The sequence below is a fragment of the Podarcis raffonei genome, chromosome 8 (assembly GCF_027172205.1).
Source record: "Podarcis raffonei isolate rPodRaf1 chromosome 8, rPodRaf1.pri, whole genome shotgun sequence".
NCBI lineage: Eukaryota > Metazoa > Chordata > Lepidosauria > Squamata > Lacertidae > Podarcis > Podarcis raffonei.
This window is the reverse complement of record NC_070609.1, coordinates 63,969,196-64,199,629: the sequence shown is the minus strand read 5'-3', so window position 1 is coordinate 64,199,629 and position 230,434 is coordinate 63,969,196. Positions and strand designations below refer to the sequence as shown.

Below are 230,434 nucleotides of genomic sequence, written 5' to 3'. Positions count from 1 at the left end.
GCTGTGGAACCGACTCCCTCGGAAGGTGGTGGACTCTCCTTTGATGGAGGTTTCAGCTGTGATTCCTGCATTGCAGGAAGATGGTCTAGATGAACCTTAGGGGTCCCTTTCCAATTCTATGACCCTGGGAATCCTGGAGCAGGCTGCCTGCCTTTTTGCATCAATCTCTGAAACTGCTTGAAGACATTCCCATCTAGCTCAGGGGGTTGTATCCAACTAAAGCTGCATTTGTACACAGCAACTTTATTCCGTTTCACTGACCTTTCCCGAACTGTGAATTACCTTTGAGCTCACACACAATACAAAAACCACTTCTGGAAATACGTAGTGAGGAATGGTGCAAGTTTTAGTGCTCGTTTTCATGTTAGGTGCAAACGGATTTTTTCTTTCTTTCCCGGGAGCAAATACAGCAACGCAGAAATGAAACTTGCGCTATATCCTGCTCCGTATCTGGAAGTGGCTCGCACGTTGTGTGGCAAGCTCTAATTGTTGGCGTTTGTCTGTCTCGAGAGCCAATGTTGTGTGCCTCCGGGATGAAGCAAAGTCAAACCGCTGCATTAGCCGCACCAAAGTGAGCTCCCTGAATATCCTAAGGAGATTTGCAGTTAGGGAGATGTCGGGAAAGCAGCCTAAGCCTCACTCAGAGTCAGCCCATTGAAATTAATGGACCTGAGTTGGTCGTTGCCATTAATCCCAATGGATCTGCTCTGTGTAGGGCTAGCACTGGGAGCAATCCAAGAAGTTTCTCCATTGGGGGTGGGGAAGAGGCCCCAAACTGTGGGAACCCAAATTCATTGTGCTTCTGAAGTTGATTGCAAAATGCAGCAATAGCGAGGTGGACGCAGTTGCATTCATGGCTGCTGCCCGACAGCCAGAGGAAACCGAATCGTGAAGTCGTGTGTCCACATAAAAGCAAACAAAAACAACAACAAAGCAAATCAGGGCATGAATGCAATTTCATTCTTTTTGCCAGGAAGAGAGTCATAAATGCATAGCTGCTTTTGTCACCAGGACAGTCTGGCATGCATATTGTCGAAAAGCCTTATTGCAAAGCTGTTGTTCAATGAACTGGCTGCTTTCCCGGCAAAACTCTGGGCATCCATCCATTTTTGCTTCTTTTAGGTCCCTCCCAACTCTACAGTTCTATGATTCTGTTATTTGGGTTTCCGGTCCCCCCCGCTCTGCTGTTTGCTACATTCCCAGCTGCGAATAAGTTTCATTGCTCCCTCCCCCCAAAACAGGAAGAGTCTGGATGCAGGCAATAGTTTTTAAAAAGCTAAAAGCAGTTGGAGAGATGTACCATTTCCTATGATGTCTCTGTGTACTTTCAGGTGCACAGACCACCCACTTTTCTTCCTTTTCAACACACATGCACTTCTTTCGTCCTACTGTTATGTCTGGCCAAAGAGGTCCGGCAGGTTGCTAACATGGCAAAAGCCTACCAAACCTGTTTGACCACAGGCAAAACTGGAGGAACAATGGTTCCTTCATTTCTTGGGGGTGGGGTGGAAGAAACCCTTGGCTGCAGTTTTGTAAAGGAAGGCCCTAGGAATTCTCCAGCCACCTCACATTAATTTCTAGGCATTATTTTAAAAATAAAAAAATCTTTGCTTCGAAGTCATAAGCCATGGAAGAAGCCCGCTGAAATGCTGGAAATGTTCAGGATGCCAAACCATTTTTTCTGCAAAATTGCCCGATGCCATATATGCCCATTTGACTGCTTTGATATTTGGAACAGTCAGGGGCACCACATAATGCCTGTTCCACAATGGTAAGAAATTGGTATATTTTAGTGTGGCAGCACCTACACTGTGGAACTCCCTGCCTATTGACACCCGTCAGGCACCTTCACTGAACTCTTTTTCAGATCCTGCTAAAAACACTGTTGTTTTAGACAAGCTTGCCCAGATTTACTGAAGTTTGTTTATAATCTGGTTCCCAGCTTATTGTTGATTTTAATTATTATTATTTTGAACGTTTTAAATAGCTGACTGTAACTGTGCTTGCTGATAATATTATGGTTTCATTCTTTTTTTGCAAACCACTTAGAGGTCTTCTTCTTTCTTTTTTACAATCAAGTACCGTATTTTTTGCTCTATAAGACTCACTTTTTCCTTCCTAAAAAGTAAGGGGAAATGTGTGTGTGTGTCTTATGGAGCGAATGCAGGCTGTGCAGCTATATCCCAGAAGCCAGAAAAGCAAGAGGGGTTGCTGCTTTCACTGCGTAGCGATCCCTCTTGCTGTTCTGGCTTCTGAGATTCAGAATATTTTTTTTCTTGTTTTCCTTCTCCAAAAACTAGGTGCGTCTTGTGGTCTGGTACGTCTTATAGAGCGAAAAATGCGGTATATACACTTTGGGGGGCGGGAATTAGATGAAGGATGCCCAACTGCATCCTTCCTCAAGTCACTGGGGCCTGCCAAATATTTCACAACTTCTAACAGCTGTCTGGGCAGGGGCTGTTGAGAATCGGAGTCCAAAAAGACCTGGAAGGCATTGGCTCTGCTCCATTTGCTGCCCTGTTACACCTGCTGTAGGGCTGCAGTATCAATTGATAAACAAGTAAAGGTAAAGGTACCCCTGTAGCCTTCAACTTATTACATTTGGGGTTGGTACAAAGGGGGAAGGTAGATAGAGAAACTGAACATACAGCATCAGATGCAACACTTTGGAATTCAGGAGCTGATTTTGTGTGCGGCCATCCCAGAAGGCAAGCTCATCTCATAGCCAACTAAGCCACAATCTTTGCACTGGCCGCAACGGGACAAGAAACACTCTCCTCTAAGAGGGGCTTTGGGCTCTTTCGGATGGCATGGCCACAGAGATGGCGGGGTCAGGGGCGTGGTGGCCCCTTTTTGGGGGACCCTCACGCTGTCACATCTGCCCACCTGGCTCCCCACTTGAAAGGGACTATTCTGCTGTGGGAATCGATGGATGGGAGCCTAAGCTTATCCTACAATGTGGGCGGGAAGGACAAGTGCATATCAACCTGGAGGGGGGGGGGAGAAGTGCAGGTTCTCGATTCCTCTGGGAACCTCTCTCTGCCTGCCCAGAGCAACAAGGCTGTGAAAGACATCAAGGCAGCACCTCAAGCTGTAGAAAGTGAGGGACATTTTTTTGTGAGGGTGGGGAGTATCTGAGGGAGGACATGGGAGGTTGAGCAGGTACTAAGCGGACCTACCGGGGTCAGAAGAGGGCCTGAGTGAGATACAGGACATCTTTCCAACCAGGAGGTGCTGGGTTTCTAGTCTAGGCCTTCCATTTCTCCATGGCCGAGCCATGACCCCACCTGGGGAAGAGATGGGTCAGTTTCAGCCTGTGAACGTCCCATCCCCCTGATCTCTCCTCTCTGCCCCGCTGCCTGCCCCCCCCCCCAGGTCTGAGGCCAATTGATAGAAAGAATGAACCACTTTTTGCAAAACGTGGCCTGTGGGACGTTGCAGAACTGGGCACTTTCTGCTCAGCCAATTCGCTCTGAATCCGTCACATTCCCCCAAAAGTCAAAACAGGGAAAGAGGGAATGGTTGGCAGCGGGGAGGGTGCCTGTAGTGGCTCCCAAAAAGCAGCTTCTGACACTTCCAGGAGGCTGGCCAAGGCACATTCCTCAAAGCTCCTCTCGTTGGGCTTACAGAGAGTTGGGATGGTGGATTGAAGGATGACCTTAACTCTGCCCATTTAAAAGAAGAAGAAGAAGGTCCCAGCTCAAACCAAGATGAGCTGAGTGCTGTGATATTCTCTCTGTGCGTAGATATGGTGGTTGGGAGAAAGAGAGAGAGAAAAAACGACTGCAAGGTAGAGAGAGAGGAGGAGGAAGAGAAGAAAACTCTAAAGTTGTTTTCTCCTTCAAAAAAGGAAGCATGGACGTGAAACCAACCTCACTCGCCCCTTTCCCAAACCTGCAGCATTTTCTTGCATTCGAAATGAAAATTAAAGTTTAAGAAGCCTATGCAGTCTGGCGACGTTTGAATACGGTTTTCTCTAGGACGCCTTCGGTTCAGACGCTGCGCTGTTGTCTTGGGTTGCAAACCGTTATTTCTTGACTTGGCTTCGATATAGCTTTAAGCAAGCGAACGGGAGAGGCAGAGGAATTCAAGGAGTAGAAAGTCCCAGGCGGGAACAGGATTCCCGATTAGGACCGGTAGTCCTTTTTGCTGTAGGGTTTATTGCCCAAGATGCTGTCGATCTCATGGATAAGAGAAGAGGAGAGTTTTGGAAGAACCTGCCGGGTGGAAACGACAAGTAAGAGGGAGAGGTCATAAGTTAGATTTTGGTTATGGAGCTATCAAGCCTGTGCTTATTTTCTTTCTTTCTTTGGAGCATTTGTACCCAGCTCTTCAGCCAAAAAGGCTCCTGGGGCCACTTACATACAATCAAAATGAGGCAGTCCTTACCTGCAGGCTTACAATAAATAATAACGACAATAACAATAACAATACACAACACACAAGGGAAACGGGACTGGGAGGGAAGAGGAAAAAGCAAAACTCAGGAACCAATTTCTTAACAGTTCCTAAAATGACCAGCTGGCACAGTTAAGGAGCAGGAGCTGCCTGATGGAGCTGGCATACCTCACACCTGAGTCGATGGAGTGATCTGTGTTGCCTCCAGAGAACTCGTGGTGCTACGTGCCGATCATCCCACACCCATATTGTATCATCACAACAACGCTGAGAAGTAGGTTTGGCTAAGAAGACAAATGCATGATCTGACATACTGAATGGCGCAATACCCTAAAGCAGCGGTTCTCAACCTGTGGGTCCCCAGATGTTGTTGGACTACAACTCCCATCATCCCTGAGCTCTGGCCTTGCTAGCTAGGGGTGATGGGAGTTGTAGTTCAACATCATCTGGGGACCCGCAGGTTGAGAACCACTGCAAAGCAAGGGTTGCGTTCCCTTTGGTGGGTGAACCTCTAGGTGTTGCATGTCAGGGTTAAGAAGCACCCCTAAAAAAAAAACAATCTTTTGCTACAGTAGCCTCCCCCTGAGGGTATTAGAGTGATTCTGTCCTTGAGGGGTCTCAAGAGAGACCCCATTCAAGGCAGCCAGTCTGGCATGGTCTAAGAAAGCTGAGCTGCAGAAGCATCTGCTCAATTCACTGTCTCCTTTCAATGTAAATATCATTTTTTGCAAAATTAAAAGCAGAGAGTGTGAAGCCAAGATATGAACCCCCAAATATTGTCCCTTCCTTCTCAATCCCTTCTCTCCCATGCCAACAATCAGTAATCAAATAGTTTTCAATAGCCTAAGGCTGGATGGTCATCTGCCAGGGATCCCTCAGGTGCAATTCCAGTATTGCAGTGGCATAAACTAGAGGCCCCTTCCAGCCCTGCGGTTCTATGGTTCTATGTCCAGAGCATTCCATGCAAGAAAAAAACCCAAAGATCAGTTTGCCAGGGCCTGAAGGTGGGTGATGGGTGGGGTGCTCACCTGTATTGCTCCAATATTCTCCATTAACTGGTCTGCATTGGAAGCCCCCAGCAAGACGGAGCTGACCCCTTCGTTCCGCAAACACCATGCTGGAGGTGGGGGAGAAGAAGAGCATTAGGGGAATGTAATGGAGACACTGCCAAGGCCACCTGGGGGATTGTGTGGGGCCAGAGTCTCTTTGGGGGAGAGTCAAGTGCTTAGTTCAAGAAACTCTGAACAGTGTCAAACAGTGTCACTTTTGATCTCAAGTTCTGGACAGATGAGGGCACATATATTTCTTCACAAGATGCATCTACCATGTGAAATTTGCTGCCTACAGTTAAGGTGAAGGCTACTAGCTTAAGAAATCTTTGGAAAGAAGAATTATATAAATCTGCAGAAGCTGTGAAAGCTAAACGGAGATTCTGAGTACCAGTTTCTCTCTGTCTCTGTGTAGAGAAAACAATGGAGGGGACTCATTGCCCTCATGCCTTGCATGTGAGTTTCTGTCTGTCCCCTGTTGGAAACAGAAGGCTGGGTCTAGATCAGGGGTCCCCAACCTGCGGCCCATGGGCCGGAACCGGCCCACAGAGGCCATTTAACTGGCCCATGAGCCGCCTCCGAACCAAGCCACCCACTGCACGAGTCCCCATGTGTTTTGCTAAACCGGCGCAGCACAGCGCGGGGACTCTCTTCCACGGTTCCAGAAATCACTTCTGCGCATGCCCAGACGCCGAAAATTGCTTCTGTGCAGGCGTGATTTCCAGTGTCTGGGCATGCGCAGAAGCGATTTCTGGAGCCGCGGACATGTGCAGATGTGATTTCTGGAGGATTTCTGTGGGTGTGATCCAGCCCATGCCCGGTAAGCCTTGCTGACCCCTGGTCTATATGGATCCGCTACCCAGCCAGGCTGCTCTCCCATTCTTCAGAGGCAGCCACTGCCTCCAGGAAAGGGTCGGGATGGAGGCAAGCGTTTCCCACTTACCAATGGCAAGTTGGGGCAGAGTGCAGCCCAGCCGCTCAGCGATGGCCTGCAGTTCCTTCAGCTTGGCTTGCTGCCGCCTCCCTTCCTCACTCAAGATCTTGTCTTTCAGCCACTGGTAGCCCTGCAGTTGGGGAGAGGAAAGAGACCAGTGGCAGGCGGAAGCAAAGAGAAACAAAGGTATGTGAGGTATAGAATCTAGTGGGACTAAGCTGCTAAACCAGCCAGATCAGTTCATTTGTTAAGGCAATAGCTTCGGCCAGCCAGTTATGAACTGCCATTTAAGAACACAAGTAGAGCCTGCTGGATCAGGCCAATGGCCCACCTAGTCCACTATCCTGTTCCCACAGTGGCCAACCAGATGCCTGTGGGAAGCCTGTAAGAAGGATTCAAGCACAACTGCCCTCCTTCCTCCTGTGGCTTCCAGCAACTGGGGTTCAGAAGTTATGGAGGCAGAGCATAGCCATCGTGGCTAGTAGCCATTTGTATTAGAAGGAGGTTGCCCTGTTGCCACTGAGGCAAATCGGGGTACCCTCCCTCACCTAGCTGGAAAAGACACCACCTTGCAAAGCGGAAGAACAATGACCAAAGTTCTGCCTGTGAGTTTTAGCTGATGCTGGAAGCTGGAGACATAGAGGCATGCCTCACTCTGTGCTGGGCTCAAGAGCTGTGGTTCGGGGAAGGCGGATCTGTTGGGTTATTGATACTCCGAGCCCCTCCATCCTCTCCTCAGGACATTTCAATGTATTTATTATATCTGCCGATAAAACCATATATCCTAGAGACACCCCAGGCCCCATTGACCTTCATTCCAAGGGAATGGAACCCCTGGTAAGTCCTGGGCCTCCCCTGAATCTCCTGTCACTCAGAGACAGGGGCACGTGTGACAGCATTTCCCTTCTGCCGGTCCCAGCCATCAAATGTCACCACTCACTTTTAGCGATGCTCGTGAGTAGGGAGGGATCCCCCCGTCGTATTTCCCCGAAACGATTCCACATGCTAAAGGGGACCACGTCATGGCGCCCACACCTAAGGGGAGAAAGAGGAAAAGGCAAGTTGGGGGGTGGAGAGCAAATGCTTAACAGCAATGTTTAGCCTGGAGAAGGGAAGACGGAGAGGTGATGTTATTGTTATTCACAGAATTCATTAGTCCCAGGGCAACCCAAAGAGACTTATAACCAACCAGACAGACAACCGCACTCCCCAGTTACACTGAAACCAAGTGGTAAAAGAAGGTATGTATGTATGTATGTATGTATGTATGTATGTATGTATGTATTTATACGTAAATACATACATACATTACATGTATACATACATGTATAAATGTATACATACATACATACATACATACATACATACATTATAAATTATAAGTTGTGTGTCCTTGTTTCTCCTTTTACGTGGTTGTGGTAACCACAACCTTTTACTCCTTTTGTGGTATTTTATGCATTGTGACTTGCCGTAAACTTTTATTGATTATAGTTTTTAGCAATTATTGTAATTGGTAATTATTATTAGTAATTGTGATTGGTAATTATTATTTGCTGATATTTAGCTTTACTGCTTACTATTATAGTCTAATGGATTGTTGAATATTGCTTTATTTGATATAAGTTGTTTATTTTAACATTATCGTGGTTGCTTTGTATTGGATGAGATGGTTATTATGTGTGTGACCTTTGCTGTCTATTTTGTTTCTTCAGCTTGTAATCCACCTTGAGTATAATAATATAGAAAGGCATTATAAAAATTAAAAGTGAAATAAAATGGGGAAAAAAATCTATTAAAAACACTCCATTTGCTTCTGAAAGGCCACAGATAATTAAAGGCCAAAGGCTGGCTATAGAGAAAAGATTTTGTCTGGTGCCTCTTTATGCATAATGAGGGTGCCAGACAAACCTCCCTGGGGAAAACAGTCCACAAACGGGGAGCCACTGCAGAAAAGGCCTGTTACTGTGCTGCCACCCTTTGGACCTCATGCAGTGGCAGCACACGAACAGGAGCCTCAGAGGATGATCTCAGGGTCTGGGTTGGTTCATATGGGGAGAGGTCAGCCCTTGAAGTATTGCAGTCCTGAACCATTTAAGGAGGTAGAACGTAAGCTCCCTTTAATAGCCAAGACAACCCAGTCAGATGGGTGGCATAATCATCACCATCATCATTATCATCATCATTGAATCTGACTAATCCGCTAGGACCAGTGGTGTGCGTGTGTGCGTGACTGTGTGACTTAATCCCATCTTTCCCCCCTTTGTGTGTTTCTTTAAAACACATTTTATTTTATTACATTCCTATCTCGCCTTTCTCCCATTGATGGGAATACAAGGGGGTCTGTACAGCCAGGCACTGATCAGGCCTTTTTTACCATCAGTAAAAGGGCAGCCCAGGGACCTCCAGCCCCTGCAGAGCCAGTTCAGAGAGGCTAGGATGGCGAGGTCAAAGCTGGCTCATTGGGACAGGATTAAACATTCAGAGGAAAGGCCGCTGCTCCTGACCCCTCTCTGACATTTTTATTAATGATAATTAATATGCTGAAAGCCTCTTAATCCCAAACTGCAGCTTTGAGACAGCAGGGCAAAAAAGGTTAAGCAAAACAGTTTCCCCAAATAACTGCTTTTTGGGGCCCTTTGGGAAGAAGATCACGGGGGAGGCGCCAGGATGCTGGGATTTCCATCCTGTTGCTTCCCTGAGCCATCGGCAGGGTGGGATTTAAGGACCAAACCCGATGGGAGATGTGCAGGAGATCTCCAGTCAAATGGCCTGGATGTTTTGGATAAACTTTAAAGCCCCCGTGGAGTGTGTGCTGAATCAGGCCCTGGGCTACGGGTACTGGGGCGGGGAAGAATGCTAAACTGTTCCACCCTGACCCCTTGCTCAAGTTCTGTTATTTATCGATTGCGTCCCAAACTTTGTCCTCCATGGAGCTCAAGGTGGTTTGCGTGGTTTCCCTCCTTGTCCTCAATTAATCCCACAACAACAACCCTGCGAGGTAGGTTAGGCTGAGAGACAGTCACTCTGAGCCCCCATTCTGGACCGCTGGTCCCTGGGAATCTGTACTTGCTGCCCCCTTCTGCCTCTTGTCAGCTGTACTAAAGCAAACAGCCTCACCCAAGCTAAGAGCATGGCACCCCTTTCTCTCAGCAGGGCAGCATCACCTCTGCCGCCTTTATTCAGCCTTGCTGGCATCCCAGAGGCAGCTTCCGCACAAACTTACCGATCTTGTGGAATAGCTCTGGAAGCTGCACTTCCACTTTCTCTCTCTGGAACATGTGGTACTCTGCTTGCTCACAGATGGGCGGGATGAGGTTGAACTGGCGAGCCACTGAATACGCTTCCTATAGAGGGGAGGGGGAAGAAACAACACCCCAAAGCAGTCAGGAAGGGGGCGAGGTGGAAGAAGAGAAGAAGAGTTTGCATTTGATATCCTGCTTTATCACTACCCTAAGGAGTCTCAAAGCGGCTAACATTCTCCTTTCCCTTCCTCCCCTACAACAAGCACTCTGTGAGGTGAGTGGGGCTGAGAGACTTCAGAGAAGTGTGACTGGCCCAAGGTCACCCAGCAGCTGCATGTGGAGGAGTGGAGACGCAAACCCGGTTCCCCAGATTACGAGTATACTGCTCTTAACCACTACACCACACTGGCTCTGCCTGCTCCTTTGCGCCATGGTGTGTAGCATACTGGACACCTGGACCTCCTCCCCAGGTCCACGGCTTGGCAGGGAAATCAAAGAATGCCACTCCAGAGATTGAGGAAAGCTAGGGTTCAGGTCCCAGTGCATGCGAAAGAAAAAGGCCAGAGGACCCTGAGGATGCACAGAGCGCTTTCCCCCTCACCACTGAGTAAGTACAAAGAGCTTCTACCCATCTTGGCCCCTAGCCCTTTTTGGGTGTTTGACCCCCTCCCCCCATCAGAATAGGGCCTCTCCCCTGTTGCAATCCCAGTGCCCAGTCATGCCACCCTACATACTTTTGAGGTGAAGGTCTTAGCTGCACCTCCACTCCTGTTTCTCTCTCCCCCCCACATCAAAGCTCCAGTATTTGGCAGCTCTGTTCCTTCCAGCCTTTGAACACCCATTGGGCAACTCAGCCATTCCTTTCTGCTTCTCAGACTGTGTCTCTGGTTCAAGAAATTTCCCTTCCGCCTTGTTTCCCCAGAGTTGAGCCTGTTGCTTTTTTCTCCATTCCTGGCAATTCATCCATCTATCCTCCTTGGGACGGAAGAGAGTGGGTCCCAGTTTTACATATCTGCCTGGCATCTTTTCTATCAGCCGCCCACTCTTCCTCTCAGCTTTCCCTTCTCTCTCTCTCTTTCTGCCACCCCTTTTAACCCCCCCTTTCTTCATCCACAATACCATAATCTCCATGGAACTCCACCGTGACGTCCCCCAGTACATGGCCATCCCTTGGTTGATGACGTGGGTCATGGCTCGCACCGTCTCTGGAAAAACGAGAAAGGAAGAAAGAGAGAAGGAACGAGAGAGGCGTTAAACCCAAGGCGATGAGCCGGCCTGCCCGGTCGAATTAAGGCCACGACACCAAAAAAAAAGGAGAAAAGAAAAGGAAGGACCAGGGTGGGGAGGCTTTGACTACTCAGACATCTTGCAAGCAGCGTAAATTATTGGCCTCAAAAATGGGGAGGATGGGAGGATGGGGAGAGGGAGGGAGCAGCTGAGAACAGCAACTCCCTATGGAAAACCAGACCGTATCTCAGGGAAATGTCTCACACTGATGGTATGCCGGGAGATCCCATCCAAAAACCGGTGGAAAGGCAACAAGTTCGCGAAACGAAATGGAAACAGACAAAAGGATGAAGCCATCGGTGACCAGATGGGTGGGGTGGGGTATGAAGGGACAGCACAGAAGGGCAGCTTATGGAAAAGAGCCTTCCAGAGCAGGCATCAAAGGGTCAACCCAAAGGGCTGTTCCAAAGGACCCACTGTGGCCTAGAGAAGTCGCTAAGCACAGGGTGATCAGCGGGGACATTTCTGACCATCCTCCCCAACCAGGACCAGGTCCTCCTGACTCTCAGAAGCCACCCAAGCCATTTTGCTGACTGAGGCGAAGGTCAAGATGGTGCGCTCCCCATTCTAGGTGCAAAACCTGACTAGACTGGTAGCTGGAATTTACTTCAGAACTGGTGGTGGGACAGAGTCCTCCTCCACAGCCTAGGGCAGCAGGCTAGTTTAGGAGCTGTAGGGCCCTAGTCACTTTCTGTCTCTCAGAATTTGCCGCCTGAGGCAGCTGCCTCATTCTGCCTTGTGAAAGGGCTGGGACTGCTGACTCTGAACAGGGAGGCTCCTGCCTTTGAGATCTGGTGTCATGAGATTTGTCCATGTAGTCCAGCACTGTGTTGCTAAGAACAGCCAGGAACAAGGAAGGTGACACCTTTTGGAGGCTTCTGGCTGGTGTGTGCGTTAGATGGGGACAACGATTTCATCCAGCAGGGCTCTGGTTAAGGACGCGGGGAGAAGTTCAATCCAGTTCACTCTTACTGGAACAATATGTGAACCAAAAGACAGACAAGTTTCCTGAAGCACCATTGGAAGGTTTGCCTTTTGCTTACTTGAATAGGAACCTCCCAGGCTGTGCATCAAGGTGGCCTCTAAGATTATTGTTTTATGTGATCAGGATTTTATAAGCCAATGGGGAGCACCCACACTTCTCTCTATGCCCCCAAGCTAACTGCCCCACCCCTCTCCCTTCACGACAAAGACAAATCCATTCCCTTAGATCTTCTCTCTTCCTTTGAATATTTCCACAAGGCCTGTCCACTCGTCTGGCAAAAAAGCATTGCTTCTTCTGAATGCCTAGGTACCGAAGAGGTCATTCATAAAACTAGGAGCTGGTTCATTCATAAAACTAGGAGCTATTGTGGGACAGAGAAGAAGGCAGCTTAGGACAACGGCGTTTCTATTTAAAAGCTAGGCTGAAGGAAGGGTTGCCCTCCTCGAATACAGAAGCTGGGACTGGACATAGAATTTAGCATCCTTAATTAAACAACAACACCAACAGGTCAAGTTTCCAGCCCTTCAGGTCAGAAAGATATGCTTGAAAGCGTCTGAGCAAGTAGCTGTGAAACTTCATGCTGAAATTAATTTGCCTTTGCAGAGCCATGGGGTGTTTCAGGGACCTTGGGACTTTTGGGTTTTGGACATTCTTTCAGCTGTCCCGCCGCCACGGGGGGTTCTGAAGCATGCATGGCAAGAGTCCTCAAAAATCCTTCCAGCCAAAGCAAAATAATAATAATGATAAAAAAAACCAACAGCAACCAACAACCGCAAAACAGTTGCATGCCAAAAAGCAGAGCAGGAATTTGAGAGCAAAAACGAACCAATCACATCCCATGCACCAAACTAAAAGGAGGCCCCTTTTGAGATGTCTCTAAAGCTGCTCCCAGTTCTCAGGGTCGGAAGAAAATCAAGGTTTTATCTAGTGCAGCAACCTGCTCTCGCAGTGGCCAAGGAGATGTCTATGGGATGCATGCTAGTAGGACCTTAGTACAAGAGCCCTCTCCCCTCCTTCTGTTTCCAGCAACTGGTATTCAGAAGCATCGCTGCCTCCAGTTATTGACACAGCCTTCTCCTTCAAGGTCAGCCCTACTCAGATTACAGGGTAAAGCTAACTTCAGTCTGTCAGCTTCAATGGGTCTACTCTGAGTGTAACTAAGCTGGATGCAATCCTTAGTTTTCTGCAGTGATCTGGTATCACAACCACTGTTTTACATACACAGATGTTCAAAGTAATTCCTCTGGTCTCCCAAGCTACTCTGCTGGCTATTTAGTTATTGAGATACTAGACCACCGCAGAAGACCAGTTGGTGGTCAAGATGCTTTTCGTGTACATTACGTACAAAAGACTGCATGTCCGTTCATCGAGCTTTTTGTTTTCAATACTTGTGGCCACAAAATTTGTTTTACAAAGGGCACATGTTACTTTTATCACTACCACCATCATCCTTCATTGTTTTAATCAAAATATTCATATACCATTTGTCACATCGGAGCAGTTTACAACAATTATACTTAAAATCATACAAAAACCATTATATAAAGGTTAAAATATGTTACTGAAACCTATATTCTTAATTGCCTGCATAGGCCTGATGGAACAGAAAAGTTTTCCGTAGGCACTTCTCTTCCGTAGGTTGAAAGGGAAAGTGCCTGCTAAATTTCTATTGGCACAAAGCATTCCACCAGACGGGGCGAAAGACCCTAAAGATTTGGTTTCTTGCGGTCATCAAATGAGTCTGGCCAACTCAGGGTACACTTCTTATTTTAATAGTTCCAAGTTTATCTGTTTCTTAGCTACAAACTGCTTCACAGCCAATGGGGTGACACTAAAAGAGTGTACATTCGCTGCTTGGTGTCAGTTGACGTCCCTTTGCAGTTTTTGCAAAGGGGTTCGATTTCTGCCAATCTGTTTCTTTGCCTCATGCATCCTCAGAGGCAGTGAACTTGGGGTGGGAGATTATTGTGGCAAAACAGCAGGCACATTTACCGGGGTCTTGGGATACACGGCTGCATCTCGTAGGTTTCTTTTTGAAAATGACGAGCATCTCACGAAAGGGGGTGCAGCAGGGTGCAAGGCCCACCCCACTGAGAACTTCAGGAAGAGTTGTCAAATTTCGAAGGGGTGCAGGAAAGAGCATCACAGACACAAGGCATGCATTTCAGAGACAGCAGAGGAAAACGTGGAATGGAATGAACCAGGGAGGACGGTGGGGTGGTGGGGTGGCGGAAGAGATTTTGGATTTTAAATTTTACTTGCAAGATGTTACTAAAGGGACAAAGGGTTGTTTTGTTTTTTGTTTTTGGGTGGTATTTTCCCCCCTCTTTCTTTCTTTGCTTCCGTTGGGCATTTTATGGAGAATTTTGCCATCCGAGTAATGGGAGAAATTTTGCCAATGAGAGTAAAATAGAAAAAAATGGGGAAAAAAAGCAAAACTGCATGGATTATTCCATCCCATAAAATGCCACTTGGATGCAGATAATCAAGATGAGGTGGGGGGGGGGTACCATGTACCTTCTATGATGAATGTTCGCGACTTGGAAGAGCTAAATGGGTTCCCTGGTGATAAAAGAAAGATTTAAGAGAGACCAGAGTTTACAGCTGCCGCTGGCGTATCGCAAGGCATGGTGTACAACATAAGGGGAATCTGGGCAAAGGACGAGACTCGTTGCCCCTTCCACCACCACCCTCCAAGCTCCCCTTTTCCTTTGCAAAAGTCAAGACTGCCCTTCCCACTCTCAGGACGACAGATCCTCATCCAAAGGGAACTTTAAACCAGGAGTGGTTAACCTCCAGTTTGGGGGCATCCCCTCACCCCATCCCCTGCCACCCCACTGATTTTGGCAGTGATTGCATCAATAGCTGTGATTCCTGCATCGCAAGAGGTTGGGTTCATCTTGGGTCTCCATCTATTTTTTTGGACTACAACTCCCATCATGCTTAGCTAGCAGCGATCAGGGATGATGGGGATTGTAGTCCAAAAAACCCCTTCGAACTCTACAACTCTCTGATTCTACAAAATGAAGAAAAACAAAGGCAGATGCAGTGCTGGGGTTGGGCAGAGCCCAGGAGCCTGATGAGACCACCCCCGGTCATTGGATCAATCGTTTCATGAACGGAGAGAGGGGCGACACAGTCTCCTCTTCAGCTCATCTGCATGGATCAGCTGAGGGCAGCAGCAGCTGTTGTGCCCCCTGTTTGTGTGCCTGGGCTGGGTGGGTTAGTGACACCCAGTCCTAGGCAACCCACTGCTAGCATGTAGACAATGCCCCCCCAGGAGGTGAACATGGCCATTGGGTCAAAAAAAGGTTAGCTACCCATGTTTTAAATTCTCTAACCAGGCACCAAAGTCACATTCACATCACACATGTAAAGCACTGCGGTACCACTTCAAACAGCCATGGTTTCCCCCAAAGACTCCAGGGAACTGTAGTTTGTTAAGGGTGCTGGGAGCTGTTAGGAGACCCCTAGTCCTCCCTTCCAGAACTACAATTCCCACACTTCCCTGTAAAGAGGGATTGATGTGGAACCACTCTGGGAATCGTAGCTCTGGGAGGGGAACCTGATGACTCTCTGCACCCTTAACAAACTACAGCTCCCAGGATTCTTTGGGGGAAGCTACGACTCCTTTAAATCAGCATCACAGTACTTTAAAATGCACGGGGTGAACCTGACTCAGGTGATTCAGCAACTGCTGTGGATCCCATTGTCGTGGTCAGGAAGGACTTGGGGTGACAACCATCCTTGTCTTTCGCGCCCAAGACAGGGATTTGGTGGTTACTTCCCACCAAAGGGAGCTGGTGTGGTGGTTTGTGCAGCCAGGAGTCAGGAAGCCCCTTATTTTTGCCACAGTCACTCAGGGGCATTCGGCACGCTCGCACACACACAAAACAACACACACACTTTCTTGCAGCCTCAGTCCCCACATCTGCAAAATGGGAAACCATTACACCGACTTACCTTGCGGGTTGTTGTAAGCATTAAGCGTGACAGTGAAAGCACCAATCAAACGTATTTTGTCATCCAATTCACTCCATACTGTGTGAGTCTTGTTGGAAACCAGGGACAGGGAACCTGGGCTCCCCTCCCTCCAGGCATTGTTGAATTCCTATTGGCCCCTGAAGCCAGCATGCTTAATGGTCAGGAGCTGGAGTCCAACATGCCCTTGATGGCCACAGCTTAGTTTCACTGCTGCAATAAACTACTGATGGAGCATATGGGCTGAGTTTTCATGCCATAATGTGGGAAAAGGGGGAATGAGGACAGTGACTCATGCAGAAGCACAGAGGGCAGCCCCCACTTACTCTTCCCTACTCTTGGAGCAAACCCTTTTTAGGTCGAGTGCAAGACTGATAAACCCGCACCTCCTTTTTAAGCTCGGAAAATAAAAAAACTGCCGGATGTGTCAGAGGTATGGGGGTCATCGTCCGAAGAAAGTAAGAAGAGCTTGCTAGATCAGGCCAGTGGCCTATCCAATCTAGCATCCTGCCGAATCAACCCTGGCGATCAATGGGGTGACAGATGTCGCAGCCAGATCACCCTCACATCCGGGGCTGTATTTTAGCCCCGGCCCTATTCAACTTATATATAAATGACATGGCCAAATACCTAACATCCCCGGAGTTTCATGCCCCCAAATTGGCCGAAAAATAAATTTCAGCGCTCCTCTATGCGGATGACGCGGTTCTCTTATCACGAACTAAAGTAGGCCTCAAAAGGCTACTAAGAGAATTCTCAGCCTACTGCAGGAGAGATCAACTGGTGGTTAATCACCAAAAAACCAAAGTCATGGTCTTTGCTAGGAGACACAGATATCACAGATGGGAGATGGACAATCAGCCAATAGAACAGGTCAAAATTTTCAAATACCTCAGAGTATTCCAGTCAACAGGGGCCTGGGAGGCCCATCATAAATATGCTAGGGAAAAAGCATCTCAAAGCGCCAAAATACTGTCTCGCTTTTACTTTACGAAGGGGGGCAGACATATCCCAGCAGCTCTGGAGGTCTTTCAAGCAAAACCCTTGGCGCAATTACTCTACGGGGCCCAAATCTGGACCGGAAATCATTGCCGCACACTTGAAACGGTCCAGTCTAAATTTTTAAGACAGATTCTAGCCGTTCCACCATGCGTACCAAATGCGGCCCTACGGCTGGAGACTGGCCTCCTCTCCGTCGAAACCCGGACCTGGCTAAGAACATTCAACTATTGGCTTCGCTTAAACTTAAACCCATCTAGACTACTACCTCTAGTAGCACGAGATGCTCATAGAAGTCGGTGGTCCAAAGTAGTGCATCAAAAACTACTTACATGTGGCCTCCAAGCACAGCATCTCCTGAAAATGGGTCTACCCAAGGCAAAAACCGTTATCGACCAGCGCATGAAGGATATTGAGCAACAGAATAATCTGGCCTATATTAAGAAATTTAGTGCTTGGTACGCCTATCTGCCCCCCTCCCACTTTGTTTTTCGGGCACCTTATTTGTCTACCTTAACTATTCCAAAACTTAGGCGGGCCTTTACACTGGCCAGACTAAATATGTTACCATCAGCTGTTCTTGAAGGTAGATATCAAAAAATTTCATTCGAGAACCGGCTCTGCCCCTGTGGAGCTGGTTACGTAGAGACCGTGTCACACGTTCTCTTGTCCTGCTCCCTATATAAAGATCTCAGGGACGAGACCATCACGCCGCTACTATCTGCCATCCCGGGCCGCTCTTGTGAAGCCAAACTGTTCTCACTCCTAGCCGACCAGAACAGCTCGACAACAGAGAAGGTTGCCAAATTTGTCGAGAGAGCAATGAGACTGAGAGCTGCTGTCTGAATGACATCAGTGCCGTCACCTGGATTCCTCGCCTAGGATCTTATTATTATTATCATTACCCCTGCCAAGTTTTAAGTACTGAGATTATTTTATGATAACTATTTCCGTAATGTATTTTTGTATTTGTCTGTCCTTTGATGCTATGGCCTGTTGGCTATGCAAATAAAGTCTATTCTATTCTATTCTAGCATCCTGCTCTCATAGTGGCCAATCAGATGTCCCAAGCAGGATCCAAGCACAAGAGCCCTGTCCCCTCCTGCCGTTTCCAGCAATTGGCACTCAGAAGCATTGCTGCCTCCAACTCTGGAGGCAGATCATCGCCATTGTGGCTAATAGCCACTGATAGCCTCTCCTCCATGAACTTCAATTATTTTGAAGGTGAAACTGCCCACCCCTGGAACCAACACTCTTCCACAGAAAATTAGAAGCCCTGAGGGAGAGCAAATTGTGATATTAAGTATTAGCCAGTGGTGTTTTTTTTCCTAGACAGAAAGGTGCCGGCAGTCATCAAACAAGGGAGGGCTCTTGGACCCTTCCAGAGCATTGTGCCTCCCTCCCTAAGCCAGGCAGAAGTTCCCCAGGCTTTGGGAAGGAGGTGTGAGGATCTGACAGAATCCTGCAACCCTCCTGCCTCCTTCCCAAAGCTGGGCGATACTGTGTACCGGCCCGTACTACCAAAAAAAGCAAAGCAAAGCAAAAAGCACTGAGGATCACTCTGGATTGAACAGCATAGAAAATGCCACTCAAGAGCTGTTTCAGTTTTCCTCACTGTCAATCTCTACTCCCCAAGACCTTGTTTTTATTCCACCCCTCTTGAAACTCACAACGCTTAAAACCTGAAGCTTGAATCTTGGCTCACACAGGAAGTTTCCTGGGATAGCCTGGGACCAATCAATACCTCTGAGGTTGGTCTCCCTGCCAGGGTTGTTGTATGGCTCTGTTGAATAAGTATCATATCATGGATAAATGTTTCTTTTTAAAGGGAACAGTCCCCGCTCCCCCTGGCCTGCTGTCTAGGTATGCTCCAAATTTCATCTACCAGCTGTTTGTTGGGGCATTTCCCAATGTGAAAAGGACTGTGTCAAATGCGCAATTGCAGCTCCTGCTGCGAGAAGATAAAAGAAGAGGGGGAAATCCCTTAGGGGACTTGTGTTCCTTGCAAATGCATAGTCCATGCAATTTGCAACTGCATGCATTTTTGGGGGGGACGCAATGGCATTTTGAGGCTTTAAGCAGCCATAGGGCATGGCTTGCTGTTCAGTGGTGTGCGATTTACTTGCCGCTGATTCAACAAGAAACAGCTTTGTGTATGTGGAATTCTCTCTCTCTCTCTCTCTCTCTCTCTGTGTGTGTGTGTGTGTGAGAGAGAGAGAGAGAGAGAGAGAGAGAAGCAGGTAATTTTATGCAGGGCCAGAACCACATACTATTGGAATGTGGCCCCTGGCAGCTCTTAGCTGAGCTAATGTGGCACTTGGCTCAAGAAAGGTTTCCCCGCTTCTCTACGATGCACTGTATTGTTATGGAAATAGAAGACAGTATCTCACATGAAAACATGGAAATGCACGAGTTCAAAATCAAATATGTGTGTTCGTGCGCACGCACGCACACACACACAAACACATACACACACACACAGAAGGCAGAAAACGGGTAACATTCAGAGTTGAGATCCTTAACAAGGCAACCAGATTGGCAAGGAACTGAGGCTTTCCATGGCAGGGTGGGAAATTCGCTGGGGTTTACGAGTGCATTTACAAGTTGGGTATGTTTCGCCTGGAGAAGGGGAGACCGAGAGGTGATGTGATATCCACCTTCAAGTATCTGAAGGGCTGTCACATGGAAGATGGAGCAAACTTGTTGCCTGCTACTCCAGAGGGTGGGACCTAAGCCAATTCATTCAAATGTCAACATTACAGCAAAACATTAGGAAGAAATTTCTGACGGTTAAGAGCTGTTTGGCAGTGGAAGGGGCTACCTTGGGAAGCGTTGGGCTCCCCTTCGTTGGTGGTTTTTCAGCAGAGGTTGGATGGCCACCTGTCAGGGATTCTTTTGCTGTGGTTCCTGCATTGGAAGGGGTGGACCTAGATGACCCCTGGGATTCCTTTAAACTCTGCAATTCCATGATGGTGTGTAAATGCACAGGAGCCCTTGTCACAGATAACTAAGCAGAAACCAAGGTAATGGGGTATTTTTTCAGGGTCTCCTGTATGAGTGAAATCTGTGGTTCTTTGGGGTGGGTGGGAATCCTTCCAAATCTGCAGAGGTGTTACAGCTCATTTTAAAAACCTTCAGTAATTTTATCTTGCCAGGAATAAATTAACTGACGTTTCTGTGAGCCTAGTGTCCTCGCCCGCTGACAGAGGAGGCAGCCTGCTGCATCTCTGCATGATTTTTGGTTCTGGCCTTGCTGCCTTTCAGTCTCTTCTGGAGGCAGGTAATCCCCCCTCATCCTTGAATTGGGTGTGACTGCATCAATTTCTCCTTAGGTAAGATGCAGCTGATTTACCTGCACTCAGGGGAGGCTGCCTGATGTGCCCCTGAAGGATTCATTGCTCTGGCTTTGTACTGTTTCAACTATTCTCTGCTTGGGGCAGCCTCCTCTCTCCATCAGCTGCAACTGGATCATCCAATCACTCTCAAGTCAGAGATGCAGCAGGACTTACCTGCCCTCAGAGGAAGCTGCCTGTTGCATCTCTGCATCAGTCATTGCTCTGGCCATGTCTCCTTCCAATCTGAGGGAAGAGGGACTCCTGTAGGCACATGGGGATGGACCTGTAGATCCTTTCAGGTACGAGAAATCAATGTGTGGAAGGGGAAAGAGGGAGGAGAGTGCCTCTTCTAGCTGACGTTTGGCAAACATGGATCTCTTCCCCTGCTGTGGTCAAGGACTGCAGGGTTCCACCTTGAAGAGACAGGTGCTCTGAGAGAGAAAGCAAAACGCGGCAGCCACACCTACCTTCCATGGGCGTATTGGGGTCTGGCCGATTGGCAAACACCACGTCCACGTATTCCAGCTGCAGCCGTTCTAGCGAAGCCTTCAGGCCTGCAGGGGGAGGCAGAAAACAAACGCGTCAGAGAGAAAGGCCTACACTGAGCACTGCAAGATCGTCTTCTTCATTAGGTGGCCTCTGGAGCCAGCCAGCAGACCACCAAGGCTGCATTTGCACATACATTTAACACACTATGGTACTGCTTTAAACAGCCACAGCATCCCCCAAAGGATTCTGGGGGCTGTAGTTTGTTAAGGGAGACCCCACCCCCATTCTCCTCACAGAACTGCAGTTCCTTCTGAAAAGGGATTAAAAGTGGTATCATAGCGCTTTATATGGAAGGTGGCCCTGGAATCACCCCGTTCTACAACCTCTCTGGTAGATGCCTTCGAAAGGGTTCTTGGAGTTATGCAAGGCAACACTTTTGAACCAAGCATTTAAAACACTATGATATCACTTTCAACAGCTATGTCTCCCCCTAAAGAATTCTGGGAGCTGTAGTTTGTTAAGGGTGCTCAGAGTTGTGAGGAGGCCCCTATTCCCCTCACAGAGATATGATTCCCAGAGTGGTTTCACAATCAATCCCTCTTTCCCAGGGAACTCTGGGAACTCAGGGAAGGGAATTATGGGGTGGTCTCCTAACAACTCTCAGCAGCACCGTTCACAAACTGCAGCTCCCAGAATTCTTTGAGGGAGACCATGTGATATTGCAATGCTTTAAATGTATGATGCGAATGCCCCTCAAGTCTCTGCCTTCAAGGGTTCGCTTGCGGGCACCTTGATGCCCCACACCTCACCCTGGAGACGTGGGGCATATGTACAAAGAGAGAAATTGACAGCGATTTGGTGAATGCACCACCCTCTAGAGTTGGCCCCATTGAAAGCACCACAGTCCCCACACATTTGCAGGAAAAGGGTGGTCACCGCCACCCCATACAAACTGGGGGGTACAACCCCAGCTCCCTACTTTCTGGCCCCTCATATGTTTCCCTGTAAACTCTATTCGTAGCCAGCAATCAATGACAGACAACCCCGTTTCAAATGGCCAACGTTCATTAAAGAATTAGGGCAAGAATTAACGTCACCCATTATACAATATTTTAATGTTTTTAATCGCATCTGGATTCCACAAAGCTTAAGCCTTCCAGCGCAAAATATCTACTGCTGGTGCCTCTGCGTGATTTGTTTTGTAATTGAGGGTATCAATTAAAAAAAGAAAGGCACTGGGGTCAGCCAGTCTCTACTTAAAAATAACAAGGGGGGAAATATGGCATATCCAATTGGGCAGGTGGGGTGTATAAATGAACCCTTGTTGCTTTATAGCAGCTAGGGACACAAGCAGCTGCCTTATGCTGCCAGTATGCTGAGCCTAGCCCAGTATTGTCTGCACTGACTGGCAGAGGCTCTCCAGTTTCAGGCAGGAAGTCTTAGCCCGGACCTTCTGCATGCAAAGAGTCTGCTCTACTATTGAGCTGCAGCCCTAGCCCCACCTTTTTGTATGTGATTTTGCACATTTATTTATTTAATGCATTTATATTTCTCCAAGGAGCTCAAGGTGGCATACATGGTTCTTCCCCTCCTCATTCAGTCCCCACAACAACCCTGTGAGGTAGGTCAGGCTGAGTGCACTTCATGGCTGAGTGGGGATTTGAACCCTGGTCTCTCCCAGGTCCTAGTCCGACACGCTAACCGTTACACTGCACTGGCACATTTTACAAAGCGGTTTTCCCTAGTAGGGTGCATTTTTGCATTTTCTCCAATATATGCATTTACTCCAGGATATACATTTCTGTTCATATGACTCGGCTAGAGAAACGACGTTTGGAGCAGTACAATTTTCAAAGGTCAGGTGTGTTTCAGTTTTTGCATTGTTTCGGAGAGCAGGAATAGAACTGAATTGAAATTCTCTGCTATCCTTAGCTGACCTCTACAAGGGCAACTCAAACACCAAATGGAAATACCAAAACACACCGCAGGGGAGTCTTTCCCAACTTGGGGCCCTCCAGGTGTTTTGGACTACAACTCCCATCAGCCCCCATGTCATACGGTCATGCTGGCTGGGGCTGATGGAAGCTGCAGTGTCCCAGCACCAGAAGGGCATCTCGCCCTATAAACTAACATTTTCATAGTGGTAAAGGTAAAGGTAAAGGGACCCTTGACCATTAGGTCCAGTCGTGGCCGACTCTGGGGTTGCGGCACTCATCTCGCTTTATTGGCCGAAGGAGCCGGCGTACAGCTTCTGGGTCATGTGGCCACCATGACTAAGCCGCTTCTGGCGAACCAGAGCAGTGCACGGAAACGCTGTTTACCTTCCTGCCAGAGCGGTACCTATTTATCTACTTGCACTTTGACATGCTTTCAAACTGTTAGGTTGGCAGGAGCAGGGACTGAGCAATGGGAGCTAACCCTGTCGCAGGGATTCGAACCGCCGACCTCCTGATCGGCAAGTCGTAGGCTCTGTGGCTTAACCCACAGTGCCACCTGCGTCTTCATAGTGGTAGCCATCACCCATTGGGACTGGTAGGGTGGAAGTCCAGGGAACCCAACAGCAGGTGGTGCCAGAGCCAAGGAGAGGCAGAGCCAACTAATCCTGTTTGTGGACCCATCCTTCTCCCTGCTTGCTGAGTCCTACAAGAGCAATACGGAGACTGAAAAGGAGGCTGATCACTAAAAGGTGATCCTTGCAATACAGGAGGATGGACTAGTTCGCTTCCAACTCTACAATTCTGTTGGGAAGATGACAGGCAGTGGTGTCCCCTGGGTTGCTTGCAAGGCTGCCCATCTCCCACAGAGCCAGATTCAAGGTCCTTGTATTCATCTACAAAGCCCTGAAGAACTTACACCCAGGGGACCTCAAAGACCACCTGAACCTTTATATCCCCGCTCCATCACTGAGATCATCTGCAGGGGCTTTGTTGGTCACCGGGTTGGCAGGGCTTGCTCGACAACAACAAGAAACACATCCTTCAGTGTCATCAGTCCTGTGGAACTCCCTGCCACTGGAGATTCAGCAAGCACCTTCTGTTTTAACCTTTGAAACGCCTGCTGAAAACTTTTCTATTGCATCAGGCAAATATGCAGGCAGTTAAGAATACTGTATATACTCGAGTATAAGCCGACCTGAATATAAGCCAAGGCACCTAATTTTACCACAAAAAAACTGGGAAAATTTATTGACTTGAGTATAAGCCGGTTCACCACACCACAAACCTGGTGGTGGCAGCAGCGGTGGAGGAAGAAGGAGTAGCCCCAAAGGACCCTCACTCGAGTATAAGCCAAGGGGGGCATTTTCAGCATAAAAAAATGTGCTGAAAAAGTCGGCTTATACTTGAGTATATAGGGTACATCTTTTTGTTCTGTAACAGCTGATTTTAGCTTTTTAGATGTTTTCTATTATATGATTTTAAATAGAAGTGCTGTAAATTCCTCTGATATGGGTTTTTATTTTATTTTATGAACATCATTATATAAATATGTTTATAAATAAATTAATCAAATATCTGGAGAGCGCTAGGTTTGGGGAAGAGGCCACTTCCAGGGAACACCCACTGGGTTAATTGTTAAGTGCCCAGCAGTTTGGCTTCAGCTTACCTTCTATAATGTGCTTTCTTGAGAGTCCTCTCTCCGTCTCAGCTCTGGGGTAGGAGGAGAAGGAGGAAAGACTGAAGTTAGAAGACTGATGTAGCCGAAATCGTTAACTTGTGCTATGCAAAGATGACTATTTAGAAAGAGAGGAGCTGAAACTAACTGCCAGGCTATCCAGAAATGCTGATCTTTCATCCCAAAAAATCGTATACCGGCTAGGGAGTACGGAAGGGGGGATGGCACTCTCTCCATGCTCAGAGGCACACTCCCTTTCCTCAAAAGGAAATTGTGGGTGGATGATGCTTGCAAAGGGAATCCCTAATTCTAAGGATCAGTCCCACTTTCTGAAACCAGTCAAAGTCCCCTGGCCCTCCACTGCCCGCCAGATATTCTTGAATTTCCTCACTCAAATGGCACACAAGCAGGGTGGTTGAAACGCTTACGTACTTTCCTCCCCAGAAGATTTTGGTTGTTATCACCAGGCTGGAACGTCTGCAAGGAGAGTGGGGGAAGGGGGGAGAGAATGGATGTGTGATGGATAAAGGTAAGTCTCCTAAATGCATTCACCACCATCCTGAAGTTCCCCTCCACCCAATATAAAATCTGAGAAGGATTAGACATTCTTATGACGCATTTGGCAAATTATCTGTCAAGTATCCCGAGCAAGACTGTGTTGAGAAAAGGTGTAGTAGCACCACCCTGGACTCCTTTGGGAGGAAGGGTGGGTTAGAAATGTAATTAATAAATAAATAAATAAATACACACACACACACACACACACACACACAATATCCTGCAGACAATGTATAAATGTATCAGTTGTGATTGTTTCGGTCGTCAAAAATGTAAGGATCTGGGATTTGGACTATGTATCTTGCTATATAAATAGAAACCTAAGGCTGTTGTCACATTCTGCAGTTCATGGGGCTGTTGATAGATGGCACTGTGAAATACAGTGTGGTGACATACTGCTCCCTGGTTTCGTTTTACTGTCAAGCAGCAAATAGCTTTCATGAAATAAACATGTCTCATTTTGATTATGACATGAATTTTGTTTAAAGTTTCTAGTCCACATGGGTTCTTGAACACAGTGGCGGGTTAAAACATGTTAAAGCATACAGAGACAACAGGAATAACCACAAGATGGAATGGGGTTGAGATGTGGTCCGAAGAAGAACAGTTACCTCCATCCTTTTTTCTTAATGATATTCCCTAATACGACTTCAGCCCTACAAGACACAGAAAGAGAAAGAAAATGTGACCGTTAGACTCATGCAGGAATGAAGTCAAGCTTGCTACAGTGAGTGCAGCCAAAATGTATTTTGGTGACCAGGACACAACCCCTCATAGGGGGAGAAAATAATAATCAAGGCTTAAGCTAGTATTCCCTCAGTTATTGGACTTTCTCAACTGAAATTGGGGGTGCATTTTACTCTTAGACCTTCAAAGTTTTATTTTTGGAGTGCCAACATATAAAGTTACCTGCTTTCAGAGGAGCTCCCCCACAATGTCTCTGCATGAATCCCTGTTCTAAGTTGGCCATGTGATTAGAAGGAGGAAGCTCTGTAAAACGGACTCATGGGTGGGGAAAAAATAGGCAGCCTTCCTTGGTGTTCTGCAAAACTGACTGATCCAACCACACCGGAAGCTGAGAAACAGTAGCAGCAAGGACTGCTTGCTTTTGAGGAGTCACAGGTGGAAGTGGGGATGCTTGCAATGGCTCTCTGGCGTGGGGTTGGGGGTTGAAGATGGAATGGCTGCGGACTCACCAGGTGGCCTCAGACAGGCTGCTGTCTCTTATTCTAATAATAATAATAATAATAATAATAATAATAATAATAATAATTTATTATTTATACCCCACCCATCTAGCTGGGCTTCCCCAGCCACTCTGGGTGGCTTCCAAAAAAATATTAAAATACCACAATATATCAGACACTAAAAGCTTCCCTAAACTGGGCTGCCTTCAGATGTCTTCTAAAAGTCTGGTAGTTGTTGTTCTCTTTGACATCTGGTGGGAGGGCGTTCCACAGGTTGTTGTTGTTGTTTAGTCGTTTAGTCGTGTCCGACTCTTCGTGACCCCATGGACCAGAGCATGCCAGGCACCTCTGTCCTCCACTACCTCCCGCAGTTTGGTCAAACTCATGCTGGTAATCTCGAAAACACTATCCAACCATCTCGTCCTCTGTCACCCCCTTCTCCTTGTGCCCTCCATCTTTCCCAGCATCAGTGTCTTCTCCAGGGAGTCTTCTCTTCTCATGAGGTGGCCAAAGTACTGGAGCCTCAGCTTCACGATCTGTCCTTCCACAGGTAGGGCGCCACTAACAAGAAGGCCCTCTGCTTGGTTCCCTGTAACTTGGCTTCTTGCAGTGAGGGAATAGCCAGAAGGCCCTCGGTGCTGGACCTCAGTGTCTGGGTAGAACGATGGGGGTGGGGACGCTCCTTCAGGTATACTGGACCGAGGCCGTTTAGGGCTTTAAAGGTCAGCACCAACACTTTGAATTGTGCTTGGAAACGTACTGGGAGCCAATGTACTCAGTCCCCTTCCCATCTGTTGTGGATGACTAGCCTACCTAGCAGGGTCATGGGTTGGATGACAGAGAGAATGTATGGGAAAGTGCTCAGAAAAGCACGATGGAGGTGTTAGAAATGGGTGGGTGCACCTACTTCCCTGCAGCATAGACTTCCGCCGTGTCGAAGAGATTGATGCCGTTGTCATAGGCCAAGGTCATCAACTGCTCCGCCATCTGAAAGAGAGGCAGAGATGAGGTCCTGAGGTCGTGTGTGTGTGTGTGTGTGTGTGTGTGTGTGTGTGTCTGTGAGGACTGGTGGGATTTTCTTGCCCCCCCTCCACCCACCCACACCCAACCGCTCATCCGTTTATTTCTAGAACACGGCCACTTCTGCGCATTCTCACCAGTGAATCTATTCCATCCGCTTTCTGCCTTCATCTGCAATTCTGATTTTTAAACCCACATCAAAGCTTGCATTTACATGGTTATTTTAAAATGCGTTTCCTCACAGCAGGCAGAGTTTGAAATGCATTCCCTCTCTCGAAGCGTGCATATTTATTGCCACACTTATCTTCCTCCCTCAAGGCGGCGTACGTTGCCACCTTATAGCCTCACAACAACCCTGTGAGGTAGGGTGGGCTGAGAGATGGGGACTGGCCCCAAGTTCCCCAGTGGACTTCACGGCTGAGTATGGATTCGAGTCCCAGTTTCCCAGATCCTAGTCCAGCACTCTAACCGCTACCCAGCACTGCCTCGCTGTTCTGATGTATTGTTTTTGAGCTGCGGATTGCACCGGGACATTGAGGAGGTGTGAAATTCAGGGTACAACTAAAAGTAATGCTACTTTTGCTGAACGGCCAGGTTTTCACTTAGAGCAGCAGTTCTCAACCTGTGGGTCCCCAGATGTTGTTGGACTACAACTCCCATCATCCCTGAGCTCCAGCTTGCTAGCTAGGGGTGATGGGAGTTGTAGTCCAACAACATCTGGGGACCCACAGGTTGAGAAAGGCTGACTTAGAGGGATGTCAGCAGGCTCTTAGTGGACTCAGGGCACAGGCCAATGACACATATTTGCATACAGTTCAGATATGCTAATTTATGCATATAGATGCAAATTTAGGCTGGCTCTAAGAGGGGGGAAAAACAACAAAGTTGCTGTCAAGGCTTCAGTTGAGACCCTCCAGATGTTGCTAGACTCCAGGTCCCATCATCCTTGATGCCTGGGGTTAATGAGAGCTGGAGTCCAACAACTTTTGGAGGGGGGCACCAGTTCCCTCCCCCAATTTAGGGGATCCTCCCACCCCAGTTCACATCTTCAGTTCAGGAGAATAGATTTGGGGTGGGGGAGGAGGACAGACCATCAAATAAATAAACTAAATAAACATGAGGGAGGGGACATATTCTTACCTCATCCGTAATCTGTCCTCCAAATGTCACCCATGTTCCTACAAAAGAGAGTGAGAGCAAGAGAGAGAGGCAGACAAAAGGATTTTCAAAAACGAAAAGAAGGATTTGGGGAGAATCACAGAATTGCAGAGTTGGGAGGGATCCTGAGGGTCATCTAGTCCAACCCTCTGAATGGAGGAAGGACAAAGGCAGGATGGAACTGAACTCCTGGGAAAAAAGTCCGTTCACTGAGTCACAGCTCAGTGGCAGGGCACCTGCTTGGCATGCAGAAGGCTCTGGGTTCAATCCTCCTATGGCATTTCCATGTAGGACTGGGAATGATCTGTGTCCGAAACCCTGGAGAGTTGCTGCCAGTCAGTGCAGGTAGTACTGAGCTAGATGCATCAATTGCTTGACTGAGTTAAGGCAGCTGTCTGTACTGGATGTGTTTCAAGATATGTGCATCTCGTCCACTGTTCTGTCTTCCCTAGTGGCAAGCAGATACCTCTGGGAAGTTCGCAAGCAGAGGAAGAAGGCAAGAACTTATCTCTGCTGCTGTGTGGCTTTCCAGAAACTGGCCATCCATTGGCATACTGGGTACTATGCAACCCTGAAGCAACTGTGCCACCATCCACCATCCTTGAAGGAGGAATGCTCTGGGCTCACAGGAGCCTTTGGATTTGGGGATTTAAAAAGTTTATTTGTATGCACCAAGCATGCCACTTGGGAAATGACTAATCTGCCTCTTTGTGGGGCAAAAGTCAAAAGTCTGCCATGTGTAAAGGTAAAGGTAAAGGGACCCCTGACCATTAGGTCCAGTCATGGCTGACTCTGGGGTTGCGGCGCTCATCTCGCTTTACTGGCCAAGGGAGCCGGCGTACAGTTTCCAGGTCATGTGGCCAGCAGGACTAAGCTGCTTCTGGCAAACCAAAGCAGCGCACGGAAACGCAGTTTACCTTCCCGCCGGAGCGGTACCTATTTATCCACTTGCACTTTGACGTGCTTTCGAACTGCTAGGTAGGCAGGAGCTGGGACCGAGCAACGGGAGCTCACCCCATTGCAGGGATTCGAACCGCCAACCTTCTGATCGGCAAGTCCTAGGCTCTGTGGTTTAACCCACAGCGCCACCCACATCCCCTGCCATGTGTACAAGGTGCAGATTTACTGCTCCTTGCAAACCGGGAGAGCAAAAGGGGCTCCCAGATTTGGTTCTCCATGTTGTTAAATGTCCAGAATACCAGTTCTGTTCTGCAACATTAACTGCCCCTCCCAGCTTGATATCACCTGCAAATTTAAAGAACATCCCCTCAGTTCCTTTATCCAAGCCCAGGCCAGAACACTGCAGCACTCCACTTGTCACTTTCCTCCAGGATGATGAGGAATAATTACTGAGCACTCTGGATTTGGTCAGCTAACTACCTACAAATCCACCTCATCCAACAATGACCTCATCCAGCCCACATTTTACCAGCTTCCCTGCAATAATATCATGGGGGACTCTGTCAAAAGCCTTACTGAAACCAAGATACACTACGTCCATAGCATTCCCCTGATCCACCAAGCTTGTAACTCCATCAAAAAAAGAAATGAGACTTATTTTTGAGAAACCCATGCTGGGTCTTAGTAATTGCAACATCCTTTTCTAGGTGCTCCCTGACTGACTGACTGACTGACCGGCTGCCTCGATTGGCTGGTCTGATTTCCAACCTGTTTATTTTTAATACCAAGAGGATCACCGCAGAATGAGCTTGAATGAAACAGGAAAGGAATTGCTGAGCTGCACACAAGATAGGGAATAGGTATGGAGGAGTTGCAAGCAGACCCTTTGTGGAGTTAAAACTCCGGGACAGTTTTAATTCCACTTCCTGCAGGAATGGCACCTCCAATGTAAGCTCAGAACAATTGTCACGCTGGAACAAGCCTTAGCCCTTAACCTTAGCAACTGGTTCCCAGGAGCAGGGCCAGCTTAACACAACAGACAACGCAAGAGCAGCTGTGGAGGCCATCAGGATCCCAAGCCAGGAATGATATCCATCAGGAAAGCATGATTCAGCCGGGGTGGGGGAGACAGGGGTCTGCAAACAACTCTCAGCACCCCAAGCAAACTGCAACTCCCGGATTCTTGTGGGGGAAGCCATGGCTGTTGAAAGTGGGAAAGCAATGCAGACAGATGTGGATGCCTTCTGCCAATCAATTCCTCTCTGGACAGCTGCATTGCATGGCATCTTCCACAGAGCGCATTTGTAGCGTATGCACCAAACTGAATCTATCTCTCCCCCCCCCCGCTCCGCAAGCTGAATCAAAAGGAAAACCCCAAGAATTCCACTTACCTAACCCGAGGCAGGAAACTCGGAGTCCTGACTTCCCAAGGTTTCTGGAAAAAACAACACACCACCTTTTAATAGGCAGATGGAAATGTCGGAAATAGACGCTGGCCATTGGCATCTTCGCACCGATGCTTACAGAGAGCAGATGTCATTTCAGTTCCGATCAGCATTTTGTGTTTCCCTCAAAAGATACACGAGGGAAGGGAAGGAGAGAGGAGGAGGCGGGGGGGATATACCATTTGGTGCTTTCATAATCATGCAGAATCAGACACAGGGAAACCTCCTTCTCCAGCTGGGTTAGACCCTATCCCTGGTGGAACTAGAGAACTGACATCAGGAGTCCTGGGCTTGGATCTTCCCCGGTCTGTTCTTGGTTTGCAAAATAATTATTAAGAAAAGGCAATGGGAGGGTTTGCCAAACTGGACTCTTTCCCAGGGGAATCAGAGATCTCCTGACATCACATCAAGTTCACCTTGAGGCATCAACTGGGGAAGCCAGTGTGGTGTAGTGGTTAGAGCAGGGGTCAGCAACCTTTTTCAGCAGGGGGCGGGTCCACTGTCCCTCAGACCTTCTGGGGTACCAGACCATATTATTTTTTGGGGGGGGGGAATGAATGAATTCCTATTGCCCACAAATAACACAGAGATGCATTTTAAATAAAATGACACATTCTACTCATGTAAAAACATGCTGATTCCCGGACCGTCTGTGGGCCGGATTTAGAAGGTGATTGGGCCAGATCTGGCCCCCAGGCCTTAGTTTACCTCCCCATGGGTTAGAGGGTTGACCTGGGACCTGGGAGACCAGGGTTCAAATCCACACTTGGCCATGAAGCTCCCTGGACTTGTCCTACCTCACAGGGTTGTTATGGGGATTAAACGAGGAGTGGAAGAGCCATGCATGCCACCTCGAGCTTCTTGGAGAAAATGGTGGGATACAAATGCAGTAACGGGTAATACTGTAATAACATTCAGTGCATTCCACACACCCCCAGCAAGGTAATACAATGATGGTAACTCCAGCATAGCATACAGGCTTGCTGTAAGGATAATATGCATAATAAAAAATCCTACAAGGATATGTATATGAATAATCCTACACAAATCATTTTCAGGGGGTTCTCTCAGGTTCAAATGCTGCCATCAGAGCTTGATTGGCAGAGGAACACCCAGGACTGGCCCTTGGGGAGACTCTGTGCATGTTTGCGTGTGATGCATTGCTTTGAGCTGTCTGTCACTTTTTGCAAGCCGCAGACTAAATATTTTGTGGCGGCTCCAATGCCTCTCAGCATTTTCTGACCTTCCACATGAAAGGGCCAGCCATCAGCCTGGGGCAGGGTGTGGAGGGGGCCGAGGAAGAGGAAGTTTGGTTCCTGGATGGTCCAGAAATTTCTTATCCGTAAGGCGACATGGCCAGGCCATTTCCCACACCCTTGAAATTTTGCTCAGAGCTCTATTCCCCTTCCCCTGTGCACACCGGGGGTTCCCCCCTTTTGACCTCATCTCCATCATCATCATCTTATTTGCAGATCAACGGATTGAAACAATTAGTAGAAATGCACATTGGCGCAACTGAAAAACACAGAATAACGATGCTAAGCAGTATATCGCCTGATATAGAATCGCAGAATGGAATTGCAGAGTTGGAACGGGCACCCAAGTGTCATCTAGTCTAACCCCCTGCAATGCAGGAATCACAGTGAAAGAATCCCTGACAGATGGCCAGCCAACCTCTGTTTGAAACTTCTAGTGAAGGAGAGTCTGCCCCCTTCTTTTGTTCCGCTGCCGAACCTTTCTTACCACCTGAAAGTTCTTCCTAATGTTTAGTTGGAATCTCCTTTCCTGTCATTTGAATCCAATTCTTCGGGTCCTGCCCTCTGGAGCAGCAAGAAACAAGCTCCATCTTATACAGCATATACATATACTGTGACGCATTTTCATACTGTCTTTTTAATTTGCATTAATGCTCATTTTAAAAAATGTTATTCGTTGTCAATTTTTCTAAATTGTGCTTTTTTAAAAATTTGCAGCACATATCACTTATAAACAGTGATTCATATGCAGCTGAATTTTGCATTTGTTTCTGCAACCTGTCTTCTCACCCACAGTGGCACCGAACGTCTATTTTATTACATTTAACTTTTAAGTCATTTCACCTTTTTAAACAAAAGTCCCATTCCACAAATTGCCATGTGTTCTCAGAGGCCTATGTGTCTATTGGTAGAAAATTGTTATTAATTGTTTAAATGTTCAGTTGACTGCAAATAAACAAGCGAGGATGACAATATACCACCACCAGACACTTCACCCCTTTCCTCAGCCACCTCCCCACAAACTGCAGCAACCCCAAGCAGACCCTCTGACCCTCACAAAGGTTCCCCACCCCCCTTTCCCTCCCCCTTGGGAAAAAGAAACACACGGGATTTAATGTCCCTCATCCGTACTCCAAGAAGGAAACAAGCTGAAGCGCATCAAATTTATCTATGAAATCACCTTGCCCCATGCATGCAGAATTGGCAACGTCACAGGTGCCACCTGATATTCTTTTTGCATTTGTAAGGAATCAACCTTTTACTGTGGCAGCAAGCATATCTTGGAACTCCCTGCCTATTGACACCAGGCAGGCGCCTTCCCTGAACCCTTTTGGGCGCATGCCATGAACATTTTTCTTTAGACAAACACGTGGAACCTTGATGTATGTTTCAATCCGATTCTGGTATATTGCCGATTTTAGTTTTTGAATGTTGTAAAGAGTTGTTTCTGCTGATAATTTCATTGCATTGTTCTCTCCGTAAAGCCGCTTTCGGGGTTGTTTTGCAATCAAGCCTTGTGCATAAGCCTTGTGAAAATAATAACAAACAAACAAACAAATAAAGTGCTATCATGGTGCTTTAAATGCAGGGTGCAAATATGTCCTATGAGAAAGACCTCATGGCATCAATTGCAGTGGGCAAGTCACTAGGAGCAGGTGGCCATGGGTCCAAAAGCAACAACAACAAACACCCTGAAGGTTATGATATCTAGGTGGGGTTCCCTGAGATCAGTGGCTGAAGGCTTGAGCTGAAGACGTTGTATCTTGAAGGCCTGCAAAGACTCTCCACCCTTCCTTCCTTCCTGCCTGCCTTTAGGAACCTAGTAAGTTGCCTTATATACTGAGTCAGAGCCTTGGTCAATCTAACTCAGCATATTGTTTACACTGGCTGTCAGCAGCTCTCCAGGGGCTCACACAGGGATACTCTCCCAGCCCAACTTGGAGATAATGGGGATTGAACCTGAGACCTTCTGCATGCAAGGCAGGCTCTCTAGCACTGAGCTACGGCCCTCCCTTCCAGAGCTCCCACCTATCTATCAATTAACAGGCAGATTAACAACAGCCAGTGAACCGCTCAAGGAAACGGGTGATTCAAGGAGACAGAGCGCCTTGAAGCCCACAGCAACGTTGCTAAATGGACCACAGAACTATCTCCTTACGAAGGCCATTTTATTTTATTAACGCGGTCGGCGTTGGAACGATGCAATTTAAAACAGACGTGTGCTGCATTTAAAACATTTAAAAATATTCTAAAGCCATTTAGAGCATCTGAAACTATTTAAAGCACCAAAAAGCATTTCAAAGCAATCATGCATCCCACCCTCACAGTTACTGATTTCAAGAGTGCCATTAGCCACCCATAGTGTGATGGCAGTTAATAATGGCATGGGAAAACATGCTGGGAATGGGAAGTCCGTAAGAGGGAATGTCAGGGTCTTTGGCTATGAAAAAGACTCTCTGGTCAAGGCTGTGGCACATCTAAAACAATGGCAAATAGTGCAATGCAGCCTCTTTTACTGTCATCAGACAGGCTGAGCAGCTGAAACTTACAGAGAGAAGGATTTCTGGCTTGTAAGGACAGCTCCGCAGCATACATTTAGAGGACATCCAATGCACATTTAAAATGCATAGCTTCTCCCAAGGAATCCTGGGGACTGTAGCTGCCCCCTTGCAGAGCTACAGTTCCCAGCACCCTTAATAAACTATAGCTCCCAGAATTGCATTGAAAGTTATGTGCTTTCAATGTGCATTGAGTGTGTTTGAAATGCATGGTGTGCAAAAACTGTTTCCTGACATTGCACTACCCCAATTCATGAAGGAGGATCCCTTTTCTTATAGAACTATGTAAAAACCATTCTGGCTGCTGCTACGGAATTCTGCGTTTGCAAAGGACCAGACGTTAAACACAAACTTGCTGGTTTGCTTGCAAAGAGCCGGCGGCTTTGTGTGTTTTTACACGAATCGCTAAATGGCGCATGTTGCTGGGATGGGGGGCAGGGGGTAGCTGGAGCAAAACCTTACCTCCCTACTGCTTGAAGTTTTCCCTGCCCCCTCCAAACCTGCTTAGTTTGGGTATCAGAACCAGAATAGTGAAGGCGGTGAAAATTAAAGCAACAGAGGTAAAGCAAAGGAGGGCAGCAGATGTCATGCACGTGTCCTGTGTTTAAAGGTAAAGGTAAAGGGACCCCTGACCATTAGGTCCAGTTGTGACCGACTCTGGGGTTGCAGCACTCATCTCGCTTTATTGGCCGAGGGAGCTGGCGTACAGCTTCTGGGTCATGTGGCCAGCATGACTAAGCCGCTTCTGGCAAACCAGAGCAGCGCATGGAAACGCCGTTTACCTTCCCGCCGGAGTGGTACCTATTTATCTACTTGCACTTTGATGTGCTTCCGAACTGCTAGGTTGGCAGGAGCAGGGACCGAGCAACGGGAGCTCACCCCGTCACAGGGATTCGAACCGCCAACCTTCTGATTGGCAAGCCCTAGGCTCTGTGGTTTAACCCACAGCGCCACCCGTGTCCTGTCCTGTGTTTAGGGACACACAAATGAACACACACACACCCATTACCCAAACAATCTTTACAACTAAAACAACAAATGTGTGTTTAATGCACAGAACTGGTTTGGTCCTAACACAATCGCAAGCATGTTTTCTGCTGCTGCAGAGGGGAGGACCCAAACAAATGGATTCAAATAAAAAAGAAGGAGATTCTGGGCTCATCCACACTTCCTTCTGAGCTGCATTTATAGGCACTTTAAAGCTCCATGTCTGAGCAGCGCCTGTTTGTTTGACCCAGTGCTTTCCCTGGGAAAACCTGCATTTTACAGCTGAATCAGAGCAAACAGCAACTGGGTTTTCCACGGACTGCTCTTTGCTCTGACTCAGCTGCAAAACACGGGTTTTTCTGGGGAAAACACCCAGAACAAGAGAAACACAATGCTTGGATATAGAGCTTTAAACCCTGGAAAGGAAGGTTGAATAGGAAGTCTGGGTGAACCCCGACTAAATGTTAGGAAGAACCTTCTGACCTTAGGAGCCGTTTGACAGTGGAACAGACTCCCTTGGAAGGTGATGGAATCTTTTCAATGGGGGTTTTTGAGCAGAGGTCGGGGATTATTCCGCTGCAATTCCTGCGTTGCAGGGGGTGGGGCTAGATGACCCTTAGGATCCCTCCCAACTCTACAGTTCTTAGGTTCCAAAGCCTGAACCAGTCCATCACAATAGGATGTAGGTTTGTCAACATATTATGTCACTTTGCACATGAGCTTTAATGGCAGACAAGCATTATAAGGAGACCAAATTTCAAAACGAGGAGATGGGAATTGGCCGAGGTTCAGCAGTTTAAATATTTCCCTTTCGAGTGAAATTTTCGCCTGTGATTTTTTTTTGTACCCATAGTATTTCTTCAACGTTCTCTTTTGCTGTTGTAGAAATCCTTGCCTGCCCCATGCTCTCTCACTGACTTCTGCATGAACTCAAAGAGAAAGATGCAAGAACAACTCCACTCTCAGCTGATTGGTGCAGATTAGGTAAGGAGCAGAGTGGGCAGCCTATCACCTACTCTCTACTCATTAACTGTGATTCAGCAGCAGCAAAAACAAACAAACAAAAACCCTAATGCAGTTCCAGGCTGCTTCAACTATACTTCTGTCCAGATCACTGCCTATCCAGAGGCACCAGAAGGCAAGGAAAGGGATGGGCAGGGAAGGAGCCCACAAATAAATTATAGTTAAATTCTGCAGCCAAAATTAAATTCTGCGACCAAAATTAAATTCTGCAACCAAAGTTAAATTCTGCAGAATGGATCTATCCTATCCATCCAGCCAGCCAGCCAGCCTGCTTTGTGTTTCTCCCCAGCTTCTCCTTTCTTGAGATGGGACAAGGAGATTTGTAGGGCTCTCCTACAACCCCCACCGCTGGAAACTCAAAAGAGCTGGACCCTGCTCAGGCTTGAGTTTTCACCAGTCATTATCAACATGCTGAGCTGTATCTTAGTAGCAGAGCACCTGCTCTGCATGCAGAAGGTCCCAATGGTGTCTCCAAGCAGAAGGCCCCAGGTTAAATCCCCAATGGCGTCCCCAAGCAGGGCTGGGAAAGGCACGTCTCTGAAACCCTGCTAGTCAGTGCGGACAGTGAAACCCTGCTAGTCAGTGCAGAAGGTGGGTAAGCTCAGCGGCAGAGCACCCGGTTTGAATGCAGATTCAATCCCCAGCATCTCCAGTTAGGACTGAGATCCTGAAACCCTGGGAAGGTGCTGCCAGCCCGTGCAGACAGTACTGAGCTACATGGACCCATGGTCTCACTTGGTAGAAGGCAGCTTCCAATGTTCCAATGACTAATAGGCTTCGTACCAAAATACAGTTTCTGGCATTTCCTCAGCCAACCTTTGCAGCCTTTTTGGCAACAGCCAAAAAACAATCTACAGGTGCCATTACATTTTTGCCTTTAAAAACAATAATAATTACAACTGGCTGCTGTCTCCCCTCCCACCCACACTTTCTAATAGCCAAAGCAGCCCTGGGGCTGCCAACCTGGAACAGTGATGTGGTGGGCATTGGTTTTAACCCTTTCCCCCCAGAACATCCCCACTGAAAGCTACTCTTTGCCTCTGAAGCTGGTACCTGAAAAAATATATGCAATTTTCAGGGGGAAACCAGCACATGTATATGGGAGAAAGGATTAGACTACCTCCAACCTGCTTCTTTTGTCATATCCAGACAATGGCCAGCCAGTTGTAAGCCTGCTTTTCAAAGTGTGTGCTTTGGGGAACTGCTATTGTAGCTCAGTGATAGAGCATCTGTCTTGCAGACCAAAGGTCTCAGGTTCAATCCCCAATGGAATATCCAGGTAAGGCTGAGAGAGACTCCCTGCTTGAAATCCCAGAGAGCTGCTGCGAGTCAGTGCAGGCAATATTGCGCTGGATATTTAATTTAGCACTTCATTCAGAACCATGAGGATTAGACCCTACTATTTGTAGGGAAGTGGCTGTAGCTCAGAGGCAGAGAATTTGCTGTGCAGGCACAAGGTCCAACTTCAATCCCCAATGGCCTCTCCGGGTAAAGCTGGGAAAGATTCCTTGCTGGAAAAACCCTTGGAGAGCCACTGTTGGTCAGTACAAGCAATTCAGAGTTGGATGGAGCAATGACCCAAGAGTTTGGCTCTGGGAGACTCCAGAATTTGGGTTCTGCTCCCTGCACAGCGACCGGTCCCCAAACTCTTCCCTGACGTACGGCGCTTCTCCCACCCTCCCCATACCTGTATTTCATGCCAGTCTGCTTCACACTGGAGTCGCTGGAGGACGGGGCGTTCTGCGCGGAGAGGTGCCCCAAGCTCCGGGCCACCATCGCCACTGCCCGGAACCGACCCCGCGTGCTGGGGCTGTTGGCATTCTGCCGGTTGAGCCGGTCCTCCGCGCTCCGGTTCTTGATGTTGTGGTCTGAGCAGACGAAGGACACTTGCATCCTGCCTGCTTCTGGTGTCGCCGCCCCGACCTAGAGGTTGCCCTGGTCTCCTCCGACGCTGTGTCACCTGTTCTCCGGGATATGTCAAAGGAGGAAAGCCTCCCGCAGAAACCTTCTCCCCAAGACCTGGATTCTCCTGACGCAGCTGCAAGGATGCTCCCCCGGAACAAAAAACCCAGAAAAATAACCCCAGCGGGCCCGTTACCCCATCCACGAGTGGCAAAAAACAAGGGGTCCAGGCTGACCACCCTTCCAAATAGCAGCCATCCCTCTTCTCCTTCTGACCCAGTTCCTCAGTCTGGCAGTGTGGCGACTTTGGACATCTCCCTAGGGTGCTTCCGTGGGCGAGGGATCCCCGGCGCTGGATTTCAGTTTAGTTTGGGAGCCGCAGCCGCATCTCCTTGGAGGGTGATTCCCCCAGTGTAACTCTCAGGGGGGACTAAGGAGCTGCGTCACTGAGACTCAGATGGATCCAGGAGGAGCAAATCTCTCATGAGAATCATCCTGATTCAGAATGGAGGGAGGTAGCAGGAGGACACTGATGAGGAGGATGATGATAGGGAGGGAGGGAGGAGTCTTGCTTGCCTTCGCTCAGATCCCTGAGCCAGTTCATTCACTCACCAGGCACGGGGCTGGATTTTAGGACCCACAAAGCCCGCTGTGGGTCCTCCGTTCGGGCTGAGACTCTGGAGTCTGCTGAGCAGCCGGCGAAGCGCACCAAGAGAGCCGAGCTTGGCAATTGGTGGACAACAAAGGGACAAAGACGACTTTTAATCTGGAGTCAGTGCTCCAGTGTCTTGGCCAGGCGCGGCGCCTGCTGCTGCTGCTGCTGCTGCTGCTGCTGCTACGGCTTCCTCACAGCTCCGGCTGCTGCTGTCTGATGGTGAAAGCCTCCCTCCACCCCCCCCAGACACCCCAGCCCTGCAGCCAACCCTCCCATCTGCTCCCTTGCCTCCCCCCCGCTCTCCCCCCCCAGGCTCGCAGAGGGATGATGATGGGAAACTAAATTTAGCCACAAAGCCAAGGGAGATCCCATCCTTTCCCAAGCAGCCTCCTTCCCGCAGGATCGCAAGAAAGGAGAAAGGAAGAGAGTTCGAATAGTTCACCAACCCCAGGGGAGAATCCAGTGCGAACCATCTGTTAGGGCTTCGAAGCAGGACAGAGGAACGCCGGGGGCTTCCTTGTTCTGAGTCAAAACCAACTGGTGCACCCAGCTCAGCTGTGCCTGCACGGGCTGGCAGCAGCTCTCCAGGGTTTCAAGCAAAAGGACAGACCCAGCTCAGGCTGGAGATGCCAGGGTCTGAACCTTCTGCATGCAAAGCAGATGCTTTCAGGTGCTGCATCCCTTCCCCTATCACAGGCTGCTTTCTGCCCACACCTGAAAGTACCGTATTTTTTGCTTTATAAGACTCACTTTTTCCCTCCTAAAAAGTAAGGGGAAATGTGTGTGCGTCTTATGGAGCGAATGCAGGCTGCGCAGCTATCCCAGAAGCCAGAACAGCAAGAGGGATTGCTGCTTTCACTGCGCAGCGATCCCTCTTGCTGTTCTGGCTTCTGAGATTCAGAATATTTTTTTTTCTTGTTTTCCTCCTCCAAAAACTAGGTGCGTCTTGTGGTCTGGTGCCTCTTATAGAGTGAAAAATACGGTATTTGTTTCATGAAAAATGGCCTGCTTGCTCTCACCCTCGCCCTGCTCCCCCAGCTACAACAGGGCAGGACGATCTGGTTGCCTCTTAGGCACGCTCCTTTTGGATTTGGTGGGGTGGGGGGCTTTTATTTGCTGACTCTGCTCTGCTCAGCAGCAGTCTGCTGGCTTCTACACATTTATTTAAAGCACATTTTTTTAATCCCATGGTTCAGTAAGAAAAAGGCACCTAAATAGCTCTGAAGAGGAAGATAGCCTGTGCCCTAAGGCTTATAATTTAAAAGATTCAGCACAGAAAGAAAAAGGGATTGGGAGGGAGGAAAAGGACACAAAACTCAGGCACAACTAATCTTAAAGCTGGAGGTCACGTGTGAGTGGGAAAGGTTCCATTGACCAACCTAGCAGAGGATGGTCTTTACCAGGTCAAGGGAACCTGCAGACCTTCAGATGCAGCTGGGACTCCATTTCCCATCAGCCCCAGCCAATAAAGGGTAAGGGGGGGGGCTGTGGTCCAGCAACACCTGGAAGGCCGCATGTTTCTTGTCCCTGGTCTGCACTGACAAACCTCCTCCAGGTTTTCAAACATTTTCCCCAGCCCTACCTGAAGAGCCTGAGAGTAGAATCTGGGGCATTCTGCATGCAGGGAAATCTCTCACAAGAAATATCCAAAGTGGTGATGTTGGGTTGAAGTCCACTAACTTTCACTCAGTGTAGATGCATTAAAATTAATGGGCATGATTAGCTTGGGTCCATTCATTTCAATGGGTCTACTCTGAGCAAAGGTTAGTTGAATACAGCTCATGGATTTCTATTCAACGACGCGTTACTCAGAGTAGACCCAGTGAAATTAATGGGCCAAAGTGGATCACAACCTTTAATCTCAATGGTTCTGCTCTGTGTAGGAGGAACACTGGACACAATCCATTCCATAGTTAGACTACGGAACCCGCTCCTGCAGGAGGCAATGCGGCCACCGACTTAGATGCCTATAAAGGGGATTGGACAAATTCATAGAGGAGGCTAATGATATCAATGGCTACTAGCAATGATGGCTGTGCTCTGCCTTCATGGCTGGAGGCAGTAATGTTTCTGAATACCAGTTGCTGGAAGCCATGAGAGGAGAGAGTGCTTTTGTGCCTGGGTCCTGCTCGCAGATTTCCCATTGGGGCATCTGGTTGGTCACTGTGAAAGCAGGATGCTAGACTAGATGTGCCATTGGCCCGATCCTTCCAATGTTCTTATGCCTCTTGCATAACCTGGAGTCCCATGGCATCAATGAATTAAATCTGTTTCATGTCAACTCAAGAGGGATGTTCCACCTACAAAGGACTGTCTACTCTGGAAACAGCCTTCCTTAGTCTCCAGAGAGCCACCAGCCTGACTAGCAAGAGAAAAATCATGGTACCTCTCTAATGCAAGGCTTGTGCTGGACCAGGGGGTTGCCAACATGGCGCTGAAACTACGCCTCTGCCCTAATGGCACCCCCCCCAAACAAGGCACTGCCTCTCCCCTCTTTTTGTCACAGAAAGGTCTGCACCATGGGTAGGCAAACTAAGGCCTTCTCAATCCGGCCCGCGGGCAGTCTGGGAATCAGTGTGTTTTTACATGAGTATAATGTGTCCTTTTAGGGACGCGGGTGGCGCTGCGGGTAAAACCTCAGTGCCTAGGACTTGCTGATCGCAAGGTCGGCGGTTCGAATCCCCGCGGCAGGGTGAGCTCCCGTCGTTCGGTCCCAGCTCCTGCCCACCTAGCAGTTCGAAAGCACCCCTAAGTGCAAGTAGATAAATAGGTACCGCTTTATAGCGGGAAGGTAAACGGCGTTTCTGTGTGCGGCACTGGTGCTGGCTCGCCAGAGCAGCTTTGTCACGCTGGCCACGTGACCTGGAAGTGTCTCCGGACAGCACTGGCTCCCGGCCTCTTGAGCGAGATGAGCGCGCAACCCTAGAGTCGGACACGACTGGCCCGTACGGGCAGGGGTAGCTTTACCTTTACCTTAATGTGTCCTTTTATTTAAAATGCACCTCTGGGTTATTGGTAGGGTCTGCCTGGTGTTTTTACATGAGTAGAATGTGTGCTTTTATTTAAAATGCATCTCTGGGTTATTTGTGGGGCATAGGAATTCGTTCATTCCCCCCCAAAAAATATATAGTCTGGCCCCCCACAAGGTCTGAGGGACAGTGGACCGGCCCCCTGCTGAAAAAGTTTGCTGACCCCTGGCCTTTGGCTCCTCTTTGAGAGGGAGCCCGTTATTATTATGGGATGCCCGAATGTGGACGTGTTTTGTTGCTGCTGGGCGCAGCATGAAGAACCCATCTAGCATTCTGGAGAAGGCAAAGAGCAGCGGGGGGGGGGCATTGTCGAAGGCAAAGGCATCAAGGGAGAAGCAAGGGGGAAAGATCGCCTTGCTTAGCAAAACGAGCCTCTGTGCATTGGGATCTCTGCTGCAGAGGGACATTTCTCTGTGCTGTTAAGCAGCGCTCTGCGCCTGCCATGCGCAACGCCCACACAAGGATGAATTAGCACACGGCAAGTTGCTCCTGCCCCGCTCTGCCTCCGGGGCATGAGCTGACACAGAGAGTTTATTCTGGTGCCTTGGCTCTTCTCTGAGAAGGAATGACGGGGCAGGAGAGGGGGAGAGGGAAGGAGGCATTTGAAGAACCTGCCCCTTCTGTTTTTCTCCTTGTCTTTATTGAATTCTCCCCAACACCCCCAAGGTTTCACCCAGGCTTTTCGGTCCTGAAAAAGTTAGTCAATGCTGCATGTTTTTCATTTCATTCACACCCCACCTTTCCCTCGAAGGAGCTCAAGGTGGCATATACCGTATTTTTCGCTCCATAAGACGCACCTAGTTTTTAGAGGAGGAAAACACGGGGGGGGGGAAATATTCTGAATCAAATGTTGTACTAAACTATTTAAAGCAGCAAAGCGGGCAGTTCCTGTCCACTTTGCTGCTTTAAAGCGAGCCACGGAGGAGGGAAGGAAGGGGAGCCATGGCTCCCATCCGTCCCCCCTCTGTGGCTTGCTTTAAAGCAGCAAAGCGGACAGGAGCCGCTTACACATCCCTCCTCCACACAGCATTCACTTCATAAGACGCACAGACATTTCCCCTTACTTTTTAGGAAGAAAATAGTGCGTCTTATGGAGCGAAAAAATGGTACTTGGTTCTCCCCATTGCCATTTAATCATCACAACGACCCTGTGAGGTAGCTTAAGCTGAGAGGCTGTGATTGGCCCAAAGTCATCCGGTGAGACATCCATGGCTGAGTGGGAATTTGAACCCTGGTTTCCCAAGTCCTAGTCTGGCACGCCAAACTAGCCAGGTGATTCTAGGGTCAGAGAGGCCATCTTAGCATCTCTGATCTCTCCTAAGCCCATACCACCTTCTTCCAGCACAGATTCATTAACCATTTTTTATAAGATTCAGTGATCACCGAACGCCTGGCATTTCCCCCCTTCTGCTTGCAAGCTCCTTAATCCATACAGCCAACGTAATCCAGATTTACTTCAGCTCCTGATTGCAGCACTCAATTCAATTTGGGGAAACTCTTAAAAATACACACAAAAAACCCAAATCCACAAAGACCTCCATGCTCCTGAAAGAAGAAGGGATGGTGATCCTGCAGGCTCATAGGTGAGGCAGTTGTGAAAAGGAACAGCAGCTCTTTGGATCTCTGGGGCAAGAAGTGGCAGGGGAAAATATCTCATGGATCTAAAGACTTAGCTGGTCTGGAGCAAAGGAAAGACAGGAACCAGATATATTTATCTATCTCCCCATATGTGTGTGTGCTGGTCTGCCACCACACAACCCCCTTTGGAGGAACTGTAGAGCCTCATTAACAATCCTGGATTTGCATGACATCAGCAAAGAGTTGAAGATGAAGGCAGGGGCATGAAAGGGTGTGAATAAGAGGAATGGGTGGTGGCTTCAAACTGGTGGTTTGTATGGAAGTACGGGTTGCTCAAAAGGAGGAGGGAGGAGCCCTGGCTGGTGATCAATGGATGCTGTAGTCCAACAATCTCTGGATGGCCCTAGGTTGATCAACTCTGTTCCAGATGCTACGTTTGTTTCCAAGGAGAAGTCGAGGAAGAAGAAAACAAAAAAGCAAAACTTTTAGCTTTTGATTATATGGAGATACAGAGAGAAGCAAGAAGGCAGGATTTGCCCAGCACCTTACTTCAAGTAGTCCAACCAACGAGTGTGTTTCTGTGTAAAATTTGCCATGGGGATCTCCCTGGCAAATGTAGCATCTAGAGCAGAGGTGATCAATCTAGCTCCCTCTAGAGGCTGCTGAACTACAGTGTGCCTCATTCCTGACCATTGGCTAAGGTGGCCGAGGAGCCCCAACATTGTAAAACGCTGGTCTAGACAAAGTCATACTTGAGCACAGTAGAGACTGGCACCATTAGGGTGAACTGAGCACTGCTCCACTAACTTCAGTCCACTCTCTGCCAACCACACCCTCCTGCCTCTGACACTGAGATGACGGAGCCATTTCCAATCCTCGATGACCTTATTTCCCCAGAATGTGCAGTGCATGGGGAGCTCACCTTGCCACCACCTTGCCACCCTGGGGGAATTGTGTTGCCATCCTTAAAAGTTTGAAGGCTCTACCCTGGACATCACATCAGAGCCATGGTCTCCCCAATTCTGTTGGGGGCCAATGGTTGGCAAAACTTTTAACAACTGGGTTTCTTGCAGCAGAGATGAAGATGGCCAACCAGACTAAGCTGTGGCGCTGTTAAACTCTCCTAAAGTTTGTCTGGTGCTGTATCAACATTCAAAGGTCTCTCTAGCTGTAGTGCCATGTGGAGCTGTTCATGGTGCTGAATTCCCCATCTGGTTGCAATCACTATGTGGACTAGAACAGGCCTCTTCCCATCTAAGGGCTGAGGTAGGGCAGCAAAGAGGTGTTCTGAGTGGCTGCCTCTCAACTCTGGAATTCCTTTCCCTTGGAGAACCTTCAAGGACTGATCCTGCGCAACTTCCGGAACCCCATTTATCTTCCTTTAGATAGCCAGTAAGAGTGCAACAGGCAGTTAATTCATGTAGCTGGAAGCTTTGTGGTTAACATATTACCCAATCCAAGGCAGTGAAATAAGGTGAGCTATCTGTGGACCTTTAAAATCAGACACAGCATAATTTTCCTGGATGGCAGGTGAGGTGTTGCAGATTGGGGAAAAAGGGAGACAGGAGAAAAGGGAGCTCTTATCTGATACCTCTCCCAAGAGTGATTTGCTGGATTCAGACTTTCTCCATGTTAAACTAGCCTTTTGAGGGCTTGCTGAACGGAAGGGTGGTGGTTCAAATCTGCGCAACGGGGGTGAGCTCCCATTGCTGTGTCCCAGCTTCTGACAACCTAGCAGTTCGAAAGCACACCAGTGCAAGTAGATAAATAGGTACTGCTGCGGCAGGAAGGTAAACAGCATTTCCGTGTGCTCTGGCACTCATCATGGTGTCCCGCTGTGCCAGAAGCAGTTATTCATGCGGGCCACATGACCCAGAAAGCTGTCTGCAGACAAACGCTGGCTCCCTCGACCGGAAGCGAGATGAGTGCGGCACCCCATAGTCGCCTTTGACTGTCTTAACTGTCCAGGGGTCCTTTACCTTTGACTACAAATCAAGTCAAAAGACCCATACCCACCCCTCTTCCACACAGATTACCATATTTGTCCATGTATAAGACGATGCTTTTTTCTAAAAAAATAGGGGGAAATTGGGTGTCGTCTTATACACGGATAGTCAATGTAGAGGGGGGAATTGTGATTAATGGCAGCAGCAAGCAGAAGAACGGCAGCAGGGATTGGGTGGGTGATTGGCAGCTGCGGCAAGGCCTGCTGGCGATTGGCTGTGGCTGCGGCAGTTGGGCAGGCAATTGACAGCTGTGGGGAGGCAGGCAGGTGATTGGCAGCTGCGGCAAGTGGGCAGGTGGGCTGGTGGATGGCATTGAGCAGGCAGACAACTGGTTTCTGTGGTGAGGTGTGTGATCAGCAGTGGCTGTGACAAGCGATGGGCAGTGGCAGGCAGGCGGGTGAGCAAATGGCGGAAGTGACCCCCCCCCCAAGTTAAATAACTTAATTTCTTAATCTTGGGTTAAAAAAAATAGGGGTCGTCTTATACACGGGGGCATCTGATACAATGAAAATACGGTATCTCTTTCCTTTCTATAGTCTCAGGAAGAAACATAACAACTCATTTATGCAACTACCGGTAGTTCTTTTCTGTGGGAGCAGAAACGCAAGCATTTGAGCTCTTCCGACACCATGCCCAGGGTTGACGACGGTGGATTCAGCCATTGAAATTCATCAGTGGGAAATTGCTTCCCTTAACCCCGTCCATTTCCCTCATTTGGATTTTGTTTTCATTTGTGGGGTTTAAATTAAGCTCTCCGGCAAGGACTTCTAATCTTTGATCAGAATCGCATCTCTTGCTTTACCGTTTTCCAAAACCCAGCATGCACTTCGAAGGTTCTGCACAAATTAAGTCCAGCTTTCTTTGGGGGCTGAGGTGTGCCCTTGCTTCAGGACGTGCCATGGCTCAGTGGGAACGTTCCCTGCCTGGAACCCAGGAAAGCCACTGCCAGTCAATGTCGACAACACTGGGCTAGATGGACCAGTGCTCTGACACAGTGGAAGATAGCTTGCTGTCTTTGGGAGCATCTCCTAGGAGCCTAACCACAGAGCCTAAGGCTTGCCGATCAGAAGGTCGGTGGTTCTTTGGAAAGAAAGGAAAATGGCTCACATATGCTGATTTATTAAAGGAACATGATGGGAAATGGAAATTAAGAGATTATGATGAGATCAAAGACCACTTTCAGAGTTGGTTGCATTATCGACAATTACATGAAACATATAAAGAAGACTGTAAGAAAGGATTTAGTTATACTAGATCTAGGTTTCAAACGGAAGTGATTGAAGGGAAAGTGAAATTACTGAAGGCCGCATATAGCATACTATTAGAATGGGAGACGAAAGATGAAGAGGTAAAATCAGTTATGATTAAATGGGTCACAACATTATGATGGAGGATTGGGTTAAATTATGGAAAACTGACTTAAAATATACAGATTGTTCACTATTGAAGGAGAACTACATGAAGATGATGTACAGATGGTACACAACACCAGTGCAGCTAGGGAAAATGTACAAAACTAGTTCAAACATATGTTGGAAGTGTAAGGAAAAGGAGGGAACATTTTTTCATATGTGGTGGGATTGTAAAGTAATTAAAAAATTTTGGGAAATGATATACAATGAACTGAAGAAAATGTTCCATTTAACATTTGTTAAAAAACCCGAGGCATTTTTGTTGGGGATTGTAGGGAAAGACCTGCCAAAAATGTTCAAAAACATCTTCATGTATGCGACAATGGCCGCGAGAGTTCTGGTAGCACAAGGATGGAAAACTGAAGAAATCCCAACTAAAGAATCATGGCAAGAAAAATTGATGGATTATGCAGAACTGGCAAAATTGACACATAAGCTACGGGACAAGGATAACTGTGACTTTAAGGATGAATGGGAACCTTTCACAAAGTATTTGAAGACGCAACAAAGTGAACTGGACTCCTTGGCAGGTTTTGAATAAACATCCACAATTTTTTTACTGATAATGATTAGCTAAACAGTTGGAGAATCTATACAACTCTGTAACATGCAGAAAATAGCATTATTGGAGAAACCAAAGACTGAACTGAGGGAAGTTGGGGGGTGGGGTTGGGGAATGGGTTTTGTGGGGGGTGGGGGGAGGAAAAATGGGGGGGAATAAGGATATGTTTTTGGAAAATATGTTTTGTTATAACTTTGAATAAAAAAAATTTTAAAACAAAAAAACAAAAAAAAACAGAAGGTCGGTGGTTCGAATCCCCACGACGGGGTGAGCTTCCGTTGCTCGGTCCCTGCTCCTGCCAACCTAGCAGTTCAAAAGCACGTCAAAGTGCGAGTAGATAAATAGGTACTGCTCCGGCGGGAAGGTAAACGGTGTTTCTGTGCGCTGCTCTGGTTCGCCAGAAGCGGCTTAGTCATGCTGGCATGACCCGGAAGCTGTACACCGGCTCCCTCGGCCAGTAAAGCGAGATGAGCACCGCAACCCCAGAGTCAGCCACAACTGGACCTAATGGTCAGGGGTCCCTTTACCTTTTACCTAGGAGCCTACAATTGCATAGTGTTGCCTGTAGAATTCGGCATCTCACCAGACAAGTAGGCTGTTTATATGTGTTTTAATCTGGTTTTTAGTTTTAGCAACTTTTTTTTTTAAGGTTTCGGTGGTCCTGACGAACTTCCAGCTCCCTGGCTGACTTCGCAGGCCCCAGGAGAGATTAATAATATATCAACCCTTATTAGGCGAGCGTAACCAGACACTCTCCCAAACATCCTTCGATCCGTCAAAACTAATAAACAGAGCCACTTGAAATATTCATGGTCCCTCTGCGCCAGGGCAGGGAAGGGCATGCAATATTCATGGGATGCCAGCTGCTCCCGCCCTCCGAGTCGATCTGCCAGCTCGACGGGGCATCTTGGCTCTCAGGTTTCTCTCATACAAGGCCTGGGGTGGGGGGAAATTGCCAGCCCTTGCCTGCAGGATGGCGGCTTGCTGAACAATCCTTCCTGGACGCAGGCGCCCAAGGGTGGAAAAGGCAGCAGGGCTTTGAATAACTTAGCATCACAGCAAGCGCTTGGCATTTGGGGCCCCTGCCTTCGTTAAAGATCCTGCTCTCAGGAAGTGTGTGGCTGGAGGGGTGGGCAGAGGAGGAAAGCAATGCCCTTTCGAAAACAAGGACTGCCATTTCGGAGGTGGGATCAGAACCAGGATGAGCCACAGGAGCCAGAGTTCAACGGTGCACTTGCAAATCTTCCTGAATTATTATTGCACCGTCCATCTAGGAAGAATGAAAACGACAGGACAGAAGAGGCTGGATCAGGCCAAGGATACATCTAGTCCAGCATCCTGTTGTCACAGTGGCCAACCAGATGCCCCAATGGGGAAGTCCACAAGCACTCTGCTTTCCTGTGGCTTCCAGCAACTGGTATTCAGAAGCATTACTGTCCTAAGAAAATCAGAAGAGCTTGCTGGATCAGGCCAAAGACCCATCTAGTCTGGCATCCTATTCTTGCCGTGTCCAACCAGGGCAGGTGAGCCTTCGGAGAGGGAGAACCAAAAATTCTGACTCTACTCAGGTCCTGGCTGATTCCTTTTACCTGCCATGCCAGCAATACAGTAACAAAGGGCCTTGATTAACAAGATCACTAATCTAGATGAGCAAAAGGGGAAATGCTTTGTTACCAAGAAGCAGCCCTCCTTTATCTTGGATCTTTAATAACCAAGCTGGCAGGCATGTGGACCCTTCTACTTAAGGATGGTATTGTAATGCCTACAATAAGCTCAATGGGAGACATTTGGCCAAGGCACAAGACTTTGGAGGCAACTGCAGTACCTGCTCTTGAGACTCCGCTCCTAGCTCTATCTCTGGCTCAAGGAAAAGCCAGACTAGAATTAACTTTATTATCGTTAATTATTCCGTAACTTTCTGAAAGTGCCAGTGTGGGTGCACAAGGCAATTGTGAAATAGGACACACTTTCAGATTTACTTGCATCTGTGCAACAGTACTGCACTGATGCAGGATAATACAGAGTTTTCTGAGAACAGGGAAAATGCTCCGAAGCCTCCACACGCAGTTGCATTTTTGTGTGATGTTTTGCAATGACAGCGGAAGATAAAGACAACGCTCTGTGAAGGAAGGAATTTGGAAGACTGTGCTGAAGCTAGGAAACAGAAGCTGCAGGTGTAAAGAGATTCGTATTCATCTTTGCCAGGTGCAAATCATCACTGATCAAAAGCTGTGAAAACACTCCATGCGCAGTGCAACCCAATCCACATGTAAGCTGCACTGGGTCAGCGCACACAGGTTGGCAGCCTCAGAGCGGGGATTTGCTTTTCTAGCCTTCCTGCCCCAATCACTAACCCACAAGTAGGAGCGTCTCTGTTTCTGTTCAGGAGAAGAGACCCAGCAAACTATTTTCACAAAATCTCTTGATGTTTATGGACACTTTGGTTTCCTAAAAGGCTTCCACGGTGGGTGAGATGTTTTTTCCTGTCTCTGTGATGCTCCAAATTGAGCTCTCTTAAGGGCAAAGTGGCACATTAGGTTAAATCCATGATCCCATTTAAGGCATTTGTTTACCATAAGGTAGGGACGTGGGTGGCACTGTGGGTTAAACCACAGAGCCTAGGACTTGCCGATCAGAAGGTTGGCGGTTTGAATCCCCGCGACGGGGTGAGCTCCCGTTGCTCAGTCCCTGCTCCTGCCAACCTAGCAGTTCGAAAGCATGTCAAAGTGCAAGTAGATAAATAGGTACCACTCTGGCGGGAAGGTAAACGGCGTTTCTGTGCGCTGCTCTGGTTCGCCAGAAGTGGCTTAGTCATGCTGGCCACATGACACGGAAGCTGTACGCTGGCTCCCTCAGCCAATAAAGCGAGATGAGCACCGCAACCCCAGAGTCGGTTACGACTGGACCTAATGGTTAGGGGTCCCTTTACCTTTTCCTTACCATAAGGTGTGGTAGTGGCAATGTTTGCCCAATTTGATGGCTCTGAAAGGAGATTAGGCAGACTTCTGGAGGACAGGGCTACCAATGGCTACTTGGCACTATGGATGTGTATTGCCTGGAGGATCAGAGGCAGGATGCCTCTGCATTACTAGTTCCTACAAAACACAAGTGGGGACTGTTGCATTCCTGCTTGCTTGTTTTCCTTTAGGGGTGTTTTCAGATGTGGGGATTATTGCATTAGCTTTCCTTATTATAATGCTAGCACTTCCGTCTCATTTTCTAACATTCCTTTCACACTGCAGTGGCTGCTATGGAATTGTGGCTTTCTGACCGATATACCGAGAAGTCTTGCTAAATTTCATTCACACCAAAGTCTGTGGTATGACAACATACATCTTTGGACAATGTTGCTATTTGCTCCCCTTTCCTTACATGTATGCCTCTGTGTTCCCTCCATGATTCCCCCATGGAAACGGCAGGAAAGAACTGTATGCCAGCACAGCAACCCAAATTTCATCACTTTATTGCCATGATTTTCTGGGTTAAGAAAAATGGGTTCTTTTTTTTTCTGGACTCCTTGAAATGAGGGCTGATTATGCACTATATTTCATTTTCAGAAACGGCTTTTATGTTGTTTGACAGATTAAATGCAATGTGGAAATTTACAATATGAATGCAACCTGGGGCATCTAGTTCACCACTATGGGAACAGGGTGCTGGAGGAAATGAGCCTTTATTCTGATCAAGCTGCAACGCTCTCCCCATGTTCTTAAGCATGTATATATATAGTGGTAAGTCGGGTTACATACGCTTCAGGTTACAGACTCCACTAACCCAGAAATAGTACCTCGGGTTAAGAACTTTGCTTCAGGATGAGAACAGAAATCGTGCTCTGGTGGTGTGGTGGCAGTGGGAGGCCCCATTAGCTAAAGTGGTGCTTCAGGTTAAGAACAGTTTCAGGTTAAGAATGGACCTCCGGAACGAATTAAGTACTTAACCCGAGGTACCACTGTACAACCGCAGGATTGGGCCTTGCCCATGTAGTCACCGAGTTGTTCTTAAAGCCCTGAAGCATAACCATCTCCCATGTCCATAAGACACCACCAAAAGCAGTGGTCCCCAAGCTTTTTGAGTACGACAAGTCCAGATTTTTTTGGTGACCTACCAAATTATTGTCACGTGAATTCCGGAGCTTAAGGTTTTTGGCAGATGCTGGTTTTGTGCATTTCAGCTGTAGGTTTAACTATTTATTTTGCTGGAAGCCGCCAAGTGTGGTTGGGGAAACCCAGCCAGATGGGCGGGATATAAACAATAAAACTATTATTATTATCATGTTGTTGTTGTTGTTATTTCGTAACTGCTGCCCGAGGTTTGCAAGCAAAAAATGCCCCTATTCATGTGGAATTTGTTGAAATATTTGTAGTGCCGATGAAGTTATTAACCATTTTTTAGTTTTGTGGGAATGCAAGCATACCAACCATCAGACTGCAGGGCATTTGGGGTTTACTTATAAAGCCCCTGAACCTCTTGCACAGGCTGCGTGCCCCACTTGCAGGGTGGACTCTACAGCCTGGGAAGCGGTGACCTAAAAGGAGCCTTGGCTGCTAGAAATGTCAATCCTACCATACGCAAATACACAGACACACTGATGTGTAAGGAGGAGAGCGCCATCTAGCGGCATTTTGATGGCAGGCCCTTTTGACTACCGTGGACCCAGAAAAAGCAGGCAGGGAGTTCCTGCCCTTGACCAAGACACTGTTAGTGTTCCGTTTCAGTAACTTAGCCTATCAGCTCGGTGGATCGGAGACCGGACTAAATGCCGCCTCCAGATTCCTTTGGGATCGCCCTAACGCCTTTAAACAGGCATTAAAAAAGGAGAACACAGGAGATCAGAAGCGCATCTTAAGACCAAGGTTAGGGCCCTGTGGTGTAAGGAGGCGTTCCATTCCATTTATTCTTTAGTCCATAAAATTCTATGCAGAAGTTATATAAAACATGGGGTGCTGGAAGAGCCTCACCCCTCCTCAAAAAAGTGGTCTGATAGAAGGGAGAAAAGGGTGGAATAGTAGCTACTTCTGACACTTCAGGAGTTTTTTTACTCTCCTCCAGCGGCGGAGCGCCATGCTCCGGCACAGGGGCAGAGAACAGGTGGGAATGTGCTGGCGCGCATCCCGGGGGCATGGCATGTGTCCCGTGGCATGACATGCTGCCCGCGGGGGCATGGCACATGGTGCACGGTGCGGAGGGATGTGCAGTGTGCATCCTGGCAGCGTGCAGTGTGCATCGGGGGGCGGCTGCGATGGTACCCTACCTGGCATGGAACCTGGAGGGGGCGCTCCCCCTGCCCTCTTCCTCCGCCAGTGCTCTTTTCCTGCCCAGGTCAAATAATCCCTTAGCTCCTCTCCTGCTCTCTTTCGTTGCACTAACTGGTGTCCTCTCCCTCATGCCCAGCCCTCCAGTGTTCTCTTTTCCTGCCCTTTCCCACTCACTTATGGTTACATATATGGCTTGGGACCAGGCTACCAGGGCTACCTGGAAGATTATAGCTCCCTACACAAGCCTTCTTGGGTGCTGAGATCCTATGGGGAGCACCTTCTCTCAGTCCCATCGACATCAGAGACATGGCTGGTAGTGACACAAGAGAGAGAAAGTGCCTTTTCTGTGGCTGAACACCCAGTTTGTGGAATTCCCTTCCAAGAGAGGTGCAACTGGCTCCCTCTCCATTATCCTTCCATTGGTCGGATAAGACCTTCCTGTTCAGAGAGGCTTTTGGAAACTTAGGAGCAGGCATGGTTGATCAATAGGCTGCTGTCAGGGAACCTTGGTTCTCAAACTTAATCTGTTCCAGGAGTCTGTTTGGCTCCCAAAACCGTTCAAAAACCAAGGTGTGGCTTCCGATTGGCTGCATGAGCTTCCTGCACTCATGCAGAAGCCATGTCGGATGTTCAGCCTCCGAAAATACATTCGCAAACCAGAACACTTACTTCCGGGTTTGCGGCGTTCGGGAGTCGATTTGTTCAGGAGCCAAGCTGTTCGAGTACCAAGGTACCACTGTACTTTGATTGCTGGTTCTAAATTATGTATTTCAATTGTTGTTTTTAACTACTTTGCTTTTAAATGTTGGAAACTGCCTTGAATCCCAGCTTGGGAGAAAGGATGGATAGAAATATTATTATTACAGTCATACCTCGGGTTGAAGTCGCTTCAGGTTAAGCTTTTTTGGGTTGCACGCCGCATGCACGGAAGCAGCGAATTGCGACCCGCGCATGTGCAGACACAGGTTGCATTCGCTTCAGGATGCGAACAGGGCTCCGGAACAGATCCTGTTCGCATCCAGAGGTACCACTGTACTACTGCTTCATTGCACGTGGCCCCTAGAAGCTTGTGAAGTTGTGAGTGAGGCTCTAGGCCTGCAAGAAAAAGTTCCCCACCCTTGGCATGCTGGCTCCCTCGAGAAAGTTGCTTTTGCTTACCTATACTTCATGCCGGTCGTTTGCGCTGTGCACTCGTCCAGGGACAGCCCGTGCATCCGCAGGAACTCCTCCCTGATCCTGGCCTGGGCTGCCACCCGGACATCCCTGAGCCTCTGCAGTTCCACCGTGTCCGTCTGCTGGATCTGGTGCAGCCCCCACTCCGAATGGCACCTACTGGCCACGCTCCGGAGGCTCCCGCTGTACGTCATGGACAGCATGATGCTGCCTGACGGGGGGATCTGTGAATTTCCCAGGCGTTAAAGGGAATCGTGCTCAGGTGAACCAAACTCACTTCCTATCCAAAGGGGCCAAATCAACCTGCCACCGATACTGCAATAGTCTCCCCTAGCTGACCTCCAATTCACATTGCTTTGACTAAGCAGGCCTGCTCTGTTGGCCACAGAGTATGCATGCTTCAGAACCAAACTGGGTTCATTATCGGGTGGGAAGGAAAAGGACCCCGTACAAATAGGAATGGAGTTAAATGCACCAGGGCTGCTGGAAGTTTGCTGCAGGTATGGTAGGGAACATCTGGGGCACTCCAGATGTTGTAGGAGAACAGCTCCTGTTATCCCTGGTGATGCTCGCTGCAAGGAGTGATGGGAGTTGGAGTCCAACATCTGGAGGTTGGGGAAGGCTGCCCTAAGCTATCATTTGACAGTACATCTCCAGCAATGGACAACCCAAAGACTCAGATGCTGGGTGTAAAGGCAGAACAAAGGGTGATTTCTCTCTCCCTTGCCCCTGCATTTCTTCTGTGAGAAGTGATGCTCTCTACACAATCTCTTGTAGATTGTAGTTCAATCCCTGGCATCTCCATCTAAATCTAGGAGAGATCCCTGACTTTAATCCTGGAGAGTAGCTGTGAGTCAGTGTAGACAACACTGAGCTAGATGAACCAATTGGTCTCACTCTGTTTAAGGCAGCTTCCTACACAGGACATTGTCCCCAAGATCTGTCCGTTGGTCACTCTGAAGCATGACAAAGAATGTCGGGAACTGCCTTTTCTGCACATCTTAGCCAAAGGGTTCTGACTCTTGATTGGCAATGGAGGAATAGTCATCAGCATTGCCAACTTGACCAGAAAAACAATCACGAAACCCTGGCCTGCTTTTCGCTTTAATAATTACAGGGAGGTCAAATATGGTCACCTGCTACTGCCTGCAGAAACAGCAGCTGTTAAAGGCAGAAGAGCCAGGGGAGGTTAAAGAGTTGGCAACTACGATTGCCGGGCCTTGATTTTGAAAATTTGGACCTGCCTCCCATGCAGGGCCGGATTTAGTTTGATGAGGCCCTAAGCTATTGAAGGTAATGGGGCCCTTTATATGTCCAGCTGTCCTTTGTCAACAACAAATTGTCGCTGTTTTTTGTGTTGAATATATGCCATATGGTAACTGATGGACCTAATAGGTATCTAAAGCCATTTGCACATGCAGAATGTAGGCATCCTATATATAGAAATGAGCAAACCAGTGATATTTTAGGGAGCAGGCTAGCAGGCGGGGCCCATTACTTACATTATAGGAGCCTACACAACACAAAACACTGTTGCTGTATGTAGGTTTTATTTTATTTGTTTTTTATCTTATATTTTGAAAATGTACATCCAGTATTTTTCCTTTAATTTTTTGGGTGACCCCAAGATAGTGGGGCCATAAGCTATAGCTTGTTTAGCTTATACGTAAATCCGGCACTACTCCCATGCCAGCCCCTACTCTCCAGGGTAATGTGTATGAGCCAATGCATTTCCCATGGCTGAAAAGTTGCTGGACTGCAACACCCATCATTTCTGACCACCAACCATGCTTGTTGGAGATACACTGGGAAATCAAGGCAAGCTTGCATACTCTTTGACCAACAGAAGTTGTTCAGACCCAAAGATTTCCAGCTCTATCCTCAACAGGTTCAACACACCGACAATGCATCCTTCCATGATTCCAGAAGAGGGTTTTTAAAGGTCACACTGAGCCTGCTGCCTTCTTCCAGCATCACATCAGAGTCGCACAGGAACGGCCACTGCGTTCTTAGCAAGCACAGACCCATTTTGGGGGATGGATGAGAAAGGGTTGTAGCCAAAAGTCAAGGAGACAGAGCAGGAGGGGGGGAATGAAAGGGGGGGGGGAAAGGGAGGAGGAAGCACAGGAAAAACCAAACCAAACACAAAGAGCCCCGGAAAGATTCTAAATAGCTTGGCACTATCTACTATGGAATGGAAAAAAGAAGAAGATGAGGAACAGATTCTCAGGGTGAAATGGGTAGATGGCATCAACACAAAATATGAATGATTTAGACAGCTGCTGTGTATGAATGATTAAAACGCAGACCTGAAAACCTCCAAACCTTATTAATATACAACAGATCTCCATCCAACCAGGGAGGGCATGTTAGGGCAAAAAAAATCTTAATTTCACAAACATGCTCAGGGGGCTGAAAGGGCAGTGATGGACCAGGATTGAGACCTTGGGTTCATAGCAGATAGCTCAATGAAGACGTTGACCCAGTGGGAAAAGGGCAAAACCCATGCTAGAGAAATTTCTTAGGAGAGGAACTGAAAATAAAGCACCACTATCATAATGCCGTTATAGAAATATATGGTGTGGTGGCATTCTGAATGCTGTTAGATGGGCCACTTGCTTGACTCGGCAGGACTCTTCTTATCTTCATGACAGAGCCTGAGTCCAGACTCCACCTTAAAACTTATTGGAGCATCTTAAATAGTCAAGCTTCACCCAGTGCTTGAGGGACCATGGTCCATCTTCCCTCCCAAGGGATGAACCTTCACAGACAGAGACCGCCTACTTCTAAGCACCAGAAACAGAGGGGACCTTCTTTGCTCCTTAGAAGATGCATGCATGGGATCTCAGCTGCTTCATCCTGCCTGCCCTGCAGGTTTCTTAGGTCAGTGATGGGGATCCTGTGGTCTTCCAGCTGTTAATGGGCTCCACTTCCCAGCCCCAGCAAGACCTGGAGGGCTACTGGTTCCTCAACCCTGCTGTAAATGGATGTCTTCTCGCTCAACTGAGCAGGCTACATTTTAAAGAAGGAAGCTCTCATAATCTCTCTGCACCAACTTTGGTGCTGCATTCCTCCTCCCAAGCCAAGCTTTTCAGCTGCAGCGGATCCTGCCAGGCGGCTCAGACCTTCAGCTGGTGCTGATCCAGGAAACATCTGCCCTCAACAGACATCAGGGCACAGGGTTTCTCTCTTCACTGCATCTGCCTAAGATGTCTTGCTGGCTGCCCCAGACCACCAATGGTGGGAGAGGGCACCAGAAAGATGTCTGGAGCTCTGGGTACATTTTGCATTTCTCCAAGATGGGGAAAGAGCGTGACCACACATGTGGTGGTTTGTGCGGTTACCTCTGTCGTGAACTTGTGTTGCTCAGATTATTGTGGACTTGAGCCCTTTACCACCATAGCTACTGCTTTTAGAAGCCGATAGGACCATGGTTCAACTAAATTGTTCCCTGAAATCTAGCTCTCTGGTAGAGCAACTGCTTTGCAAGCACAAGGTTCTAGGTTCAATCTCCAATGGCATCTCCAGGTAGGAAAATATTCCCTGCCTAAAACTCTGGAGAGCCTTTGCAGCCAGTCACGTGTCTAGTGTTTCCCAAATTTGGGTCTCCAGCTGTTTTTGGACTACAACTCCCATCATCCCTAGCTAGCAGGAAGGGTAGTCAGGGATGATGGGAATTGTAGTTCAAAAACAGATGGAGACCCGAGTTTGGGAAACACTGGTGTTGACAATAACAAGTGAGGTGGAGTATTGGTCTGGCTCAGCATGAGGCAGCTTTTTACGGATGGAGGGAGGAGAGATGAAACAGAGAAGGGGGCTCTGTTCACAAAAGGCCAGCCAAAATGATCAAGGAGGGGATGGAATGACTCCCCTGTGATGAAAGAATGCAGCGTTCTGAACTCTGGAGAAAACGCGAATAAGAGACTGCATGGTAGGAGCTTATGAAATAATGAATGGCATGGAGAAAGTGGACAGAGGAAAGATTTTCTTCCTCTCTCATAACACAGGAATCTGTGGACAGCCAATGTAGCTGAATGTCAGGAGATTCAGGACAGATATTCAGCACAGAGTTAAACTACAGAACTCGCTCCCAAAGGAGGCAGGGGTGGGCATTGACTTGGATGGCTTTAAAAGAGAACTGGGGAAAAAAAGAGAGAGTTGGGCTGGTCACTGTACTGAACTAAATGGACCAAATGATCTGACTCAGTGTAAGACAACATCCTTGGTTCCTGCAACTTAGATCCACTGTCAATTAGACAGTGCATCTGGACAATAATATTAGTTATTATTATATAAAATATTATATTATAATATTAGTTATTATTATTATAATATTAGTGGAAGACAGGAGTGCCTGGTCCATGGGGTCACAAAGAGTCAGAAACGACTAAACAACAACAACAATTCGTTATATATCTACTGTATATATTAATGTATGGAAATGTAACTGATTATATTTGCTGTATTATACTATACCTTTCTTTCTTTCTTTTATTTTCTACACTTTTTTGTGTAGAACGGGAGAGAGAAGGGACAAATGACTGGAAGGAAATGTCCCTTTCTGTCCATTTCCTTCCCCATTCCTTTGTTCAGGGATAACAAAGCCCCTTAGCTGCACCAGAGGCAGCTGTGCAAATTTTGTCACACTGAACCTTGGAAAGACCCGCCAATGGGCATCCCTGGCCCCCATGAAAAGGGGATGCTGTGGGCTTGATCAATATCCATTACGCTTCAAGAGGAATGAAGGATCCCCACAAAATTTCATTTCCAATCAATTGCACTGAAATCCTCTAGTTCAGGACCATAAAGGCAGCACTCGAGGCTGTTAGAGTAGCTGAGACTGCAGCTTTTAAAGGGATCGTTGATATCAGCAAGGGAACCCGCCCTCTTTCTATAGTCTGATTCTTTGGTCCCAAGGGGGGTGGATGGCGAGAGGCTGCTCAATCCACAGTTCCTCTGTAATGCAATCTGGGGAGGGCTGGAGATATTGCAAGTGGTGTGCCCCCACCTCAGCAGCCCAGGATACAGAAATGTTGAACCCGTTTGTGGCTCATGGTCTGGCTTGCTGATCCAAACAGCCTCTAAGACAGGGGTGGAGTGGGGGTCATGTTCCTGCATTTCAGGGGGCTGGATTGGATGACCTTTGGGGGTCCCTTCCAACTCCACAATTCTATTCTTCTATCTGTGGCCCTCCAGCGGTTGTTGGGCTCCAGGTCCCATCGGCCAGCATGATGGCCAATTGTCAGGGATGAAGGGAATTGGTGTCTATCAACCACAGATATTCTTCACCGATGCTCTAAGCCAGCATCCCTCAAAGCTATGATAGCTGAGGCACTGAAATGAAAGCTGGGGGCATGTTTAAAAAGGTAAAGGGACCCCTGACCATTAGGTCCAGTCGTGACCGACTCTGGGGTTGCGGCGCTCATCTCGCTTTACTGGCCAAGGGAGCCGGCGTACAGCTTCCGTGTCATGTGGCCAGCATGACTAAGCCGCTTCTGGCGAACCAGAGCAATGCACGGAAATGCCGTTTACCTTCCCGCTGGAGTGGTACCTATTTATCTACTTGCACTTTGACATGCTTTCGAACTGCTAGGTGGGCAGGAGCTGGGACAGAGCAACGGGAGCTCACCCCATCGCAGGGATTTGAACCGCCGACCTTCTAATCAGCAAGTCCTAGGCTCTGTGGTTTAACCCACAGCACCACCCACATCCCAGGGGCATGTTTACAGGGAAGCAAATCTCACTAGGCGCAAAGGGGCTTGCTCCTGGATAAGCGCAGCGGGTAGTGGAAGCGGCTCCATCAGGGCAAATCAGAGAGTCAATGTGTTATAGCACTGAAAAGTTACAGACCAGGACTTGCTTGGACATGAATCTCACCAGGAGACCTTGGGCCAATCACTGCCCCTCAGTCTAACCTACCTCACAGGGTTGTTGTGAGCAGGGGGAGAACCATGTATGCCACCTTGAGCTCCTTGGAGGGAAAAAGGTGGGAATATAAATAAATAAATCAGCCCCCAGCTGGGAAAGCAGCTCTAGACTGCAACAATTAGCTGATAAATTGATTAGCTAAAATCCTCTTGATCATTGAAGCTTAATGTGGGAGGATTCCAGACAGATAAAAGAAAGGACTTTTCCGTGCAGAAAATTCTTCCTAAGGTCTAGCTGGAATCTCCTTTCTTGTCATTTGAATCCGTTGCTTTGGGTTCTACCCACAAGAAAACAAGCTTTTCCCATCTTCTATGTGACAGCTCTTCAGATATTTTAAGGTGGCTCTCTTATCACCCCAGCCTGCACAAATTACAGCCTGCCAATATCCTCCTTAGACGTGGTGACCAGAACTGGACACAGTATTTCAAGTGGGGTCTCTGCCTGCCCCCTTGGTTATTTACACACAAGCATCTGGGAGGATCAGTGTGCATATTGGACAAGGGTTAGTATTCTGCAGCCTTAGAGTTGCATGCAGCCCTTACCCTAATTTAAAAAGTGCTTTGCAAGCAATCAGCTCTAGACTTCAGGAGGGTGGGGGAAGTGAGTATCAGAAAGAGAAAGAAAAGGGAACGGAAGAATGGGAGGAAAGCTGGCCCCACCCACTGCTTATATACGGCCTGCTATAGAACATTCCCAAGAGAATGTGGTCATTAGCAGGAAAAATGTTACCCACCCCTGGTATAGAGCCTGTGTAGTGGGCATGTAGCAAGATGTGCTAGTTGGTGCATGTTTAGACTGACTAATCTAGACTATCTATGTCCAGCTTTGGTCATCACAGATGTGGAAGGTGCGCTGAGAAGGACGACCATGTTCTGGAAACCAAGCCTTTTGAGGAACGGTCGACGGAGTTGGTTATGTTTAGCCTGGAGAAGACTGGGGGGTGATACAACAGCCATCATCAAATATCTAAAGGGCTGTTACAAAGATGGGGAAATCCTATTTCTTAGGACCCGAACCAATGGATTCAAATTACAAGAAAGGAGATTCTCACTAATCTTTAGGAAGAATTCTGTGATGGAAAGAGGTTTGTAGTTTTTTTAGCTTTTTTCATTATTCTTATTATTAAGGATTTTTCTTTTGTAATTTTGGTGTCTATATTTATTTGTATTTGTTTAAAGCAAAATAAAAGTATTAAAAATAAAAATAAAAAAAGGAAAGAGCCATTTGGCAGTGGAATGGGCTCCTGCAGAAAGTGGTGGATTCTCCTTCCTTGGACGTTTCTAAACAGAAGCTGGATGAATCTTTAGCTGTGATTCTTGCATTGCAGGGGGGTTGGAATAGATCTGAGGTCACTTTCAACTCTACAATTCTAAGAGTCTGTAAGGGAGATTTGGGAGTGCAATGGAAGCCCTTCCTTCAAGAAGCTGAAAGTGGTAAAATTATCCTCATAGCAACCTTCAAAGCTAAATTGAGACCCTAAGCTTCCAGGGGCCACCCAATAAGATTCAACTCCAGGCAGGGTTCAAGGACCCTGCTTTCTCCAGCCTAATACTCTGGCCATTTCCTTATGCTCATTCTTCTTGAAACTCTCAAGCACATCAACTCCTAGGTATGCAACCAATCTTGCATATGCGGTCAAAGGTTTATGGGGATTCTGGGCAATCCTTCAGGAATGGTAAGTGTGAGGCATAGCAGGGTTTATTAATTAAATTAAAATAATATGCAGAAAGGGAAGGAAAATGACGCACAGCCACATAATGCACAAACAGAAAATTCAAGGGAAATCAACCTCAGATCTGAAAATAACATACCATTTTCACACAGAGACATCCCTGGACCACATAGAATACTTAAAAGAAATTAAATACAGGAAGGAATTAGGAGTGAATTCCTACAGCCTCAGCCATTTCTGGGATTTGAAACCACTATCTTCTGGTTGCTTTCTTCCTTTTCTAAAATCAAAACTCACTGCTGCCCTGAAACAACAATAGCCGCCTGTTCTGTAAGGGTTCAATCCTGCGCACGCTTGCTAACAAGCAAATCCCATTGAACTCAGGACTTTATTTCCATGTTTTAACCTTCAGGCTGGGAAAAGCGAATGGAACCATCCCATCTACAATGGAGGTCGGTTGGAGTTCACCATAGCTCTCTGCCCTTGCTAGAACCTGTCTCACCATACAATGCAAAAAATAAAATAAAAATCCAACCATCGCTGAAATCTCTCATCTTTCCTCAAATTCCAAACATCTCATACTTATCAAAAAACAAATACAAACACACCATCCAAGTTTTGCATCCCTATCCCCGAAATTTGAATAACCGCAAAACTTCCTGGAGAAGATGCCCTGATGTCAAGCGGAGAAAGATGGAGAATCGCCTGGGGGGAACCGTCTGTCTCTGAATAGATGCTGGGTGGTCAAAACCCTAAAGGAAGAGGCAGCCACCCTTTCCCCCACCAACAAAGGCATCCTCGCCATCAAGACCCCAGGATTCCTAGACTCTCTCCTGCGAAACAGTGAAATCTCCAACAAGCCTTGCCCTCGCTCTGGTCCCGATCGCTCCGGTGTCCGCCCAAACTCACCCGGTTTCTCGGAATCCTGCTCATTAAATAAAAGTTCTAGCTCGTTAGGTTTTGCACGGAGGGCTCTTAACGAGCGCACAGGCGTGGCTTTCATTAGGGGAGTGTCGACGCCAGCCGTCAACAGCAATCCTGGACTGAGGCAGGTCCCTCCAGAGTCAAAGATGTTTAGCAGCAGATCCATTAAGGCCTATTAAGGATCTCTCTCCCACCCCGCCCCACCTCCCCTTTACCAAACGGGAGCTAAATTATTCAGGATCCTCTCGTTCTAAAAGCATTTGGGGAAAGCAGCCGATTGATGAGGACTGGCGTCCATCACTCACTTCTTCTCGGTGCAAACCTGTCAGGTGCAGAGAGAAGGTGCCTTCCAGGCCTCGGATGCTGTCACAGCGGCGATGGAGGCAGAGAGATGGGTTGATGGATGGCTTGAGATGGGCCAGAAGTCTCTCTCCCTGCTCCTGGTAGAGCCAGAAGTCAGGAGCAGCTTTGCCAAAGATGGGATGGATCCCTTTTCCTTGGCAAACCACAGTATGGAGCAAAAGTCACCTTGGCTAAAAGAAGAAGCAGCAAACTTTGGCGCTAGTCAAACTCAACCTTCTTGTTGCAGGGGAGAGGCAAATTCCCTAAGCAGAAAATGCACAAAATGGTTTCAGCAGGGACAAATGCAAGGTTTTCCACTTGAGAGAGGGATAATCAGGTGCACAAATATAGGATGGGGGATGCCTGGCTTGACACGTGAAAAGGATTCAGGGGTCTTGGTAGACCACAAGGCTAACATGGGTCAACAGTGTGGTGAAGCGTGTGTAATTCTAGGCTGCATCAGTGGAAGCATACTGTCCAGATTAAAGGAATAGGACCCTCTCTCTTCCGCCTTGGCCAGACCCCACCTGGAGTCACTGCGGAAGCCTGCTGGCAACCAGGACTTCTGGAAAGTATTCCGTTTGCCCAGAAAATGCACTGCAATGCTTTCCTTTTTGGCAGAGAGAGGTAGTCCCTCGGGTACAGATCTTGGAATTAAGGCACACCCTGGCTCATCCCCCACATACCCAAATTTATGGCCTAGGTCGAAATGTTAAGCCAGGGGTAGGCAACCTAAGGCCCAATCATCTTCTCAATCCGGCCCACGGACAGTCTGGGAATCAGCGTGTTTTTACATGAGGAGAATGTGTCCTTTTATTTAAAATGCATCTCTGGGTTATTTGTGGGGCCTGCCTGGTGTTTTTACATGAGTAGAATGTGTGCTTTTATTTAAAATGCACCTCTGGGTTATTTGTGGGGCATAGGAATTCGTTCATTATTTTTTTTCAAAATATAGTCCGGCCCACCACATGGTCTGAAGGACGGTGAACCGGCCCACAGCTGAAAAAGCTTGCTGACCCCTGTGTTAAGCTATGTGTTGTCAAGTGACAGTTGATAACAATGGGCGGTATTTACCTCCTATCTTAGAAATCGATTTTGAATGTCACACTGCGGTGTGACCAAGAAAATAGGGGTGTCACCAGAGGTCAAGAAGATGGTTTATAACCCAATGGCAAGCCTGTTCCTTTATCATATAAAAACTTGGTTTGTTCCCCTGGGAAGAAGCAAGGAGCTATTTTGGAGGAGCAATGGACAAGCTCTCCCATGAGATTTTCCACCTCCCACTAAAATAATCCTAGCCCTGTAACATACACCCCCTACAAAAACTGCCGCCATATATTCATTGCAATAACTCATTTATAGGGTGAGAGGCACTACCTGGAGATGCCAGGATTGAACCAGGGACCTTCTGCACATGATGTAGGTACTAGGTTACTGATTTAAGTGAAGTAGGAAGATGTCTTACATGAAGCCAGGCTATTGGTCCATCTACACCGACTGGCAGAGGCTCTCTGGGGTGGTAGACCAGCGTTCTGCTGAAACCCGGCCTCCAATTCATCAAAAATGCCCCCTCCCTCAAACAGAAAACCCCAGAGGCTTCCATTTCTCTGGCTTTAATGAGCTCTGGCATGGGAATGGCAAAGGTGGTGGATTCTGCGGGAATGAGAGCATCACCCATTTTTGTCCTCCCTTTTGATTTATTTTTTTTAAAGCAATGTCCTTCCTTGTTGCATTTCTCATCATAAAGCAGCTCTCTGTGTTCTTAAGGGAAGCGTCATAGCTCAGACGGTAGAGCCCTTGCTTTGCATGCAGAATGTCGCAGGTTCAATCATAGAGGGGACCACAACGGTCATCTAGCTCAACCCCCTGCAATGCAGGAATCTTTCACACCATGTGGGGCTCAAGTCCATGGCCCTGAGATGAAGTGCCTGCCATCCCCACTCAAAGTGCACCAATAAATAAATAAATTTGCTGGTTGCAAAAGATGCCAGGCCATGTAGAAAGGGCCCCCTGGATACTACTTGAGAGCCTGGGCAGAACTAGCACCACAAACAACTCAAAAGTCAGCAGAGAAATCAGGAAGGAAAGGAACGATATTGAATGCAATTAAGACAATTGTTTTAAGAAGCAGAGAGAGAGAGAATTTTTTCTGCTAGGCAAATAACATGCATATTTGCTTTTTAAATATTTGCTGATCTTAGCTGTCCATTAGGGATCATTGTTTTATGCTGTTTAGTGTACACCTCTTAAGATACTTTTCCAGTTGAGCAGTTCATGATTCCCCCTCCTGAACAAAACACTAAGTGGTATCCATGTGAGCGGGAGGGTTTTCAGCACCGGGGAGAGGAGCGGGGCGGGGGCGGGGGCTTCATGTGCAGAGACCCCTGGTAGCCAGACTCCATTAGGTCAGCCAGTGGCACATTCCCGAGCAGCGATCCCGTTAATGCAGAGATTTCCGAGGCTAAGTGGATGCTCTACTCTCGAAGCTCAGAACGAGGCTGTTTCGCCTTTTATCCCTCTCTTAATGCATTTCCCCCGATTAACAGGGACTGGACGGCCTCCCAGACTCGCTCTGGGGAAAAGCTAATTGGTCTGGATTTTGCCAACACATCAGCACCGACGCACATTGCGCCCCCCCTTGCCAGAGGAGCCGCGCGGGCTGTTGCGTCGGGTGGTTGCTGGCGGCGAGGACTCCCGATATCCAGTTATCTCAAGGCCCCCCAAATGCTGCTGCCTCACTTAAAGCAACAACCACGGGCAACTCTCTTGAAAGGTGGGAGATGATGCAAACAGACCCTTGCTCTGCCTGAGAGCTTGGAGCGCTGTCTGCTGGCCCTGGGCGGGATGCACAAAGGATCTCACCTGATGCAAAAATTGTTTCGAGGTTCCAGAAGGAGCCAGCAAGGACACATTTTCTGCATGCAGTTCTTAAGTTTATAAAATGATGCATGACACAGAGGAAGTGGGTGGGGGGCAGTTTTTCTCCCTCTCTCCTCACACCAAAACTTGTGGACATCCAATGACGCTGGGTGTTAGAAGATGCAGGACAGATCAGAGAAATCCCTTCTTCGCAAGGAGCAGAACTAAACTGTGGAACTCCCTCCCACAGGAGGCCACGACATCCACCCACTTGGATGGCTTTAAATGAGGATTTGACAAATTCATGGAGGAGAGGGCCATTGAGGGCTACTAGACATGATGGCTCTGCCCTGTCTCCACTGTCAGAGGTAGCAATGCTTCTGAATACCAGTTACTGGCAGAGAACAAGGTGGGAGAGTTGCTCAGGTCCTGCTTGGGGCATCTGGTTGGCCACTGTGAGAACAGGATGCTGGACCAGATGGGCTATTCAATTGCCTTGGTACAGCAGGCTCTTTAGCTGCTCTTATGCAGAAGGCCCCGAGTTCGAATCCTGGAAAGGATCAGCGGGCAGGCAACAATACTGGACAGCCTGATGCAGGATGCTTTCAATGTCCACCCCTCTCAGCTTACCCAAAGTCTCCTCCTCTCTCAATGCTGTGTATACACATTACCACTTACTCCTGCTCTGCCACGCTTCTGCTACTGGCGTTTGAAGCTGAGTATGTATGACACTAACTACAACCCAGAAGCATCCTGTGGCTCCTGGATGAATGCTCCTGCTGGATGAGCTATCCCACAAGCCAGCTTTCCCCTATCCAGAAACAGAAGCTGCACTTATGCCGAGGTGTGTACGGTTTCGGGAGGCCATTGCACATGCTCAGTCGATAGCTTTGGCAACTTAAGAAATTTGGTGCAGGGAAACAAAGCAGGTGAAGGTCATCGGGTTGCTCCCTCTACAGTCTGTACAGCAATGTAGGATACAGCTGAAATGCAGCAGGGGGAGGATGATGCTCTAATGTCTATGTAGCCCCAAAGTAACCCAAGTCCTTGTTCCTCCAGCACCCTCCTAGAACACCAACATGGCAACCACAATTCTTCCTTCAAACATCCACTGTTTCCACCCAAGCAGAGATAGGGAACCGGGTTGTTGCATTACAACTCCCAGCACTCCTGACCCTCGGCCGTGCTGGCAGGGTCCCCATCTCTGGGTAAAGCCCTTAATCCTTGACAGGATCAAGGGGTTTATCCCCAACCTGAAGCAAAGCCCAATGGTGTGCAAAACACATTTGCTAACATTCCTTCTCCTGTGTTTCTGTGCTGCTGTCATATGAGACTGTAATTGCCATGGGGCAGGGAAACACCCCCCCCCCCCGCTTCTTGTGCTTATGTTACTCTACTAAAAACAATGCACATAGATTATGTATATTAGTGATTCCAAAACCTATTGAGGCCACTGCCTACTTTGTTCCATAGGTAAAGGTAAAGGACCCCTGGATGGTTAAGTCCAGTCAAAGGTGACTATGGGGTTGCGACACTCATCTCGCTTTCAGGCTGAGGGAGCCAGTGTTTGTCCACAGACAGCTTTCCGGGTCATGTGGCCAGCATGACTAAACTGCTTCTGGTGCAACAGAACACTGTGAAGGAAACCAGAGCGCACGGAAACGCCGTTTACCTTCCCGCTGGAGCGGTACCTATTTATCTACTCGCACTGACATGCTTTTGAACTGCTAGGTTGGCAGGAGCTGGGGCCGAGCAACGGGAGCTCACACCACCATGGGGATTCGAACCACCGACCTTCTGATCGGCAAGCCCAAGAAGGCTCAATGGTTTAGACCACGGCGCCACCCGCGTTCCAGCACCCTCTACCCTATTCCATAAAAAAGCATTATTCAAAATAGTTGTTTGCACAATCAGCTACAGAAGATAACACCACAGTTAAATTCAAAGCGGTAACAATTCATTGCACTTCTCTTCAAAATCCAGTTGAAACCATTTAGTTTAATTAATTCATCGGAACTGGTAAACTTGATCCAGTGATACCAGCTTTTCAAAGTCTGATAGACATTTACATCCCAGAGCCCCCTTGGCTGCCACTTTCCCTCATTCAACTTGTTTTTATTATTGCTTTTTAGCCTACCTGAGCCCGGCCTTGGCTGGGGAGGGAGGGGTATAAATAAAAATTATTATTATTATTAAGTATTATTAGTGCTCCCCAGGTAATCCCCCCCCGGGGGGGATTGCAGCCTACTTTGGGAACCATTGGTGCATATAATAACTAATCATGTTGCATTTGCTCACAGTCAACAGTGAAGCCCCACTGCCCCATCTCCCTCCTGTCACTGCTGATATTTAAACTGCAGCATCCTTGATGCAGGGACCTTTGCACTCCTGTTTGGGGGTTGTTCCGAAAAGTCTCAGGCACAAGGACGCTATATTAAATAAGATTATTTTAAAATACGAAACAAGGAGGTAAAAGTGTAAGTGCCAGGAAACAGCAGGAAAGAAAGTTTTTCTAAGATACTGGACAAGTAGAAACCTGATCATTTGACAGGCTATTTGACTCAGCATCATGCAATATCAGTTGGCATTCATCTAAGTTAACACCAAGCTGGAGACACTCAAGGGTCAATGTAGAGTTGCATTAAATATCTTGTTGCATTCAACATGCTCATTTTCCCCCAATGCAAATAGCAGCTCCAGGAGAGGAGGGTTTATCAGGCTTAGATTCCCCTGCCCACCAGTTCCGATCCTGTCCAAAAGGCCCCATGTGGCAGCTATTTCCATTTTAAAAATATTTTTTAAATGGACAATAAATGTAAAAGCGCATTTCACATCGTGCAACATGGCCTTTGAGCCAACTGAAACAAACCAATCCATCAATAATCAGTTTAAACCATACTTTATGGGTTTAAAACACACCTAAAGTGCTGGACGGGAGTCACCCTATCCTACAGCAGCAGAGCAGACAAAGTCCTTTACACGTGCAGATTCAATTTCCCCTTCAAATTTGCAGTACACTTTGTTCTCACTCAGGTAAGCTAAACCATGGCATTGCAGTAGGCAAGCAAACTGTCAGGCTCCCAGAGAGGAGATTGCAGCCGCCTTTCTCCCCACAGAATGTTTTTGCTGCTGTGCTACACTGAGTTAAGTTGTGGTTTGGCTTAGCACATTGTCCAAATCTGGGCTCGTGGTTTTAGCTCTCTCAGCCAGACCTGAGCTGCAAACCATAGGGCAAACTTTGCTTACTAGCTTGTGGTTTGTCTGGAGGAAGCAAAACTATGAGCCAGGGTTCAGGAGGGCTGTGTGGTTGCCTGGTACTTGTTTGCAAATTGGCACCTAACGTTTTCTTCCTTTGGGTGAAAAGGGTGATGCTGGCCACCCTACTTTGAGGACCTGGACACATTCTAAGCAGACAATACACTATTTACATCTCTAAATAGCTGCCACCTTTGAAAGCAGGTTTTCCTTAAGAATGGCTGCCAACTTGATTGGTCGAGCATTTTCCCGGGGAAACTAAGACCCCAACCACCACTCCTCCTTGGCACTGGTACAAATTTATTTCTTTACTTATTACTTTATTTACTTATTGAATTTGTATACTGCCCTATACCACGCAGGTCTCAGGGCAGTTCACAAGATAAAATCACAAGATAAAACATAACATACATAATAAAAATATAGACAAGAACAAGAATAACCCGATAATCAGATCCACATTGAAGTGAAGAGACCATCAGGCATATAAATCAGAGAGGGAGCCAGTTTGCCTCTGAAGGATGAGAAGACACAGCATCAAAAGAGGCCCTCCAAGATGATTACGCCATCCTTGGAGCCATACAAGCAGGTATTTTGGGAATATTTCGGTACACCCCTCAAAATACTGCAAAAAATAAGTTTGCAACATCATTTCCCTGAGCATTTCACAACTGGGTAGTAGCAGACATTCAAAGAGGACCATTATTTTCCTCCCCCTCCGAAAAGAAAATGGAGATGTGGTGATGAAAGACACACCTGTTGCATTTCTGCCTCCGACACAGCAGGTGGAAGAGCGACTCTGGGTGGTGGAGGGGCAGATGTAAAGTTAACCACAATGAACCAACAGCTACCTGTCCACAGACACCTTGACTCAGGTGCATTGAGAAAAGAAACGCTGATGCCATTACCTGTAAAATTGGAGCTGTCTTTTGGGACTCCCGTAGCGAGCACTTCCGAAAGCAGAAGGGAGAGAAAGAAGAAAAGATCCACAAGTCACAGTAAAAAGAAACCAGCGCGCGCGCACAAACACAAAGTAGACCTCTCTGGGATCCCAGTCAAAGATTCATTGCTTATTTACTTCCTCTCTCTGTTAGGATCCTGCTGGTTAACTTTTTTGTTACAACGGCACCACCAAGTGGAAGAGGTTTGCACTTCCCTGTAAATTTGACTTTGCAAATCTTTACGTTTGCAGAGATCGTCATTCCAGTGCGTGTTTGCTGCTCACCTGCACAGGGTCTTGGACCTAACCGCACAGAGGGCAGGGAGGAGGGACCTGTGTAGGAAGGGCAGTTGGCACAAGTTGCACAGCAAACCAAAGAAAGGGGTTTTCACATCGGCCTCCCAGGTTTTAGACTTAGGAGTGGTAGGAACGCTTGTCCAAACAAACAGCCAGCAAAAAGTGAGAAGTGGGCAAACTTCGGTGCAGGAAAAATTCAGCACAGGTGTAAATCTTATCAGCACACCTGCTTGCATTCACCCCTAGTTGGCTTCGCTTCTCACTTTAGGACAGTGATGGCCAAACTTGGCCCGCCAGCTGTTTTGGGACTACAATTCCCATCATCCCTGACCACTGGTTCTGTTAGCTAGGGATGATGGGAGTTGTAGTCCAAAAACAGCTGGAGGGCCAAGTTTAGCCATCACTACTTTAGGAAGAAGTTTCTGCTGGCAAGAACTGCTCTGCAGTGGAACAGATGACCACAGAAGGCGGAGGACTCTCCTCTGTTGGAGGTTTTTAAGCACAGGTTGGATGGCCATCTGTCAGGGATTCTTTGCTGTATGGCAGAGTGGGTTGACTAGATGGGGGTCCCTTCCAACTCTACAATTCTACGATCCTTCCCCTCTCTTCTGTTTTCTGCCAGCAAACTTCAGATGGTAAGATCCTTGGAGCACAGAGAGGATGCCCACAAAGGAGTTTTAATGATGCTCCACCCTTTAAGTATTCTGGTATGTTGCATTGGCCCCAACACACACTTGGTCCTCTTATGTGGACTGGAATTGAACAAAGGAGGGGCGGGGGCGGGGAATAGATCCCGAAGTCTACAAAAGATTGCACGATGCAGGGGAATCCCTTTAGCACCACCTTTCACTTCTGCCAGAAGTATTCAGAAACCCCGTCAACATTTCAGACAGTAAACAGCACTTTCAGCTTCCTGAAGAAGCTCTGTCAATAATGACCACTCCCTCCACCAGCAGTCTCAGGTGGTGAGTGCAGAAAGAAGTGGAATCAAAAACAGGGCAACTGAGAAACAAGATCATCCACAGGGGAACCCTGCTTCCCCATTCGGTTTCCAGGGAAGCCCCAAGCCACAGCTTTGGCGCCACCACAGAAGAAGACATGCCTCTGTGTCCAGCATCAGCCAAGCACCTCCCTCCCACCTTGGTCTCTTGTTCCCCATCCTAGGATGATGGGACATTCAGCCAGGTGATGTGGAAAAAGGCCCACCTGTTTGTCTCTATGGCAACCTCTTTGGACATGTAAATGGAAGTACTTAACCGGCCAACCAAGGCTATTACCTTAACAAAGGAACCGATCTGATTGGGTCACCAGCTTCCTCTTGTAGATTCTAACGGCACAGTAACAGGATCACAGCTTTGGAAAGGATCCATAGGTATCATCCACACTGCCCCCACCTCCAAACTTCTAACAATACATTTCCAAGTCTGGTTCCCAGTTTGCAAATCATGGTTTGCAAGGTCTCAACATTCCCACTGACCTACGGCCCTATGTTACTCAAAAGTTTGTATGCCATCTAAGATGATTCGGCTCAACGTGCATATTTACTGGAACAATTTTGTTCTAAATGAAGGATCTCGTGGAAAAATAGCCTAGCTTAAAATTCGTGTCAACATTTGGCAGAGGCATTCTCCAATATGATGAAAGAGAAAGCTGGTGGGCTGCCGTTAATTCACATCCAGGGGCAAATGACTGTCAGAATTAGAGCTGGGTTGCTAACTTTGATGGGGAGAAGTTCAGAAATCAATGGAATGACATTAAGAACCAATGGAGATTTTTCTACATATATGGTGTCCTTGTTCTGGGATGACAACATTTTGGATTAAAGTTCTTAAGGTTATTTAAAAGAAGAAGAAAAACGCTCTAGGTATTGCATTTTTAGACCCAGAGGTAGTTTTGACCATCTTTCTGAACTTGCGGGGAAGCATATACTGACACTCATAATGTGCCTAGTTTATGAGTTAAAAGAAGAAGATAGTATTGACTTTTGCATTGGAGTACTTAGCACTGGGGTTACAATCTACAGCAGGTCACATTCATTCCACACTAAATATAAAACGATGCACCTGAGGAATCCAAACTTTACTCATGGAGAGGCGGAAAGGGGCCCTTTTTTTCAAAGCGTCGAAGACCTTACTCAGCCTCTCCTGCGACTTCTGAGATTTCAGAAAACAGCAACCACACACTGTTCATATGGGCTAGAAACTTGACACCCCCCCCACAAAAAACCCGAAGTGGAAACCACCAGAAAACTGATAGACTCTGCATTCAGTACCATGCCCTATCCTGCAAAACTGTGGCTTCCCCATTGCCTTTATCTAGCCCTGGAAAGTAGGAAATGTGTCTGAAGCTCACCTGTAGATCATGCCTGGGGAGCCCGTCTGCCTGTTCGAGAATCTAGCCGGAGAGTCCGTGGTGGATTCCGGATACATGGAGCCCAGCCTCCCGGTTCCAGTTCAAATTTTTTCAACACCCACTAAGGAAGCAGGGAAGAGAAAGAGAGAGGAAGAACAGAGTTAGCCAATGCGTATACCAGCCCATCAGCTTACACAAGAGAGGCTAAGGATTGCCATTATCTTCCCCTTGCTTCCAGGCTGTTGTCCTCCTCACGAAGATGGGTGCCACACACAAAACAGGTCTCACTTTCACCCTAAGATCCACCGCATAAAACTGTCTTGAACTGGCAGAGAAGCAGGGAGGAGGAAGAGGATCCCAGTGAGGAGTGTAGCTGGGACTGGGACAAGCCGGGGATGAAGGAGAGGCTGGTGTAGGAAGTACTCATGGGGTGATGGAGGATGGAGAGGGGATGGGGGTCAGTGCACAGGAACCAGAGCAGCAGGGCCCATCACCTGAGCCAGAGGAGCTCCTTTCTCCCCAAACATGGTGGGCTCTGAGGCATAGGGAGCAGCAGGAGGGGTGCTCCAGGAGGCTGAGGCAGGCAAAGGCACCCAGCCCAGCTCCCTAGCTAGCCAGGTGGGGCTTGCTAGCTCTGGGAGGAAGGGTGCAATTCCTCAGCTGCAGTAGGCTCAGGACAGGTGAGGGTCACCTGCCTTGTCAAGCCCAGATGTTGCCATCAGCAGGCAAAGTACACAAGGGAAGCAGAGCTGAGCTGCTGTGTCTGTTCAACTTCTGAAGAGCGTCTCCACCCCCATCGTTCAGCCTGGACACTGAGGTCCAGCCCCGAGGGCCTTCTGGCGCTTCCCTCACTGCGAGAGGCCAAGTTACAGGGAACCAGGCAGAGGGCCTTCTCGGTAGTGGCGCCTGCCCTGTGGAACGCCCTCCCACCAGATGTCAAAGAGAACAACAACTACCAGACTTTTAGAAGACATCTGAAGGCAGCCCTGTTTAGGGAAGCTTTTAATGTTTGATGTATTACAGTATTTTAATATTTTTTTGGAAGCCGCCCAGAGTGGCTGGGGAGGCCCAGCCAGATGGACGGGGTATAAATTTATTATTATTATTATTATTATTATTATTATTATTATTATTATTATTATTATTCCCACGTTGGTTGGACCTTGGCTTGGATGGTCCAGGGAGCTCTTCGGGACTGTGCTTGTGAGGAACTAATCTCCATGTTTCAGCTGCAGAGGCAGGAAACTGTTAGCCTTCTAGACTACATGCTAGCATCTGTTGTGGAACCATGAACACCAGCGAGACCAGCCGTCAGGTATCCTGTGGTTCAGGACAAAAACAAGCAAATAAACTCCCTGTATATCATAAGTCAGTGCCTCAAGGCAAGAGTAACACCATACCTTTCTCCCAGAAGTGCTAGGTTTCTACATGCAAGGTTTTTTTTGTTTATATGGAAGAATGACACAAAAGCTATTGCTTGCATACACTCTTCTGGCAGTCTGAAGCAAGATTTTTTTCATAATTCTAATGCCTCCATCTGCGTAACAGCCAGATTGACTTGCAGAAAAGTGCAAAGGGGTAGGCAGGTTCGTTCAGCAGGAGATTCCGGCTGCTAATTACTTAACTTTATGGTTAATTTAGCCCAGCGGACGAAGTGGGGAAGTTGTGCCAGAGCCATCTGTGTAGAGGAGGACTAGCGACATTGAAAGGCTGTTTGTCACTTAAAAAAATAATAATTCTCAGTTCAGGAAACAGATATTTTACAAGATCCAGCTTCACTTAAAAGAAGACCTTGCTTGTTTTTGTTTTATTTTTATTTTTCATTCCTGGTTGCGCATACACCAATGCTGATTTAGCAATCAGTGGTCGACGCATCTCTTTCTGTGTTTGTTCTCTTTTTCGTTCAGATTTTGCAAGCCCTCATTCTGCACAAATGTTTCCATTTAAAAAGAACCTTCAAAAACCCACCGCGTAACTCAATTCCCCGATATTGCTAAAAACAGCGCAGCAATTGAGAATAAATTAACTAGGCAAGCAGCAGTATGAAAAGCATGAAAGAGGTGGGTGGTTGTGTGGGTAGATGGAGGCATGTCAGGGAAAAGAATTAAAGCAGAAAGCCATTTAAGGATTGTAACAGATTTAAGGTGCCAGGAATATCAAATCAGGAAATCTGGTGGCTGGACTTGAGTGCTTCACCTGCCATATCACCACAGTAGATGGCCACAAGAGGGAGCTGCTGGTCCCTTAACTGCTCTTGAGCGCCATCAAGGTGGCTGGCTGAAGGAGGTATTGCACCCTGTCTGACTTAAGCAGGCTTTCTTTTTAGCTGACACAAAGGCCCAATAAGGATATTGTAGAGTTGTAAAAAGGTTCAGTAAAGGGCAACCAAAATGATGAAGGGGATGGATTGAGGCACCTATAGGGAAAGGTTACAGCATTTAGGGCGGGCATAGGCAAACTCGGCCCTCCAGCTTTGGGACTACAACTCACATCATCCCTGACCACTGGTCCTGTTAGCAGGGGGGTGATGGGAGTTGTAGTCCCAAAACAGCTGGAGGGTTGAGTTTGCCTATGCCTGATTTAGGGCTTTTTTGTTTGGGTCTCCAGATGTTGTTGGACTACAACTCCCATCATCTCTGAGCTCTGATCTTGCTAGCTAGGGGTGATGGGAGTTGTAGTTCAACAACATCTGGGGACCCACAGGTTGAGAAAGGCTGGTTTAGAGAAAATAAGAGTAAGAGGCAACATAAAGCATGTTGTTGTTGTTTAGTCGTTTAGTCGTGTCCGACTCTTCGTGACCCCATGGACCAGAGCATGCCAGGCACTTCTGTCTTCCACTGCCTCCCGCAGTTTGGTCAGACTCATGTTTGTAGCTTCGAGAACACTGTCCAACCATCTCGTCCTCTGTCGTCCCCTTCTCCTTGTGCCCTCCATCTTTCCCAACATCAGGGTCTTTTCCAGGGAGTCTTCTCTTCTCATGAGGTGGCCAAAGTATTGGAGCCTCAGCTTCAGAATCTGTCCTTCCAGTGAGCACTCAGGGCTGATTTCCTTCAGAATGGATACGTTTGATCTTCTTGCAGTCCATGGGACTCTCAAGAGTCTCCTCCAGCACCATAATTCAAAAGCATCAATTCTTCGGTGATCAGCCTTCTTTATGGTCCAGCTCTCACTTCCATACATCACTACTGGGAAAACCATGGCTTTAACTATACGGACCTTTGTTGGCAAGGTGATGTCTCTGCTTTTTAAGATGCTGTCTAGGTTTGCCATCGCCTTTCTCCCAAGGAGCAGGCGTCTTTTAATTTCGTGACTGCTGTCACCATCTGCAGTGATCATTGAGCCCAAGAAAGTAAAATCTCTCACTGCCTCCATTTCTTCCCCTTCTATTTGCCAGGAGGTGATGGGACCAGTGGCCATGATCTTCATTTTTTTGATGTTGAGCTTAACTTTTATATGCCTTTTGTCTTTGTCCATGGAGTTTTCTTGGTAGGGATACTGGAGTGGCTTGCCGGTTCCTGCTCTAGGTGGATCACGTTTGGTCAAAACTCTCCACTATGACCTGTCCATCTTGGGTGGCCCTGCACGGCATAGCTCATAGCTTCTCCAAGTTATTCAAGCCCCTTCGCCACGGCAAGGCAGTGATCGATGAAGGGGAACATAAAGCATAGAGTTCAGCTATGGAACTCCCTCCTGCAGGAGGCAGTGATTGACACCAACTTAGATGGTTTTAAAAGAGGATTGGGGAAATTTATGGAGGAGGATGGGGCTATCATTGGCTGCTGGACTTGATGGGCCATTGGCTTCAACCAGGAATGTTTGGATGTTGAGTGCCAGCGGACCCTGAACCTTGCCACCCTCCAAAACTGGGCCTCCCTCCTGGCCTGTTGGAATTGTGTTCTCCGCTAAGGCTCCGCTCATCACGAATTCTCCCTGCTCTCTCCTCCCGAGACAGCCAGGAGCCTCTGCCTCTAAAATAAGACATTGCTGAAACGAGGACAGAAAGCAGAACCCTGAGCAAAGGGGTTGGGTGACAGGCGGAGAGAGACTCCTGCCTCCTGCTGCTTCAAGGATCCTGGGTTGCGCCAAGGTGAGATCACAGGACAAAAGCAAAAACAAAACAAAACAAAAAACCTCGCGTCTTCTTCACCGGCTCATGTAGCTCAGAGAAAACGAAAAACGGGTCTGCAAGCCAATCTTTAGCAGCAGCAACGCACAGCTTCGAATTTCTGCAAGCAAATTTATACACGGCATCTATGGCGACACAAACCCTCTCCAATTATTTTGAATTACTTAATGTATATACTGCTGAATGCCCCCCCTTTTTTGTATTGCCAGGGACATCACCCCTTCTGCTGTTCCAACTCTGTTTTTATATTCTCCAGCCTCCTTGGGACTTTCTGGTAAACGGTAAATACATTATTATTTAAATACATAATGATGATGATTTTCGGTTACCTGCCCCTGAGAAACCACTTTTGCTGTTTTGTCCCCAGGGGAGATGATGGGTCACTAGAAGTAGTTTTTTTAATATAATAATAATAATACTCCCAAACACTTAACATACATTATCTCTGCAAGCTTCACAATGGCCTCAAAAGGTAGGCCAGCATGAATCAATTCTTGCATGGAAATTGAATGGATAAGAGAATAGTGGCTTCTCTAAATCCACCCAGTGAGTCAGTGGTAGAGGTGAGATTCCTGGCTCACATTCCGCTGTAAGACACCGGAAGGATTATTTATTTGGATCGGGTGTGATGTTTTATTGCATTACATTTTACTTTCCAAACATACTGTTAGGGGAAGAGGATGGGGGCAGAAATGGAAACGAAGGAGCTCCCCAACAAGCCCGATATTTAGCATGAATAAGGAGAGTCTTTGAAATGAAAGAAGAAATCGTGCAGCTAAGCTTGCAGCCGCCATATTACAGAGGCAGTAGAATTAGCTAACCACCCAATTTTTCTGCAGTTGTGAAAAGGAAGTGCTTTCTTCTGGGATTGAGACAGACATGGGAAGTTCCAGAAAGCAAAGCAGGAGAAAAGGATGTGGCAGCCCAGTGGCAGATAATGCTGTTCTGCAGATCTATGGTGTGGCCACACTTGGTTGAAATTGGAGGAAGGACAGTTTTTCACCCACTCTCATAACATTGAAACTCACAGACATCCAATGAAGCCGAGTGTTGGAAGGTTTAGGACAGATAAAAGAAAGGACTTCATCACATTGCACAAACTGTGGAACTCACTGCCACAGGAGGCTGGGATGACCACCTACTTGGACGGCTGTAAAAGACGGCTAGACATATTCATGGGGGAGAGGGCTATTATCCATGGCTGCTAACCACAATGGCTATGCTCTGCCTCCATGGTCAGAGGCAGCGATGCTTACAAATACCAGTTGCTAGAAACCTCAGGAGGGGAGTGTGGTCTTGAGCTCAAATCCCGCTTGCCATCTGGTTGGCCACTGTGAGAAGACGATGCTGGACTAGATGGGCCCCCTTTGGCCTGATCCAGCAGGCTTGTCAATCCTCTGCATCTCCAAGAATGGCTGACAAAGGCACTTCTCTGAAACCTTGTCCGTTAGTGTATACAGTACTGATTTAGAACCTAAAGGTAAAGGTAAAAGTACCCCTGCCCGTATGGGCCAGTCGTGTCCGACTCTAGGGTTGTGCGCCCATCTCACTTAAGAGGCCGGGGGCCAGCGCTGTCCGGAGACACTTCCGGGTCACGTGGCCAGCGTGACGAAGCTGCTCCGGCGAGCCAGCACCAGCGCAGCACACAGAAACGCTGTTTACCTTCCTGCTATAAAGCGGTACCTATTTATCTACTTGCACTTAGGGGTGCTTTCAAACTGCTAGGTGGGCAGGAGCTGGGACCGAAGGACGGGAGCTCACCCCGCCGCGGGGATTCGAACCGCCGACCATACGATTGGCAACCTAGGCACTGAGGTTTTACCCACAGCGCCACCCGCGTCCCGATTTAGAACCTAGGTGAACTTAAAAGAAGGACCACAGGTCAGTGGGAGAGCAGGTGCTTTGCATGCAGAAGGCCCCGGTCTGAATCCCTGGCACCTCCAGGAAGGGTTGGGATTTCCCTCTGCCAGAAATCCTGGAGAGCCATTGCCAGCTTTAAGAGGGTGACTGTGCTCCTAGAGCTTCTGAAAGCATGGCCCCCCAAGGAGGCCACCACCCATGCCCCTAGCTACTAACATGCCCCTTTAAGATCAACTGGAGATGCAAATGGTATCAGACCAATAGCACCTATGTATCGTGTTATGATATGGGTTAAAGCCACACAGTTTACGAAAATCAACCACCAAGCAAGAATTGAACTGACAGCAGATTGATCAGGGTATAATAATAACCCACTGTCAATCAACAACATGTAAACAAATGTGTGTGTGTGTGTGTATGTATATACATATGTGTATATGTGTGTATGTGTGTACAGTGGTGCCTCGCAAGACGAACGCCTCGCAAAACGAAAAACTCGCAAGACGAAAGAGTTTTCCGTTTTTGAGTCGTTCCGCAAGACGAATTTCCCTATGGGCTTGCTTCACAAGAAGAAAGCCCATAGGGAAATCTCCGCCGGCCTTCAGAAGAGGTCCTGGACCTCTTCTGAAGGCCGGCGGGGGGCAAAAGCCTTTGCTCCCCTCGCCTGCCTTCCTGGGACAGCGGAGACTTCTCCGCTGTCCCGGGCGATCTTAAAATGCTGGCGGGCGGCAGCGAAGGCTTTGCTGCCGCCCGCCAGCATTTTAAAATCTCCCCGGGACAGCGGAGAAGTCTCCGCTGTCCTGGGGGCTTTTAAAATGCTGGCAGTCGGGAGGAAAGCCCTCCTGTCTCCGGAGCTTGCGGGGTGGGAGGTGGGGAGAAGGGCTTTTCTTCCCACCGCCAGCCTTCAGAACAGCCTTCTGAAGGCTGGCGGTGGGAAGAAAAGCCCTTGTCCCCCCCCCCAGCCTTCAGAAGAGGTCGGGGGACAGACTGTCCCCGGACCTGGTCTGAAGGCGGTTTCCATAGGAACACATTGATTGATTTTCAATGCATTCCTATGGGAAACCGTGCTTCGCAAGACGAAAAACTCGCAAGAAGAAAAAACTTGCGGAACGAATTAATTTCGTCTTGCGAGGCACCACTGTATATATATATATGTGTGTGTGTGTGTGTGTATGTGTGTATATATATGTGTGTGTGTGTGTATATATATATTTGTGTGTGTGTGTGTATATATATATACACACACATTATCATTAACCAGGCAGCAGGTGAAAAGGAAAGGAATGATGATGAGACTGACTTATCAGAAACCGGACTCTGAAATGCAAATGAATTGCAAGTAACTGGGATGTTAGGACATTATAAGCACACACATACACACAAAAAACAAGCACTTTGGTGTAGTATAACTGAACTGATTTGGGGATAACTTCATTGGTGCCTTTTTTATAAAGAAATTTTTGAATATAAGAGTAACCAATCAACAGAGCATGGGGCTTGTGCATCATGACCTAGTGCTTGATTTGACCCACCTGAGGGGCGCTGGGCAATTTAATGCTGCAACCCAGAGAAAGAATCTAAAGCAGCCTTGGCCCCACTTTTGAGCTGCAATATGAACAGCAGACTATGCTGCAAGGCCATTGTAAGTGATTCTGTTGTAAAGTAGAAGGTGTGCAGAGGAGGGTGACCAGAAGGATCAAGGGTCTGGAAGCTAAGGCCTGCGAGGAATGGTTGAGGGAGCTGGGAATGTTCAGCCTGGAGAAGAGAAGACAGAGAGGTGATATGATGGCCACCTTCAAATATCGGAAAGGCTGTCACAAGGAAGATTGCTTTTCACTGCTCTGGAGGGTACGTCCCGAACTGACGGATTCAAATTACAAAAAAAGGAGATTATGGCTAAACATTAGGAGGCACTTTCTGATGGCAAGAGTTGTTTGACAGGGGAACTGACTCCAACTGTAAAGGAGATGAATTTATTTGACCCTATCTACATCAAGCTATATTCTATCTTTATCACCAAACTCCGAATATAATTGCACATTGTATTAATTAACATTATTTTTTAATATATCAGTGGCCATATGATAATTTTAGCTTATAAATTTTATTGTTTAATGTCTTAACTTGTATATTAAGGTACTTTTATAGCTCTGTTTAGAATAGGTAATGTCTTGATAATATATATGTTTTAAGTTTTTTGTATTAATCCAGTATATTTTCTTTTAATTTCTGAATGGTTCTGTATACATTGCGGCAGCCTTTGGCTATGTGCAATAAAACTGACTGACTGACTGACTGACTCCCTCGGAAGGTGATGGACCCTCCTTCACTGGAGGCTGTTAAACAGAGGTTGGATGGACATCTGTCCGGGATTCTTTAGCTGTGATTCCTGCATTGCAGAGGGTGGGACTAGATGAACCTTGGAGGTTCCACCCTACACGGCAATTCTACGGTTCTATTATTCTACTCTATCTCAGAAGAATCCTCAAATCTGTAATATGGATGTGAGTGTGGACTACAATGCGGGATTATGATTATACTTTGTCTCAGGGGTCCAAATAACTTGGCTGGTTTTGGGTTTCATATACTTGGGGTGCAGCCCCCGGCAGCAAAACCACCTGGCTCTGCAAGTGGCTTACAGGAGGCACATGAGTATGCAATAGATGACTGAGCAGCAGCTTCCGAATTCTGCACTTTCAGAGGCTCCTTCACACATTGAAACTCCAACTCAGAAGGATGAGTCATTCTGGTTTCATTCTAAATACTGTTTTTATAACATTGTAAGATTTCTTTTTCTTTTACAGGCTTCCTTTTTTATTGCACGTTCATGATGGTTTCCTGCTTTCGAAACCATTTGCCCCGTTAAAAGTTCCAGGGCAAAAACGCTGCTCCATTTCCAATCACTGCACGCCGTATACCACCCTGCCAAAATCCTGTAACTTTTTTTTTTACAGCATGAATGCTCTGGTTTGTTTACTGCCCTGAATTTAGTTGTGCAGGATGAGAGGTGCCCTTCGAGATGGCACAATAACGCACTTACACCGGGGCAGCATCACAGAGCAACTATTAAAGAAGAATGACGTACCAAAGCCAACACCATTTCCTGTGCCAACACCATTTCTGTATTGTAATGCAATATGTGAAAACCAATAAAAAAAAGCAAAGAAGAGGAAGAAGCAGAAGAATGACATGTGGTTGGTCCAGTATAAACCTACTGCTAGTGCTGCATTCATGAATGGTGGCAGAATATAGTAAAGGTAAAGGGACCCCTGACCATTAGGTCCAGTCGTGACCTATTCTGGGGTTGCGGTGCTCATCTCGCTTTATTGGTCGAGGGAGCCGGCGTACAGCTTCCGGGTTATGTGGCCAGCATGACTAAGCCGCTTCTGGTGAACCAGAGCAGTGCACAAAAACGCCATTTACCTTCCCGCCGGAGCGGTACCTATTTATCTACTTGCACTTGACGTGCTTTCGAACTGCTAGGTTGGCAGGAGCAGGGACCGAGCAACGGGAACTCACCCCACTGCGGGAATTCGAACCGACGACCTTCTGATCGGCAAGTCCTAGGCTCTGTGGTTTAACCCACAGCGCCACCCGCATCCCTTGATGGCAGAATATATCCCCCCCCCCAAAAAAACACATCTGGAGGGGCCACACTTCATAGTGTTAAGTTTTGTTTGTATCAGTTTATTGGTAAACCGCACAGGGGACCTTTTAAGAATGCAAGGAGAGCCTGCTGGATCAGGCCAACGGCCCATCTAGTCCAGCCTCCTGTTCTCACAGTGGCTGACCAGATGCCTGGGGGAAGCCCACAAGCAGGATTCGAACACAAGACTCCCCTCCTGTGGTTTCCAGCAACTGGTATTTAGAAGCATTGCGGCCTCCGACTGTGGTGACAGAGCTGAGCCTGTTGGAAGTTTCAAGACAGATAAAAGAAAGGACTATTATCTGCCTCTATGGTTGGAGGCTGCAGTGCTGCTGAATACCACTTGTTTTGCCACCTGGAAAGTAAACCATGCTGTATCTACACAAAAAAATACACACTCTGTCCATGAGAATTTCACCCAAATTTTATCTGGCCCCTGCTCATTTTCAAACACTATTATACTAGTATTATTGTTATAATTAATATAATTGTATAATATTAATTAATAATAATTAATATTTGTATATTTGTATAATATTTGCCCTATCTCCGCAGGTCACAACAACATAAAACCACAACATAAAAACACAAAATATAATAGAAACGAAAACAAAAACAAGTTAATAACCCCCCAAAAAACACATTTATTTTCTCATTATTATTTATACCCTGCCCATCGGACATATATAAAAACATAATAAAACTATACAGGGCTGCAGGTTCTAAAGGTTGGATAGTTACTTATCTCCTTGGCTCGGGGGTCGCATAACTCCATACCCTCCAAGCTTTCTCTGATGAAAATAGGGACGTCCTAAGGAAAAGCGGGACTATCCAGGATCAAATCAGAAACCAGGACGGCTTCTGCAAATCCAGGACTGTCCCTGGAAAATAGGGACACTTGGAGGGCCTGTGTTTATTATTTATTTATGAAAATAATTAGATATCACTGTTCTTAAAAGGGGGAGGGGGCGAGGAATCTAAGCAGTTTACAACCAGCCATTAGTTTCCTGCGCATTAAGTATGAATGGTGGGTAAAGTTTGCCCCTGCTGACCTGGGAGCTTCAAGTTTCTCAGCATCCTGATTTTAAGGCCATTACGGCCAGCTTCAGTTTCATCAGGTTAAAAGCTTCTGCCCAAGAAATCCAGCACGGCTACAGCTCCCTCAGAGAGAGGGGTCTTTAGGCCAAGGAGAGGGAGCGGCGAAGACGCTCTGGGTTGAAAGGCGTCATGGAAAAAGAGGCTCACAGAGACAGTGTTCTTCCTGAGTTCACTCCAGGATAGGGACATATTGTTGCACAAACTGCAATCTCCAAGTGGCAAGTGTTTCTTGGAATGAAGTTTGGGGGAGACTGTGGTGTCTTTAGTATGAATGGTTTTATCTGCACATATACAGAAGCCAAGCGTTGGAGAGATGGGCTCACAGCTTTAATACCTCCAACCGACTTTGGTTTCTCATTCAGTTTCCGGAGAAGCACCAAGTACCAGTTCTTTGGGTCCAGTACAGAGCAAGGCCTGCCCTCCATCTTCCAGCATCAACCAAAAATCACACACGAAACATCTGGCAATTGTTCTTCACCTTACGAGGTGATGTCTCTTCCCATTAGGTGGGGAGAATTACCCCCCCCCCATTATCTCCATGGCAACAGATCAACATCTTTCTAACGTAAATGGCAGCACTGAACTGGCCAGGGTCTGGTTGGTTTGCTCTTATAGATTCTACTCTCACCTACACAGGGTCACAGGTTTGGAAGGGACCACGGGCACCATCCAGACTGACCCTCCAAAACTTAAAACACTATGAAGCTGTCTAATATCAGTCTATTTGATCTATTCTTGACTGCTAAAAGTTCTTTCCCAGCCCGAAACTTGGAGGTGCCTTGGGCTCTGCTGTGGAGAACAAGATCGCCATGCTGTAAGATCTGGACTCCCTCCATCTAAATTCAGGTGTAAATAGGTGACTAAATCATATTTCCTTAAAGCTACGACAGCCTCCGCTGTGTCTTCAATTCTTCAAAGGAGCGTAGACCCTGCTTGGCAGAGATTGGGATGTTGTTTGGGTACTTTTCAAGAGAGAAACAGGTACTCACCCATACCATCTCCTGTCCAAGGGAGCAGAGAGTGGTAGGAAGGGATGAGTTAGGGACTTTGGGGGAGACCCCTGCCCAGGCCCATGCAGAGCTTGTATGAGGCTTGGGGCAGGAGTCCTTGGTCAGCTGGCACGGGGCGTTCTTGGCATGGCAGTGTAATTCTGCCAGGCCCCTGGTGGTGCCCACCTCCCCCCAGCTGGCTTAGCCCTGGGTAAATGTATCCAGCTGCCCTCCTGCCTCTGCATGGGTCTTGCCCCTGTCCCAAACCTTAACTGCCTCTAAGATTCAGCAGCTTGCATATAAATGAAGCCTGATTCCTTCTGCCCAGGGTCCTATCCCAGCAGAGTTTCCCAAGGCAACAAATATGGAGACAAAAGCATGCTCACTGCTAGCCATTTTTATATTCTGACCCTAGCGGGGAGGAGGCTGGCATGGAGATAAGTCAGCATCCAATTCAACGCCATCCAGACTTTTTTTGGGTTTACCTCCTACACAGGATGTGAATACTTAATGCAATTCCTCGCTCACGGGAGGAAATTTAACAAAGGTATTAGAATCTTTTCTTTGCCAGCTGAACGGGAGCCAGCAGTGTGATGCTGCTGCTAAACAAGCTAATGCAATCTTCGCTGCATTAACAGAAGCAGAGTTGTCCAGCTCACAAGGAGTAATAATTCCACACTGTTCTGTGCTAGTCAGGCTGCAATCTGGAGAGCTGTGCCCAGCTCTGGGCACCGTATTTTAAGAAAGATATTGACAATATACAGTGGTACCTTGGGTTACAGACGCTTCAGGTTACAGACACTTCAGGTTACAGACTCCGCTAACCCAGAAACAGTACCTTGGATTAAGATCTTTGCTTCAGGATGAGAACAGAAATTGTGCTCCGGCGGCATGGTAGCAGCAGGAGGCCCCATTAGCTAAAGTGGTGCTTCAGGTTAAGAACAGTTTCAGGTTAACAACAGACCTCCAGAACGAATTAAGTTCTTAACCCAAGGTACCACTGTACTGCATGTTCTTTGAGTGGGGATTGGGGGGCGGTTGGTCAGGCAGGACAGGGGGGGAAATAAGAAAATCAGAACAGCCAATGGATCAGGTCAATGGTCCAGCATCCTGTTCTCAAAGTGGCCAACCAGAAGCCCCAGTGGGAAACCTGCAAGCAGGATCCAAGCACAAGAGCCCTCTCCTCTCTTGCAGTTTCCAGCAACTGGTATTCAGAAGCATTGTTGCCTCTGACAGTGGAGGCAGAACATAATCATCATGGCTAATAGCCGTCGATAGCCCTCTGCTCAAGGAAATTGTTAATCCTCTTTTAAAGCCAACCGAGTTTTCTTTCTTTTGTGTACAACTACGAAGCTCTGTTTTCCTTGTATGGGCATGTTTCGTTACTTGAATTTAAAAATCATTTTTTAGAAAAGCCATCCATGTTGGTGGCCACCATTGCCTCCTGTGGCAGTGAGTTCCATAGATGAACTCTGCACTGTGCGAAAAAGGCCTTTCTTTTTATGTGCCCTGAATCTTCCATTTTATCCATGCCATGCAAAGTTCTGCAAACTTCCACTTTAGTTCAGATTCCTCAGTTACAGGGAGTTGGAATAAATGACCCCAAGGAGTCCCTTCCATCAATTCTACGATTATGCTCCCCACCGCTGCTCCCTAGATCATTTTGGTTGCCTTTTTCTGAACTTTTCCCAAATCTACAATACCCTTTTTGAGGTGACGTGAACAGAGCTGTGCGCAGTAGTCCAAATGCAGTGGCACTATAGATTTGTAAAACAGCTTTAATATATTGGCAGCTTTATTTTTCAATTCGTTCCCTGAAGATCCCTAGCAGGGGAGATGCCTTTTTACACCACTGCTGCTCATTAGTCCTGTGAAAGAGCTGGGCATGTTAATCTTTCCTGGAGAAGAGAAGGAGGGGCATGATAGATCTCTTGGGTGCTGTCATGCCACAAAAGACAGGGTAAAGATTTCAGCTCAGCGGTAGCATAAACTTTGGCCCCATTTGCCCTATACAGTGGTACCTCAGGTTAAGAACTTAATTCATTCTGGAGGTCCGTTCTTAACCTGAAACTGTTCTTAACCAGAGGTACCACTTTAGCTCATGGGGCCTCCTGCTGCCGCCGCTGCACGATTTCTATTCTCATCCTGAAGCAAAGTTCTTAACCCGAGGTACTATTTCTGTGTTAGTGGAGTCTGTAACCTGAAGTGTCTGTAACCTGAAGCATATGTAACCCAAGGTACCACTGTATATTGAAAGCAATATTCCACCACTTGAAAAAGCTACGGCTTCCGCTGAAGAATCATGGGAAGTGTAGTTTCTTAATGGTGGTTAGAGTTGCTAGAAGACACTCACACCCATTAGTTTATAGAAAAGATAAGGAAGAGAGGACACAAGTTGGAAGTTTATAGAATTACGCCTGGCATGGAGAAAGCAGACAGACAAAAGGTTTTCTTCCCTCACTCATAACACTAGAACTTGTGGACCTGAATGTTGGAAGATTCAAGACAGACAAAAGTAAATCCTTCTCTATGCAGCACCTAGTTTAAACTATGGAACTCACTGCCACAGGAGGCAGTGATGGTCACCCACTTGGATGGTGGACAGTAGTAGCCATCATGGCTATGCTCTGCCTACACAGGTGGAGGCAGCAGTGCTTCTGAATACCAGTTGCTGGAAACCACAGGAGGGGAGAGGGCTCTTGTGCTTGAATCCTGCTTATGGGTTTCTCACTGGGGGCAACTGGTTGGCCAGTGTGAGAACAGGATGCTGGACTAGATGGGCCATTGGCCTGATCCAGTAAGCTCTTTTTATGTTATGTTCACTTTCTTCATGTCTCTAAAATGCCATTGAATAATTAGGACACTCTCTCCTCCCTACAGCACCTTATTTTATCCTCACGGTTGCTTTTGCTCTTGAATATTAGAGGGCTGGTGGGGAAATTGTTGTCTTTCTACTGGTACCCAACAGAATTATCCCATCCTCCCGGCTAAGAGGCTAACTGTGTAATTGAAATGTCACTAGGCAGAAATTTCTCTTGCATGCACCGATGTTCCATCGCAAACTCATTTTCTCTGAGCTGAGAAATGGCGGGACGTCAAGCCAAGCCAAAAATATCTAGCAGAAGCTGGGAATTACAGAAGCATGAATTTTAATAAGTGGGAAGAAAAGCTGCTTTCTCCCCATGGGCACATCAGGAAGTCATCGCTCCTTGACTGTGGCCAGAGTGTTGGCAACAACTGCAGCTTACAGAAGGAAGTTCACACGGAGCTCAGAGCACTGGTCTATCTAGCAGCCTCCTCTAGCCCCTTTTTCAGAACCCCTCCAGTTAGCAAAAAAGCAAACAAAGGGATACATACCACCCATCACACAGAATTTAGAAAGTCCCAGGTTGAGTTCCTGGCAGCTCTAGGTAGGGCCGGGAAAGCCCCATCCGAAAACCTGGAGGGCCACTGCCTGTCAGTGCAGCCAGTACTAAGCCAGACAGAGGAATGCTTTTATGCTGTAGAAAGAAGTTTCCTATCTTTCATATTGTGCTGTGATTAAAACAGCCAACAGCGCTCAAAACTAAAATTGGGTGCTGAAACAGGCAAACCTTAGCAGATCTATGGCAACATGCGAATTCCACAGTCCAAAACTGGAAATTGCTCTCTTCCTGTTTTTGTTGGCGCAGTCACCCCCCGCAGCTCCCCACTGCCCTGCCTGCACCCTAAACTGGTCCCACTGAGCGCTCTGCCAGCAGCCTCTCTCAAAGTGGTGCACTGTGACGTCCGCTGCCCGTCTGCAATCAGGGCCACCAACCCTGCTCAGCAGTTCCCTTCGCCGCTGCCTTGCGTTACAGAATCCTAGCTGTTCCCCATCCTATCCTTTTCCTTTCAAAGTGCAATTAATTTCAGGGCAGAGACGAAACACTTGTGCCTGACAGATCACCCTCCTCCCAGATGCACTGCAGGTGATGTTCAGGCAGCTGCGTCTCCCCCCGACCGATTGATTTCAACCCAGTCCTTTCTTCACTTCCACCCTCAGCTTTTGGCAGCACCGGAGGAAAACCACAAGAGAGCAGAGAGAACAAAGGGCAGAGGAGAATCTGTGTGCTAAAATGTCCCCTTCCTTTAAAAACCCCCCACAAAAAAACAAAACAAAACAGAATCCACTTTGTTTTCCTTGCACCAGAAAAAGGGGCAGCCTAGTTTTTCTAGCTAGATACCATGGAAACGGCTATGCCGATTAGCTGGTCAACCTGGAAACACACGGGCCAGGAATTAACCGCAAACTATGAGCTGCAACGAAGGAGAGATTTCTTCTGCCAGTGGCAGCACATCGGTCCCGCATTCCACCTCTTCAATGGTCCTAAAAGAATGTGGGGTTTGATGCTGCAAGGAACATAGACTGCAGAAAATAATGGGGGAAGGAGTTAATAACAGCTATTGGTGGTACCATGGGGGAATGACTTTACGGGGGCACTCCAGGGAATGTGTGTGTGTGTGTGTGTGTCTGTCCACAAGTACATGTTTTGGAGAAAGCAAAAGAAAACACGTTAAAGAGCAAAACCACTACCTCCCTCCTCCCCAAAATCCATTAAGCCCCAGAATCTAAAATAAGCCAAGTCCACTATTTGGGTTCTGCCTTTTGTATTTCAAAGAGGCCAGCCTCCTCTGCCTATTTGGTTGCTTCCTAGAAGCCCCACAGAGGCTGCAGCCCTCTATACATGCTTCCAGGGGAGCAAGTTCCCTTGAACCCAACGGGACACGCTCTTTCTGATGAAACATGCATAGGATTTCCCAAGAGCCCAGCAAAAGCACCCGGGCACACACCGGCTTCCTGTCGCCCTGCATCTGCCGGAGAGAGAAGTGAGCTCAAGGAGAAATCGTCGCCTGCAGCAAAGAAAGGAAATTGGGGAGGCGGGCGGAGGAGAGAGCTTCCAAAACAGGGGAGGGAGAGAGGTCACCCCAGAAGTCAAAGGGAATAAGAGAGAGACAGAGGGGGCAAAAAAACCGCACCTACCTTAGATGTTGTCGCTTCTTTTCTAGACCGGCAGTCAAGAAAAAAAGCAAGCGGCAAAGTAAAGGAGACACGGGCGATGGATCTAGCAAGCAGGCATGGTGGAAAAAATGAAATAAGCCAGACGGCTGGATGGACGAGCAATTGGGGAGGGGGGAGGGCAGGGCAAAAAAAGAACAGAGAAAGGTGTTCTCTTTCTACCCCATTCCTTTCCAGGTTCTAGACAGGCAACTTATTTATTTATTTAGTATGGGCAGAGAGAGAGAGAGAGACACGAGCCGAAATCCATTTGGCAGTGCGTGGGCAAGAGAGATGCAGCCCCCTCCCTTCCCTCTCTCTCACTGCCGCAACAGCCTCGTTTGTACCTTCAAAGCCTGAGTCAGCAGGAATCTGCTCTGCCAGCCATCGCATTGGCAGCTGATGCTGTTTTTGTAAATTCCGCCTCCCCACCCTCCCACTCCTGACACACTACTCCTCCCGGATTGCGGCTAAATGTAGAGATGGTTTGCTCCGGAGGCGTCTGCTGATTAATTGTGTGGGCATCGGAACACGGCAAAGAGGAGAGAACCCCACCCCCACCCCCGTGCGGCTGCGAGACAGGTGTCGCAATGGTCAGGTGATGGGGAGTTGGGTGGGCAGGCGGGGGGTGGTGGTGGCAGCAGTTAGCTGATCCCAAAAGTTCAGATTTATCTCAGGGTGAAGATCCAGAGGATGTGGGAGCCGAGGCGAAAGAGGACACTGTTGGCTCCATCCTCTGGGGGCAGGCCAAGGGACAATGGGATTAAACGTACCGATGAGGCAGATTAGCTAAAACTCCTGGCAAGAAAAATCTCCAGGCTAGCCACTGACTTTTGGCAAAGTCCAAGTCAGTCCAACTGGCCTAACTTGCCAGAACTGTCTGCTCTGCCTCAGAGGGCTTCTCCTGGGTCTTGGGCAGAGATTGTACCTGGAATCTCCTGCATGCAAGGTTTGGGGTCAACCTACAGGGGATGGAAAGTACACCAGTATTTATTTATTCAAACAACTTGGGTCCAGGATACCTCAAAGACTGCTTGATCCCTTATATCACTGCTTGATCAGTGAGGTCTTCGGGGCAGTCACAATTAGTGGTGCCCCAAGGCTTGGATGCATGGTTCGTAGCAACCAGCTGTGCTGGGTTCAGTATTGTGGGTCCAGTTTTATGGCACCCCCTTCAAGCTGAGGCCAAACAGACCCTTGCACTGTTGAACCTCTAGCACTTACGGAACACACACACACACACACACACACACACACCAGCAGGCATTTTAACTGAATTCTGGTTTTACAGTTTTAACTCCTGTTTAGTTTCATTTTGCTTACTTCTCCCATACTGTACTGCAGTTAAGTGGCATATAAATGGTCGAATTAAATAAAAACACTTGAAAACAAAGTGAGCAACTCACACATTTCCCTTCCATGAAAAACAACAGAAATCTCAAAATATGTATGCAAACGTTTAGGGGTTTTTTTACCGTATTTTTTGCACCATAACACTCACTTTTTTCCTCCTAGAAAGTAAGGGGAAATGTCTGTGCGTGTTATGGAGGAAATGCCTACGGGTGGCATGCCTACGGATTTTCCTCCTCTAAAAACTACGTGCGTGTTATGGTTGGGTGCGTGTTATAGAGCGAAAAATACGGGTATATTAAAAAAAGCATTTAAATACATGTTTCCCTTTCAAAAGACACATGCAAAATCCATATTTTGCTAGATTTAAGCTACCGATGACAATTAACAGAAGCATGAAATCTGCTGGGTACCTCAACTCTGGTCTGCACATTAGCCCAAGAGGTGCAGATCAGGATGTTTGTATGCACAAAGATAAAATTCCTTGGGCAAAAGTCACCCATGCAGCAAAATCCTTATACCTGTTTGCTCAGAGGTAAGTCCCACCATGCTCCAATAGATTTACTGCCATGTGTAGGCAAAAGATTGCAAACCAAATTAACATTCCCTCTCAACCTAGCAGGTCTTTTCCTGGTACTTTCAGTGACACAGTAGTAGCAGAGCTTTTGGGTTGCTCTCTATTGCACTTTAGCACCACCATTGTGGATGGTCAGTGGGGTGCACTGCAGCTTAGCAGAGGTCAGGTGACTCCAGGAACCAATGGAGAGCCACTTGGTCATATAAAGCACCTGACTCTGGGCTAGGTCTTGCATGTAAGCTGCTTAGGGTTGTAGCCAACTAACTCAGGGTAGACCCGCAAAAATTAACCAAGGTCCATTAATTCCAGCAACTCGCCTCTGAGTAGAACTAGCACTGAATGGAACCCTTAAGTGTTCAGGTACAAACTGAGCCACTCGCAGACTCTCCATCCCTACAAACCTGAATGCTTGATTCCTGGTTTGGACTATACTACTGCATCATCATCAATCATTGATGATGATGCTACCTGCTGCAGTGGTACTTGCTCGCCTCCAGACAACTGGCTTTTCAAGCACAATCCTCTTTAACAATCCCACTTTTGTGCTGGGCCCTAAGTGCGGGTGGCGCTGTGGTCTAAACCACAGAGCCTAGGGGTTACAGATCAGAAGGTTGGCGGTTTGACTACCAGCGACGGGGTGAGCTCCCGTTGTTTGGTCCCAGCTCCTGCCAACCTAGCAGTTCAAAGGCATGTCAAAGTGCAAGTAGATAAATAGGTACCGCACCATGGGGAAGGTAAACGGCGTTTCCATGCGCTGCTCTGGTTCACCAGAAGCGGCTAAGTCATGCTGGCCACATGACCCGGAAGCTGTACGCCAGCTCCCTCGGCCAATAAAGCGAGATGAGTGCCACAACCCCAGAGTCATCCGCAACTGGACCTAACAATCAGGGGTACCTTTACCTTTTAAGGCGAAGACAGGAGGCTGTGTTATACGTAGCCAGACAACTGGTGGACCCAATTCAGTATTACTCACACTGACTTGCAGAGGCTTTCCAGAGATTCTCCCCCAGCCCTAGCTGCGTTTGAACCTAAGATTGTAGAGCTAAGTCCATTCCCTAAGGGGCTTAGCAAAGGAGCTGGAATGCCCAACCCCTTCTGACCTTTCCACAATGTGGTGACTATCCTGTTTGGAGGAAAACATTGCTCAGCATGCATATAGGACTTTTTAGTTTAGAGAAAGGGTAAAAGGTGACATGACAGAAGTTCCTAAAATTATACGTGGCATGGAAGAAGTGGATAGAGAAAAGTTTTTCTCCCTCTCTCATAGCACTGGAACTTGGGGACATCCGATGAAGCTGAATGTCGGGAGGTTCAAGACAGATAAAAGAAAGGACTTCTTCATGCAGCGCATAGTTAAACTGTGGAACTCCCTCCTACAGGATGAAGTGATGGTTACCAACTTGAATGGCTTTAAAGGAGGATTGGACAAATTCATGGAGCATATCAGTGGCTACCAGTCATGATGGCTGTGCTCTGTCTGCATGACCGGAGGCAGCAACACTTCTGAGTACTATTTGATGCAAACTGCAGGAGGGGAGAGTCCTCTTGTGTCTGAATACTTGTTGCGGGCTTCCCATTGGGGCATCCGGTCAGCCACTGTGAGAACAGGATGCTGGACTCGATGGGCCATTGGCCTGATCCAGCAGGCTCTTCTTGTGATCCACCACAACCAGCGTCTGAGGAGAATGATGCCCTTTCCGCTGCGTTCTCCACCAGGCTCACTCCTATTTTCTGGGGACATCTTGCCTCACCTCATGTGACCTTGCTGCTACAACCCCCTTTCGCCAGCTCTGACACTACACCAGCCTTCAAGCAAAGAGGCAAAATGGCCTGGAGCCAACACTGCTCTCTACCTCAAGAGACCTTTCGACACGTGAGACCCATCTGCTCCCTGCTAATTGCCTCCCACTTCCTTCGCCACTGCCCAACGGTTCCTCCAAGTGGTTTGGAAGAGAAAAAATGGCCAAGTAATTAAATTGCTCTTGACTTCAAGGCAAGAAGTGTAGCAGCTTCACTGTGGGCCAACTCTCTCTGCTGGGGGTAGCGGAGAGCAATTATATTGATGGACGGTGAAATCTTCCAAGCCGAGTGTTTACATAAAGAGGTTAGAAGCTCAGAGAATGTGGGAGTCCTTTTTGGTGGCCTGGAGGGGATGTTGATGAAGATAACTAGACAAGGGCCTAGAAGACACCAGGTGGAGATTTGCCCCACCACCAGAGTCACCAACTCCTCCTGTCTCTGCTTGTCTTCTGATCAAAGTGATGAATTCCAAGACATAAGATAAGGAGAACATAGAAGCTGGATAAGGGAAATAGCTACCATTGCTCTGCCGTTTGCCCAAATGGATTCCTAAGCCATGACCTGCTTCCCGCCTCTTGGGAAGCTGGGATCCCTGCCAGCCGGCACGATACACACTGGACCGTCTTGAAAGTCCCTGTGGGCACCTGTTACTCAGCAACACCCTTAGCTCATGCCACCTTGGGGAATTCCAAGAGGGTGCATTTAACGCTCTGCAGTCTGTCGGCTGCTCACAAGGTTGTCAAGCCTCTCTGCCAAATCCTGAGAGGCAGGGAAGAAAAACCAGGTTCTGTTGCCACATCTCTCTCACTGGCTATGTCCAGCGGAGGGGAGCCTTTTTCAGACCAAAAGCCACATTCTGTTGTGGGCAATCTTGAGGGGGTGGCACTTGAGAAGAGCCTGCTGGACCAGGCCAATGGCTCCTCTAGTCCAGCACAAGAGCACTCTCTCCCTCCTGTGGTTTCCAGCATGTGGCATTTCTGCCTCCAACTGTGGAGGTAGAGCATAGCCATTGTCGCTAGTAGCCATGGGTAGCCCTCTCCTCCGTGAATTTGCCCAGTCCTCTTTTAAAACCATCCAAGTTGGTGGCCATCACTGCCTCCTGGTGGAGAATGTCAGTGGTGGGTGCAGTCCAGAGAAGAAGAAGAAGAAGAGTTTGGATTTGATATCCCGCTTTATCACTACCCGAAGGAGTCTAAGATTCTCCTTTCCCTTCCTCCCCCACAACAAACACTCTGTGAGGTGAGTGGGGCTGAGAGACTTCAGGGAAGTGTGACTAGCCCAAGGTCACCCAGCAGCTGCATGTGGAGGAGCGGAGACACGAACCCAGACACGTTCACCAGATTACGAGTCTACTGCTCTTAACCACTACACCACACTGGCTCTCAGAGGCCAAAGTAGGTGAAGCAGTGGATACCTTTTATTTATTTATTTCAACATAACTTAATACACTGTTGGTTGTAATTAAACCTCTAGGGTTTATAGTCTAGACATGCAAAAGTCAAGATCTCTGTCTCTTTCTCTCTCTAGCTACACACACACACACACACACACACACACACACATCCTTTGTCACCCAACCATCCATCCCAGCTGATAAAAAGGATCATTTCCCTGGGGCCCACTTTGGGGTGAACATGACAAGCCCAGGTTTGTGTTTTGTTGCTCCTGGCATGGCCAGGGGTGGGGAATGAGCAAAGCACGGTGGCCTTTTGAGCAGCCTGCACAAACATGCTACTAGTTCCCATTAAACCATGGCTACATGTTAGCTATGGTGTAACATGGCATGCGAAGCAGGGCAATGACAGGTGCTGAGCTGAAAAGCGTTGTGTGTCTTCTTCCCTGCCCCCCCCCCACCTAGAAAAAGCTTTCTTCCTATTACTGTACAGAGGAGGAGTGTATGCTCCAAAACAAGCTGCTGCGTCTGAAGGATTATAATCCTACTGTTCATCTTGTGGGTCAGTCCGTGTACTAAAATTAGGAGGCTTCTGAATGGCACTGTACAGTGGTACCTCGGGTTAAGTACTTAATTTGTTCCAGAAGTCTGTTCTTAACCTGAAACTGTTCTTAACCTGAGACACCACTTTAGCCAATGTGGCCTCCTGCTGCTGCTGTGCCACCGGAGCACGGTTTCTGTTCTCATCCTGAAGCAAAGTTCTTAACCTGAGGTACTATTTCTGGGTTAGCAGCGTCTGTAACCTGAAGCGTATGTAACCCGAGGTACCACTGTACAAATGTTTGGGACTTCTTCATTTAGAGATAAGGTAAGTAAGGTGACATGACCGCAAGAGGGGAGATTGCTCTTGAGTTTGGGTCCTGCCTTCTGGTTTTCCCATTGTGGGGCATCTGGGTGGTCGTAGAGAGAATACGATGATGGACAAGGTGGGCCACTGGTCTGATCCAGCATGCTCTACTTGTGGACTTACGTTCTTCTGATAGAAGTTTATAAAATTATGAATGGCATGGAGATAGTGGTTACAGACAGGCTTTTCTCCATTACTAGAACTTGTGGACATCTAATGAAGCTGAATGTCGGAAGATTCAGGACACATAAAGAAAGCATTTCTTCATGTTCACCTACGGAACTCACTCCCTGCAGGAGACTGTGACGGCCACCAACTGGATAGCTTTAAAAGAGTTTTAGACAAATCTATGCATGAGAGAGAGCTGTTGGTAGCTACTAGCCGTGATGGCTATGCTCTGCCTCCACAGTCGGAGGCTGTGATGCTTCTGAAGAGGGCCAGCCCAAGACATTTTGGCGTCTAAGGCAAACCACAAAATGGTGTTCCCATTCCAGGGAAGATGGGGTGAGTGAAGATCTACATCAGAAACAAGGCGGGGAATAAAGATCTACACCGGGAACAAGGGTGGGAGGAGACCGGCAGTGCCTCCTATTCACCAAGAGGCCGCTGTATATGTGGCATTGGGGTGGGGCCTGCTGGGGAGATGGCAGATCTGGTCTCTAAGGAGCATGCCACAGCAGTGACAGGATCAGGTTTAAGGTGCTGGTTTTAACCTTTAAAGCCCTATATGGCCTAGAACTCTCGTACCAATGGGACCGCCTCTCCTGGTATGTCCCACGGAGGACCTTACGGTCTTCAAACAAAAACATCTTGGAGGTCCCGGGCCACAGGGAGGTTAGGCTGGCCTCAACCAGAGCCAGGGTTTTTTCAGCTGTGGCCCCGATCTGGTGGAACGCTCTGTCACAAGAAATTAGGGCCTTGTGGGACTTGACATCTTTCCGCAGGGCCTGCAAGGCAGCTGTTCCACCAGGCCTTTGGCCAAGGCACAGTCTGACCTCCTCCTTTGGTATTCCTCACAGAACTCTAGCCCAATGGTTGCCATTAATTTGATTTTGAATTGATTTTAGAATGAATTGATTTTAGAACGCTGTGTTACTTTTATTGTTGTTAGCCGCTCTGAGTCCGGCTTTGGCTGGGGAGGGTGGGATATAAATAAATTATTATTATTATTATTATTATTATTATTATTATTATTATTATTAGCATCAGACGATGCATTCCTTGGAGGCCAGATCTGTTGCCTCTATGGATTCTGCTGCCTGAGGCAGTCACCTCACCTTACCTCATGGGTAGGCCAGACCTGCTTCTGAATAACATTTGCTGGAAGACACAGGGAGAGTGTTTTGGCTCTCGGGTTCTGCTTGTGGGTTTCCCATTGGGGCATCTGGTCAGGTACTGTAAGAAGAGGAAGCAGGACTAGATAGGCCCCCTTTGGCCTGATCCAGCAGGCTCTTCTTCTGTTCATACTGTCCATCTGCCAAACATGGCTGTGCTACTTTTTACCTGGTAGGTGGGGGGGGGAGGAAAGACGCACACTACTTTGGGAAGCGGAAAGTGCAGAGGCTCCCCACCCCCACCCCTGAGTGTGCTGATAACCAGAGCATTAATGCTGCAAGGCCAATTCTTCCCGTTCCGCACTAGCAAATTGCACCAGCTGAGCTGCTCCAGCAGAGCTTTTTGCTCTGCTCCCAATCAGCACCAAACGCAGCAACTCAGCAAGAATTTCCCATTATGCTTCAGCAGGGACTTTGGCACCTGGATGACTCAGCGGACAGGCCCCTGGCGACTCTGGAGCCAGGGAACATTTGGCGTTCTCACACAGCCGCACGCACGCACAGACACAGTCACCCGCTGCCTTTTAAGGGGCACAGCCACTGCAATTATGTGGAGGATCAGGTGAGCTTGTGAGGGGTGTAGGGGGGTCCTAGCTCAACTGCTAGCAGGGAAGTGCTCTATTGCTCGGGTCCTGCTTGAGTTTCCCATAGGGTGGCTACTGTGGGAACAGGGCACTGGGCTAAATGGGGCATTGGCCTGATCCAGCAGAGTCTTCTTATATTCTAATGAGAGCATCAGTTTTGCATGCAGAAGGTCCCAAGTTCAATATCCTGTAGTTCCCATTAAAAGCAATCTCATGATGGGAAAGGCGCTTCTCTGCTTGAGACTCTGGAGAGGTGATAACACTCAGAGTAGATAATACTGAGCAAGATAGACCAACAGCCTGACCTAGTATAATTGAGGTTCCTTTGCTCTCCTTATGTTAGTTACCTGCAGTGCTATTTTTTTCTAGAATAAGAAGTGCCAGAACTCACCACGAACTTCTGCTTTGTTCTCTTAGAATGGCAATGGCAATGGCACCCAGTGAAGAAAATGCTCTGCATTTAATTAATTTAATTCAGGGGCAGAACATCTGTGGTTCTCCATATGTTGTTGGACTCAAACCCCCAACACAAATAGTCAGTGATCAGGGACAATGGGAGTTGGAGTCCAACATTATCTGGAGGGGCACATGTCTCTCCCCCCACCCCTGGATTTAGCTGCCTCCCTAATTTTTGTGCATTGGAAAGCTTTGCAATTGTGCCTTCAAAGAAACTCACATCCATCTCTGACTCCCTCCCTTTGAGTAATTCCACCCATGGGATCTGACCCAGTATTTCTTTAAATTTGCTGAAATCAGCTTTCCTGGGTACACAGCTGACTACACTCAGCTTTCCCATTTCTCCGTATCACGATTCCCAAGATGAACCGAGTCATTTCCACCCCAAATCCCCAGTATCTCATCTCACTTATCAGATTGTTTGTTAATTTTATTTACAAGATTTATTTCCTGCCTTTCATCTCAGGGCAGATCAGATAGAAAGCCCATGACGCCCAGTAAGGCCATTCATAGGAGCCAACTCTTAGGGGCTTCCAGAGCCCCCCCCCAATAAAATATATGAGGGGGGCTAGGCCCCCTCAAAGTTGATAGGCATTGCCATTCAAATGGTGTGCACACACTGTGTCATGTGATTGATTATGCGGGGCGGGGCTTACCTGCCCTCCCATATTTTATTAAAGTTGGCATCTCTGAGATCAGTGGTCCATTTAGGTCTGTGCTGTACACCCCAGTACTCCTCAACCTTTCTAGATCTGAACCCACCTCAAACCCAAACATCCATTTGGGGACCTGTATCTGTGGGTTAAACCACAGAGCCTAGGACTTGCTGATCAGAAGGTTGGCGTTTCGAATCCCCGCAACGGGGTGAGCTCCCGTTGCTCAGTCCCTGCTCCTGCCAACCTAGCAGTTCGAAAGCATGTCAAAGTGCAAGTAGATAAATAGGTACCGCTCTGGCGGGAAGGTAAACGGCATTTCCATGCACTGCTCTGGTTCGCCAGAAGCGACTTAGTCATGCTGGCCACATGACCCAGAAGCTGTACGCCGGCTCCCTCGGCCTATAGAGCGAGATGAGCGCTGCAACCCCCAGAGTCAGCCACGACTGGACCTAATGGTCAGGGGTCCCTTTACCTTTAAGTTTGGGAAATACTGATTTAAATGCAATCATAAGTCCCTGGTTTGAATCTTGACACTCTTATGAGAACTGCCTCCCCACTGCAATGTAAAACAGCACAACAGCATTAGTCTCCCTTACAGGGTTGTTATTCAGTTTTATTTTGATAATTTTATGTGAGCATGCTAAAGCACTGGATCATGGGCAGCCAACCTAGTCCTCTCCAGATGTTGATGGACTGTAGTTGCATTACCCTGAACAGCTGGGGCTGACTGGAACTGGAATCCAACATCTGGAGAAGAGCAGGTTGTCTGTCCCTGCAGTACAATAAATGCTAAATATAATAGCAACAGCAATGAATAAAAATGACAGGTCAAATAAGTCCCTGAAAACCCAAGCAGTTAACTGATTTTTTTAAAGTCATTATCTCAGTCTACAAACATGCCCAAGTTATTCCTAATTAAACAAATTCACTCATAACAGAAAGAGAGGTCTGGTGCCAGCAAAATTGGCATAGAGGAGATCTAGGCATTGGACTCAAAATGAGCAACAGCTTTCAAAATGTCAGAGACAGAAGACTCCACAGGGAGGAAGGAAAGGGAAAGAGAGATTTATGCACCCACATACTTTACTCATCAGGATTTTAGTGTGCATTTTGGTAAGCATTCTTTGGCGAATACCGTATTTTTCGCCCTATAGGACGCACCGTCCCATAAGGCGCACCTAGTTTTTTTGGGGGGAAATAAAGGGAAACAAATTATTTTCCCCCCAGGCGCGGGGCTGGGGTGGGGGAGGCCCGAGCTTCCCCCGACCCCAGCCCCCAAACAGGCAGCTCTCTGCAAGCCGTGGGAGCCCAGCGCTGGCTCCCGCTGCTTGCTGAGAGGTCCGCGAAGCTTGGACGCTCTGAGCTCAGCGAGGGCAGGCTTCAGCATGCAGCCAACTCTCCGCAAGCAGCGGGAGCGCTCCCGCTGCTTGCGGAGAGGTCTGCGAAACCTGGAGAGCGAGAGGGGTCGGTGCGCACCGACCCCTCTCGCTCTCCAGGCTTCAGCGAAAGCCTGCATTCGCCCCATAGGACGCACACAAATTTCCCCTTCATTTTTGGAGGGGAAAAAGTGCGTCCTATAGGGCGAAAAATACGGTAATCACATTTTCCCCCAATCAACTTCCCCTACACAATTTTGTACATTATTTTCTTACTAATGTGTGGATTTTTAGACACACTTCCCCCTAGCATGCACATAAGTTGGAGAACTGCAATGCAAAGTGTAAATTTCGAAGAACTGCTGCGTTCCAATCCATCTATTGTTTCCTCAACTGTGATTTAGGTAGGTCTTCATTTAAATACGAACCAAACTTAAGTCTCTCCCACATCCCTAAGGGTGGAACACAGGAAGCTGCCTTATACTGAGTCAAACCACTGGTCCATTGAGCTCATCATAGACTGCAATGACTGGCAGGATTTTAAGCAAGAGTCTCTCCCAACCCTACCTGGATATGTCATTGGGGACTGAACCAAGGACCTTCTGCTTGCAAGGCAGATGCTGTGCTATTTCTCTATGGTGGTGGTGGGGAAGATAAATTATCCAAGATTCTAAGGACTCTTCTTTGCCAGACGCAGAAGCCCTCGCTCGCTCTCTTTCCCTGCCTCCCTAGCAGATATCCATAGGTACATTGATGTACTCGATCCATCAATGCTGAGGCATCCCAATAACACTCTGCCAAGCAGCCCACCCACGTACCTGGAAAGCACACACCCATCGCAGTCAGCATTCCCAGGGCTCTTCATCTCAGAAATATCTCTGCTGCCCAGCTGCAAGCTCTGCCGAGTCAGAGTTTCCTGAATCAATGCAATCAACTGAACCGCGGAGGCTCTTTTCATGTTTCATGAAACCTGGTAGCCAAAGCCTGGAGAAAAGCCTTATTGGCTCAGGATGTCACCTGCTTTGCATTCAAGAAGGCCTAGATTCAATCTCTGGCATTGCCAAAGATCTCTCCAGCTGAAAAGCTAATCCAGCTCATTCCCCCCCCCCTTTCTGATTTATTAAGATGGCAGGGGATACCCAGTGGTTGGAGATGATGGGAGTGGCAGTCCGATGGCATGTGGAGGGCCCCAGGTTCCCCATGCCTAAGTAGAGAACCTAAGAACAACCAGCTGAATCAGGCCTGTTGTCTACACTGGTAGCAGCTCTCTAGGGTCTTGGGCAGCGGTCTTTATTTGGAGAGGTTGAGGGTGTTCTGCATGCAAAGCACAACTGAGCATTGGACCTCCCCCAACTACCTTTGCAATTGCATTTCGCCTGCTGCTCAGGATCTCCAGCCCTTTCACCCCAGGAGTCCCATGCTGGAAAACCTCATTCCTCAGGTTTGGCAGAGGATCTCGGAGGACGCCCTCTGCGCTGCTCAAAGGCTATGGGAGCCTCTCATTCTTATGCTGCCTGACAGCCAGCTGCCAGCCTTTTCAGCTATTCATTTCTTGAAATATATATTTAATCAGAGGCACCACGGTCCTTTAATTTGCTCAGCCGGGGAGAGAGAGAGTGTCCTTGCCTGCGGGGAAATCTTTCAGTGAGTTCACTGTGACTCAAGCACTTCTTCACGGAGGCAGCCGGCCGGCTGCTGTCGCCCAGAGACAAAAGCCTTCAAAAGTGCTCACGTCTTTGCCAAACACCAGAACCTCGGATAATTTGCCAGTTCTGAGGGTGAAAGAGCTCTCTTCCTTTCCACAACCCTTTGCCTCCTCTGCATTTCTCCAGCTGATAAGGGGTGGGGGAGAAAGGAGGGTCCCGTCCCCCCACTCCTGCACATAGGCAATAAGATGGCATTGGTGGTGGCAGTTATAGAGATATAGCTTGCTAAGACACTAGGCGGGATTAGACGGGAGAGATTCTGCACCCATGCAAATGGACTCAAAGGGGTTAAAGACTGTTTTTGTTTTTTAAAAAAGGTGTGGTGAGGCTGACTTGGGAGTAGAACCCAGGGTCGCCAAATGAAACTGAATGGCAGTCGAGCCAAGATAGATAAATGTAAGAACTTCTTCCTGCAAGGTGTTAATTAACTTATGGAACTCACCTCGGAAGGTAAGCCCATCTAGGAGAAGGAAAACTCTGATCCTAAACCTCCGCTGCCTTGTGGAACATCTTTGGGAGAAGAAAAGGCTATGGGGTGAAGCCTACACAAATCCAGAGTGGAGCCCCTAAGAGGGTTGGATGGCACCTTGTATGCCTCCTTCCGGCAACTCCTGCAGCCAGCTGGCAACCAAACATACTGTTTGGCTCTCCTTTGGACCACATCAATGAGGCCGAGAGGGGGGTTGTCATCTGGGCAGCCCTGGACCTCCATACACATTGCCTAGGCTTGCGCCCCCTGCTAACACAGTGGTTTGACCTGACTGCTGGAAGCGCACTCCATTGTCTCTTGAGACAGACAGATATCAACAACAACTCACTGCCACATGACATAATAGCTACTAGCTTAGATTTGCTTGTTTATTTCAACAAATTACGCTGTTAGGATTACAAGAAGTTTTGTAAGGAGGAATATATGAAATATTGCAAAGAAGAGAATAAGAGAGATATTAGTTATAATATTTAAATGCAATAGTGAAAGTAAGAAATGTAAATTAAGTGGGAAAGATTAGAAAATTTTCAGATGTGATTGATAGAAGTCAAAAAAATTGTATAAGATATAAAAGTATGTTTAATAATTGTTGAAAATGATATGTTAAAAAACTAATAAAAAACATTTTAAAAGATTTGCTTGTTTATTTAGTCTATTTACATCCCACCCTTCCTGCTAATGGAGCCCAAGGCAGCAAACACACCACTGAAGCAATCCCATTCAAAACATAATTATGTATATATGTTGCCTATAAATGATTATGATAAAATAAAAACCTCAGGGGATGGGTGTATCCTTACCCATTAGCCGTTATAATCAAGCGTAATTTCCATATTCACAAGCAAAACAGACACTAAACATCTGATGCCAGAGACAAACCTTCCAACTTGGCCATGCCAAAGGCTTTCTGTCCGGCATCTGGTTCTGGGTTTCAGCTCATGCAGGACCTCAAATCACCTTCCTTGCTTTGTCTCGTCTTTGAAATGTGTGCAAGAAAAGATATTGCAAGGAGCTGATTTAGGCTATGTTTCACTGGACTCTGCACCAGAGCACCCCTTCCCTGAAAAACAGTTTTACTTATTTACTTATTTGCTGTTTTAGATTTACTTATTTGCTATTTTAGTAGATGATACTCAGCTTTTCTCAATCCGCAGCAAAGTCAAAGCCACTTGCAAATTAACTACAGGAAAACACAACCAGTAGCACAAAGGACAGTGCAGTTCTTTAGGTTACCTCACATCATTGCATGACCAAGAAACAGAACTCAGTGCAGGAGTGAGCAGGGTGAATTCCTAATAAACAAACACACTCCTTGGCATAAAGTCAAACCATTGGCCCATCATCCCCACTACTGTCTGTTTTGATTGGCAGGTAGGGGACCACTTACACCCTACATGTCAAGCACTCTTGGAACACTCTTGCACACAATCAGGGCTTCCCCCTCAAAGAATCCTGGGAACTGAAGTTTGCTAAGGGTGCTGGGGATTGTATTCTGTTACAGTTCTTTGGACTGCTGAAGTGGTATGAATGTGCTTTAAATGCATCACCAAACTCTTCAAGATCTGAGGCAAGGAGCTTTCAGCTCAGCCTATGAACTGAGAATGCTTATGTATTCCCTGTTCATTTATCTGCAATAGCCTGTCTCTTTTCTATTTTTTAAAAAAATATTTCATAGAACCATAGAATTGTAGAGATGGAAGGGACCCAAAGCCTCATCCAGTCCAACCCTCTTGCAGTTATTTATTTATTTTAATAAAAAAAAACCGATGGTATCACAGGCTAGCCATGTTAGCCTGTAACAGCAAAACCCACAAAGGACTGTATCCAAAGGACTGTCCTACTCAGAGTAGATCCACTGAAATTAATGAACATGATTAACCCAGGTCCCTTGATTTCTATAGATTCGCTCTGAATAAAGATTAGTTGATACAATCCAAACAGTCTTGTGCCATCTAAGCAAAATAAGGCTTGCATCCAGCTAAGTCCTATTGAGAGAAGACTCGTGGAAATTAATGAACCTAAGTGAGTGGCCATCTGCTCATCTCTGTCCTATACAATTCTCAGTATTTCAGCTATCCGCTCATTGTTATGGGAGAACACTCAAGTTCTGTCGCACCGTTAAAAAAGAGAAAAATGCATTCATTAATACCCCAATTGCATGCTGGAACATAGCAGGCTAAGAGAAACAAATTAAATTATTAAAGGCTCACATAAGTCCAAAGCTGTCATATGCTCCATCCACATCTCTGCATGATTTACTACTCAGGCTGCAACTCTTCCTTTGCCCCCATGCTGGGGGTGAGGATGAATCTGCTTCTCTTCTGCAGGACATGTGACTGAACGATCCAGCTATTCCCCTGATGCGGAGATGCAGCAGAATTATCCACCCTCATGGGTGTGTGTGTCTCTGTGTGCCTGCTTCCTCTCTGCAAGAGTCACCGCTCTGGGCTTGCTTGCTTCTAGCCAAGAGGCATTTCCAGATCAGTGACTCGTGCAGAAAAACAGGAGGCAGGCTCCTGTGAGGTTGGGTATTTCTCTCTCTCAAAGCAAAACCTTTAGGGGTGCAGAAGGAAGGGGTGCCTCCCCTTTTAATTCAGGAAACAGCAGGCATCGGTTGCATCAAGATTGGCCAACACTGCATTGCTTAATATAAATTAGCCAAGCCAATGCATCTTTTAAGACTGTAACCCTCAACATTCCAGGAGCTCCTGTCCTGTCACTCCATTGGCCTTCTTCGTCTTTTGGGGCATGCATGGATAGCTCAATCAGTAGAGCACGAGACTCTTAATCTCAGAGCCATGGGTTTGAGCCCCATGCTGGGCAAAATATTCCTGCATTGCAGGGGGTTGGGCCAAATGGCCCCTTTGGTCCCTTCCAACTCTACATTTTATGATCACGGTAAATTCCACCACCATTACTACCTCCTCTTGCATGACACATATTCCTAAATTATTCAAGTGATCCCCCAAGAGTGCACACTGATGTGACAGCGGCAGCAGCAGCAACAGCATCCAACTGACACAGGCGGTGCCAACCAGAAAACGCAAAACCAGCCGCTTCCTGCCATGCATTAGCAACGTTGGAGGTTGCTGAAGTCAGAGTTGGGGAGGAGGTGAAAAGCTTGGTATGTTAGGCAGGAAGTTGAGTAAGAGTGAGGTGGGTGGGGGAACTCAGTCTTGTAGTTTTCAGGAAGGGGTTATGGGCAAAGCAAGCCAGAAAGCACAGATTATGGGGATGGAGGAGAAGGAGCCTCTTGGCAAATATTTCTATGCACAGCAACATCTTTGTGATTCAGTTTTCATGGCACAGAACATGCAAAGTAAAACGATGACTCACCCACCTGCTCACAAGTATTTTTATTAGCATGAATGGCTGGTTTTAAAGGTTTTATTTTTTAAAAGAAAAACATGGTTGCCTGGGGGCTCTTGTTAACTCACCATAGGCGATTAGGCAGGTGGTGGTTTACAAACCTGCCTAGAGCTGCTCTCTAGATTGGGTTATTTCGCCTTCAGACACGAGGTTGAATATGTACCCAAGCAGCCCTGCAGCCTAACGCTCGTTTTTTTTCCTTTCTGTACAGAGCAATTCCTCTATGAGGAAAGATTACAACACTTTGGTCAGAAAAAGTAGAGGGGCATGTAGAAAATAATCTGTAGGAGAAAGCAGATAGAAAGAAACTTCTCTCTTTATATCAGTACTAGGTGCTGGGGGCTTCCAAATGAAGCTGAATGTCTGAAGATTGAGGATGGGAAAAAGGAAGGTCTTCTTCACATCACATGTAATTAAATTATGGAATTTCCTAGCACAAGTGGTAACGATGGCTGCCAACTGAGACAGCTTTAAAAGGGGATTAGAGAAACACACCAAGGAGGATAAGGTTCTCAGTGATACTAGTCACAATGGCTGCATGTAGCCTCCAGTATCAGAGAAGGTACAGGCCTCTGAATACCAGTTGGTGAGGAGTGCTGTTGAACTTGTAACCAGCTTGTGGGCCTCCCTTTGAGGCATCTGGCTTACCACTGTGAGAACAGGACATTAAGGGCTAGATGAGCCTTTGGTCTGATCCAGCTGTTGAAATATTGATGGTAAGGTCTTTGGGGCAGGGACCTGACTTGTTTACGGCATACTGAGAGGCGTCACACACATTGAAGGACGCTCGCGTGGCAAGGGGATGGCAGACCCTACAATCAGCAGGTGAAGTCTTCTTGGTGGTACTGCCACCAGGGCCTGCCTGGTTGGCACTGACCCATGGCAAGGCCTTTTCAGTGGTGATTCCTCGTCTGTAGAATGTCCTCCCTGGTGAGGCGCACCTGGCTCCGTCACTACTGTACTATCTTTTCATTATTAGCCAGGCATTAGGTGGCTGAAGAAATACCATAGAATCATATATTGTTCCAGGCAACCCTGTGATCATGGGACGGAACAATGCTTCTAATTGAAATTGCTCTTAGAATGCTTTTAACTGTAACTGCTTTCAGGTGTTTCAAAGTTTTAATTGTTTTTAGAATGTTTTGATCTGTTTTAGAAAGCTTTCGTTTTGCTTTTTACATTGTATATCTGTTTGTCGCCCTGGGGTCCTTGGGAAGGAAGGGTGGGATATAAACAAGCAAATAAATAAATAAATAAATAAATAAATATAAAGAAATAGGATAACTATTATGATGCCTTAAAAACAAACAAAAACAACTCAGTTGTTGCAGGCCTAGCCAGATTCCCCTTGGTTGCTTCTTGCACTGCTCCAGAAATGCTCCTCTCTTTACATCTTCTCCATGTTGGGAAAGGACCGTAGCTCAGCAGTAGAGACTCTGCTTTGCATGCAAAAAGTCCCAGGTTCAATCCCCAATGGCACCTGCGGGAAGGGCTGGGAGAGACCTCCTGCCTGAAACCCTGGACAGCCATTGCTGCCAGTGAGTGTAGACAATACTGATGGAGATAGTGGTCTGACTCAGTATAAGGCAACTTCCTATGATGTGAGTTACCAAGATGGGTTGGGGAGAGGCAGTGCACAATAGCAGATGGCTGAAGCAGCAAAAAGAACAGGCTCACGGTGGCTGAAGCTTCTGTGAGAGAGCTCATGGAAGCTACAATCAATGGGCAAGCCTCAGAAGGGCCACTGGACTTCTCGCTCAGCCACCTTCAAATTTCCGAATCCTCCGCCAGCTAGGAAAAGCTGCCAGACTCTCTACATTCACGCACAGAGGTATATCCTGGAGAGCACCTCTCGAGTTATTATAGAATTGGCAGGGACCCAAAGGGTCATATAGTACAACCCCCTATTATGTTGTATTTAAAAGAAGTAACCACATGTTCTTAAACCTATACTGGATACCATCTTTAGGAGGTCTGGCGTTTTAATTTTGAATATATCCAAGACCCTCTGCGGACACGTCGCATTTTCCCTTCTGGCATCTAAGACATACTACCTTCCAAAGGCGTTATGAAACACCGCCACACACTCTCTTTATGAACTAATACCTCCCTGCCAAGTCTGATCCACTCTGATCCATTCCGTATCTCAGCTTTCACCAACCAAGGTTGTTGATTGGGTTATCCTGCTGACACCCTATAGCACCTCTTTTGAGGGAGCTGCCAATATGCCACTGGGCACTAAATGCTAAAAGGTTTTGCTTTTAGCATTTAAAGCACTAAACAACAGCTTGGGGCCAGGTTACCCAAGGGAGCACCTCGCCCTACATATCTATGCCTGGCATCTGCACTCCTCCGATGGGGCACTGCTGAGAGTAGGTCATGCTTCAGAGGTGGTGTGCTTAGCTTGCACTAGAAACTGGGTTTTTAGCGTTGCAGTCCTAGCCCTCTGGAATCAATAACCAGATGAAATTAAGGCCATTGCTGAGCACCATGATGTCTCGGCACCTTAAAGACATTTTTATTCAGGAAAGCTTTCCCTGGTGGGTGACCCAGTCACTTATGGACTATTGATTACATATTTGCAGATATGGTTTTATGCTTCCTAGAATCTGTAAGGTACAGTTTTATTGTTTCTAGACTTTTGTAGAAAGTATCTTACTGCACTTAGTAACCTGGCCTTACGTTTTATCCTTTTTGTTATTTTGCACACCTCTTTGGGAAGCTGTTTATAAATTTGTTAAACAAGTAAATCAATACCTGGCAATCCCTCAGAAGTTTTGGACTACACTCCAGCTGTGGTGGATGGCTGATGGCCATTGTAGTCCAAAACATCAGGAGGGCAGCAGCTTGGCAAAAGCTGCTGTACTCCTTTGGAGCCCAACCAGATGGAACAAAGGCATTTGAGAGCAATGCTGGATGGCAATACACAAAACCATGTTTTAGGAAATAACGTTGTGGCCACGTCCAACATTTCTTCTCTCTAGAGGTAAATCAAATCTGGTTGCTGTTATTTGGGCTGAGCTCAAGCAAGTCACCCAGTAGCAATCTCTCTCTTTCTTTAAAATCCTTTAAAAAAGAAAACCCTAAGAAACAAAAAAACAAACAGCCAGGCAGCCGTCACCCCATTTAGCCACCAGGAATCCTAAAGAGGTCAGGTTACAAGCCTCTGAGATGCCGCGCCCCTACAAAGGTATTGCAGAATTGCATTCGGCTTCCTACAAGAGACAAACAGGTCGCCCATCCACCCACAATCGCACTCCCTTTGGGCGATCGGAAGGGGAAAGCTGAGCTTCTTCAGGCATTTTCGTAAAAGAATTTGCAAGTTACGAAAACCTAGCAGCCAGAGGCAAAACCGAGGAGCCAGGCTCTGGATCCCACCCTCCTCTGTGTTTTATTACCTCCGGCTGACTCTGTGCTGAGGCACTGCAGCTGGCGTTTGGGAGAAGGTGACAGATCTCAGGGGCAGATCACAACACGCGCAAACAATGACCGTGCTGCCAGCCTGCAGCATTTACAGATCTGGAAGTCTAACAGCCAGAAAGCAAAGCAGGGGCTCACAGAAGAACTCGCTGATCCCACTAGGAAAAAGAAGCAGCAGCTAAATAGCTTCTTTGTGTGGCACCCTAAATCCCAAGCACCCTCAACTTCCTGTCAAGGGCGCCTGTGACTCCACTAAACCAGAAGCACAAAATGATCGTTCCCGGACAGACCCCACTGCAAAGCATTAAGAGCGCCCCCCTTCCTCTCCACAATTGCAAACAGCCTCCCCCCTCACCATGCACAGACCCCCAGTGCATCCGCCCGTTGAGTCCCCCGCACCTGCAAGAACAACAGCAGCAGCAGCTCAGCAGCAGCAAAGGCACCTCCGCCAGCTTACACCATCTTCGTCCTCGTGGAAGAGGAACTCGCCCCCGGAGCTCCTCATTGGCCCCCGGGCGACGTCAATCGGTCGCATGCAAATCACCGGGGCCCCGCGCGGCGGCGATTGGCTGGCTGGGAAGCGCCTCCTGGTAACCGGCAGGCTGCGCAACCAAAGCCAGGCGCCTCGCCTGCATCCCCTCCGCATCAGCATCTTTCCCCAGGCTGGGTACCCATTTGGTACCCAGGTGGTGCCCTGGCTTGCAGCATCCCTCCTCCGCCTGGAGCATCCTTCCCTGGGGATGCTGCGTTTGTGCCCTGCTGTGGTCCTGTGCACGTTTATCAGGGGGGTAAGCCCCCACTTCTCTAAGTGGGACTTTCAGAACCGTAGAATCAGAATAGCAGAGTTGGAAGAGACCCAAGGGCCATCTAGTCCAACCCCCTGTAATGCAAGAATTTCAATGCAAGGCTTTCAAGAAAACATGCCATGGGTCAAACACATTGCACAGGTTAACCTGTGGTATTCGGCACCATGAGATGTGGCAAAGGCTACTGACTCTATAGTTTTAGTGTGGGACTGGTGGACCTCCATACCTTACCCTTTCATCATCACTGACTATTCACCATGCTGGCTGCAGCTAATGGGACAACATCTGGAGCACCATGCTGTCCCTGCATTACACAAAGTTATAGACAGAGGTCTGTCTATGGAACCTGAAGTCCAGAGACACTATGCCACTGAATAACAAATCTTAGAGACATGAAAATGGGCATGTGTACAGACACCTCAGGGGCATCTGGTTGGCCACTGCAAGGGGAACAGATGGAAGACTAGACAGGCATTAAGTCTGATCCAGCAGATCTCTCCCTCTGCAATCCTGTGCACACTTACCTAGGAGTAAGCGCAACTGAGCAGCACGGTGCAGGAGTGCCAACTTGGCCCTGCGACCGAGGGTGCCTGGGGCCAAGGGTGCCATGCAGTGTGCATAGCCCTGGCACCAAAATTTGTGGTTGCCCACAATTCTTCATGGAGAATTTTGTGCATGCTTGGGCACCCAGGGCCTCGGAGAGCTGGCACCTATGGCACAATGGAACACATCCTTACGTGTAAACAGGCAGAAGATTGGCTTGGAATCTTGTGCAAAATGACTAGAGAGGGGTAGTTACATCAGTCTATTGCAAGGAAATTAGCAGAGAGTTTAGTGAAACCTTAAAGGCTAACAAATTTTATTGCTGCGTAAGTTTTTGTGAACAGATAGGGTAGATTCAGTAAGAGTTAAAATGTAGCAACCTAAATGTATGTATGGGTAATGATAAAGTAATTAACTTGTGTGTGCTTTTAATTAATATATCTAGTGTGAAAGGAAGCCATTGTCTCTATTCAGGCCAAATGAAGAGTGATGAACTGTAATTGCTCCCTGGGAGTATGATCCCCTGAACACAGTGGGACTTACTATCTACACTTACCAGAAGGATTGGGCTGCAATTCTATGCACTTTCCTGGAAATGAGACTCACTGAGCACTACATAATAAATAATTATACATGCATAGGGTCATCTGCAGTTTTATTGCCTGCTTTCTGAGAACAAACCCCACTGAGCACATTGGGACTTATTTCTGCATACACTCCTACTGGCCTTCTGGATTGTCTTTTTCACATATCTTCCTTTAACTGATATGGAAACCTGAGTTCACCATAAGGTAGGTATTTCAGTGCAGAAGGCCCAGTCATCCGGTATCCTGTTCTCTGGGAAGCTCATGAAGAGTGGTGTCACTGCATTTAATTTGCACTTAACCTCTGCATCTTTAACGACAGCCAAGCACATAGAAAACTAGTAACTGAAGCTTTTCTATCTTATTTTCTCAGTTTCAATGAGTTAAAAAAAGCTTCACCACAATGTTGGACTATTTCCATCAGCATGGGTAACAGTCAGATAAGAAAGGACCGGTGGACCAGCAAAATTTAACGGGCTGCAGGTTACCCGCCTCTGTCCTAGAGTTTGTTGCTGAGCAAATGTTTGGATTATAAAGTGTGGAAAAAGGAGATTTTCTTCCCCATATTCCCATAATCAGGACTCACCCTACATTTGTAAACTGCTTTGAAGTTTGTTTTTGTCAATAGGTTTATGAATTGTAAGGAAATAAACTGGAAGTGTTCAGGAACTGAAATAAACATTGATTCACAGAGAATCACCTAAGAAACCTAAGTGATTCACTTCTACAAGACATGGTGATGATAGTTGCAGGTCTGCACACTCCTGCCAATACACACAGCACTTTACAAAGGCAATCCCCACCCCAGGAGGTTGTAGTATGAAATGCATGGTGATGAATGCTGGTGATGTTGCGTTTTAAAATGATTCGGTATATATTAATGGAAGATAACAGTGTTGAGCTGTGACAGCTAAATAGACTCTCCAATAAAGGGCCACAACTGAATAGTATTGGTGTAGCATGTGGGTAGCCCCCAATTTAAATCTTGCCTCTCCCAGGTAGAGGACACTTATCTAGTTTGCAGCTCTGGACAATACCGAGCGTGGACAATAAACCATTGGTCTGACTTGGTATAAGACAGCTTCCTATTTCCCTTCTTAGGCCCAAAGCTCAGTGGGGAACGATAGGCCTCACCCCTCAGCCTTGCCTACCTCACAGGGTTGTTGTGAGGGGAAAATGACAGTGGCACAGGTTAACTTTGCATGCCTCCTTTAGCTTCTTTGCTGAAAGTCTGAGGTACACGTATAAATGGGATAAATACATAATATTGGAATTAAGGGAAATTGCACCAGTTTTTAAAATAGCTGGAGGGAGGTGAGGAAAGAAATAAAGCTTCCAATTGTAAAATTGGCTGCTTCTCGGGCTGTTTAATTATATCAAAGTAATTGTTGCTAAATTGCACAGGGAGCAGGGACAGGATAATAATAATTTGTGCTTCCATTCTCTTAAGCTATACAGTGCAGCTAAAATTTGAATTTTCTTTTTCCCTCGCGCGTGCGGTTTCCTGCCCGCTTTAGGCCTCGCCCCTTTTCTCCGTTGCCGCGGCAACGCCTATGCTACTACAACGGCCGCCACGCCGGCTCGGGCCGTGCCATTTAGCAAAGTTCGGTGGGGAGGGTAGGTGGCAGAAGAGGAACGCAAGGAGACAAAGAGAGGGCGGGCGGGGCGACAGGCAGAGGAGAATAAAACCTAGAAGGAGATGGAACGATACTGGGCGAAGGGCAGTGGCGAAAGGCAACGTTTGGTCCCTGGTGACGAATGGGTGCCCTGTCCCCCCTCCAACCAATAGGCGTGTGGTTCGGCCCGGACAAGATGGCGGCGGCTGCGCGCCCAAAGAAGGAGAGCATGAAAGCGGCAGGTAACGGGAGGTGGGAGAAAGTGGGGCGAGTACCCCGTCCCATTGAGAGAGGGGATGAAAAGCAGCGCGCTGAGTGGCTGACCGGCTTCCCCTTCCTCGTATAGCTTTAGGGGTGCACTTTGATTTGCCCCTTTCCCATTGGGGAAAAACAGAGGAGCCCGCTGATTGGCTAGCAGATTCTCTTCACACCCCCCCCAACTCGCGAACTGTGGCGCCAACTGCCTCTGCACCTCCCTTATTCTTCCGCTAGGTTCTAGAAGGTTCCATTGGCTCCTCTCCCTGCAACTTGGCCTCTCTTGACATATTAAATGCTGTAAATATATAAGGTGGTTTGTTTGTTTTTTAATCACACACCAGTGCCCTCAATAAGCTTCACAGACAAACTGCTGAAATAATTTGATAATTTCCATGGAACACCCCACAGATTATAGTATTATTATTACTGTATTATTATTATTATTAATTATCACCATATACTATAATGGCTCTGTGACCCCTTGGCCTGCAGAGCCGGCAGCCCCTCTCCCCTTTTTTGAACGCCTTTCCTTGTGGATGGAGGTTTCCCTCAGCCGCCTCCTCCCCTCCTTAGGAGTCCTCTGGGCAGCTGCCTCCATCGCTCCAAAGAGAAGCGCCTCCTTGTGCCGCCCCACAGGGGCCTGGGAAAAAGATGACCCCAGCCTCAGCCCGACAGAGATTGACCAAAGATGAACACGAAGCCAGCACCTTAACTTGGGAGGCAGCAGTGGGCGCCGCTCGGCCTGCATGGCGGAAAGGCTCCCCTTTGGCACCGGGCACTCACCTCCCAGGCAGGCGTTGCACACAGCATGCTCAAGAAAGGCCAACAGGCTGCCTGCCTGCCCGGCCTCCCACTTGCCTGCCCGTTCCCAACAGCAAGGGCTAGCGGGCCGGCCGCCTGGGCTCCCTCAGTCACCCACTTGCTTGCATACTCTGAGGCAGCCTCAGTTCCTGGCAACTGGCACCCCTGGCAGGCCCGAGAGGCACCATTGGCCCTGGGAACTTGTAGCCAAGGCTTCTGCAACAAACAGCTGCGCAAGCCTTTGGGAGGCAGAGATGCAAAAGGGTATCCGAGGAGGGAGGAAAGAGGGACGGAGGCCGGTGTTGCCCACGGCACCCTTGACCATCGTACAGACTTAAAAGAAAATAGCCCACCCTGGCCAGGAAGATTAAGGCAGTACATCAAAATAAGACAAGTTCCTAACCCAGGTAACCATTTATAGAGAACACTATATATAGTTTCTGCTAACCAAAAAGTTTCATAATGTGAAGGGAGTTCTCTGTTTTTCATTTTTGGCTGTGTATAAATGTAATAAAGCTTTACCAGTTAGATGTGGAGGAGTCTTTATGTGCCAAACCTTGTGCTGGTTTTATTATACTATTTCCCACAAGTGCTGTTTGCCACGAGAGCACAAACAAAGGAAAGTTTTTAAAAAAATAAATATTAGTGTTCCGAAAACTTGGTTTTGTTGATTTGTGAATGGTACCTCTTCTTCAGTTCAGATCTGTTGAACATAATAATAAGGATGTGTGGGAGAAAATGGGAGCTTGGCTAGGTTACTACAGCCATACCTCGGGTTGAAGTAGCTTCAGGATAAGTATTTTCGGGTTGCACGCTGTGGCGACCCGGAAGTAATGGAGTGTGTTACTTCCAGGTTTCGCCGCTCACGCATGCGCAGACGGTCAAATGACATCATGCGCAGAAGCAGTGAATCGTCGCACGCGCAGACGCATGGACGCAGGTTGCGTTCGCTTCTGGATGCGAACGGGGCTCCGGAACGGATCCTGTTCGCATCCAGAGGTACCACTATACTTTACTTTAAAAGGTAATATTTCCACACTGATTGGTACAGTGAAGACATACCGCCTAATTTTATATATATAACCACAGTGACTGCCTGAGATTTTACATTCTTCCCTCCCTCACTTCCTGGTTAAGTCAAACCATAGTTTACTGTTATGTTCAGGCTGTGGCATACATTAAGGATGTGGAACTCAATACCCTTCAGATGCTGTTAAGACTACAACATCATCATCATTATTATTATGATTATTATTATTATGATTATTAAAATGTTCCTGCTTTTTTCTCAGGCAGTAAAGAGCAAGAGTGGGATTCCCTTCAGCTAGTGCATTATTTTTTTTTTGGTTTTCCTATGTGATGACTTGCCCATAGTGTCATGATGATTTGCAGTTCTGTAGAACTCAAAAAGCTTGCTTGCCATTTAATTTATTGCACAGTTTCCTCCAACCCTTCCTCCAAGCACGAGGTGGCTGACAGCACAGAATATACAATGTAATATAAAAAAAATACAAGAAAAGCAGCCTAAAATGAAAAACACAAATCAACAACACTAAGAGCCCCTCCAGATTTTCTTTTTACTGCACATTCATTATGATTTATGTTCATGATTCTATTTGGGCAGTCATACACATTCCTGCTTTCAGTTCCGTTTGTCCCTATAAACGTTTTGGGGCAGTCACACTGCTTCATTTTCAATCTGTGCATGTCCAATACCACAAATGCTCTGGTTTATTTTTGTCCTGCTTTTGGTTTGCAATAGTCCCTCTGGATAGCAATAATGTGGCATTGGGGAATCATCGCAGAACAAACCAAAGTAGATTAAATCCACCCCTAATTCTTTATTGTTGGGTCGAGAATATGTTGTAGAATACACCTGTAATAAAATAGCAGTCTGGAGAGCGCCTAAATAGTCTGCTCCAACTTCAGAAGGAACATTGGCTTAAAAAACAAAGGCCTAGATGAATAGAAGATTGATTTGGTCTTGAAGAAAGCTAATGCAGAGGACAATCTCTCGGGAGGGAGCTGTAAATTGGGTGCCACCACCAAAAATGCCTTGTCTCACATTGCTGTCTTGCGCATGGTGCAGGTCATAAGTATTATGGCCAGGGGCCTCTCAGTTGACTGCAGGGCTTGGGGCAGAAAGTATTGCGGAAGGGTGCTCCTTCACGTATCAAGGTTCCAAGAGGGAGAGTGCTCTTGTGCTTGGATCTTGCTTGCTGGTTTCCCTTTGGGACATCTGGTCAGCCGCTATGATCCTGGGAGGCCTTGTTCTTGACATTCCTTGTAGTGGGTCTTACTCTCACATTTACCTGTCCTGTTTCTTTGCTGATTCCTCTGCCTGTCAAAAATGCCCCCCCCCCAATTGGTAGGACTTCAACCTTGATCTGAGGCAGACCTTCACTGCCCACCCACCTTGTATCCCAAGGAAGTTATTTACGTACAGATGATTCCTGTCCTCATTGAAGTGATGGGGCCTAGGCCTGCATTGCATACATACAGCCTGGCTTCGGCTTACAATGCCTGCATACATAAGACTCTTGTTGATTTTATCTATGCAGTCAGAAGACTGACCCCACATCTTGGGGCTTTGGCAAGGTGTGTGTCTTTGTGTGACTCCCTATTCCCAAACTAGGGCAGGAGGGGTGCTTGGAAGAGGGAAATCTCCGACAAAGAGGAAGGCAGAGGAGGGAAAAGAAAACTATAGAAAGGCCAGCAAGTAGAGGATGTGAAGGTGCCCCCATCCACCTGAGCTGGAGCTGCAGGCATATTTCATCTATACAGATGAGCTCTAGAAACCCCAGCATGTCATCTATGAATGTGCACAGTGCTGGTTTTCCCGGTGGCAGGTCAGCTGCCTGCCCTTGAATGACTTATCTGGCTTCGTCTCCAGGCAGGGCTAATTTGGCAGTGAGTCATCCTTAGACTCCTCAGCTGGAAAGCGAGAGGATTTCTGGATGCCCTAGCCCTGCATTTGCCCAGCAAGCCTGTGTTTTTCACTGATACTGCTCTGTTTATACACGCACCCACCTCCTTCCTGGTAAAATCTTCCTATACATTGTGTGAAACCAGGTCGCAATATTTATTTTAGATTACCCCCTTCCCCCTCCTTTTTTTACTGCCCTTTACAATACAAAATTCCCAGGGTTGTCAATGTAAAAAGAAAATGCACAAACAGTTATGATACATATAGAATTCTGTTTACAAATGACAGTGATGGAGTTGGAAATCATGTTCCTGGGTGCTGCTGCATGTATGTTTTTCATATATTTCTTACCAAGTTTTAATAGCAACAGACATGCTTCAGGAAAAACAAACCAACAGAAGAAGTAGTACAGTATAGGTTGTCACAACTGCTAATAAAGAAGTATAGGATTCAGCTCTGCGATTTACCTAGTCAGTAAAAAAAATACCGAGAGGAAAAGAATGTGTGGTCTACAATAAGAAAGTGTTCCATGGTCTAAAGGAAAACAACATCCCACCCCCAAACCCCCAAAGGATAAAAAATAACCTTTGGCTGTTCGAAATCCAGACACTTGCATAGATTTGTGGAACCTAATTCTTCTGAGCCACTTTATTAGTATGTAAAATAGAATTAGACATTTGTTTTAGATAAGGGGGGTTAACTCCAACCCCTTTACATTTAGTAAACTGCTACAGTAGGAAGAAAGATTTGGCCTATATTCCTGAAGTGCAAGGGGAGCACAATTCCCTACTCCACACGCAAACACCCCTGTAGTCTGAAGTGATGGAGCAGCCTTTGCCAACCTGGTACTGTCTATTTTGGACTACAGCTGCCACCAGCCCCAGCTAGCATGTGAGAAACAGGATGCTGGACTAGATGGACCATTGGCGTGATCTGGCAGGCTCTTCTTATGTTCTGCCATGTTGGAATTACTCCTTCTGGAAACTGGAAGAAAATGCATAGGCAGGAATTGTGGAGCGTGGGCTCCTATGCACGGCCATCTCTGTCGGTAGTGAGGCAGCTGCTTCAAGCGGCAAATGTCAAGAGGCAGGGAACAGTGGTGAGGTAAGTATTACCTTCAGGCAAGAGTTTGTAAACCGGAAGGTTTCAGGTTGTTGCTGTGTGGACTAGCAAAAGCTTTGAAGGGGCTAGTTACTTATGTGGACCTTGCCAAATGCACCTTCATAGCACAGGAAGACACATGTGTAATGGGAGGGTGGACCCAAAACGTTTCTTGAGTCAGATTCCCTTTTTGTTTTTTGTTTCCCTTTGAAAGGCAGAAGTCTCTGTAGCTGAGGTGAAAACGGTGCCAGCATTTCAGGCAGCAGGATGGGGGAGTGGCAAAGGATCTTTGTACAAAACTTGACGGTCCCTCCACACAACCAGAGGAGACGGCACTCTCCACCCAGGGATTCAACGGCGTTTCAGTTCATCCTGAAGTCTGTGGAGGGAGATGCATTGAAGCTGGTAAGATACGCCTCCCCTTGAAGACCAGCGTTGTTGTTTTTTAAAAGAAAAAGTATGTCTGTGCAGGGACATTTGGGGCATCGCCTCACAGCTGAGATTATTATTAAGATTATAATTATTATTTATTAAATTGTAAACTGCCTGTCATCCGAAATTCCTAGGGTTGTTCACAACAGAAAAATACAATATGAGAATACAAAATACATAATAAAACAAAAACAAACCCATAACCCCAGGGCTTTGATAGGCATGCCAGTCATATGAGCCAGAAAGTCCCCCACAGCTGCCTGGAAACCCATTAGATCTACCAGCCTCTGAGGGCAGACCATCCTAATAGATCCCCCACCTCTGCAGAGAGGAAGGTGCTGAAAACCTAAATCTCAACAGGAAGTGATCTAACCACAACAAGTTGCTGATGTCATTGAGATACCAATACAATAACATTTAGATGAAATGCTCATGGAGGACACCACCCCACCGAAGTGAATCTATGATTCTTCTACTGTCACAAAGATAATTCCCCACTAGTATCAGTGTCTATAAGTGGTAACCATCACCAACATCAAGTTGTTGGTGGGGAAAAAAGGTCTTTTTAAAAAAGGAGTTTGCAGTGTAGGCGATGACATCAGGGACTTGAACTGGGAACCTTAGGGTCTGTGGGTGGGGTCAGAACTATCTCAAGCATGTGTTCTGCCAGAGAAAGAAATAGATGTGCTCAGATAGCCAAACATCCTTCCGCTGCAGTTTATATTTTTAACTGGTGCTGCTGTTTGGTGTAATCATTTGTGTGCATGTGGGTGTATACATATGTGCTCACCAGTGGGGAGTTCTCGGCCCTTCCTGGGAATTTTTAGCAGCAGCAGGAGCAACAACAACAATGGCATCTGTCTGTCTCAGGATACAATGGACGAGTGTGCCTTCAGGGATAAAGTCAAACCATTGGAGAGTTACAGCGCCTGCTGTGGCTGTAGAGACCAATATGGGAGCAACATGTTTTATTGCAGGTGGCGCAGATGAAGGCGTCTGGTTTTACTGCTGCAGGTGCAGTCTATCTATTTCTATCTCTATCTCTATCTCTATCTCTATCTCTGTTGTTGTTGTTGTTTAGTCGTTTAGTCGTGTCCGACTCTTCGTGACCCCATGGACCAGAGCACGCCAGGCACCTCTGTCCTCCACTACCTCCCGCAGTTTGGTCAGACTCATGCTGGTAACCTCGAAAACACTATCCAACCATCTCGTCCTCTGTCGCCCCCTTCTCCTTGTGCCCTCCATCTTTCCCAGCATCAGTGTCTTCTCCAGGGAGTCTTCTCTTCTCATGAGGTGGCCAAAGTACTGGAGCCTCAGCTTCACGATCTGTCCTTCTAGTGAGCACTCAGGGCTGATTTCCTTAAGAATGGATGCGTTTGATCTTCTTGCAGTCCATGGGACTCTCAAGAGTCTCCTCCAGCACCAAAATTCAAAAGCATCAATTCTTCGGCGAATCTCTCTCTCTATGTCTATCTAATTTGGCATGAGACATTCTCAAACCTACCTACATTTTTAACTACATACCATAGAACCTACTTCCCCACCCTGTCACTGATTTCTCATTATAATGGCAGAATGTGATCTGGCCAGCTTGCCCTGTCTTTCTCATTTCCCATTCGTTACCCTGTCTGTCTGTCTCCAGAGTATGTGATGCTGCTGGTGCATCTCACTTAAAATAAGTAGGATTCACCTGCTAAAGCAAGCCTCTTTCATGTATAAGGGGGTGTGGGGTGGTAAGTGGGCAAGTTCAGCCCCTTCCGTACCACCTTGTGAAAGTATAAAGTGGTTGATTCAACTCCCATCTACCTTATCCAACCTGCAGGCAGAGACCTGAGAAGGTGAACCTGCCACTCTCTAGGCTGAAGTGTTCAGGGGTTTAAAGCCCTGTCCTGCTAAATAATGCAGAGCGACTAAATCTTTAATAGCACACTTGGTAAAGTCTCTCTGCTCTAATCCTGGCCTTGCTGATGGTATTGGAGACGAGGGGCAGCTGGGAGTTAAAATACCTTCTTTTGGATTGGGGGTCAACGCTGAATGTACATGGGCTGACCCAGGCCCTAAAGGGAGTCCCTGTGCTCATACCCTCCTCTGCCATGGTCCTGTTCCTTTTAAATCAAGGTGGGATGGAAAATTGCTCACTGATTATTTTGTAAGATAAAGAAACAATAAGCAAAAGAGATGCTGCATGTGTTTAATGCACATTTCATAGGGTTTCTGTCTCAAAACACTGCTGCTGGTCTTGGGACTGGAGTGGGTTGTTGGAAGCGCATGGCTTCAGGGCTCCAGTTTCTGCAGTGGCTGCCTCTTGCCATCCCGGCTCATTTCACAGTGGTGGAGATCAGGGAATGACAAAATCTGTCAGTTTTGGTTTCTGACAGTTTCTTGTTTTTCCAAACCTAAATTCAGGTCACCCACACTTGTGCATCACTTTGTGCCTTTTTAGTAAAAAAAAAGTTGCCACATTAAACTTCCTGCTTCCCTGGCTGTCTGAGGGTTCTGCTTTCCCCAGGGCAGCATGTATAAAACTAAACAATCAACGGCAAGTTACTTCCCTTTAACAGCACCTAAAAACCTGGCCAAGATGAGTTGTTCTTCTTGCTGTTATTATTTGTTATGCACCACCCTTTCCCTGCTGAGAGCATGAGACAGACAGGAATAAAAACACAGCATTAAAAACAGGAACAGAACCACGATGTAAAATACAAGGTACAGTAATAAACAACATTATGTTATGCAAATGGTGGCACTTCTCTTATGCTCTAAAGCAGTGGTTCCCAACTGATGGTCCACAGACCCCAGAGGGTCCACGTAACCCACCTGGGGGGGTCTGTGGTATGATTCACATAACAAAATCTACCATAAAGATATTAAAATTTTCTAAAGTAGGGAGTCTGTGACTTAGCTTTTGAAAAACCGGGTGTCTGCTGTACTTAGCTAATTGGGAACCTCTGCCCTCCTGGAACAAATAGGTGACTTGCTGCACCTTCTCTTAACTGTGAGAACTAGAAACATGATTTATAAATAAGACTCTGCTCCAGCTTAATCAGATTTCTTCACCAATAGCACACGTCTCCTGCCATGGCCAACCTTGTAAATATTTAAGATGGATGGGGTGGCTAATCTTTTTTATTTGGGGGGGGGCCTAAGGGCTATGGTCTGCTCCACAGCCCCCTGCCACCCGCCCCCCCCGAAGCAGACTTTGAGGATGCACGAGGGTGCTTTAGAGAGGAGGGGAGGAAAGTGAAGCCCCATTGCACAAGTAGAAGCCCAGGCTTATGCACAGACTGCTTTGCGTATAACCCATTGACTGTAATGTTATTTTTTAAATGAAAATAAAAAGTGTATTATTAGATGCCCACTTAAATTTGTATGAGAAAAGCAATCCGTGAATAATTTAAGCGGCGCTGAGTGCCATGTTCACACAGAGAGCTGCTGTGTGGGCTCTTGACCTTACCATCACCCAAGAGCGCTGCCTTAACTATGCAAATCTCTGTGTCAAGTTTTCAGGACGTGAGCCTGCTTTAAGCAGCTGCTGTGTAATGTGCTGGTGGCTAAGAATACCAGGGGCCAATTGCTTTCTATTTGACAGAGAGTGAGAACGTCGCCTTGTTTAAAAATCAGATGCAGTTAACTTTAATTACTTTCCCTTTGCTTCTGATACTGGCCAGCTGTTCCCTCTCTATCCTGCCCTCTCATATTACTGTAAGATATTTTTTAAAAAAATATTTAATCCTAACTTAGTTCCTATTCGACCACATTCAGCTCTCCCCCTTGCATGTGACTTCCCACACCCATGGCTGTCTTCTGCGCTATCTCATACTATATGGAGCCCTGTGCCCCTTGCAATTTATGTTCTTCTGTGTACTTTGCCAGTTTTGCTATAAACTCTTAACTCCCCACGGGGATATTGCAAAGGTGGGTTAGCATTTTTATATAAAACTTATACACCCAGTTCTCTTTAAAGTGGATAAGTATAAACATGCGTTAAGCTGCTATCCTATATTCGTTTACCTATATTTGTTTACCTGGTCAGACTAGGATGGGGAAGAATTGGAGGATTTACCTACTGACAGCCATGGGGAGCGGCCCAGCAGGTTATGACAGGTAGTGTCTGGGCTGTGTGAGATGGAGGAACAACCCAGAGGGAAAGCTACAGATGAGGACTCGGACCCAGGGGAGGGTCCCAGGGTTGTGTCACCCCAGTGCTCCACCCGAACCCCTTCCGTGTCACCCAGATGCTCTGTGCCCACTTCTCCACCAACTTCTGTGCCAGCCTTTTCCTCCACCCCTGGCACCGCTGGAGCTTGCCCCTCGTCCAGCCTTCCAGGAGACACCACCCATCTGGTCCTGAGCCGGTGGTGACACCTCCTACGTTACATAGGTTGTGAAGAGTCCAGCACTGGCACAGACAGCTTAGGCTCAGCCCATCAGAAGGTATTCCCATTTGCTTGCCAAGTCCAAAGAAATAACCTGCTTGCCACACTGAAGTGGTGCCTTCTACAGTGTTTATATCAGGACGTAAGGGGGCATGCCGTTTGTTGGATCAACGCTGTGCAAAACAGCCCTTGGGCCATTGGTCCTTGCTTTGCTTATGTACTACACTGATCTGAGCATTAAAAATTTTGGCAGAAAATTTAACCTGAGATTGATTTCTCTATACAGCGGGAACCAGGACATTACCTTGGAGTAAAGGTAAAAGGACCCCTGACCATTAGGTCCAGTTGCGGACGACTCTGGGGTTGCGGCGCTCATCTCGCTTTATTGGCCGAGGGAGCCGGCGTACAGCTTCCGGGTCATGTGGCCAGCATGACTAAGCCGCTTCTGTCGAACCAGAGCAGCGCACGGAAACGCCGCTTACCTTCCCGCCAGAGCGGGACCTATTTATCTACTTGCACTTTGACGTGCTTGCGAACTGCTAGGTTGGCAGGAGCTGGGGCCGAGCAACGGGAGCTCACCCCGTCACGGGGATTTGAACCACCGACCTTCTGATTGGCAAGCCCTAGGTTCTGTGGTTTAACCCACAGCGCCACCCGCGTCCCTTACCTTGGAGTAAGTTCTACCAAATTCAGTTCATCCTACCCTTCTGAGTAGGCACATCACATATACCAGTTAGTTTACGGCAGCCTTTTCTGGCCTGGGGCACGCCAAATATTTTGGATCACAACTCCCATCATCCCTGATATTTGACTGTAATAAATGGGGCTGGCGGGAGGACAGCAGGTTGGGGAAGAAGTAACTTTGCAGTGTTTTCCAAACTTGGGTCTCCAGCTGCTTTTGGACCACAATTCCCTTCATCCCTGACAGCTAGTCGTGCTAGCTAGGGATGACGGGAATTTAGTCCAAAACCAGCTGGAGACCCAAGTTTGGGAAACCCTGAGATTTGTTAAAACAGGTGCAAATAGTTCCCTTTCTCCTTAGGATAGGCCCATTAGCATGGATAGACCATGCTAATCAGCTCACTGCTACTGGCCTTGACAACTGTGTTCTGCCTCCATGGTCAGAGGCAGCACTGTAAGAACAGGATGCATGGATTGATGGGCCATTGGCCTGATCCAGGAGGCTCTTCTTAATTTTTTAACAGTTTGCTGCAAATTCCATTTGTAATCTGAGAACTTGTAGATGAACCCTGCATTCTGCATGTTGCTGGAAGGGCCACCTCCTCTGGACCCATGCCTTGAGAGAGGCAATGGAATTTCCTAGTGCTGCACTCTCCATGTTTAAGAACTTAATAAGAATCCTTGTCAACTAGACCAAAGACTTATCCAGCTCAGCTTCCCGTTTCCCTGGAAACCACAGGAAAGGAGGGTGCTCTTGTGCTCAGGTTCTGCTTGCAGGCATTCCATAACTGGCATCTGGTTGGCCACAGTGATAACAGGATATTGGTCTATATGGTCCACTGGCCCGATCCATTTGGTTCTTCTTACATTCTCATGGTTTGCTTTGGTCTACCACTGGCAGAGAGCGTTGGACGAAATGTCGGACGTGGAATTCCAGCTGCGCCTTTCCTTCTTTGATGTCACCTACCACCATTTCTTTGGGAAGACCTGGAGGAGTGCCACAAAGCCCCTTAAAGCTGGGCTGGGACATCCCCCTGCAGTGGTCTTCCACGAGGTAAGGAAGAGATGCTTTGAGTGATGTCTGAAATTGGGGTGTTGGGGGGCACAGGGTGGTGAAGTAGAATTGGCCCAAATCCACAGGGTGGTTAAAAAGCCTGTAGGCGACTCATTATTTCTGCAGTGGGGTGAGGAGTTCATGCTTATACCATAATAGACGTGATGCTAATTTGAGCTGTTTTTAAGGGCCTTCGACAGGATGGGTGGAAAGCTGGGATCAGGGAAAGCAGGGCAGGAAAATCCACCTCCATTGTACTTTCTGACAAGGTAACAGGACAGAGTTGAAGAACTGAGAGTCCTGATAGCCTGGTGAGGGCTCAGTAGTAGCTCACAGCTTTGCTGTTTCAAAAAAGTTGGCACCTCAGCCCCAAAGACGGGTTCAGTCTGTTCATATATAGGTCCTGCTGCTTTTGTCCATGTGATGGTGGTTCCACTGCATGTACAGAGGTTCCTGTTGATTTCTCAGGGACCTGTGGAAGTTTAGATGGCCAACGTGCCCCAGGATTTCAGCAAGGACTGTGTTACAGGTTGCAAACAATACTTTGCCAGTATCAATTATTAATAATCATAATGAACTAGAAAGATAGGTACGTGTCTGGGACGCGAGGTTAGGAATGGGTCTCCCGCTGTAAATCATGCAGGCACCTGCCATTGCAATATCTCCCCTTAACTGTAATTGTAATCTGGTGGGTGGTATTGATGTCACAGTGGAAAAAAAGTTCTTCCCTTACACTTTTATTAATAGCTTAATAAACATAATACATACCTCTCAGCTTCTTGGTTTCTGAAACTGGGACCAGCGATTCTCTGCCCCCTTAGTCTCCTCCTCCACCACGTTGGAATCGTACGATGTGGGGCCGGAAAGATCCTGGCACCTGGTTGCTTGAGGTGTTAAAAATTGTATGCTGGTCTCTTTTGCGACCTCTTGCAGCCTTTTTGTATGCTTTGTTCTCCTGAACTGCTCTGCCAGTGCATGTGTTGGCGGTATTGTCGGAATGCTCAAATGGAGAGGAAGGCGAACCCCTTTCCCACTAGGGATTGCATAAGTGAATTTTTCCCACATCTACTGCTTTAGGAAGCTGCTAGTGTCTTGATGAAGGCCGCAGCCCCTACTCCAGTCCCCAGCCTCATCTCAGACCTAGTTGCATGCCCGGCAACCAAGTAACATGAAGGCAAAGGGGGATTCTTATCAGACCTGGAACCCGGGTGTTTTCAGTGAATATAGGTGGAGGTCAGCAAAACGTTGGCTGGCCTTGCTAGCCAACCAGCAGTTTGTGGTTGCCAGGAACCTCACCCTGAAGTCAGCAGGAGGTCATGTGCAATCCCATAAGAATGTAAAAAGAGCCATTCTGGATCAGACCAATGGCTTGCCTAGTCCAGCATCTTTTGTCTGCAGGAGAGCTTCTCTTGCAAGTTCGAGAGGTCTGAGAAGCCCATTCTGCAGTAACTCGGAGCAGGGCTTTTAGTGTGCCTGCCCTTGTTCTGTGGAATATCATCCCTATTGTTGAGCTATGACAGGAACCCTGATCTGCACTTTCTGGAAACAACTAAAAAAACTCCAGATACTATAACCTTTCCTCACAGAGCAGTTGCTCCAGCCCATTGATTTAGGATGCCCCTTTATGTGCTTTTGCTTAGAAGGCTGGTGATCTCTTAGGAGTTGCATGAGGTTAGATGCTGGAGCCTGAATGATCACAGATACAGCAAGTTAGGATCCTACAATCCTGAGGCTTCATGCATCTGTGATTCTGTGGCCATGCCAGCCACAGGGGGCAGAGTGGTGTGATCTATTCCTCTCAGCAGCTCAAGTGGAGGGTGGGGCACACCCAGACTTGGCCAGGTCACAGCCTTGGACCCTGCCGGAGTCCCTGAGCTCATGCTTCTTCCCTGGTAGTTTATGTATTTATTGCATTTCTATCACACCTTTTTCTCCAAGGAGCTCAAGGTGGTGTACATGGTTCTCCCTCCTCATTTAATCCCTACAACCTACCTGTATCAATAACTTCTTAATGTTTGATGTTTGCTATGTTTTTATTATGTTGAAAGTCAGCCAGAGTGGCTGGGACAGCCCAGTCAGATGGGCAGAGTATAATAGTAATAGTAGTAGTAGTAGTAGTAATAATAATAATAATAATTAATAATGATAATGATAATGATAATAATAATAATAATAATAATAATAATAATAATTAATAATAACCTTTGAGGTAGGTTAGGATGAGAGCCAGTGACTGTCCCAAAGTCACCCAGTTCCATTCATGGCCGAATGGAAATCTGAACCGTGGTCTCCTATGTCCTATTCCCAAAACACTACCCACTACACCATGCTGTCTTTCCCCCACCCCCATATTATAGGTCTCTCAATATTCTCCTGGATGCCCTGCCTTTCTTCTTTCCCCATTTCTAGTAACGTTAGCTGTAAAATTATACTCTTTCCCTGCTCCTCTCGGGAATGAAGGGTTTGAACAGAACTGGGATTTCTCTTGAGTGTAACTTGGTGGAATTCTCTCCTGCAAGAGGTAGTGATGGCTACACACTTTGATGGCTTTAAAAGAGGGTTAGACAAATTCCCTGAGTTACCCTGGACATAAGTTGTTCAGGGCTTTGTAAATGAACTTGACTCAGTATTGTGCCTCCATTCTGTCTGTCTGCTCTACCCTCACCCCCCCAGTCTAGTAAATGATGGAAGAGATTATAAAAAAAGTAAAAAGTAAAAATTATCACTACTTGTCATGCTTAAGATCAGGCAGCAGATGGTGCTCTTGCTCCAGGAATGACGCAAGGTCAGCAAGCATATCCAGCCAATTCAGGGATGGTAGGAGCAGCTGAGGGTGACGGGGTGTCCCTCCCCAGTAACTTTATTCTGTGTTGTCTTAAACTTGGCACCACTAGACCTTGCTCTGAGTAGCCCTGCGTCTTCCCTCCCTCCCCGATGATCCCATTAAGTGGATTGCCTTTCTTTCTTTAAATGCATTGTTGCGTTTCAGTATTGGTAAAGCACAATTCCTGGGAACTTTAGGATTACGGTGCATTTTACCATTTCTCTCTCTTCTCCAGTAGCGAATGGATGCAGTGGGCCAATCAGGTGTTCAATAAGCTCATCACATTTGATATAGAAAAAATAGGGGGGGTTGACTTTTGCTGCCCAACTCCTCAAGGGACTGAGTCCTCTCTAAGTTCATGATCAGTCAGAGATGAATGGATGGAGGCAGGATGCAGTGAAAGCAAGGCAGATCTTTATTTTTCTGTTGCAACAGAGTCCACCCCCCCTTGCAAAGAGGCAAGAGAGACCCAGAACCGAGAAGAAACATCTCTTTTAAGGGTTTGCATTTTAGCGTGGAGAAGAAGCACATCCCTGCTACAAACAGTCAGAAATTACATCACGCACAAGGTGGGGTTACTGTGGCTCAGGCAGGCCAAGGTGTGATATTCCTTAGGATTTAGCAAGTTTTGCATAGTTCCAGACACAGTTTACACAAAACATTAGCATTTGATAAGACAATCAGGATACCGTCAGAGATCCCTCAATGCAGAGTATCTGGGCAAACAATGACAATTAATACCAAGGAGGTTCATAGATATAGGAGAGGAATCCCTTCAGGAACTTCCCCACTGAGGTCCAGCTCCGAGGGCCTTCTAGCAGTTCCCTCACTGCGAAGAGTGAAGTTACAGGGAACCAGGCAGAGGGCCTTCTCGGTAGTGGCGCCCGCCCTGTGGAACACCCTCCCATCAGATGTCAAGGAAATAAACAACTATCTGACTTTTAGAAGACATATGAAGGCAGCCCTGTTTAGGGAAATTTTTAATGACAGATGTTTTAATGTATTTTTAATATTTTGTTGGAATTTGCTCAGAGTGGCTGGGGAAACCCAGCCAGATGGGTGGGGTATAAATAACAATAACAATAACAATAAGCTCTCCAGACCACTCAGCCAATTTTGATCCAAAACTAGAATTATGGCAAAGAGTGTCTCTAAGCAGAAAAACCATGTGATTAGTTGGGGTCCTGGAAAGTCAGACCTGCTAGGAAAGCTCTTGGACTGTTGTTTTAAGGCCTCCCCAGCACAGCCACTATGGCAGATATGGGAGGAGCCAGGACTGCTTCAGAAACAGCCTTATGTGGCAGCATTCACCTGTCAGAATCATGCATTGTTTCCGAGCATGCAAAGAGACGCTTCCCTGAAGGCCAGAGAAGCAACAGCGAGCGCTTCTTACTTTAAGGACCGTTTTTGTTTCTTTAGTAATATAAACAAACAACAGTTTTCAACCTGAGGATCTTCCAGTCTCCATTTTGGCTGGTGGGGAGTCAACAAAGGGAGGGGAGAAGCAAGGAGCAACAAGTGTCAGGATGAGGGCAGCAGTGGAAGGAGGAAGAGGTGATGAGGGCGGATCAAGGACAAATGCAGGCTGGCCTCTGTGGGCTTCTCTTTGGGCGGGAATGAATTATGCTGGAATTGCAATTCAGCATTTTTGTTCTTTCAGTCAAGGGTGGTATCATGCCCAGTGAGATCCACGTCTTACTTGTTGCATTTGCAGTCTTATGATTGAATTGAAAACCACTTTCCTGCCATTCCCATTCTTAATCATACAGAGGTGGCCGCTAACGCTTTCAGCAATGCCAGCGTGACCTCACAGGGGGGCGAGGGCATGCCACTTGTGGCTCTGAGACCCTTGCTTCCAGGACAGATTTCCCTGCTAGTCTGAGCAACTCGGACACCTGCTTCAGCTGGCTACCAGGTTCCTTTGCCTTTGCCTCACATTCTCCATCCTTCTGCCATTTGAAGAGGCTCAAGACCTTCTTGCGACCCTTCTTTCCCACAATAATGGCAGTGCAATCCAAAGGAGCCGGTAAAATTGTTCTGCTAAACACTATCAACAGCAACAGAAAAATCCAGGTTTGGTTTTTTTGTTCTTGTATTGAGGGTATTCCAGGGATTGGAATGCAGCACATGTTAATGGTTTAGAAAGTTGTTTATTCCGTCACAGAGAATAACTGTCAAATCCTGATAAGCCGCTCCAAAGAGGGCAGGAGAACATCGTCTCATCTGTCACAAACACGGTTCCTGCGTGGATAATTTGCTGAGCCCCGTTTGCCACTCTCCCCCAGCCGTTCCGTTCCGGCTAATGAACAGCTTCATATCACTGTGATTATTCAATTATTATTTCCCCCTGATGATAATGGGGGAGCACTTGTGTGGAGAGGTTTGCCAAGGTGCCATTGCAAATAATTACATTTCCCTCGTTTACCTTCCTGGGAAGCTGCTTTCAAACCTTTCAGAGAGAGCTGCCTGTGCAGGGGAACCGTCTCTTAATGCTTGTCTTCCTAATGGCAAACAGAGAGAGTTGTCCAAGTTCCTGGATGCCCAGCGGATTCCCCCTGTCGACAATTAGGCATGTGAAATATGCTGCATGCAAGTAATCCTGCTTCCATTACATAAAGCTAGGCAAGCACATAATAAGTAAAAAAAAAATGTTTATTTGGATTTAATCGTGCGTTCTGTGCTGTGGATCCTGGTGGATGCAAGGTTTTAAAGAACTCACATGTTGTTCCCAGGCTATACAAAGTCCAAGCCAAAGAAGGCTCATTTCTATGATGCCTGTGGAAGAACCTCAAATGATATCCAAGTACAACAGCCCTCTCCCCTCCTGTGGTTTCCAGCAGCGGGTATTCAGAAACATTACTTCCTCCAACTGTGAAGGCAGAGCATAGCCTTCTGGCGGTTCCCTCGCTGCGAGAAGCCAAGTTAAAGAGAACCAGGCAGAGGGCCTTCTCGGTAGTGGCCCTCCCACCAGATGTCAAAGAGAGAAATAACTACCAAACTTTTAGAAGACATCTGAAGGCAGCCCTGTTTAGGGAAGCTTTTATTGTTTAATAGGTTATTGTATTTTAGTGTTTTGTTGGAAGCTGCCCAGAGTGGCTGGGATGAATAAATAACAACAACAACAACCATCATCATCATCATCATCATCATCATCATCATGGCCAGTAGCCATTGATACTCCTATCTCCATGAATTTGTGCAATCCTCTTTTAAAGCCATCCAAGAGAATTGTGATGCCCACAGAGACCAGTATGTGTGCCCTTCCTTGTCCTACTCTGTCCTACTCCAGTGAGGGGACACCACTGCAAAGTTCCCAATCCCTATAAGTACAATTCCACATGAGCAGGGCTTTTTAACTGTTCCCTGTCATGGCCCTCATGAAGATGCCCCACCTTGAGGCTGCAATTTGTGGAAGGAAGGCAGGCCTGATTTTGGCTGAAACCATGGAAGTGGGTGAGGAACAGTGGCCCTTTCTTCTTCAACCACCCAGTTAATGTCAAATGCAACAAGACATTTAACGTAGCCCGTATTGCATTCTCCTTCGGGAGGGAGCTCTGCCAATTTCTCTCCCAAATCTTCACCCCGGTGTAACCCTGGTGGCTTTGACCAGCCATTGTGGTAGCCCCATTCAGGAAAGGAGGCATAAGACTAGGAAAACCAATATTGGCACTTCTGGAGACAGCAATAGGCTTAGCGACGCAACGGATACCCACTTTGAGAGAGGTACCCAATTCTTCAGGAACCTGCACATAACTCTGCCTTGCCGGTCCGCTTGTCAACGGTTGCTGACAATTTTTTCCATCATTTTGCAATAAAAGATAATAGAATAACGATTTATTTCTGCGGACTGATGCTTTAATGCCTCCCTCCGTTATCCTTCCCTGACAGTCTGTGATTACAGCAAATGTTTTGCCTGTGACACTTGGATAATGACTCTCTAATAGAAGGATTAACCTGCTCTTCAATCACACGCCTGCCAGGGATTGCACCCAGACTTTCCAAGTCATGCTGGTCTAAGGAGAGGCTGCTGGACAAGGTTTGGGAGTGGTCCAGAAGTGATTCCCTTTGACGGGAACTGGCACAGGCTAAATGCCTTTGAGGATCATACCCTTAGTAAGCGCTGCTGCTTTTTGGAACCTTGAGATTGTGCAAATGTGCCAAGATAATCTTAGGGTTTCTAATCTCCAAATGGAGAACTACTTAGCCCTTAGCCCACGTGACCTTAGAAATTGGATTTTTGATCAGGAGGGCAACCAAGACAGAGCATGCATGATTGCTGCCCGTTACTCTACTTGGTACCCCCAAATTAAGACCAATCACTCAAGGCCCCATTACCTTGAGACTCTGGCCTTCGCACAACTACACAGGGCCTTTGTACAACTAAAATTTCAACAGATGCCCTCGGCATATTTGGAGGGGAGATACCGGGGAATTCTCCATATGGATCGCAAATTTATACATGGATGCAATCAGGTAGAGGACATCACACACTACCTGCTGATTTGCCCCCCGTATACAACACCCAGAGGAAAATTTATATCGCCAATTGGCTTCCAGGTCGATCCATACAGGAAGTGACAGCTGAACAGATAAACATCGGTACATTATCCACCAGGTAGCCACATTTGCGCTGGCAGCCAAGAAGCTCCATTCCAGCTATGTGAATGCTCTCCAGTCTTAATGTTGTAAATTTCTTGTTATGTTGTAAACTACTACGAGGTTACGTTATATGATTTTAGATTAAATTTCATTTTATTCTCTGTCGTCTATTGTAAAGGCCTTTGGCTATATGCAATAAAATGGATTGATTCCTGTCAGGGAACTGCCATCTGAGACTAAGGAGGTGAAAGGGCTCATGGAGGGTGAGAGAGACCATTCAGCGGAGGAGGGGACCAGCAGGGGGAGAAGTGGAGTTCCAAGGGAAAGTGAGTCGGAGGGAGGGCTCAGAGACACTTCAAGCGGGAGCAGCGGGGAGATTTCAGGACCTCCTGTAGGGACACCCACTCCTCGGCGGAAACTGTCACGCCGAGAGTCCAGAAGACGCGTTTCCGTTAAGGAGCTTTTATGCTGGAAGAAGTTCCGTAAACGCCCACTGTCCGATTCAACGAGCGATTGATGGAGTCATGTTTAAGGAGCTCCATCACAGACAGAGGTTTGGGGACTTAGCCAAACTCTGAGGGATTAGGATTTTACGCACAAGCAGCTCATCACCCCATCACAGCAAGCGGACAGTCCCTGAAAGCAGCTTGTGCAGAGAGGCATCATGAGTAACCCAGCCGGAGCCGGAGGAGCAGCAGGAGCTGGAGAGGGTCCAAGCCTGGAAGAAAGGTACAGAGTGTTGGAACTCCAGCTAGCAATGCAAACGGCGAGGCTAGAAGAAAGGAGGGCGCAGGATGCAGAAAAGGCAAAAGGCGCTACACTAGCAAGAAAGATGCCAGGAATGGTGCAGAAGTTTGGGGGGGACCCCAGGAACTAACAAGCCTTTAGGACAGAGATGCAGTATGCTCTTGAACTGCAGTTTAATGACTTTCCCGACGAGGCATCGAGAGTGGCGTTTGTGATTGGCCATCTCGAAGGAGGGGCGAGAGACTGGGTCAGACCCCTGATGGCAGGGAATAGTGACATGCTGAAGGACGCGAGGAAGTTTTTTCGCGCCATGGATTTGATGTTTTCCAGCGAGATTGAACAGGGGCTGGTGCGCAGACAATTGATGGCGTGCAAACAGGGGAGCCGATCGGTTCGTGAGTACTGGACTGAGTTTACAATGTTGATACATAGATTGGGGTGGGACCTTTCGGCGGAACCCATTCAAATGCTCTTTGAAGAGGGGCTTTCTTCGGCGGTGAAAGATGAACTTTCCCGGGCGCCCAGGGCGGAGTCTATGGACCAGCTGACCAAATCAGCGCTGACCATTGGAGCACGCCAGGAGGCAAGAGCCTTGGAGAAGCGGGAGGGGAAAGGAGAGCGTTGGAGGGATTTCCGCATTCCAGAGATTCCAGAACCAAGTTTCCCGCCAGGAGAGCCGATGGAAGTTGGAACAGCGCGCGCGCGCGCAGTTTCAAATCCCAGTGAAGGGAGGAAGAAGGAGGGAAAGAGCGCCAAGAAATGTTATCTCTGCCAGCAGCCAGGTCACTTTGCCAGAGTCTGCCCGCAAAGAAAGGAATGGCAAGGGATGGCTGGAGCTGTTGGGGGGAAGGAGGAGGAAGTCCAGGAGCCAGTAAAAGCCAACGCCTGTCTGCCTCTGTCAGGGCACTGCAGACAGGCCAAGGAGCAGTAAAAGTGCCCACTCCGGAACCTCCAAGACCAGCCCTAGTAATAGAGGTGTTGCTAGAGCTGGCAAACGGATACCCACTAAAGACTAAGGCGCTGCTGGACTCAGGCAGCTCCTGTAATTTTATGAGCAAGGAGTTTGCAGCTGAACACCAGATACAGACACTCCCTTTAAGCAACCCCCTGCAGGTCACCACGATCGATGGGAGGGAGCTGCTGGGAGGAGAAGTCAGCCTACAAACCGTCCCAATGGTTATGAGGGTGGCCAGGCACACTGAGAGGATAGCGTTCAATGTAGCCACCCTGGGAGGGGCTCCAGTCATTTTGGGAATGAGCTGGCTAGCGTTGCATGACCCGCTAGTGGGCTGGCATCAGAGAGTGGTCTCCTTTGGGTCAGCACATTGTCTGGAACACTGCAGAGAGGGAAAGGTGCCAGAAGGGGCAAAAGCCTCTCTAGCAGGGACGGAAGTGGCGGACAAAGGGAAGGTGCCCAAACAATACGCTGACCTGAGCAAGGTCTTCAGTGAAAGGGAAGCAGATAAATTACCACCGCACAGAGACTTTGACTGCCAAATTAATCTGGTCCCTGGGGCCCAGCTCCCCGTGGGCAAGCTGTACGCCATGTCAGACAGGGAAATGCAGGAGTTAAGGGAGTTTATTGATAAAAACCTGAAGAGGGGCTTCATCAGAGAGTCCAGAGCGGTGGGGGGGAGCCCAGTGTTTTTTGTGGACAAAAAAAACACGGATAAACCGAGATTGGTCGTGGACTACCGGGCCCTAAATGCCGTTTCAGAACCAGTGACTTTCCCCATGCCCAGGATTGATGACATTTTGACCAGGGTGAGGAAGGGAAAGATATTCACGAAACTGGACCTGAGAGGAGCATACAACCTGATACGAATAAAGAAGGGGGATGAATGGAAAACCACCATGTTCACCCCTTTGGGGGCGTTTGAATATCTCGTTATGCCATTCGGATTACAATCAGGCTCCGCCTGTTTTCAATCGCTCATGAACCACGTACTGGGACCTTTGCTCTACAAGAATTGCGTGGCCTTCCTCGATGACGTGCTGATATATTCAGAGAATGAGGAGCAGCATGTAAAGGATGTCAGGGAAGTGCTGAGCCAGCTGCAAGCAAACCAGTTGTGGGTGAAATTGGAGAAGTGTCAGTTCCACACCAAGGAGGTGGAATTCCTGGGGTACCGCTTATCAGACAAGGGATTAGCCATGGATCCAGGGAAGGTCCAGGCGGTGCTGGAATGGAAGACACCGAAAACGAAAAAAGATGTGCAAAGGTTCTTAGGGTTTGGGAACTTTTACCGTAAATTCATCAAGAACTTTGCCCACTTAACGGCTCCCATCACGGACTGTCTAAGCAGCAAGAAGAAATTCGTTTGGACGGCGGAGGCGGAGCATGCTTTTGAGGAATTGAAAAGGGCATTCGCTTCGGAAGAACAGCTCCTGCATGTGGATTTACAAAAACCCATGAGAGTGGAAACTGATGCCTCAGACCGGGCGGTGGGGGCGGTGCTGCTTCAGCCAGGGAGCAATAAGTCGGAATGGAGACCGTGTGCCTTCTTTTCGCGTAAGCTGAACAAATCCGAGAGGAACTACACGGTATATGACCGAGAACTACTCGCCATTCACGAAGCGTTCCGGAGATGGAGACACTTACTAATTGGCGCACAACACAAGGTGCAAGTGTGTACGGACCACAAGAATTTGGAGTATTGGAGAACGGCACGGGTGCTCAACCAACGACAAGTGAGATGGGCCCAGGAGTTCTCCAAATTCCATTTTGAAATTTGCTATGTGCCAGGTCCAGAAAACACCAGAGCGGACGCTCTCTCTCGCAAACCTGAATATTTGGAGGGGGAGGGAGCGCCGGAAGAGAGACATATTATCCCAGAGGACCACTGGGTGTGTGGTGCGGCCTGGGTGGGGCAAAGAGAACTGGTAGAGGGAACGGTAAATGATGAGTACGCCCAGGACAAGCTCAGAGGTCTAAGGAGAGAGGGAGAAGACCCCGGGGGTTTTGAAGAAAGAAACGGGGCATTGTATTACAGAGGGGCGCTATATATACCCGAAGGGGAATTGAGGGGGAGAGTACTCAAACAGCTGCACGACAATCCCACAGCGGGGCATTTTGGGCAACACAAGACCATGTGGTTGGTGACCAGGGAGTTTTGGTGGCCCAAGGTGAGGGAGGATGTACGGGAGTATGTGAGAAGGTGTGACCAATGCCAGAGAGCCAAAGGAGAAAGGCGGGCACCAGCGGGGTTATTAGAACCGTTACCCACACCAGAACGACCGTGGGAGGCGGTGTCGATAGATTTTATGACTGATCTGCCCAAATCCCAGGGGAAAACTGCCATACTAGTCGTAGTAGACCTGTTAACTAAGATGGGTCACTTTGTAGCTTGCTCACATGCAGTCACGGCGGAAGAAACAGCGAAATTGTTTGTAGAACATATTTTCAGACTGCATGGCGCCCCCTTGAGGGTGGTTTCCGACAGAGGGAAACAGTTCACGTCCAGATTCTGGAGGAAACTTATGAGCTTATTGCACGTAGAGGTCAACTTTTCGACTGCCAGGCACCCTGAGACCAATGGGCAGGCGGAGAGAGCAAACGGTATTCTCCAACAATACCTGAGGTGTTATGTCAATGACAGAGAGAACGATTGGGTCGAAAAGTTGGCACTAGCGGAATTTGCTTACAATAATGCTGAGAATGTGTCCACCAGGATGAGCCCCTTTTTGGCTAATTATGGGTGCCACCCCAGGGCGTTTCCAGGGGAAGGAGGGGAAAGATGGAGTGTTCCGGCCGCGGAACTTTTTGTAGAAGAAATGGAAGCGATCCATCGTCAACTCCAACTCAACTTAGAAAGGGCCAAGGAAGAATATAAGAGGCAGGCAGACAAGAGCAGAAGGGAAGGTGAAACAATTAGGGTGGGGAGTCGGGTCTGGCTATCAACCCAAGGGTTGCCGTTCAAGGGGGGTTGCAAGAAATTGAGACCCAAAAGATTGGGACCATTTGAGGTCATCCAACAGGTCAACCCAGTGGCGTTCAGACTCCGGTTACCGAACCACATGAAACTGCACCCAGTATTCCACAGGTCATTACTGTCACCATACAGGGGGGAAGGTGAAGGGGTATCCACACGGGGGCCAGCCATAGAAGAAAGGGAAAGCCGCAACCATGTGGCGGAAATCATCGACTCCAGGTGGAAGGGTAATCAGGTGGAGTATTTGGTCGCGTGGGAAGGGGAACCGGAGTCGGAAAACACCTGGGTGAAGGCAGAGGAGGTCCGTGACGAGATCTTGATCGAAACGTTCCACCAAAGGTTCCCCAGGAAACCTCAGCCAGTAGCGAGGTTTCGGAGGGAGTACTTTGGCACCACCGACGATGAGGAGGAACTGGAGGGATTCAGGGAATCGGAGTTGGAAGGAGGAACAGACTCCGATGAGGAGGAGTACTTGGAAACCGGAGACAGCAAAAGGTGGAGGGAAGTGTTCGAAACTTCGGAAGATGAGGGAGGTTCCTTCAGGGGTTTTGCTCCCTCGCCTCCCGCAGAGGAGGGGAGGGAAGGGGGTGAAGGGGGCCCTGGAGGGGAGGTGGATGTCAGGGAACTGCCATCTGAGACTAAGGAGGTGAAAGGGCTCATGGAGGGTGAGAGAGACCATTCAGCGGAGGAGGGGACCAGCAGGGGGAGAAGTGGAGTTCCAAGGGAAAGTGAGTCGGAGGGAGGGCTCAGAGACACTTCAAGCGGGAGCAGCGGGGAGATTTCAGGACCTCCTGTAGGGACACCCACTCCTCGGCGGAAACTGTCACGCCGAGAGTCCAGAAGACGCGTTTCCGTTAAGGAGCTTTTATGCTGGAAGAAGTTCCGTAAACGCCCACTGTCCGATTCAACGAGCGATTGATGGAGTCATGTTTAAGGAGCTCCATCACAGACAGAGGTTTGGGGACTTAGCCAAACTCTGAGGGATTAGGATTTTACGCACAAGCAGCTCATCACCCCATCACAATTCCCTTTCAACGGGGGTCAAGGCTGGCCCACCCATTAGCCTTGGTGAGGCAGTTGCCTCGGGTGGCAGGCTAGGGATGACTGGGAGGGACAACAGATCCAGCCTTCTCCAGGAGCATACTGCTCACTGCCTCCTGTGCTTGCTTCCCATGGCGGCTAATGTCACTTGCTGCTCTCCAGATTCTTTTTTTTCCAGCTCCACCCCCTTCACTGATTATAACTGATTTTATAATGAATTGATTTTAGAATGTTGTATTACTTTACTGTTGTTAGCCGCTCTGAGCCTGGCTTCGGCTGGGGAGGGTGGGATATAAATAAAAATTTATTCTTATCCTTATTATTATTATTCAGCATGCTGTGGCTTCTAGTTACCTCAGGCAGAGGTGGAGGCAGTGATGGGCGGGCTCCCCTGCCCTTTTCTGTTTCGCCTTAAGTGGCAAAATGGCTTGGGCTGGCCCTGCCGGGGTTGTTGGGTGTTCATTTTCACTCCCCCCCCCCCGGCTACTGCTAATGCCATGACTGATATGGACCCAGCGCTGTGGGTACCCGCTCTGGGCTGCCACGGAGGGCCAAGGACTGCATCCACATGAAAGTTGCAGAAAGTTGGAGTATGAAACCTGAGTGAGAGGTGGGGAAATCAAGATCTCCCAGGGTGGGAGACTAGGAGGTGAAAGGCTTGATTCAGCAGGCTCTTCTTCTATTCTTATGTACCATATTTGTGTCCTTGGAAGAAGTTCCAGATATACAGGCAGCAAGGGACCGCAGTTTGGAATCGGCTTTAGTTAGCTGTAAGCTGCTATGATAACCCAACTCATCTCCTCTCACCTCTTGCCCTCCCCTTCCAGACTGTTTATTTCCACACATCTTTGGATTATCCCAGCATCATTTTGGTGGTGGAGGTCGTAGCAACAGCCAGGAGGCGGGACGGGACCCCGCAGGAGATGTCGTGTGGTTTTGGGATCGTACATTTGTTTAACAGCAGATCTGAGCCAACAAACTTGAACTTGAAGGACAAAGGGTAAATGGATAAACTTTTGTAATAGCAGAGGCAGATTTCTGTGTCTTTAGGGCTGTTCACATAGTAAAGATTAGCTGGTTGTTAAGCCTAGAGCTGTGTTTGTGTAGACCTGGTTGGGGAACCTGCAGCCCTCCAAATGTTGTTGGACTTTTAACAACTGACCAGTGTGGCCAATGGTCAGGGATGATGGGAGTTGAAATCCCAACAACATTTGGAGGACTGAAGGTTAAAGAGAGTTTCTGGTTTTTATTTACTACAGTGGTACCTTGGGTTAAGAACTTAATTCATTCCAGAGGTCCATTCTTAACCTGAAACTGTTCTTAATCTGAAGCATCACTTTAGCTAATGAGGCCTCCTGCTGCCGCTGCGCTGCCACTGCGTGATTTCTGTTCTCATCCTGAAGCAAAGTTCTTAACCTGAGGTCCTATTTCTGGGTTAGCAGAAGCGTATGTAACCTGAAGCGTCTGTAACCCGAGGTACCACTGTACTCTGCACTAGGACAAAAGATGACACCAACCCTCTGTATCAAGTTCTGTCTCCTTTTTCTCCCCAGGCTCAGTTTGTATCATGGGACCCCACGAGCCCTCTTGCACCCACTTCTCCAAGAGCCAATAGAGAGTAAGTCATGAGGCATATCGCCATTTTCACATGCTAGACGGTGTATTCTTTGCATGTGTATTAAGGTGGATCCATAAAATTCTGAGGGAAAGCAGAACATGGACTCAGAGGGGAGGGGATGAATGAGCCCAAAGTACCCACCCACAAAAGAGTCTGCATGCTGTGTCTCTGTATGCTTCAGCAGTCTGGCTTGCCTCCTTCCAATCAGCCCTTCCATGGTAGGTCATTCTGTCTCATCTTTGCACTGAGTGTGACTGGAGCATACGGTCACTTCTGAGACAGATGCACTCTTTGCCCACTCTCAGAGACATCTATCTGCCTGTTGCATCTCAGCTTGAAGCACTGCTCTGGGATTGTGTTATTCTAAATACGTGACACACTCAAGCAAGCAAATCATGCACAAACCCAGGGCACGGTCTTGTTTACGACCAGCTAGCCCTTAACACACTCTAAAACTAAATCTCTTGGGAAGTAACAAGTAACATGCCTCTGATTTTAAATCAGATAAAGAGTGTGGTTCAGAAGTCTGGAAATGCCGATCCAAACTGCCTTTAGACGGACTGCTTCTAGGGAACTGTCAGATTTAATTTATTGTTTGTTTTCCATCTTACCTGCTGACCGATTCCTCCCTTATCCCACCCTAATTGTCTGCTCTGGTGCTGCAGCAACCATGTCAACCTTTTACAAGAGCCCAGCTGTTTCTGGACAGTCGCTCTGTGCAGCCCAGACATGAGCCAAATCCATTTGGGAGGGACAAAGGTCCTTGTTGGCGGCAGTTTTGCAGGAGGGCACAGTCTCATGCTGAATATTTTATGCAGATTGAATCCCTCCTTGAGGACAGTCCCCAGTTGATACATAGCAGCAAATGGGATGGGATGAGCTATTTAGATATGCTGCAATGGGTTTTCCTGCTGCAGATCTGGCTCCTGCCAGAGAGCAAGAACAACCTTGGAGTGAGGCAAGGTTGGCCATGCTGATGGGAAGGCAAGCTAAAAGGAGAACATGAGCAATACGGTGGCCTGCTTTGTGCCTAACACTAATCCACGGTTTATTTAGCCCAAGCTGAACCATGGTTTGTTTGAATGTCTGAACCCAGCCAAGCAGACTAACCTTGCATTGCTTTCTGGGAACAAACCACTGTGTGAAGGCATGGTTTGTCGAATTGCAGACCACTAACAGAACAACAACAAACAAACCTATGGTCAAGTAAAGCATCCTCAATAAACACACGAGAATTGCAGACCACAGCTTGTTTTAAGTGTGGTTAATGTAACATCCAAACTAAACAGCTTTGCTTAACCAAGCTTTGTTTGGCCGCCCCAGCCCAGGTGCTTTCTGGCTTACAGAGCCAAGAGAGGGAAGAGCAGCAGGAAAACAACAAAATTTGGAGAGTGAAGATGTGGGTTGTTTGTTCATCAGTGAGATGTTGGTCAAACTATGGTTAAAACAAACCATGACTTAGCACTTTGTGGGGACACAACCATTGTCTGCTAAGCCTGTGCTCCTGATTGAGTTCCAGCTCCCTTTAGAACAGTGCAAAAGAAAGAATTTTCGGTGTGATTTGTCAAGCGGGGGTGAGCAAAGACTCACCTCTTAAAAATCCCCCCTTACATATACCCTTACACACATACACAACACACATAAACAGGCTAAAGATCCAGAGATGTCCCCAATTGTACTTTGAGTACACCCCTCAGTATCAATGGCCTTGACTATTTCATTTCATTAATTTTAGTGAGTTTATTCTGAATAAACTTAGTTGAAAACAATCCATAGGAGTCCTGCTGTCTTCCTTTTCAGTGTGACTTATTTTCTTGGGCAAGGCAGGGCCCTTCTCGGTCTCACCAAATTAAGAAAAAAAGTTTCCTATTCTCCTTTCTTTAGTGAACAAGAACCTGATGGTGATTGACAGCTGTCATCTTCAATGCAGCTTGCAGCCACACCCACCCCTGGAGACTGTCTATCACCTCCTGCCAGAGAACACCCCTGTGTCTAGCTTGCAGAGAATCCCTGGCATGCTAGCAGCCCATGAAGGTATTGTGAAAGACACACTTTTCCTTTTTGCGGTGTGAAAGACTAGGAGCATAGGATGGAAGCTGCATTATACCAAGCCAGAGCATTGGTCCATCTTGCTCTGTACTGTCAACACTGGTTGGCAGCAGCAGTTCAGGGTTTTGGCACTGTGACTGCTCATCCTTTTGGCCTTCCTCTTGACCGTGCTAAAATTGTATACTTTCCTAGATTTGACCTGCCGAATTCCTCAAGTCAGAAAATGTGTGATGATTGGAAAACTTGCTGATAAATCACTTCAATAAATCAGGCTCTGTGTGGGGCTACCCTTTATGTTAGTCCAGAGGCTGCAGCTGGTGCAGAACACAGAGACTTAGGTTGCTTGAGTAGGCAAACTACTGCCAGCATATAGCACCCTACTTGCAGGATTTGCGGTGGCTACCAATCTGCTATCGTGCCAGGTTCAAGGTGCTGGCACTAACATGAAAGCCTCTGCAGTGATTGAGAGCAGGGCTTTTAGTGTGGCTGCCAGTGTCCTGTGGAATAGCATCCCTGTCGAGATGTGACAGGCACCCACTATCTTCAGTTTCCAGAAACAGTTGAAGGATTTCTGTTCTGATTGGCTTTACCACAAGTGTCCACCTGTTAGGGCTTTAGTCTTGTTTTGCAGTGGAGGGGAAACTTAACAGACTGTGCTCAGAACACAGGTAACTTTCAGCTTAGGACAGAGCTCCCTAAATGTGCATTCCCAAAAAGAACTGTGAAGGGGAAGTTCCCTGCTTTCTTGTGCTTGACTGGAGCCTTCTGTTCCTTTGTGGCATCGGCAGCTGTTATACCAATCCCTACCTATTTGCATGCCTAGCAATCAATGAACCTCCCACTCATTAAAAGGGCCAATGACTTCTATGCTTAGCCAAAGCAGTAGGTCAAGAATGTAGGTGGGCAAATGGAGGAGAGCAACATGCAACATACATCCTGTCCGGTTGCACATTTATGCGACTGTTTGGGAATTGGGAAATGGTTAAAGGTGAGGATCCGAAGGGATGGAGAGGGGAAGGGAGCAGGTTTCTGGGGTTTGTGTGTACCTGTATGCACACACTCTCTTTATCCGCAAACAAGCCAGGCCACACTCTGTCACATGGCTATTCCCAAAGCACCCAAATTAACATTCATCAGCTGTACTCGTACACCAGGATTTCCTGATTGTTGTCCGTGTTGGCTGTGCTCTGCATCATTTACAGAGCATACCATTATCATGGACAGCTAACAAAGTGACCTGTGTACAGGAAGGTCCTGTATATTGCAGACTTCCTGGGTGGTAGGAAGTGGTAGGGGAGGTGGAGTCAAGCCCTGCAACTAGACCTAGTCATGTTTTTTGTTGGTTGGTTGGTTAAAATGACTTGCAACCAAAAAGGTTCTCTGAGACCAGTGGCTAGTGTTGGGAGTTTAGACCAGAGACACTAGAGCCATGAAATGGAGGAGGTGAAAGATCCCAACTTGTTTGATCAGACCAGGGCAGAAGGACAGGTTTCACGGTACTTGTACCAGGCCAGGCTAGTCTACTAGAGGCTTCATGTGACCTGTCAGTTGTGGGAGGCAATGTTTTCCCTTGGTCTTTGTACCTGAAGGCCTGAACATGCAGCCTGTGGGAGCTCATTAGACTTGATTCTAGCCCCAGGTCATGAGATCCCTTGTTTGAGCCACAGAAGCCCAGAAATCAAAGCCCTTTCACTTTAATTGGATTTCAGTCTGGGATTTCAGAGGAAAGGGAGGCGGGGTGTCAAATTTCAAAGCTCTCCCTCAATGCACATTTTTGGATTGTGCTGAGCACCCCTTTGACTCCATCTTCATCCAAAAGTTGAAACTTGGGAATGGGGAACTTTTTAGGTAGGGGGCCCAGAAATTTCATTGCTTCCTTGGAAAGCTGTTGAGAGTCTAAAAGTGGGCATTCCAAAGTTCTATGTGGCAGACCCTATGTCATGGGGTCAGCAGACTTTTTCATCAGGGGGCAGGTCCACTGTCCCTCAGACCTTGTGGGGGCCCGGACTATATTTTGATTTTTTTTAAAAAAAAAAAACAAATTCCTATACCCCTCAAATAACCCAGAGATGTATTTTAAATAAAAGCACACATTCTACTCATGTAAAAACACCAGGGAGGCCCCACAAATAACCCAGAGATGCATTTTAAATAAAAGGACACATTCTACTCATGTAAACACGCTGATTCCCAGACTGTCCGCAGGCCGAATTTAGAAAGCGATTGGGCCGGATCTGGCCCCCAGGCCTTAGTTTGCCTACCCATGCCCTATGTTGAGGGCTTCATTATATACCTTTTGGCAAATGCTGAACATGCACTGATTTACCCTGGCTTTTCTGCACTTGAGATACATATGTTTTTAGGACCCGCCTTATTTCTGCAGTTCTAAGTCATTTGAAACTGCTTTTAATATTTATTCATTTATATTTCTTTATTAAATTTATTGGTCGCTTTTTCTTACCAAGGTAACTCAAAACAACTTACAATATATAAACAAGCACATGCATTAAAAGGAAAAAACAAAAACAAACTGAAAGACAAACCTATTTTTAAAAGGCAGGATTAAAACATCTCACCTACTCAAGGAGGCCCAAGGCCTGATGGAAAAGAAATGTTTGTGTAATGATGGTGTCAGGTGAGCCTCCCCGTGGAGAATGTTCCACAAGTGGGGAGCCACCACTGAAAAGGCCATGTTCTCATACGGCTACTCTCCAGACCTGCCAAGGAGGATCCACACGAAGAAGGGTCTCAGATAACAATTGAAGGGTCTGGGTCAGTTCATGTGGAGAGAAGAGGTCTCTGAGGTGTTGAGGTCGTTAGCTGCATAAGGCTTTATAGGTCAAACCCAGCACTTTGAGAGGTGATCTGAAAACCAACTTCAAATGTCTGAAGGACTGCCACATTTAAGATTGAGCAAGCTTGTTTTCTGCTCCTCCAGAGGGTAGGACCTGAACCAATGGATTTAAAAGAAAAGAAAGAAGATTCAAACTAAACATTAGGAAGAACTTTCTGATGGGAAGAGCTGTAACAGTGGAAGGTGGTAGACTCTCCTTCATTGGAGGTTTTTATGCAGAGGTAGGGTGGCCATCTGTCAATGATTCTTTAGATGTGATTCCTGCATTGCAGGGGGTTGGACCAGATGACCCTTGGGGGTCCCTTCCAACTCTACAATGATAATCATAATAAAAGATCCTCACACACAATCAGAGCACACATAGTTAGACAGACAGGGAAAAAAATCACAGGCACACACACACCCAGGCGCACACACTCTAGAGCCTAGATTCAGAAGGGCTCTTCTTACAGTACATTCTCAGCGGCACTTAGAGAATTTTTAAGTTCTGGGCACGGAATGGCCCTTGCTGGCTGTGTTACTTTGACAAAGATCTGTGTCCTCCAAAGTTAGCACTCCAGCCCTTCTGTTCTTGTTTGTTCTCCTTAACCAAGGCGGCCCCACAGTAAATACTACTTGGTTACTGGACAAGACAGAGCCGAGGGCCTGAAATTGGCTGCAAATGGGCACTTCCAGCCAAATGTACCCTGTAATTTGATACACTGAAGCTTTGGATAACAGCCTCTATGAAATTGAGGAGGTATATTTGGCTCCCAAAACTGAATTAAGGCAGATTCTAGTGTTAGCAAAGTTAATTTGTCAGAAACTCTCCGTTCCCAGCACTTCCTGCGGCTCTTAAACTGCTCCGCCAGCCAGAGATGTATTATTTCATTCTATTGCCGGGTGCTTTCTGTGTCGCCGGGGCTGTGCCTCCTAACTATACAGTGCAGGCTCAGTAATGCACAGTTGTGTATCTTGGGGAGGACAAGAAGAATCTTTAATCAGCTGCCTCTTGGGGAGAAAAGCCTTACGGGATGGTTTCCCTTACCACTTTCTTCCCTTCCGGGCATGTAGATTTCAGGCACACCGCAGGTAAGTAGGAGGAAACAACACTTGGCAATATCTCAAGGATTCTGAAGGTGAGCTGCCTCACCCCAGCAACCATTCTGGGAGAGGAACAAGTCAAGGGGACGATGTGCCTCTTCACAGCTTTCATGTCACTGGAGTAGAGCAAGGCAGGGCTGACCCTGTCCAGGTGTTGCTGGAATCCAGCTCCCATCAGTCCCAGCCAGAGTGGTCAGGGATAATGGGAGCTGTAGATCTGGAGAGCTGCCCATCCCTTCATTAAAAGGAGGAGGAGATGATGGAGGTATCTAGGCTATTAGTACGTTATGTTCAGTACAGGTGAGTGATGGAGGTAGCTAATGACATTAAATGCAAGTAACAGTCTCATTCAGGGATGGGGAACCTGTGGCCCTCTCTATGTTTTTGGACTCCCAACTTCCATCAGCCCCAGCCAGAGTGGTCAGTGGTCAGGGATAATGGGAGTTTTAGTCCACAGCATCAGGACCGGCACCCTGTTGCCTGCTCTTGCTGTAAGGGCTATCTGTCAATTGAACTGAGAAGGCACTCTTGAGTCAGAATGTTCTGGGTTCAGCCATGAGAACAGCTTCGGTCCCTACTCCTGTAATATCAGGACAATAATACAGATAGTCTTTCTTCTGTGCTCTTTTTAATGCTGTGTCTCTTAACACTGTAGAGTACCTTGCTGTTACTTTTAGGTGCGTGATAAATATTAAAAATTAGTATGTGGTGCTTCAAATGCATTGAAAAGATATGAGTCATGCGTGGACAACGCTCGCCCCAGAAGTCAGCCTGCTGTTTTTTCAGGAATATTCCCACAGCAAGGAAATGTTAAGAATCTCCAACTCTCCTCTGGACACTTCCTTGTCCACAGAATCCAGCTGACATTGCATTCATGCAGATGACTTTCCAAGTGGGTCCTTCTCCTCCTGCCATGCCCTAAAGATCTTTTCTTCTGGAGCTGTATCCTGGGGATTCAAGGAACTTGATCCGTCATCCCCGCCGACAGGCTCATCAATCTCCCACTTGGCTGCTGTTTGGCCGTGAGCTTTTCCCGGCGACGAGCTTAGCAACCTTGTCACTTCATGCAAAGTCACTCTTGGCTGTGCAGAGGGTCGGAATCACACCTCTCCAGCCTCCATTAGCGTAATGGAGATAGATGGGTCGTGCAGGTGAAAGGTGACTCTCTGGTGCTCTGCAAAGCTGTTGGCGCAGCACAGGCTGGGAGAGGATCAGGCTAGCTTAGTCCATCCCCCCCACCTTAACTGGCTCTGCTGTAGATTTGCGGTGGCTAAGCTCTCCAGCACCCACCTCCGGTTAACTCAAATAATTAGCCAAGATCTTCCAACCCACCTCTATGAAATCTGGTACTTTTATCCTAGCGATATATTTTTTATAATTTTTATTAAAGGTTTTCCTAATTTGAGGGGCTCAGAAAATATGCCTACCCATCTCTGTTGCCTTCTTGCATTTCCAAAATGCATTTGCCACCTAAGAAGAGCTACTGGATCAGGCCAACGGTCTATCTGCTCCAGCCTCCTATTCTCACAGTGGCCAACCTGTGGGAAACCAGCAAACATGATTTGAGCGCAAGAGCATTCTCCCCTCCTGCAGCTTCCAGCAACTGGTATTCAGAAGCATTTGCCATGGAGGTAGAGCATAGCCATTGCGGCTTGTAGCCATTAACAGCCTTCCCCTCCATGAATTTGTGTAATCCTCTTCTAAAGCCATCCAGGTTGGTGGCTGTCACTGCCTCCTATGGGAGTGAGTTCCATAGTTTAGCTGTGCGCTGTGAGAAGCCTCTGTTGCTGTCTGGAGGCTGCTCCTTGCTGGAGATACCTTTGAGTCTTAGTGCTGGCTCCTTACCTTTTCACCCTGGAGAGCTCTCTTGCCTCCAGACCCAGGCTAGAAGCATCCTTCATGAATCTGCCCAGTTCTGTTTTCAAAGCCATCTGAACTAATACCCTTCCACCTACTACCACTACAGCATTTCCGGCTGCCGGCCTACATTTCATCTCCCGCCCTCCTTCTCCCTGGCAGATGCCTTTGGAAGGGCCCCAGGTGTTGACATGGTGGGCCCCAAGGCTTTCTGTTGGAAAGACCAGCATGGAACCTTACAGAGGGGCTCAAGAAGAGGTTGCTGCTTCGCTGCTGGTTTTCTTCCCATGCTTGAATTAGCTCAAGTGCAACTTTCTCCCGGCCGGCCAGAGAAGGGGCGGGGGAAGGCTGAGCCAAAGGAAGAGAACATCTGTTCCAGTTCTTTCCTGATGCGCTTTTCTTTGAACGATTGAATGCTACAATTTGTCGCCCAAGGCGTTTTTTGTAGTAGGGCTCAGATAGCATCAGCAGTTTTGACATTTGTTTGTTTATTGTACTTCTTGTTGTGATTATTATTTTTTTTAAGAAAAAGGTGAGAATTCCCCCCCCCAATCCCTTTTAGTATAAGATTTTATGCAGTTCATTGCTTTTTGAGGCCTGGTATAAATGCTGCTTCTCCCACAGAGGCTCTCAGAGAGCTCTGCTTCTTGCTGACATTGTGTGGGTAGTCGGCAAAGCCCCTTTGCTGGTTGCTGTTGTTAATTCGATTTACAAACTGTCCTTTATCAAAAGATCCAAGGGTGGTGTACAACATGAAGAACACATTTTACGGAGCATAATAATGAAAAGATAATAACAGGTATCATAATAATAACGTAAGCATAATAACAGTCCCCCTCCACAACTTTAACAGGCCAAAAGCATGGGTAAAAATGAATGTTTACAGGGCTGATGAGTAGACACTCCGTGTTCTAGGTTTTTTTTTTATTCCCCTAACATGCTTACATAAAAATGACATTACAAACACTATATTGGGATCAAATAGGCCCAGCCATAATCTGAAAAAGGCCTTCCTCTTTGCATTCAGATGCCTCCACATTCAATCCCTAGCATCTCCAGGCGGAGCTGAGAAAATACTTCTGCTTGAAGCCCTGGGGTTCTTAAGTGACACCCATCCAGCTCACACCAGCCGCAGAGTTGCCTTCAGACTTAGCCTTTGTTGTGGAGTTTGTCCCTCAAAAGCAGATGCCTTGCCTGTGCCACAAGACACTTTGTGGGTTTCTTTCTTTTCTTTTTTTAAAGAAAGAAATGATATATGGGAGCCTGTAATCACGCAAGCACAGAAACATCAATCCATTTTTATATTGATTTTTAATTTAAAGCAAAGCAAGAAAAAGATCCAACGTATGTAATATGTATTAAATTGTAAATATATGTCATTCCAGTGACGCTGCATACAATATATTTATTCCAATAAGCACATGTAGAACGGATATTAAATCACAAAAATAAGTTTTCCCAGTGACAATTGTTCCAATATGTATTCTAATAACTGAGAAACACCTTTCATTTCTCTCCTAAGTCTCATGGAATATAACCCCTATTATGTTAGTTTATTAGTTCAGTCAGTTTCCAATAATATCAAGAATTTCCCTCAGCCGCTCGGAGTCAGAGGGCACGATGTACATTTTTTTCAACACCGAGCCCCAACCGTTTCAGTTGCTACTAACGCATGTTCTCAAACCGCCTTCTCTTTTGTTTTTAATGAATCTCCTATTAAATTCAATGAAGTTGTCAGTGGATGAAGAGTTACAGTACAGTAAAAAATTACTTCCAGTACAAGCTTCCAAGATCACTATGCTTTCTGCAGATTTCCGCTATAAATGAAGAAAATCAGCTCTGGCAGCCTGAAATTTCAACATCTGATAATACTTGCAGGATTAATTTCCATACCACTGGCTGAACATTTTATATTCAGGCTTTCTGAATATTAAAGTGACGTTTGGTAGTACAAAGTATGTACAGAGGCTCAAACTTCTCCAGGAACTTCAGGCCCTGGATTCCAGAGCTTGCCCTATATATGAATTGCAAATAAATTCTCTAAGTGCCGCTGAGAATGTACTGTAAGAAGAGTCCTTCTGAATCAGGCCAATGGCCCATCTAGTCCAGCACCCTGTTCTCACAGGCGCCAACCAGTTGTCTGTGGGGAAACAGGCAACCAGGGCCTGAACACAAGAGCCCTTTCCCCTCCTGTGGTTTCCAGCAACTGGTATTCAGAAGAATTGCTTCCTCCAACTGGAGCCAGAGCATAGCCATAATGGCTAATAGCCGTTGATAGTCCCCTCCTATCTTCATTGAGATGAGTACACATTGAGTGAGATTTCACAAATGCATGTGGAATTATGATGTCCTGGACTTTTATTTTTGATTTTTGTAATAATAATAAACCCCACTACATTGGCTTCCCTTTGCTGATCTTCTTTCCACAAACACCTGCATCAAACGTCTGTAGTAAAATGACATAAACTGCTTGTGGAATTTTGATGCCTCTGATTGTATTGTTTTTTGAAAGAATCTTTTTGTGTGAATTTCAGCAACGTAACCAATAATGCTGTTTTCAAAAACAATTGCAAAACCTTACTTGGGCAAAGTGCGCCCAAGACGAAAAAACATCAGCTTTGTGAGAAAGAGCAAGAGCTGGGAAGTGGGCTCATAAATTCATGAACACTGAACAAAGTGAGGTGATGTCACAATCTGAAACCTTGGTTGTGCCATGACCTGTGACTCTGTTTGCAGGAGACTTATTCCAGAAGCCACGACTCATGAAGACAGTGACGTGGTACTTGGAGAAGCTGTCCATCCACCTCTACCCTTCATTGGAGAGATTTGAAGAGGAGCTCTTGGACCTGCTCATGAGTGATCAGGTACTCTCCAAGGCTTGGAAAGGCGAGAAATGCAGTAAAAGTCAAGGAGGGGCGGGGAGAAGAGGTTTGAGACCTCCAGGTTGGAATGGGGAATAAATTCAGTTTGGTTTGCATTTTCATACACCCTTACCCTAATTCATACTTCCCAAAACAATACGTAAACCAGAACACAGCTATCCTTTCAAGCTTGCTCTTCTCTGAATTTTCAGTATAGCTTTCCAGCCTAATAATAACGTATTGTCAGGGAACTGCCATCGGCTCAGGGGCGAGAGGGGAAAAGCCGGATGGATTACAGAGAGCCCCCAAAGATTGTGGGAAGCAGCACCTCCTCAGCGGAGGAGAGTATCCACGCCTCCAGCGGAGAGGAGCTGCAGGACTCGGGGGAGGCGAGGCGGTGCCAGGACACCTTGCCTGAGCAAAGCAGGGAGGAGAGAGGTCCTCCGTTACCCATGCCCTCCTTGCACAGTAGGCTTCCACGCAGAAAGGGGAAGCACAGACTGGGCGTCAAGAAACTACTCTGCTGGGGAAGGTTGAAGAACCGCCCAGTCTCAGATTCTGCCAGTGAATGAGCGAGCCACGGAAGAGTAGCGCTCCGCATGGTGAAGGTTTTTTTGGCACCAATAACAAGGCTTTACAGCCGACCAGGGAGGAATTTGCCAGATTGCTCTCGATCAACCCCCCTGATACCATTACACGTATACAAGAAAACAAGCATTAGTGAAAATAACATACAATAACTCATGGTATTAGGAAACAATTGCTTGGGGAAAAACATATATTAGGCCAAGTTGCATAATGAATTTTGCCTATTGGAGCCGGTATGACATAGTGGTTACAAGTGGTGAACCAGGACCTTGGAGACCAGGGTTCAAATCCCCACTTGGCCATGAAGCTTCATTGGGTAACCTTGAGTCAGTCACTGCTTCTCAGCCTAACCTACCTTACAGGGTTGTTGTGAGGATAAAATGGGGAGGCGGAGAACCATGTGCGCCACTTCAAGCTCCTTGGAGGAAAAAGGGTGTTATATAAATGTAATAAGTAAATGGATATTGCGAAATACATGCACTAAAATTCTGACACATTTTCACGAGGACTTTGGAAAAAAACCAAACACCATAAAACTGATGTGGAAATGGGGGGAATCAAATTTAAGAGTGGAGAAAACAAGTTACTGAAAGAAATAGAAAATGACAGATTCAAGAGTGTGTTTTATTCAGAAGTCTAGTGGAAGTATTCTTTATTCAACCCAATGCATTTCAGATTGAATTGTTCTTCTTCAGGGGCACTCTGAAGCATAACTAGTTTCAGACTTTTGGTCTCAAATCTCATTGCACATTATTTTCCAGACAATGACCAGACATAACCTGTTGTCAGGAATGCGCATAAGTCATAGTGTCGGTCCAAGACAGCTTGCTTGCTTCTTTGAAGTGGCACCAATGTACTGATCTCCCTTGCTTTGAGGAAGAATTTAAAATCTCTTGCCACACCATTCAGACACCAATGGTTGTAGCCAACTAAGTTTTACTCAGAACTAATGGAACAAAGTTTCTCTTCCTCCCCAGTTTATCCTCACCCAAACCCTGGTGAGGTACATTGGGCTGAGGGACTCTGAATTTCATGGCCAAGCAGGGATTTGAACCTTGGTCTCCCTGGTCCCACTCTGACACTCTAGCCACTAGACCACACTTGTTGCTTAACCCTGCTGCACAGGTACGCTGGCCCTGTGTTGTCTAAGCTAAAACAACAGCAACCCCCCCTGCAATTCTGAGACCAGGTGGTCCAAATTCTTGCAAACCTGGTCCTGTGACCGGTCTCAATTATACAACTTGAGCATCTTTGCACAGCAGCTCCTTTTTTGCATAATTTATTTGACAGCTGTTACATATGGGACGTGGGTGGCGCTGTGGGTTAAACCACAGAACCTAGGACTTGCCGATCAGAAGGTCGGCGGTTCGAATCCCCGCAACGGGGTGAGTTCCCGTTGCTCAGTCCCAGCTCCTGCCAACCTAGCAGTTCGAAAGCACGTCAAAGTGCAAGTAGATAAATAGGTACCGCTCCAGCGGAAAGGTAAACGGCATTTCCGTGCGCTGCTCTGGTTCACCAGAAGCGGTTTAGTCATGCTGGCCACATGACCCGGAAGCTATACGCCGGCTCCCTTGGCCAATAAAGCGAGATGAGCGCCGCAACCCCAGAGTCGGTCACGACTGGACCCAATGGTCAGAGGTCCCTTTACCTTTACCTTTTTACTATATCGCAGAATTCATTCTGTATTGGCTAGTCTTTGCAAGGGGGAGCTATGTATGATCACAGAAGCCCTTCCTGAACCGCTGAAAACCTGATTCAGACACTGGACAGCTACCTAGCTTTCACTAGGGTTTTCTGGATCTCCTCTGCAACAACCTGGTGCACATGTTTTTGGACTACAGTTCCCAACAGCCCCAGCCAGCATGTGTTTCTGGCCAAAACATCTGGATGGCACCAGGTTGGCGAAGACTGTTCTAAGAAGGTAGTCTTGTTCATATGGACTACATCCATTTTTGTTCTTTCAAAATGAAGCTAATTTTCAGGAAGCTGGATTATCCTTGTAAGTAAATAGCTGGGTTTCTTGCCTCCTCCAATACCACCAAGCAGAAAACAATGGATTTTTTCTAAGAGGGATGAATTTTCCATTTTCTGGACAATAACAACGCTTCTGCTTGTTTCTTTGCATATGGATTGCTTTTGAGGCTGCATTTTTTTGTGGGGAGGGAAGAGTCCTTTTATTGCCTTAGTTCTCCTTCTGATTAAGAGACTGCTCTCTTCTCAGCCTCCCTGTTGCTGTTTCTCCTCCCCTCCTCCTGGAATAAGCAACTGCTAATGAGCTACACGGTGGCCAGGCTGCTTTTGATTAATGGATACCCAGAACAACTTCTAAGTTTTAATGTTTGTGTTTTCAGCTCTCGCAATTTAGGAAGCGGTAATGACCCCCAAGGATGTGCCTTGTTGATTTGTCAGATGCGCAGTGGATTTTCAGAGAGAAGATGAAATACTTTAATATCCAGCAGTCACTCTGGGGCAGCTTTCATTTTTATTAGCTGAGGACATCCTGCCTAAAATTACTTTTCCCGCCCCCTCCTCACAATACATTGGTATGGGGGGTTAAAAAATGCCGTGGCATTTGATAAGTTGCCTGGGCCCTTACTCTGGGTCTGTTTCCAGTGCATTTGAATATAAGGAAAGGGAACAGCAAGCTGAATTTTCATTTTCCATCAGCCCTGCTGTAGGACAAGCCGCATCAGGCCTTCTCTCCCTTAGCTATCACCCAGCCACAAGCCATTCCTGCAGGCTACAACAGTGGGAGAGATGGGTTGCAGAGCCCATCCCATTGGCTCTCAGTCAAGCGCCTCCAACATGTTCCTGGAATTGTTTCCATTCCAGGTGGTAGTGAAACATGAGGCTGCCCTTAAAGACAACTTAGAAACTTCAATTGGTCTAAAATGCGGCAGCCAGGTTAATGGCTGGGCCTCTGTTTAGATCTCATATAACCTTTGTTTTAAAGCAGCTTCACTGGTTGCCTGTTTGTTTCCGGTCCCAATTCAAGATTGCAGTAAACAATCTAGGCCCCAAATATCTGAAAGATCCCCCCCTTCCCTACAGACCCTCTTAGGTGCTGAGTACAGTGGTACCTCGCTTTATGAACTTAATCCATTTCTGAAGTCCATTCTTAAACTAAATCTGTTCTTAAACCGAGGCACGCTTTCCCTAATGAGGCCTCCCGCCACCAGTGCCCTTCCACCATTCAGCTTCCGTTTGTAGACCGAGTTAAAGTTCGCAAATCTGAACACTGCTTCTGGTTTTCTGCAGTTCATAAACCGAATAGTTCGTAAACGAGGCTGTTTGTAAACCGAGGTACCACTGTAGTTTGTCCACCCTCAGAGGTTTGGAGGTGTGTGGCTGCCTGGGAGAGAGCCTTCTCTGTGGCAGCCCCTGTGTTGTGGAACTCCCTCCCCACAGAAGTGCACCTGGCACCTTCATTGTACAGCTTCCGGCAAATGCTGAAGATGCACCTGTTTAACTTGGCTCAGGCTGTATATTTCCAGGATGTGCCTTATTTCTGTAAGTTCTTTTGAGTATTGTTTTCTTCATGTCGTAATACGCCCTGGTACCTTAGGGTGAAGGACAGGAAAAGGAATGAATGAATGACTATGTGACATTTTGCAGGGTAGTTGAATGGCTGTTCCTTGTGCCTTGAGACATGACCTGGCCACCTATGGATTTTCCTAGGGCAACTCGATGCTGGATGGGAACACCCTCGCGGTGCAGGAGAGGCGGCTGCACATTGGGGTACACAACGGCTTTTGCTTTGTGCAGCCACCACAGGTGGTGGTGGTGGTGCCAGAGGCCGAGGTGGCTCGAGGGCGGACCGGCAGCTTACAGAGGAAACAAGGAGCCGGTGTCAGACCCAGGTAAGAAGGCAGCTTTCCAGGCAAGCCACACACATATGTCTCTTTCCTTCCTTCATCCAAGCTAGCAAGAAGATGATCAAATTTCAAGGGCACATTCTGGCAAAAGTACCAGGGGAGGATGGGGTGAAGGGCCACTGCGGGATGTGGCTTGAAGAGAGGGGTCGTTGCCTGGGGAAGAATCCTGAGGGTTGGATAGAGGGGCGTGGGCACACCCCACACTTTGTTCCTCTCCAAGCAGAAATTAGGGCAAAAGAAAGATGGTCAGGACTATAAACCTGATGGCATGTGGCTGGTTGGCATATCATATCTGGATCTCTCTGCCCCCCTCCACTTCCTTCCTTGCAGTTCGGAGGGGCAAGCTCTTGTGCTGCGAAGCCGCATACACTTGACAGAGATGGTCCATCACCCGGCCTTTGGAGTGGTCCTCCTGCTGGAGTATGTCTTCTCCGTGGCAAGTGGACCAGATGGGAAGGTATGCGTTGCATCTGCTGTCACCTCTTTGGTAGCATAAGGATGGCTTGAGTCTCTGTCTTCATAGGGTCACAACTCAGTTGTGCCAGCTTTGATCTCCTGGTACCTTCTATCCCTTTTTTTCTATGAGGATATCTTGACAAGAGGCGGACAGGCAGGTAATGCTTTTCTTTCCTTGGGCACAGCATAAGGACATAGAAACATCAGAAGAGCCTTATGGAGGTCAATTGTAGCCATTGACTGCCCTCCCCTCCCCTCTACGAGCTTCATCACTCATTTAAAAGCCAGGTCTGCAATGGCGGTAGCTGTGTATCATCCATATGGTGCCGTCTTGAACATGGCCAGTACAGAAGCAATGCATTGGATATAATTGCACACTCACAGCACATCTGCTTCACATAGGAATATTAGGCCAGAGGCTGGCTACTGCTCTCCCAGGGCATCTCTCACCTGGGACACAACCTGAGCAAGAGGTGACTTGATAGAAGTTCATAAAATTGTCCATGGCACAAAGGCAGTTGGTAGGGAAAAGCTTTCTTCCTCTTTCATAACACTGGAACTCATGGATTGGACAAATTCATGGAGGATAAGAGTATCAGTGGCTACCAGCCACGATAGCCATGCTCTGCCTCCACCGGTGGCGGTAGCAATGTTTTGTAATACCAGTTTTGGGAGACCACAGGATGCATGAGTTCTCTTGTCCTCAGGTCCCGCTTGCGGGTTTCCCATTGAGGCATCTGGTTGGGCACTGTGAGAACAGGATGCTGGACCAGATGGGCCACTGGCCTGATCCAGCAGCCTCTTCTTATAGCTAGATCTGATTAGCTACTTTCAGGAGCCTACTGGCAGCACTCAGCCACAGACTCGTGGGTCAGAATTGGTCCTGATAATGAATAACAGAGTCTGTGTACTTCCTGAGTTCCCAAGCCAGCAGGCAACCAAATTGCTTTTTAAGGATTATGAAAATGTCACTCTTTCAGAAATCGTTTGCTGTAGTCAGAATATGGTTCTAAACGTCCTGTATAATTGAGATTTGATGGTGGTTTCATATCTTTACATAGATTTAACTGCTGGCTGTTTTGAGTGATTTTGTAACCTGTATTGGGTCCACATTTTGAATGATGTGGGGAGGGGGAATAGAAGGAGTGTGTGTGTGGGGGGGTCTCCTAAGTGTAAGCTGCTACCTCCCAGCAAGTGAGAATATAATGTTAGAAATGTTCAGTGGGAAAACTCATTTCAGGAATTATCATGGAAATGATTTTGTGTCCTCCAGGCTGGGCTACCTCTGCCCTCAAAAAGGTCTTCCTGTCTCATATAGCAGTGGTAGTTGTTGCGGAGGAGTGCGAGGGTGGCTGCAGAGATTTACAGCATGTCGTGAGGCTTAGGCGCAATGCACAATATGCTCAAATTGATTTTTTAAGTCCTTTTAAAATTATTTAAGGCTGGGAAGCCAGTGTGAATTTTGCTGCTACCCTTGACTTGTACCGGATGGTTCTATCATACTTAATAAATCCTCTCTAAGTGGTGTTGTCTCAGTGGAGTGCCACCTTCCCCCAAACAGTGATGAAAGATCCAGGGGGAGTTGCATATTTTTGCAGGTGTGCGGGGGTGTTTGTATGAGTTTTCCAGCATAGGTGTTGGCCAAATGCCATTTCTCAGGGGTTCTGTTGCCCAGTAGTTACAGTAAAGGTAAAAGTAAAGAGACCCCTGACTGTTAGGTCCAGTCGCGGATGACTCTGGGGTTGCGGCGCTCATCTTGCTTTATTGGCCAAGGGAGCCGGGGTACAGCTTCCGGGTCACGTGGCCAGCATGACTAAGCTGCTTCTGGCGAACCAGAGCAGTGCACGGAAACGCCGTTAGTTACAGTACCTGGGGAGAATACCTAGCAGGACCGTCAGGAGTGCTGTTGCCCAATGGTTACAGTGCCTGGGGAGAATACCAATCAATAAGCAGTTGTGGGTAGTGGTGTTGAGCTCAAGATCCCTCCCTGCCCCTCGTACTTCCAAGAGTGGCTGAACAGCCAATCCTTCTTCCCAAGAAATGCTGGGAATTTTAGCCCTGGGAGAGTAATGGGGACTCCCAACAACTCTTAAGCATCCTAATAAAGTACAGCTCCCAGAATTCTTGGGGAAAAGCCATGACTGTTTAAAGTGATATCATAGAATCATGTATGGCATGACTTGTCTAGTTCATCTCACTGCTAAGAGGAGAACCTGTGGCAGGAATGGGACAAAGAGGCATCTAATGTTGAAAACAGTGATGGATTGGATGGATCTCTGGTCCGATCCAGCAGGGCTCTCCTTATGTCCTCCAAGTCTAACTCACCTTGCAAGAATCCCAGCTGGGCAATCATCCACTGATGAATCATAGCCTACCACCCTGCTCACTCTTGGCCAAGATTGTGGTCCAGTCCTAACTGGCCTGAAGCCTACCAGAGCCTGTTGCAGGATGCAGAAATAATCTGGACCCCACCTCCCTAGAGAAGATGAGCTCTCTATGAAGGCAGTAGACTCAGTTATGAAGCATGCACTGTGGCGGTGCTGGTTTGTCTTGTATTGGGAGAGCAGGATGCCAGGAGCCGAGGGAGCTTCTGTGGAGGAGACACTGGTATATGAAGCATCCAGGACTAGCAGGCAAGCAATCTCAGCAGAGACAGGTGGTGGGAGGAGAAGGGCTCCAGTGATTCTCCTCCATCATCGAGTCTTGAAGTCCCCCCCCCATGAGAACTCCTTGCATTTAACAGCAGATCAGAAAAAGTTTTACCAAACCTCTCTCTCTGCTCTGCAAATTCTGCCTTGCGTGTAGGATTTATTTATATTTTAACACGGAGGAGCATTCAGAAATAAGAGCCTGGAATTCTCCCGGCTCATTTTGCATAATGGGTAGCTCGGCCCTGGATATTTAACTTGGAAGATAACAAAATGCCTGTGGGAAACAATCCTAGTTGCCCTAGTCTCCCGCTGAAAATTACTGCTGATGAATTTAATTCTCTGTTTTGTAGAGGAGGCAGAAAAAAAGAAAAAGGAAAAAGAAACTTGCCCAGCCTTAGTTTTGAACTGGAACTTGGTGACCTTCTCCTTTTCACCATGCGGATCTCCCTTTCAATATAACTCAATTAGCAAACGTTTTGATTTGGGGCTCCAGTCTCAAGTGTTCCGCTTGACGTCCACGCAAAGGCGAAGGCACCTTCAACACAGCAGGAGTGAAGTCCAGTGCGCTCCTTTTATTTATCCAGATGAAACCCGGGCACTGTGATCAGGTGTTCCTTGGCTTTTTATTAATGAAATTAGCCACCTTAATCCACCTGTGCCGATCTGAAGTGTTTGCTTCATTAGCCAGCGCTTAGCAGCTCTGACCTGGAGAGCAACTTGCTTGCTGTCAAATTGCTTACCTTCTCTAAGGAGCAGAAAGGTCACCTGCTGAGCCCCTCAACCCCTTGTTAATCCCCCACAAGGTCTGACTTCCTTTCTAAGGACATGCCTGTGCAAGGAGCCACCCAGGTTCATTCTCTTATGATGCCCCTCCTCCACCGCCCCGCCTCCGCTGATGCTGCTGATTTCTTCCCCCATGACCCACACCAAGAAAAAAAGGGGGCGAGGCTGAAAAGGAGGCTAGCAAGGGGAACAAGTCATCATTGTTAGTGCTTATGAGAGAGGGAGAAAAACCCTACCCACATTCTCCATGCCAAGCATGTTATAAATTTCTATCCTGTCACCACTTATTTGCCTTTCCTCTAAACGAAAATGTCTTATTATCTGGAAAGACCCTTGTCCTCAACGAAGACCCAGATGAAAGTGCCTTTGGCTCCCTCCCGGCATTCCCTTTGATGCTGCCAGATTTCAAAACCGTTAATTAGACGCGGAGGTAACTCTTTAGTTAACTTTGCCCTAAATATTTCCAGGAGCAAATGCCATCGAGGATTTGTCTGTCCTTGGGGACGCCACAAACAGCACCATTCTGTTGGTCATTTGGCTGCCCCAGCAGCGCACTCTGCCCTCTGCCCCTTTTGGTAACATTTGGACGGTGGCCTGTGCTTGGCTCCGAGCCCCTTCCACTTCCACCTCACAGCTCTTCCGAAAGTAGGTGAGGAGGTTGGGAGGATCTGTCAGTCGTTAATTGAGCACTTAATTGCATATCTTTGTGCAGATTGCAAGCGCCACCTCGACACAGCCAGCTTCTCCTTGGCCTGCTCAGTCTCTCTCTCTCTCATCTCTTTTGCAGGCTGTGAGCAAGCTCTGAGTTCCGCACACAGTGGGCCCGTTCCTGAGCCTACTGTAGAGACAATGGGAGTTGTCAGGCAATGCATCAACCCAAGGCTTGATTTCCCCAGGGGGTTGGCAATGGCCTGAGATGTCATACCTGACCGTGCCGCTTGCCTGATTGTACAGCTGCGCAGTTGGAATGAGCAACCTTGTCTTGACAAATACACTGTCAAAAGTATAACAAATGAACTGGCTGTGGGTCTCCAGGGAAGGAACATCCTGTGTTTTCACCCTAGAGAAAGATTACCTCTCGCATTACAGTGTCACGGATCCAGAAAGGACTTAATAAGTGATGCTCCCTGCCCTGAGTCAAGGTCTTGCACAATGACACAACTGAGAGTATTTGGGGAGGGACCACGGCCTCTCTAAACCAACGTATGTCCTGCTGTTGAACTGTCCTTATGAATAGGTTCCACCCTTCACCTCCCTAAGCCTTTGCCGGGGAGTCTGGGGTGGGGCACTAAATCCCATATATTTGCAAACGTATTTTATGTATGTATTTATGAAACCAGGAATGCACTTCCTATCTCCGAAGAAGAAAAAAAGACACCCAACAGATCCCAACAAAAGCGTTGCAAGAAATCAAAATACAGTGGTACCTCGGGTTAAGTACTTAATTTGTTCCGGAGGTCCGTTCTTAACCTGAAACTGTTTTTAACCTGAAGCACCACTTTAGCTAATGGGGCCTCCCCCTGCTGCCACGCTGCCAGAGCACAATTTCTGTTCTTATCCTGAAGCAAAGTTTGTATTATTTCTGGGTTAGCAGAGTCTGTTACCTGAAGCGTATGTAACCTGAAGCGTATGTAACCTGAGATACCACTGTACATTAAAAGAGTTGCCAAACAACAACAGATAAAATCAGCCAGGGTGCAGACAGTTCATTATATTCTGTTGAGGGGGCTCAGAACTTACAGGGTTAAGAGTTCTGAGTGATGACGCCTCACCTTCTGAGGGCGGGCACAGAACACGGAAAGGGAGTGGTTTCTGTGTGTGCTTTCAGTCTGCGTGTTAAGCTCCATGGAGAAAGGAGCAACATGAGTTGCGTCTCACCGGGAAGATTTACGATGTGTTGATTTGTACAGCAATAAAGACTTTAAAGATAAGGAGATTGCTGTGTTTCAGCCTGAGTTATTACCACACGACAGAACGTTCCTGCTTCTGCTTCTGCTGTGTTTACTCTGCTGGAGTCAAAGGTTCCAGGGGGGAAGAGCAGAGCTGCGCGGAGGAAGTGTGCCGGACCCCCTGGACGAACTTGACCCCCCCGAATAGGTTATGGGAGATCAGCAATAAAGATAAGCAACGTTCGTGCGTGTGAGGAGGCTGCAGCCGGAGGCCAGCCGATGAGGAGGCCAGCTAAGGAGTAGCTGGAGCCAGCTGGAGCGAAGGGAGCTCGCTGGGAAGGATCAGCCGGACCGGGAGGTGCTACTGTATCGTGAGTAGGCCGGGCCCCGGGGGAGAGATGGCAGACAGCCATGAATCGTACTCCGTCCCTTTTGAGAGGCTGGACGGCAAGAACTGGGAAGAGTGGAGTAGGAAGCTAAAGGCCTGGCTACAAGCCAAGGGTCTGTGGGAGGCGGTGCTACAGGCCCCATTGCCCCAGCCAGGAGCCGGAGCAACGGCAGCGGAAGTCGCAGAAGCCCATGCCTCGCGCAGAAGGAACCAGAAGGCCCTGGGAGCTATAGTGCTCAGCCTGGAGGGTTCGCAACTGCCATTGGTTGAGGGGCTTGAGACTGCTGTAGAGGCCTACCGTGCGCTGGAGAGAGTGCACCACAGAACAACTGCTGGGGCAAAGATACACACCACCAGGCGCTTGTTTGAGATGAAGCTGCGTCCTGGGGTCAGCATCAGGAAGCATGTAACTGAGATGCTTGCTGTGTTCAACCAGCTGAGATTGCTGCAGGTGAACTTCTCAGAGGAGCTGAAAGTTTATATCTTGCTCAGCTCTCTGGACAAGAGTTATGACAATTTGTGTCTAACTCTGGAGTCAATGGATCCACAGCAGCTGACGCTGGAATATGTGACCGGCCGTCTGGGGGATGAAGAAGAACGGCGTATCAGAGAGGGCAAGGCTGGCTCGGGCGGCTCCTCCAGCAGCAGGGGGGCCAGACCAGCGGAGTGCTCTGTTCAGGCTTTTTCCGTTCGCCGCTGCTTTGTTTGTAACTCCCCGGACCACTTGTGTCGCAACTGCCCACAGAGAGCGAGAGAGCCAAGGCAGGATGCGCCCAAGGTCGTTTCCCATGGGAACCAGCCCGGGAGAAGAGGCCAGCGTGGAAAGTCCCAGGGTCGGCCGGAAGGGGAGGACAGCGCTTATCAGCTGTCTGCGGCGATGGCGGTTCTGGACAGCAACACCACCTGCAGCGAGAGCTCCAAGGTCGGGAGGAGCAGGAAGTCAGTTGCTAAGGCAACAAAGAAGGACAACTCCAGAGGGGGGAGGGTCCTATGTTGGGTTGTTGACTCAGCTGCGAATGCCCATCTGGTCACAGCGCCACCTGATGGACAAAAGTGGAACTGCAAAGCTGTTTCAACTGAGAAAACTGTTAGATTTGCTACAGGTGCACAGGGCTGTGTAACCCATATTTCTAACTTGTTTGTCTCTTTTTTACAGGCTGAATTGAAGGTTTATGTTCTCCCTGAGATAAAGCATTGCCTGCTTTCTGTACCATGTCTTTTACAGGAGGGATATTCTGTGAGTTTTGAAAAAAATATTTGCACCATTTCCAGAGATGGGAAGGAGCTCGTAAGTGTTGGAAAAAATCAGAACAACCTCTTTGTTCTGGAATCACCTCTCGAGGGTGAGGGGAAAGCCACTGACCACACTCATGTGTCGTGTGCTTGCGTGTGGCACAAGAGGATGTCACATGGGTCCTGTGAGGACGTCCAGATGTTATCAGAGTGCACCAAAGGTTGCAAGGTAAAAGAATGTGGTAAACCTTTGAATTGCAAGGCTTGCAGGAAAGCCAGAAAGAAGGGGTTTAATGATCCCAGTGTAGAGAGAGTCACCACAAAGCCTTTTGAGCTTGTGCATGCAGACCTTTTAGGTATGCCACAGCCAAGTCTGGGCAAGGCCAAGTGGCTGATGGTGCTGACAGATGATTTTACTAGGAACGCATGGGCTTTCACGCTGAAAACGAAGGAGGACGCAGCGCAACTGATCAAAGATTGGGTTGCGGAGGTGGAACAGAGGTTCTCCACCAAGGTGCAAGGTTTCCAGTTTGACCGTGGTTCTGAGGTCACTGGGCCTGCTCTAAAGGGTTTCTTTCGCCAGAGGGGGATACGTCACAAGGCGACTTCTCCTCAGAAGAGTGGCGTGGCAGAGCTTAGGAGTAAAGCCCTGGTTCGAGCATCCGAGATTCTACTGGATGACTCTGGTTTGCCTCAAAGTTTTTGGGGGGAGGCGGTAAAAACGGCCAATTTCTCGATGAACAGGTGCTACAATGCAGTGGTAGGTGACACCCCGTATTTCCTGCTTCATCGGCAGAAGCCGCTTGTGCATTTCTTTCGCACTTTTGGTTGCAGGGCCATGGTGCCTGTACCAAAGTGGTTGCAGCAAGAAGGTGGTCCAAAATACCAGGAAATGATCTTCTGTGGATATGAGCCTGCGACAAAAGGGTGGAGATTCGCATACCCAGAAGGTGATCAGACCAAGCTTCTGGTCAGTAAACAGGCTGAGTTCTTTGAGCAGGATGGTTGGGCAAGGCGCAAAGCGCGCTCTGACGTTCACTCAGATTGTCTGTCTGACTCTGAGGAGGAAAGAGAGCCAGAGCCTGAACCTGCTGGTGGAGACCAGGTCCCTGAACAGAGTAGGGCGTCTCCACAGGTTGTTAAGGGAGTGTCCAAGAGTGAGCCCTCATCTCCTGTGCGCATAATGGAGAAAGCTCACAGACGTGTCAAGTCAGAGGGGGAGTCTTCTGATGAGGAAGACGCACAAGCTCGCCCCAGTGGGTCAGGAGGAGCACCCCAGTTTGTGCCCAGGCGGTCTTCAAGGGCAACAAAGGGAATTCCACCTGAGAGGTTTCAGGTCACAAATGCGTGGGTTGGTTTCGCACAGTGCGAACCTAAGGTTTGTGAGGTTCAACAGGTGCCTAACAACGATGCCAAGAAGGGGCGGAAGGCAATGGGGAAGGTGTTGAACACTCAGAAGTCCTCTCAGAATGTGATTCGAGAGGGGGTGTTGAGGGGGCTCAGAACTTACAGGGTTAAGAGTTCTGAGTGATGACGCCTCACATTCTGAGGGCGGGCACAGAACACGGAAAGGGAGTGGTTTCTGTGTGTGCTTTCAGTCTGCGTGTTAAGCTCCATGGAGAAAGGAGCAACATGAGTTGCGTCTCACCGGGAAGATTTACGATGTGTTGATTTGTACAGCAATAAAGACTTTAAAGATAAGGAGATTGCTGTGTTTCAGCCTGAGTTATTACCACACGACAGAACGTTCCTGCTTCTGCTTCTGCTGTGTTTACTCTGCTGGAGTCAAAGGTTCCAGGGGGGAAGAGCAGAGCTGCGCGGAGGAAGTGTGCCGGACCCCCTGGACGAACTTGACCCCCCCGAATATATTCTACAACAGAGGGGGAGGGCTCTGGTCTTCCAGATATTGCAGGACTCCTGACTCCCATCATCCACTGGGCCATTGGCCATGGGGGCTACTGGGGCTGCTGGGAGTTGGAGTCCAGCAGTGACTGAGCATCAGTCAACCATGAGTCAAATGGTTGGTCTGCCTGGGGCTGTCTTGTTCACACTGGCTGGCAGTGTGTTTCCAGGGTTTCCCTTCCTTTCCTGGAGATGTCACTGAGGATTGGACCTGGGACCGTCTGTATGGAAAGTGTTAGCTGGTTGTGGCTCTCCAGGGTTGTAGATGGGACATTTGAAGCCCTACCTGGAGATGCCACTGGGGATTCAACTTGGAGTCTTCTTTAGGAAAAGCATGTGCTCAACCACTGAGCCAGGCATGGCCAAACTTGGCCCTCCAGCTGTTTTGGGACTACAACTCCCATCATCTCTAGTTAACAGGACCAGTGGTCAGGGATGATGGGAATTGTAGTCCCAAAACATCTGGAGGGCCAAGTTTGGCCATGCCTGCCAGTGAGCGATGGTCTCCCAAAGTCCCTTTCTTTTTGCCTTCCTGTGGAATAATGCACCCACTCTCAAAGTAAAAAGCCGTTTTTGATTGCAACACCATTGGCGGTTTTGCTTCCGATGCCTTTCAAGGTGTTTCATCGATCATCTTCAGATTCTGAGCTTTGCAAAGGTGTCACATGTAACATGCTAAAATAAGCATATTAAATCTCTCTCTCTCACACACACCCTTCAGTCCATGGCGTTCAGTCTCCTTACTGACTGTGTGTGCAGGAAATACTGACTTGCAGCAGGCCTTTTGGAAAGCTCTAGAAACAGTGACCTCCAGAAGGAGCACTCGAAAGCTCTCTATTTTTTTCTTTCATTTAAAGAATTATTGAGGTCATAGCACAGAAAGAGAAGTGGCCTAATACACACACAAATGCTTTCTATGACTCAGAAGTAAAAACAAGCCAATTTCTTGCTCCTTTAACTCTTAAGAAGCTTGGTATTGTGTGTTTGTGTTATTTGTGTTATTTTTTAAAATTCTGTTCAGTTTTTGACACCTCACAGCTATGTTGCTGTAAAGGAAATTGACCTGTAGAAGCACTGAAATAATATAATTACATGGGAGATGGTTGAATGGAGGGTTTGAGGAATTAGAGTGAAAGAATAGGGGTAGAGGAAGGAATCTGTTGGGATGGCAGCATTGTGTTGTAGTGGGTGGAGGTGCTTTTATCCAGTACTGACCCAGTTTGTATTAGGGATTTTCTCTCTTGCTAATACCTGTATCCTGCTTCCAGACTCACTCGATCTGTGTGCTGATGACTAAGGAGAGCAAATAGAAGCAATGCAGTAATAATCAACAAAACTATGGGGCTTACATGGACCCGCTCCATCCCCTCTGTTCATACCTAGGCATTATTTGCTGAATGATAATATCAGGGAGGCTCAATCTGGCTTCATGCAGACAGGTGGACCACAATGGTGGTTGATGGTCAGCTTTGCATAAACAAATCTGAGTTATGCTTAGTTCTCATGGATGCGTGTGCTCAACTTCAGGTGACAGGTGGGAGTCAGGTGCTGTAGGGAATCCACATGATTCCCTATATAGAGAACACTAGCATGCCCACAAAAATGCTAGGCTAGAGCTATCTGTCATTTGGTTTTCTGTGTGAAGGCTGGATTTCTTTAGTTCATCTCAGATGCTTTGGCCCAGACACATATTTATAGCCCAGACACTGAGACCTTAGGGCAGAAGACAGCCGATCTGGTGCTCTCTGGTTGTTGTTGGATTCCAGCTACGATCAGCCCCAGGCAGCCTGGGCGATGGCCAGGATTTGTACGAGCTGCTGCCCAGAGAATGCCAGGGGGTGATGCTCTTGCCCTAGGGCTCCAATGATGGACCTTGGTTGTGCCTTCTCTCCTGGGAGATCCATCAGAGAGGAAGTTGTCTTGGTGTACTGTGCAGCCTAATCCAGGCTGTGGGTTATGTGACCTGATTCTCCTGGTTTCACACCCGGTGAACTGATCCATCCTTTTTGGAACTGAGATTCCAGGGCTATGAGATTGCCTGGGCAGGTGGCCCCAGCTCGGCTTCCCAACTTGGGGAGCCCCTGTCAGAGCTGTCTGCAAGCTGGGTCTCAACAGATGTGTGAACAGGCGTAACTAACTCAAATCTTGAAAGGTCTGGTGCAATAACCCTGGAGCACCCATTTAAATTTAGGATTAAAGCAGTCTATTCATTTGTAAAACCGAGCCTGTCGCCTTTCAAATGTGCCTTTCTAATCTGTGCATGCAAATCTAGCAGGTTGTAATTATGCTTGATTAATTAACCTGGAATAAAGGAACATGATTTCTTCCCCCACCAGCTCACCACAGCAGAAGCAAATGGTGTATCCCCAGGATACATCAGCAGCTTAGCCAATCCCCCCCCCCCCGTGAGATATTTTGCATGCTTGGAAGCTATTGGCTAGGGCTGGGATGACGCAAGAGAATGAGAACTGTCAGTGCATCAGAGAAATCTCATTGGTATTTTATGTGTACTGATCCCATGCCTGATGTTTTCCCCATACATAATCTAGGAGGGCACTGTGCGCCCATTGCTTCCCACAGCTCCATCACACTGTGAATACCAACCCAGTGCACACATTTTAATATTTATAGATAGGCGATTGTATCTCCCCTGTGGGTCAGAGAAGACCCCATTTGTGAGTTCCTGTTTTGAATTAGACATGCCAGGCTGTGGTAATAATGGAATTCACTTTCCTGCTGGATGGCACCTGGTCCTGCTGGGGGAAGGAACAGCTCCTCTCCTGTGCTCTGCATGTCAAATCCAAACCCAAACTGGTTTACCTTGCATTAAAATAGCTTGCATTATAAAAATAGCCGGTCTTTATTAACCAGCTCTGCCTGAGATATTTGGGGCCTGGTGTTTAGATAGTTGAAGACCCAGTTGTCTTGAATTATGATCATCAGGATGGTTTTTGAAAGTAATATTTGTGAAGCAAAAGGTAATCTTTGCTTTTAGGTTATGGACTTGTATGTCATCATCAATGACTGCTAGCTATGATAACAGTGTTCTATCTCCAATTGTTGGAGAAGGCATGCCCCTGAATCTTCCAGTAGCTGAGAATCACAAATGGGGAGAGTGTGGTTGCACTCAGGTCTTGCTTGCGGGCTTCTCTTTGAGAGATCTAGTAGGCCACCCTGGCAAGAAAGCTGAAGCACTCTGATGCAGACTCTGGGCTCCCCACCAGGTCCACTGCAACCTTTGCCCTTGAGAACCTGGGAGCTGGGGAAGGGTGGACTGCCAGAACAAAGGCTTGATAACCCTTCCTGCCATGGTGAGGGGGTATGGCCTAGCTAAGCCCAGTGGGGCAGCTTACTCTATGGTCTTAACCCCTTCATGCATTAATTAGAGTTAAGCATGCTGGTCATATGAGGCTGATTATCCCAAATTATCCTCCATGAAACAGGAGGAAGCAGTTTCCCCAAAGTGATCAACTCCCGAGCGGGTGCCCCCAAGTAAGCCAGTTTGTATGCTGAGCTACCGTGATCAGGCTCCTGCACCAGACAGTCTGCCCGTCATATGAGTGTGAGATGTGCAGATTAGCATGCCTCCCAGCGCTCTAGAGTGTCATCAACAGCCCTTTTGCGCAGCCCGGCCTTGGCTTCGCACTGAACCCAATTAACCCCCTACCCTCTCCTTTCTGGAGGGTGGATAATCCCTAAGCTGATTGCCTTTGTAGCTTTCGTAATGAGCAATTTACAGGGAGCCGGGAGAAGGATTTCAAAACGCTGGGACGCAGCCGTGAGTTCCTAGGCTTTTCTTTTGAGACCCTTCTGAAGAGTCCTTAAAACGGGGACAGCCTGAGCCTCCTGAGCCTCTCTAGCTAAGAAGCCAGCCCATAATGTTATATTCAGAATGGTGTTTCCTACCGGTGTAGCCCATCCTGTCCCTAAGAAAATGCATCACTTTCTCTCTGGAAGGTCAGGTTACTGGCAGAATTAGTACTAGAGCTCCAGGTACTGGAGAGAGAATCCTGATTGCTGGGGTTGATTTATGGGGCTCATATTAAAGTTGGTAAGACTTAGGAGAAAAGAAACAGTTCTCTCCTCTTCAGTTTGAATGCCAAACGATCACCAGCCTTGCAGGATCTGCTTTGTTATTTTTATTATTGTTATTTCTTAGAAGCCTGGACCTGTAACTAGAATCGGGTGCACAATACCAGCCAGAAGGGCAGACACGCATTAAGAAACAGAGCGCTTCTGAGCACATGCTCAGCCCAGGAATTGCGATCAGTTTCAGAAATTAACTCACAGTCATTTCGTACAAAAAATCCAATTCTGGTTCCTGCCCACATGCTTTCTTTGTTCCATCACTTCAGTTTAGGGGGATAGGGAAGCCTATTAGTCATTGCTACTGTCAGCCAAGTGGGAGTCGCAAGCTCTCCCTGACCCACTGCGAAAAATCAACAGATCTATCAGTAGAGCTCAGTCTACCAAGTATCTCACCATATAAACTGCCCCAGACCCTGCAATCACCATTTAAGGCCTTTTTCTGTGTTCTCCTTCTATGGGAGGTCTGGAGGTTAGCAACCCAAGAACGGGCCGTTTCAGTGGTGGCCCCCCTCTTGTGGAGTGCTCACCTAGGGGAGGCTCGCCTGGCGATTATTCCATACCCTTAGGTGCCAGGCAAAAACATGTCTTTTTTCTTGGGCCTTTTAATTATCTGAAGCCTCCTTGAGTGGGTGGGATGTTTAAATGTCACCATTTAAGAACAGAGTTGTCTTTTAGATTCTTATTTTACGCCTCATTTCAATGCCTATTTATTCATGGTTGTAAATCACTTTGAGTTGCTTTTGTACAAAATATGAACCAAGCTTAATTATTGTTATTGCTGATAATAATACCTACCACCTACTCCGGAATCTCAGTGCTACAATGGCCCTTTCCCAGCCACTCTACCATAGACTGTGGAGTGGGAACACAGATAATGAAGGTTTTATTACACAGGGACATTGGTACAGTGGGAGGAAGTTGCCTTTGAAAAATCCTGGGGTTTTTTGGCTCCAGGATCAGCTTGAACATAGCACATCATTTTAGAAGCAGCGAGGAGTTTGAAACTATGTATTTTTGGGAAGGGACTTTTTCTGGATTATTACTTGATTTTATCCAAAATCATGAATCATATTCACATTTAAAAGCTAACAGATTATTGCAGATAAACTTTTGTGGTCCACCGCCTATTTTATCAGATTCATGAAGTTGGCAGAGGCAGGCATATCAGTACATAGATGCTTACATAGGGTGTGGGGCCCAGGGGAACGAGGTCACAGGGAGATTGTGTTCATATGGTTGCCACTGTGCTCTTTAAAAAAATAACCATTCCCTTCTAATTAGTACATTGCCTGCACCTCCACGTATCATTGCCAAATTAAAAGGTACAACCAGTGTATCTGATTTAGAAGATCTGGAGAAGGGCAGCCCAACTGGGGGAAAGTTGCAGCATTTGGGACTTCTTAGTTTAGAGAAAAGGCAAGTAAAAGGTGACATGATGGAAGTTTATAAAATGATGGATGGCATTGAGAAAGACACTAGAACTCACAGGCATCCAGGGAAGCTGAATGTTGGAAGATTCAGGACAGGTAAAAGAAAGTCCTTCTTCATGCAGCTCATAGTTAATCTGCAGAGCTTCCTCCTGCGGGAGGCAGCGATTGCCACCATCTTGGGCAGTTTAAACAGAGCTATTAATTAATCAATTAATTCTAACATGAATCTTTTAGTTGCCTTAAACCACTGTCTCAAGGCAATTAACACATAATTATAAACACACACACACAAAAGCAACAAATCCATAACAAGTGGACATTCATGGTAAGGACCTAGCTAATGAAGCCTGTCTGAACAAAAATGTCTTCAGCCATTTCTGGAAAGCATGTGCCTGTCTTATCTCAATAGGGATGCTATTCCACAGATACCTGTATATATCTGCATAATCCGGACTGCATTTCTTGGTCACAACGGTGTGCAATGCTAAGAGTGTAACAGCCCCATGGAACTTACATTTGATAAGTGATGTCTTCATTCTCACATCCATTACTCCCCCCCCCCCGCACCCTTGAACCACAGACGCCATCCGTTACATCGCTGACAACGCCGGCTTACATGCACTCAATTCGCTGGGCTGTTTGGAACCCCTCGCCGGACGCAACTTCTTCAAACGTGGTCCTGCCATTGCAAGGAGGAGTGCAACATAATCCCAGTCACGTTTTGGTTTACAAGACACCACCAGCCACCATGAGCTCAGAAGAGGTGAGTTGTGATCCCCAGAAACATATTTTGGGGGGAAGTATTGGCAGAGCTGGTGGTTTGGAGGCAACAGGCCCCTAGCCAGGGACATGGTGAAGCCAGTCAGCAAATCAGCCATAAAGAGCAGTCAAAGGGAGGAACCTATGAGAAAAAATTGGCAGAATTGGCACTACTACATGTGCCACATAATACCTATTACTTATTTGTCAAAACGCAATCATTTACTGTGGCAGCACTTACACTTTGGAACTCCCTGCCCATTGCTATCAAGCAGGCACCTTCACTGTATTCTGTTCGGCTCCTGCTAAAAACATTTTTGTTTAGTCAAGCCAGGTGGTTAGAAAATCTGATGTGAAATTTAATCTGTTTTCATTTTAGCTTCTTGCATTTTGTAACGTATGGCAATTTTCTCCTGATTTTGTGGTTTTACATTTTTGTAAGCTGCTTTGAGGTTTCTTATAATTAAGCAGCATCTAAATTTTATGAACTAAATAAAAATAAACAGTCCCAGGGTGCAAAACCGACCAGGAGCATGTGCTAGGCTTGGATTCCAGGGATGCAAAGCCACATGCTGAGCATTGAACCTGGGACCTTCTGCACAAAAGCAGGCATTTTCTGAGAACCCCAGCTTCTTTAAGAGAGAGAAAGGAGTTTCTAGTCCTTAAGGTGTGTGAACACCTGCTAAAATCTGAGAAGGCGGAAGGGCTGCCAAACAAGAACTCCAGTGGTTGGAATAGGGTGCAGAAAGTCTGTGCTTCTTCTACCCCCAAGGTCAAGCCAAGACTACATCAAATAGTAGAAATTGCAGAAATGTGCACAATTTATGCAGGTCTCAGAATTCTTGGGGCAGAAGTCAGATTCCTTCTATCCAGAACATTAGGATTTTATACTGTTCCACAGTGGCAGCATGAAGAATAGGAGAAATAAGGATGTCCTTGCTTCCTCTCTTCTCCTTTTTTCCAAATCCCAGGTGAAGCAGGTTGAGTCAGGGACTGTTCAGTTCCACTTCTCCACTGGCTCCGAGGAGCAACCTGCAGTGGCTGGAAAACCCTCAAGCAGCACGAAGGGAGAGGCTCCTCTCTCAAAGAATCCTCCGCCCACGCCGTCCCCCAGTGAGTTCTTTTTCCAGATTGCTAACTCTTCAAACGCACAGCGGGACGTCTGTTCCACTCCAGAACTTGGTGGAGGTGGGGAGAGACCACTTAAAATGCGCTGCTGTAGTCGGGGAATTTTGAGAGATAAGGCCAACAACTTGGGCTCTGCTTTCTTGGCGAGATTCCCACTCTCTTCCCAGCCTTTCAAGTGCCGCCATTCAGCTGCCTGCAGCTCGAGAGGCTGTTGTTTCTGGTGCACGAACGTGGGATCCGTAATGGGAGACACGTGCTCCCGTAGCAGCCACACAAGCGCTGTGGCTGGAGAAGGGAACACAGTGCCCTCCGTCAAGCTCTGCTAAGATGGAGTTGACTCATAGAATAGAATCATAGAATTGCAATCCATCCACATGTAAAGCAGAAATCACAACTAAATAATCACCGACAGAAGGCCTTCCAACCTCGGCTTAAAAGCTTCCTGCGAAGGAGAGTCTACCACCTTCTGAGGTCATAGAATTGAAGAGTTGGCCCACTGCAATGCAGGAATCACAGCGAAAGAATCCCTGGAAAGGTGGCCACCACCTTCTGAGGGAGGCCATTCCACTGGCAAAAGAGCTGCTATTGTCAGAAAGTTGTTCCTAATGTTTAGTCAGAATCCCTTCTCTTCATATTTTGTTGCACTACAAGGTGGAGATTTCACTCCTGGGTTGGAAAAAGTGTTCAGTTTGTAATACAGTCGTACCTCGGGTTACAGACGCTTCAGGTTACATACGCTTCAGGTTACAGACTCCACTAACCCAGAAATAGTACCTCGGGCTAAGAACTTTGCTTCAGGATGAGAACAGAAATTGTGCAGTGGCTGTGCGGCGACAGCGGGAGACCCCATTAGCTAATTTCAGGTTAAGAACAGTTTCAGCTTAAGAACAGACCTCCAGAACGAATTAAGTTCTTAACCCGTGGTACCGCTCTATCTAGGCTAGATGTTTCTGGGGTGTGCTCCCCTGGCCCCACCCCATAAGAACTTAAGAGCAGCCTGTTGGCTCAGGCCAAAGGGGGCCCATCATCCAGCATCCTGTTTTTACAGTGGCCACAGTGGGTATCTTGCAGGCATGACACAAACACTGCAAGAGCTCTCTCTCCCCTCTTGTAGTTTCCAGCAACTGGTACTCAGAAGTATTACTGCCTCTGATTGCGGAGGTGGAGCATAGCTTCCATTGTGGCTAGTAGCATACAATGAACCCCTACCCCAGACCAAGTGTTGGGAAGCTTTGGCCCTCCAGATGTTGCTGAACTTCAGCTCTCATCATCCCTGGCCACCCTTGCTGGGGCTGATGGGAGCTGTGATTCAGCAACATCCGGAGGGTTGAAGTTTTCCTACAGCTGCGCTAGACAGGTGCTGTCAACACTTTCAGCCAAATGTACATGGCAAAACTAACCTTTCTCCCTGTGGGTTTTCCATCTTCCTCTGTCTGGTGCCTAAAATGGGAAATGTAATAATTCAGTGAACTTGGGCCCACAATGTAGATTCAGGAACCTGGAGACCTATATTTCCCATGATTCCTTGTACTTGGGGTGCTGTTGCAGTAATTTTGGGCACCGGAGGTAGGGAAAGGGCTGCAGGTGAAGAGACCTTGCTTCTCTTGCTTCCATAAGTTTGAGAGAAAAGAAGGAGACAGTGAGGCAGGGAACATTCCATATAGTAGCTGAATTATTATCTAAGATGGAGAAGCTTCTGTTTGGATTGAATAGGAACATTACGAGTCACACATTCTAATCCTAGAAATTACAAACACCTTTGGCCATTGCTGGGTTGTCTCCAGTGCCCATGCTATTCAGAGTAGACCCACTGAAGTTAATGGGCATAACTGACTTGGGTCCATTCATTTCAATGGGTCTACTCTGAGTAGAACTTACCTGGAGACAAGCCACTGGTTATATCTCTCCCACTTGCCCAAAAGTCTTAGATAAGAGACATATTAGCACCTTAGGCTTCCTTGAATTTACCGACAACATAACAAAAGCCTCCCCTTTCAAAAACAAACCGAAACATATCTCTGCAGATAGAAAACTAGCATGTTGGAGAACTGAGCTAGAACATTTCATCCTGAGGTGCTGCATTTCCTCAGACAGTTTTTTTTTGGGGGGGGGGGAGCACCCTCAAGCATGCAGCACGCCTCCTGAAGTCTGAGCAATAACTGCACCATGTAATTCTGCTGACTGCGAAGGCCAGATCCTAGACTTTATCATTCAGTCACTTAACAATAAGACAGGAAATTGCATTGAACTCCTCAACCTTACCTGGCTGGCTCCTGTTCAAGAACCAGCAATAGGAATTAATGCATTTATATAGTTTGCCTTTATCTGGGGTGGGTAACGTACAGCCTTGCATTAAAAGATGAAGTGAAGCGCTGTCCCACCGTTCATCAAAATCTGCTTTGCATTGCTCTTTTTAATCTTTCCCCATTTGTCTGTGGATGTTTTAACTGTATTCCTCTCAACTTAACAGCCTGTGTGAACACTCATATGCGCCTTTATTACCTTATTAATGTGGTGCAGTTACTGAATTTTTTAGGACTGTGTGCACTTGAGAAAGTGCCAGAGAGGATCCGCTGGTAGCAAAAACTTTGGTCTCCTAGCAAAGAGCCAGTTTCATTGTGGAATCAGGAATAAGATCCTCCTCATTTAAAAAAAATGGAATTAAGCACAATTTTACAAAGACCTGTGGGAGAACAGGGTGTTCTTAGAAGCTTGTGTGTGACCCATGGGGCTTTAGGAAGTTATATATGATTACCCCATGGAACCATTGTTCTTACGTTACAAAAGTAATTGTAAGGATTAGCTTGATGTGGTGGAAAGTGGGCATCAGAATGGCTTACAGCAGTCAAAGAGGGGCACCTCTTCTGAATCACACCAGACATTTGCCCCTCATCCCCCTGGAGCAGGAGTGGGGTGAACTTCAATCCTGGAGGCCAAATGCAGCACTGCAGACTTTCATCTGGCCGTCAAGAGTCTCCTGAGTCCATGAGAGCTAGTGTGGCATAGTGGTTATAGTGTAGGACCTGGAAGACCAGGGTTCAAATCCCTGCTGAACAGTGAAATGCCAGTCACTGCCTCTTAGCCTAACCTGCCATGCAGGGTTGCTTTGAAGATAAAACGAGGAGGGGAGAGAACCAGGTACCCCCCCCCACCTTGAGCTCATTGAAGGAAAAGCGGGATATAAATGCATGAAATAAATAAAATTTAAAAACCACACCCCTTACTTGCCCTGTTCCACACTCTTCTTGAGTTCTTTGTCCTGGCTGAAATGCAATAAAATACTTATTGCCTAGATAGATAGATAGATAGGGGATGGGATGTAGAAAATGCTGGCTTTTGAATAGCTAGAATGTATATCGCACATAAGTAAAGATTCCACTCATTTTTGCCTCTGGCTCCACCAGGCATTGGCATCCATTTCCCAAAAGGCTGCCTACGAGGGATTGTTGCCCTCAGGGTGAAGTAAGGTCCCCTATCCCTGCCTGAAACTGAGCACCCATAATCCTTTGGGCTCAGAGTTGGTTTGCTCATGATTTTGCTGCCAAGATACATTTCAGTTTAGCTCTCCCCCTTCAAAGCATCCTTTTCAGAAGAGTCTGGAAGAGGCAAAATAATGTGATAGCATTTAAAGTCCTGGCTGAGACCTTTCCCTGCCTGAATATTTCACCAGCACTGAAAGTTCCTTTGGTAATCCTGATGCCACTGAAGCTGTCAGCTTGAGAGAAGCACTTAGGCTGAGAGATATTACGAACAATCCTCCCAATTGTCTTTTATTTCTTGCTGCAGCAATAGAAGCAGCAGCAGCAAAATAAGATGCATTTCCTCTGTGGGGCCACTAGAGCGCAGTGTCTCCCAGGCTTCTGCCTTGCTGGGACCTGTGCTGACCTATATTCTGTTTGCAAATGCTCTGGTTTCAACAAGAGGTGGGTTTCATGTGTTGTTTAATAGGTTTTAAAACCTGGAACTGGTGAGGGTCAATTGAAAAAAAAAAGTTTAATGGTGGCAATTTCACTTAGACTCTCCTTGACATAATCCTGAGCGGTAGTTGAGTTAGCCGTGCTGGCACAGGGGCGTTGGGGAGGGGAGCAGTAGCGCTTAGGAGACAATCTAGTTTATTGTGACATAAATGGAAGTGATCGAGGCACTGCTGTGCCACTGACATTCCTCCCCACAGAGGTAGTTCAGCAGGTCGGAATCAAGCCCGAATGAGAGAGGAGGGGGAGGACGAGTCCTCTGAGCATGCTCTGCACACCCCAGCTGGGTCTCTGCTTGAGACAGAGCTTGTTGGGACTCAGCTCAGGACCCTTCTCATTCCAGGCTGGGCTCCGCAGGGATGTTCGTAATCAGACAGCTGGGGTTCAGGACCAGGGAGAGCTCCCCATGGAGCCACTTTTGCCCAACACCAGTCTGGGCCTCTTGATCAGGACCCACAGAGCCTGCTTCACTCAGCACTAGTCTGGATGGACTACTTCCTGTTAGAATTCCTGCTCCATGATTGCAGTCGTGGGATTGTTGTCTATCACATGACGGTATATGTTTTTACTCCACAGAGTGGGAAGTGACAGAGACAGGATGTTTGTGTTCCGTGAAGTGGGAGGGAGCTATGTTGCCGTGCTCTGTGTGTGTTTATATGTAAATAAAGTAGATTAGCCAAAATGCTGAGTTGCTGAGTTGCAACTGCAAACTCTGCGGATCCCTAAGTGTGCCGATATCTGTTGGCATCGGCCGCTGTGATGTTCGGGCAAAAGAAAGCTTTTGAAGCTCCTGAACAATCGAGCAAGAGGGAGGGAACATGCCAGTTGGGCATGTGTGTCTGCCAGGGTTCTACTTGAGTGTAGTCTGAGCTCCTAACACTTCCTGTGAAGCAACCTTAACTCAGCACTAGCCTGGAATCAACTTTGGGGGGGTCAGTCCTATAGAGAAAGAGTCTGATTCTTGAGATTTAAAGGGACCAAGCTCTTACACAGGGATGCCTCCCATGATCCCTGGGCTTGGCGAGGTGTTGAAGGAGGAGGGTTCCCAAGCTCACCATGGACATCTGCCAGGAAGACCTAGTCAATTCTGGCTTCCTCGCTTATGCCCCTAAGTACGCCTTCCCTTTGGGGCCTGGCTGCCTCATCCAGTATGATGCGAAGGTGCTCGTTGGCGAAGCAGAATGACTGCTTCATTGGCTGCTTCTTGCAGTGGTTCAGGGGCCCAGACTTCTTCATCCTCCCATGTCATAGGAACAGAGGAAGCTGGCTTATACTGAATCAGATCATTAGCCCATCTAGCCCAATGTCAATTCTGTTCTGACTGGTGATAGCTTTCTAGGCTTTGCAGCAGGAGTCTTGTAGCAAGATGCCCCTGGGGCCTGAACCTGGGACTCGCTGCATACAAAGCAGCTGCTCTACCACTGAGCTACAGCCCTTTCCCTTAAAATAAAGGAAGATGGTAGTCCTCATGGTTCTAATATAAATAGAAAGGTGCCTTATCTGAAGTCAGAGCATTGGTCTGCCTATCTCAGTATTGGCTTCATTGTCTGTGACTCTCTTTAGTTTCAGACTAGGGTCTTCCTTATCCTTACCTGGAGTTTCCAGAGCAGAACCTGGGGACTTCGGCCTCCAAAGCTGATGTTGTACCACCGAGCCCATCCCCAAGGTCTTTAAAATTGTCCTCTGCTGGGTGGGGTCCAGATTGTGGCTTCAATAGAAGCCCCACAGATTCTGACACCTAGTGGAATTTCCCACAGTGAACATGTAGCAGGTGCTTGTTGCATGTTGAGCGTGGTATGTATGCCTGGGAACCACGTATTTTCCCCAGACACATGTACACTGGTGGTTAAAGATGCAGATTTCCTTGTGTGTGCTGGCCATGTGTTATATGTTTCTTGTGTGGCAGTATCCTTGGAAAACTAGCGGTCCTTGCCTTGGTTACAATATGCGGAGCAGCTCTTAAGGCCATTTCATGTGTGAACAAGTCATTGCAGATCTTTTGCATTGCTCAGCACCAGCTCATACGGGGAATAATTTTCCCTAGTAAGTGCGCCTAGGATTTATTTATTTATACTTCCCCCTCCCAAAACTATATATAATGTTTTTTGTTTTTCCTTTTAAATCCAAAGTGCAGAAGGCAGAAATGCCAATTAAAACAGCATTATAAAATGCAATTAAAAATAACGCAGATGCTGCCTCCTTCTTCTCCTGGTCCCCCTAGCACAGCAACTGGTGAACGTTCGGTGTGTTGTCAGATTATGTCTTCAGCAGAGCAACTTCTTTCTGCATGAGGCAGAACCAAAGAGGGAGGGTATGCGCCCTGTGCTGTCCTAGCTCATCCTCTGCCTTGGGATTTTGTCTCTTTGCAGCCTCCCTTTGCCAGCTCCTTTCAACCCCAATTCGCTGAGGACCTCACCCCCCCCCGCCCCATTTGGTCTCCTGATCTCTCCTTAATTGCCGGCTGAATATGTCTATTCAAGAAGCGGCAATGTCACGCTGATTGAGACTATTCAGGAGCGGCTGCACAGAAGCCGGTTCCATTGCATTTTGGGGAAGGCTGACGGAGGTCACAATTACTGACAGCCTATTTCAGAACATACTCCTCGCTGCTGCCACTGAAATATTACCAGCAGGAAAACACAGAGCTTTTAAATTGTCTTTGGCCGAGAGATCCGTGCATCTCCCAGGGATGGAGAGCGGAGATTGACTGCTCTGGAGTGAAACAGTTCAGTGCTGCCCATGCTTTCTCTCTTCTCACTCAGATCATTAACATTGCATCCATCGCTGCAAAAGAATCTGTGGGCCTTCAGTGAACAGAATCGTTCCATAGTAAACAATGTCCAGAGTCCTGTACCTGGACCCTGGGAGAGAGAACTGCCAGTCTCTGTTTAGAGATGATTCACCCTGGACATGGCCAGCTGGTGTCAAGGCAGGCCGTGCTCCCTAAATGCTGAGGGGGGCACACAAGGGAGCTGTGTTTAGCTGTGTCTTTCCAGGGATGGGGATGAAATTAATCTGGCTCATATTTATTTGCTTGGAGGGGAGAATTCTCTGGTGCTTGGGCCCTGCTTATTGGTTTACCGCACTTAAGTTGGTGGCCACCATGAGAACAGAATGCTGGCGTAGGTGGGCCATTGGCCTGATCCAGCAGGTTCTCCTTATATTTTCAATGTTTTAAATTATTAACCACACTGTTTCATTACATGAATGCTACGGATCCAAATCACATTTAGCGATAAGCTAGTAGCCAAGATTGCATGTCCATTTGGACTCACAATCTTTAAAAAATGGCCTGCTTGGGACTCCACTCAACTGGATAGGTGGAATTGAGCCAGACAGAAATGTTCATGCAGAAACCAGCCATTTTGGTGAGGTGGAAATGGGCTGCCGTGACTGCTTCTTCCTTCCTGGGTTTGTTGACATGAGTGATCCCACCCAGTCAGGGATCACACAATAAATGGGACAATGTCAGAGTGCTGCATAGTCAAATCAGATTTGGCTTCATGATGGCAAATAACTGAGGGACAATGTAACTGAATGAAACAAAGTTTTTGTATGGAGTGTGTTTTGTTGCCACTACCCACTTTTCCCCAGCTCCATCCTTGTCTCCTCTTGCAGCTGTAGCCTTAGCATTGGACTGTCCTGATCCTGTACTTCCTATGCTTCTTGGTGAAGGTTGCTTGTCTTCTTTGCTAAGCGGAGGAGAGGGATTGCACTCATCCATCACTTTCTGGTGTCGTGCAGGCCACGCGTGCCTCGACAAAGTGTCCTTGCATCATGTATCTTATCAGCCAATAGGCTTCCTCTTAAAAATAGATCTGACCCCTGTTGCTGGTTGCTCAGGACAACTCCTTCAGAGGATGGCTGTTCATTTTGCCTTCCTGGCCCAGGCGTGGTGTGACCATGGCCGCTCTTACTTTAACTCCGCTCTCCTTGAACAGCTTGGCTCCGAACCAGGAGAGAGAGAGAGAGAGAGAGAGAGAGAGAGAGAGAGAGAGAGATTCATTGTTAACTCTTCGCAGTACAGAAGGAAGGAGCAATCTCAAGAATTAGAGGGAAACAGTGTTTTCATTTGCAGGGTGAATTGTCCTCTCCAGCAAAGTTGTCAGTGATGTGAGCTTTTGCCTTATTTGTTTATTTTTATTGCTCTTGTTTTGCTTCTTTTATTTTCATTTTTGCACTTTCTTTGAGGAGCACAAGGTGATGTACATGGCTCTTTCCCCCCATACTTAATCCTCACAACAGTCCTGTGATGTAGGTTAGATTGAGAGGCAGTGACTGGTCACTTGGTGAGCTTCATGACCGACGGATGGGGTTTTGAACTCGTGTCCTAGTCTGGCACTAACCACAACACCGCACTGGCTCCCCACACCACACTTTTAACCATGGACTGTTCAGACCATGGTGCACCTCAAGCTTTATCTAAAGACCCTCAAGGATGAGCTTTGGAGAGAACTCCCCTATGAGGAGAGATTGCAGGGTTGGGCACTTCTTGATTTAGAGAAAAGGCGATTAAGATGATAGACATGGTAGATGTTTATAAAATGATGCCTAGCATGGAGAAAGTGGATAAAGGAAAGTTTTTCTCCCTCTATCATAACACTAGAATTTGTGGACATCTGATGCAGCTGCATGTTGGAAGTTTCAGGATAGATAAAAGAAAGCCCTCATCGAAGTGCATATTTAAACTATGGAACTCAATCTTGCAGGAGGCAGTGATGGTCACTACCTTAGATGGTGTTAAAAGAGAATTGGACAAATTCTTGGGGGATACGGCTACCAATGGCTATTAGCCATGATGGCAATGCTCTGCCTTTATGAAGCAGCAATGCTTCTGAATACCAGTTGCTGGAAGCCACAGGAAGGGAGTGTCTCATTGTGCTTGGGTCCTGCTTGCAGGTTGCCCTTGGGAGTATCTGGTTGCCCAATGTGATAACAGGATGGTGGACTAGATAAGCCATTGGCCTGATCAAGAAGGCTCTTCTTCTGTTCTCTGTCCATCGCAGAGTGATGGCCTGGCTAGGGCTTGAATGGCGAATGTTCAGATCTGCAACTTGGACTGCATCCAGCCTTATGAGCTGCTACCCAGGCTGCAGAGGGGAATCTGGCATGTAGAGTTGACCCCTGCCATCCGCAGGCATAACAAAGCCTCTGGATTGGCTAAGCCTGCCCTATTACCAAGCAAAATGGCAGCAGCAACAGGATCAGAGTCCTATGGGGCAGGAAGACTTGTATGTTTGTGTGGGTGGAAGGCACTCCCTGCAGCCCACCTGAAGCCAGTTAGGCCATTTTATACCTCATATGTTTCCACAAAAGTGGGGGGATGGCACCTGTTTCTCTTCCAGTTAGGTATGTGGGAGGTGGGGTGGAGAACAACACGCCTATACCAGCTAGGTACAAGGATGGCAGCACAGCTTTTTGAAGCAGGCTCGCAGGGTCGGAACGCTCCAGCAGACTAAAAAGGTGACAAGGAATGATGTAAAAGGCAGGCGAAACCTTAAGTATTCGGATGCGTTCACGTCTCATTAAACAACCCATTTAACCGGGGCCTGTATGGCTGTAAGGGAAAAACGCAGCACATTACAGTGATGAAGAAGCTGTGTTTTACAGCAAAGAAGGAACATAGTCTTATCTCTGTGGAGGTGGTGTGGGGCGGCGGGAAATTGCTGTGCGAAATAAGACACCAACCCCCTGAACTTTTTCTTTATGTAATATCCCATCTTTTTTTCTCCTAATGGTCATAAATGGTTCTTTCCTTCTCTCTCTTTGTATCTGCACAACAACCCTGTGATGCAGGCTAGGCTGAGAAAGGATCGCTGGCTTGAGGTCACCAAGTGCATTTCCTGGAGAAGTGGGGGATTTGGGTTGCTTCCCTCACCCACTCCTGAGTCACAATTTGACACTCTAAACCACTAGGCCACACTAGGTCTCCAGAGGACAAGTGGAAATCAAAAGGACTCCGATTCCTCCATTGCCTCTTCAGGACCAGAAGGGTTGAGGGTGAGACCACACGGCCCGTTTCATAGAATCATAGAATTGTAGAGGTAGAAGGGACCTTAAGGAAGGGTTGTCTAGTCCCCACCCCCCTGAAGTCTCTACTGTCTCCTGGGTTCTGGGGGCTGGAGAGAATGGGATGCAATTTAGAGCCCAGCTAGGAAGGCAGGACTCTGAGGGCGGACTCTGGGGCACACACAATAATGTGTCAAGCCTGTCAAGCCACACCACATTACTTTTCTCCACTCTTTTAAAACGATGGCACATTGGATCTCCAGGGCAAACACAAGCTCTACTTGGTGAAGACCCGCCTGTGTGATTTCTAAAGAGCTGGCTGTTAACATCCTCTTGACGTTAAAATTGGCCGACCAAAACCCAACAGACAACCTTCACCTCCCTGCTGACCATACCTGATCTTCTGTCTCTCCTAGAGTCTCCACCTTCCCCTCAGGTGCTGGTTTCCACCCAAGATTATTCCCGAGGTCCTGGGGTAAGTATGTGCTTCAGAGGTTTCCCACCTGTTCAGTTTAATGCTGTAAGCCTTCAATAACAGAGGCTCGCCACTTCCTGAATTAAAAACTAGAGTACCGAAAGGTTCACCCTGAAAGACTGGGAAATTATCTGCGCTCGGAGGAGCCTACCCTCTATTTCTGCATGAGTCACTGTTCTGGGCATGCTTCCCCACCCAGTGGCAGGTCCATTTGCCACATCCCTGCATCAGGAATGATGGAATGATACAATCTCACGTAATGCTGAGAGCTGCGTAACAGCTATCCACCACCCGTGGAGTCTGATTGGAAAGTGGCAGGCTCTGAGTGGTGAGTCAGACAGAGATGTAGCGAACAACCTTACTTGAAAGTGGGCCTTTCAGATCCCTATGATCTTTTTGCACTGTGGGTGATCTGATGATCTGATTGTCCCCAGTGCTGAAGAATTACCTGTTCCAGCAAAGGCTGGTGGGGCGGGGGGGATGCCAACCAGAGCATTGGTAAGGGTAGGTAATTCTGCATTGGGAGGGTTTCTGTGGTTCAGTTGCCAGTGTCTAACATGGGCCAGAGTGGTGACTCATGAAGAGATGTAATTTGGGCTCCTGAGAGGTTTTAGTTTCATTCATTTCCTCTGGCATGTGGCTTGAGAATTACCAGCTTAATGTTTTGTTTAGTTTTAATGGTGGAGTCCTAGTTCTTGTCCTTCTCTTTCATGGAGGGCATCACCCCCCCCCCCGGTAAATTAAGGGGCTCGGACAATGGCAGAGAAAAGGCAGGGGGGAAATAAAGGAGCTTAGTGGGTCAACTTGCTAGGAAAAGCCATTTGGATTTGAAGGCAGAGGAGAAGGACTGGTGACTTGCTTTGCAACCCCGTCGTTGCTGTCATTGGATGAGAAGCTGATGTTGCACAAATCCTGCTTTTAATGGGATGCAAGATAAAAGGGTGGCTTTGAGCTGCCCGCTTCTCTTCCGCTCTCTTTCATGTTCACACTAGGAAAGCTCCCCCGCTTCACTCGAGCTGCTTACCAGTGCATTTTTTAGCTTCATTCTGTTCTCATGGTGGTCAGTTGATTTGTAGTAGTTTGAGAGTTGGCCTATGCCTGGGGAAGCCTGGGTTCCACTCCACGCTCAACCAAGACAATCCATCAGTTACCTTGGGTGTCTTCAAAAATACCACATACGTGTACCCACTGTCAGACTGAAGTGGTTTATGTAAAATTTAGCTGAATGCCCCATTCTGTATTATGTCTAAGTCAGCTCTTAATTGGACCGCCATGCAGCTGCTTGCTTTAGGAATTCATCCATTCCAGGCATCTCTACATGCCTATTCTGGAGAATAGAATAAACAGAATAAACTCTTTTCTTCTCTCCATCCCTTACCTTGCATCAGAAGAGCGAGCAGCAGTGATGCTTCCTACATAACGCTAATATTTTCATTTCAGCTGTCAATATCCCAGCTCTCTGTGCCTCCAGTGAGCTGCTCCTCCAAAACCCCATCGCAGCCATCTGGAGGGGCTCTGCCGTCCCAGTCCTCGGAGGCTCTGAGGCAGCTGCAGGAGGTAAAGGTTTGGACAACGCTGTTGCCCCAAGAGCTTGCAAAGACTCTCAAGGGCCACATCAACCCTTTCTCCACCAAGCAGCCTCCGGAGCATCTCCAAATATTCCGGGGCAGTCAATTTTTATTGTATATAGCCAAAGGCCTTTACAATGGGCGACAGAAAATAAAAGGAAAACTTTCATCTAAAATCATAGAACGTAACCTGTAGCAGTTTACAGCATAAAAAGAAATTTACAACATTAAGATTTAAGATTGGAGTGCATTCACATATAGCTGGAACAGAGCTTCTTGGCTGCCAGCACAAATTTGGCTATCTGGTGGGTAATGTACAGATGTTTATCTGCTAGGAGTTCAGCTGTCACTTCCTGTGAGGATCGACCTGGAAGCCAATTAAGAATTGGCGATACAAATTTTCCTCTGGGCGTTATATACAGGGGGCAAATCAGCAGGTAGTGTGTGATGTCTTCTACCTGATTGCGATCCATATGGGGAATTCCCCGATATCTCCCCTCTAAATATGCTGAGGGCATCTGTTGGAATCTTAGTTCTACAGAGGCCCTGTGTAGTTGTGGGAAGGTCAGAGTTTCAAGGTAATGGGGCCTTGAGTGATTGGTCTTAATTTGGGCGTGCCAAGTAGAGTAATAGGCGGCAATGATGGATGCTCTGTCTTGGTTTGCATCCTGATCAAAAAATCCAATTTCTAAGGTCATGTGGGCTAAGGGCTAAGTAGTTCTCCATTTGAAGCCTATAAGCCTTAAGCTTATCTTGGCACTTTTGTGCCCAGCCCCCTGTTCTTAGTTGATCTAACCAGCAAGCTTAGTAAGAGTATAATCCTCAAAGGCATTGAGCCTGCGCAGTATCTCAGGTAGGCTAGATCAATTCTGGCTGCTAGCAAAGGGAGGCCCAACTCAGCTCTGAGGTGGGCTGGCGGTCTCCCTTATTCTGGGGCATATTATTGTGCTTGCACACTCAGTGCGGTCCTAATCTGTTGCGCCTCCCCATCACCCTGTGGGAACTGACAGCGCATCCTGAACATCCAATTCGCGCTGGCTCTGCCATTGAGCAAGGTGAGGCAGATTTTGAGGGGCAGGGAGTGGACAGAGCTACAGAGCCTCTCTTGTGCACGCTAAGCTAGCTTGCTGCCCTTTGATGCAGTGGAGGACAGTGTCTTTCGCTGCCAGTGTTGAAATAAGACCCAGTCATTGGTCTTTGCTGGCTTCTGTATTTGGAATGAGCGGGGGTGGGGGGGAGCACTGCCTTGCCCTTCATCTCAGAGCTGGTCCTGCATCCAGTACCTTTCAGGCCCTGCTTGTGGGATATCCAGAGGCACCTTGTGTTACTTTGGAAGGTGGTGGACTCTCCTTCATTGGAGGTTAGGGGGCCATCTGTCAGGGCTTCTTTAGCTGTCATTCCTGCTTTGCTGGGGTTGAACTATTTGACCTTTGGGTGCATTCCAACTCTACAGTTATATGATACTATGCTTTGTTCTGTCTGCGCACAGCCCTCTCTGCATCCAACCACAGCCATGTGTCAGCCAGCTTGCCTGTTTTGGATGAACACCCATTTCCTTTTCCCCTTTGCAAGCAGGATAACCCCCGTGGAGCCATCACCCACTTGGAGTCCAACCTCAGCTACAGCTCGCTGGCCCAGGAATCCCCCACCGCAGATCAGCTCCAGGAGCTGCCCTTCACACCAGTGCACGTGCCCATCATGGCCCTGGGGCCACACTCAGAAAGGTGAGGTTGTGCAGGGAGGAGGCGGGGCCTAGTCACCTATTGGTTGGCCCTGACACAGCAGATGGGATTGTGGGGTGTGGCTGATTGACATGGAGAAGAGGACTGAGAGCCCCCATTTCTGCTGTTGAGGAAGTGCTGCTGAAGACAGCACAGCCTCATTGGCAGGAATAAGACAAAGCAAGGGCTTGTTGGTTTGAGTGGGGAGGAAGCCAGAGAAGATTTCAAGGGGTGATGAGGAAGCCTCCTCCACCTCCCCTTTCATGTAAGCCAGGGATGGGGAGCATTCTGTGGACCCCCAGGTGTTACTGGACCCACATAACCTTGGCTCCCATCTTGAGGACAGTGGCCTGGTAGAACATACAGATCTTGTTTTGCAAAACAGATGATTCAGCAAGGCTTTTTAAGGAGCCAGATGGGAGTAGAATCCCCCTTCCCTGCTCTGTGCAGAAACACAAGTGCTAGGCACCTCCCCAAAGCTTTTGGCCACTGGACACCTAGATATTTGCACCCTTGCTCTTAAGGCCAGCTGATTTCCCCAGATATGTGCTAGAGGGGGAAACGCTTAGGCTGAGAGTCTGTTGGCAGCACCCAGCTTCCCCCAGACTCAAGCTGCCTGCCTCTGCTTCAGTCCTAGCACTGGCCTTACGCGGGCTGCTCTCGCCCGCTTGCGTGCATCGGGATTCCCTCAGCTCCTGGACTGCAACAAGGAGCCTGTCCAAATTGTGGACCCTGTGGACCCTGTGAACTTCATCCCACAGCGAGAAGAAGCTGATCTCCTGCAGAACAATGAAATCATCCTGCAGTTTCTTGCATTTACCAGGTAAAGCCTGTTTCTGGGGTTCAAGACAGGTCTGAGTCCAGAGATGGGAAGGCCTGGGAAAAAACTGGAAAAAATGGGGGGGACACCCAGGGGCCCCCCCCCATTTTTTTCATTAGCTGTTTTTCCCCGGGAAAAAAAGTAAAAAAAAAAAAGTGTGTGGAATGTTCAAACTATATCAAACTGTTTTTTACAATTTCTCTGGGAAAAAAAGGCTTTGGAAAAAACTGCCCCCCCCTTTTTTCTGGTTTTCCCCCCAGGCGTTCCCATCTCTATGAATGAGTCAATGCTTTAGAGGTAGTTTGGGTTTTGTTGTTATCAGAAAAAAAAACTTGGATTTTGCAGTAGTTTTGAGCTGCCTCAAAAATGGCACTGTTTTCCTTCCGAGCCCTGGACACCTAGCATTTTGCACAAAAAGCTGTGCTGGAAGCAACAAACAACTGTGTTATGATGGTTGCTTTGTTTTTAAGGCTCCAGAGAGCTATGTAGTTCCTGAACTAGCTGACAGGGAACCCAGCTGAGGGAGGCAGTGCTGCGTCTCTGAGCTCGTCCACAGGGACTAAGTCTTGGAGGAAACACAGGCATTTCAGATTCATTGTTTACAAGTTTTGCATGACTATTTGCCAAATAATTCCCCCTCATTAAACAGGGAGATTTCTTCAGGCAATGTATGAAGATTTGGCCCAGCTCTTATTTGTCCATAAGGGGGAAAAGAGACATCCTTATTTCTCATTTCTCTTTTCCTCAGCCAGTCTCTGCTGATCTAATCCATCCACCGTGAGTGTGTGGAAGTGATTGGTTAACACAAAGGAAGAAATAAAATAAGTAGAATAGCCTGTAGGGATACCAGAAGACCCATTTGAGAGGTTGTTCTGTGTCTTAAACATGTCTTTTTGCATTGTACTGAAAACCTTCCTCTATCAGCATCAGACTCCTGTAATGGTATCATTCAGAAATTAAAAATTGCTCTCGTGTTACCAAATGTGTCTACCCAGACTTAAGGTCTATGGACTTGCAGGGTTTTTTATGCAGGGGGAGGAGGAGGCTGGGGGATGAGCACCAAGATTCTCAAGGATTTAATTCCAGGTGATCTGAGGAATAGCTCCAACAGCCAGTCCAGACAGGTAGATCATTCAAGGTGTGCCAAGGCACACAAGTCTTTGTTAGGTGTGTGGCAGGGAGAGGTTCCAGTGATGCAGGGAGTTGTCAGAATGACCAATCCCCCAGCTGAGGTTGATTGGAGGCAGGCAAGGTCAGTACAGTGACTCATGCTGAGACAGAGCAGGCAGCCTCTGCTGTAGGGAGGCAGGTCCTGTCTCTCAAAAACCTTTAGCTTTTCAAAGAATTAGCTAGCCATCCTTTGAGAGGTGTCCTTGGCCCGGCCAGTACATACCCTGGGAATTGGTGACTCATGGCATAGGGATTTAAATCATCAGGATTTAATTGTCTTCTGTCCCTTTCGGTTGTTGTTAAACAAGGGCTGCAGAGGACAGGACAGCCTTGGAAACGTGGCCCAAAACCATCTATTTCACCTTCCAGTTCTACCGCTTCCCTCCAGTCACAACTCCTCGATTGCAGCTGGTCAATGCAGATACCTCGAAGGCAGCTCCATTCATTTCATCTTCTCACATCTTGGTGCAAATCAAGGAAGATGGGACCCTGAACCTTGGTAAGGCCTGAGGGGAACAGATGGGCAGAAACTTATTTCTAGCCTCCAGTCCTTCCCCATGGTTCCCTTAGTCAGCTGCCTTCCCTAGTATCCCTCCTTAGTCTGTCGCTCTTCCTTAGATATGTCTTCCTACCTTTCTTCTCTCTTCCTATGAGCCAAGAAGCTCCACAAATGGTGTTTGGATGCCTTTAGAATCAGAGCAGCTTAGTTAAACACTGACAAAGACTCTCTCTGATGTCATAGCAATTAGGCCTGCAGTGTGTCAGTAAGGAATATCTCTAAACCTTTCCTACAGTCACTTGAACATCACAGCTATCACTCGGATCTCTCTGTTTCTGAAGGGAGGGAGGGAGAGAGGCTACCATACTAGAGAGTGTGAATTCCAGGCAGACTTGAATCCAGCTGTCTCTCCAGTTTGAAAAATGAGGCTCTCCAAGAAGGATCATTCCCAATTCAGAATGCAGCACTCAGAGCCGGCTCCGAGCTTGTTGCAGCATCCCCCAGGGATGAAGTCTCAAGCTGCGAGTCAGCAAAATTCTCCTTTCCGCCGTGAGCCTGATGGAAGTGGAAGCTGAAGGGACACCTGCGAGCGAGGTTAACTCCAGTTTTTAATAGGTCAATGGCACGTATATCAACTGACTCCCAAGCACAGATAGCAAGAATTAGAATCTGCTATGCTGTTGAGCCATCATTCCTTCAGAACAGAAGTGTAGCTAGTAAAGCCCACCATTTGAAAGGCTTCGCTTCAGATACTGCCTTGGTGTATTGTAAATTCTCCCTTTCCTCCTTTAAAACAGTTTTCGTTTTCAGGTTGGAGAATTAGGCCATTGACATATGTGCAAGCCAAGTTTTACTCCCATCTCCCAGATGCCTGTATTCCCAGTTCACTAAGCACCGTGTTTCTGATCTTCTTGAAAACAGACATAGAGGTTGAGTGGGTGTTTGAACTTAATAGCATAAGAACCTGGGAAGAGCCTTCTAGACCAGGGCAAAGGAGGCCCATCTAGTCTAGCATCCTGTTTCTCACAGTGGCTGGCCAAGATGCCCCAGGGGAACCCCACAAGCAGGACCTGAGCACAAGAGCGCTCTCCCCTCTTGTGGCTTCCAGCAACTGGTATTCAGAAGCATCACTGCCTCTGACCATGGAGTTAGAACATTGTTAGTAGCCATCGATAGCCCTCTCCTCCATGAATTTGTCTAATCTTTTTTTTAAAGCCACCCAGATTAGTGGCCATCACTGCCTTCTGGAGTCAACAGATCCTATGGAGGGAGTTCCATAGTTTAACTGTCTGCTGAATGAAGAAGTCTTTTCTTTTATCTGTCCTGAATCTTCCACAAGTTCTAGTGATATGAGAGACAGAGGAAGACTTCTCTCTCACCATTCTCTCCATGCCGTGCAAAGTTTCATAACCTTTCTTCACAGGGGAGTCGCTCCACTGCTATGATCATTTTGGATGCTATTTTCTGATCCTTTTTCAACTCTGCAATATTCTTTTTGAGGGGAGGCAACCAGGACTGTGCAGAGCCTTCCAATATTCAGATATGAGAAGCCTCATCTTCAGTCTGTAGCAGTACAGTTAAGACACAGGTTCAGTATACATAATCTGCTCTTTATAGAACTAGGACGGAGTGTCAGGCACTGGTAAGCATCAGGGCTGAGATTTGGCAATCCAGAATGCTGACTTGCCAGTTAGCTAAGCAGATTTTTCTTTATTTATTTCGAGTTCTACGCATCCGAGCAGCCAAGCTTCAGACGCCTTGTTTCGCTCTGCAAAGTGCTTTTTGGTCTTATTAAAGCCTCGTCCCAGGAGAGGCGGTCCTGTTCCGTACCCTGCTGAGTGTCTCTGGTTCATAAAGCCACCCCTCTCCCCCGTGGAACAGTTAATGGAAATTAAAAAGGGGGAAAGACACACATTAACTGCTGCTCTGTGCTGGGATAGGACGCTCCCAGTGTGACTTTAAAAGTTACTTAGCCAGATCTTTCATAATAGCCTTGATCATTCTGTTTATTAAAGTGGAGCCACACAGCAGCAGCAGACCCCTCATTTGCTGATGACTTTTGAAAAGGAAGGCCCTCAAGGGTTGGTCCTCTTGTTGGAGCTGAACTGCTCATCATCTTCCACTCCTCAGTTGCTCCCTGGATCCATTGACAAATGCCAGTGCTGTCCTAGTCTGGAAGGCACAAGGCCTCACTGTGATCTGATGCCCCTTCCTTTCTCTTCTTTCCCTTTTCAACTCTGTTGCTGAATTATGCTGCCACACCCTTCTCTCCTTCTTTTAAAAATCATTAGCTGTGATTCCTGCATTGTAGGGGTTTGGACTAGATGAGCCTTAGAGATCCTTCCAACTCCACAGTTTCTATGATTTTATGTTTCTATTATTCTGTAAAGCTTTTTTTGGAAAAATTAATGTAGCATAAAAAGTACAAGCCAACAAGAAACGAAACATAATGAAAGTTAGAAAACATAACGCAGGAGCAGTACAGAGAGCAGATAACGTAGTGGCTTTCCAAGTAAATAGAGTGCATTAGCAGTACGCCTACTTTGCCTCTTGAAGGTCCCGTCTTCATTTAAAGCCCCAGAGAACCACTGCCATTCCATTTAGACCAGGGATAGAAAGTTTCAGATACAGGGGCTGAGAGTAGCCCCAGGAGCCTTTATATCTGGCCCTGTCAGGTTGCTGCCAGCGACACCCGGCTGGTTGCCCAGAAACATACAAAGACAAGGGAATGTTTCTTACCGTTCTCTTTTTATTCAGTATTTACAGACAGAGGCTATAGAACCCAGACTCTTGGATAATGGCGTTATCCCAAATGAATCTCCACCCTCCATCTCTCCCACTCCCTCATTCATCATTCTCATTCTCTCTCCTACTGGTGCTGCTACATGCCCTCTGTACTTTGCTCTCCTGCTTCCAGGGCTTGCCGGGTTCTGGGAGAGGGGGGTCTGGAATGCATTCTAAAGTCACTGTGTCCGTCAGCTGTTTCCCCCCTGATGCTTTTCCTCCTCTCCCATTATTTCCTAGCTTTCCCCCTCATCTGCCTCTGAGCTGTAACCTCCCTCAAACCCCTGTTGTAAATCTAAACCGTCTTCCTCTTCCTTCTCCCTGGGTCAAGCTGAGGAGGCGGTCTCCCCCATTGCTCCTTTGCTCAGGCCCTCAGGACATCCCCCAGTCTCTACACCCCCACCTGCCCAGCTCCACACCCTCCTTGAATGCTTCTCTTAGATGGAATGTGTCCCTGAGCCCACCACCACCTGAGGGAGTTGGTTCCACTGTGGAATGGCTCATACCCTCAGCGAGTTTTTTGTTTTGGGCCTTACACACCTGTAACCAGCAACTTGTCTCTGCAGGCTCCCCAGGTTTCCAGCTGAAATATATGGTGGATCCTGGTTTCCTCAAGCCAGGTGAGCAACGGTGGTTTATCCGTTACCTGGCCGAGCACACTCTGCAAATAGACGCGTGGGATGGCGATTCGTTGCTCCTCGTCGGATCTGCTGCTGTGAAGCTGAAGGTGGGAATTTGTTCAGTTGGAACTGACTCTTGGGAGGGACAACCCCCACCCCACCCTGAGCCAATTCTGTAAAATTTAAATACCACTTGAGCGTAACAAATACAAAAACCTCAAAGCAGTTTACAAAAAGAATAAGGTTATCAGTACCCCCCCAGCTATTTAAAACATTAATATAGTAATTTAAATCAGCAATAAGCTAAAGACAGATTGAAACCCAGCCAGATGGGCGGGGTACAATAAATTATTATTTTGATTATGATTATGATTATGATTATTATCATCATCATTCAGCACAGCTGGGTAGCTTTGTTTAAACAAAAATGCTGTTAGCAGGTCTCTGAGCACAAGTGTTATATGTTGACAGGGTCTCACTCAAAGTGGACATACTGAAATATAGAGTATTTAGAGATGACTAGACCTTTTAAATTTTCCACTGATTCTACTCCCTATGAATTATATCAGCTGTTGCAAACCTGGTGTGCTTCAGACGTTTGAGACCACAGCTTCCATCAGTCTCAGCATCATATGGTCGTGCTGGTTGGGGCTGATGGGAGTTGTACTCAAAAACACCTGATTGGGGACAGCTGATGTAGACAAGAGTGACCTAGATGGACCAATGACCTAACTCAGTGTAAGGATGTGTTTTATGTTAAGAACAAAAGAGGAGCCAGTCAGATCAGGCCAGTAGCCCATCTTGTCCAGCATCCTTTTCACACAATGGCTAACCAGATCTTGCAAGGAGGATATTAGAGCATCCCCCCCTGCGGTTTTCAGTATCTGCAAAATGTTCCTTAGGGTTATTTGTGGCTAGAAGATCTCACACACAAAAGAGCATTGGTGGTTGTTGGCTGCTAATGACAACGCACCCCCATGTTCTCAGGTTGAGACCTAGATTGAAAAAGTTGGGATTTGTAGTTCATCCCCACAAAGGAGATATACACCTTAGGCAAAAATAAGGAGTCCAATGGGAGTTGTAGTCCAGAACAGCTAGAAGGCACCAACTTGGTAAAGTTTGGATTATGGCTACTGCCAGTCTGGCAGCCAGTCTGATAACTTATTTCAGAGGACAACTCAAAAAAGGATTGGCTTTTTATTTATTCATTTATTGCATTTATATCACTTTTTTTCTTCAAAGAGCTCAAGGTGGCATATATGTACACCTCCCAATTTTCATTTAATCCCCACAACAATCATGTGAGGCAGTGACTGTCCCAAGGTCTCCCAATGAGCTTCATGGCCGAATGGGGGATTTGAACCCTGGTTCCCCCGGTCCTGTTGTGACACTTTAACCACTACACCACACTGGCTTCCTACTGTGTGGGTCCACACTCTCCCACACACACACATGCACACATCTGAATGATCTGTCAATCAGACACAGACTTTCCTTGTTCTGCAGCATTTGCTCCGCCAGGGCCGGACAGCTGTCCAAGTCCACCATGAGCTGGAGGTTATCACCATGGAATACAAGCAGGACACAACCATGATGAGTGGAGAGATTCTCAAGCACGGGGGTGTGAAGCCCATTGGAGTCCATGCTGTTGTGCGAGGACGTCTCCACCTGAGCCTGGCTAACATTGGTAAGAGTCCTGTTTGTTTAGGCATTTCCATTGGCTTTCCAGGGCAACCTGTGGCTCTTTAGCCTCAGATTAAAACAGAACTCAGCTGTACCCAGGATTTCCTTCCCAAGGAGATCTGCCCAGGTCAATTTTGTTTAATCCTGGAGGACAGGGCTCAAAATATCAAAAAAGTATTTGCCTATAAATGCAGAAACACGGCCACATGGGATCCCAAAGTGACATGGACCAGAAATAATTTGTTCCATCTCTAGCCCCAGTCAGGGTTCAGATAAGCATAGTTCAGCAGGTAAATCCCAGAGCGGATCATCAAACCTCAAAACCTCTCCAGCACCCCCTCTGGCAGAGTGGTTGGTTTTTGTTTTTACGTAATAGAGTGCTGACAAAATCCACCCCCACCAATCACAGCCTGCCAGGGGTGTTTCTAGGAAAGGACCTCTGCTGTGATTCTGACTCTGCTGTGCCTGCCCCACCTGGCCCCACAGCCTAGCCCCCCATCCTACTGAGACACGGGCATCAGCTCCACAGCTGACGGAAAACAACCGTTTGGGCTGTTTAGGGAGGATTTCCAGCTCCTCGGGGGGGGGAGGGGAGGAAAGCAGAAGATTTGCACCTTGCGTTGCGAAAGCTTATTATCCCCCCTGTGCCCCGACAACAGTAATAACATTGGGTTGTTGCGGCATGGTGGAAATACACAGGTCATTAATTCTGCTTAGTCTTGTTTACAAGCGGGCAATCCAAGGCGGCTTTGAAAGGAGACAATATGGAAAAGGCGACACTCAATTAGATGCCAACAAAACAACAACGCAGGGGAAACGGAGGCGGGGGCGTTGGAAGCTGCACAGAACCGTACCTGGAAGGACGAGGAATCCGGGCTTATAAGGGCCTTAGCGCTACAGGCCTCGTAGCAGGTGCTTTAATTCATCTGTCTGCGAAAAAATAAAGGCGGTGTGACTCCATGTGTTTCCACCCCCCGCAAAAAAATCTTATCTTCAGAAGAAAGATTAGCTTCCATTCTACCGTATCATAAATTGACATTTCATACTTTGCCTGCAAGTGGGTGATAAGCTCTTTAGCAAGGAGTGGGGGAGGGACAGGGGCTGCGATGATCAATCCAGAGATGAATCAAAGGCCGGGGAAGGAAATGATCTAATGGCGGAGAGAGATTCAAAAGGGACTTGGCAAGTCCTGGCAAAGGCACAGAGCCCCATTCCTCCTCTTTGACTCCACAGCTACATGTTCCTTGATCCTGCATTTCAGTCGTCTTGTTGGCTGGTTGTTGTTGGCATCTAGTCTACCAGTAGCAAGGAGGTACTGGAAATTTCTGGAAGGAGCATCAATCGCCACCCTAGTAGAGACGAAAGTATGGCAGTTGGCTTTGGCAGGGAAATTGACTGACAAATCAAAGTTCGTGAGGGGTTTGAAAGGGAAGGGCACATTTACAAGGGTTATACCTTTATGTATGCAGCTAAAGGGGACACGGAGGAACCCCCTTCACTCTACAACATTCTCTGGCTAGTTTAATGTTTATAATTTGTGTATTTGTTTGAGTGACTGGAATTGTGTTGGTCCAGGAGGCTGCCGGCCTCTCAGTAATCAATCATCTCATCTGGGGAAGGCGGGGGAAGCAGGTTTGTTGGTTCTGTTGTTCTTTGAAGATCTGCCACATGAGATGACAATGACGACGATGATAAAAAAAGTTCTCTGATCCCGTGCTGTCTGAGAACGACTGAGTTTGGATGGCTGAGTAATAGGGACACTTCTTGCCTTGCTGATTATGCAGGGACCAGAATACTTGTGGCCAGGGAAAGATCGATTCCTTTGCAAGGGCCAGGCCAAATCCTGCTCTTTCCCTCAGATAACTGAAAGGCATGATGATTTGACATTGCTCATAGTCCCAGCCCTCCTGACCATCCCCCTCATCACCCCAAATTAGTTCGTGCTTGGTGCCATTTTTTTGCCCTGCTCAGGACTTTCTACATTGCTGCTCTGCGGTTCACAGATCACCTGTACTTTGATCTCTTTGAGCTAAACTAGATGTTACTTTAATTGGTGCCAATGGGAGCTTTTTATGAAGGCTTGGAGCCAGCGTTGCCATTAAGCAAAGTGAGGCAGCTTCCTCGGGCAGCAGGTGGTGGGTGGTGGCAGCACCCCCACAACAATCCCTCCTGAGCCCCCTCTCTTGGAGAGCAGAGCTGTGCCCTTCACCTGTGCAGATCATGTGCTCTGACCACCGAGCAATGGTCCCCCTGCTAAAATTAAGTAAATACTTCACCATGGCAACTATGGGGACTGTAGAAATTGTGACTTCAAAGAAGGACCTTCCTGCATCTGGAAGGAACAGATCAAGAAGGAACTGCTTGAAGGAGCCAGGAAGCGTAAGCTTCCTTCAGAGGATCCAAGGGATGAAGGCGCTCACTTGCTCCCGTTTCAGAGGATCCTGGCTTCCGTTGCGCACTGCAAATCAAAGACCCTCTTATGCAGAAAGAGCCTTAAGGTGCCTCCTTTGATAACTCTCTTTTTCTGAACGGGCTGTGGGTTTAGATGGGAGAGAGGGGCTTTTTTATTTTTTAAAAAAGAGAGTTTTGGCTGGCAGGTTGAGTCAGAGATCAAAGGAGCTGTCGGACTTGCAAAGAGACTGGATAAGCTTGCCATTATGCATCAAGGTGTTTATTTCCGAAAGTCAAAGGCGATCCCACTGAGTTCCCCTTCGGTGTCAGAAAGGTACAAAATAAGATAAGGCAATTGCCATGAGGGGGAAGGAATTGATTCTTTGAGGGGGTGCTTTTGGGGCTTAGAATTGCTCTGGTGCCTCTGCAGACGGTTCCTGTTAGGCTCCTTTCTGGAAAGAAACCCAAGCTTGCTCAGTCACCTTCATTATTAACATTGCTCTGGGGAAGGTAGACTTTGTTTTCTGTAGCGTACTTGTTCTGGTGCTTCTTGTAAAAAAAACTAAAAAAATCTCCCATTAATAAAACCCCCAAAAGCAAACCTAGCTTGAGGCTTTGAAAGATCTGAGAAAAAGAGGAGGAGGGGACGAGGGTAGAGAGAAAGCTCTCCAACAAGCCAAAGGCACGTTCTGAATACTATATCTTAAGACTGGAATTAGCCACTTCAAAATGCACATGCGTCTCCGGATATGCTTTGGAAACATGGAAACATAAGGCTATAAGAAGAGCCTGCTAGAACAGGCCAACATCTTGTTCTCACAGTGACCAAACATTGCCTGTGGGAAAGCTGCAAACAGGACCCGTGCACAAGAGCCCTCTCCCCTCCTGTGGTTTCCAGCAACTGGTATTCAGAAGCATTATTGCCTCCAACTGTGGAGGCAGAGTGTAGCCATCATGGCTAGTAGCCAATGATAGCCTTGTCCTCCATGAATTTGTCCAGTCCTCCTTTAAAGCCATCCGGGTTGGTGGCCATTACTGCCTCCTGCAGGAGGGACTTTCATATTTTAAACTGTGCGCTGTGTGAAGGATGTTCTGTTATTTGCCCTAGACATTACAAGCTTCAGCTTCAATGGGTGTCCATGTCTCATGAAGAAGAGAGAAAAACTTAAGTCTATTTACTTACGACATGCATAATTTTATAAACTTCTATCATGCACCACTTACCTTTTCTCTAAACTAAAAAGTCCCAAACACCTTTCCTCATTTTGATTTTCTTGGTTGCCCTTTTTTGAACCTTTTTCAACTCTACAATATCCTTTTGAGGTGGGGTGAGCGGAACAGTACACAGTATTCCAAATGTGGTTGCACCATAGATTTCTATAACGGCTTTATGATAGCCGTAGCTTTGTTTTCAATTCCTTTTCTAATGAGCCTTTGCCTGGAATTTGCCCTTTTCACAGTCGCTGTATGCTGGGTCAAGATCTTCGAGCTCTCTAGTGTGACCCCAAGGTCTCATTCCTAGCCTTTCATCACCAGTTCAGACCCCATGAGCGTATAGGTGAAATTATTATTATTATTATTTTAGCCCTGACTGCATTACTTTGCACTTGTTTACATGGAATTGCATTTGCCATCTTACCCCCCATTTATTCAGTTTAGAGAGGTCCTTTTGGAGCTCTCCCCAATCCCTTTTTGTTTTAGTGACCCTGAACAATTTAGTATCGTCAGTAGACCTTGCCACCTCATTGCTCGTGCCTAACTCTAGATCGTTTACGAATAAGTTAAAAAGCACAGGTCCTAATAGCAATCTTTAGGCGACTCCACTTTCAACATCTCTGCATCTAGAGAATCATCCATTTATTCCTACTCTCTGCTTTCTGCTGCTTAGCCAATTTGTGACCTCTTCTCTTATTCTTTGAGGGCTAAGCTTACCCGGGAGACTTTGTTGAAACCCTCTCAAAGTCCAAGTACACTATATCAACTGGATCACCTCTATCCATATGCTCAGAGAAGGTTCATGAGACAGGATTTGCCCTTGCAGAAGCCATGCTGACTCTGCTTCAGTAATGCTTGTTCTTCTTCCTACAACTTAACCAGTTTGTAACCCACTAGAGGAGCTCTCCTGCTGCATCCATTACAGGCCATCCAGGCAAGACTACATTCCAGGGGAACATTCAAGCTATACAAAAACACTTGAGGAGAGTGCAGAGCAGGGACTGTGGGGTGTGTGGCTTGAGGAGGGAGGAGGTCTGTGGAACCCCCTGGGGTTTGATAGAGAGGTCTGTGTTCATCCCCTGAGCCTGTGCTCCCTGAGTCTCTGCCTCGTCTTCTTTTGTAGGCCATCTGTGTGAACAAAGGCAGAGGAAGTCCATCTCTTTGCCACCTTCTCGCTCTCGGATCATCTCTTCCCATGACGGGAACAGTGGCTTCCATGGGGGCAGCTTGCTGTCTTCAAATGCTTACAGCGGTAAGTCGGCTTCTGATTTCTCAATTTTCCTTATTGGGTTATGCTGAGGAGGCAGGTGGGAGCAGAAATGGGGAAGAGGAAAGACCACCGCTTTCTCCTTCCCCAAACAGTGAGTGATGCACCATGCAGGTGGATGCAGGGAGGGGTGGGGTGGACCGCCTGCTAAGGGCTTTGTGGCTTTGTCTTCTTCCTCCCCTTCTTCCCCTCAACGTTTTTGAGTTTATTTTTTATTTTTCTAATAATTTTTATTGATTTCAAGAAAACAATCGAACAGCTTTGAGTAAACATACATAGCAGAATCCAGTTACAGACACAGGTTATAGAATACACAATCAGACTAGATAACAGCAAATGATTAAATTACCTTAGAAGAGTCATTACCAGTTTCGTGTGATTATTGATTATAGGATGGAGCGAACTTGTTTTCTATTGCTCCGAAGGGGAGGACCCGAACCAATGGATAGCAAGAAAGGAGATTCCAACTGAACCTTAAGAAGAGCTTTCTGACAATACAAGATTCCTGCATTGCAGGTGGTTTGATTAGATCACCCTTGTGGGACCTCCCAGCTCTATGATTCTAAAAAGAGCTGTTCAACTGTCGAATGGACTCCCTCGGAAGGTGGTGGACTCTCCTTCCTTGGAAGCTTTTAAGTGGAGTTTAGCTGGCCACTTGTTAGGGTTCCCTTAGCTTTAAAGAGATTTGAATCTCTGTTGTCCAAGGGCTCTCAGAAGGGATTTGTTTCGACACTTTATGCTCTGCTTCTAGACTTGCAATTTTTCTCCCTTGCATTGCAGGGGGTCAGACTATATGACTCTTGGGGGTTGCTTCCAGCTGCAGTTGTAACCCCTCTAAAGTGAGGTGTGGGTGGAGGGCCTGAGAACTTTGGGTCCATACTAATAAAGGAAAAAAATTAAGATCACACTCCGTCACACTGATCTTTCTTCATTTCACCCCTCACCTGTGCTGTGTGAGACGTTCAGACAGGGCTATCTCCCAGACGATATTGAGCCATGCCACTTCAGGTAGCATTTTTCATGACTTCCCTTGTTGAGCAATGACCACCCAAGCCACCACCAGTGAAAGCAAGAAAAGAGCTTTGTGCTTAGCTTTCGGATTCAGGTCACATTCCAGAAGTAACAGTTCTAAGGGTCAGGCAACGGGGTGGACCAGTTACTGATGAAATTGTGTCCGATATCCAAGACCAGACCATTGAGTTTATTTTGAAAAGGTGAGGGTAGGTGGCCACTCGTTCCCTTAAGGGTATGTGGATCTGTTAGCTTGCTGGTACCTCATGCATGAATGTGTGTCCTCTTTGCAATGGGCTACAGGGACTGGCTCAGAAAATGCAAGATGTTAAATCTCAAGCACACAGGGAGGAAGCATCAGGTGAGGCTGTGCAAACTTGGCAGTTAAAGCAGCTCTTCAGTTAAGCCATGTTTTCTTTCTAGCAAGGGATTGTGTTCAAGGTGTTCAGTGAAAAGCCAGCTTGACTTGATTTATTGTATTTACCCTGCTTTTCCTGTCTGTGGGCCCTCAAAGCAGCTGCCAGGATTGAAAACAGTCATGCAGAAGTACCAAATCATCATTAGAAAACTCCAAAGAGTTGGATGAAAACCAACCAGCTGCTCTGCACCTGAGCCGCTTTTGAGAATGGCCAAGCTCACCCTCGTAGCGAAGCCTTGGTTTTTTGTTTTTAATTCCAGACACTGGCTCTCTTTTAAAGGTGGATGCTGGAGGGTTGAGTGATCTGATCAGAACTTGGTTGGAGGCTTGGCAAGGGCAGCAGACCAAGCCAAGCAGCACCATTGTTTCAGCTTCTCGTGGGCACAGCCATTGAATATTGGGGGGGGGAGTTTGGGGGGGGAAGGAAAAATCAGAGGTGTATTACTCTAGCCAACTGCTGCCACACAGGTAGAGACTACCTGCAAGGTTTCTGGGAAACAGATTATTTTACTTGTTTCACTTTACTTTGGACTGCTGTTCCTGCTTGCATCACTCACCAGTCCCACCTATCCACCACCCCATCTCCAACCCTCTCTTTACATCTCACCAAAAGCCCTTTCCTCCATCAGATTGCCCACTCCCCCAGCTCCTCACAGTTTGCCCAACCTCCCTCCTCCATAGCTCACCCCCAAACCCCTTGCAAAAACCATCCCTCATTGCCCAACAGCTCTCCCAACGCCCCAAACTTTTGTACCCCAGTCGCAACCCGGCCCCTTGCTCTGCTTCAGGTGCACACACATCCGTCAGTGTGATGACATATGAGTGCAACTTCCATCCATACACACACACACACACACACACACATTCATATTCCAAGATGGCCTACATATTTTATTTAAATATGCAACAACTGTAGCAGAATAAAATAGTGCCCCCGCCACCAAGACCAACAAAGAACAATTCAAAGAACAAATGATATAGACAATTATTTTTGTTATTTATTTGTTACGTTTATATCACACCTTTTCCTCCAAGGAGCTCAAGGTGGTGTGCACAGTTTTCCTCCTATTATCCTCACAACAACCCTGTGAAGTAGATTAGACTAAGAGATAGCGACTGGCCCAAGATCATCCAGTGAGATCCATGGCTGAGTGGGGGAATTTGAACCTACGTCCTAGTCCAACACTCTAGCCGCTACATCACACGGGCTCTCTATATCTAATAGCAGAGAAGATCCCCACAGCTGAATATGCCTTAAAGCTGCTTGAAACAGCTTTCCAAACATGTCAGGGTGGAGTAGATATGGTTGTCAACCGGTAGGGAGTTTCTGACTTACCCATAGGGAGAACTCGGAACTGCTAGCGACAGCGCCCCGAACGATCCACAAGAAAGATATTCTGGGTGGGAAGGATAGTGAACTGGGAGCCTGCCCTAGAAGGGGCTAGTTTCCAAAAAGAGCTCTTGTAACACCTGCATCTATCCGGATGCAACCTCCAGAAGCAAGGGGAATCCTGCTGCACATCTTTCTGGAGTCAGCCAGCCTTGGGCAAGCGCCACTTACAAAGGTTGTGTGGCATTCACCCACCTTAAACATCCCCTTCCCTCAGAGCAGTCTTGTCCAGATGTATCTCCAGGCTTTGTGATTCATTTGTTGTTGTTGCCAAGGTTGCCTGAGCTGATCTGCCGCAACTGGGAGAACAGAAGGTGGACTGAGCATCCAATTAAGGGCATCTAACCTGCAAATAGGACTTACTATTTATAAAGAGAGAGAGAGAGAGAGAGAGAGAGAGAGAGAGAGTGATGCAGTCAGACTAATAGGCAACCTTGTACAGCAGTCCACGTCAGATGAAGAATTTCATTTGGGAACCTGAATGGTGGAGTTGCCAGGAGACCAGTGGACCTTTCCTTTTGAACTGCCAACCACTCCAGGTTGTCATAAATGCTTTACACGGAGTAAGACCACCAGCCCTTCATGACCAGCTCTGCCTATGTATTAAAACTATTCAAGCCCTCAGGCCGAGAGAGAGGAGAGGGATGTGCACGCACACGCGCGTGCACACACACACACAGACAAACATTCTCTGGCCTGACACCCCTTCAACCAGACTTTGAAACTAAGGCCTTATGCACTGGATCATGCAGCCCTTTAATGCATAGCAATTATTTACTTACTTTTATTTTACTGCATTTATACCCCACCTTTTTCAAGCTCCTTGTTCGAGGTGCCATACTTGGCTCTCCGCATCCTCACAACAACAACCTTGCAAGGTAGGTTACGCCGAGAGGCAGTGACTGGCCCGAGGCCACCCAGCAAGCTTCACCATGGCTGAGCAGGGATTCGAACCCTGGTCTTAGTCTGACACTTTAACTGCTACACCACACTGGATCTCATCAATTAGCTGTGGTGGTGGATGAAAGTGCAGCAGGAAGTGGCCAGTTCAGTGTAGACAATAACTTGGTGGACAAATTGGGTGATCCAATAGAAGGCAGCTTGCTATGCTTTTGAAACTCCAGTTGCATCCACCGTCAGGGCTGGCCCCAAGACATTTTGCCTGAGAACTGGATGCAACCCTCCAGGTTTTTCTGCCTGGCCCTTAGGACTCTCCCTACCCCACCTCTGTGCCTTTCTTAAGGACATTTTCTTGTCAACTGGAGTCTCTTGTTTGCCTTGGTGGAGAGATGTGTGTCTAGAGACCTCCGACTCTTGTGTGGCTGAAATGTAGCCAGCTGTAGAAGGGCACAAAGAGTCCCATCTATTCTTCCTCTTACTTTTGTCTCTAGCCTAGCCCACCGCTGGCATGTGGCCCCCAGAAGATTCCCCACGGCCCTTGGACTGAGTAAAGTTCCTCACCCCTGGTGTAGACTGAGCTAGATTGCAAAGGTGGTTGCCCTACAGTTCCGTGATTCTATGGCTAATGGTTGCAGCATAAGACAGCTTCTTACGTTTCTGTGCTTTAAAAGCTCTTTGTTCTCCTTCTGCTTTACCTCTGATGGTCTTTTTCTCTCTATAAAAAAAAAGCATATTACTTTATTTGCAAAGCTATTTCCCACCACAAAGGAAAGAAAAGGCCACATCAAACAAGGAACGGAAGAATATGAAAGTGTAGCCAACTGGTGTGTTGAAAATTGGTCCCCCAAATGAAATCAACCCGGGGAGATAAAGCCGCAAATTAATAACTTAATACTCAACCATTCAGCAGAGTAACGTGTAGCTAATTCATTAACGTTGTCTTCAAAACCAAACTTGAAGCCTTTCATTTTGAGATCTAATGGAATTTGAAAAGAGGGCAGAGGTAGCCACGGTCTTAATTGCATTTTTATCTTTATTGCCCAGTAAAAAAAAGAGGGGAGGGGCAGGGAGAAAAGGAAGAAGAAGTAATTTTTTTTCTTATTAAGGAAACAGAAAATGCCACAGGTTTAAAAAGCAGCATTCAGGCAGGTATCAATCCCACAAGTAATTCCTGCGCATCAAGACAGAGAAACAATGTGATTGGCTTTTGCTTCATCCCATCTGGCCATTTCCATCATGACCTCTCTCTGTCTGTCTGTCTGTCTGTCTTCCAGTTGGGAACGTGTGCCAGGCACAAAAACTGGCCGATGTGGACAGCGAGCTGGCGGCCATGCTCTTCTCGCGCCTACGCGAAGTCAGCGCCACGTTCCAGCACAGCAGCCGCGAGGCCAGCGTCACCCGGAGGCGGAAGCTGGAGAGGATGCTGTCGGTCCGGAGGCGGGAGTCCCAAGAGGGCGATGCTGCAAAGAAAGCCAGCCTCATCACGGTGAGAGACTGGTTGCCCCATGGCCGCCTTCTGAGCTGGACCCTTGGCCCATTTAGCCAAGTACAACTCACTCCCAAGTAATGGCATCTCTACAGGGTCTTAGAGCTGAGCCGTCAGGTGGGAGACAGTCAGTGGTCTTCTACCCGCTGTCCGAACACATTGCCCCAGAGAGAGCTGCAGGTGGCATTGCCCTGTGCATTGTGTGGAATTAACATGTTCCATACAGTTTCAGAATTGTCTTTGGTTTTTGTGTTCCCTAGTACTCTTAAGATGCTGTGTTAGTTTCTCCGGAAGAGCTACGTCTCACAGTCCGCCCTGCCCACTCAGCCAGTTCTTGAGCCTTTCCTTCCCTCACAGGGACGGCATGAGGATCGCATCCAGCACTCCCGGGACCTCCAGATCATCGAGGCCTACCGGGAGCGCATCAAAGCCGAGAGCATCGCCAGCATGCTGAGCCAGGCCATTACCACCCGTCACACCCTCTACGCCACGTTTGGCACGGCTGAGTTCTTCGAGTTTGCCCTGAAGAACCCGTATAATGTCCAGCACACAGTCACCATAGAGACGGACAACCCAGAGCTCAGGTAGGAGAAGTCCCAGGGGAGCAACAGCAGGCGATGCCCTTCTTTGTGCTTTCTAAGCCCCAGTTGGATCGCTGTGAGAGAAAAAGCGGCTGCATTCTGAAGGCCAGAAGGATCACGCAAAAACTGTCGGGAGAAACACAATCGATCATAAAAATGCTCGGCATTAATATCCGTTTGTGTATCTATGTTGCGTTCAAGTGTTCAGATCACTTCACGTGCATTAGCTCAGTAATCCTTACAGGTGTGCAGTCAGGTCAAGATTGATCTTTTCCCCTCTTCCCACCCTGTCCCTTTTCCCTCGTGTGCTGTTCTTCTTTTGTTTTGTTTTGTTAGGTTGTAAGCCTGTGTCGCCAGGGACTGTCTTCGTTTAATTGATCATATGTAAGCCACTTCAGAAGCCTTTTTGTCTAAGGAGCAGGGTGCAAAAGCTCTAAATAAATATTAATTAGTGGGGGGTAGAGGGGAGGTTTAGTTCACACACTGCACACACAGGCTGTTGCATCCTCTGTAGGATCTCTGCCAGTGGGAGCTGCAGTTCTCAATCTCAGGGAGGGAAGACAATTTTGGACCCCCAACCTGCCCGGCAAAAGCTATGCTTTTCTCTCCCCACCCCCGCAACCAGTGGGCAGCATTCATTTGCCTACAGATAATAATAAAAGGGTTCTATGCACATGAATATGGGACAAGGGTGGTGCTGTGGGTTAAACCACAGAGCCTAGGTCTTGCCGATCAGAAGGTTGGCAGTTCGAATCCCCATGACGGGGTGAGCTCCTGTTGCTCGGTCCCTGCTCCTGCCAACCTAGCAGTTCGAAAGCACGTCAAAGTGCAAGTAGATAAATAGGTACCGCTCCGGCGGGAAGGTAAACGGCGTTTCCGTGCGCTGCTCTGGTTTAGCCAGAAGCGGCTTAGTCATGCTGGCCACATGACCCGGAAAAACTGTCTGCGGACAAACGCCGGCTCCCTTGGCCAGTAAAGCGAGATGAGCGTCGCAACCCCAGTGTCGTACGCGACTGGACCTAGCGGTCAGGGGTACCTTTACCTTTATGCACATGAATGCCACCAACCCCAGTTAGAAGGTAAATTCTTCAGTTGTGATTCTTGCATTGCAGCGGGTTGGACTAGATGACCCGTGGGGTCCTTCCCAAGTCTACAATTCTATGCTCCTGTGAAATTAATTCTCCCTCCACTATACACGAGGAAAGCCGACACATGTGCTGCAACAGACACCGGCTCCCAGCCACAGTGTCAAAGGTGGCAATCCAAAGTTTGATTTTGAGATGGATCACAGGTAACAAAGAGGTTGGAAGTCCCGCCTGGAAGTAAAAGCGTTTGGCCTTTGTTTGGTTTGTTTCTCCCTCCAGTGTCATTGTGGATGCTAGAGAATGGAGGCACTTCAAGAAGCTGACCCAAACCACCACCCCTCTGGAGGAGGACATGTTTCACCTGCAGGACGACCTCACGCCTCAGGTGTACCTGCGCCCCAGGGAGACGGTCCACATCCCCTTCAAGTACCAGGCCTTCTCCCTGGAGCATGCTGCCACCATGCAGGTAGAGAGGCGTTCGTGCTTTGCTTTTTAAAATACTTCCCAAATATTTGCTTTTGAGAAACTTTACACAAGGTGCAGCACCGGAATCTCATTTAAGCCTATAGCAGAATTCCACAGCATATAAACCAGGATAATGGCTCGCAGACATTAGACTCCCAGAAGACAGTGAGAGGGTTTTTTTTTGGGGGGGGGAGTTAAAATGGAAAGCACATTCCAACTCCTCTCTTTCATTCCCAGCAAGGTCCCACGGAGCTGATGTTCAGCAAAGGCAAGGAGGACTCCGCAGCCCCCTGGAAGTCCTGTGGCATACAAACAAAGCACATCAGGGTAAATCGCACTGATTGACGAGAGTCATTGGGCAGTATCCAGTCAGTCGGCTTGTGGGTGCTCTTCCCTCTTCAGATTTGGTGGTTCTGTCACTCTCGGTACATTCCTCATGCAGGAAGGTAGACAGGGGGGTGGTGGCAGTGGCGGGGGTGGGTCTGTGTGCAATGACTTGGGGTGGGGGCAGCTCCGGACATGCTCCCCACCCCAACTTACAACCCCTGTGCCTTTTGATCTCCAAACCTTGCCCGGCTCTGTAATAAAGATGCGGCCTGTTTTCCAAAAGGCACTCAATTTTATTATTTCTTGAAAGGTACACAAGGACCTGATTAGTATTACAGGTGATAGTACTGAAATTACTCGAGGATTATTTCTGCTCTCTGCATTTACAGGATGTAACAAGGATATCAAGCCTAAGGACTTAATTCCGCATTTGCTAATTGCGGCTTAGGCAAACCATCCCACAGCAGTGCAATAAAGATTCAACCTGTTTTACAAAAGGCAACTTTTCCTCCAGGGCGCTCAAGGTGGCTCCCCCCCCAACCTCATGTAATCCTTGCAACAATCCTATAAGGTAGGGCGGGGTGAGAGGCAGTGACAGGCCCTCACGGTCACCCCCATTCATGCTGTCCTGTGGGAACGACATTCATTTTCTCCCTCTCCCTCCACCCAGGTCTCCTTCACTGCAAGCGGTGGGAAGCTCCTTGCCATCCTCAGCGTGAACGTGGAATCCCAGCCCCATGTGGTAGATCAGACCTTCCGCTTCTATCACCCGGAGCTCACCTTTCTCAAGAAATCCATCCGTTTGCCTCCTTGGCACACCCTTCCAGGTAGCTCTTAGCCAATTTCGCAGGCGGCCCCACCCCCTGAAAGTGAAGAACGAGAAATGGCACGTTGAAAATCACTGCCATTGCCAGGGCCAAGCTGGATATACTGGATGTATGCAGTGGGAAAGGGTCATAGCTCAGGGCACCTGCTTTGCATGCAGAAGGACCCAGTTTCAGTTGGGATCTCCGGGTAGGGCTGAAGAAGACCCTTGTCTGAAGTCCTGGAGTCTTCAGGACTGCCAGTCAGTGCAGACAATACTGAGCTAAATGGCCCCGTGTGATACAAGGTAGTTTCCTGTACTGAGGTACAGGACATTAGCTCAGGGGTAGAGCATATGCTAGGAATGCAGAAGGTCACCAGTTCAGCCCTGACTGGGCAGTTGGGTGGTCTTAGCAGTATAAATACGTTGCACACATTGCTTTCAGCAGATGGGAGGATTTTGCATTGTATGCCGCAGCAGCAATGGCAGAGATTATTTTTATTCATGCTGTTTTTGTGGGAATAATCAGACCTCACGATCTATTTTTTGTCCTTGCCAGGTGCCCCAGTGGGTATGCCGGGTGGAGAACCAGAGATGTTTGTGCGTTGCAGTGACCCCAACATTGTTTGTGAAACCAAGAAAATGGTACTGAATGCCCCACAAATATTTGAAAATTATTCCAATCCATCAAAGTTTAGTGAGTTTTCCCCCACCCCCTTTTGCTCCTGCTCCCGAAGTCCTTGTAAATGTGCTGAAAATATTTCTTTCATAACTTCCAGCACAGCTCTGAGTCTTACACAAGTTATAAATTAACTTTTCCAGATGCAAAAAAGCAGACCCTTCGGGGAAGAGAGCGGTATGTCAGTGCATTGTCCCTTGTGTGATGAAGGTCCCAGGATCAATTTCCAGCATCGCTGGGAAAGGGCTCTCTCTGTATAACACCCTGGAGAGTTTCTTCCAGGCAGGGTGGACCAGGGTGAGGTTAGCAGTGCAGCCCTCCAGATGTTGCTGGATCCCAGTTTCCGTCAGCCCCAGCCAGCCCAGCCAGTAGTCAGGGATGACAGGAGTCTTACTCTAGCAGCATCTAAAGGGATGCGCGTCAACCACCCCTGGTGTAGATCAGTGATGGAAGGCAGTCTCCTTTTTTCCAAAACCTGCTCCCTGGTTTTAATTCAGAAATTAATTCAACACTACTGGGTAAGGTCTGGTACGTCACAATCTGGTCTCGGTCTTCCCACCCAGGGGCCTGGCGAACCTCAGGATGTCTTTCTGAAAGTCGCAGGGGGCCCAAGTCCACAGATCAAGAGGTTCTTCCTTTCTATTTACACGTAAGTAGGAAACCATGACGGCACTCAGATTCTGTGCTGCATCAAAGTTACTAAGGGTGGAGGGTTCCTTCCTTCCTTGCTTGCTTGCTTGCTTGTATGTGTGTTGTTGTTTAACAGGTAAGAAGCAAAGCGATAAAAAATAATTTTAAAAGATCAAAAGGCACCTGCAGCCTATGTTGCTCTGTCTTCTTAAGGAAACAGACCCTGGAACATTCAGCCACTCGGAGAAGCCCAGAGCTGAGCACAGAATTGCATTTTATTTGGATGTTTTCCTTTTGGTTTTTTTAACAAGGAAACAAACAAACAAACAAACCAGGATAGGATTGTGCCCTTCTAGGCCGTGTGAGCATTCCCCAGGAACTGGGCGGCTGGTGCTTAATTTATAGAACGCACACATGTGGGTTTGAGGGAGGATTTTCCTTCTTTCCCGGCTTGCAGTTTTGGAGCTGTCACTTCCCCGAGTATTTTTCACTCTGACAAGGCTGTGAAGCACCATCTGTTGCTCTGTTTGTCACTCCAGGGACCCCTGGCTGGCTGCTCCGACACAGATCTGGCAATTCTACCTCCATTCTTTGCAGCGGGTGGATGTTAGCTGCATAACAGGGCAGCTGACCCGCCTTTCACTGGTGCTCAGAGGGACTCAAGCCATCCGGAAGGTGAAAGCGTACACCTCACACCCTCATGAGCTGACGGTAAGATCAGACCCCGGGACTCCGTGGGGACTTTACTTTATTCTGTGGTTGCTCAGATCTTAAAAGAACAGGAAACCTTCTGTTTCATTTTCATCCTCCTTTATTACGCTTTTCTCCCTCCTGCCTGGATTAGTCAAACGGTTGATCCTAGCCAATCAGGGATCACATGATGCAGCTAATCAGATTCAGCTGGGCAATGTTTTTCCAAGGACAAATAAAAGCAATTGAGAAAGAAAGGGTGATGCACATTTTCACAAGAAACTGACAAGAAATCGCACAAGGAGGGTCACACACACACACACATTCTGCTGGGAAATTTGATTCCGCCTCTGCAAGTGCCTTTGCTTGGAGATTTTCATCAAAGGTCCCCACGAGATGGGCTGTCCGCTAGGATGCAAGAGCCCGTTAGGAGACCTCAGACAATTTACAGCTGCAAAGCCTCTTCTGTAATTGTCTTTTGATTAAAGCCATCGTACGGAGGGATCAGTGGCCCCAAACCCCAGTGGGCAAGTTATCAGAATTAATGAGTCTATGGAGAATAATAATTTCTTTAGAATGCATTTAGTCATAATTATAAATGTGAATAATAAGAGAAACACAAACTCCACTGCCCTCACATAAATTGAAAAGGGGGGGGGAGGGCTTGAAAATTCTGAAGCTACATGAGTTGAAAGGGAACAGCAAAAGACAAAGGAAACTTGAAGGAAACTCCAGCTTAACTCATGGTATGGAGTCTAAGTGAGATTCTGCTGATCAGACCTGGGATCACTTCCTAGATGTGGATTCTCTGATGAGCCCTCGTCAATCTCTCACTCCTTGAGACTGCCCTCAAAGAGGGCCTCGAAATGTCTCAGGGTGTTTACGGTCCTCAAGGCAAGCTCCTGCTGACCCTCATCCATTGAGACCACCTCTCCTGCCATCCAGAAGCACATGCAGCCTGAGCCGTGGTGGAGAATGGCCTTGTATTCTCTAGAGAACCTCCCGTGGAGTCAGCTGGTGGTTATATCTCTAGAGCAGCCTTTCTCAACCTTGGGTCACCAGACGTTGTTGGACTACAACTCCCATCATCCCTAGCCAGCAGGACCAGTGGTCAGGGATGATAGGAGTTGTAGTTCAACAACATCTGGGTATCCAAGGTTGAGAAAGGCTACTCTAGAGCAAAGGGAAGGAGGAAGCCAGTGGCAATTATACCTTAAGCCAAGAACCAGGAGTCTTGCTTTTAGTTTCTAAAACAGCCCTCCCTTAAATGTAATGAGCATTAATCACTGCAGCTGGACAGACTGACCAGAGATGCCTGCTAAATTGCTGGCATAAGGCGGATGTAGCCCCATTGCCAAGGGAGAACCTTCATGAAAAGAAAATGCGAGGCCCTTGCCTTGCAGGCTCTCATTTCCATGTCGGCAGCATACATTGAATCATCACCTCATTTGCATTCCAGGCTGGAGACAGAGGTAGAGCAGATTAGCTTCTCCTGTGGCTTGATCAAAGGACACCAGGGTGGTCCCTTTCGGAAGAGCCTCGTTGGTGTCTGTAGCATTTTGGATTAACCTCTGAGAAGCCCCTCCTCCTCCTGATCCTCCAGCAGGGGGCTTTGGCAGCTACTGTTCACAGCACCACTCAGTCACCTAGAGTCCATGGCCTTGAGGTGACTGTCCCCATTGGGGCACCATTGTTAAAGGGCCAAAGTATGGATGCTGACACGAGCAGGGATACATCCATCACCTTTCTCATAGTTCATTTGTAAGCCACCTTTCCATAGTTAAGCCCACCCTGTAGCATCTCTGGATATGATGTAGAGGGAGGGAGGTGCCCTGTGAGGTGAAGGAGAGGACCATTGTGCCTTACACCTAAACAGGATATTCCCTTCCCAAATGCTTACCTGGCTTTTGGCAAGCCACCCACACCTTGTAACTCACATCTAACAAAGAGGAAGGGAGGAGTCTTTCTTCCTCACTTCCTCTGTGGCGGAGACATGGATTTCCCTTCCCAGAATCCTTTGACAGTGACTTTAAAATGGAACAGATTTTAAGTCTTAGCTGAGGCTCCAGTACTTTGGCCACCTCATGAGAAGAGAAGACTCCCTGGAGAAGACACTGATGCTGGGAAAGATGGAGGACACAAGGAGAAGGGGGCGACAGAGGACGAGATGGCTGGATAGTGTTTTCGAGGTTACCAGCATGAGTTTGACCAAACTGCGGGAGGTAGTGGAGGACAGAGGTGCCTGGCGTGCTCTGGTCCATGGGGTCACGAAGAGTCGGACATGACTAAACGACTAAACAACAACAAAAGGCCTGAAATCACTTATGGTTAGTAAAACCACCCATGGGCTATTGAACATAGGCTAGCAAGCAAGCTACTTTCAGAGCGAGTGATGGAATGCCTCAAGTCTCCTACTACAGACAGACCAGGGGTGGTTCTGCCGTTGACCACAGTCTTTTCTGCTAAAGGTGGATCTAAGGATCCATGCAATGAGGCTGATGAAGCAGCCCTGAAAAGGAGTTCTGGGTCCTCAGCAGCTTCACTCCATGGTTTAGTCAGCAACTACTCCCTGTTTTCCTGAGCAAGCTACGTGTGGGCAGAGGTACAGGCGCTGAAGATTGTGTAATATTTTGCAGTAAGCTCCTTTCCCCATAGGCTCGTTATGAAGCTGAATGTTGGAAGATTCAGGACAAATAAAACAAAGCCTTTCTTCATGCAGTGCATAGTTAAACTACAGAACTCGCTCCCATGGGAGGCGGTGATGGCCCTAACTTGGATGGCTTTAAAAGAGAATCTAAACAAATCAATGGAGAATATGGCTATTGATGGCTACTGGCTATGATACTTCTGCTCTGCCTCTGCAGCTGGAGGCAGCGATGCTTCTGAACACCAGTTGAGGGAAGCCACAGGAGGGAAGAGGGCTCTCATGGTCAGATCCTGCTTGCATCACTTTGGCCACTGTGAGAAGAGGGTGCTGGACTAGATGGGCCATTGGCCTGATCCAGCAGGCTCTTCTTCTGTGCTTATGTCTCCTCGTTCTTCCTCTGCTAGGTGGACCCAGAAGGCATCTTCATCCTCCCTGCAAATGGCGTGCAAGATCTGCACCTCGGCGTGAGGCCTCAGAGTGCCGGCAGCCGGTTTGTCTACCTCAACCTGGTGGATGTCGAATACCATCAGCTTGTCTCTTCCTGGCTGGTGTGCCTATCCTGCCGGCAGCCTCTTGTCTCCAAGGTAGTCAGACATTTGCCTTTAATTCCCGGTTTTACTAAGGGTGATGCAAGGGGGCCAGAAAGGTCAGGTGGAGGCTGAACATGAAGGATCCAGAGTCAGCAAGGACAAGACCTTGCTTCAGGTGGGTTTTCCTTTCAGTCTGAAAGTCAAAATTCTTCTTACACTCCTGTCTCAGGAGTGCCATTTAGGGGGGACTCGGGTGGCAATTTCAAGGCTGCCTCCATGGTTATTCTTCAGGAGTTTTCTTGTCTCTGGTCATTATTAGGAATGATAAAGGTGTGTCCTAAAAGGCAATGCACTGTTTATTTCCCCCTCTTGTTGTAATTTAGGGTTATGCTTTTAGCTGCATAGCTTGTCTCCCATCACTGAAATCTGTTCTGTGGGCAGGAAGGAACTTTGGCCTCTGAGCTCTGCCCTTGCCTGTTCAACAGAGGAGCAGTTTGCCATGCTGCAGTTCAGCCACCCCCAGCTCCCCAGATTCAGAGACCATGAATCGGAGAACACACAATTCGGTTCAGTTTCATGAGCACAGCCATGGTCTCCTTCAGCCCTTCCTCAAAACCCTTTCTTAGAAGCTTTATAATTTTGTTTAGCTTCAACCCACTCTGCAGGGAGTGAGGGTAGATTGGCAGACCTATAGTTCCTGTATTTTCCCAACAAAGAGTGCTTCATAGCGAGGCATTCCTGATCGAACCAGGGTTTAGATTTGTTGGAGTATAATGGCCGCCGTGTTGCATTTGAGTGTAACCTCCCAGATACTTTCTCATCCAGTTCATCGAACCATCTAATGTTTTCTTAGAAGACAGTGGGTAGGGAGGCAGGAGCCCACAAGCCTTAACCTTCTGGCTATTTATTCATTATTTAATGTATTTATATCCCACTTCTCTCCCATACTGGGATTCAAAGCAGCGTGCAACATTTAAAAACATCATCATAAAATACAGTGTAATACAAATCTAAAAACAATAGTTAAATTGCATCAAAACACACTTAGAACCAGCAGCTGAAGTACAGTTTGCAGTGATCAGCACTGTCTGCTCCTTAGTTCTCCAAGTCCTGCCTGAACAGGAAGGTCTTGGCTGGCCAGCAGAAGGATAGCAAAGAGGGAGCCAGGCTGAGCTCGCTTGGGAGGGAATCCCACAGTCTGGGAGCATCCGCAGAAAAGACTCTCTCTTGTGTCACCACCAGCAATGCTTCTGATGTTGATGGGACCAAGAGAAGGTGCTCACTGGAGGAGCTTAGCAAACAGGCGGGTTCATACAGGGAGGTCTTCCAGGCAGCCTGAGCACAAGCAGTATAAGGCTTTATTGGTCATAACCAGTGCTTTGCATTGTGCCCAGAAATGGACTAGAAGCCAGTGAAGTTGTTTTAAGAGGGGAGCAACATGCTCCCTGCAATGTCCCCCATCAGTAGTTTGGACCAGCTGAAGCTTCCAAAGGTAGCCCCACGTAGAATGTGTTACAGTAGTCCAACTGGGATGTAGCTAGGGCATGTGTCACTGTGGCCAGATCCAGCATCTGATTTGCCCCCTTCCCCCTTTTCTCCGCTGTCTCATTATAACAGCCGTCTCTAGTTTGCTTATTAGACATTAAGTCCTCTGGGTAGGAAGTGTGCCAGCCCTGTAGAGCACCTGATACTCCAAAACTGGAGACAGTAGCAATTGCCCTGGCACACCTGACAGCGGGCTAGGTGAGAAAGCATGAGCTATTCAGCAGCTGCTCAAAAGGCGAAGCTAAGAGCTAACTCAGCAGCAGCTCAAATGGGATGCTAAAGTGTGAAATCGACACATACACACACCAAGTTTTTTATAGCTCTGCAGCCTCAAGATATGAAGAAATCCAACTCAGTCGCAGTAGACCCACTGAAATTGATGGCCTTCGAATCATAGAACTGTAGAGTTGGAAGGGACCCCAAGGTTCATCTAGTGCAACCCCCTGCAATGCAGGAATCGCAGCTAAGGAATCCCTGACAGATGGCCATCGAAACTCTGTTTAAATTGGGGAAGCTCTTTGATTTCATTGGGCATAGATGTTGGGTGCAACCCAATATATAGACCTCCCCCCCATCTCCTGTGTAATTAACAGGGGGCAGGGGCTATTTGAAGCAGGAAGCATTAAGGGAGGAAAAGAGTGAATCACCCTCTCTTAGAGTGTCTCTTCCCCCAAAGCACATTCCTGTACCCACTAAACTGAAAAAAGGGAAAGAAACTCGGAGGAGATCCTAAACACAGAGATCTCTCACATCATGGCACTTCATTCGGCCCTGATAGTGGTGTTGCATCATCCTGTCCAGTGTTGTATCAGAGTCCAGTTTTCCTTTTCTCCCCACCTCCAGGCTTTTGAAATCGTGCTCCCCCCTGGTGGAGGGAAAGGCTCAAACAAGAGGATCACCTACGCCAACCCCTATCCATCCCGGAGGGTCTATTTCCTGCACACCAACCGGCCGGACCTTCTACAGTTCAAGGAGGATTCCTTTGAGGTAGCATCTTAAGAGGAAGAGGATGGTTTGACTTTGCTGAGGGTCCAGGAAGTTCTCAAGGCAGAAATGCTACCCCCGGGCACTGCAAAGTTGGCTCTCAACTGTCTCTGTAATCTGCATGTTTGGATAGAACCATAGAATTGTAGGGGTGGAAGGGATCCCAAGGGGCATCTAGTCCACCCCCCAGTGCAGGAATCACAGCCAAAGAATCTCTGACAGATGGCCATCCAACCTCTGTTTAAAAACCTCCAACGAATGAGAGTTTTGAGGATATCGAGGGCAATCAGCTCTTGCATCCCAAAATAGTTCTGTAAGGGTTCTCTTCGCATGTGTATGCCTCATTTTTCAATTTTGATGAGGGTATGCAGTGTTTCGAATGCATGAAACAGCCGCCATAGACCAAATCCCAGAGGCAAAGCTTCCGTATTGTCTCATGTAGCCTCGAGCACCATCTGAACTCCTTCCAGCCAAAATCCAGCACTAAAATAATAGTAAAAATCCCACACCACCCTTGAGACACAAAAGGTGCTTCACTTTGGCCTGGAATTGGGCCTTGCCCTTTTCAACAATTATACTGAGGGATCATCCACGGAATCACTGCTTACAAAGCAATTTATATGCAGGCATCTATTAGCCCTCAACTGACCCTCTGGCTACCGTCCCTGTTGTTTGTCCTTGCAGATCGGTGGAGGGGAGACGTACACCATCGGCTTGCGATTTGCCCCGAGCCAGAGTGCTGGCGAAGAGGAAATCCTGATTTATATCAATGATCATGAAGACAAGAACGAAGAGACTTTCTGCGTGAAGGTCACCTACCAGTAGTGTTGTAAGGTGTATGCGTTTGTGTGCCCTTGCCTCGATTGTTTCCCACTCTCCTGCAATCCATCAAACTTCCCTAAAGGGACAGTACCGCTCCCTTCACGATCCCCGTCTGCAAACAGCCTTTGCGCCCCTGAATTGTCGCCGGCCACAAGTCTTCAGAGAGATTACCTCCCCCACTCCGCTACCTCAGAGCGTGGGACACATGGCCTCCACTTGAGTGTACTTTAGCTTGCATCCCATCAAGCCCCTGCTAAGCCTGCGTGATTGATTGCCTGAGTGGATTCCTGGGACGTCAGCGTGACCTCCAACCACGCAGCTGAGTCGTCCCTGTTATACCCCCACCCCCTTTCCTCCTTGCTCCGGATCGAAAATTCATTTCTCTCGCCATGAAATGTCACTGGCTGGTAGAAGGCAGCTGAGGCTTTCAGACCTTTAACATGGCAGTGCAAGCTTGTTTGCCAATTTGTTTGGTTTTGTAACATTATTTTTACACAGAGGTTGGGTTTGGGGCATGTTTGGGTGCTTGTTTGTTTTTTAATTAAAGAAAGGATCATAACCAGAAGAACATACGTGCCTTCTCATTCTTGTTGAATGAATTAAACTTAATTGTTTAAAGCCACCACAATATGGAGAAAGCGGACAGTTCTTTTTACGTAATCAACACACACAAACATAAAAATAAAGCTCACCCCCCCAGGGTAAAAATGCAGCAACCCTCTATAATAAACTATAAAGGTGTTTAAAATGAAATTAAACCAGCAGCACATCCCTCCCACCCCACCAAGCGTTTTTGGGTTGTTGTTTTTAACCTGGCTGCCCAAACAATTTTTGCCACTTGGATGGCAATAGATATACCTTTGACTGCAAGAAAAGGATATACATGGTCCAGGATACTGTTGCTGAAAGCTTGTCCTAAACAGACCACACAACTGGGGACCAGCGATCAGGGGGTGGGTGGAGCAGGATGAGGGAAAAGAGAAGGAAATGGATCATCGGCATACAAGGAGGTGGCAGCGATTTCAAAGGTAAATATGGGGTTGAGACTGGCAGGTACCATTTATTTTACAAAGCGCCCACCCATCGCCCACTATGTTATGCACTCTTCCTCTAAAAAGTGTGTCTCAAATGCTTCAAAGCAAATATGGATTAAGACAGGGTCTTCTAAACTTTGGGTACCTGGAGGTACAAGTTTGTTTCTGCCCCACCCCACCCCGCCCAGTTAAAAGAGGATGCATAGTTTGCTGTTAAATCCAACTGCTACATATCTATTTTGGCTACCCAAACAAATTTTGCGGGTGTGCTTCTTTCAGCTGTGAGATGGACTGGGTCATATTGTCCCCCCAATGTCCTGTTCTCCTGCTTAATCAGTTTGTCATTGATAGAGAGATGCTTTCTGGGTTATAGCTGAGCTTTTAGGATTCCCCTTCACTTGTAGCGAAGGTTGCTGTTTGCCAGTACTATATGCTCCATCCCTTGGAATGATGATGTTTCCTCCCGAGATAGATTATATTTGAAGGGGTGAGGGATACAGCTGCAGGAGACCTCACTTAAGCAGGCATAGAGGCATACATCCAACATGGTGGGCTAGTTTTTGGAAGGTACACTTTGCCCCTTGTTCGAGAATCAAAGATACACTAAAATAAACCATCAGATGGGGGCAGCAGCATTGATGTGGTAGTTGGCTGAACATCTGGGAGGGTTGTGGTAGAGCATCTGCTTTTCACCACAGAAAGCCCCAGCCTCAATTTCTGGCTTCTCCAGGCAGGACAAGGAAAGTCTCTTGGTCTGATAGTAATATTGAGTGAATGGATCAATGGCCTGACTAGATATATCACGGTTTCTTGTCTTCTATATTCCTGTGTTCGTGTTTGCTTGGGAACAAGCAAGAGCACCTGTGGAAACCTGTGTTATAACTGCTAGAGCAGGACCACCCAATGTGGTGCCTTCCAGATGTGGACTACAACTCCCATAAGCCTCAGCCAGCATAGCCCACAATGAGGGATGATGGGTGTTGTAGTCCAACTACATCTGGAGAGCACCATGTTAGCGATTCCTCTGCCAGAGAATCAACTGTATGCTGGAGAGACCCAGTTTCGCCACTCTCAGCCACGAAGCCTTTCTGGGTGACCTTGGGCCAGGCTTTGTTTCTCAAACTTCTCTCAAGATGGAATAGGATGGGATGGCCTCATGTCTGCTACCCCTGAGATCCTTGGATGATAAGCCAAGTAAATAGGCTCCGATTTCAAAATGGTCATTTCCTGATAGCTATTTCAGCTAGTAAATGGGTGCATCCCATTAGAAGACGGGAAACGGTTTTTCCTCGGCTTCTGAGAGAGGGACCAGCGCTTCATTAATTGAATGAAAACTACAAGCCCTGAAATGCAATTCCAGGGCTGAACAAAAAAAGCCCAGAGGCCAGGAGCGTCTCAAAAGAATGGAGACACTAATTCTGCCCAAACGGCCGAGGGATGGAATTTCCATCTCGTGGCACAGGTAGCAAAGCAGCCAGCAGACTGGAAAATGAGGGATCCTTCGTTAGTTAATAACCTCTTGTTTCGTTCAAAGAGGAGGTGGAGGGAAAAAGGGAAATAAAGCAAAAGGAGCCATTGAGGATTAAACTAGGAAAATGCTTTAGGGTTTGGTGTGTCTATCTCAGTGTGTTTTAGTATTAAATCTAACCGGTGGAAATGGCAAACAGCAGAATTAATTGGGGGCTTAAAATCCATCCATATGAAGGTCAGTGACATGGTGGCAAAACTCGGTATATTGGTCCTCCTTAAGAAATTTAATTCCACTCATCCCAACTGTTTGTGATAGCAGCAGTTGTAGCAGCGAGAGCAGGGAAGCAGTGGTGACTACCTCCCTGCTCCAAAGTGCTGCTGGTTTGCTTCTTCTATATTTAAGACATTTATAGACCTTTTAATCCTTAGCATGGTTAGGAGCTGGTGGCATTTGACACCAAGCCAGGATGGTAATTCCAAGTCCCTCTTGGTCAGTTGTGCAGACACCAGATGACTTGCACGATACAGAGCCCCCTTCAAGAATGAGCAAAAAGCACCATCTCCAAACTTTGAGGACACCTCCCACCCCACAATGGGCTCAGACAGATGGGAGGGGGAATAGCAAATAATTTCCAGCCACATTGCACTGACCTTTTAAAGATTTCAGGGTCTCTGTACAGCTTTATAGCTTGCTTCCCCCTCCTCCCCATGCAGAGAACATCCTTCCCTCAGCAAAATTGGATACAGTAGTTAAGGAAACTTCAATTACCTAATGTCCCTAGACACCCTAATTGCAATCCCCACTCCAGGCTTTAATGCAGTTTTCAAAAGCAAAAGGAGAGTTCTCTGAGGATCTCAATAAAAGCTCTTTTCTTTAAATTAAAAAGGGAAAGGGAACCGTCTCCAGTTCTGAAATGCGTCTTGGCATGAGTGTGACGACGACGATAGCAGCTACTCCCACCAACCTTCACTATGCTGACTTTCGTTCTTTTTTTGAAATGAGGAATTTGCTTCTTCCGTGGCTCGCAAGCTTACCCACATCCCTCCCTCCCTCAACTCTTAATTATCCCAACAAATTCTTCCAGCAAATGCGTCTCCAATTAGATACAAAATTATGCGATGGTTCCCCATAATTAGAGTTGCTTCTCTTGTGAGACAATCTGATTTTTACAGAAGTACAAATATAATCAGTTTATGGTGCTCCTCTGGGGTTCTGGTTAACGTAGTGGTGACTGAGGACACCAGTGCCCTTTGAGGCAAAGGATTGTGGGTAGGGCATCAAACAGCAGTGGAGAATCTCCCCAAGGGACCCTAGAGGGTTGGGAGATTCCATGGGGCTGTAGAAAGGCAGGGTAGTTTCTATTCTCCATTCACTTGGGATGAACCATTTCTCTCTGCTTCTTGTTCCCCCCCAGCCTTCAGTTAATCCCGGTTCTGTGTTAGAATGCATTTTCTTTTTAGGTCCATGTGAAAATTTGTACACATTTGGGGGTGGGGCAGGGCTTGTAGGCTCTGCAGACCAATTTCCTGCTCCATGCAGGCAGCCCAGATGTAGATAATCCTGCAGCCCAGATGGTTGCCTGGCCTCTGCTTGAAGACCTCCAGGGTGAGTGAGTCTGACATCCCTCTAGGTCAATGGTTTCCAAACATTTTTGGGGCACTGCCCCCTTGGTTCCATAAGCTCACCCCCAGTGCTTACTCTACCCTATAAAAAACCTACAGTGGTACCTTGGGTTACATACATTTCAGGTTACAGACGCTTCAGGTTACAGACTCTGCTAACCCAGAAATAGTACCTCAGGTTAAGAACTTTGCTTCAGCATGAGAACAGAAATCGCGCAGCAGCGGTGCAGCAACAGCAGGAGGCCCCATTAGCTAAAGTGGTGCTTCAGGTTAAGAACAGTTTCAGGTTAAGAACAGACCTCTGGAACCAATTAAGTACTTAACCCGAGGTACCACTGTATGGCGTTTTGCACAGTCCACTGATAGTTTGATAGGCATCTCCCATTCCTGCTGCCCACTTGCCTCTTAGCACCCCTCTAGGTCATTAGTTCCATTGTCAAACTGTTGTTGCCCCTGAGACATTTCTCCCAATCCTTTAGTGAAATATTCAGTCCAACTGCCAAAGTCCATTAGAATGACCAATATGCCCACCTGTTTTATACCGAATCAGCCCAGTTGATGGAGCACAGAATTGTCTGTTGCTCTGAGTCTTCTCCAATTAGGTCTTTCCCAGTCCTGCCACTTTGGTAAGCCTTTCTGAAACTGGAGAAGCCAGGTAGTGGATGTGGGATCGGCGGCAGGGAAGACATGCGCTCTCCTGCTCAGCCTTCTCTGTCTCCCTCTTAGTCACTTGCTAAGCACTTTTGTGGAAACTTTTCACCAGCGGCTCAATCAGTCAAATTGCAATGCATCTGTATGTCAATTAAACCTTGGCCGAGTTCCTTGTTAAGGCCATGTCATATAACACAATTTAATAACCAAAAGCCACTACTTGGTATTGTTATGATAAGGAAAGAAAGGGCCACCAGTAACAGCTTGTTTTCCATTGCCTCCTACAGCTAACACACCGGAAACAAAATAGCTTCAAAAGCAAATGTGTGCACCATTAATTAAAAATCACGCTTTCCAATTTAAAATGCAAGCCTTAGTGCAATGCGCTGCAGTCAGTTTGCACTTTCAGCTGCCAGTTATCAAGTATGATAGTGCTCGGATTAAGGGGGTGGAAGAGAGTCCTTAGCTACTGTTTTTAGAGGAACCAGGATGGGGCATGTGAGCTTCATTCTCCCATGAAAACTCAAGTATGGAGAGATCAGGTGATGTTCACACCTGAGCCTAATACATTGACCATCTCGCCATACCAATATATGTTTCCTCCCTGTTGTGCAACATTGACAAGTCCTAGGGTTGCTTTAAAAGAAACACACAGCTATTTTTCATAGCAAATGCAAACCACTGTATTAGGACAATTTGAGAGCTCTGCGTTTTGTTTCTTAATCATCCTCTGCAATGCTTTGCTGCTCAGTCCAATTAATCCCGGAGCACAATGGGTGATTAAACAGAATCGTAACCGTGTGTGAGAAAGATGAGAGAGAAATCTTAGGGAATTCAAAACTGGCCTCGAAACATTCCCTTCTCCTCAAGCTTACCAAACCTTTGGGCCTCTGTTTCTCTGCCCTCCCTGCGTCACACAATTTTCTGTTCTGGGTTGAAAGTAACAGGATCAAAAGGATAACTGCTTTTGAAGATGTAAAAAGAAACAAAAAGCGGTGTGATTGGCCAGGACCTGCAGTCGTTACACCACAGATACCTCTTAATTAAAGCAGCATAACCATCTTGCCAGTGCTGCTGCTTTCCTTTCGGGAATGCAGAAAGCCTCCCCACCACCCACGTTTCAAGTTTAAATTCTCCAGCGATTTCTTCATTAAGGTGGGTTCTGTCATGACCCAAACTAGGATTCCTTGGGGGCAGGGTCCCCTAACAACTGCAGTTCCGAGGAGATGGATCTATGTTCTGCTGCACCCTTTGTGGGCCCACAGGCACTGAGGTCTGCTTCTCTCCACCCTCAAGGATACACCTTTAATGGCTGGTCTACAGATGCCTCAAGTCAACAGAGGCCTAAGAAGAGGCCCCTGCACCTGGAAACCCCATTGCCAACTACAGAAAAAGGCACTGGCCCTTTGGTAAGGAAGCAGCACTGGTGTGTGGGGTGTGGGGGTGTGGGGGTGTAGACTCCAATTGATTACTATGGTGCGGTGCTGTAAAAACCAGTTGCTCCAGGAACTTGCTGAGACAAGTTGGATGTTTGGCTTCAACTGCAGGATCACTGTCCATGGTCCTGAACCCACACCCTGCTTTTCCTCCAAGCTAATGACTTTTACCTTACTTGTCCAATCAACCATGGGAACCAGCCACCACTGACATAATTGTGGAGGTGGGGAGGGGGGCATAATAGAGGTCAGAGTCCCATCCATTGCCCCTAAACCTGCCCACCCACTCACAAACAGCCCCCAAGAGTTTCCCCACAGGGAAATGCTGCACGCAAGCTGAAAAAGGTTCCTCACACCCCTTGTTGTTGTTGTTGTTTTTAAACCAGCACCTTGGAAATAGATAGGGAAGCAACTGCAGTTGCTATAATACTGGAGCAATACAGCCAGCAGTCCTGAGGTCCCATCAACAGCCTCGTTGCTTCATTGTACACCAATGGGTTCCTGTATGCTTTCTAGGACAGCCCCATACAGAGTGTGCTTACAGTAGTCCAATCTGGATGCAATTAGGGGATAGGCAACTGTGGCAAGGTCAGTCCATTCCAGAAAAGCTGGTAGTCTTAAGACCGCCCTCTGAAGCTTTGCTCTCTGGTTCACTGGGAAGGGCCAGGTTGCAAAATACCAGACACAAGAGACTCTCATTTCTGTGTAACTTCCTTCCCAGAGGCCTTTGTCCAATCTGACTGCTTTTAACTGGGCTCTACAATCTCGTTTGTCTTCCTGAGCCTTTCCTGATCGATCTCGTTTTATGCTTAAGCCTCTCCTGATTGATTCCTTTCATGTCGGCTTTGCGCTGCTGGTTTTTAATTGCCATTTATTTTTTAATTGTATTGTTTCTATTGCTGGAAGCCAGGTTGTGAGAGCATCATATGAGGATGCAAATATTTAAAAGAAAGAAGTGGTTGCAGCCAAAGTTACACAAAAGCGCTCCTTCCCCCAGTTGTAACTCTTTATCCAGGGGCGAAGCTGGGTCCCCCAAAGGGAGTCCCAAACTGTTCACCTGCTCCTTCTGCAGAAGTAAAGGAAACCAACGTGGATGGCTTTGAAGGAGGATTGGACAGATTCATAAAAAAGTCTATCAATTGCTACTAATGGCTGCTCCATGGCTGGAGGCAACAATGCTTTTGAATACCAGTTGTTGGAAGCCACAGAAGGGGAGTGTGCTCTTGTGCTTGAATCCTGCTTGTGGATTTTCTATAAGGGCATCTGGTTGGCCAGAGTGCTGGGCTAGATGGGCCCCCTTTGGCCTGATCCAACAAGCTCCTCTTACATTCTTAAGTACACTACCATTCAGAAAAAGAGGGATACCTCTACCCTGATTGACCCACCTTCCTACCAACAGGACATCTGTGTTGCCTGGATTGAGTTTCAGTATCTTAGCCATCCACTCCTTCAGTGACCTCAGGTATTGATTGGGGCTATCCCTCCATTTCCCAGAATCCAGTGTGAATGTTGGGTGTCATCAGCACACAGTGAATACTTTAGGGTTTCATGGAGGTGTTAAATTGCATGATTGGACCCAAAAACCAAGGGCCAGACCAGAGAGCACTACATTCCAAGACCTGCCATCTGTGTAGGGTTGTCACAAAAGAGTATCCCCCTTTGCTTCACAGTTCCCTCCCATTCAGGTGATCTGGAAGGATACAACAATGGACAGTGGGGTTGGAAAATGAGTGGTCCAGCAGAATCAACAGGGATGCTCTTCTGCTTTTCCTGAAATATTTTATTGGGAACTTTCAAAGTACATAAAGTAGTTAACCCCAATACAGTCATAGCTCAGGGTAAATTTACAACAATGAAAAATGTTTTCCTGTTGCAATTCAACCTTTATGTAACAACACATCCCCATACTCATTCATTTTATCTCCTGAGCCTCCCTGAGCTCTTTTGCTGAAGGGTGGTGCATAAATCCAATAAATAAAAACAAATGAATAAAATAAATGGACATTTAGACAGCCCTTTCATCCTGTTATTTGATGTGCTACCAGTAAGTGGAGCCCTTTAGAGTTATTGCTTTAGCTTTTAAATGGAAACCAGACTTTATCAAACTGTTCATATTTTGCTACCTCTTGCACCACCCTCTGGTGATACAACAGGCATTTGAAAAGGGTGATGGCCCAGACAGAATACACCCAGCCCTCTTTAGAGGGACATTCAGCTGATTTCCAATATTTGGCCATTTCTATTTGAGCTGCAAAAAGCTTTGTGCACTTCTAGCTCCTCACCCTTCCCGGCCCAACTACTTCCTAGCATAGACACTCGTCCATTCAACCACAGCTGTTTCAACAATTAACATTTTACCACCACTGCTGCCCATAGCAGGCAGTGAAGTGCCCCAGTTTGTGCTATTAAAGCATATTATTTGAGGGAAACACACTCCAGTGCATTTCCCCCCACTCGCTCCCCCATTGAAAACAGGGGCACAAGTCCTACCAGCTTACATACTTCAAAAGAAAGAATATGTTCCAAGCATACAGACCACGTTGTATGGTGTACTCTCAGCACCCAAGTAAAAGATCACATTGTGGTGTGTTTTACATCCTTCCTGACCCTCTTGAAAATTAACAGGGAAGTCAATGGGGCTTCAGACTTCAAATATAGAACGGTGTCTACCTCAACAGACATGTTTCCATCCTGATCTCTCAATCTTCAGGGCACATATTTTATTACAATATATTTATCATGCATGAGTTCATAGCCCAGTAGTGGAGTGTGTGCTTTGCATGCAGAAGTTCCTGTCAGGATATTGGATACTGTGACCCCCTCAGAAGGAACATAAGGAGAGCCCTAGTGGATCAGGCCCATGGCCCATCTAGTGCAGTATCCTGTTCTCATAGTGGTCAACCAGATGCCCCTGGGAAACCAGCAAGCAGGATTCAAGCACAAGAGCTCTCTGCCCTCCTGTGATTTCCAATAGCTATTATTTAGAAGCATTACTGCCTCTGACCATCGAGGCAGAGCAGAGCCATCCTGGCTACTAGCCATTGATAGCCTTCTCCATGAACTTGTCTAATCCTCCTGTGGGAGAGAGTTCCATAGGTTAACTATGTGCTGTGTGAAGAAGTCCTTTCTTTCCTCTGTCCTGAACCTTCCATCATTCAGCACCATGGAATGTCCATGAGTTTGAGTATGACTTGAGGCTTTCCTTGGTCACCTAATGGGGGGAACAAGATCTGTTGGGAGGTTAATGCTGCGAGCCCCTCCATCCACTGCTCAGGTTGCATATATGTGAAAATACAGCTATATATCCTAAAGACACTGCAGTCTCCAGTGACCTTCATTCTAAGGAAACTGAACCCTGGAGAAGCACAGACACCCCTGGAGGCTCTCGCCACTCAGAGATCAGGGTGCACACAGCAAATATTTTGCCCAAACAATTGATTCCAGCTCCCTAAACCCTGGTGATGCTGCTGGACTTCAGCTGCCATCACTCCTGACCATTGGCCATGTTAGCTGGGGTTGGTGGGTGTTGGACTCCAACAGGAGAAAAGCTATAGCTCTGTGGCATGCAAATAGTCCCAGGTTTAATCCCCAGGATCTCCAGGTAAGGCTGGGAGATGTCCCCTGTCTGAGAAACCTGAAGAGCCACTGCCAGTAGTGTAGACAATACAGAGCTACAGGATCTGGTTTCAATTTGGTGGGGGCTTTTTTTTGAGGGGAAGAGTTTCTAGACTTCATGAGGTTTGGTGCAGGGGTAGGGATGCTGTTGCTGCACCCCAGATCCCAGCACCCCCAGCAGCCAGCATGGCTTAATGGCCAGGGATGATGGGAGCTTATAGTCCAGCAACATCTGGAGGACCATGAGTTCCCCATCTGGCTCCTTGTAAGTGAGGTGCACAAAATTCACTTCCTGCCTGGCAGGGACTGCAGAAGATTAGCAGTCAGGCCCATGCGGTCTGCCCCCTGTCTTTATGGTGGATTAGGCTGATGAATTAGCAGGCTTCATTAATGCATGCACCGGGATCCCAGAAACTGATTGAAAGAGACAGCTAATATTTTGTCAAAATTATTAGTCCATCCACCATGCACAGAGGCCCTTCTTGCTTGGGTTATTAAAGTAGATTAGCTGAATAATTTCCATTACATTTTCTCAAAATATTTCTTAAGGATTATGAGCAAGCAGGAGGTGAATTGCTGACCCCCACAGGCCATAAATCACCAAAGGTAGACAACACTCCTTTGCTTTTCAGTTTTTAAACAGACACCCCGGATTTGCAGGGAGTAGGTGCAGGGAATAATGTACATTTCAGTCCCTCTGGCCAACCCCATCTCAGAAAACATGGTAAGGAGAAGAGAAATTGTGTAGAAAAAGCCATCCAGGAGCACCTTGACTATGAGGAAAGGCGGAAGCATTTGGGGAGTTTGAATTTAGGGGGAAATGTCCACATGAGTGGAGGGGATCTAGAAATGTCAATGGTTGTAATAGGTTTGTGAGGGTCAGTTTGGATGGTGCCTGTGAGTCCCTTCCAAGCCTGTGGTCCTGTGTATGTGGGGTTAGAGAGAATTTGCTGAACCTGTCAAGTTAGTTTCTTTGTAAGATTATAGCCTGAGCTGGCTGGTTAAGTCCTGCCATTTACATGTCCAAAGAGATGGCTGGTTGCCATAGAAACAAATGGGTGGGCCTTCCCCCATTGCACATAACTGGATGCAATCTCAGACTAGCACAGAAGACTTTCCTCTACGCACCTGGAGAGAGACTGCCTTGTATTTCCACAGTCAAATATGGCAGGTGGTTTTCCTCTTAGCCGCGGCACCATGCCCTTTGGATATTTGAAGACACGGGTGGCGCTGTGGGTTAAACCACAGAGCCTAGGACTTGCCGATCAGAAGGTCGGCGGTTCGAATCCCCGCGACGGGGTGAGCTCCCATTCCTTGGTCCCTGCTCCTGCCAACCTAGCAGTTCGAAAGCACGTCAAAGTGCAAGTAGATCAATAGGTACCGCTCCGGCGGGAAGGTAAACGGTGTTTCCGTGTGCTGCTCTGGTTCGCCAGAAGCGGCTTAGTCATGCTGGCTACATGACCCAGAAGCTGTACGCTGGCTCCCTCGGCCAATAAAGCGAGATGGGAGCCGCAATCCCAGAGTCGTCATGACTGGACCTAATGGTCAGCGGTCCCTTTACCTTTACCTTTATCATATCACCATCTTCCTTACCATTGGAAACTTTGAGACATAGTGCTTGCCTTGTGGGATCGTACTATGAAGTCCATCCAGACCGGTTGTTGGTTCTCTGGGTTGGGGGAATGGAATCTGCCCATTGCATAGATGCTTTTTTCTGAAGAAAGAGAAGAACAAATGGTGCAGCATGGCTGTACACACAAAATAAATGATTTTAAGGGTTGCAAAGGGCAGCTGAGCTTGACCCACAGAGGCTGAGGGGGCAGCTGCATACATCCCTGCAGAGAGACGGTCCAACTCCATCCCTTTCCAGAGAAGTCAAGTAGTTTCCTGAGGCCACTAGCTCTTTTTTGGAGCAGTTTCTCTCACCTTGGGGAGGGCAGTTTCTCACTCCAAAATCTTCCAGGTTTTTTCCTTAGTTTATGGGTGGGTAAATACGTCAGCTAATCTTGGCTTTAGCTAACCTCAGACTTCAATCCCTGATCCTTGGGATCCTCTTAGATCAGACTTTCCCAATCTGGTACCCTTAAGATGTTTTGGACTATTACCGCACATCATTTGGCGCTATCGCCATCCCTTCCATCGTCTCTGGGTATCGACCATGTTGGTCCAACAACCTCTAGAGTGCAAAAGGTTGGGTGAGGCTATCCTAGAGCCTAACAGCCTTGAAAACTGGGCTTTCAATTTGCATCATCCTTGAGTGGAAGGTTTGTATTGCTCCATCCACCTCCCTCTGCAGCTCTGAATGGGAAATGCGGCGATAAAACTCACTCTGCAGGAACGTTCATTTGCTTCGTTTCCGGGTGGTGAGATCTGTGACTCTGGGGTCAGCTATAAATCCCGCCGCCAGGCTTTGCCTCCCATTAATAGGCATGTGTATTTTATTTTATTATTTTTTTGAGAAAAAAAATCTAATTAAAGCTGTCACATTAAGGCTCTGTGTAGCTCATATCCCACGCTGGTGAAGTGCACCCTGAGCTATAAAGCGGTTGCCTTTGTCAGGCGTTGGGGAATGGGAGAGGGAATAAACAGAGATCCTGTGTGAGGGCCTCCAGCGCTGATCTGAATGTCTCTTGACACAGAGACAGAGAACCGTAGAGTTGCAAGGGACTCACAAGGGTCATCTAGTCCAACCCCGTTTGCAAAGCAGGAATCACAACTAAAGAATCCCTGGCACAGCGTCATTTGGTCTCTGCTGAAAAGCATCCAACACAGGATAGTTCACCTTCTGAGGGAGTCTGTTCCACTGTGAAACATCTCATAGCATCAGAAAGTTCTTCCCATTATTTAGTTGGAATCTCCTTTATTGTCATTTCGGTCCTACCCCCTGGAGCAACAGCAAACAAGCTTGCTCCATCTGCTATAGGGGCTTATCAATATTGTTGTTATTATTTTATGAATCACCTCTCAATGAAATTTACAAATATACAATATAAACAATTAAAAGCCAAACAAACTATATCACTCATTACCTAAATAGCAATGTTGTGATTTGTTTCCAGAGCAACCACTTCTTTTTTGCTGCCCAAACAGGTCCTAGTGCTAAGACTTCATTTGCAGGCCAGGACCCTGGCCTTGGCAACCTGATCTGTTGCAATTGCTATTCTAAGGTGCAGTTTGCGCCCTTTCCAATATAAGGAACCCATTGAGCCCACCTTGAAAATGTTCCCCTGATCACATATACCACCAAGTGAATCATGCAGTTAATGCATATAACCAGGAGCTCACCAAATAAAATGTTTTTTGGGGGGGAGAGCTGTGTTGAAATTCCAATGGACTTACTCTCTGCTCCCACTCTCTCTTGCTTCTGCACAAGATGCTCGGCTGATGCTGCAAAGGATGGAGGTATAATGAGATTACTGAATTATTTACATGGCCCTTTATATTTAATTCCATTCCTTAGAAATGGAGAGAATTTGGAAGGGTAGATGGGTGAGGGTGAAAGACAGACTGGGGGGGGGGGAGTGAGTCTTAAAAGATTTACATTATTGACGTCTAACTGCTCAAGTGAGGCTGTAGGTGGGGGGAACCTAAACTGCTCGTCTCAATGCTTCCAATTTTCCTTTCTGTCATAACATCACAGGATCATAGAGTTGTAGAGTTGGAAGGGACCACAAAGGTCCAACCCTCTGCAACGTAGGAATCACAGCTAAAGAATCCTTGACAGATGATCAACCAGTCTCTGCTTTCAAACATTCCACTGTCAAACAGCTCTTAAAATCAGAACGTTCTTCCTAATGTTTAGCGTGAATCTCCTTCCTTGTCATTTGAATCCATTGGTTTGGGTCCTCCCCTCTGGAGCAGCAGAAAACAAGCTTGCACCATGTGACAGCCCTCCATGTATTTGAAGATGGCTGTCATATTCCCCCTCAGTCTCCTCTTCCTCAGGCTAAACATACCCAACTCCTTCAACTGTTCCTCACAAGGCTTGGTTTCCAGATCCTTTGTCATCTTGAAGCTCCAAATTACTCTGATAAGAAAGCCAAAGAAAAAACAGTCCCAGTAGGAAATTTCCATTCCCTCGATTTTTAACTATGTAATATTTTATTGATTTGTGCACACATAACAAAAAGAAAACTAAGAATCACAGAACTGAAGAGCTGGAAGCATCCCTGAAGGCCATCTAGTCAAAAGCAGGATCTGTTAATTGTGTATCTTTGAGAATAGATGTTTGTAGACAGGTAAAGAATAGAATAATTAATCAAAAACTAATAGACACTGGGGAAGATGGGTGGCGCTGTGGGTTAAACCACAGAGCCTAGGACTTGCTGATCAGAAGGTCGGCAGTTCGAATCCCCACGATGGGATGAGCTCCCGTTGCTCGGTCCCTGCTCCTGCCAACCTAGCAGTTCGAAAGCATGTCAAAGTGCAAGTAGATAAACAGGTACCGCTCCGGTGGGAAGGTAAACGGCATTTCCATGCGCTGCTCTGGTTCTCCAGAAGCGGCTTAGTCATGCTGGCCACATGACCTGGAAGCTGTACACCATCTCCCTCGGCCAATAAAGCGAGATGAGCACCGCAACCTCAGAGTCGGCCACGACTGGACCTAATGGTCAGGAGTCCCTTTATCTTTAATAGACACTGGAGGATGACAAAAATGTAAACCACAGCCAGGAAAGACAAAAGTACAAAGATGAACTTCTCCAACATCTTCTGTGCTTTAAAATTATTCTGTCTTCCACACTGTTCCTGCCCCCAGGCCCTCAAGACAAGGCAGGTTTTGATGTATTTGGAGGAAAAGAGAGACAGTCTTTAGGGAGAACAAAGAAACAGACCAGAACAGAGCATCAGCCCACCTAGCTCTGTATGGTCTGCACTGACTGATAGCAGCTCTCCAGGGTTTCAAGGTAGAGGTCTCCGTGAGCCCTACCTGGAGATGCTGTTGGGGATTTAACCTGGGACCTTCTTCACACAAAGCACCTGCTCTGCTACTGACCTTTGGCACCTCCCCACATTAATCATTCCTCTGCATTGCATTGTCTTGTGGGATGCTTAGAATCAGCTGTTCAGGACTGACAGCAAGCCTTGAATGAGTCAAAGCAAGACTCATCCGTATCTTCCTTGTCTCATCAGCCCGAGGCAAAGGCAGACGCAAATTGAGAAGTCACTTCAGCCTTGAAAGATGAAACATGGAGATTTTTTCAGAATGCGCAGAAGGCAAAGGCTCCTGTAGTTCCCACCCTGGTGATGCCGGGGCCAGCTGTTGCTGAAGCTCTTTGCCGTAAGGGGGGGGGGCAGAGAACAGCAGGCCTTTATAGACTTCTTCTCAACTGCTCACACAGCTGTGAAGGTTAAAAGATGCAGATGACAGATATTTTTTGGAAGGCGGGTATTTCCCCACTATAGCTGCAACTCTGAAGCTACTCTGAGCAAGCTGTAATAATGCCTTATCCACCGTCATGCAGTCCTTCCTGCTTCAGGAGAGAAGACAGTCATTTGCGGTGGGTAGAGTCGCTCAAAGGGACGCGGGTGGCACTGTGGTGTAAACCACTGAGCCGTGGGCTTGTTGATTGGAAGGTTGGTGGTTCAAATCCACATGACGGGGTGAGCTCCTGTTGTTCGGTCCCAGCTCCTGCCAACCTACCAGTTCAAAAGCACATCAAAAGTGCAAGTAGATAAATAGGTACCGCTCCAGCGGGAAGGTAAATGGTGTTTCTGTGCGCTGCTCTGGTTTCACCAGAAGTGGCTTAGTCATGCTGGCCACATGACCCGGAAAAACTGTGGACAAATGCTGGCTCCCTCAGCCAGTAAAGTGAGATGAGCGCCGCAACCCCAGAGTCGTTCGCAACTGGACTTAACTGTCAGGGGTCCTTTACCTTTAGAGTCACTCAAGCAAGTAGGAGGACTCTAAGGAGATGATGCAACCTTGGCCTTCCCCAACCTGACATCCTCCCACACTGGTGGAAGCTGATGGGACTTGTAGTCCAAAACATCCAGAGGGCACTGGGTTGGGGAAGCCTGCTCTAACCTGTAACTCTGGGGGAAAGAGTTACTTGCCTTTACCATTCTTCCCACACTTCCAGTTCTCATGGAATCATAGAACCGCAGAGTCAGAAGGGACCATGAGGGCCATCTAGTCCAATTCCCTGCAATGCAGGGAATCTTTTGCCCAACAGGGGACTCGAACCCACAACCCTGAGTTTAAGAGTCTCATGCTCTACAGACTGAGCTTTCCATTAAATAACAGATTAAGCAAGGATCAGAAAATTGGGATGACCACAGGTAAATAAGGGGTCAGCAGCTCACACACTTAACAGTCTCACTCATATGGTCTCCATCTCAAATGCAGACCCCTTCAGGTCTGCTGCACTTTCTCTGGAGCCTCCCTGCAGCCCCAGATTAGGGTTTCTCTGACCTTCCTCCCCTCCACCCGCATTTCCATTGCTGTCAGCCCTGGCACTGTGAGCAAGTGGTGCTGGCCAATGACAGACTGAGTGTACACCCCCCCCCTTATGGGCTGCATTTTATATACACCCAGTTGCTGCTTATTAGTTTGTTTTCACTACATTAGCTTTAATTAAACAATTAACTCCCTTTCAGCTTAAAGGCAGAGCCCTGCTTGCTTACGATTATGCTTAAAAGCAATGTTTTAAAGAAGTGTGTGTGTGTGTGTGTGTGTGTGTGTGTAAAAAGCAAGAAGGGGAAAGATATGTGCTGAAATCCTTTGTCAGCTGGCCAAAGGGATGCCTCCAAATTCTAAGATGAGCTGGCCTGATTCGCATCTCCAGGGGAAATCTGTGCAGGTGGAACTCAGTTATCCACCAGCTTTTCCTTATTAAAAACAGAAGTATCAAAATGTATGCCCTGGCTCCCTCTGTCAGAGCCAGAACTCTCAGTCTCAGTGT

The 230,434-nt window shown here is 47.5% G+C and overlaps 2 protein-coding genes across 18 annotated transcripts; one reads left to right on the top strand and one right to left on the bottom strand.

The window, feature by feature from the left end:
- Positions 1–3,353: 3,353 nt before the first annotated feature.
- Positions 3,354–109,205, bottom strand: KCNAB2 (potassium voltage-gated channel subfamily A regulatory beta subunit 2). Of its 10 annotated transcripts, none has more exons than XM_053400423.1 (17): positions 109,098–109,205; positions 72,545–72,665; positions 69,864–69,905; positions 30,526–30,569; positions 28,217–28,254; positions 26,964–27,043; positions 25,481–25,525; positions 24,744–24,788; positions 24,303–24,346; positions 20,678–20,764; positions 14,413–14,457; positions 10,743–10,828; positions 9,605–9,725; positions 7,322–7,416; positions 6,391–6,511; positions 5,427–5,515; positions 3,355–4,217 (listed from the first exon to the last, which is right to left on the bottom strand). In XM_053400423.1, exons 2-17 carry the CDS (start codon positions 72,619–72,621, stop codon positions 4,128–4,130), a joined length of 1,149 nt encoding a protein of 382 aa, XP_053256398.1. In that variant the 5' UTR covers positions 72,622–72,665; positions 109,098–109,205; the 3' UTR covers positions 3,355–4,127. The 10 variants fall into 10 exon arrangements, with proteins under 10 accessions (XP_053256394.1, XP_053256396.1, XP_053256398.1 ...); XM_053400425.1 differs by lacking the exon at positions 109,098–109,205 and adding an exon at positions 89,628–89,719; XM_053400424.1 differs by lacking the exon at positions 109,098–109,205 and adding an exon at positions 89,266–89,590.
- A 3,027-nt stretch (positions 109,206–112,232) lies between these two features.
- On the top strand, positions 112,233–214,331 carry NPHP4 (nephrocystin 4). 8 transcript variants are annotated; one of them, XM_053400412.1, is made up of 30 exons: positions 112,235–112,489; positions 117,552–117,738; positions 123,724–123,876; positions 137,847–138,019; positions 138,573–138,637; positions 140,522–140,671; positions 149,217–149,344; positions 153,608–153,789; positions 154,135–154,261; positions 169,206–169,388; positions 170,356–170,497; positions 180,912–180,970; positions 182,411–182,527; positions 184,111–184,262; positions 184,891–185,082; positions 186,558–186,748; positions 190,099–190,259; positions 191,659–191,839; positions 196,565–196,693; positions 201,702–201,913; positions 202,271–202,497; positions 203,859–204,045; positions 204,282–204,371; positions 205,042–205,198; positions 205,736–205,821; positions 206,353–206,504; positions 207,025–207,196; positions 210,227–210,406; positions 212,741–212,884; positions 213,566–214,331. In XM_053400412.1, the coding sequence occupies exons 2-30, from the start codon at positions 117,601–117,603 to the stop codon at positions 213,704–213,706; spliced, it is 4,371 nt and encodes a 1,456-aa protein (XP_053256387.1). In that variant the 5' UTR covers positions 112,235–112,489; positions 117,552–117,600; the 3' UTR covers positions 213,707–214,331. The 8 variants fall into 8 exon arrangements, with proteins under 8 accessions (XP_053256393.1, XP_053256392.1, XP_053256391.1 ...); XM_053400411.1 differs by having other exon boundaries at positions 117,548–117,738; XM_053400413.1 differs by having other exon boundaries at positions 112,236–112,489; positions 117,548–117,738; positions 184,114–184,262.
- The last annotated feature ends 16,103 nt before the right edge of the window (positions 214,332–230,434 follow it).

Coding starts and splice junctions, on each gene's coding strand:
- KCNAB2 (XM_053400419.1), bottom strand. CDS start 62,508: ATGAGCAGGATTCCGAGAAACCGG. Junction 24,347..24,743: donor AAAATCTTCTGGGGAGGAAA/GTACGTAAGCGT, acceptor CTCCTACCCCAG/AGCTGAGACGGAGAGAGGAC. Junction 20,765..24,302: donor AAGAAAGCACATTATAGAAG/GTAAGCTGAAGC, acceptor CTCCCCCTGCAG/GCCTGAAGGCTTCGCTAGAA.
- NPHP4 (XM_053400412.1), top strand. CDS start 117,601: ATGGGGGAGTGGCAAAGGATCTTTGTACAAAACTTGACGGTCCCTCCA. Junction 138,020..138,572: donor TTGAACTTGAAGGACAAAGG/GTAAATGGATAA, acceptor TTTTCTCCCCAG/GCTCAGTTTGTATCATGGGA. Junction 180,971..182,410: donor ATTATTCCCGAGGTCCTGGG/GTAAGTATGTGC, acceptor TTTTCATTTCAG/CTGTCAATATCCCAGCTCTC.